At 34.9% G+C, this 288,358-nt stretch overlaps 3 protein-coding genes across 9 annotated transcripts; 2 read left to right on the top strand and 1 right to left on the bottom strand.

Annotated features, from left to right (window-relative positions):
• Positions 1-57,707: 57,707 nt before the first annotated feature.
• On the top strand, positions 57,708-66,624 carry C1H9orf57 (chromosome 1 C9orf57 homolog). 3 transcript variants are annotated; one of them, XM_031943693.1, is made up of 5 exons: positions 57,708-57,946; positions 58,209-58,276; positions 62,414-62,536; positions 64,967-65,109; positions 66,116-66,624. In XM_031943693.1, exons 2-4 carry the CDS (start codon positions 58,225-58,227, stop codon positions 65,089-65,091), a joined length of 300 nt encoding a protein of 99 aa, XP_031799553.1. In that variant the 5' UTR covers positions 57,708-57,946; positions 58,209-58,224; the 3' UTR covers positions 65,092-65,109; positions 66,116-66,624. The 3 variants fall into 3 exon arrangements, with proteins under 3 accessions (XP_031799553.1, XP_012399540.1, XP_031799555.1); XM_012544086.2 differs by lacking the exon at positions 66,116-66,624 and having other exon boundaries at positions 64,967-66,102; XM_031943695.1 differs by lacking the exon at positions 66,116-66,624 and having other exon boundaries at positions 57,783-57,801; positions 64,967-66,102.
• A 15,010-nt stretch (positions 66,625-81,634) lies between these two features.
• Positions 81,635-179,113, bottom strand: C1H9orf85 (chromosome 1 C9orf85 homolog). Of its 4 annotated transcripts, XM_003761642.4 has the most exons (4): positions 178,781-179,113; positions 159,334-159,440; positions 132,037-132,150; positions 130,096-130,996 (listed from the first exon to the last, which is right to left on the bottom strand). In XM_003761642.4, the coding sequence occupies exons 1-4, from the start codon at positions 178,880-178,882 to the stop codon at positions 130,834-130,836; spliced, it is 486 nt and encodes a 161-aa protein (XP_003761690.1). In that variant the 5' UTR covers positions 178,883-179,113; the 3' UTR covers positions 130,096-130,833. The 4 variants fall into 4 exon arrangements, with proteins under 4 accessions (XP_031799546.1, XP_003761690.1, XP_031799545.1 ...); XM_031943686.1 differs by lacking the exons at positions 130,096-130,996; positions 132,037-132,150 and adding an exon at positions 81,635-82,380; XM_031943685.1 differs by lacking the exons at positions 130,096-130,996; positions 132,037-132,150 and adding an exon at positions 145,603-145,821.
• Positions 179,114-179,341: 228 nt separating this feature from the next.
• ABHD17B (abhydrolase domain containing 17B) lies at positions 179,342-207,743 on the top strand. 2 transcript variants are annotated; one of them, XM_031943682.1, is made up of 5 exons: positions 179,342-180,109; positions 196,881-197,007; positions 200,214-200,688; positions 203,401-203,580; positions 206,167-207,743. In XM_031943682.1, exons 3-5 carry the CDS (start codon positions 200,222-200,224, stop codon positions 206,384-206,386), a joined length of 867 nt encoding a protein of 288 aa, XP_031799542.1. In that variant the 5' UTR covers positions 179,342-180,109; positions 196,881-197,007; positions 200,214-200,221; the 3' UTR covers positions 206,387-207,743. The 2 variants fall into 2 exon arrangements, with proteins under 2 accessions (XP_031799542.1, XP_031799543.1); XM_031943683.1 differs by lacking the exon at positions 196,881-197,007.
• The last annotated feature ends 80,615 nt before the right edge of the window (positions 207,744-288,358 follow it).

Raw genomic sequence — 288,358 nt, 5'->3', positions numbered from 1 at the left:
GTTTTGCCACAGGGAATGAAAAACAGCCCTACTATGTGTCAAATGTATGCTTGTTGTTTGCTCTCAGTAAGAAAAGCATTCCTAAAAGTTATGCTATTACATTACATGGATGACATATTGGGATGTGTACCTGAGGAACAAATGTTAGAAGCATGTCTACAAAAGACCATAGAAACACTAAGGAATTACAAATTATACATAGCACCAGAAAAAATTCAAAGACATGCTCCTTTTCAATATTTAAGATATGAAGTATATCCTAAGGTGCTTACAGTTCAAAAACTGTCCATAAGAACAGAGAAGCTAAACACATTGAATGATTTTCAGAAATTGATAGGACATATCCAATGGATGCGACAAGTGTTAAGTTTGACTACCTATCAGTTACAATCATTATATGACATTTTAAGGGGAGACAGTGCTTTAAATTCACCATGCCAGCTTACAAAAGAAGCTCAAGAGGCTTTGAGAGAAGTTGAACTGGCTTTATCCAATGTGTTGAAAGAGTCACCAAAACCCTTGAGATATCAGTTTTTGCCACACAAGAGGCACCCACAGCAGTCCTTCATCAAGGAGACAGTGTGATAGAGTGGGTGAACCTCCCAGCACAACCAGAACAAAACCTTACACCCTACCCAGTGCTTGTGGCTAGAATTTTATTAAAGGCAACTAAGCGAGCAGTACAATTATCTGGGACAAGACCTGACAAAATATATACCTTTTATACCAATACACAAATTAATGTGTGTTGTGAGACCATCCCAGAGTGGCAAATTTTATTAGCCATGGCTCCAAATTTTATACATGGGTCTCCATTAAAGATAACTAGACTATTACATAATTGGCAATGGATTCTTGAAGAAAAAGTTTCTAAAGTTCCTCTTAAAGGACCAACTATCTTCACGGATGCATCCAAACATAATATTTGTGCTGTGTACTCTCATGATCTAACTATAAAGAAAGTAGTCAGAACTCCTTTTCAATCCACTCAGCAGAATGAATTGTACGCAATCATTCTAGCTCTTACTTATTATCCAGGAGACATAAATATAATATCTGATTCGGCCTATTCAATAGGTGTGGTACAAAGAATTGTCACAGCCCAAATAAAATTTGTAGCCTCTAATGTATATCAGCTCTTTAAGAAACTTCAAGAGCAAGTGAGAAAGCATCCAGGTAAGATCTATATATTACATGTCCATTCTCATAGTGGACTTCCAGGTCCCATATTTGATGGCAATTCAAAGGCAGATAGCCTTCTAACTATGTTGGTCAATACCCCTTTATTCCAGGAAGCCCAGGCATCTCATTCTAAATATCATCAGGCTGCTCGAGCTTTACATTTACAATTTGGAATAACAAGAGGGGAAGCTAGGAGCATAGTAAAAGCCTGTACGGCTTGCCTTCCTTTCCACACTCCTACACTGCCTCCAGGGAAGAACCCTCGTGGTTTGAGACCCAATGAAATCTGGCAAATGGATGTGACCCATTATAAATCTTTGGTCGTCTGTCTTTCATCCATGTTGTGTAGACACCTTTTCGGATCTCACTTTTGCAATACCAGCAGCAAAAGAGAACAGCCCGAGTGGTCACTGAATTCCTCATACAAGCATTTGCCATTATGGGTGTGCCACAAGCAATAAAAACAGACAATGGTCGTGCTTATACTTCGAAACATTTTGCACACTTTTGTGCACAGTATAAGATTTTACACACCACGGACATACCTTTTAATCCTCAAGGACAGGCGATAGTGGAGAGGAGAAACAGAGATATTAAGACATTCCTCCAAAAACAAAAGAAAGGGGGAGCCACAGGTAACCCTAGAGAACTTCTAAATCTAGCTCTTTATACTATTAACTTCTTGATTTTTGACAAAGATGCACTGGCTCCGGCAGACAGGTTTTATAACCCACCAGAAGGTCAGTGTCCAGTGCGAGCAGCTCCACTATCTTTAGATAATCGCCAGGTGTTGTGGAGAGACCCAGAAAGTGGTGAATGGAAAGGACCAGATAGGCTAACTGCTTTGGGGAGAGGGTTTGCTTGTATCTCTACAGGTGGAGAAGGAATCAGATGGGTGCCAATGAGCCATATTCGCCTTGTCCATCGCAGAGAGACGGAGCAGACCCTTGAAACAAAGGAGAAAACCCAAGAAATATCGGGTGGTTCTGTTGCTGATTGGGCCTACCATTGAAAGAGCGTGGCAGTTAATGGCGTTTGACTCATGGACATCAAAGATTGTTGGACTTCAAAACCCTCAGGAATCATTGGATTCTCTGAGACATGATAAGATTGTTGTAGGATTCTTGAAAACCCTCAGGAATCATTGACTTCTCTGAGACATAGGACTTGAAAACCTCTAGGAATCATTGCATTCTCTGAGACATGATAAGATTGTTGTAGGACTTGAAAACCCTCAGGAATCATTGGATTCTCTGAGACATAGGACTTGAAAACCCTCAGGAATCATTGCATTCTCTGAGACATGATAAGATTGTTGTAGGACTTGAAAACCCTCAGGAATCATTGGATTCTCTGAGACATAGGACTTGAAAACCCTCAGGAATCATTGCATTCTCTGAGACATGATAAGATTGTTGTAGGACTTGAAAACCCTCAGGAATCATTGGATTCTCTGAGACATAGGACTTGAAAACTCTCAGCAATCATTGGATTCTCTGAGAAATGATAAGACTGTTACAGGACTTCAAAATCTGCTGGAATCATTAACTTTTGCAGGACTTCAAAAACTCAGGGGTATCATTGGATTCCCTGACATGTGAAGCAATGGACAATAGATTGGTCTTGGACTATCTCTTGGCTGCTGAAGAAGGTGTATGTGTGACTGTTGTTTACATGTCTTTCTTCTAGGACTTCTGGAAATCTTTTACAATACCATGTTAATTAATATTATTTGTTATATCACTACTTGCATGTACAATTCATGTTTGTTACACCACATCGAGCCTGCACTGACTGAGGGGAGGGTCATCCCTAATAGCCTCTGCGTTATTGCTATGTGCTTGTGTAATACCTCCCATGCTGATGGGTTTGTGCATAATAAGACCCTTCAGCCCAGAAACCCGCTAGCAACCCCCATTTCCCTTTGGTGCTTTTCATCTCCCTTCCTGAGATGTCAGGGAGGGTGTGATCATCTCCTTTTTAGTGCTTTCACCGCCTTTCCTGAGAAGTCAGGGAGGCTGTGATCACCTCCTTTTCGGTGCTATCACCTCCCCTTGGGGGCTCTGACGTCCCAGAGGAGTCAGGGATGGCATGACCACCTGTGTTCTAAAATAAAAGAAAGCGGGAGATATAATGGGCTGAGGTTTGAAGTGATGCACTGAGGTCCCAAGTTCGTGAGGCTAAATAGTAATTGGGCTATACTCTATTAATATACATGATTGGATAAAGAATGGTCCATGCCCACTCTCCGTGCAAGTCCTGATGTGTTGTATAGGAAATGACAATTTTGGTGGGTGGAGGCAGAGGGAGACAGGAAGAGAAGCTGGGAGAGATTGGGCCTGGGTTCCTTTCTCCTAGCTCGTGTGGCTGCTGATCCAGCTAGCTTCTTGACTCAGCTGCCAATTCTCTTCCACCTCTGATCTTTCTTCACTAAGAATAAAGACTGATGATTTTCCACTAACCTGAATTCCTGACTCCTGCTGATTTAAAAATACACGGTCTTCACACTTTCTTTTTTCTTTCCTTCTTCCTTTTCTTTCTTTTTTATTCCCTCCTTTCATTTCTTTCTTCCCTTTCTTCCTTCCTTCTTCCCTCCCTCCCTTTCTTTCTTTCTTTCTTTCCTTCTTTCCTTTCTTTCTCTACTTCCTTCCATCCTACCATCTTTCCTTATTGGAATACAAATTCCTTGAAAGTAGGATTTGTTTCATTTTTTGCATTTTATACCTGGCACCTAGTAGATACTTAATAAATACTTGTTGATTGATTGACACAAGATTTGAGTCTCCAGAACCTCTGGGCAGAGTCAGTCATCTAAGTACTTTAATTCTTTCCTACTCAGAAAAGAAACTAGACTAGGGTTACATGTGTACAATGGATATATTCTACATAATATTCCTCACTCAGATACATCCTGAAAAATCAATATTCTTGTGTTGTTCATGATCATTTTGATCATTGTGGAGACAAGTGCTGGGATACTGACAATAAACAAAAACAAAAATCACATTAAAGTGTCCCATTTTATTCTTTATTGCCCAGAGATAAAGGAGAAACAAAGGATCAATTGCTTCTCCACTTACATACTATAATTAATATAGATGATCACTGCTTCTGATTAGTCCAGTTACACTTGGTAGAGCTCAAATTAAATCATTCAATCACAGTCAAAAATGCCATTTCCCTTTCTTAAGAAAAAAGAATTCACAGTTTAATTGTTAAGGCAATTGCTGCTGCTCATAATTGTTGATATGACTCATAAGACTTATTGATAAGTATACTTTCTTTAAATAGCACTGGCAAGTAAACCAGATCAGAAAAAGTAATATTTTCTTACTATAGTTGCTGTTCTTGCTCATAGGAATATTCATGTTTGGTGTGCAAATTAAATGACAGTATTTGGTTCCTTCTTGGTTAAGGTACTGCTCCAAGAAATTCCAGCATTAACAATAATATATCTGAGATTGCCTTTTTCTAACCCTGTTTGAGAAAGACGAGAGAAAAGAAGAACAAGAAAGATAATTGCTCAGGAGAAGGTTACAGTTACAGAGAATACTGGGTGGTATTTTCTATGACTCACCACAATCTTTCACCAGGAAACACAAGGGCTAAGTGATTTACTTACAAGAAGTAGAATCAAGACTTTCTGCATCCATGACTGATCATCACTCTTTCTATTAGAACAGTGAAGGATGTGTGTATGGAGATGAGAGAGTGGCTTTAGCAATAGTGCGGTATAGTAGAAAGTTTAGAATTCAGAAATAGAAATTTTGACTGTCTTTTATACATTGTGTGACTGGAGAAATTATTTAATTTCTCAGGACTTCAATTTCTTCCTTAATCACTCACTCAGTCATCCTATCAATTTAGGAGACATCAAAAGTAAAGTAGCTAAAGGCCTCTAGAAGCTAATCAGTTAAGTCAACAAGCATTTACAAAATACCCACTAAGTATTAGGTACACTGCTAAGCATTGGAGATACAAAAAAGTCCTCCCCCGACCCCCAAAAAAACAGTCTCTGCTCTCAAGGAGTTTACAGCTAGGAATAAAGGAGAAAACATGTAAATAACTATGTACAAGCAAGGAAAAATACAGGATAAATTGGAGATGATTAACAGAGGGAAGGCTAGCATTAAAGGAAATTAGGAAAACTTCTTATAGAAATTGGGATTTTTAACTAGGGCTCAAAGGAAACCAGGGAAGCTAAAAGACAGAGATGATGAGGTCAGTAAAAATGCCTGGAGATGGGAGGAGATACAGTGTCTTCTTTGATGAACAGCAACAAGACCAGTGTCTTTTGGTTGCAAAATATATGGAAAAGAGTAGGGTTTTAAAAGGTTAGAAAAGTAGAATGAGGCAAGTTATTCTTAATTTTCAATTTCAAATTTCAAACAAAATGCTTTTATTCAATTCTGAAGGTGAAAGGGAGTCAATGGAGTTTGTTAAATAGGGAAGTGACATGGTCAGATCCCTGCTTTAAGAAGATTAAATTGACAGCTAATGGAAAAATGTAATGGGATGGGCAGAAAGACCAGCTGAAAGGTCATTACAATATTGCACATTTGAGGTAATGAGGACCTGTACCAGAGACAGTATCTGAAGAGAGATGTTACATTTTTATGGGGGATGTTACAAGAGGATTAATAATCAATAAGCCTAGAAAGATAAAGTGGAGATAGCTTGTGAAGAACTTTAAATGCCAAACAAAGGAATTTATAGTTGATCCTGGAGGAAATAGTCAAAATTCCCTATTTATGGGAATTTATGTAGCAGGAGGATGTTTCAGTAAAATTATACCAGTATCTGTGAAAAAGATGGAGATGTAAAGCCAGAATATCAAATTAAATTCAATCCATTATTACAAATGAGAGCTGAAAAGGACCTAATTTAGAGTGGCAGCTCTGTAAAGAAAAGGAGACACATGCAAAGGATGTTATAGAGGTAAAAATGCTAAGATTTGGCATCTGCTTGGATGACTGAGAGAAAGGAGTCAAGGATGATTCTAGGCTGAAAACTTGAATGAATCAAAGAATGATGATTTTTTTAAAAGATAGAAAAAAGTTGAGAAAAAAAAGGTTTGGCAGAAAAAGATAATGAATTCTGTTTTGGATATGTTGACTTTAATTTGCCTTTGGGCTATCCAGTACAAAATGTTCACTAGGCATTGGTGAGATAAGACTGGAGTTCATGAGAAGGATGAGGGTTGCATATACAAATTTGGGGGTATGCATAAGAAATGATCATTAAACTCTTAAGAACTGATAAGATCACCAAGAGTGAGAGAGTTTAAGAAAAGAGAAAAGGACTCTAAACAGAATTTTGGGATAAACCTCACAATCAATGAGGCATGGATTTTTAACTAGCAAAGGAGATTGAGTGCCATGGTCAAACAACAGAGCTAAGAAAGAGCAGGATTATGAAAATCACTATCCAAGAAAGACTGGTAGTGAACAATGTCAAATGTTACAGAAAAGAAGAGACTGAGTTAAATATCCTCTGAAATCTCTCCTAGACTCTAATCTTTTGTGATTCTGCAAATACAATTTCTACAATAAACTACAATACTTCTTCAGAATTTCTGTTCTTAATATAGAAGTTGCATTGGTGAAGCATATCAGTCATATCTCCCAAATACAGCCAATTGTGGATTGGCTTCATTTGTTTGGCAAAGGCAAAACAGTATAAGCCTGTAGCAAAGTCTCCATGAATGACCAAAATATTAAATGGAGAAAGATTTTTTTTTTAAAAAAAGGATTGAATTTTAAAAAATTCTTGTTTTCAAATGTCTACAGCTTTTCAATGCAACTGATTTTTTAAACAATCTTTTTTAAAAAGCTTTTTATTTTCAAAACATATGCATGGATAATTTTTCAATATTGACCCTTGCATAGCCTTGTGTTTCAGATTTTTCTCTCCCTCCCTCCACCCCTTCCCTAGATGGCAAGCAATCCAATATATGTTATACATTCTAAAATATATGTTAAATCCAATATGTTTAAACATATTTATACAATTCTCTTGTTGCACAAGAAAAATTAGATCAAAAAGGGGAAAGAATGAGTAAGAAAACAAAATGCAAGTGAACAACATCAAAAAGAGTGAGAAGGTTATGTTGTGATCTGACATTCAGTTCCCACAGTTCTCTCTCTGGATGTAGATAGCTTTCTTCATCACAAGATCATTGGAACCCACATCGATCATCTCATTATTAGAAATTCACATTCATCAGAATTATATTGATTTTGCTGGTTAACAATCTCTTAAAGATAAATTTGGTCATTAAAAAATGTGTTTATAGAATGTTTTTCTTGGGGAAGTATGTCATGCTTTCTATATAATCTCTATAATAGTGTATTAAGATGAGAAAGAGTTTTTATTAACACTATATTTCTGATATAATGTTAGGACTCAAAGAAGATCCCCAAAATGTTGGGGTCTCAGCCAGTGTTGTGAAGTATCTCAAAAGAATTTGCAGGCTCACATACATCTCCAAGTCAAGGGGTAAACTTTATTATAATTGTAATGCCAATTAAAGAGGGCTAAATTCCAAAAGAAGTTAGCAAAGAACCAGGAGCAAGAAGATAATTTTATAGGGAAAAGTTAGAAAAAAGCATATCATGGTGATATGCTAATTTTATACCTTAGAGGAGGAGTTGAGGAGTACTCTGTTTCTGATTCTGTGCAGAGTGCAGTCCCCATAGTTCCCTGGGCAGGGCTGGGAGGGAGGTACCTTCCAGGAAAGAAGTAGCCAGTTATTGAGGAAAAAAATAAGGACACTTGAGTACAATCAACAGATCACTTAGACCTAGCTAGCGTCTACACTTGGTCAACATCATCCTAGACATGAAAAAGTAGAATTTCTTAGGGTTACTAAAATGAAGCAATTTGTAGTTAAAAAGGCACAGAAGAGAAATGAGAAATGTATTACTTAATTTCAAAACAAAAAGACTTGAGCTAAGCTCAAGTTGGGTGTCACCTTTGAACTTTGATTTTCCCAGCTCAGGTCGATATGCTCTAACCACTGTGTTAATCAAGATTCTAAGTCATTCCCATCTTACAAAACAAAAACAAAACAAAACAAAACTCACCTTCATTTGACTATGACATTCCTTTGGCTATAATCCTATAACCTTTATCCTATTCACAGTCAAACTCCTAAAAATTCACCTATCCTGATTGGCTACAATCAATGATTCTCAATATCTCTTCTCTGGATTATGCAATAACCCCCAAATTGGTCTCTTTGCTTCAATCTCTTTAATCTATAATTCACACAACTGCCAAAATGATATTTCTAAAACATGGATTTGACCTTACTATTCAATAATCTTCAAGGAAGACAAAAATAGTTCCACATCCCCCAGAAACTCAAGCTTTACTAAAAAGGAGCAACATGACAATATCTATGTACATATAAAACATTTTGAAGGTAATCTCAGAAGGAGAATATTAGCAGGGGATGGGGAAGTTGTGGTAAATTGAGAAAAGTTTCTTGCAGAAAGTAGGCTCTGCTCTTAAAAGTCAGGGAAGCTATTAAATGGAGATGAGCAAGAGGAATTGTTCAAATATTGGGAAAAGCCAGTGAAAAAGTATCATTGGGAAGTGGGGTGTCTGTAAGAGGAAGAGTGTTGCTCGATCAGATGCAGGAAGGAATAAAGAGTAAGAAGATTGGAAAGGTAGGAAGGAGCCAGGTTGTAAAGGGCTTAAGAGCCAGGTGGCAAAGGGCTTAAAAAGTCAAGGACTGGCTTTTATATTTGATCCTGCACATAAAAGGGAACCATTGCAATTTAATGAATAGGAGAGTAACATGATCAGATATGCATTTTAGGAAGAACACTTTGGTAACTGAATAAAGGGAAGTACTAGGAAGACCTGATTCAGACAATATCAAGTCAGTTTTTACAATAACAGAACAAGGTATACGGTATCAATCACGCCTCAGTACCACCCATCATGAACATTATTCATGACCAAAGGTTATACTGAGATAAAACTGCCACACTCCCTATGCCTTCTCTCTGGCTCTGAGATACCTAGAAACAATTTAACTTCAGCTTTGTCCCCTTGTGACTGATGTACCTTTTTTCTTAGTAGTCTAAGGGTTGGTATGAATTATCTAATCAGGCAGTAGCTCTTTCCTCATCCTACTAACTTCTCCCATTCATTACATTCCTGACTGTGTGCCTCATTAATAGTAATCATCATTATGATCATTATAGATAACATTTATGTAAGTACTTACTATATGCCAGGCATTATATTTGAATACAATATTCAAACAATTCTTAAGATTTTTACCCAGAATAAATCTAACATGTGCAAGGCAAAAGTAAAATTATTTCAAAATTATAATACCTCTTTAAAATACTTTTTAAAAAGTTCCCAAAACTCTTCATCAAATGTTGCAAACAATCACCAAGTTTAGCCTTCTTAAACTTTCTGTTCTCTAATTCCATGAAAGCAAACTTGCTAATAATGATTTTTTTTCTTCTGCTGGGAAATTTTTTTTCTTTTTAGAAGTATGCCTAGTTTTCCCACAGATCCAACAGATCAGAGAGCCCCTGTGTTCGACTATTTATTTCTCTTACTCTATTTTTATTCCTCCCTTCCAATATCTGCAGTTTCTTGTTTCCAATCTTAACACACATACCAATTGAAGTTATTTTAAAATTGACCATACTTTAGTTTGTGAAATTTCCTAAAATTTACCTAGATATTCCATTAAAACTTCTTTTCTTTAGTAAGCCAGGAAAGAGTTAAACACCAATCCTTGCTTTACCTTGAACATTTTTTTCTCTGGCAGGAATACACAAGTCTGAGTTATCGGTAACAGGGCTCCTTTTCTCAAAACTTTCTATTTATGTTTTTTTTTATTTTTTCCTTTTTCTTGAGAATCCCAAAACTAGTTCCCAAATTACATTCTGAAGCACTCTGAAAGAATTACTACTCTGAATGAATTCCATCTTCCAACAATTCAGGCTGATATTTTTCTAAGCCTGTAACACAGAGGCTGAATTCTTATCTCTTACGAGTTTGCTAACTTTTAACACAGAACAAAAGCAATGCAAAGCAGACATACACACACAGACAAATCCAAAACTCTAGTTTCACCTTTTACATACAGATTTAAGTCTGATATATTAAAATAGTCCTGGGATATACATCCTTCCAGTTTTCTTCCCTTTTGTATCTGGGAAGTTTATTCCAGTCTTGAATTCCCTAGCTAACGTCCTGATACAAATTCTTGGACTGCTTCTATCCCATTTTACACCTTGGACCCAGTCCAGGTGTTTGGCGTGAGACCCTTTGTTACCCTCATGCCCAACCCCCTTCCCCCCCCCCCCCAGCCACTTGAGAGCTTCCTCAGGAAGGTCCTTCATCACTGGGGTCAACAGCAGTCCACATCAAAAGCAAATTGAGAAGGGCTAATCCCTCGGGGTCTTCCACAACCCAGGCAGACCCCCAGACCCCCAAGAGCATTACCTTGAGTTTACACGTGTACATATCTTTCAGGTTACGATGCCGGCCATCAGGACTCTACTTCCTTCAGTCTTCAATTCTGCTTTCCACTGAGTATCTCTGCCTCAGGTCGTTGTCTAAGAGGAGAGGGAGGCTGCTCACTCAGAGCCAGAGACCATGGAGAAAACTGCTCCGTGGGCACCTGTCCCTGTTCAGAGTGCACACAGCCCTCTTCCCCCAAAACTCCATCTCTGATGAGCCCCCAACTGTGAGAGATGTAGAAGACCCTTACCCAAAATTACTACTCAGAGATCACTCAATAGAAGGCAGAAAAGTTGTTTATTGAAAACCTTCAGAGGATAAGCCATCTCATCACAAGATAAGAAAGAGAAAGCTCGTGGAAGGAGGGCTAAAGAAGTAGTAAATATACATAGCTTTTATACAAGAGATTATATCACAAGTAAGAGAGCATTGAGAAGGGGAGGGGGAGGCATCTAATTGGTTGTTGCTATTCGAAGAGATTGGAAGGGAAGATTTCTGTTTCCTTGAAATCTCCTGATTTCTAGGAAACAGAAAATCAGGCCTTCAGACTTAAGCAGACAGTGGTCCAGCTAATAGGCTGAATATCAATAAATGTCAAATACTGATAAATGTCATCAGCTCAGGTTAAGTAAATATGTTTAAAGCTGGGCAAGGCTCAAGTAAATATGGGCTTGCACATATTATACAAGTCATAGGGGAAACACAGAAATAATGAAAATAAAATACAGAAAAAGAATTCATACATTCTTGTAAGTTTTTCACCTTATCTCTCTCTATTCCCTACAACTGTTAGTAAGTTAGAATCACAAACTGAACCTGGGTCTTTTGACTCCATACTACTTTTTGATACTAATTTTCTGTTATTCTCCTGTAGACAGATAATTTTATCAGATAGAAATCTAATCCTACTGGAAATTCTCTCACTGGAAAGTTAAAGATCACTTGTAGATTCTGAAAAATAATTTGGAATCATGGGAGAAAAGTAACTAAAGTGTTTGATTTGTGTATATAAAGCAGCATATACTGAGCATACTCTACAAAATTTTTTTTTAAAACCAACAAACCAACAGAAGGAAATCAGAAAGAAAACATACATAATAGCAAAATATTCACAGGGGCATTTTTGTGGTTATATTTGGAACTGGAAATAAAATGTGTACCTATTGACTAGAGAAACAATATATAAAATATGTCAGCTGAAGATAATGGTTTATTACAACCTCATAAGAAACAATGAATATGAAGAATTTAAAGGAAAATGATAAGACATGTATGAACTGATGCATAGTGACAGAACCAAAAAAGTAATATACACAAATGTTATAATTATTTAAATAAAAAAATAAAATGAAACTGAATCCTCTGTGATTATAATATCTTGCTAAATACCCATGTTTCCCAAAGAAATAAGGAAAACACATAGGGAAAGGAAAGACAATGGATTTGAGATGTTTTATATGCAATTAGACCATTTGTTTTGAGTTATTTTGTTTTGCTTAACTATTTTTTTCTGTTATAAGAGAATTATCCCTGGAGGAGTGAAGAGAAAGGAGAATGGTTTATCTGGAAATAACTGGGAAGTAGAAAGAGACAACTGACAAAAAAGGTAATAAGGGAGTGCTTTCCTTTAAAGAAAAGTGATTAGAACTCAATCAACTTGGTCAAAAGATGACACTTTGGCTTCTAATTGTAGAGATAAAATTGAAGTCATGTTGTGCTATAATTACATCTGGTGCCATGGAAAGAAACTGCAGTTGCTTGTAGTCTCCTGCCTTCTTTCTATGGCAACCTTAGGCAATACAACAACTTACACAGAAACATGTCCCTGTTTAACAAAGAAACTTGTCAGGCATAGACTTCAGTCTAAATCGTTTCTAAGTGACATTGTAGAATCAGTATTATAGAAGTGGTATCTAGTCAGTATAGAGCAATATATAACCTATGCAGCTAGTAGTCAGTGTTTCATTTGCATTAGAATACTATCCCAAGGGGCTAGCTAAGGGAAGGAAAGGATAGAGCACCAGCCCTGAAGTCAGGAGGACCTGAGTTCAAATCTGGTCTCAGACACTTAATACTTCTGAGCTGTGTAATCCTGGGAAAGTCACTTAACCACACTTACCTCAGCAAAAAGAAAAGGAAAAAAAAAAAGAATACTAACCTAGGAAGCATAATTTAATTTCATAGAATTAGACTTAGAAGGACATCAGACATCTTAATCACCTAATTAAACCTATACCTGATCTGGAAGGGACCTCAAACTAATCAAACTCATACCTGGAATCCTTTCTACAAAATCCACAAATGATCATCTTATCTTCCTCCAAGTTTACAGGGAAGAGTGGGAGGTAAAGTTCAGTATCTTCTCAAGCAGCCACTTTGAGACAGTTAATTTTTAAGAATATAATTTTTCCTTATTCTCAAGGCAAATTATCTGACTGTCTGCAATTTTCCCTTTTGGCATACACTGTTTCCTATACAATTAGTGCTTCTTCCATTATTTGGTAGGTATAGTATATATAGTATATGGATGGGATTGATGTAGGCACCAAATGAAGAGATTGAGGACAGTAATTGGCACCAAGTGTTGGCATTTGATAATAATTCATATGCTACGAATTCACAATGGATTTTCTCTTTGGCAAAAGGTAGATTTATTTCTAAGAAGAGGTTACAGACAAAATGAGGAATTTTGTCTAGCATTATGGTAGCCATATGGTACCAAATGGTAAATAAGAACACTAGGAATGTTAAATACAAAATAGATTTGGGAGAACAAATAACAATTAACAATGGAAAAAACAAGTTCCCTTCATCAGGAGAAAAGGAATATGACATGATATAGAAATATGTTATTTACTGGCAGGCTAAATTCATAGAGGAGTTTAGCATTCTAAAAGAGTTAGCTATAACAAGAAAAAAGACACCATGAGGCATGGGGGCAGGCTGAAGAGAAAGACTTCATGAGGCAGAACACCATGGTGGGCTAACTCAAAAGGGATTCATGGGCCAAGGACAGATTTATAGGGAAAATATAAACTCAGAAGTTTGATATCTGATTGGATACAGTAAGGTGGGGTTACCTAAGACCACCACAGGGGTGGGACTATAAGGTTAACCTGATTTCCATCAGTGACCTTCTCTGCTTGTCTCAGGTAGTATTCTTATCAGTACTTCAGCCTTTCTTTGCCAACCCCACCTAGTGACCCAGATCCTCATCATATGAAGTCAGTGTTTTCCTTCCCCCTTCCATTTTCAGTTAATTTAAAGGTTTTGATCATATTTTCAAATATTCTAGGCAAATATATTTTTGCCAGACTTCATTCAGTGTGTTCAAAAGCTCATCATTCCTATCTTTTGTGGTATGGTTTGGAACTTGAAACCTTTTTCATAGGATTAGAAAAAAATTGTATCATAGTCTGAGGAATTAACTGAGTAAAGATGCTCTCATATAACCTTAAACTATACTTTAACTGTGACTTGAGACATTATAATAACAAATAGAGCTATAGTTAAAAGTTGCAGGTGATTGCCCTCTTCTGTTTTCCCACCACTTTTTAATTAGCATTCAAGTACTTCTTATAAAGGTGATGATGGCTTTGAATTATATCTGATTGTATATCAGTTCCCTAGGGAAACTTAAATTAAGTTTATTATTATTGACACGTATTCTTTTATTTCTGTATTAGATTTCTACAATTAGAATGTAAGCCTAGACTCTCCCAAACAGTGGGAGAAAAGGCCAGCCTGGGGAAGGTGAGGGCTTCTGGGGACCTATTTAATCTTGTTTCACAGTTTGGTGTTTTGTACTTCTTTCACTAACAAACACCTTGTCAGATGGGAGATGCCCTTTCTCATGAGATGATTAAAAAAAAACCTTTTTTGCTTTTTCTTATTCTGAAAGTCTCTGATTATTTTTGTGTATATTACTGTCCCAAACAATTGGGGGACTTGTCTGTGATATTTCCTGTTTGTGAGGGGTATTTTCTGTACAGAATTCTTGGGCAGGAGCCCTCTAGAGAGTTCTCAGGTGCTCCCTTCAACTCAGCTCAGGAACTCCCACTCCAGTCAAGTAAATCCTAAAAGAAAGTAAACCCTAGAAGAAAGCAAAATCAGAAGTGGGCTAGCAAAGGTAGAGAGTTAATTTGGTCTAGGAGATAAGCCAGCTGAGAAAAGTTTGCAATCAGTTATGTAACCCAGGTAAAGTCAAAAACTGGTGAGGAGAAGAGAGACTCTGCCAAAAACTGGTAAGATATGTGGATGACTGAAATTGGGATTGGGAGAATCTAAGCTGTTAGAAGGCTCTTATTTCTCTTTGATATTGAAAAACTCCTAGGCAATTCAGTCTGTAAGGATTTTCTAATTTCCTTTAGTAAGATCAGATGAGCCCTCCATTAGAAAGGACAAGATACTGTAAATCATGGGAAAGGAACAATTTAAAGTAGCTACCTCTAAGAATTTGTATAGTATGCCAGAAGATAGCCCTCTAGATAATAGTCTTAAGAACTGAGAGAAAGTATCAAAATACACAAAGAAGGACAAAAAGAAAATTATTAAATAGTCTTGTTTTGTTTGGGCAGGCGTCCCACTCAGAAGAGATGTCTTCTGGCCAAGGTATGGATCTTTTGGGGTCTGAGTGTGCCAAAAAGTGAATTAGTATGTGAATTAAAAGGAGTCTGTTAATTCTTTATTTTTTTAATTATAGCTTTTTATTTACAAAACATATACATGGGTAATTTTTCAACATTGACCCTTGCAAAACCTTCTGTTCCAACTTTTCCCCTCCTTCCTACCCCTCCTCTACATGGAAGGTAGTCTAATATATGTTAAATATGTTAAAGTATATGTTAAATACAATATATGTATACATATTTATATAGCTATCTTGCTACACAAGAAAAATTGGATTTAGAAAGAAGGTAAAAATAACCTGAGAAGGAAAACAAAAATGCAAGCAGACAAAAACATAAGGAATGGAAATGCTATGTTGTGGTCCACACTCATTTCCCATAATGTAACTGGTTCTCTTCATTACTGAACAATTGGAACTGATTAGGATCATCTCATTACTGAAGAGACCCATGTCCATCAGAATTGATCATCATATAGTATTGTTGTTGAAGTGTATAATGATTTCCTGGTTCTGCTCATTTCACTTAGCATCAGTTCGTGTAAGTCTCTTCAGGCCTCTCTGAAATCATCCTGCTGGTCATTTCTTACAGAACAATAATATTCCATAATATTCATATACCACAATTTATTCAACCATTCTCCAATTGATGAGCATCCATTCTATTTCCATTTTTTAAACACTACAAAAAGGGCTGCCACAAACATTTTGGCACATACAGGTCCCTTTCCCTTCTCTAAGATCTCTTTGGGATATAAGCCCAGTATGCACAGTTTGATAATTTTTTGAGTATAATTCCAAATTGCTCTTCAGAGTGATTGGATCTGTTCACAATTCCACCAGCAGTGTATCAGTATCCCAGTCTTCCCACATCCCCTCCAACAGTCCTTATTATCTTTTCCTATCATCTTAGCCAATCTGAGAGGTATGTAGTGGTATCTCAGAGTTGTCTTAATTTGCATTTCTCTAATCAATAATGATTCGGAGCATCTTTTCATATCTTTTCATCTAAAGATAGTTTCAATTTCATCATCTGAAAATTGTCCGTTCATATCTTTTGACCATTTATCAATTGAAGAATGGTTTGATCTCTTGTAAATTAGAGTCAATTCTCTATATATTTTAGAAATGAGGCCTTGATCAGAACCTTTAACTGTGAAAATGTTTTCCCAGTTGATTGCTTCCCTTCTAATCTTGTTTGCATCAGTTTTGTTTGTACAAAAACTTTTTAACTTGATATAATCAAAATTTTCTATTTTGTGATCAATAATGATCTCTAGTTTTCCTTTGTTCACAAATTCCTTCCTCTTCCACAGGTCTGAGAGGTAAACTATTCTATGTTCTTCTAATTTATTTATAATCTCATTCTTTATGCCTAGATCATGAATCCATTTTGTTCTTATCTTGATGTATGGTGTTAAGTGTGCATCAATGCCTGGTTTCTGCCATGGAGTCTGAAGGAGGAGGAAGAGGAAGCAGAGAAATTCTATCCTTGGGACCCTCTCTTGGTACTGTCTCTTGCCTATACCCCCCAGCCATCCACCCCTCCTAGGACTTCAGCTCCAGAACTCCCCTTTTTGAATCCACCCCAGAGAGGAGCCAAAGAAGGGAACTCAATTGATTTTAAACCATTAACTATTTCCTCTCCTCCTGGTCCTTTTCAGAGGAAGTGTAAGAAACAAGAAAATTTTCCACTCCCCACAAAGACTAGCTTGTTCTCATTTAGAGAGGTCCCATTTTCCCATGGAGAAATCAGGTTTGTAAATGCTCCCTTGAGTAGCATGGAGGTAAGAAAGTTAAAAAGGAGATGAAAGCCCTTTTAGAAGATCTATCTGGGTTAGCAAAACAATTTGACCAATTCCTAGGTCTTAATATTTACACCTGGCCAGAACTGATGTTAATCTTAGGGATCCTTTTCACTGGAAATGAGCAAGGGCAGATTAGAAGAACTGCAATGACAACCTGGGATGGGATGTGCCCATTCGATGGCACAGGAAGGATTCAGGGGAGAACAAAAATTCCCCCCTCAGGATCTGAATTGGGATCATAATGTTGAGGTTAGGAAGGGACCCCAAAAGGTAGCAAAGAAACAGAAGCAAAGTCACATTTATCTAGTTCTTCATGTTATAGATATGCTAATTTTATGGCTCAGAGGTAAAATCAAGGAGTGGTATCTGGAATTTGGTTATCACTGAACAACAGACAGTAATATTTGTTGACAGATTGTTAGAACAATAGTATTCTTAGGTTGGATGTGGGGAACGTGGAGACGAGAGATTCCAAAGCCAGAGGACTTTGAATCACTGACTTATTGTGAGAACAGAAGCCCCCTAAAGTCAGGAGAACTTAAAATTATTGCTGTCTCCCCTAGAAACTATACTATATCATAGAGAAAATATGAGGGACCTTAGACAGATGATTGTTCAGGATATTGGAAATGCAGTCCCTTGAAGTCAAAATAGGAATAAAGTAACAGAAACTAAGCAAGAAAAGGAAGAGACCCTTTTTAAAATAGACTCAAGAAATTTATGAGAAATTATTCAGGGTTAGGAGAAAATAATGCTATGATGCAGTCTGCTTCAGGCATACTTTCACACCAATTCATGGTCAAATAGAAATCAGAAGCTCCAGAAATGGCAAACCAAGACCTTGGATGAAATAGTAGAAATGGCTCAGAAGATATATGTAGCCAGAGAGACTGAGGAGAAGAAAAAAAGAAATTGTTACAATCTCTCAAACAACAAGAAGAGCAGCCTAAAGTTATGCTTTAGACAGTGCAAATAGTTGGTAAGTCTGTAATGAAAAATCAAGTGCAAACTGGTAGAGGCAGGGGAAGGAGGGCTTTTTGCCCTGAATCCCAGCCAATAGGAGATTCAGAAAGAGGAAAGAAGTAGGCCACCCATTATGGACTTCACTAACTTGTTTCAATAGTGGATTAAAAAACCATATGGGGAAGGATTGCACACAAGGGAAAAGGAAACAAAAGAACTACTCCTTCATAGAAAAGGAGAAGGAATGTCAGGGGCTTATTGAAAGAACCCACCCAGAGTCTTTGATAAATTTAAGGGTGGAACCAGACAAAGAGAAATTAGTTTTCTTGAGAGACACTGGGCTATGAGATCCTCTGTAATTCAATTGCCTTGGGGGTCCAGATTGTCCAAGACACTCTTTTAATTTCAAGTGTAAAAGGAGAGAACCTCTTACTGAGGTTTTGGAATTAGAATATGCTGGGGTGCTAACTTCAGGGAAATTTCTGCTAGTTGCAGAGGAGGGTGTAACCAAATTGTCTATTCAACTGATACCACTGGGAACTCAGATTATACCAATTAGAAGAATGTGGTTATTGAGAAAGGAGGAAGAAAATAGTGTAATGCCAAAGAAACTGAGGCAAGATAGAGATTATAGAGTTATATTTTATTTATTGGAGAGCTTAATTAATTGACTGGATCGGACCAATCTTGAATGTGAGGTTCCAGAGATTCTTTATAGGATTTCAGTGATAAAGAAGAACAATTAAAGAAGGGGAGTTGGGGGAGGCAGAGTGAGCACTGGTCATTCTGATAAACTGGGAAGGTCTGGAGTCATGATGTCTAAGATAGAAGGTCTTTTTCCTTATCTGGATTAAATATTTAAAGTTTATAACTTTGGAGTAGCCAGCCCTAAATTATATCAGTCCTAATGGTCAGGAGGAGAGGTGTTGCAACCAGAGGTACTGAGGCAGAACAATTAAGGGAAACTGAGGTCGAACAATTAGGGAAACTGAGGTAGAACAATAAAAGGAAACTGTGGAATAACAATAGAATCAATCCTAAAGTTTGGGCTCAGTCCCATAACAGAGACCAAGTAAATATAACCCCCATAAGAATTAGATTGAAGGACCCAAATATGGTGGTTAGAGTCAAATAATACCCCATTCCTTTGGAGGGAAAAAGAAGACTACAACCAGTAATCCAAGGATTAGAACTCTGCATTGCTCCCTTTGATACCTGAATACAACAAGTTAAGAAGGGAGACAAATCCTATAGGTTAGTGCAGGATTTGAGGGGAAATTAATCAAATAGTGCTCCCTTCTCATCTAGTAGTACAAGATCCACATACAATAATGGGAAAGATTTTTGAAACCAGTAAGTAGTTTAATGTTGTAGATTTAAAAGATGTTATCTTTCTTAAATCAGTCAGCATTTTCCAGATTTCTTTCTTACAACAAATACTGGGGATTCCAAGGTCTTAGAGAAGGTTATAAGTATCCTCAGTCAAGTTGCTACTGTACTATATCTAATAAGGCCTGAATTTTATTCTACCTAACGGCCACTGTTTTATCCACACTGGTGTATCAGTTTTTCATTGAATAGGAACAGGTGAAAGTGTTGACAAGCCTTCAACAGCAGCCCTGCCTAAAAAAAACGAAGTACTCATTTTTAATCCTAATTGCTATAAAAACCCTACTGTGCCTGGAGGCACGGGATCCAGAGGCTGGGGAAGGAACAGATTTCATCTCTCCAGGGGGTATCTCAATTGTCCCAGCTGCATACAACTCTATTCTTCCCAACTGTAATCCCTTTCTCCCATCAGGTTGCTTGACTTTTTCTCAATCCTTTTCCTTTTTGATGTTTCTACAGCTTTGGACACTCCTCCCAGCCATTCTCTCTTCTCTGGACTTTTATAATATTGATCTCTCTTGGTTCTCCTCTTACCTAATTGACCATTCATCTTATTCTTCTGTACTGGATCTTCATTCATATCATGTCCACTAATTTTCAGTAAATCACAAGTCTCTGTCTTAGACTTTCTTCTCTTTGCTCTTTATGCTTATTAATTTGGTAATCTCCTTAGCCACCATAGATTCAATTATCTTCCAACATAAAAAGAAATGACTGCAATTTAAGGAATAAGATAGCAGAAAGCTTTATCTTGTTCATTATTGCAAGCCAGGTAAGAAGAAGCATCAATCAGCCCACAAAAAATAGAAGTTTCTATAGGACAAAAAAAGTCTCTCAATGAAAGTCATTTCCCACAGAAACTTCTAATGGCCCCAAAGTATGTAATTGTACTAAGTTCACAAATCATCTGCCACCAGCCCCTGGGAAAGTTTATTGTGTTCTAGGAGAGGGGAAAAAAACTTCCTGATATGCCTGTCTGTCATTGGCCTCAGAGTTTGAGACAGAGCTGACTCTGAATTTTGGTTTGCTTTGTCCAAAAATTAAAGCAGAAAACAACAATATATGAATTGGATATGACTCCCCACTCAGACTAAAATAGAAGCTTACTTCCCTCTTTCTGCCACCATAGCTTCCCTCTGAAGCTTTTATTGGGCTTCACTCAATTCTATCTATGACTAATGACTGAACATATAATATAGCATATAAACCCTTTTTGAGTAGAAGTTAGGTTGAGCAATTAAAAGTATTTGGATGTTTTGGAGGGTGGAGTGGAAAGGAAGGGATTAGTTTAAGGTGAGATGCTTGGATCAAGTCACCAGGAAACAGGCTAGAGTTTTTGGATACTATATAGTATTCTATATAGAATGGAATTGAAATGGGGTGACAAGGTGATGTCATCTAGATTATTTTTCTTTGGTCACAATAGGACACAATAGTACAGGATAAGAACAGGAATATCTGGTAACTTTGCATTGTGAGATCTGAGTCCATGATAACTATTTCACCCAGGAGACCAGTCTTCTGGTTAGAGGTTATAACAAGAGAGACAGTTGGATGGCACAGTGGATAGAGAAACAGCTCTGAGTCAGGAGGACCTGAGGTCAAATCCTGCTTCAGATACTTAATACTTACTGTGTTCTATATGAAAATTATTTCAGTCTTACATAGCAATCTTTTATTCTGGCACCACAATTCAAGGCTCAGTTACAGTGCAATATCCTACAGAAATCCTATCCTATTCTCCTTCCCTACCAAACAATGGCAAAGATAATTATCATAATAATATTTGCATTTGTTTTGTACTCACTTTTCTGTATGTTGTTTCACCTCAATAGAATATATACTCTTTGAGGGAAGGAAACGTTCCATTTTGGAATTTATACTGTCAATTCCTAATACTCATTTTTAAAATGTTTGTTGAATAAATAACTTGGATTCAAATCCTAACTGTGCTACTTATTACATGATATTGGGCAAATTACTTCTCTGTAGACTACTTTCCTTACTACAAAAGAAAGGTATTAGACTAGATTTCTTCTAAGGTTCCAATCTTCATCTTTTTCATTATCATCCAGTCTAATTAATTAACTCAGTTGTTTACAACTTAGCACCAATGAGGTCAAGGTCATGGTCTCTCTAAGATAACAAAAATAATAAGGAGAAGGAAGAGCAAAAGGAAAAGGAGGAGAGGGAAGGAGGAAAGGAAAGAAAAAAAGGAGGGCAGAGAGGAAGAAGGAGAGAGACAAGGAGGAGGAAAAGGAGAAGAAAATATACAGTGTTTACTATGTGTCAAGCAATGTGCTAAGTGCTTTACAAATATTCTTTCATTCTATTCTCTCAACAACCCTGGGAGGTAGATGCTATTATTATCCTCATTTTTCAGATGAGGTTACTAAATCACACAAGTTAATAAGTGTCTCAGGCTGGATTTAAATTTAGGTATTCCAACTCTAAGGCCTGGTACTCTATTGATTGTGTCCCCGGGCTGCTCCTAAAGGCAGCATTAGGCAGAGAAAACAATCCTGCTACATAGCTCCAGATTCCACTCTTACTTCCTGCCTTTGCAGGACACCAATGGGCACGAGGAAAACAGGCTTAAAAAATATTGTTATACCCAGAAGGCACTGTGGTTCAAAGCTACTGTTATAATTCCCTTTGAGTTCCCATAGTTTCTATATTCTTCAGGTACTAAAGATGGAGTAAGGCTTTGGAGGCATTTTTATTCTACCAAGGGACTGTCCTGTTGCAAATATGCTATTTTCCAACTGTACTCAATAATATATTCTTCTGTTGAAGAAGGTGTTGCCAGGATGGCAGCAATCATCATCCTGGATCAAATCACTTGCCCTCCTGGAGTTTCATTTGTTTTCTTATCTGTAAAAAACAATATTGTTTTTTTAAGTCCTTCAAGTTCTTGATCTATGATCTTATGAATAAGAGACAAGAAGAAGTGAGTTCTCTCTTAATTCTTTCTGCTCAGTAATTGTTATGATCCTTTAATTACTGAACAGTTAGAGTTAAGGACTCCTCTCTCTTTGCCTATTATTCAAAGGATCATAGTGTCAGTCATAAACCTCTTCACCCTGCTCTCACCATTTGATACTTTGGGACATAGTGAGCTGCTGGCCAGTCTATTTCCTAAGATTCATATGAGGAAAGGTATTTAATGTCTCTCAGAAAACAAAATAAAAATATGGCATAAAAGCACACCATATTCTTGACAGCTCATCTGCCTAAACTTTTGACAGAAAAAGAATTCTCTTCTAGCCTTAATTCACTTAGAACCTTGGATGAACTTGTGCCATTACTTAAAGCTTTCTTCAAATGGCATGACTACTAGTATGAGATCTCAGACTAGTCCCTGGATTTTCATTGCTTTTGAGAAGATGGATAAACAGATAGCTGGAACAAAGTCATTCATAACTTGTCAACATTTTGGGAAGGACGAAATCCATGATTTCATTGGCATGGGAACTCATCATAAAGACCTGCTCTAAAATTTATGGTTTTAAAGAGTTGCTTGGGAGATGAAGTGACTTGTCCAGAGTCATACAACCCATGTGAGTTCGGGGAATCATGATCTAAGAAGAAGGGAGAAATATCTAGACCATAGATTAACTTAACTTGAGGTCATGGAGAGATTTCAAGTGATTTGTGGATCTGAGTGGGAAAAAGTGGGTCTTTATTTTTACTCATTGATAAATAATTGATTTTTTTTCAATTATGAAATGTAGGCAACAAATGTTGTTTTGAACAAGTATCCATAGGTTTCTCCAGACTGCAAAAGGAGTCATGACAAACAAAACTGATGAAGAACTTCTGGTCTGGAACAAATCAGTCAGGATGGTAAAGGACCTAGAGTCAAATGTCTATTTATTGAAATAGTGAAGAAACTGAGCACGTTGAACTGGGAGAAGATTGTGGGAATATGATTAATACCTCTCTTCAAGCATGGGAAATAATATCATGTGGAGAGCATTAGACTGATTTTGTTTGGTTTCAAAGAGTAAAACCAAGACTAATATAACAATAATCATAACAACTAATATTTATATAGCACTTTAAGGTTTCCATTGTGTTCTATGTATGTTAACTCATCTGATCCTCAAAACAATTCTGGGAAGTAGGTACTATTATTATCCCCATTTTACAGATGAATAAACTGCAGCAAAGAGAAATTAATTGACTTGCCCAGATTCACACAGCTAGTAAGTGGCTGAGGCTGGATTCAAACTCAGGTCTTCTTGTTTTCTAGTCAAATGCAAATTTGTCCCACCATTACTTCCCATTCTGCCCTCTGGGGCCAAGAACAACATATGTAATTGTTTTTCCACATTCTAGCCCTTCAAAACTATCCAAGTCTCTTTTGAGCTATTTTCTCCTATAGACTTAATGGTCTCCAGCATCTTACGTATCCTTTTTTCTAAATCCTTTGAATGTTTTTTTTCCCCAAAATCTCAATGCAGTTTCATTCTCTATGATAATGTTTTATTTTTCCCTTTATTCTTTCCTGAACATCAGTTCTTCCTGATAGTGAGAACCATATCAGGTTTAGAATTTCTCTGTGTTGGTTCCCCCCTCTTTTGAAAGATGAAATGATCATTAAGACAAGTTGAGAAGTCATATTAGTTAGATTGCTTTTTGTAGTGTTCTCTTCTTTTTAAAAATATGATCATTCTCTGGGAGCAGGTTTCTTGGGGAGGTTTCTGGAGGCAGCCTTAGTTTCAATTCCATGTAATAATCACTTCAAATGCAGCCAGGGAGTTAAAATCCAAATCCTTTATTGTCTCTTCCAAAATAGCCTGGTAAGCTTTCCTTGGTTCTGAAAGCTCTTGTTGTTTGTCCTTTGCCTCTGCCAGCTTCAGCCTCCAGCTCTCTCTGAATCTCTAGTTCTGCCCGACTGCAATCTCTGGCTTCTCAATCTCATCAACTAACTCCTCACTCACTTCTGACTGAGGCTCTAAGAGCTTCTTATATATGATCTCTTAAAGGTGTGAACTAAAAGGTTAACTCCTCCTCCGAGAGAATGGGATTGTGGATTCCTGACTTGTGAATCTCCTGACTGAATCCTGACTTGTGAATCTTGAATGCTAATGTGTGAACTAATGTGTGAACTCTTAAAGGTGTGAAAGGTGTGAACTCTGAACTAGAGAACTGCTAAGCATGATGCTAAAATTAGCCAACTGAGTTATCATTTTGTAAGAATCCTAACACTTTTGGCAAAGATCTCTAGCAGATGTCGAAAAAATTAAAGCCTCCTATCAGTATTACACCACATCTCTGTGTCAGGCATGTAATCTATTTTCCCAAGATCCACATCTAATTCCCTTTTCCATCCAAGTAGTCTGACATATGATTTGATTTAAAAAAAAATATTTTTCTTCTAAGTATCTTCCCTCAAATGCCCTCCACTTTGTTTCCACTTCTGGATCCTAGAGTTCTTCATATGAATAAAACTTTTTTTATATATACAGTTATCCCTTCCATGTTGTGAGGTATAAGGATATAGCATAACCTCAACCTGGAAAATCTGCATGAAAAAATTTGGCCCTCCTTTTGTACCAGAGAAAAAAATTCAATTTTTTTTTTCCTTTTATGAGGCATGTACAGAATCATATTGTAAAATATGGGTTAAGTATTTGGCCATAAGTTCTGTCTCATCTACTAGCCTTTGAATGTCATCTGTAGCATCTGCAAAACTCCCCCCCCCCCATTCCCATTTAATTTCTTATGCTGACCTGTGATATATTGCAACTTTGTTGGGGAAAGTCACAATGTGGAAGGAATAATTGTAATGTCATTTCAACCTCCTTTTCTTTTATGCAACAATGTTCTTTCCAGAGTCATATTCCAGGCATATTAAATCTCACAGCTAGCTCTGGAGACCAATTTGCCTCCTTTCCTCAGAACCTCCTATTTATTGTCTAAATTTTATACATTTATGTGCAGACATTTAAGACCATAGGTTTTATGATGGACTCAAATTTTTTATATTCTATCAAATTCAGGTTGTTTCTACAAATACTATTCCTTAATAACAGATATTCTTTACGGTATATAGTTTACTTTTCTTTCTCCTGCATGCTTTTTATTTTTAAGCTCATTTGATTGAATTTACATAGTAACAAAGACAGTCTTATCAGTCTTTATTAGGTACACTTTCTCTCTGACGAGGAATTTTTTCTATCTTTATGTTTTAGTCTTAGATTCAAAAGCCCTTTCTCAGACATTATTTTTTAGCCAGCCATTTGGTTCTCAAACAAATTTTTCTCTTCTGTCCCCCTTGTCTTCAATAGGAAGAAATGAGATAAAAACAACCTATTCCCCTGGTCATCAGTTTTTCACTCAAGCCTTCCTTTTTTTTTTTTTTTTTTTTTTTATTTAATAGCCTTTAATTTACAGGATATATATACATGGGTAACTTTACAGCATTAACAATTGCCACACCTCTTGTTCCAATTTTTCACCTCTTACCCCCACCTCCTCCCTAAATGGCAGGATGACCAGTAGATGTTAAATATATTAAAATATAACTTAGATACACAATAAGTATACATGACCACAACATTATTTTGCTGTACAAAAGAATCAGACTCTGAATTATTGTACAATTAGCTTGTGAAGGAAATCAAAAGATGCAGGTGGGCATAAATATAGGGACTGGGAATTCAATGTAATGGTTTTAGTCATCTCCCAGAGTTCTTTTTCTGGGTATAGCTAGTTCAGTTCATTACTGCTCCATTAGAAATGATTTGGTTGATCTCGTTGCTGAGGATGGCCTGATCCATCAGGACTGGTCATCATCTAGTATTGTTGTTGAAGTATATAATGATCTCCTGGTCCTGCTCATTTCACTTAGCATCAGTTCGTGTAAGTCTCTCCAGGCCTTTCTGAAATCATCCTGTTGGTCATTTCTTACAGAACAGTAATATTCCATAATTTTCATATACCACAATTTATTCAGCCATTCTCCAACTGATGGACATCCATTCAGTTTCAGTTTCTAGCCACTACAAAAGGGCTGCCACAAACATTCGTGCACATACAGGTCCCTTTCCCTTCTTTATAATCTCTTTGGGATATAATCCCAGTAGTAACACTGCTGGATCAAAGGGTATGCACAGTTTGATAACTTTTTGAGCATAGTTCCAAACTACTCTCCAAAATGGTTGGATTCGTTCACAACTCCACCAACAATGAATCAATGTCCCAGTTTTCCCACATCCCCTCCAACAATCATCATTATTTTTTCCTGTCATCTTAGCCAATCTGACAGGTGTGTAGTGAGTATCTTAGAGTTGTCTTAATTTGCATTTCTCTGATTAATAATGACTTGGAGCATCTTTTCATATGACTAGAAATAGTTTCAATTTCTTCATCTGAGAATTGTCTGTTCATATCCTTTGACCATTTTTCAATTGGAGAATGGCTTGATTTTTATAAATTAGAGTTAATTCTCTATATATTTTGGAAATAGAGGCCTTTATCAGAACCTTTGACTGTAAAAATATTTTCCCAGTTTATTGCTTCCCTTCTAATCTTGTCTGCATTAGTTTTGTTTGTATAAAACTTTTCAGTTTGGTATAATCGAAATTTTCTATTTTGTGATCAGTAATGATCTCTAGTTCTGCTTTGGTCATAAAGACCTTCCCCTTCCACAGGTCTGAGAGGTAAACTATCCTATGTTCCTCTAATTTATTAATAATTTCATTCTTTATGCCTAGGTCATGAACCCATTTTGACCTTATCTTGGTGTACTGCGTTAAGTATGGATCAATGCCTAGTTTCTGCCATATTAGTTTCCAATTTTCCCAGCAATTTTTATCAAACAGTAAGTTCTTATCCCAAAAGCTGGGATCTTTGGGTTTGTCAAAGACTAGGTTGCTATATTTGTTGACTGTTTTATCCCTTGAACCTAATCTATTCCACTGATCAACTAATCTATTCCTTAGCCAATACCAAATAGTTTTGGTAACTGCTGCTCTATAATATAATTTTAGATCTGGTACAGCTAAGCCACCATCATTTGATTTTTTTTTCATTAATTCCCTTGAAATTCTTGACCTTTTGTTTTTCCATATGAACTTTGTTGTTATTTTTTCTAGGTCATTAAAATAGTTTTTTGGGAGTCTGATTGGTATAGCGCTAAATAAATAGATTAGTTTAGGTAATATTGTCATCTTTATTATATTTGCTCGCCCTATCCAAGAGCATTTAATATTTTTCCAATTGGTTAGATCAGACTTAATTTGTGTGAAAAGTGGTCTGTAATTTTGCTCATAAAGTTTCTGATTTTCCCTTGGCAGATAGATTCCTAAATATTTTATATTATCAGTAGTTACTTTAAATGGAATTTCTCTTTGTAACTCTGACTGTTGGATTTTGTTAGTGATATATAAGAATGCTGATGACTTATGTGGGTTTATTTTATAACCAGCAACTTTGCTAAAGTTGTGGATTATTTCTAATAACTTTTTAGCAGAATCTCTGGGGTTCTCTAAGTATACCATCATGTCATCGGCAAAGAGTGATAATTTGGCTTCCTCATTGCCTATTCTTATTCCTTTAATCTCTTTCTCAGCTCTTATTGCTATAGCTAGCGTTTCTAATACAATATTAAATAGTAACGGTGATAGTGGGCAACCTTGTTTCACTCCAGATCTTATTGGGAATGGTTGCAGTTTGTCTCCATTACATATGATGCTTACTGATGGTTTTAAATAGATGCTGCTGATTATTTTAAGGAAAAGTCCATTTATTCCTATACTCTCAAGTGTTTTTAATAGGAATGGATGTTGGATTTTATCAAATGCTTTTTCTGCATCTATTGAGATGATCATATGGTTTTTGTTAATTTGGTTATTAACATGGCCAATTATATTGATAGTTTTCCTAATATTGAACCAGCCCTGCATTCCTGGTATAAATCCTACTTGATCATAGTGTATTATCTTGGAGATGATTTTCTGTAGTCTTTTTGCTAATATCTTATTTAAGATTTTAGCATCAATATTCATTAGGGAGATTGGTCTATAATTTTCTTTCTCTGTTTTCAGCCTACCTGGTTTAGGTATCAGTACCATGTCTGTGTCATAGAAGGAATTTGGTAGGACTCCTTCATTCCCTATTTTATCAAATAATTTATATAGCATTGGGGCCAATTGTTCTTTAAATGTTTGGTAAAATTCACATGTAAATCCATCTGGTCCTGGGGATTTTTTCTTAGGGAGTTGTTTAATTGCCTGTTCTATTTCTTTTTCTGAAATGGGACTATTCAAGCAATTTACTTCTTCCTCTGTTAGTCTGGGAAGTCTGTATTTTTGGAGGTAGTCATCCATTTCACTTAGGTTATCAAATTTATTGGCATAAAGTTGAGCAAAATAACTCCTTATTATTTCTCTAATTTCCTCTTCATTGGTGGAAAGTTCTCCCTTTTCATTTTTAAGACTACTAATTTCATTTTCCTCCCTCCTTTTTCTAATCAGATTTACCAAAGGCTTATCTATTTTATTGGCTTTTTCATAGAACCAACTCTTAGTTTTATTAATTAGTTCAATAGTTTTTTTACTTTCAATATTTTTAATTTCTCCTTTTAATTTTAGAATTTCCAATTTAGTATTTGATTGGGGGTTTTTAATTTGGTCTTTTTTTAGTTTTTTTAGTTGCAAGCCCAATTCATTAATCTTTTCTTTCTCTGTTTTATTCAAGTAAGCCTCTAAGGATATAAAATTCCCTCTTATTACCGCTTTGGCTGCATCCCACAAATTTTGGTATGATGTCTCATCATTGTCATTATCTTGAGTGAAATTATTAATTGTATCTATAATTTGCTGCTTCACCCAATCATTCTTTAAGATGAGATTGTTTAGTTTCCAATTACTTTTTGGTCTATTTCCCCCTAACTTTTTGTTGAATGTAGTTTTTATTGCATCATGATCTGAAAAGAAAGCATTTACTATTTCTGCTTTCTTGCATTTAATTTTGAGGTCTTTATGTCCTAATATATGGTCAATTTTTGAATAGGTTCCATGAACTGCTGAGAAGAAAGTATATTCCCTTCTATCTCCATTCAATTTTCTCCAAAGATCCAACATACCTAATTTTTCTAATATTCTATTTACTTCTTTAATTTCTTTCTTATTTGTTTTGTGGTTTGATTTGTCTAATTCTGAGAGTGCAAGGTTGAGATCTCCTACTATTACAGTTTTGTTGTCTATTTCTTCTTGCAACTCTCTTAACTTCTCCTTTAGGAAGTTGAGTGCCATACCACTTGGTGCATATATGTTTAATATTGATATTGCTTCGTTGTTTATGCTACCCTTTAGCAGGATGTAGTTTCCTTCCTTATCTCTTTTAATTAGATCAATTTTTACTTTTGCTTGATCTGAGATAAGGATGGCTACCCTTTTTTGACTTCACCTGAAGCATAATAGATTTTGCTCCAGCCTTTTACCTTTACTCTATATGTATCCCCTGCTTTAAATGTGTTTCTTGTAAACAACATATTGTAGGGTTCTGACTTTTGATCCAGTCTGCTATCTGCCTCCTCTTTATGGGGGAGTTCATCCCATTCACATTTACGGTTAGAATTACTAAATCTGTATTTCCTGCCATCCTAATAACCCCAGATTGTGCTTTACTTATTCTTGCCTCCCCCAACCCTCTTTCCCCTTTTAAACTTATGTACCCCTCTTGTATCACAGATACTTATCCTCTTTATAATCCCTCCCTCCCCTTTGAGTCTTTCCCCTTCCTTCCCTTATTACTCTTTTCTTTTCCTTTTCCTCTCCCCGTTTTTAATGAGGCGAGAGAATTTTCTCTAAAACAAATGTCAATTATTTTTCTTTGAGCCAACTCTGATGAGGTAAGATTCACACAATGTTCCTCCCCTCTCTAAATTCCCTCAGATATGATAAGTTTCCTTAGCCTCTTTGTGGGATGTGGTTTCCCTCTTTTTATCCCTCCTTCCCACCTTATTCTGCCATCATCCCTTTTCCATATCTACTTCCCTTTTTCATGTTATATCAGTACAATCAAATTATACATGTATTCTTTTTGTATATCCACAACAGAAATACAATTCTCAAGAGTTATTTTACCTTTTCTGCATCTCTTGAGTTCTATTCTTGGAGATCAAATTTTTTGTTTAGTTCTGGTTTTTTCTTCAGAAACAAATGGAATTCATTTGTTTCATTAAATGTCCATCTTCTTCCCTGGAAGAAAATGCTCAGCTTAGCCTTCCTAATCATTGGTGATACTTCTAAGGTTCCTTTTGGAAATCACTTGTGCATATATGAATCTTTGGAAGAGAATAGTATTTATTTATATAAATTTGGGTGAGGATGTTTATGTTGTATTTCAAAAACATTCCCCAGAAAGGTTAAACGACAAGGGTCCTTGTCATCTGGGTGAAGCCCACCTCTCAAAATGCAGAAGAGTCCAAGATGTGTTGAAAACAGAAAAGTTTCATTAGAAGGAAATTCACACACCAGTGCTGACCCTCCTCTACCCTAATACAAGGTACAAAAATACAGAACTCAGGAGAGGCAGAGATGATTTATATTTGAAAACCACAAAGGGGAAGTGCAAGGAAGGGTTGGGGAAAAGGATGGGCAATCTTTTTAGGAAAAGGTGGACACAGAAACAGGATGTTTTGAAGCCAGTTTGGAGCCAAAGCTTGGCAAGGTCAGTCAGTGACTACCAGCAAAAAGTATCTAGGTGTGAACATGATTGGCTCACTACAGCCTATTTTCAGCAAATAGGCTTCCTTTATGACAGTGCTTCTGACTGGTAAGGAAACTCATACAAAGCAGATATATTAATTCCAGGGGCACTTCCACATTTTGAATTTCAAACTGATCTTAAACACAGATCTAACAATCAGCTCCAGTGGCTATTTATAAATTCTGGCATCACATTAAAAAAAAAAAAAACATAGTCATTTGAATATGTCTCCCCATTAGAATGAGCATCTTAAAAGGAAGGACTGTCTTTTACTTTTCTTTGTATTCTTAGTCTTTAGTATAGTACCAGACACATAATATGTATTTAATAATTGCTTGTTGTCTGACAACTTTTATAGGGAAACTTATTTATTGCTGCTTAATATAATAAAAATGTATATATATTCAGAAATGTAGTATATGTTTGAATGAAGTGAACTATGAAAGCTGTCTCAAAGATGGAGACAGTGTTCAAAAATTGAGTGAAGGTCAGCTGTGCCCCAGGGCCAGGTCTCTTTCTCCAGAGATCAAGGAGTGGGATCTTTTCTTTGTGAGACTAAGTTGGGGCCACTCGGACATTGAAACTCCCAGATAAAGTAATTTAGTAATCCTAAAGATTTGGTTGGATTGAAAGTTTTTCCTCATTTATGACTTAGAATGTGAAGTCATTTGTCATGGCTATATAGTGCGTGTTGGCCCAAGCGCCTTTATAATTTTTGTTTGTTAACTGAACCTTGGGGGCGCCTCTCCTTGCCTAACTGCTTGTGGGAAAGGAGATGCCCTTTCTCAAAAGATGATAATAAAATTCCTTTCTGCTTTTGCCTTGAGAAATCTCCTTAATTTATTTGAGCTGGTGGTTTTGTCCTATACATGTTCAAAGTCCATAGTGTGGTATAGCCTAAAGATGGGATGGTAAAGTATTTTAGAGGTAACCCAATATAGAAAGAGCAATTACTTTGGAATTAGAAGACATAGATTTGAATCCTAGTTCTGATATACTTATTGTGTGAGTCACTTCAATTCTCTGACCCTTAGTTTCTCATAAGCAAAATGAGAGATATTAATAATTATATTGCCCATCTTCCAAGGTTGTTATGAGACATGTGCTTAGTAAATGTATTATTAGTCCAATCAAACTGGTCCTTTTCCTGTTCCTTACACACATTTCTCTTCTTGCCTTTGGGCCACATAGCCAGAAGGTCATCTCTTTTCAACTCTTTTCTTTAAACCTCTATTTTCCTTCAAAGTTCATTTCAGATAACATCTCCATCCTTTCTAAAGTTATCTTATTTCGATTGCATGTGTATTTTGTATATATTTACTTAAATGTGTTCATGCTGTTTTCCCCTAGAGAATATAAACTCAATAAAGGCAGGACCTATTTTATTTTTATCTTCATAATGCCAGAGCCTAGTTCAGTGTGTAGCATATAGTAGGTGCTTAATAAAATGCTTGTTATTGATTGAGTTGTAAATGTTAAAGCACAATGTGGATGAGTTATTATCATTATTATTTTATAACACAAAACACCAATTATATCCCCTATCAAAACCACAGGAAAGGATAAAGATACAAAAAATTACCATTGTTTTGTAATCTTTGAAGCAATAGTTGATTTTAACATATTTTCAGATGGTAATTTCAAGTGTTAAATATTAACATCACAGGTTATTAAAAGTTGTCCATAAAATATCCTCAAATCTACCAAAAATATTTCAATAAATTTAGGTTCCCAATTTCCAAAAGGCATTTTAAAATGTACTGACAGTGAAAGGGGGGAAAAAAAAGATCTTTGTACTTACTTGTTGAAAACCCCAAATCTATGTCTTGCTTATACAATTCTTGACTAATAATAGCCTATTTCACTCACTGTCAGGGAAAACTAATCAGAGCTGTAATTCACATGCATTCTATTTTGTTGCATATGGCTTTAAACTATAATTAAACTATAATTTACCATGAACATCATTTAAACATCTTTGAATTATTTTTGTACTTACAGCAATTGATTTTATCAGGCCTTCCCAAGAATTAAAAATGTTTTGAGTGAGAAGAGAGTTCAGCTAATCTTATTCCATTTATTTCATAGATTAGGAAACTGAGTTTCAAAGGAGTAACATTTACCCAAGTATAGAAGAGAGTTGGTGGCAGATTTGAAACATCAAAATTTAATCGACCTCATTATCAAATGAATTCTTTCTTTAAAAATAATGCATGAATTTGGAACTATGCCCAAAAAGTTATCAAACTGTGCCTACCCTTTGATCTAGCAGTGTCTCTACTGGGCTTATACCCCAAAGAGATACTAAAAAAGGGAAAGGGACCTGTATGGGACAAAATGTTTGTGGCAGCCCTGTTTGTAGTGGCCAGAAGCTGGAAAATGAATGGATGCCCATCAATTGGAGAATGGTCGAGTAAATTGTGGTATATGAATGTTATGGAATATTATTGTTCTGTAAGAAATGACCAGCAGGACGAATACAGAGAGGATTGGCGAGACTTACATGAACTGATGCTGAGCAAAATGAGCAGAACCAGGAAATCATTATATATCTCAACAACGATACTGTATGAGGATGTATTCTGAAGGAAGTAGATTTCTTCAGCAAAGACAAGATCTAACTTAGTTTCAATTGATCAAGGATGGACAGAAGCAGCTACACCCAAAGAAAGAACACTAGGAAATGAATGTAAACTGTTTGCATTTTTGTTCTTCTTCCCAGGTTATTTATACCTTCTAAATCCAATTCTCCCTGAGCAACAAGAGAACTGTTCGGTTCTGCACACATATATTGTATCCAACATCTACTGTAATCTATTTAACATGTATAGGACTGCTTGCCATCTGGGGGAGGGGGTGGAGGGAGGGAGGGGAAAAATCGGAACAGAAGTGAGTGCAAGGGATAATGTTGTAAAAAATTACCCTAGCATGGGTTCTGTCAATAAAAAGTTATTTAATTAAAAAAAAAAAATATATATATATATATATATATATAAAATAATGCATGACTAATGTTTTGTTTGATGACCTAATTTGTAAATTGCTAAGATATGGGACCCCGCTGAGATGGAGTACAGAGGCCCACCTTGACTTTTGCTGCACAGTAAGTTTTCTGCCACGGTGCAGAAACGCCCTTGTTTGAGTAAGGAGCAATGATTTGTTTCAGTCTGAGGATCATAGCGTAATTGCTTGTAAGCAGGGATGCCTTGACAGGGCCTCTTGCCTATGAATGGATTGCTAAATTGCTGGATTGGCTCTCCTCCCATTGGTAGATGCCATGAATACGCAAAACCCATGAGCTGCTTCTCTGAATGATGATTGGGGATTGTCTACTGTTCACTGGCTGATCACATTTACAAAAATTTTTATCAACAAAGCTGATATATGCCGAGTGGTATAATAAACTGGAGCTCTTTACACACTCTATGAGTCTCTTGCCTCATTCATCTTTCCTGAGATCAAAGGGCTCATATACTTTGGGCTCTTAAGACTGCAGCAACAACTGGTGTCCAGGGAACAGGGACTTGAACCTCGCTGAGCTGCATGCTGTTTCCAGATCAGGCAGAGTACCATGGAGACAGTTAAGTAACCTAATGGGGCAGAAAACTTAATTGTGCACTGAAGGTTGAGGTAACCTCTGTACTTCCTCTCAGCAGGGTCCCATATCCAAGCAGTAAGTTAAAAAAATAAATAAAGATTGAATATTTTTACTCTGGCTAACTGTGCTTAGAACAAATTCAGTTAAGTCCCATTATAGATACAATTATCCTGGGACAGTACAGTTTCTACTATGAAAGTATCCTGGAGTAAAGTGCTACTCAACCTGCACTAATTATGACTGTGCTTGAACAACTTAAGAACACAACAAAAAATGAACCCATTCAATTATAGAATTATAGATTTGTGAAGTCAGTAAGTAGTGTGAGGGTCATTTAGTCCAATTCCTTTCTATTGTGTAATACCACTTCCAACATTCTTGGCAAATGGCCATTCAATCACCATTTTGACACCTCCAGATATGGGGAACTAAACTGATACAACACAACCAATTATATACTATCCATTTAATCAGTGCTTTTCTCTGCATTGAGCTGAAATATCTCTTCTTATATTGTTAACCTACTGGAAATGTGTGCCATTAGAATAATCACAGAATCACGAATTTTGAATTGGAAGTGATTTTAAAAGCCTTCTGGTCTAAATCATATTCAAAATGAATTCTTATTATATCCTTAAACTTCATCCTATATCCTATTATGTATTTAAAAAGAAATCATCCAATTATTGCTTTTAAGTCCTCAAATGAAGAGGAACACACCACTTTTTCTTTCATTTTTTTTTAATTATTATTTAATAGCCTCTTATTTACAGGTTATATGTATGGGTAACTTTACAGAATTGACAATTGCCAAACCTCTTGTTCCAATTTTTCCTCTTTCCTCCCACCCCCTCCCCCAGATGGCAAGATGACCAGTAGATGTTAAATATATTAAAATATAAATTAGATACACAATAAGTATACATGACCAAACCGTTATTTTGCTGTACAAAAAGAATCAGACTGAAATATTGTACAATTAGCCTGTGAAGGAAATCCAAAATGCAGGTGGGCAAAAATATGGGGATTGGGAATTCAATGTAATGGTTTTTAGTCATCTCCCAGAGTTCTTTCGCTGGGCATAGCTGGTTCAGTTCATTACTGCTCCCTTGGAAATGATTTGGTTGATCACATTGCTGAGGATGGCCAAGTCCATCAGAATTGGTCATCATATAGAATTGTTGTTGAAGTATATAATGATCTCTTGGCCCTGCTTGTTTCACTCAGCATCAGTTCATGTAAGTCTCTCCAGGCCTTTCTGAAATCATCCTGTTGGTCGTTTCTTACAGAACAGTAATATTCCATAATATTCATATACCACAATTTATTCAGCCATTCTCCAACTGATGGGCATCCACTCATTTTCCAGTTTCTAGTCACTACAAAGAGGGCTGCCACAAACATTAGAACACACCACTTTTTCAAAGAGCTCATACAACTTTTAGATAGCTGCTATTAGTAAGAAAAAAATATGTGCTTGTTTGCAATTTCTACACATTGGTCTTGATTTTATTCTCTGGGACCTTTCTTCAAGGTATCATTGAGAATGCTTTTTCTCAACCTTCTCATTTCTGAAGTTACTAGCAATCTTTAGTGGGGATGTTGTGGTATCTCCTTGAAGGTCATTAAAAAGAGAATGAATAATCATCATTTGAAGAGAATTTGGATATTCACTTATTTAAAAATAAATATTTTCTCTAGAGTCCCTCTAACTTTATGGTTTTGCTTTACTCAGAATACATTATACATACATTACTTCTAATCAACATAAAATTTTTCCACATAACAAGCCAAATCTGCCACCTGTAATTTCTGCTTGTTGATGCTAGTTCTGTGTTCTAGGGTTAGGAAGGACCTTTCAAATCCTCCACACCAACTTTCCAAATATTTAAAGATGGCTAGTATTTTTCTTTCGTTCTTTCTTCTCCAGGTCAAACATGCCTAATTCTTTCAAACATTTCCCATATAATATTTTTCACATTCCCTCACTATTGGGCAGGTAAGTGATAGAATGGATATATTGGAGTCATATCCTTATTGAGATCCTCAGCAAATCACTTAACCTCTTTCTGCCTCCCATTTTCTCATTTGTAAAATGGGAATAATGATAGCATCTACTACACAAGAGTTTTTGTGAAGATAAAATGCAATAATATTTGTAAAATTCATACTAAGTAGTCAGTCAATTAGAACTCCTAGGCAACTTTGTAATGAACTACTATTAAGTCATGTTTCCTCATACTAATATACAAAAATAACAAGAACCAAAATCTTCCCTCAAGGAGTTTACATTTTACTTGAGCAATGTGACAGATACACAGATAAGTAAATATGTAATAATCTGAAAAAGAAGAGATATTAACAACTTAGAAGAACTGGGAAGGTCTCACAGAAGAAGCCTTAACCTCACAAAAGAGAGGTTATCTGTTATTTGTTGTTTTGTTTTGCATTTTTAGAAGCTAGGTTGAGTTTAAATATCTCAGCATATTTTTCTCTTGTATTTATGTCCTCATGGCTTAGCACAAAGCTCAACACTTAGGTGCTTAATAAATTCTGGTAGATAGGCTATTGACTGGTTGAACAATTACACTTGTGAACGTAATAAATCCCCACAGCAACACTGATTCCCTGAGAATTTCTCAGTCCTATCCATTTAAAAAATCATATTTGATAAGATAGACAATAATGGAGGTGATGGAGCAACACAGCTAATTCAATTCAGCATGTATTTTTAAAGCATATATGATATGAGATAAATATTACCCAAAGAACAATGGAGAGATGAACAGTGAGTGAGAGAAAACTTATATTAATGTCTGAATCCCAAACTGGACTTGGGGGGGTGGCCTTGCTAAGACGAAAGAGGCCAGAGAGACCAGGAGAATGGCTATTACTCTAGTTAAAACAACGCAGAGGCATTATTAACTCAGTAAACTCACCCATACAAGCCTTAGAACAAGGAGGTATGTAGTCCTTCTTGCCAAAAAAAATTAAGTATATAAACTATGTGAGATGGGTGCTAGACCCTCTTTCCCAAATTAACTAATTAGAGTCATCTTCAGGTACTAAGAGAAAGCATTTATTTAATACTTGCAGGGAGAGGCTCAAACACACCTGGGAGCCATCCCAGCTCCTGCCATGTGCTCCTGGAAGCTGGCCAGCTTCTGACTTTTCCAAGATTTAAAAAGCAAAAGACCCAAGTCTTTTCATTGCATAGACTAAAAGGACATAACCATCCTTGACCAATGGTCACCAATGTTGTCTGCTTCCAGTGGATCACTTCACTTTCTGAAACTTCCCTAACTTCTTGTATTCCAGGTTTCAAGGATGGGAATAGGGATCATGTGACTTCCTGAAAACTGAGGCCCAAGGTCTCATCTTCCTGCTCTGGGTATAGGGATCATGTGACAATCTCAATACTGAGAAAAACTTAATCCCATCAGTTCCATTCAAAAAGTTGGGCAAACCTCTTGGAAAGAAATAACGGAAGTGTGCTCCAATGGTATTCTCTCCAATGATATTTTGAAAGAAAGATCCCCAGGACATTGGGTAATACCCATGTGGAAATTCATAGGAGGATGTGGATAAGGGACACATAGATTAGATAGTTATGATTAAGTTTTTATCTACATCATTAGAAGGACTTCTGAACTGATGACATCACAGAATGACTAGAGTATTTGATCACTAAATATAGGCAGAACTGGAAGAGAGGAAGATATAGGAGGCAGATCATCAATATAAAAAAATGAATCAGTCCAGTAATTCTGAAATGGAAAAAAATAAATCTGATGATGACACTTAAAATTTGTACATATTTGTCAGAATGATTGGAGTCTGGTTGTGGCAGGGGGTGAGATGTGTGTGGAAGAGTGCTTACCCCTGAGGTCACTTTTATACTAGAAGTGATGGGGGAACCTTGAAATTGTCCTTGACTTTTGGGGTGAGCCCTGAAACTCCTGACAGAGACCCACCCCTTGGGGTAGTTAAGTGGTTCCATTAAGATTGGCCCAGGACCATTCCCTACTTAGCTCGAACTTCAGTGGTCTCATTTAACTGGAGATCTGGACCTGATATTTCTGTTGAGTAGCTGGCTGCACCCTCTATTGAGCTGAAAATTAATCCAGGACCATTCCTACTTAGCTGGAATTTAAGTGATCTCATTCAACTGGGAATCTAGGCCTGGGGGCAATGACAACATTGAAGTAATTTCATTCAATTGAAATTTCAGTCTGAGATTTTCTATTTAAAGGGCAATTTTGGGGCTCACTTCTTTGCAGAGGCCTAAAAGCAGGAATCATGCCATGACAAAGGACCTCTCTTTGGCATAACTGCCTTCCAGGACCCTTACCTGCTGTGAAGACATTCTCTTCTCAGTGTTAACCTCTCTTTATCTCTCTGCCAGAATTTCTCTTCTAGGACCTTTATCTCTCTGTCAGGACCTTGCCACTGAAGAAGTCAATCCCCTAGCAAAAGCTGACTTCTGCAGTACCCTCAATAAACTTCCTTTTTGTCAGTCTAATATTTTGAGTATGTCAATTGTTTCATGTTGGATCTGTGTCAACCAAGGAGGGGTTTCTACAGCTCTCTGCTCTGCCACTAACCACATCATTTGGTTCCCTGATCAGAAATGACATCTTCAGAGGAACCATAAAAGTGTTCAGATGCAACTGTCTCTAGAACATGGTAAAATGAGGCCATCACTGGGGGATTAGAACTTTCCACAGAGACAGTGACTCAAAGAGGCAGACAGTAGAGGAGGGAGAGATCGTCCATCAACTAATGCTAAAAAAGACCTGAGCTTTTTATATACACAACCACCCACTAACCAACTCCACTACACCTACCTCTCAAGCTGCCCTTTTGGGAAGTCTTTTCCTTTGTAAGCCTATCTTAGCTCTTCATTTTAAGCTCTATTTCATTTACTAAAATGTTGGAAGTAAGGAAAACATTAATTTATCCTGGATCCACTGGCATGTAGGGAATATTTCAAAAGAGTGTGTACCCAGCAATTTTACTTTTTAAAAAATTTTTTATTTATTTTTAATTAATTAATTAATTTTTAAACTTTTAAATTTTGTTATTCATTCATTTTAACCATATATGGCTTTTTGTGATCATATTAGCAAAAATACTGAAGTGGTTTACTATTTATTTCCTTCTCCAGCTTTTTTTACAGATGAGGAAACTGAGGCAAGGGTTAAGTGACTTGCCCAGAGTTACACAGCTAGCAAGTGCCTGAGGTCATATTTGAACTCAGATTTTCCTGCACCACCTAGTTGCCCTAAATATTTACTGAATACTCAATTATAAAGACTGTTACTTTAATTCTTCCATTAAACAAAAGTAATTTTTTAAATAAATTAATTAAAACTTAGAAAACAAATAAAATGTAAAATGACATATAAAATGCCAAATTTTGTGTGAAGTATTATGGCATGGTTGTCACACAGCATACCCTACATGAATTATCTATGTATGAATTCCATACTGGACTTGGGAGTGGTCTTGTTGAGACTAAAGAAGCTAAGCTAGGGAGACTGGAGAGTGGCTATTACTCTAGTTAAAACAACACAGAGGCATTATTAACTCAGCAAACTCAACCAGATGAGCCTTAGGGCATCTAGGTATGTAGTAGATAGAATGTTGGGCCAATGGCAAGGAAGACCTCAGTTCAAATCTGACCTCAGATGCTTATCAGCTGTGTGATCCTAGGCAAGTTACTTAATCACTTAACTTGTTTATCTCACCTGTAAAATGGGTAACCATAGTACTTACCACCCAGGGTTGGGATGGGGATTTAATGAGATAATAACAGTAAAGTAATCAATTAGCACAGTGCTATTATAGCTATTATTATTATCAAACCTCCTTTTCCATCACACCATGACTTTGTCATTATATGCCAAAGATAATTCTGGAACAATCCAAATTCATTTTAATCTTCCCTTCTGGGGAACTTAGTCCTTTCAATAAAATTTTCTTTGGTTTATTTTGAGCCCCCAGTTGGTAATACAGCAATTCAGAAAGAGAATTCCTTTTCTATATATGGATAGCCAAACTTAACCCACTCTTCACAGCTCCTACTTTCTCTCCAAGGACACATATGCGTGCAGTGAACACTATTTTAGAGAAATTGCTTTTTCCCCCAAGAACACTTGGCCAATACAGAAAGTGAACATTTGGGGGGGAAAAAAAAGAAAGAAAGAAACAAGAAATGTAAAATAGCTGTTTTAATGCCTGAGAAACTGAGCAAGATAGAGATTAGAGAACAACTTAATAATTTATTTAATGGAGAGATTTACTGGAATCAAATGGATCCATGATTTGGTCCCAGGGCTGAATGAGACTATCGTCTCAAAAAATCCAGCAGTGAATGTCAGATACAAGATTCTTTTATAGGGTAACAAGAACAATGACATAATGGGGGAGGTACCTGGATGGGGCTGGCCTAATGAGGGGAGGAACCTAGGATGAGGATGACATAATGGAGTCAGGCACCTAGGATGACATAATGGAGGGAGGTACCAGAGAGGCTCCTGATATTTTAATGATGTCTAAAATGGATAAAGACCTTTATTTCATCAAACATTAAGAGGGAATGAGTATAGCCTAAGGTCTAAGATATAAAATCTTTATCCTATCAAACATTAAGAGGGAATGGTTATAACCTGAGGCAGAGTAAATAGGACAATTAGGGAAACTGGGTCAGGACATTAAAAGAGAACTGTGGCACAACATTGTCAGTGACAGAGACAGGACAAAGTAGGAAATGTGAAGACAGGAGTTTTGCTCTTGCTATTCTCAACAACCAAAAAGTAGTCTTTCTTCCAAGACAAAACTGGGAATGTTTCCATTGTCTTAAGACAAGTCTGTCTAACTTAAGTCTGTCTACCTAATATTGTTGTGCCACAATTCTTTTGATGTCCTGACCTAGTTTCCCCATTGTCCTATTTACTCTGCATCAGGTTATAACCATTCCCTCTTAATGTTTGATAGGATAAAGATTTTATATCTTAGACCTTAGGCTATACTCATTCCCTCTTAATGTTTGATTAGATAAAGGTCTACCTCAGTTGCTCTGCCAAAACCCATTCATTGCCTCTTAAATGGTTGATGAGATAAATGTTTTATATCTTTAGGTTATAATCATTCCTTCTTTGTTGACAGGATAAAGGTTTCTACATTTTAGATGTCATTAGAATATCAGTAACCTCCCTCCATTGTGTCATCCTAGTTGCCTCCCCCCATTAGGTTATCCCCATCCAGGTACCTCCCCCATTATGTCATTGTTTTTGTTATCCTATAAAAAAGCTTGCTTTGGGATACTGAGGGCTGGACTTTTTGAGACGATAGTTTTGTCCAGCCCTGGGACCAAACATTGGTCCCCAGTATATCTTTCCATTTAATAAACTATTGAATAGGTTTCTAATTTCTGTCTTGCTCAGTTTCTCCGGCATTACAATATAATAAGCTTCCATCAACTAAACTTCCATCAACTAAAGTCTTTGCAGATGGACCTTGGCAACTCCCTTTTCTGCCAGGACCTTCTGTCCACTGAGAACTGGATTCTCCATGAAAAACTCAACTTTCCATAGATCTGTCCACTGGAATATTCTTTTCCAATGTTATCCTCTCTTTATCCTCACCTATTTCCTTAACCAGACTTAATGCCTCTCTGTCAGGCTCTGTTAGGATTTCTAACCTTACTTCCCAATCCCCATAATAAACCTCTTTTATCAATCTAGGTTTTCAGGTCTGTATATTCCTTTACAGAGAATCTCTGTGCTGCCAGAAGGGAGTCCCCAAAACTCCCTACCCTTGTGCCTAATCCCAAGGGGTACAGAGAGCCAAACCTCTCCATTTGGTTCCCTGAACCCCAAACCTGCCACTAGACTTTATAATTTAACTCCCTGACCACCAGAAACCCCTCATTTTGGTTCCCTAAATCTAAACCTTATCAAGACCAGTCTCTAGTGACCAGCTAAATTCAGAGAGGATCAGCTGTAGGATTCAGAATGATGAAACTTTCTAGTGGTTTTTGCTCTTTGGTCTGATTTTTCTTGCACAACATGACAAATATAGAATTATGTTTTAAAAAACTGTATATGTATAACCTATATGAGGAAGTAATAGAGGGAGGGCAAAAAAATTTGTAAGACAAAATCTTAATAAAAAAAGACAAAATCTTACAAAAATGAATGTTAAAAACTATCCTTTACGTGTATTTGAAAAAATAAAATATTATTAGAAAAAAAGGAAATTATAAGCAAGATGATTTCAGGAAAACCTGGAAAGACTTAAATGAACTGATACAAATTGAAGTGAGCAGAACCAAGAAAAAATTATACACAGTTAAAACAATATTGTAAGATTATCAACTGTGAATGACTTAATATTCTCAATAATACAATGGTCAAACAATGTTAAAAGACTCATGATGAAAAATGCTATCCACCTCTAGAGAGAGAAATGATGTTTTCTGAATATGGATTGAAAAACATTATTTTTCAAACTTTCTTTTTCCCTTCCTTCCTTCATTTTTTCCTTTCTTCCTTCCTTCTATCCTTCCTTCCTTCCTTCTTTTCTTCCTCCATAGGAAAATATCACCTCTACTGAGGAATATGAGACCTAGGTTTAATCACATTTTGATGCTTCCAATGAAAAATTAAGATTATACACTTTTAAAATTTCTAAAATTGAGGCAGCTAAGTGGCATATGGATAAAGCACCAGCCCTGAAATCAGGAGGACCTCAGTTCAAATCTAGTCTTAGACACTTAATACTTCCTAACTTGTTTTTGAAAAAAAATTTTTTTTTTCAAAATCACTATGTTTGCTAGAAAGAGAAGATGGGGGTGGTGAGGAAATGGATAGCATCCAAAATGTGACTCATTGTCATAGATATACTATATTTTATTGTCATTTTTAAAGTTTGAGATAAGGAAGATGTCTAGTTTAAAGAACTTAAAATGTCATTTTCTACCACTGAGAACATTTTCTCTGAGTTATTTCTAAATGCCTCTTGCTTTATGAACCATTCTTTTTTTTTTTTTAACCTAAAAGCATGAAGTAGGTATAATAAATTCGTGGATTATAAACTTCTAAAATATGAATAGTTAATAATCATGATTATATTTTGTACCCTGACAGAATAGACATGAATCAAAGGAAATTGGATAGAGTGTGAATTCAGTTAGATCCTTTATATTTTTTAGTGGAGAAAGAGAGATTAATTTAGGTAGTATTGTAATTTTTATTATATTCACTTGGTCTACCTATGAGCACTTGATATTTTTCCAGTTGATTAAATTTGACTTTGTGGGGAAAGTGTTTTGTAGTTGTGTTCATATAATTCCCAATTTTTCCTTGGCAGATAGACTCCCAAATATTACATATTATGTACAGTTATTTTAAGTGGAATTTTTCTTTTTATCTCTTGCTGCTGGACTTAGTTGGTAATATATAAAAATGCTGATGATTTATGTGGATTTATTTTGTATCCTGCAACTTTGCTAAAGTTGTAAATTGTTTCTAATAGTTTTTTTTAGTTGATTTTCAGGGTTCTCTAAGAACACCATCATATCATCTGCAAAGAGTGATAATTTGGTTCCTCCATTACCTACTCTAATTTCTTTAATCTCTTTTTCTTCTCTTATTGCCAAAGCTAGCATTTCTAATACAATATAATAATAATACATAATAATGGGCAACCTTGTTTCACCCCGATCTTATTAGGAATGGTTCCAGTTTATCCCCATTACATATGATGCTTGCTGATAGTTTTAAATAGATGATACTGATCATTTTAAGGAAAAATCCATTTATTTTTATACTCTAGTGTTTTTAATAGGAATGGGTGTTGAGTTTTATCAAGTGCTTTTTCTGATCTATTGAGATAACCATATGATTTTTGTTAGTTTGGTTATTGATATAGTCAATTATATTAATAGTTTTCCTAATGTTGATCCAGCCCTGCATTCCTGACCTAAATTCTACTTGGTCATGGTGTATTATCCTGGGGAAAACTTTCTTCAATCTTTTTGCTAATATCTTATTTAAAATTTTTGCATCAATATTCATTAAGGAAATTGGTCTATAATTTTCTTTCTCTGTTTTCATCCTACCTGGTTTAAGTGTCAGCACCAAATCTGTGTCATAAAAGGAATTTGGTAGAACATCTTCTTTCCCCATTTTTTCAAATAGTTTGCATAGTATTGGAATTAATTGTTCTTTAAATGTTTAGTAGAATTCACATGTAGATTTATCTGACCCTGGAGATTTTTTTCTTAGGGAGTTAATTAATAGCTTAATCTATTTCTTTCCTAAAATGGGACTATTTAAATAATTTATTTCCTCTTCTGTTAATCTGGGCAATCTATGTTTTTGTAGGTATTCCTCCAGTTCACTTAGATTATTACATTTATTGACATAAAGTTGGGCAAAATAACTGCTTATTATTGCTCCAATTTCCTCTTCATTGGTGGAAAGTTCTCCCTTTTCATTTTTGAGACTAACAATTTGATTTTCTTCTTTTCTTTTTCTAATCACATTAACTAAAGTTTTTTTTCCACTAAACCAACCCTTAGTTTTATTTATTAATTCAATAGTTTTCTTACTTTTCAATTTTATTGATCTCCCCTTTTATTTTCAGAATTTCAAATTTGGAATTCAATTGGGGTTTTTTAATTTGTTCTTTTTCTATCTTTTTTAGTTGTTTAAGTCCAATTCCTTCATCTTCTCTTTTTCTATTTTATGCAAGTAAGCATATAGAGATATAAAAATTCCTCCAGTTACCACTTTGGATGCATCACACAAATTTTGGTATGTTGTCTCATTATTGTCATTCTCTTGAATGAAATTATTGATTATGTCTGTGATTAGATTATTTAGTTTTCACTTAATTTTTGGTCTATTGTCCCCTGGCTTTTTATTGCCAGTAAACTTTATTGTATCATGATCTGAAAAAAAATGCATTTACTATTTCTGTCTTTCTGCATTTGATTTTTAATGTTTTTCTGCCCTAATACATCGTCAATTTTCGCATAGGTTTCATGAAACACGGAGAAAAAAGTATATTCATTTCTGTTTCCATTCGTTTTCTCCAAACATCTATCATGCTTAACTTTTCTAAAATTCTATTAATCTCCTTAACTTTTTTCTTATTTATTTTGTGCTTTGATTTACTTAGTTCTGTGAGTACAAGGCTGAGATCCCCCCACTAGTATAGTTTTGCTGTTTCTTCTTGCAGCTCTCTTAACTTCTAGGAATTTGGATGCTATACCACTTGGTGCATATATGTTTAGCATTGATAGTGCTTCATTATCTATAGCTTCAAATTTACCCTTTAGCAAGATATAATTTCCTTTTTATATCTTTTAATTGGATCTATTTTTGCTTTTGCTTGATCTGAGATCAGGATTGCTACCCCTGCTTTTTTTTTTTTTTTTTTTTTTTTTACTTCATCTGAAGCACAATAGATTCTGCTCCAGCCTTTTACCTTCACCTGTATGTATCACTCTACTTTAAATGTGTTTCTTGTAAACAACATATTGTGGGATTCTGGCTTTTTATCCAATCTGCTATCTGCTTCCATTTTATGGGAGAGTTCATCCCATTCACATTCACAAGTAATATGACTAATTCTGTATTTCCCACCATCTTATTTACCCCAAATTATGCTTTTCTATTTCCTTTCCCCCTTTCCCTTCTTCCCAGAATTTTGCTTCTGACTACCACCTCCCTCAAACAGCATTCCTCCTTTACAGCCCCTCTCCTTTTCTTACATCTTTCCCCTACTACTTCTGTTTTTCCTTCTATTAGCTTTCCCCTTTCCTTTCCTCTCCTACTTCCCTATAAGTTGAGAGAAGTTTCTCTGTGAAACCAAATATGAACCAAATCTGATGAGAGTAAGATTCACACAAAGTTCATCCCCTTCCTTTCTTTCCCTCAATTATAATAGGTCTTCTTTGCCTCTTCATTCTTCTCTCATTTAACTTCCATTTTCCTCTTTTTTTAGTATAACCCCTCATTTCTTTTTCATATTATCACAATAAAAGCAAATTATACCAGCACTCTCTATGTATACCTATAACAGAGATATAGTTCTCAAGAGTTCTTTCCTTTTTACTTTTTTATGCTTCTCTTGAATTCTGTATTTGATGATCAATTTCTTTGTTCAATTCTGGTCTTTTTATCAGAAATAAATTAAATTCACCTATATGGCCATCTTCTTTCCTGAAATGAATGGACATCTTCTTCCCTGAAAGAGAATGCTAAATTTAGCTGAATAGTTGATTCTTGGCTTCAATCCAAGCTCCTTTGCCTTTTGCAATATAAGATTCAAGGCCCTTGGATCCTTGAAGGTGAAAGTTGCGAGATCCTGGGTAATCCTGATTGTGGCTCCTCGATATTTGAATTGTTTCTTTCTCGCTGCTTGCAATATTTTTTTCCTTGATCTGATAATTCTGAAATTTAGCTACAATATTCCTTGGAGTTTCCATTTTGGGGTCTCTTTCAGTAGGTGACTGGTGAATTCTTTCAATGGCTATTTTACCTTTTGGTTCTAAGAGATCAGGGCAGTTTTCCTTGCTGATTTCCTGAAAGATGATGTTTAGGCTCTTTTTTTTTCATCACGGTTTTCAGGAAGTACAATGATCCTTAGATTGTCTTTTCTAGATCTGTTTTCCAAATAAGGTTTTGTTTCTTTTTTCAATGAGATATTTTACATTTTCTTCTATTTTTTCATTTTTTTTTGGTTTTGTTTGACTGATTCTTGATGTTTTATTTTATCATTCATTTTCATTTGTCTAGTTCTAATTTTTAATGAATTATTTTCTTCAGTTACCTTTTTTAGTTCCTTTTGGATTTTATACTGACTGATTTATCTATTTTTTGTTTTCAGTTGTGTTTCCTTAGCAACAATGTGGTTAGAAAGCATTTAAGGGTACAAGTAATGATAATAAAGGGCTTTTCATAAGAAATGATGACTTCGCTTTGAAAGAATCCCCGTGTCTGTTTGTCTTTCTTTTCTCTCGCTTTTTATGGTCTCTGTGAGACCCAGAACAGCTGGTCTGATTTCTGGCATTTTCACAGGTTGTGCATTCCACAATAGGAACTGATTTGCCTTTAGGAATCTCAAGGTTTGAGGTTTATTCTTCTCTCATTCCATAAAAGCTCTCTCTGAACTTTTTTGCTCATTTTAAAAAAAAGACAGATCTGCTCTTAAGGCCAAGGATGACAGCCACTTTAGTTTGTCCTGGGCCTGGTGTTAAGGATACTGCAAGACTCCCCACCCCAGCTTCTTGCCAAGGGCTCCCTCTGCTCTGACTGGGCTCTGCAGGCTCTCCCCCTGCCTAATTGAAACAAACCTGTTCTGAAGTTCTTCCAAAGTATCTTCTTCTGGAAATTTGTTGTACTCCAGATATTTGTGGGTTCTGTCACTCCAAAACCAGTTCAAAGGCTTAATCTACTGAATCTAAGGGAAAGTCTGAGCAGGTCAGATAGAGAATGTTTACTCTCTTTCATCTTGACTCCACTTCTTCCTTATTTCTTTCAAAAGCAAATCATCTGAGTTCATATCCAGGCTCTGCTATTTATTTTCCTGGTAACCTTGGACAGTTTTCACCTTAAATTTCTCATCTGTATAATGAGAGATTGGATTAAATTATCTCTAAATTTACTTCTGTAAAATGTTCTTTTTCTTGATTAAAGAATGTACACTGAGTTGTTCTCCAGGAAGAAAAACAAATGTTCAGTAATCATTTCCAAATAAGCATTAGCATTATATGCAACTCAAGATACCTTTTATAATCAAATTAAATTGTATTTGGAATATATCAAGATATAAAGTTCACTCAAAGATTAAATCATTGTGAAATAAACCCTGAATTAAAAGCATGATTACCTACTTTAACTTACCATTGTAAGTGTTGAATTTTTAAAAAGAATATTCTTCATACTTGTTTTATACTCAAATGTGCCTTTTGTCAAATTAGACCTTTGAAGTCATTGTCCTTAATTATAGAACATCCACTTTATGAAGAAAAAAGACTAGTATAGTCGAAAAATAATAAATCTACAAAAGGATACTCCATCAAAGGAAGACAACTATACTTGCTTACCTATAACTCAAGACCCTCAAAGCATCCTATGATTAAATGTTTGACACACTGGTTTTATGCACAGAGAAGGAGTAAACAAATTTTAAAGTGGCTTCCACCTCTAAATTTGTGATCCTATGAGATGTTCAGATAGGTATTGATTTTGGGGGAGAGAGGATTTTAATTTTAATTCAACCCTGGTATTCTATCCAGTATGCCACCATGCCAACAAATCACAGACTAGACAATATCATATATTGGAGTCAAAGAACCTGGATTCAAAATTGATTCAACCACATAGTTCAAATCCTGACTCTTCCACATACTAATCTGCTGTTTGGCAAGTTACTTAGACTTGACAGGCCTTAATTTTTTCATCTTTAAATTAAGGGTTGTATTAGATGGTCTTTCAAGTTCACTACTAGTTTGAGATCTATACTTAAAGATTTTTGCAAAGGTGTTTGATGCACATTATATGGATAGCAATATATTCCACGTTTTCATAAAGCTTTTCATGAATAAAGATCTTATCATGGTCATGGTGGAAGGCAGTAGTTACCACTAATTCCAATGATTGTCTATATAATAATAACATACTCATCCTCTGAATTTTGTTTTTCTTCTTTTTTTGGTAGGGAGTGTTGGCACAAGAAATAGACCCATTATTTCATTGGCAGAGAGAATTCTCAGTGAGGAAAGTTTTATCTATCATTAAAAACTGGTACCTCTGCACTCAGAGAATGGTCTAGGGCACCAATAGGTTAAATAAGGAATGTGTTCATTGTCACGCAGCTAATATGTATCAGAAGTAGAATAAACTTCAGCTCTTCCTGACTTTGATTTCTTAACCTCCTTTGCTAAAAATTATCAAGAGTTAAATTTCTTTTGCTAGCTTCCTAGAGCAAATGGAAGGAACCCAACTTTCCTCCTTTGCCTAAGGATCAGTGCACTATGCCTCATACGGTATAGAATCAGTACAGAAGTTTTCACTCTGATCTAGCAGTACTAGACCCAAGACTGCATTATAAAGCAGCAGTCATCAAACAATTTGGTACTGGCTAAGAGTAGCTGAGCAGTGGAATACTGATCTTGTATGCAATACTATCTTGTATACAAGACACATTACTCAATGGCTGTAGTAATCTAGTGTTTGATAAATCAAAACATTCCAACTTCTGGAAGAAGAACTCCTATTTGACAAAAATTTCTGGGAAAATTGGAAATTAGTATGACACACTCTCACACACTATACCAAGATAAGGTTGAAATGGGTTCATGATTTAGCTATAAAGAGTAACACTCTAAGCAAATTAGAAAGCAAGGGATAGTTTATCTGTCAGATCCATGGAAAAGAGAGGGATTTATTTTTTATTTTTTGCTGAGGCAATTGGGGTTAAGTGACTTGCCCAGAGTCACACAGCTAAGAAGTGTTAAGTGTCGGAGGCCAGATTTGAACTCAGGTCTTCCTGACTTTAGGGCTGGTACTCTTATCTACTGCACCACCTAGATGCTTCTTAAAGGGAGGAATTTATGATCAAATAAGAAATAGAGAATAATGAAATGCAAAATGGATACTTTTGGTTACATTAAATTAAAAAGGGTTTGCATAAACAAAACCAACACAGCCAAGATTGGAAGGAAAGCAGAAAGCTGAGAAATAATTTTTATAATCAGTATTTCTAATAAAAGTCTAATTTCTAAAATATATAGGAAACAGAGTCAAATTTATAAGAATACACATCATTCCTTAGTTGACAAATGGTCAAAAGATCTGAAAAGAAAATTTTCAGATGAAGAAATTAAAGTCATTCATAGTCATATGAAAAAAAATGCTCTAAATGTATGTATTATTGTATTGTATTATATGTATGTATTAATGATTAGAGAAATGTAAATTAAGACAACTCTGAAGTACCACCTCACATCTATCAGATGGGCTAAGATGACACAAAAAGATAATGATAAATGTGGGAGGTGTCTTAGGAAAAATGAGAAACTAATGTGTTATTGGTAGAGTTGTGAATTGATCCATCCATTCTGGAGAACAATTTGGAACTATGCCCAAAGAGCTATAAAACCATGCATACCTTTGATGGAGCAGTATCAGAACTGCATTTGCATGCCAAACAATCATAAAAGAAAGAAAAGGATCCACATGTGCAAAAATGTTTGTAGTAGCACTTTTTGTGGTAGTAAGGAACTGGAAATTGCAAGGATGCCCATCAATTGGGGAATGACTGAATAAGTTATAATATATGAATGCAATGGGATATTATTATTCCATAAGAAATAATGATCAGGCTGATTTCAGAAAAGACTGGAGAAACTTACCTAAGTTGATGCTAAGTGAAGTGAGCAGAATGAGGAAAAAATTGTCATAGTAACAAGATTGTGTGATGGTCAATATGATAGACTTCTCAGCAATACGGTAATCCATGACAATACCAATAGACTTAGGTTGGAAAATGCCATTTAGATTCAGAGGAAAAACTATGAAGACTGAATGAAGATTGAAGCATACTACTTTCAAATTATTTTTTCCTTTTTTTCTTGTGGTTTTTCTCTTTTTGTTCTGATTTTTCTTTCACAACTATTTAGTTATGATTTTTCTTTCACAACTATTAAGTTCATGTTAGGGAAATATGTTTAAAATTATTGTACATGTATAACCTGTATCAGATTGCTTGTTTTCTTGGGAAGAAAAAAAAATTGGAACTCATGAATGTTGAAAATTATCTTTATATGTAATAAAAAACCAAAATAGTATTGAACTTTAAAAAAAAAAGTTTTCACTTTGAGATGAAGCCTTTTGGAGACTGGGCAATGAACTCAGATAAAACATCTTCCTTTAGTGAGAGATAAGTGAGGTCTGTCACAAAAGAAAGCAAATGATCTGGGAAGTGTTGAGATAGTATCCTGTCTGTTCCTTGCATATATGAGGCTGTAGCATAGTTCAGAAGTTAGGGCTCTGTATCTCTAGCCTATCTGTGTTGAATAATGGAAGCTGCCAATTTGGAGCCATTGAAAATGAATGATAGAGTTATTGATTTCAACTTAATCTTTTGATTTAAAAAGTATACAATTCATATTTCATTAAAAATACCTTATAATTGTATATACTTCTAGCCTTATAAGGTTTTTTTTTAAACTACTCATTTCTAGCATCTTATATTTCAAATATGATCATCTGGGTTATCAAGTTGATGCAGTATTTTTATATTTATTTTATTTTTTTATTATAGTTTTTTATTGACAAAACATATGCATGGGTAATTTTTCAACAATGACCCTTGTAAAAACTTCTGTTCCAACTTTTTTCCTCTTTCCCCTCCCCTAGATGGCATGTAGTCCCATACATGTTAAATATGTTAAAGTATATGTTAAATACAATACATGTATACATATTTATACAGTTATCTTGTTACACAAGAAAAATTGGATTTAGAAAAAAAGTAAAAATAACCTGGGAAGAAAAACAAAAATGCAAGTAAACAATAACAGAAAGAGTCTAAATGCTATGTTATGGTCCATACTCATTTCCCAGTGTTCTTTCGATGGGTTCTATTCATTACTAATCAATTGGAAATGATTTGGATCCTCTCATTGCTGGAGATAGCCACTTTCATCAGAATTGATCTTCATATAGCATTGTTGTTGAAGTGTATAATGATTTCCTGGTTCTGCTCATTTCACTTAGCATCAGTTCATGTAAGTCTCTCCAAGTCTTTCTGAAATTACCTTGCTGGTCATTTCTTACAGAACAATAATATTCTATAACATTCATATACCACAATTTACCTAGCCATTCTCCAATTGATGGGCATCCATTCAATTTCCAGTTTCTAGCTAGTATGTAAAATTCTGCCACAAACCTTTTTGCACATGTGGGTCCCTTTCCTTTCTTTAATATCTCTTTGGGATATAAGCCTAGTAGTAACACTGCTAGATCAAAGGGTATGCATAGTTTGATAATGAATGGTTCTAGTTTATTACCATTATATATGATGCTTACTAATGGTTTTAAATAGATGCTACTGATTATTTTAAAGAAAAGTCCATTTATTCCTATATCCTCTAGTGTTCTTCATAGGAATGAGTGTTGGATTTTATCAAATGTTTTTTTTTTTTTTTTTTTTTTTTGCATCTATTGAAGTGATCATATATATGGTTTTGTTAATCTGGTTATTGACATAGTCAATTGTTTTAATAGCTAATCTACCCTGGCAGCAAACCAATAGATCAGCAGAGAAGCTATAAACACAAAGGATAAAGACTATAACCCAAAATGCTAGAATGTCGGGATCTGGCCATACCCACCCAGCACCAGGAGGGATTCAGCACAATCTCAGTGTGCAACTGCTAATCCCAGCGCAGCTACTGCTGTCGCACTGTTGCTTCACTGTTACTTCCTGTTGTCTGTAGAGGCAGCCTAGAAATACGCCACTACCGTCTAAGCAGACTGCAGTGGGTTTTGTTGTTGTTGTTGTTTGTTTGTTTGTTTGTTTCTATTAAAATGAGTAAAAAGGCAAAGCAGACTAAGTGGTAGAGTTCTCCCACAGATTTTCCACTGGCTGAAACCACACACCCGCCCCTCTCCAGTCTGCTCAGCGTGAGCTGTTCTCCATGTTCTCACTGCCTATCTGCTTGAGTCTGTACCTGGCCTAGCTCCATTCCATCCCTGTGTGTGAGTTAAAGCAGACCTTTCTGGCGAATTTCGAGATAATCTTCTATTGGTAATGTGTTGTACTCTCAATATTCATGGATTTTAACAGTCAAGCACTGATTCTGAGGCTGAGTTTCATAAAAATAGTTTGAGGATAAAGGAGAGTTCAGAAAGATGATGTGTCCTCTCCACCTTCTTGGCTCTGTAGACCCAATATTTTTAACAAACAGTTCGTAGCACCCAGCAACACTGCTTCTTTCAGAAAGTAGTAGAATCTTATCTTCAGATGTGAACTCCACAAGATTCCTAGAACCAACATTTCTGGCATCAAGCAAGGAAATCAAAAGAAAGAGTAATGTGGAATCAACATTCAGATGAGCCTAGACTTCATGAAGTTTGCAGTAGAAATCTGTTTTTTGTTTTCCATACCCAGTTACATGGGGCAAGGGAATGGGGAAAATTGGGGAGGGAAGTGGACAGTGGGAGATAATCAAATAATAAGTTTACAAGAAATGTAAACAAATTTTCAATGACTTGGTTAATTATCTTATGCAGATCCAGGAAACTTTTAAAAACTTGACAACAGTCTTCTGGAAAGAGAATAATGGTTGCCAAGAACATATTGCATTTACTGGCCTAGCAAGGGATAGACATATATGAATTGGAGCTCATGCATGAATTGGAGTTCTTAAGTGGGTCATCAATGACAAGTTAGTTGATTATGTATACCTGATATCAAATATGGATTGGTAACAGTTAATTAGCATAGATTTTGGCTAGCATCAAATTGCATCTATCTTCCAGAAATGGATAATAGTTCTAATTTACCATGACTTCCGTAAACACTAAAGGTGAGAAAGACTAATACCTATGAAATAATCCTGTCCTATAGAACATGTGAGTAGGAAAGATAGATGATGCACATGAAAGTAGTGAAGAAAATCTGTGATATGAAAGGAAATGACCCATAATCATATAAAAAGTCAGATAAGACTCTATAATACCTACAAGGACATGTGTCATCAGTGTTTGGGACTTTTGGCAAACCAAGATCTTTTATCTTATCTGTCCTTAGATACCTGATGGAGAAGGCACCTGCATGATGACCTCCATGACCATAAAACAGGATAAAAGCCAAGAAGCAAAGGAGTGACTCTTGAGAATTAAAGCTTCACTTCTGGACTTTATATCAAGGACCCCTTTGCCAGTCTAATAAAGTTTATGTACCCCTTCTCAGAAAAATAATTTTTAACAATGAAAAGAAATGTAAAATTTCAATTTGGGGTTAGTGAAACTAAAGATATGATTTTTCCTATTTAACTTCATGAAATCTCTCTATAGACCCCAGGTTTAGAATCCAAGTTGAACATAGAAGGCATCTTAACTTTTAAAGAAATGGTAGCTGTCAGAGCTATGTAATGGAAAACTTATTAACGTTATTTTTTATTTTATTGTGCAGTATATAATAGCTATTATATATCATATCATATTAAAATGTTGTCATTATACACACCAAATCATGCTATAATTGATCCCACAAATGGGAAAAGGAAGGGTTAATAATTCTATTACCTGAGGCGTTTCTATCGCCATAACAGGGATACACCTAGATTTTGGACACATGGGTCATTTTGGACACTAATTTCATCTTCACTTCTGGTGACCACAATTGTATTCCTGCTCTTTCAGGAGTGTTTTCAGAGCCAATAAAAAGCAGTATAAGAAAATCACTCATTTCTTTATTTTGCTACTCTTTTTTGGCCTCTTTTTTTTTCTCAGATTAATCAACCTACTTTCTCAGATATTTGGTTCTGAATATCTTTTGACCCTTTTGGGAAAGCAACTTTACCTTCATCACTAGGGATGTTATTCAGAAGAATGTGTTGCAAGTTCCAAAGACAATTCTCTGAAAGAAGAATATCAGAAAATGTCTTAGAGCAGCTAGATAGAACACTGGCCCTGAAGTCAGAAGGACATGAGTTCAGACACTTAACACTTACTTGCTATGTCACCCTGTGGACAAGTCACTTAACCCCACTGCCTTGCAAAAAAAAAAAAAAATCTGTTAGAACAATGGTGTTATCAAAACCTCTCAGAGGAGCTCTTACAGAGTGGACTGTATTCATCTAAAAAGATAAATTCTGACAGATTTTAACACATTATTTTGCTTCTCCCTCTTCCTTTATTTTTTCTTTTAATTTTTTCAATTAACAAATATTTTCTCTCTCTCCCACTTCCAATATCCATTGAGTGTAATGTTCTCTTCTCTAAAATATAATTGTTTTCTGGGAACAGGTTTCTTGGAGGGCTTCTGGAGGAAGCCTTAGTTTCAGTTCAGTTCAATAATCACCTCAAATGCATCAGCTGTTAAAATCCAATTCCTTTATTGTCTCCTTCAACATAGCCCAGTTAGCTTTCTTAGAGGCCTATCTTTCTCCTTGGTTCCAAGAGCTCTTGCTGCTAGTCCTTTGTCTCTGCCTCTACCAGTTTCAGCCTCTCTCTCCTAATGCCTCCAGCCAGCACAAAGTTTGAAGTTGGAATGAATCTTGTGTTGGAAGCACAAGGAAGTTGGAATCCCCTCTGAGAGTGGAATTTTGGGTTAGACTTGTGAATCTTGTGAATTTCCTCAAGTCTCTCGATAGCTTGTGGGAGCTCCTTATATATGATCTCTTAAAGGTGTGAACTCTAAAGGTGTGAGAGGTGTGAACTCTAATGTGTGAACTCTCCCAAAGGTGTGAACTCCAAAGGTGTGAACCAAGTACATAAGTATTGTTTCTATCAATTCCAGTGACCTAGCACCCTGTTTCAAGTTCTGGCCCATAACAATTGAGAAAGAAAATAAAGAAAAAAATTTAAAAATTCATGATAAGTATAAGATGTTCTAAAAGTCTTAGTGTCATAGGTCAAAATTGCCCTAAGAGTTTTGGAACACCCTATAGAATGAACTATATTGCTTTATGGTAAAATCTGAATTCTTTCAAATGATATATATACTGAACTTCAACTGTAAAAGGTAAAGACTAATTATTTTATATGTTTATAAAGAGATATAAAGGTATAGATTCTTAGTTCTGGTCTTGGAATCAAAAAGACTTGGGTTCAAATCTTGTCTCTGCTATTTACTGTGTGACCATAGTGTTGGCCAATTAAACTCTCTATACCTCAAATTTTTTGTCTGTATGAAATGCTTTGTTATGACAATTCATTAAGAAAATATCCATAAAGTACTTTGCAAGCTTAAATTGATATGCAAATGTCAATTATTATTTTTATAGGAAAATTGTGTTAGGAATGTGTGATTAAAATAACTGTGAAAATAATGTTTTAAACCACATTAATACCCTGTCCAATAGTTTTGTTCAGTGATATTATATTCTATTTGATAGAGTATATTCACTTCAAAGAGTTAGTTAGCTTAAACTAACTTAAAGGTTGGATTTAGGATCAGAAAGTTTCCTGGGTTCAAATCCTGTCTCTAATATTTCCTGGATGTATGGCCATATAAAATTAAATGACCCTCTCTAAATCTCAGGCAACGCTTCAAAACTGTTAAGTTAGAGACTGATTATATAATGTTTGTGTGGGGAGGGTCGTAATAAATAGAGGGGGACTGGAGTGATGTCAGGAAGACCTGGATTCAAATTTTACCTCTCAGACTTATGAGCTGTGTGACTCTGGATAATTTCCTTAATCTTTCTTTATCTCAGTTTACTCATCTGTAAAATTATGTGGGTGGGTTGATTTCAATGTTCTCAAAAGTCATCTAGCTCTAAATCCTATCCTATAATTTTCTTATGATGAAATGATTATTTTGACTGAGTTTCAGGTAACTGTCTAAAACTGTAAGTGATAGGTAAAGTGTGAGCTGTATAGTTAGGAGTTTTGACACTATCAGAAACACAGCTTCTTGATGAATTATATTTAATTATTTTAAAAATCCAATATGCTTCTGGTAGAAGGGTATGTATAGGTAAACGTTCACTACTAAAAAAATAACTTTCAAAACTGTATATCTGTTACAGACTTTTAAAATGCTATACAAACATCAGTTACTATTATTATGAGGTTCCCTTTCAGTTGGTTGAGGTAGAATTTCAAAGTTTAAAAAAAATTGGTTTGGAATTCAACAGTCTAGAGACTGACCTTGCCAAGTCTTCCACCCCAAACCCCTCCCCCCGTTTTTTTTTTTTTTTTAACAGTCTTGGTTATAAGAGAGGTTTCATTCATTTTCCTTTTTAAGGAACTTAGGTAGAGTCTACAGCCCTTTTGAGGCTTGTTGTAGAGACAAACTACATCAGGAATAATAGAAATGGATACTTTATATAGCTCCTTGCTAATTCCTTTCCCTACATTTAAATAACTTCTCAACTGTTGAACAAACTTCTGCTTTAAGGTAGCTTTTTAATAAGGAGGCCTAATTTTTTTTTTCGGTCAATTAACTTTTTTCTCTGGGAAAAAAAAAAAAAATTTAAACTAAAAACTAAAAGCCAAAAATCTGCCTTAATGGAAGATGAAGCTGAAGCTGAAATATACAACATGGCCTATTGTTTCCGGTTGAGAACAAACTTAAGAGAAATTTGCCAAAATGATTTTGTTTTGGCTTTTCTACAGTATGGAGTCTTTATTTGTCATGTTTGGATTTTTTTTCCTGACAGGTTTCAGAGTCAAGTCATGGGCAGGACAATTTCTGTTGCAGTCATTATTCTGTTTTGCCTTCGAATAGGTAAGTACAAAAATAAAGCAAGTAGGGGAACACTGGAGAAATTCTACCAAGTGACTGTGAAGTAGGTGGAACATGCATCTACTTTTCCCCAATCTTGTTTTCTTATGAGATAATGTTTCAGAGGTTATTTCAAGAAGAGACTTGAAATTTCTTCATCTCCTTCCTAGTGAGATAAGGTTAACAGGGAGCCATTTTGATGATGCAACAATATCTCAGTTCAAGAACAAGAAGCAGTTTGGTGACATATTTCTTGATGAAAAAACATCACAAAAGATTATAGGATGCATTCTATGGTATTAGATGGCAGAAAGAGGGACAAGAAAAATGTAATTAAATACATTTTCATACTTGCGATTAATAGTTTTATAAGTATAGGATTGTCTTATGCAGATGCAGATAACAGTCCTTCTATACCCTCTTCTACACCCTCTGTATAATTTTTGCTTGAGACATACCATCATCATCCTTACCATAAATGCTTCATTGAGGATCTAGTGCAGGACTTGTTAAACTTTTTCTATGCATGACCCCTTTTCATATGAGAAATTTTCACATGATCCAGGGTATGTAGGCATATAAAATAGATATACAAATCAAACATTTACTGATAATAAATAACAAAGAAATTTATTTTAAAACAGTTCTTTGGTATACATACAATTTTACCACTTATTAAAGATGAAAGCAAATTTGTCTATTAAATAATGAGATGGACATGCTTCTTTATTTTTACATAAAGGATATTTGATGCCCTTTATTTTTATCATTTTTTCAAGACCCTTGCATTTAATTACTCCATCCCATATGTTTTTAAACAGTTTAAAAGTTTTGATCTAGTGATCCTGTACCTATTTTTATGATCCTGTGAGATCTTGTCTGTTCTCAACTACCATGACTAGCTTTCATCTTTCCTCATCATAATAAATACTAGATTTGGGTTAAGATTAGGGAAAATGGGAATGAGGCCTAAGCTACCTTCAGATAAAAGGAAATTAAGGGGACAGGAATTCTGGAGGGCATCTTAGGGTCTCTGCCTGTGCTTACATGGGCTCCTGATCCTACAAAAAATGATTTACATGGAAAATATGTGCCTTTAATAGAAGTAGTTTCATCAATAAACTGACACTCACAGTTAGTCTCTGGCTAATATTTCCAAGAATAACAGGAGAAATATGATGATGGGGAGACCATGGGACATGGGATTTTAACTCCCTTATTATCACCACAAAAACTACCTGCAGGGTACCACTAACTGAAATTCCAAGAAAAAGCCTTTCGTGTAAATCAGTGATTTTTTTTAATTTCTTTTCAAGTATGAAAGATGACAGGACATAAAAGAGCAGAACTACTGGGTCCTAAAAGGGCAGACCCTACCTAGGAGATATTCATTATTTTACCAAAAAGATCAAGATTTCCTGGGAGAGGTAACATTTAACATAATCTTTCAGAGATGAATCAGAATTCAACAGAGCACACAGATTAGACCAATTTGACTAGGGCATAGATTGCTTAGATAGGAATAATATATAATGGGTTAAGAGTAGGGTGACATCATCATATTAATTGAATAGCGTTGAATGCATTCATTGAGTGAATGCCACATAATGGAGTTTGAACTTTACCTTGTTTCTAAACAGAGGAATATGATCAGATATATGAGAGAAACTGAGAGAAAAAGGCAGAAACTTTACAAAGAGATTCTTGCAAAAGTTTAAACAAGAGATCAGAATAATATTAACATTTGTAAATGTTTCAGACATTTCACTTAAGGGTCAAGATGGAGAAGAGTATAGTTAGTGCAGGGGTGATAGCCAGGCAAAGAATTGAGGTGTGAGATATTAGAAGTCAGAGAGAAAATGAAGAACAGAGCAGAGATGGAATAAAAAGTTTGTGATCAGATTAAGGCAATTTTAGAATTCACGAATATTGTAAGTAAAACATTTGTGGGTGATGACAGGATGAAAGGTTTGACCATCTTCCTGTGTAGCTGAGGTGGGGGGTCATGAGAAATGTTAAGAAAACTTTAAAGGAGTATTAATATATATGCTGGAAGTCTCCTACTATTCCAGCAAGACCTGGGAAGAAGAAAAGGATGATAAGCCGGGCATTGTACACATTGTGGCAGGAAGGAATTTTCTGGTGGTTAGTAATTTGATTAGGTGGTAAATATAGGTTGAGTGAATCTCAAAAGAGAATGGTGGTAGGACACTTCAGAAAGGCATTAAGAAGTATTTCAACTTCATTGCTACAACCAATGAGATGAAAGGGTATGATGTAATAAAATTTTGTTGCTGTTGCTTTGATGTTTCAATCATCTCCAACTCCATATGATCCCATTCATGGTTTTCTTAAGAAAGCAAAGATAGTATGTGCACGAATGTTTGTGGCAGCCCTTTATATAGTGGCTAGAAACTGGAAACTGAGTGGATGCCCATCAATTGGAGAATGGTTGAATAAATTGTGGTATATGAATATTATGGAATATTATTGTTCTGTTAGAAATGACCAACAGGATGATTTCAGAGAGACTTACATGAACTGATGCTGAGTGAAATGAGCAGGGCCAAGAGATCATTATATACTTCAACAATAATACTAGATGATGACCAGTTCTGATGGACCTGGCCATCCTCAGCAATGAGATCAACCAAATCATTTCCAATGGAGCAATAATGAACTGAACCAGCTACGCCCAGTGAAAGAACTCTGGGAGATGACTAAGAACTATTACATTGAATTCCCAATCCCTATATTTTTTGCCTACCTGCATTTTTGATTTCCTTCACAAGCTAATTGTACAATATTTCAGAGTCTGATTCTATTTGTACAGCAAAATAACAGTTTAGTCATGAATTAAAAAAAAGAAAAAAAGAAAGAAAGAAAGAAAAGATACTGGAAGAATTTGCCATTTTTCTCCAGCTCACTTTACAAATGAGGAAATTGAGACAAAGAGGTCACAATGCTAGTCTGAAACTAGACTAGCTTTGAACTCGGGTCTTTTCCTGATTCTAAGTCAAGAGATCTATTTGCTGTACCACCTACCTGTCTAATAATGAGAAATATAAGCTAAAGCAATTTTGATATTCAACCTTATATTCACCAAAGAAAAGAAAAGAAAACAAAAATAAAAATAGTTACTGGAGCAACTATAGGAATAAAGATTCTAAATGCATTTTTTGGTGGAGTAGTGAATGTTCCAACTACTCTGAAAAGAAATTTGGAACTATACACAAAAGGTCCCTAACAATGCTTTCCTTTGACCCAATGATACCACAATACCATTACTAGAAATATACTTTGAATAGATCAAAAACATAGATATGTACAAAAGTTGTTATAGCAAACACTTCGCTATAGCAAAGAACTAGAAATAGAGTGGGCATGCATCAACTAGGAATGGCAGAACAAATTATATGTGAATTGTAATGGAATATTATTGTACAACAAAAAAAATGGAGGGAATGATGGATTCAAAGAAATCTTGGAAGACATGAACTGATGCAGTGAAGTAAGCAGAACTAGGACCACCATAAAACACTGTAAAGAAAAATAACTTTGAAAGTCTGACCAATTCATTGATTATTCGGGGCTCCAGAAAATGATGTAGCATTCCTTCCACTTCTTGTGGAGTGATGATGGATTGTAGAGACAGAAACAATTTTAGACATGGTCAGTACAATGCTAATTTGTTTCACTTGATTTGTTACAAGGATTACTCTTATTTTGGTTGGGGAGAAAAGACATGAGTGTTGTGAATAGTAAAACAAAACAAACAAAAAACTGTTATTGAAATATTTTAAAAATATTCAGAAGACCCCAGAAAAAGTTGAGAACATGCAAATAGTTATTGTTGGTACTACCATATTAAATGTAATAGATATTTTTTAAAAATCAGTTGTATCTTGGTTTCATATGTATTCATCTTTTTCTGGTCTTCTTTGTAAATGGACATTTTCAGATTTGCTGATTTTCTACTTCTCAAGGAAAAAATAAATGGAAAAAATATAATGTGCCATATAATATCTGAAGCAAAAGGAGAGAGCATGTTGTAAAATTCCAAAAAATACTGAGAATCATCTAAATGTCTTGTTTCTTCCTTTTTCTTTTCTCTCTTTTCTCTTCCTCTTGTACTCTTAGGTGGCTTGAGTGTAATATGCAGATACTGCAATCTCTCAGTCCCTTTCCATGGCTGCCTTTTGGATGCTGGCACCTGCAGTATCAGCCCTGGTGAATTTTGTAAACTTGAGTTCCATGAACAAGGTAAGTCTGGCGATCAATGTGGTCTCCAAAGCAGAGAATCCTTTTTCTCTGATACTAGCTCAGGTGCCTGTTGTAAGTACTGGCTCAGATGCTGACTTAGAGAACATAAGGACTGAAAAATAGAAAGGTATCCCAATCTCAACCCACAAATACCTCCTCTTTAATCTCTCAGGTTGTCTGAAATCCCACCATTTAAAATCCTTTTGGATGAAAGTGGTGTCTGACTTTAAGAGTTTTCTGTCAAAAGGCAATAATCCCTAAAAGGATATAACATATTAAACCATTCTCCTATGTATTTTTTAAGGTTTGGCATTATTTGATTTATTTTTAATTTTAAAATTTCTATCAAAATAGCCTCTCCCTCTATCTTCTTTCTCCTTCTTTTTCTCTGTCTCTCTTTTCTCTTCTCTCCTACCCCCCAGCAATCAGTGCTGTTGCTTTGAGGATATGTTTGTCTCAGGTTGAGAAGACATAGTCCATTGTTTTTTACTGGTCAAAAGTATAGTGCAGAAAGTTGTGAGGCCTTTATCTGCCCCCTTCTCACAACCCTTATTCTCAGCTGAGTTAAGACAAGTAAATTTCTCTTTACAGTGTACCTCCCTATATATACAAAGTAAATCCATTTACTCCCACAGAGTTTTTCTGATTTTGGTGATAAAATCATGCTTCTTCATTTGTTTTTTCAATATTCTGGTAATGTCTTTTTTTTTTTTTGTCAAAGGAACAAATTTGTTAAAAAGCTACATATTGTTAAATAGTAGTGTACTTTTCAGAGAAAGACACTTTCTGATTTTCAAGATGTTAACAAAAGTCCAAGCCTTAAGTTTTCTTGAAAAGCAATACAAGTATTTTTCAAAGATCATTCATGGCTCAGATTAAAACATTTCACTTTTACTTCTGAAGGAATGTAGCTAGAGACAATGACAAATATGGACAAGCACATGGCAATGTGATCTGGTATTTCATCTCATAACAGGATTTCACTGTATAATAAAAATGACAGGAGTTTTGTTTTTACCACAAGGAACAAGAATTTCATACACTTCTATTTCCAAGAAATAATGCTTGATTACATTTCATATGCATTTTGAAATAATAAAATTTGAAGAAGGAACTAGTCTAAATAAGAATAAGCTTCTAAATGTAAGTCACTTTGTGAGAAATAATCTTTCTGTCCTATTTCCCATACTTCTCTAATACTCTTAGCACTTTCTACTTTGTGGCAGTATGTATGCATGTGTATGTATACATGTATATATATATACATATATGTGTGTGTACGTATATACCTATACATATATGTATATATACACACATATAATTGATTGATGGTTGTTCCTTGTTCTCAAAGAGTACCAAAATGACATTATGTTAAGAGTAGTTACAGTGTGTCTGACTGAAGCTGATAAGATCAATATGAGCTCAGAATGCTCTGCCACAGATTGGACACAAAGAGTTCCTATGAATATTTGGGGTGGACTCTCTAGCTTTGCGCATTTCATATTTCTTCTGACCTAATTCCAATTCTGTTTTGCTCATAGAGCACAGCAGCTTCTCAGATGTGGGCATGCCATGCTGTGATGTCATGGTAGTTAATGTCTTAAAAGATTTTATTTAAAGAAATCTAAACTGTATTTCTCTAGTAAGTATATTCTACAAATATAGAACAGATATATGTAGGGATGTCTATGTGGATGTGTTACAAGATACATGTGTTACATGCAAGGGTATAACCCTGCATCTGTGAAAATACATACTTATATATGCTAGGGTTGGCCCATACCCTCATTTTATTTAAAAAAGGAACTGAAGTCTAGAAAACTTTCTGCCCAAGTTATGTAGGTAGTGAATTAAGATTAAGTGAAATCTGATGTTTCTTCCATTGCTCTGTGCCATATCATCTATCAGAACATGATTAGGAAGAAAGGTTGCTATGAAGTGCTTTGTAAACCCATTATTGAGACAATAGTATGCATACCTTTGATAATCTAAGTAGCAGTATGAAACCACTCCAGTACCTTTATCAAGAAAATTCAAATGGCCTCACAGAGTTGGACATAATTGAAATGTCTCAACATTAAACAAAATGGTATTTTGGGTTCTTTTGTGAAAAATCTGTTCCAGTGTATTGGGAATACAGTATTCCTAGCTTTTAACACATTATCTGATAAATAGGCACTTAATGAATGTTTATTAGCTGAGCCATAATAACAATCATCATGGTGGTAGTTGTGATCATCATAATCATTAGTGAGAGGCTTTTAAAGAGGGAAAGTGCATAATCCTAATTTTCCAAACTAATGCTAAAAATCTGAAGTAATATGTGATGGGCGACAAGACTCTGAAGCAATTGTGTTGGAGTAAGTAATGTCTCTTAATCTCTAATAGAACATTTCCCTTCCCAAACACACATCCTTCTGATTTCTTCAGGTGGTGTGGAGTGGTTCATGGTTAAAGGCTGTACTGCCACCAAAGAGATATGCCATTCAAGGAGAACTATCAGCAATACCGTCCATTTCATCTATTGCTGCAACAAAGACATGTGTAACATATGAACTGGAATCCCCAACTGGGTAATTAGGCTCAGAAAGAATGTGATGCCAGTTTATAAGCAGTCTAGCATTAGAATAGCAATGTATACGTTTTTCCTTAGGTGAATCGATCACAGTCCAGTGGTTGATCACAGGATCTAATAAATTGTAGAGTACCTGCTGTGATCATATTCCCCCTCTTCTCATCCCAAGGAATAATGGGCTGGAGGGAGGCCAGATATGGCCAGTATGGCCAAAGGCCAGCAACACATTCCTGTTCTTAAAACTTTCTGCAATGTCTCCTTATTCCTATTTAAAGACATTGTCATCTTTATTCTAAGATCTTGGGGAAAAAAAAGAAAAACTAAAACATTAGCTCCTGTCCATAGCTCCCTTGCCTCCAAAAAGGTGGAGTATTCCAATACAAATGACTTGGTACAGATTGGTATTCTACCATATATTATCTAAAATCCCAAATCACACTACTCTAGTTTGTTTCACTTTGAGGTCACTTCTAATAGTTGCATACTGCATTAGTATTAATATCCTGAAAGAGTTCATTTGTTTTTTAAAGTGACCTAATTTATTTCTTCTGAATGCTACATACACTTGGGGAATCTTGATGTCTTTAAGATTACTCAAAAGAATAAAACAACTTTAAGAAAAGGCAAACTTGTGGACATTGAGACAAAGCTTTAGGATAAAAGATTGTCTTCCTTGCAAACAATTAAAACACTGAATGACTTTGACTTGACTTCTATAGTGGGAGCCCTTAAACACATAGCATTTATATACAGATGAGGCAATTCAAAGGGAACTCCTACCTATAAGCAGATGATGATCTGAAATAATTTTACAGTATTTAGATAATACAGGTCAGAGCATTGCTTTTGTTTAATACTATTTTGGGGTGGATGAGGTAGTATATTTTAGTATTTAGTATTTCATTAGTATCACATTGTTTTCTTGTGATGTAGATCTGGCAGGTGTTTGAGAAATTTTTTAAAATTAAAAAAAATATTTAAATTTCGGTTATTTTTGTTTTCAGACTCCTTTCTTCTTCCTTGATCTCCATCAGTTGCTTCCCAGAACAATCATCATACTCTTAGAAGACATATATCAGATCAGAATCTTAACCCAGATTTTTGCTTATCTATTCAAATACCTCCTCCTTCCTTATGCCTGAAAAATGCCTTGGACTCATTGGACTAGGTTGACCATATTTTTCATATTTTAATAAGTTAAAAGTACCTATTTCTTTTAGAGGTGAAGCAACTGAGGCAGAAGGAAAATGAGATTTGCATAAGATCCCAAAATTAGTGGATGAATCCAACCAAAGGAACTCAAAACTTTGTTCCAAAGCCACTTTGTATGGCTTTGGAATCAAAAGATTTGGTTTTAAACCCTGATTCAACTAGGGAGCACAATGGAGAGAGTGCCAAGCCTTCATGAGTTCCCTTTATGAGGGGAAAATACTCTTTATGAGTTTAGATCCCAGCCTCAGACACTAGTTGTGTTATCCTGGGCAAGTCACTTAAAATCTGTTTGCCTCCCATTTCTCATCTCTCTAGTTTTTATTTTGAAAATCCCAAATGAGGTCATGGGTCAGACACAACTGAAAAATTGATAAGCTAAAAGTATTTTTAATCTTGTGGGGCTTCAATTTTTTGGGATCAAAATGAGGGATCTGGATTGGACAGATTCTAAAGTCCCTAAAAGCTAGAGATCTATGATCCTACTGATTTCTTAATCACACAAAAGATGGCCTGGAAGTTTCAAAGAGAGATAGCAAGATGAGCAGTCACTTTCAAGTACTTCTGCTAGCTATATGCATATGCTCACATTCCTTCTCTGATCTTGGCTTCCATATATGTGAAATGGTTCAAGCCAGACAATTAGAATTCTTTCCAGTATTAAGATTTTGTACTGATATTTTCATTTGCTTCTCGGTGACTGTTATTCATCTGTTTCCTCACCAGCATCCTTTCTCAGCAGAAAAAAGGCTCAAGTTGAATAAAGCCTGTATTATGTACAAGGGTACACTACATAATTAAAGCAAGAGTTCTACCCACACAGCCCCTGGAGAGGAAGAAAAGGAGAAATGCAAATGTTGGGAGGATTGATTTGTTTCTAAACCAGTCACCTGATAGGCAGTGGAATTCAGAAGTCTCAAAAGGAGCACACTTGGCCTTCCCACCTTTAGACAAAAAAATGATATTTTGTTGTTACTTAGACCCCACAAAGATTGGTATATACATCCATGGTCTGGTCTACCCCATTTGAAAGAGCATGTACTTTTGTTTCTCCTTTATTCTTGATAAGTTCCCCTTCTCCCTCTTCAATTAGAAGACACAGGCGGCATAGTAACATTTATTTTCAGCTTATACCTCCCAATTAAGCCTCTATCCATTTAAGAATCCTCTGCTTACACTTTATGAAACCTTGAAAGCTTTTATACAAAGTTAGTTTTGTGTTGATTTGAATGTAGGTCAAGCAGATCATGGATCAATGGATCTGAGGTCTTATATGATACTCTTGCACATGTATCAGTCATTCCCTCATTACAAATTAACAAGTTAAGGCTCCAAAGGGCAGTTAAACCTAACCCCAAGTGATATTTAAAAATTTTTACTCATTTCTTTTTGTTTTTATATGACCTATCTTTTCCTTCACTACCTATCTTTTTGTAAAGGACCATAGCCATAATTGTTGACGTGATCTAGGAGGCCATCTAACTCTCCTTTGCAAAACTTTTTTTTTTTTTAAAGAGGAAGACAAATCAGCAAAACCAACAAATACATAGAAAAGTCTTGGCAATAAGTGCAACGTTCTCAGTCTCTGCAAAGGAATGGGGAAAAGTACATTCCCTTAACTTTGGGTGTGCTTTTTCTTTTGGAATTTGGACATTTCTTCATTCTATCTCTCCCAATATCTAAAATTAGTTGACTCAGAGTAAGGTGTTCTTTATTTAATCACATTCCTAGGGAACAGGTCTCTTGTCATATAGAAGTGACAAGGAAATGCCTAGTATATCCAGGATGACCATTCAGCAAGGGAAGAAAATATATTCTGAAAAAGTAACTAGCATCTATCACTGGCTCAATCATAATATTTTCTTGGCCTCTGACTAGCAATCCTTTTTTTCTGCCCTTTAGATACAGACAGACAAAACATCTTGGCTCCTTATGAGAAGATATCTGTGATAGGAAGGATATCTTTTATCAAGGGTCCTAACAATTTGAGTAAGACCTATCTGTCCTCTATACTTCCTACCAAGCACATAAAAAAGAGTTTGTAGGTACAGTGGAACAGGGACCCTTCTCACACTTCCAGACCACAGCACAGATCAGGAGATGAGTAAATACACCTATTTAAATTATAGCACCTTGGAAGAACTGAAATAGATCACTGGAAGTAACTATACAAACTACGAAGCCGGGGACAGTGTATCCTCCATTCTGGCAACACAGTTGTAATTTAACAATTAAACGTTAACAGCTCTGAGGTACCCCCTCACACCTCTCAGACAGGCTAAAAAGATAGGAAAAGATGATAAATGATTGGGCCGATGTGGGGAAACTGGGACATTAATGCATTGTTGGCAAAGTTGTGAACTGATCCAGCCTTTCTGGAGAGCAGTTTGAAACTATGTCCAAAAGGATATCAAATTCTGCCCTTTGATCCAGCAGGATTTCTAAATGATCTGTATCCCAAAAGAAAAAAGGGAAAAGGATCCACATGTGCAAAAATGTAGTAGCAAGGAACTGGCAACTGAGTTTCTTGCTACTACATAAAAGGCTGCTAACAAACATTTTTGCACATGTAGGTTCTTTTTCCTTTTTTATGGTATCTTTGGAATGCAGACTCAGAAGAAACACTGCTGGATCAAAGGGTATGTGCATTCTGATAGCCCTTTGGGCATAGTTCTAAATTGCTCTTCAGAATGGTTGGATCAGTCCTTAACTCCAACAATGTATTAATGTTCCAATTTTCCCCCATCTCCAACATCAACATCTTTTCTTGTCATCTTCGAGCCAATCTGAGAGATATGAAATGGTAATATCAGAGTTGTCTTAATTTGCATTTCTCTGATCTATAGTGATTTGGAGCATTTTTTCCTATCACTAGAAATGGTTTTAATTCTAAGAATTATAATGAAAAATGTTAATTCATACCCAGAGAAAGAACTTAATGGTTTAAAGTCTGTTTAAAGAACTTAAAAGTTGTACATAATAGATTTGGAAAAAAGAAAAAGTATAAATATGTGACCCCAAGATAGTTTCAGATTTAATCAGGGTTGTGCTAAAGTTAGCTTGAACTGGCTCAATAGAGCTAACTGTTAAATTTTCAATCTGAGCATTTATACCTGGGAAATTGGCTAACTTTATAAACAGTACTTGATATATATTTTTTTCTTTCAGGTTCAAATTTAAAGTGATGGGGAATATGTTTTTAATACCAAATGTAAAAGTGTGTTGGGCCCACAGTTTTCTGTTTGAACACTAGTTAAATGTTTACTGGCATACCCTTGAAGACAACCCTAATTTGTTAGATTTGGGGTCATTTCTCATCAGTGGCTATCACTTAGGTGGAACCTGATTTATCTAATACACCAACTCATTCCAGCTACCCAGAGGTAGCCACAACAGGTCTCTGATTTCTCAGAACATAATTCTATACCATGTTTGCCTTGTTCTAGGAGATATATAAAATCACACTAAGGATCCTTGAAGAAGGAATTCTAGTACCCTCAATGGTAAACTCTTTGCTTGTCCAATTTCTAGCATAAACAATTAGGTGTAGAATGATTCAGAATGACCATTCTGCAAATGATCATTAGAGTAGAAGTTCTTATTATGACGAGCATTGCCTTACACTAATATTTCAGGTTTGGAAATTTGGTTCCAGCTGCTTGATTGCTATGCTCCAGTTCCCTCTGTTGTGATGGCTTGAATATGAAAGACCTATTTCTTTCCCTTTGGAAATTATAGATTTATATCGTCAGTTTCTATGTGTAGGAAAATTTTAGACAAAAAACACAAGTTTTTGAAAACAAATAGAATGGGATGTAAACTATCACTTTACAAAGAAAAAGGGTTGCCAGACTAATTTAAGTTCTTAAAAGTAGATTAATAGATGAATGGATTAATAGGTAAGTAGATTAATGATACTAAAGTTAATGACTAAAATAGAAATGTGGCATAATCCAAAATTTGTCATCATATACTACTCTGAACAAGTTGTGACATATGATTGTGATGGTAAGAAATGATGAGCTCAATAATTTTTAGAAAAAATATGGAAAGAACTTGCATGAAGTAACAAAGCAAAATGAGAACCAAGTGAACATGTTATGTAACAGCAATATTGTTCTAAGTGACTTTGAGCAAATAAGTTATTTTGACTATTATAAATACCCAGATTAACTATAAAGAACATATGAAGAAAGTATCTGCATCCAGAGAAATAACTGTTTATATATTTGTGTCTGATAGCCATTTCTAGGGTGTATGAGGTAGAGAGAGAGGGAAAGGGTAAGAAATAAAAAGAAATTTACATGGTAACTTTGGTGCATATTTGAAAGGAATAGGAAGTTATGTAAACTTTGATGTAATCATCTTTTTTTTAATTGTACTATGTTATGTAAATACCTGCTTTATCCCATAAATTCAAAATAAAATTAAAACAATTTTAGCATACTTTTTATATTTGCTTATTTGTTATACTTTTGTACATTAATAATTATATACATTACAAAAGTTATACAAAATTTTTTTTTAAAAAAAGATACCTGTACTTTTAGGGAGTATGGAGAACGACTTCTAGTCCTATGGAGAATGGTATGGCAATAGGAGAGGCTTGTGGCAAAAATAGGTTGTTGCATTTGTGATAGTGTGGGGAGAGAGAAGGGGATAATATGTGGAGGTAAAAATGATAAGATTTGGCAACAATCACATGAGGGAGAGTGAGAAGTCAAAAGATATGGACTTGTGAATCTCAATGATACTACAGATGATGCTAACCTTCATTAGTAGGGAACAGTGAAATTTGGAAGAGGGGTGGTTTTTAGAATGTAAAGTAATGGAATTTACAATGTTACAGTCCATCTATTTGTGGTTCTAGTGGTCTCTAGAGATGTGAGAATTGGGGTGTGAGAATCTCCTCTGGTCAGCGCAGGTCCAGTGTGAAAGAATTCACAAACCCAAAATCTGAATGTGGTAAGAAAAGGGATTTTTATTGGCACTCAGAAGCCAGCTTTGCTAGGAAGACAGAGTTCTTAATAACAAAGTCCTGTCAGAGAAATAAAATTAATCACTGAGAAGTGGGTATCTTCACAGTGGGCAGCAGTCCTGGCAAGCAGCTATGCCAAGAAGAGAGATCCCCTTGGCAAAGCATAATCTTACTTTGGACTTCTGCAGAGATTTGGAATTCAAAGTTGTCTTTTCATAAGTCTGAGGCTGGGGTTCTATTGAATGAGATTCAATGCCCCAAGGCCTAGATTTCCAGTTGAAAAGAAAATACTTATCTTGGAGTTTCAATCCACTCAATAGGAATATAGGCTGAGATCTCCAACTCAATGAGACCACTTAAGTTCAAGCTACTGGGAATGGTCCTGGGTTAATCTTCAACTCAATAGAGAGTGCAGCTACTCAATAGAGGGTGCAGCTAATCTCCACCAAGATTTCCAACAGAATGAAACCACTTAACTGCCCTGAAGGGTGGGTTTCTGTCAGAGGAGAGTTTCAGAGTTTACATCTTTTGCATCATATCCATGCCTGTTCATCTTGTGCAACTCATTGTGTCCCACCCAAAAGGAAAAGGAAAAATCTGGGCTCTTACTGGCCACAGGATTTGAGAGAATCTACTGCAGCCAAAAAGTGATCTGACATCCTTGGATTGGAGGTACCAAGGTACTAAAGGAGTGTTGAGGTTGGGAAAGGGACTCCAAAAGTTTGGGATCACAGACTGGTGTTGCAAGGTGGCTCAAAAGAATTTGCAGGCTTGAATCCATTTCCTCATCAAGGGACAAAATTTAATTGTAATTGTAATGCCAATTGCAATGGACTAAGTTCCAAAAGGAATTATCAAAGAAACAGGAGCAAGGAAACAAATTTATCCAGTTTTCTATCATTGACATGCTAGTCTATAGCCCAGAGTGGTCGTCTCTGGATTTGGTTCTCACTGGCCAGATTAACACTATTATCTCAGGAGTTTGGTTCCATGGGACTATCCTGAGGCCAGAAGCTATCTGATAGTCATCAATGAATTGAGGAGTGGTCTATTTAGAATCAGATAGATTGTTGTTCTTAGATTGGGAGTGTGGGAAGTCCCTGAAGCAGAATCCAAAGCCAGAAGATTTAGGATTACTAACTTATTGTTAGAACAGAAGCACCCCCATAAGATCAGGGGACCTCAAAATCATTGCTGTTTCCTATAGCAGCTATATTACATCATTTCCCCCTCTCAAGCAGTTATACCCCAAATTCATTTGGATAAAGGGATGGAGATCTCATTTTCAGGAGCTGCTTCATGCTGATAAGGGGAGTAGAGCTGTCCCTGTCCAGTGGGGTCCAGACTGGGAAGGGAAGGCACATGACTTGAAGATGGTGGCAGCAGCATTCAGTGGAGTGCTGAGTATCAGAATCGGTTAGCCAATGGTATTCAGAGTGAACAAATAGTTGGAAGTTTATAATTTGGAGCGTGGAGGAAACAAATCTCACAAGTAGGTAAAAAATGCAAGGACCAAATATGAGCAAAAAAAAAAAGTAGAATTAGTATAGAAGTTAGTAGAGACAATATCCAGGAATCTCATCCAGAGGAACCTGGGGGGTGTGATGAGGCTATCATGAATGCCTCTCATCTAAACAGCTTTTCCTAGGATAAATATCAAAGATATGTTTTTCCCCAAAATCCTCACTTTTCTCTCCTTGAAGGAGTGGGAATAGTGTCTGAAGCAATGGCATTATACACAGTGAAAGGAGCACTCAGATGACCTAGGATATAAGTACCATAACAGGTCCCTCAGAAATACAAAGTAGAATGGAAAACCCATTTTACAAGGAAAGGCATATCCCTTAGGTGCATAAATGGTACCTGTGAGTAAGTTTTGTAGTAGTTTCCTAGTTGTACCCAAGATGATTATACTCACATGATATATGAATTGGAATATTAGTTCTTGGAGGTTATGCAGAAGTGTCAAAGAAGCATTGTGAGCAAATTTGCCAGAATAATTTTGGAATGTATATCCTACAATTATTATGTAAGAGATCCTTTCTGGCAAGAAAACGGGGGATAGATTAAAGTTATTCTCCTGGGTGGGGAGGGATAGCTAGTACAAATGGGATGGATCCATGGTTGGGATGATGACATTTGGAATGGGACTTTTGCAAATAATGCAACAAGTCCCCTCTGTGGGCTGCCTTGAGGATGCTGAGGGCACAACAAACAATCCTGAATGCCCCACTACCCTACAGAGTTCCCTAGTTTGACTAAAGGCTAGAACTCTACTGGCAAGGGGCCCATAGAGTGACACCAAGAGAGTTGGATAGAAAATACTAAGAACAAAGCTCTCATCCTCAGTGTTGCTAAAGGTACACTTGGAAAAAAAGTGGAAAATAACAAGAAAGCTGATTAGCTTCTTAAGTGCCTCAGCCACCTTTTGAGTTAATTGTCTCTCTGCAAAGAGCTGGGCAGGCCAAAAAGAAGTTCTCACTGGCTTGTCTCTGGGATTAGAAGCAGGTCTGAGGAGTCAGTATTTGGAGTCAATATAGATGTTCATTCTCATTCCTTTCTCCAAGTCTAAAATTTTTGTGAGGGCAAAAATGCTCTGAACCTGGTAGGAGGGTTAGAACCTCCAATGGTTAGCTTAGGGTGAACTTAGATGCTTTCTCAATTAGAAGGGCTGTGGCAGCTAGCTCTAAGGCAAGAGACCCCTAGGATCTGGCCCTGTATAGTGTAAAAGGCTTTAGGTAGGGCTAGGGCTAGAGCAAGAGATTAGTTTAGCTTTCAGGATCTTAACAAACTGATAATATCATGTGGACCTTTAGACTAAGAAATTTCATAGCCCTGGGTGAGGGAGGGAGGCTGGAAGTTAGGGAGTTATCCAAATGTGTGTGTGTGGAGGGCCTGTCATGAAAGCTCTGATGTTAGGGACATGACTGTCTATATATATTGGTGGAGGTTTACGTTCCCCTGGATCTGTCCCTTCAAGGACAAAAAGAAATTGTGAGTCTTTATGCAGTGCAAAGGAAAGCATTTTTTTTTTTTTTTTTTTTTTTTTTTTTGCTCAGGCAATTAGGTTTAAGTGACTTGCCCAGGGGTGTCACAGCAAGGAAGTGTTAAGGATCTGAGGTCAGACTTGAATTCAGGTTCTCCTGACTTCAGAACTGGTGCTCTAGCCATTACACTACCTAGCTGCCCCAAAGGAAAGCATTTTTAAGATCTAAGATAGAAAGCCATTTTGTTCCCTGGGATACTTGAACTGGGCTCATGGCTTCTACTGACCATTTGCTCTGATTATAGAAATTTGCTATAAGAGGAAAAAGCAAGGACATGATTATAATAGCACCAAAACAGGTCTTTCAGGCTTTAGCCTGAGAGCACACACATGACAGGATAAAGCAAACTTAGACCTGTTTGACAGCCAATCATACAGTAATAGTTAGCCAGACTCGGAAATAATCAAGTGGAAAACAAAAAAACAGAACTGGGAAACTAAGTTAGAAGGCTCCCATCTTAAGCAGAGGCTAAGGTTGTCCTCTTAACTCTTGCTCAGATAAGATATACACTTATAAACTTTGGCATTTCTCTTAAAGGGGTGGGCTATTGACAATGATCAGGCAAACAAATTAAGAACTCAAAAGAATACCAGTTATAGCCCCAAAAGATTTTATCTCTAGTAGCAAATTCTACTAATTACAGCAAGTTTGTATCCCGTCCCCATGCTTTTGCTTCCTCTATTTTTATAGGTGAGGCAGAGTTTTAATCTGGTCTGTGAGGAGAGGGGTTCGCAAATAAAGACTTGGGCTATATTGTTCTTGTTAGCAATCCTTACAACTGAAATAAACTCCAGGGAGTGGAGTGGAAAAAGTCCCTTAAAATCTTCTGGGATACTTTCCCAAAGGAGCAGAAGGGGAACTCCACAAGATAGGAGTCAAGGAAAAGTTAGCAAAAAGTTGCTATGTACCTGGTTTGTTTTTCCTTTTTCTTGGCCAGAGCTGAAGTCCACAGAAAAAAAGTTAGGCTTTTTAAGAAAATTTCCCAGTATTCTAACTACACATAGAGGGGTTTTTTTTCCCCCCACTAGTTGAACAAACATGACATAGATATTCTGCCCAGAGAAGCAGACACTAACAAAATGACATGAAAGAGGACTGTTCGAGTGTAGAAGGATGAAACTCTTGAGTCGTTGCACTGAGGTCGGTTCAAGCATTTAGGGCTAATTACTGATTGGACAATACTCTATTGGGCATATACTTGGAAAATGGCCCTTCCCACTATTCTGTGCTGACTCAATAATTGGTGTATACAGAGAATTGTAGGAGGGACTAGGGGGTGGAGTAAGACTAGCCAGAGTCACTCTTTGCGGTAGACGAGGAAGAAGGTGATTGTGGAGATTCTGCTTCCATCCTGTTCAATCCTGCGTCTAAAGACCAAGAATAAAGTCTAAGGACTTTTACTTATCCTGATTCCAGCTGATTTTGGGGTGTCAGGGGTGCTAGCGTGGTTGTCACATCTGGTCTTTGCCAAAAGCTTTCCTGTAGCACTTTGTCTTCTCTGGTGTCCCAGAGAAGGTGAAAGGGTGGCAAAGATTAACTTTGCCACAAATTTCAAGAATTTCCCAGTCTGGGCGTCCCCAGTTAAGGAAAACTTGCTGAGCATGGAGCTCATGAACACCCAGACAAGCCGCCTCCTGGTGGCTTGGGGTGTCCTAGCTATAGGATTGGGGAAGAAAAATGGGGGGGCGGCTTACCTTGAAAAGGATGGAATCAAACCAGGAGAGGCCAGACTCTCCCCGTACTGGGCCATCAAATGTTGAGTTTGGGAAAGGGAGGACCCCAAAGTCTTGGGGTCATAGACTGGTGTCACAAGGTGTCTCAAAAGAATTTTCAGGCTTGAACCCATTTCCTGGCCAAGGGGCATTATTGCAATTATAATGCCATTACAAGCAGACTAAATTCCAAGAAAATTTAGCAGAGTAATCATTCTATGGCCCAGAGGTATGGCCAGAGCCTGGGAGTGGTATTCTTCATTTGGTTCTCACTGGCCAGATTATCACTATTGTCTCAGGAGTTTGGTTCATGGGACTATCCTGAAGCCAGAAGCTGACAGTCAATAAATTGAAGAGTGATCTATTCAGAATCAGACATTGTTGTTCTTAAATTAGGAGTGGGGGAAGTCCCTGAGGCAGACTCCAAAGCCAGAATATTTAGGATTATTGACATTGTTAGAAGAGAAAGCCCCTCTAAGATCAGATGACTTCCAAAATTACTGCTGTCTCCCATAGAAGCTATATTACATCAGGAGAGAGACATCAAAGTTTCCCAGTGACACCTTGAAAGCTGCTGCTGTCCATATTCAGGTAGCAGTGCAGTTATAGTTGCCTTTAAATGTCAATATGCTAGGCCCCAAAAGAGAGAGTTGAGTGGCAAGGAGAAACAAAGTAAGGCCCATTGAGGAATAAATGTGAGTGTGGTTATGTTGCAGAAAAGCCTCATAATTGTCTACCAGGAGAAAGCCGGAATCCTACTTGTCTCCTCACCAAAATGATGAGATTAGGGCTCCTGGTAGTCAGGGAGTTAAAAGATGAGGTTAGTGGCAGGTTCAGAGTTCAGGGAACCAGATGAAGAGGTTTGGCTCCCCTGAATCTCCTTTAGAATTCATTCAAGGTAGGGAGTTGTGGGAACCCCTTTCTGACAGTGTAAAGGTCCTTTGTAAAGGAATTTATGAACCCAAAAAGCTAGACTGATAAAAAGAAGTTTATTGTTAGCATTGGGAAATCAGCCTTTGCTATGCATGAATAGAAAGACTGAATTCCTTAGTGGCAAGGTCCCCAGCAGAGAAGTAAAGGTTCTAGTAGAAAGATCCTGACAGAGAGTCTCATTAGGGAAATAGGAGAGGATAAAGAAAGGGTAATGCTGAAAGAGAATATCATTTCAGCAGACAGATTGCTGCTATGCCAGAGATGACATATTAGGTCCTCTTCAAGGATTGAGCTTAAAATTTGCTCTTTTTATTATAGAAATCTTGGCTACAAGCTGGGGTTTTTGCTCTTGATGGGGACTGGTCATCTTAAGCTGGAATTTGAATAGAATTGGAGTGTTTCTTGATTAATCTCCAATTCAAAGGATTAGAATCTCCTAGGACTCAACTAGCCCCACCTAGATAACAGAATGAAGCTGATCGTCTTGTTTCCTTTGGGTGGGGTCTTTACAGGATTCAAGAAGATTTTCTCCTTGAAGGAATTTTAGAGATTTTCTGGGCTCCCTTGTCAGTACTACTGTCTTATACTAAAAAGTAAGCCATCTAACAAAGGTGTTTTTTTCCCCATCATTTCAGGTTCGTCTGACTTCATGACACTTGCTTTTTTAGAAGATACTGAAGTGCTCTTTACCATTTCCTTCTCTAGTTTACTTTATAGATAAAGAAACTGAGACAAACAAGGTAAAGTGGTTTGTCCAGGGTCACACAGCTAGTAAGTAGGTATCTACATTCAAGCACCTGTGCTGTTTTAACCAAATTCTGGCCAATTTGGGGTTCTTCAGGACACGTGAACTTGTTAGGGAAGAAATACATCATGTGTTTTCACTGTTGAGCCATTGAGTGGGCTTCCCAGAGGCCCTGTGTGAAGGCCAGACTCTATAATGTGATAACTGTTATAATCTCATGAAAACAAACTCCCTCTGGCTACATAAAGCTGCTTTTTATGTGTTTTTGTATCTTTACCCAATTAGAATGTAAATGAGTTCAGAAGCTGCCTTTCACATAGCTTGATACATAGTATATGCTAATAAATGTTCATTGCCTGACTTACCTATAGGAAAGGCAGTTCTTCTCATCAAGGCCAATTTGTCTGTATAAATTGACATGATTCCTTTTTTTTTTCCCCCAGGGAAATAAAAATTTCCCTCTCTTTCCCTTATCCTTAGTGTCTCCTGATCTCTCCCTTCCGTGTTTTAACATGCCAGACTCCCTCATACTCAAAAGTTGTGCCAGATGGCCAAAATCAAAGATTTACTGATTTCCCTTTTCCTCTCCCTACTCCTTTGTTTCTCCTTCTTGTTTTTATGTAAATAGCCTGTTCTAGCATTCTATGTATTAATTGGTTGCTCTATGACAAGGCGTTCTTAACCTAAGATCCACAAATACATTTCATTGAGTCTGGAAAATACAATAAATTTGGCTTTGTTTTAGATTTAATATTTTGATAATTATATTTCAATATACTTGGTTTCTTCTGTAATAAATTTATGTGTGCAACATCATTCTGAAAAGAAGGCTTCATGGTTCTGCCAGTGGAAATACATGACAGAATTTAAGAACCTCTATAAATTAAATCAGATCTGCCCTTTAAGATTTGACCCTTTGGGCTATTAAACTGTGCATAATCTTTGATTCTGCAGTGTCTCTACTAAGTCTGTATCCCAAAGAAATCATAAAATGAGGGAAAAGGACCCACATGTACAAAAAAAATTAGCAATCCTTTTTGTAGTGGCAAGGGATTGGAAACTGAATGGATTCCATCAATTGGGGAATGGCTATACCAATAATGATATATGAATGTAATGGAATATTATCGTTCTATAAGAAATGATGAATAGGCTGATTTCAGAAAAGCCTGGAAGGCTTATATGGACTGGTGTTGAATGAAGTGAGCTGAATCAAGAGAACATTGTACAGTGTTAACAAGATTCTGTAATGATCAACTGTGATGAACTTAACTCTTTTCATCAATGAAGTGATTCAAGGTAATTCCAATAGACTTGGGATGGAAAGTGCCAATCTATATCCAGAGAGAGAGAACTTTGGAGAATAAATATGGATCAAAGCATAATATTTTCACCTTTTTGTTGTTGGTTTACTTGTTATTTTTTTCTTTCTCATGTTTCTTCCCCTCCCCCCCTTTTGATCTGATTTTTCTTGTGCAATATAACAAATATGGAAATATGTTTAGAAGCATTGCACATGTTTAACCTATATCAAATTGTTTGCTGTCTTGGGGCAGGGGAGAGAGGGTGGGAGAAAAATTTGATACACAAAGTTTTGCAAAGATGAATGCTGAAATATATTTGTATGTATTTGGAAAAATAAAACACTATTGAAAAAAAAAGACAAAAAAATAAAAAAAGGTTTGGCCCTTTGGATTTAGAGGGAGGGAGTAGGGTGAAGATTATTTTAGAAGTTTCACCTTAGTTTTTATTTCTTCCTTGAAATACCTTCCATGGTGATTGGGGGATGAGGTTAGTATTTTATAGTCTTTAAACTCTAACAAAGTGTTCTTTTAATCAAGGCTTGACAAATTTTTAGCAAAACATTCACTATGGTTCTGGAAGCCATGAACAAAGAGAGAGTTTTGCTAACTTGAAAAGGGTAAAGAAAATAGAGAAATAACAGATCTTTTTTCAGGGAAGAGAATCTTAAATCATATTGCTGTGTTTTTGAAATGCTTCTACAAAAGATGGTGATGTTCTGCATCTCTACTGAGACCAAAACAAGAAGGGATGATGACAAATTTCCTGCTAGTAAAGTCTGGTTAAACACTGGAATAGAATACTAAAAGGGGTCCCAGATTCTTCTGAAAAACATTTTTCAAACAAAATAAATTTTTATGCCTGGGAAATGGTATAAGCTTGCCTGTTTTGATGATGGGAGAAGGGGGTTGAGTAAGAATTCTGAGCCTTTTAAATAGATGAGTCACATTTGCATATTCAACATTCTCTTGAACACAGCTGTAATTAAGAAGTTATTTTATTCTGCTATCATAAGTGGTGAATCAAGCTAGTTATCTTTGTAGAAGCTAATCATTATTAAGTAAGTAAATGACACTGGGGTGTCACAGGCTCTCAACAAAGGCTGTAACAAGATTGGTGGGGGTTCAAGTCTATGGCATAAGAGAAGAAACAGTTTAATTCCTCAGGGTATCCCTTTGGAATCCTGAAGGCAACACAGCAGGTCTGACTTTGGGAGCCCTGTGGACACATTATATATTAATATATTAATTTTTCATATTAAATATCATATGTTCATGATGCTTCTCTGATCAACTTCTTCAAATAAATTCCAAAAAAACTCAGAATAATTACTTAGGGAGAGAAGTAAACTCTATTTTGAAAGATAAGAAAGGAATGAATATGGATAGATAGAAATCACAGAAGATGACTTGTGATTATTTTCTAAATGAATTAGAAACCCAAAAGGAATAATTACAAGCAGTGTAGTTTGAAGAGAGGGATTTGGCTAGTTTTTGTTTTGTTTTGTTTCGTTATATATACATATATATATATATATATATAGAAGCTACAGGCTGCATAAAAAGTGGATTATTTTTTCATTTCTCTACTTTTATTTGTTTTACTTTTCAACATTTATATTTACAAAATTTTGATTCCCTTTTTTTTTCTCCTTCCCTCTCTCCTCTCTCCCCTCCCCAAGACATGAAGCAATCTCATATAGGTTATCTAAGTACAATCATATTAAACATGTTTTTACATAAGTCATCTTGTGAAAGGAGAATCAGAACATAAGGGAAAAACCACCAAAAAAAATTTTTTTTTTAAATGGAAAAAATGTGTCAATTTACATTCAGAATCCTTAGTTCTTTCTCTGAGTATGGATAGCATTTTCTATAATGAGTGTTTTGGAAGTGTCTTAGGTCATTGTATTGCTGAAAAAAGTGAACTCTATCAAAGCTGATCATCACATAATGTTGCTATTATTGTGTACAAGGTTCTCCTAGTTCTGTTCACTTCATTCAATATCAATTCATTTAAGTCTTTCCAGATTTTAGAAAGTGGGTATTCACAGAGAAGGCAGGATCATCCAAGATATGGATGGGTAAAATTAAAGCGAAAGGTACAAAAGTCCAGGTGGAGCTTTCTGAAATCCAGTATCAGTATGTATCCAGCAAGCAGGAAGTAATGACATCATGGTATTATGATATAGTTATATACCCTGATCACCCTGATGATGATGAAGAGCTTATGTTCTTCCTGGATGGGAACTGGCAGAAATCACAGGATCATAGAATTTTGATCCATAAATGACCTAATCAAATGTTTTTTTTTTTTTTTTTTTATAGAAGATGAAATTGACTCAGAGAGGTTTAAGCAATTTCCCTAATGTCACATGCATTATATGTACAGAGTTGAAATTTGAACTTAGGTCTTCTGATTATAAAACCACTGACCTTTCTATTAGAATACATGACCTTTCATTGAAAGTAAGATTTCTGAGACTCTTGGTATCATATCCACTTCTTTTTTTTCCTCTCATCACTCCACTCCCTATTGGAAACACTTATTCCTAATAAATGTTGCTCCAGAAATATGACTGATAATAAGAAAAATCTGACATTTATATTGTAATGCTGAAGAAACTGAGGCAAGACAGAAATTGGTTTTTAATATTTTAATTGTGGAGAGTTTAAACTAGCCAGTGGAATGGGACTCATGTACAAAAATTATTTGACCTTGACCAATTGAGGCAAAGACCTTTTAAAAGGTCCTTAGCTAATTAGCATTTATAAGCAGGATATAGAAATTGAGAAGGCAATTAGTCTAACATTTTACAACTGTTGTCTTTACTTCAGAGAGAGAGAGAGAGAGAGCTGAGAGGATCAACTTAGTATTTACAGCTTGGATCATGGAGTAGTTCCTGTCAGAGAAGGGAGTAGGACCATTATTGGATAGATAGGGACTTCTTATGAGGGCATAGTTAGGAAGTGAGATAACATAATTCTATTCCGGGTAGTTTTGGACAAAAATGGAGTCAGAGTGGTGAGTACCTGGATCATTGTTTTTCTTTTCTATCCATTGTGTCACAATGTTATGTAAGACTCAATTTCCATTCTTAATTGAGAGGAAGGGAAGGGGTGGGGGTCAGCATCCAACAATATAATTTTGCTTTATATACCTTATTTCATTTTATCTCATAACAATAGGTGCAATAGGTAATCCAGGAATTATCTCCATTTTATAGATGAGAAAACTGAGTCTGAGTGAGGTTATCCCAGGCATATCCCTGGGATCATGCATCACACTCAGGTTTTTCATGATTTCAGGTCTGAGTTTTCAAGTGTAGCAAACTGTCCACAATCTATTGAAAAAGAGAACAAAAAAAGTTATGTATTTCATTTCATATCTTTCAGATATGAAAAAAATTAATTCTAATCTCATTTTTCTCCTCTGTAAAAAGGAAATGATCCTTAGTCATTTGATGTCATTTTCATCTAATGATTACAAACTTCCAAGCCCCTTTTAGACTAATTTTTTTTCAGATATTCAATAAATGCTTGTTGACTTGATAATAAAAAAGAATAGTTCATACTTTTCAATGATTTATTCAATAAAATAGTTGCCCAATACTATATGATGACCAGTTCTGATGGACCTGGCCATCCTCAGCAACGAGATCAACCAAATAATTTCCAATGGAGCAGTAATGAACTGAACCAGCTACTCCCAGAGAAAGAACTCTGGGAGATGACTAAAAATCATTACATTGAATTCCCAATCCCTATATTTATGCCCACATGCATTTTTTATTTCCTTCACAAGCTAATTGTACAATATTTCAGAGTCTGATTCTATTTGTACAGCAAAATAACGTTTTGGTCATGTATACTTATTGTGTATCTAATTTATATTTTAATGTACTTAACATCTACTGGTCATCCTGCCATCTGGGGGAGGAGGTGGGGGGTAAGAGGTGAAAAATTGGAGCAAGAGGTTTGGCAATTGTTAATGCTGTAAAGTTACCCATGCATATATCTTGTAAATAAAAGGCTATTAAATAAAATAAAATAGTTGCCTTCATTCAACAAGACATTATAGAAAAAGGTAGAAAATTCAATAATAGTAATAGCTAGCATTTATACAACACTAAGGTTTGCAAAGCATTTTACAAATATTTCATTTAATGCTTACAATATGTAAAGCAAATGTTATTACTATCTCCATTTTACAAATGAAGAAATAAGGCTAATAAAGGGTAAATGATATGGTAAAGGATCATACAGATAATCAATGAGGCAGAATTTGAACTAACTTTAAAATACTAATTAATCAGACTAATTTTTGTAATGCCGGAGAAACTGAGGCAGGATAGAGATTAGAGAACAATTTAATATTTTATTTGAAAGGGAGAGATTTACGGGACCAAATGGATCCATGGTTTGGTCCCGGAGCTGAATGAGACTATCATCTCCAAGAATCCAGCATCAAATGTTGGATACAAGATTCTTTTATAGGGTAACAAGAACGATGACATAATGGAGGAGGTACCTGAGATGGGGATGACCTAATGGGGGGAGGCACCTAGGAAGACATAATGGAGGGAGGTACTGGAGAGGTTCCTGATATTCTAATGATGTCTAAAATGGATAAAGACCTTTATCCCATCAAATATTAAGAGTGAATGATTATAGCCTGAGGTCTAAGATATAAGACCTTTATTCAACAAACATTCTAATGATTAAGAGAGAATAGTCATAGCCTGAGGCAGAATAATTGAAGTAGGATAATTAGGGAAACTGGGTCAGGACATTAAAGGGAACTGTGGCACAACATTTTAAAGTAAATGGCTAATATTTAGTATTGCTGTTTTTTTGTTTTGTTTTGGGATTTTTTTGCAAAAGAAAAAAATATCCTTTACCATTTTATTTTAGATTCACAGATAGTCATAAAACCAACTCAGAATTATTTATCACAGCACCACCTAGTGACTACAAAGAATGACTGTAATAAAAACTACTTTTAGTAAACTATTATCTACTGGGTGCCAAGCATTATGCTAAGGACAAAGGATACAAAATGGGGCATAAACAGTCCTACTCTCAAGGAACTCACAACATAAAAGGGAAGCAAAAGGTTTGGGAAAGGCTTTTTTTGTAGAAGACAGGATTTTAACTGGGATTGAAAGGAGACCAAAAAATAATGAGACAACATTTGGGACACGGGAAATAGCCAATGAAAATGCTGTTGGGAATTGGGAAATGGGAAATCTTGCTGTAGAACAGAAAGAGGCCCAACTTCCATAGATTGCAGAGTATAGGGGGAAGAAAAAGCAGAGATTTAAAGTGTAAAAAATATTAGAAAGGCAGGGAGGTCAGATTAAAAAGAGCTCTGAAAGCCAAACAAAGAATTTTATATTTGATCCTAGAAAGAATAAGGAACTACTAGATTTTATTGGGTGGCGGTGAAGATGGGGGATGGCACATGTGTGATAAGGTCAGAATTGTGTTTTAGTAATATCACTGAGGGCCGCAAAGCCATTAAAAAAAAAAAAAAAACTGACATGAGTAATTTTAAATGTGTTTTTAGCAGGATTTTAAAATATGTGAATTTGAGAAATATTCCAATAGTCTATTATGGCTCACTGAAATATGGATTATATTGGTATTTCAGAAAACTGCTGCTACTGGTGCAGTGAAAATCCTAATATGGTCATGTATTAGTCATTTAACATTCTCTCTTCAGTTTAGAATCATTAAGTTTAATAAGGTATTCTGAAGCATATCACTGTAGGAAACAGCTTTGCTCTTAATATAAAGAAACACTAAAATACAAATTTAGCCAGATTCAAGGAACTAAAGAATTTCTTTCCAGAAGAAACTGTGGGGATTCTTTGGGGGAAAAAATCTACTTTCTCTCTCTCTCTCTCTCTCTCTTTCTCTCTCTCTCTCCTTCTCTTTCTGTCTGTCTCTCTTTCCCTCTCTCTGATGAGAAAAGCATGTAGTGGATAAAACATTGAGTAAGAATCATATCTCAGACATTTACCTCAGAGACTTACTAGCTATGTGATCCTAAGCAAATCATTTAGAATTTATGTACCTCAGTTTCCTTATATGTAATACAAAGAGTTTGGATTTGGTGACCATTAAGGTCCCTTATAACTCTAAATCTTTGATCCTACCTTTATTGTCAGTATGATTTTGACAGTTGTCTCTGAACAATAATTATTGGTTCTTAAGGTGACTATTGTCAAAATCATGTCTGTCTCTTTAGAGGATGTTCTGACTCATTCTACCCTAGTCTGTGTCTGAGGATGAATGACATCTACCTTCTTCTTGACTTTGGTGACAGCGGCAGCAAAGAAAACAAATAGCTTGACTCCTGGATTCTTCATCTATTTCTGGTCTGGACTCCTTTGGTCTTCTCCAGCAGATTGCTGCCTTGGTCACCTGCCCTTTCTGTGATCTTCACCTACCTAATAAGTTCCTTCCCTATTTCCTTTAAGCATGTCTATCTTAAAAAAAGAATTCACTAGTCTTTACTGTGTTTTAAGCTTTTTATCCTTTATTTCTGTTCCTTTTCTCAGGCAAACTGAAAAATCTGTCTGTGGTCACTGTCTTCACTCCTTTCATTTTGAGAGCTTCAGAGTCTGACTTGTGACTTCATCACTCAACTGAAACTGTTCTCTCCAAAGAATGTGATCTTTAAATGGCCAAATCTGATAGTTTTTCTCAGGCCATATCTCAATGAATCTATCTGCTCAATGTGACAACATTGCAACTAGGCCTCTTCTCCTAGATGTCTAGATTTTTGACATTACTCTCTTCTAGTTTTACACTGGCCTGTAGATTAAATTGTTCTGTCTCAGTCTATTGCTGGCTCATCATCTATATTATCCCTCTTACGTGCTTCGGAGTCTTGGGCCTTTTTTTTTCTTCACCCCTTATTCTCTGTCTGTCCTTGTCTCTCTTTCTCTGCTCTCTCCCCCTTCCCTCTCTTTTCCCTCTCCTTCCTCCCCCTCCATCAATTGTCATGAGTTTAATGATCATTTCTATATAAATATTTATCATTTCCCCTCAAGTCTTCTTCGAAACTTCCCTATTCTTGTGAAAGACACCAACATTCTTGCAGTTTCCCAAGTTCTTAATATCAGCATTATTCTTGCCTCCTCATTCTCCTTCACTCCACATATATTTGCCAGATATTGCTGTTCCTACCTCCATAGCTCTCTCATTCAAAACCTTTTCTTTGATACCCTCTTGGTTTAGCCTCCCATTGCCTCTTACCTAGACTATCACAACGGACTTCTCATTGGTCTTCCTGTCTCAAGCCTATTTCTCCTCTTCTCCATTCTCTATACAGTTGCCAAATAGATTTTTCCTTAAACATACATCTGACCAATTCATTCTTTGTTTAATATAAACTAGAGAGGTTCCTTATTACTTGTAGGGTAGCCTCCCACCCAACTATTCTGCTTGGTTTTTTTTTAAATGCTTCACAATCTACCTTTCCAGTCTCTTTATGCATTACTCTAATTTTTATTTTTTATTTTTGTTAATTAGTCATGTCCAACTCTTCATGACCTCATTTTGAGTTTTCTTGGCAAAGATACTGGAGAGGTTTGCCATTTTTTTCCTCAAACCCATTTTATAGATGAGAAAACTGATGCAAACTGGATTAAGTGATTTACTCAAAGTCACACAGCTAGTAAGTGTCTGAATCAGTTTAGAACTCAGGAACATAATCGTTCCTGATGCCAGGGTCAGCATTATCCATCTAGATGTCCTATATTGTGTTAATAGCTCACCCCCAAAAAAGTTTCTATTAAGTTATATACTGTCTCACTTGCCTACTTGGTTCAGTGATAGCATACTGCTATGCCCAAGGGAGTATTGCATAACAATGCAGTTGATGTTAGGAAGAAGAAGATTCAAATCCCAGTTCAGATACTTACTATCTGTATGACCCTAGACAAGTTATTTAAACTCTCTAGGTTTCAATTTTCACATCTGTAAAATTGGGAGGGGGGTGTGTGACTCAATGACTTTCTACTGCTAATTCTATGATCCTATGTTTTCCCAAAGATGAAACTAGCTAAATCAAAAATAACTTTTTTTTAAGAGAGTAGAGAGCTTCTATTAATTTTAATATATTCCCTTCTTCCCTAATTATCAATCATAATAAGCAATATTTCTAAAGCACTTAACTATGTGCCAGGCAAAATATTAAATGTTTTAAAATTATCTTATTTGATCCTCACCACAACCCTGGAAGGTAGTTGTTTATTATTATCCCCATTTTATAGGTGAAGAAATGGAGGTAAACAGAGGTTATATGAATTGACCAGGGTCATACTAATTTGTGTTTGAGGCTGAATTTGAACTGAGATCTTCTTGACTGTAGCCTTAGCACTCTACTGTGCCAGCTACTTACCTCCTAACTCTTTCATTACTTTTTGTTTAACTATCTTATGTCTATTTTATGTTTATTCTTTATTTATATGAATATATATTCGTGTATAAATGTGTGTGTACTATTTCCTCATTAAGATCCTTAAGATAATGACTAAAACTTTTTTCTTTCTTTCTTTTCCTTCCTTTCTTCTTTCCTTTCTTCCTTTTTTCCTTCCTTCCTCCCTCCCTCTCTTCCTTCCTTCTTTTCTTCCTCCCTTTCTTCTTTCCTCCTCCCTCTCTTTCTTTCTCTTTCCTCCTCTCTTGCTCTCTTCCTTGCTCTTTCTTTCTTTTTCTAACTTTTTCTCTCTTCCTCCCTTCCTCCCTTCCTTTCTTCTTTCCTTCTTCTTTCCTTTCTTCCTTCCACCCTGTCTCTCCCCCTTCCTCTCTCCTTCTCTCCCTCCTTCCTTTCCTTTCTTTCTTTGTTTCTCCCTCCTTCCTTTTTGTATTTATCTTCTTAGCACCAAACACATAGAAGACATTTAATAAAGGCTTGTTCATTGATTGATTAATTGATTCCAGGGACAAAGTTTATTAGACATAATAGAAAATAATTTTCAGTTTGAACATATGTACAAATAGCTTTAAAGGAATAATTGTTCTAGGGAAGTTGAATTTTGAAAAACAAAATATTTTCTTTGTACAGTCAACTCTCAATTATCTATGGATGGGTTCCATTCCAGTGCTAGCATCTCCTGCTTTAACCTCAGTGTGTCTTAAAGCTGCATTCCTTAACCACTGTGGTTGGAGAGAAGTTTTTCAATTTTTTTTTTTTATTTGATTCCCTTTTGTCAGGGATGTTTACTCCTTGCAGATGCTGTTGGCAGGCTCCATCCACCTCTGTGTTTGACAGTCATTTTTCTTCTCTGATGATTGACTAATGCCCTCTGGTGGAAAGCATTGAATGAAGGAGAAAAAAATCAGTCCTCTCCTACTGGGACATTTTCTATAAACTGTTTCCAACCTTTTTTGTAGATGTTACTTAGCTCACACAAAATCTTCCTTTCCCTTGTTCATATAATTGATCCTTGATAAAGCTGGTAACATAATAACATAATTATGAGGAACATAACAACTGGGAGCTGAAAAAAACCTGAGTGGAACAGGAGATACTCATCTGGCAGTTAGAAAGACATGTCAGTCAGTTACTTCTAGGAACCAAGATGATGACATAAACAACAAATCGATATAACTCTCTCATGCTCATCTCTGGGCAAATGATCAGCAAATGATCACTGGAGTGAAGATAGTACTCAGTCCAGGACAGTAAGCTTCCCAGCCAACAGGCAGCAAGCCCCACCTCAGCAAGCCAGCAGGAGATTCTGAGCCTCTAGTGTGATGGAGTGTCTGAATGCCAATACCAAGATCCCCCACATAGTTTAGGAGCTGGAGGAATACAGCTCCAGAAACCACCATGTACTTCAGGGTAGGCCTGGACAAACAGGCATCCTGCAGAAGCCAGACCTCCCCATATTTCAGCAAAGCCCCTAGCAACTAGGTATACGCCAACCCTACAGATGTTTAAGCAAACAGATAATTGCTAGCATGAACCTGAAAGGCTTCGGTGTAGTCTTAAGCAAATGGGCAGACTCCAGAGGCAAAATGCCATATGATTCAGTGCTGAAGGGAAGCAGAAATGCCCTGGCAGGCCTCAGCACATACCAGATATCACCACTAGGACATCGGCTCACCACCAGGTTAAGTTGTTAGACCCCTTTAGCCTCTACTAGTGTCAGCCACTCCCAAACCCCCATCACATTCCCAGATATGTGGGACCCCATGGACCTCAGGTAAAGTCAGGACCTGCAGCACCGGGCACAAGAAACCTGAAACAATACTTCCTTGGAGAAGAGATCAAATTTTAAAGTAAAGAAAAAGGCCCTTCCTCCCTCTCCCCACCTCAAAAAAAAAAAAAGAAATGAAAAAAAAGAAAAGAAAATTATTATGGTGACAAGAAAGATAAAGACACAAACTCAGAAGAGGACAACTAAATCAAAACACCTATGGGCAAAACCCCAAAGAAAAATGGGAAGTGGCCTCAAATCCAGACAAAATTCATGGAATAATTCAAAAAGGAACTTAAAAATCATATAAGAGAGGTAGAAGAATAATTGGGATAAGAAATGAAAGTGATGCAAGAAAATCATGTAAAAAAGAGAATCAATAGCTTGGAAAACTATTTAAAAAGTAGAATTGGAAAAGGAAATACAAAAATCCACTGAAGAAAAATAATGCTTTAAAGAATACAAATGGCCAAATGGAAAAGAAAGTACAAAAGCTATTTAAAGGAAAAAAAACACCATCTTAAAAGTTAGAATTGGGTGAATGTAAGCTAATGACTCTATGAGACATCAAGAATCAATAAACAAAATCAAAAGAATGAAAAAAATGGAAAATTCTCATGGGAAAAACAACAGATATGGAAAATAGGTCTAGAAGAGATAATATCAAAATCAATGGAGTACCTGAAAGCTATAATCAAAAGGAGAATATGGACAACATCTTTCTAGGAAAACTGTCCTAACATCCTGGAACCAGGGGGCAAAATAGACATTGAAGGAATCCACCAATCACCTCAGGAAAGAGATCCCAAAAATAAAAGCTCCAAGGAATACTATAGGCCAAATTTCAAAACTATCAGGTTAAGGGAAGAAAGGACTGTAAATGGTTAGAAAGAAACAATTAATTCAAATATCAGGGAGCCACAAACAGGATTACAATGGACTTGACAGCTGCAACATTAAAGGACTGAAGGCCATAGAACATGGTATTCTGGAAGGCAAAGGAGCTAGGACTACTACTAAGAATCACCCAGCAAAATTAAGTATCAAAGGAAAAATGGTCATTCAATAAAATAGAAGGATTTCAAGAAGATCAGAAGTAAACCAAAATTTTGACTTCTAATATCAAGACCCAAGAGAAGGCAGAAAAAGTTAAAAGGAAAAACAAAACAGAAGGGATTCAACAGAGCAAAAATGTTTACATCCACACATGGGAAGATAATACTTGTAATTCTTAAAAATTGTATCACTAATAGTATAGCTAGGAAAAATACACATAGACAGAGGGTATGGCCATAAGGTAAATTTGAGGGAATGATTTTAAAAATTTAGGGATGAAAAAAAGGAGTAAATTGCATGCAGAAGAAAAGGAGAGGTAGAATGATGTAAATTATTTCACGTGAAGAGGCACAAAAAATTATTACAGTGGATGAGAATATTGTAAAGTAGGTGATAAGCATTGCTTGAATATTGTTTTCATCATAATTAGCTCAAAGAATTCTCCCAGTTTTATTCATTTCACTTTGCAACAGCTCATGTAAGTCTTTCCTGGTGTTTTTCTGAAATCAACCTGCTCATCATTTTTTATAGAAAAATAATATTCCATTATACTCATACATCATAACTTATTCATCCATTCCCCAGCTAATGGATAATGATCCATTTTCTTGCCACTACAAAAAGGACTACTACAAACATTTTTGCACAAGTACATCCTTTTCCCTCTCTTGTGATCTCTTTGGGATACAGACCCAGTACAGACACTGCTGGATCAAAGGGTGATCTTTCACCTAGTGAAAGAGGAAATTTTTTGCCTCAATTGCTACCTAGCCTTAATCACTGAATGAATGAGGCCTTAGTCAAACTGAGACCTGTTGAAGACCTTAGCTTAAAAAGGCTAAGGTCTCCCATTTCATCTTGGGCCTTCTCCAGTTGTCTTGATATATATCTTGTCACTGCATCCTGATGACTCTGGAGGGGAAAGTGAGGCAGGTGACCTTACACAGCCCTCCCTTATCCAAATACAATTGTCAAGGTCATCTTCAAGTATGAAGGAAAAACAACAATAAATATACACAATCAGTTGAATATAGAAATCTATCTTAATTGACAGAGAAATAGGAGGGAAGAAATTAAGTAAAACAGCAAAAGGAACTGACAGGAAGGAGGACAGATCAGGGGAAGTGATAGAAGAAAAACACTGGTGAGAATGAAAAGAGTGAAAGGAGAAAGAGGACAAACAGGAGGAAGAATAGCATGAAGGGAAATTCCCAGATAGTAATCATAACTATGAATATGTAAATTAGAAGAGCAATAATTAGTCTACCTGTCAGATCTATGTGAAGGGAAAAAATTCATGCCAAGAGAGCATTATGAAATACAAAATAGATAATTTGGTCACATTAAATAAAAACTTTTGTACAACAAAATCAATGAAACAGATTAGAAGGAAAGCAGGAAGCTGAGAAACAATCTTTATAGTAAGTGTTTCTGAAAAAACATCATTTCTGGAATATATGGAAAACTGAATCGAATTTATAAGAATGCTAGCAATTTGCCAAAAATGATAAGTGGTCAAAAGATGCAGTTCTCAGATGAAGAAATCAAAGATATCTACTGGCATATGAAGAAGTTCTCTAAGTCACTTTTATTTATTGATTTATTTCCCACATTTTAATAGTATTTTATTTTTCCAAATACATGCAAAGATAATTTTCAACAATCACCTTTGCAAAACCTTGTGTTCCAAATTTTACTACCTTCCCCCAAGACAGGAAGCAATCCAATATAGCTTAAACATGTGCAATTTCTCTAAACATATTTCCATATTCATCATGTTGCACAAGAAAAATCAGATCAAAAGGGAAAAGAAGAGAAGAAAGAAAAAAAGCAAACAAACAATAACAACAAAAGGTGAAAAAACTATGCCTTGATCCACATTCAGTCTCCATAGTTCTCTTTGTCTCTAAATGTAGTTGGCACTTTCCATCACAAATCTATTGAAATTGGAATCAATACAGAAGATTTCATTTTGACTCAGCAGTTCTAGCAGTACTAAGCCAATATTATAAAGCAACAGTCATCAAAACCATTTGGTACTGGCTAAGAAATAGAGTAGTTGATCACAATAGTCAATTACTATAGTAATCTAGTGTTTGATAAATCCAAAGACCCCAGCTTTGGGTATGAGAACTCACTATTTGACAAAAATTGCTGGGAAAATTGGAAAAATAGTATGACATAAGGAAGACAACACCCTATATCAAGATAAAGTTGAAATGGGTTCATGATTTAGACATAAAGAGTGATACTATAAATAAATTTTCAGAAGAACAAAGGATAGTCTACCTCTTAGATCTGGAGACAAGGAAGGAATTTGTGGCCAAAGAAGAACATAATTTTGATTATATTGGCTAAAAAGTTTTTGTACAAACAAAATCAATGCGGACAAGATTAGAAGAGCAACAGAAAACTGGGGAATTTTTTTTTTTTTTTTTTAACATCCAGTGGTTCTGATGAAGGCTTCATTTCTTTTTTTTTTTTTTTTTTTTTTTTTTTTGCTGAGGCAATTGGGGTTAAGTAACTTGCCCTGGGTCACACAACTAGAAAGTGTTAAGTATCTGAGACCAGATTTGAATTCAGGTCCTCCTGACTTTAGGGATGGTGCTCTATCCACTGCACCATCTAGCTTCACCCTAAAGACTTCATTTCTAAAATATATAGACAATTCACAGAAATTTATAAGAATACAAGCCATTCTCCATTTGATAAATGATCAAAGAATATGAGCAATTTTCAGATGAAGAAATTAAAACCAGTTCTAGTCATATGAAAAATGCTCTAAATCACTATTTATCAGAAAAATGCAAATTAAGACAACTCTGAAGTACCATTACACATCTCTCAGATTGGCTAAGATGACAGAAAAGAGAATGATCAAATGTTGGAGGGGATGTGAGAAAACTGGGTCATGAATACATTGTTGGTGGAGTTGTGAACTGATCCAGCCATTTTGGAGAGTAATATGGAACTATGCCCAAAGAAGCTACCAAACTCTGCAATATTCCAAAGATATAAAAAAAGGGAAAAGGACTCATATGTGCAAAAATGTTTGTAGGAGCCTGTTGGAATCCTTACAAAGTGTTAAGTCATTAGAATTGATAAAGACAATAATTATCTCATTTAGCATGGTTCAGTATGATTGATCTGATCCTACAAGGAGATGTTATGGGCCAGAACTTGAAACAAGGTACTAAGTGGAATTGAGGAGACAATCATTATATCTAATTTAGCATTGATTTAATCCTACTACATATAATGGTTTCCCAATGATATAATGATTGGTGTGTACTCAGTGTACAGCATATAAACAAGAAGCTCTCAGGGCCAAAGAGCACTCTGGGAGATTGAGAGCCGGGAGTGAATGGAGGCAACAGTTGTGAAGATTCAGAGGGAGCTGGAGGCGACAAAGGTCAAGCTGCAAGAGCTCTTGGAACCAAAGAAAACTAACTGGGCTATGATAGGCCTCTAAGAAAGCTAATTGGGCCCAAGGAAAGAGATAAGACTTGGAAGGAGAAAATAAACGTTTGGATTTTATCAACTGGCTGCATTTGAAGTGATTATTACTTTGAACTGAAACTAAGGCTATCTCCAGAAAACCTCCCCAAGAAACCTGCCCACAGAGAACAATTATATTATACAAAAGAAGAAGAACACCACATTTTGGTACCAGAATGTGGGACTGACAGTACCTTGATTCCAGTAGAAAAGCTCTGATCCTGGTCCCAGTGGAAAAGCCTGTGATCCTGATTCAGTGGAAAAGTCTTCTCAACCCATAAATTAGGGTGAGTACAACAAAGAAATTTTATTAAAAGAGTTAAAGTAGAATTTCAGCTAAGATGGGACAGATATTTAGAAAACAGCCTTCTGTTTCTGTTCAAGGAAAATGTTTAGAGAACATTGTCAAGATTATGGAAAGCCAAGGTTTGATTATAATTTTGGAGCAGATCACTGAACTTTTAGAAACTGTAAAGCACATATGTCCTTGGTTCTGTATGGAAAAAGAATTGGATCCAAATGAGTGGAAATTAGTAGGAGAGCAACTAGGTGAATACTACAATTCTAATCCAAACTCAGTGGAGTGGAAATTAGTAGAAGAGGATCTTTGTCAATTCTGCAATAAAAATGGACCTGACTCAATTTCCAAAGACACACTTAATACACACAATTTAATACAAATGGTTATAAGAAATTATTTGCGTTAGAATGAAGAAAAAGAAGAAAGAGCAGGAAGGGGAGGTGCCAACTAGGTGAAAAGGAGGAAGAATCAGATAAGAATGAATTTAAGTACAATTTTGAGTGTGATACTTCACAGCAGGAGAAATTGGATCATTCCACATCTCATGACCCTCCCCCCTCAATTAAGAAGGGGTTCTTCATGGGTGGAGGGAGAAGGAGGAGGGGGAGAGGCAGTAATGCAATCAAAACCATCTATTAAGCAGCCTGTGACAAGATTAGAAAAGGCATTGATTAAGGCAAAAAATGAAGGAGAAAATATATCTGATTTTATAAATGCATATCCTGTGATTGAAGAGCTCAACTTTTCAGGTCAAAAAGGGAGAAGATACACTCCTTTTAATTTGGAAAAAATTAAGGATTTTAAAAAGGGTTGCACTCTTTATGGGGCTACATCATCTTATGTTAAGATGTTACTAGATAAATTTGTCTTATGAAATCTTAACCCCGAATGATTGGAAATCCATAGCTAGGACATGTTTAGAACCTGGACAAAATTTGTTGTGGCTTTCAGAGTTTCATGAATTATGTAGGATTCAAGCCCAACACAATAGACAAACAGGAGCTATTGTACAAATTGCTTTTGACCAACTAGCTGGTGAAGGTCAGTATGGAGAGAATTCAGAACAGATTTATTATCCCATACCAGTATATGAGCAAATTTCTTATCTTTTTTTTGTGGGCCTTTTATTTTTATTATTTTTTATTATAACTTTTTATTGACAGAGCCCATGCCTGGGTAATTTTTTTACAACATTATCCCTTGCATTCACTTATGTTCTGACATTTCTCCTCCCTTCCTTCACCCCCTACCCCAAATGGCAAGCAGGCCTATACAAGTTAAATATGTCACAGTGTCTCCTAGATACAATATATGTGTGCAGGACTGAACAGTTCTCTTGTTGCACAGGAAGAATTGGATTCAGAAGGTAAAAATAACCTGGGAAGAAAAACAAAAATGCAAGCAGTTTACATTCATTTCCCAGTGTTCTTTCTTTGGGTGTAGCTGCTTCAGTCCATCCTTGATCAATTGAAACTGAGTTAGATCTCTTTTTATGAGCAAATTTCTAAGGCTGCAATAAAAGCTTGGGGTTCCCTCCCAGGACAAAAACATCGAGGGGAAGCCTTCACAAAAATAGAGCAAGGTCCCAATGAACCTTTTGCGGATTTTGTGGGATAGTTGCAAACAACTGTAACAAGAACCATTGGAGATAATGCTGCCACAGAAATAATGACCAGACATCTGGCTAAGGAAAATGCCAATGAGGTTTGCAAAAGAATTATATGGGGACTAGACAAAGATGCTCCTTTAGAGGAGATCATAAGGCGCTGTGCCACAATGGGCACAAATGCTTATTATACCCAAACTATGATGAACATGGGAAGACAGGGCCCCCCTTGGCAAGGGACTTCTAGCGAAACTTGTAGATGCTTTCAGTATGGAAAAGTTGGACATTTGAGACCTCATTGTAGATATGGAGATAGAATGAGAAGACAGAGTGAGAGAAAAGCCAAAACCCCATGTCCAAAATGCAACTGAGGCTTCCACTGGGCCTCTGAATGTAGATTGGTCCAGAGAAATGAGAGGGAGGGCTCAGCTCCAAGATATCATACAAAAGACAGGTGGCATGATGGCAGCTGAGGTTATATCCAGAGAGTCTTTAGAAGGTCAGGACTCTGATGTGATCAATCAGTCTAAAAGTAATCGCATGGCAGAAATAAATTACAGTTGGGGAGAATACAGGTCTTTTAACCCAACAGGGCAGTGTCCAGTGCAAACAGCTCCAATGTAATTGCCAGATGAGGAGAAATCCCAAAAGTGGTAAATAGAAGGGAATTAGATAGGTTAACTGCCTGGGAGAGAGGGTTTACTTGTATTTCTACAGATGGAGAAGGAATCAGATGGGTTCCAACGAGCCGTATTCACCTTGTCCATCAGAGAAACAGAAAAAGAGAAAAACCTCAAAACAAAGGAGAAGATTTAAGAAACATCTGACACTGAGAGCATGGCTGAAATGAGAGTGTTAAAATAACTTTAAAATCTTCAGGAATCATTGTATTACCTAACACAAGATGAGCCTGTTTCTAGGACTTGAAAACCAGCAGGAATCTTGGATTCCCCGAGATGAAAAATTGTTGATGAGACTATTGCAGTACTTCAAAGCTTATAGGAATTATTGGATTCCTGGCACATGAACTAATGGACAATGGATTCCTTTTGGACTATTTCTAGAACTTGTGGACATGTATAAATTCTCATGTTGATTCATGTTATTTGTTGCATTACTACTAGCCTGTGTTATATTGCTATATGCTTATGTAATTATGTGTAATGCCTCCCATATTGATGGATTTATGTATACCTGTTTCAAGTGAGCCCCTTCAGAAACCTGCTAATCTGATTTGATTTCCCATTTCCTTTGGTGTTTTCATCTCCATGAGATGTCAGGGAGGGTGTAACCACCTTCTTTTTATAGTGTTTTCATTTCTTTTTTGAGCAGGCAGGGAAGACATGATCACCTTGTTTTGGGAGTTCTCACCTTGTTGAGAAGTCAGGGAGGTCATGACGCACCTTATGTTCTAAATCAAAAGAAAGTGGGAGATGTTTGAATCCTCACAAAGTGTTAAGTCATTAGAATTGATAGAGACAATTACCTAATTTAGCATGGTTCAGTATGATTGATCTGATCCTACAAGGAGATGTTATGGGCCAGAACTTGAAACAAGGTACTAAGTGAAATTGAGGAGACAATGGTTAAATCTAGTTTAGCATTGATTTAATCCTACAACAAATAATGGTTTCCCAATGATATAATGATTGGTGTGTACTCAGTGTACAGCATATAAACAAGAAGCTCTCAGGGCCAAAGAGCACTTTGGGAGATTGACAGCCGGAAGTGAATGGAGGCGACAGTTGTGAAGATTCAGGACCAAAAATCGGAGGGAGCTGGAGGCGACAAAGGACAAGCTGCAAGAGCTCTTGGAACCAAAGAAAGCTAACTGGGCTATGATAGGCCTCTAAGAAAGCTAATTGGGCCCAAGGTAAAAGATAAGACTTGGAAGGAGAAAATAAAGGTTTGGATTTTATCAGCTGGCTGCATTTGAAGTGATTATTACTTTGAACTGAAACTATAGAGAACAATTATATTATACAAAAGAAGAAGAACACCACTGGAGCCCTTTTTGTAGTGGCAAGGAACTGAAAACTGAGTGGATGCCCATCATTTGAAGAATGGCTGAATAACTTATGGTGCATGAATATTATGGAATATTATTTTTCAATAAGAAATGATCAGTAGAATGATTTCAGAAAGGCCTGGAGAGACTGGCATGAACTGATGAGAAGTGAAATAAGTTGAACCAAGGGAATATTGCACACAGCAACAACAAAATTATTCAAGGATAAGTTTTGAACGACATGGCTCTTTTCAAAAATATTGGCATGATTCCAGCTAATTCCAATAAACTTGTGATGGAGAGAGCCATCTGCATCCAAAAAGAGACTGTGGAGACTGAATGTAGATCACAACATGGTATTTTTCACCTTTTCTGCTGTTGTTTGCTTGCTTTTTGTTTTCTTTCTCTTTTTTTCCTTTTTGATCTTATTTTTCTTGTGTAGCACAATTGTGGGAATATGTATAGAAAAATTGCTCATGTTTAACATTTTGGATTACTTACTGTCTAGAGGAGAGAATAAGGAGAAGAGAGGGAGAAAAAATTTGGAACACAAAGTTTTTCAAGGGTTAATGTTGAAAACTATTTTGGCAAGACCCCAGGATGGGAATTAACCAGTGTGAAGTGCAAATACCTCCAGGCTAGCTCTACAGAAACAGCAAATGGGGAATCCTGTGACTAGCTGGATTTGACTTGATGCCTCAGCTGGAACCACAGGAACTTTCACTTTCTGGAAAGTGGGGAGTGGAGAGTGGAGGTTCGGAGTCAGGGAAGATTGAGGAAACCTCTGCTAATTAGGAATGCCAGATCCAGCTGTGCTACAGAGACCCAATCCTATGTGAGAAGGAGCCAAGATTCATGGTGCAAAGGCCACAGTGGGGCAGGGATGCTGGTGGCTGTGGTCACTTGCAAGAGGAGGGTGGTTTGGGATTTCAGGTCAGAGGGGGGAGCTGAAGTGAAGCTAGAGGCACCTTGCCCTGAAACCCAGGATTAGCAGTACTTACACTAATATTTCTTTCTTTCTTTTTTATTTTAATGAACAGGCAAAGAAAAAAAGAACTCAACCCCAGAAACTTACTATGGGAATAGGCAAGACTAAGGTTCATCTTCAGAGGAGGACAGTGAAATTAAAAAAAAAAAAAAAGCCTTTTCTATTCCAAAGAGTAATGTAAGTAGCTACTTCCTCAAAAATAATCTTTAGAAGAACCCTAAAAAGACTTTAAAATCAGGTGAGAGAGATTGAAAAAAAATCCAAGAAAAACAATAAATTGGGGAGGAAATACAGACTCTTCAAGAAATAATTATCTGAAAATTAAAATTGACAAGTAAAAGCCAGGGAAGCTATAAAAGACCAAGAAATAACAAAGCAAAATATAAAGGATGAAAAAATAGAACAGAATGTGAAACATAAGAAACATAACAGATCTGGAGAACAGATCAGGAAGAGAATATATAAGAATAATTGGACTGCCTGAATGCTGTGACCATAAAAAGAACCTTGACCCAATAATGTAAGAAATAATCGATGAAAATTGTACTGAAGTAATAGAACAGGAGAGGAAAGTAAAAATAGAAAAAAAAATCCATCAATTAAAACATCAAAGAGCTCTTTTGTGGAAACCTCAAAGGAATATTATTTCTAACTTTCAGAACCTTCAGATCAAAGAGAAAATTTTGCAGAAATAAACAAAAAGCAATTCAAATATGATGGAGCTACAATTAGAATTGTACAGGATTTGGCAGAAGCCACAATAAAAAGACTGCAGGTCCTGGAATAATAAATACAATCAAAAGAACTAGGCTTGTGGCCAAAAATATAATATTCAGCAAAATTATCCATAATATTGAACCAAAAAATAGACATTCAATGAACTTGCAGATTTTCAGGACTTTGTCTCAACTAAACCTGAACTTACTAGAAAACTTAACATATAAGAGCCAATATCAAAGATTAATTTTAAGGAACTCAACATGGGCATAACATTTGTTTGTTGTGCATGGAAATATATATCATATATTTATTTAAGATTGACTTTAGTAACTGACTTTAGTAGCTCAAAAGAATGATTGGGGAAGAGTTGAGTGTGATTTGATTCTAAAAAGCAATATTATCTAGGAAAATGTAAAAATAATAATTATGTTATACAAACGAGGTGCAGAGAGAGAACTGATAACTGCATACAATATATATATATATATATATGTATAAAAATGTATATATGTATAAAAATGCTGAGGATTTATGTGGATTTATTTTGTATCCTGAAACTTTGCTAAAGTTATGAATTATTTCTAATAGATTTTTAGTAGAATCTCCGAGGTTCTCTAAATATACCATCATATCATCTGCAAAGAGTGATAGTTTGGTTTCCTCATTACCTACTCTAATTCCTTTAATCTCTTTCTTGACTCTTATTGCCGAGGTTAGCATTTCTAATACAATATTGAATAATAATGGTGATAGTGAGCAATGTTGTTTCGCTCCTGATTTTACTGGGAAAGATTCCAGTTTTTCCCCATTACATATGATGCTTACTGATGGTTTTAAATATATGCTCCTGACTATTTTAAGGAAAAGCTAGTCCAGCTTTCTGTATCATTTCTACAAATGAACTTTGTTCATGATTAGACAATTCTAGAATTGCCTTTTCTCTCCTCCTAGAAATTGCACATTGCAAAATTTAAAGTACTATATAAATATCTGGTTATTATTGTTATTGTTTTTATCCTGAGGCACTACGTCATGCTGAATGGAGAACTATTGTCCAAGCCAAGAAGATCTGAGTTCAAGTCCTGCTTTTGACATAAATTGACAAATACCTTGAACAATTCATTTAACCTCTCAATGCTCTAGGCAACTCTCTAAGGCTATAAGTTACATATAAAATCTCAATCTGCATTGATAGACTTTTCTCATCTGTAAGTTCCCTATACCAATGAAATTCAAGGTCCAGAACCTATTCCAATGTGGAAAATATTGACATAAATAAAACAGAAAAGCAGTAATGTCATCTCCTCCATGAAGCCTTCTGTCATTCCTTCATCTGAACTAAACTCAATCTCTCAAACATAACATCTATCTATTTATTGTACCTTTCTAATACACTTATACAATAACGTGTATCTATGTTGTATTTTTTCCCTCTGTGTTAGATGGCAACTTATATGAAGGTAGGGACAATGTCTTAATTAAACTTTGGATTTCATCCACTGCCAGTGTGCTGTAAAATGATAGGGGCTAAGTCAATATTTGATGAATGAATGAAATCTAAATATTCAGATCTTTGTTGTCATCCCTGTTAAACTATATAGAAAGGTGATAAAATGTCTTTTTTTCATATGCATAAAGCCTGGTAAGAATCACTTTTCTTTTAAAAAATAAATTACAAAAAATAATGATTACAACAATGTAAATGGAAATAAAAAATAGAAACTTCATGAATTTAATCACCAAGCTTGTCCTCCAAAAACTAAATCTGAGAAGGCACCTCCTATAATTTCTTTCAAAGATAAGGGATTAAGAATATGGAACAATCATATAATGTCAGTCTTTTTCCATTGCTAGTTTTGCTGAATTGTTTTTTCATCTTTTTTATTCTTTATTTTAAGAGATGGATGAGGGATGTTGGGGAAGTGGGGCAGTATACTAGGAAATAAAGGTTATGTAAAAACAAAGAGCAATAAAATGATTTTTAAAAATAAACTAAATATATGGCTTCATTATGATCAAAATGAGGGAACAATTGAATAAAGTGATAATATTTTATAAATAAAATCTTCCATTAAGAACTCAGAGGACTGCTATAGACTAATTGCTAAGACTTCCTAGGATCGGACAATATAGACAGAATTCAGTTAGAACCAGATTTCATTCTTTTAACAAACAAATTAAAGACTTTGTAATCAATTAAATATAAATCATAGAACTATGATTTAGAACTAGGAAAAAACTTGGTCATCTAGTCCAATTCCTTTTTATAGACGAGAAACTGAAGGCTGGAGGGTTAGGGGATTTTCGTCATGATTGCAAAGGTAAGTAAATCACAGGTAAATTGAGAGTAAAACTCAAGTCTTATTTCTAGTCCCCATGCCACTGGACCACCCTTCCTGAGAAGGTTTTGATTGCATAGGGAGGAAGAATTGTAAGATGAAAGAAAATGAGGTCACTGAGTATGTACTTTTTTGAGAAAATGGTAGGAAGAAGTACTACCAAAGAGAAGAAAAACTGAAGAAGGCCAAGTTTCAGGCACTAAAACACAATTGTATCTACTCCTGACTTTTATAATGGTAAGCTCTGCTCCTCAAAGCATTACTCTAAATGTCAGTTCTTCAGGGATCAATGAAGTAACTTTCATTGCTTTTACTTAAGAAAGTTATATTTCTTCTAAACCTTAATGGCTGTTCTTCAAGGCCAACTATTACCAAAACAAAATTAATCACAGAATAACTAATCTTAGAGTGAAAAGTTTATTTGAATTTAGCTAATCTGGTTCTCAGTCAACAGACATATAGTCTTTGCCAGCTCTGTAAACCTCCCAAAGCTTATGTTCTGCTCCCAGAACACAAGACTGCCTCTGTCCACACCATAATGAGGAGCTAGAAGAGGATATTAGGGGAGGGCTCTAAAATAGATGAAAGATGTCAACCTTATATGCCTTTCACTTAGGAGAAAAAGGAAATCATTCTTCACTGTAAGAAACAGAATTCAAATTTCTTGATATGCTCTCTACTTTTGTAAAATTATAAATTCCTTATGGATTAGGGCTATTTTATTTTTTTATCATGATAATTTTTTCAACTCCAGCAGATGAGGATGACTGGAGATGGCCCTAGATACAATGGGAAATCTTGACCTTTTTAAACTAAAGTCTTTAACATAACAGGTCTCAGTTTGACTGAGTCTACACCCATTTAGAGATTAAGACTAGGTAGCAACTGAGGCAAAGAAAGGCCTCTTTTGTCTAGTTAAAAAAATGAATAAATAAATCTGAGCTCATATATGACCAAAGTGAAAAACAAAAACAAAATCCAACAAGATTAGCTAATATTAGAATAAGGTAGTAGTAAGAAGGGATATTAGTTTCAAGAAAGACAAGAAGTGAAATAGCATTATATTTAAAGGTACCATAGATACTAAAATATTATCAATAAAAAAATAAGATATCTGGGAACTTAGAAGAAAAATTAATTAAATTGCGAAAGAATTTGGATAGTATGTTAATGATTTTAGGTTCTTTCAAGAAGCCTCTTTGAGACCTGGACATGTCAAATAGAAATATAAACAAAAAAGATGTTATAGATCTAAACAAAATGTTGGAAAAATCATGTACAATATAATAAAAATGTCATCAATAAAGCAACTATCAATAAAGAAAATGAATTTAAATATATACTAAATAATGTTGTACTAAATAATGAGTGGTCAAAGGACATATCATAGAAACAAAATAAATCTATTTTAAAAGTGCTTATAGGGCAGTTAGGTGGCACAGTGGATAGAGCACCAACCCTGAAGTCAGGAGAACCCTAGTTCAAATTTTGTCTCGGACACTTAACATTTCCTAGCTGTGTGACCCTGGGCAAGTCACTTAACCCCACTTGCCTCAGCCAAAAAAAAACCATGCTTACAACAATGTGAAAAAAATCCCCAAATTCAAGGCAATCACCTAAAAGTAGTCTGTATAAAAAATAAATTCATACCTCCAATAAACCTTTGAATATCTTATCAAAAGGAAAGAGAAAAAGTGAATGCAATATATAATTTAAGATAAGACAGTCAACAAATTAACAGAAGAAATTCTTACTTGGTGTAAATGGACCATTCTACAATCCATCCATGGGTTTGAGTTGAGACAGCTTTAGTGTTTGGGGCTCTTCAGGACCCCTTGGCATAGAGTTACACCAGCACTGCTGCTGCTATCCTGAAGGAGCCACCTTTGGGTTTGGGGAGTTCAATTTGCATAATATGGATTTATGAAAAGCAAAAATTGTCTACAATGTCAAAATAAGAAGAAAAGCAGAAGGGACAAAAAAAGAAAAGCAGAAAATCAAAGAAGAAATATGCAAAATAGAAGATTAAAAAGCCAACTGAGATGATAAAAAACAAACAAATAAAAACAAAGGGCTGTTTTTATAAACAAAATTGTTAAGTCATTAATTTGATATTTTAAGAAGAAAGAATCAATTACCATGCTCATAAATGAATATGAAGAATTAAAAAAGAATAAAGAGGAAAAAAAAGACAATTATTAAAGCTCCTAGACTCAAATTATTTGCTAACAAACTTAAAACTTCATCAAAATTGAAATGTTTATATTATTATTATATGTATATAAACAGGAAATAGAGAATAAGTAATTCAATCTCAGGAAGAGAAGTGAGCAAGCTATAAAGTCTCACAAAAAATTAATATTGGTTTAGATGGATTTTCAAATGAATTGTGTCAAATATTTTAAAAATAAATAATTCTATGTTATTTCAACTAACAGAGACACAAATACCTTATCTAACGTAAGATATAACATAAGATAAAAATATGGGCCTGGTACTCAAGCCTGGAAGAAAAAACTGTTGACCAATATCACTAATAAATATTGCAAAATAGTATTAAATAAAATGTTTGACAGGGCAATATGCAAAAACATTTTAAAAAACTATTATCTATAACCAAAGATTCTAACACAAACATTTCAACATTAAAAAAAATTATAAGTATAATCATATTAATTATAAGAGCAATATAATTATAGGGAGAGACTCCAAAAAAGACTTTGAAATAACATAGAACTTATATTAAACATCATAAAAAAAAAAAAAGATCTTTCCTTAAGATAATCAGATAAAACCAAGAGTTGATATTATTTGTCTTTTTTTTTCCCCTGAGGCAATTGGGGGTTAAGTGACTTGCCCTCAGGGTCACACAGCCAAGAAATGTTAAGTGTATAAGGCCAGATTTGAATTCAGGTCTTCCTGACTTCAGGGCTGGTGCTCTATCCACTACACCAAGTAGTTGCTCCTGAGTTGAGTTAACATTATTTCTAATGAGAAACATGAAACATTTCCATTAGGATCAATGATGACACATATATGCCTATTATCAATATCATTTAAAATAATGTAAAAAATGCTACTTATGAAAATTAGATAATAAAATATACTGAGTACAAATTATGGGCAAAATGAATTCTATTTGAAAATTGTATTATAGCTCATTTAGAGATTCTTACATAATCAACATCCCTGAGGTGAGACAATATTTTTAGGAAACAAGCAACATTCCAAAAAAAAAAAATCTGTAAAAGTCATCAAAATGTCAGCAACAAAATTAGGAAAGAATAACAGGAAGAAAAATTTCACTGCAGATATCAACAAAATTCAAGTATTTGGTGATTCATCTACCAAGATACACAGAAAACCTATATAAATAAAACTACAAATCAATTTTTACAGAAATAGAAGAACTAAAAATTTGATAAGACATTCACTACTCATAGTTTGGTCACAACTATATAATACAAGTGCTATCAATCAATTAGCTAGATTTAGAACTATACAAATAAATCAAGTTATTATTAAATAAAATAAAAACAGAATTCATTTTTTTAAAGGAATAAAATATCAAATATATGAAGGGAAAAAAATGAAAAAAAGTAGGATGGAGTAGAGCTTGAAAGTATAGAGTTTCAAACTAAAATATTTATAAATAAGTATCAACTGCATAATATTTATTTTTAAAAATGGAAAAGGTGATTACTTGATATTAAAATAAGGAAGATTTAGAAAAAAGTGAGCGCAGAAGTTTAGTGTTTAATATACCTAATAACAAAAACTATAGGATAAGAATCTCTTTATTCAACAGTAACAGCTTGAGAAAACCAGAAAAAAGTATGGTAGAATAAATGATTTAATACAACATCTTATCATACAAAACACCACAATAAATTTAAAGTAGATATATGAGCTAAAGAAGAATCTATAACTGTACATGGAAGTGTGTATGGGAGGAGGATATTATAAATGGCATAGTAGACAATATTGATTACATGAAATTAAAAATTTTTTTACAAATAAAATCAATGCAACCAGAATCAGAAGAAAATACAAAGGAAAAAAAGCTTTGCATTAAGTAACTGAAAAAGTCTGACATCTAAAATGTATAGAGAATGAAAATATAATAACCATTCTCCAGTGGAAAAATGGTCAGAGAATATGAACAGTTTTCAAAAGAACAAATACAAATCATCCAAAAATATCTGAAAACAATTAAAAATCATTAATAATCAAAGAAATGTGAATTAGATCAATCCTGAGATAACACTTTACAATTTTCAAATAGACCAAAATGATACAAGTTGGAAAATTCATTGTTGGAGGAATTATGGTTCAAAAAGGGAGGCACACATTCACTGTGACTTGACCTAGGGATTCAGTTCATTTTGGAAAACAATTTAGAATTATTCAAGAAAACTTATTAATATGCTCATGCCCTCCAACCCAGAGATCTACAATTTGACTACACCATCACTGAGTTTATTGACATCAAGAAAAGCTCTATATGAACAAAAATTGTGATAATAAAAAATCTAGAAACAATACATGTGCCTGACAAGTAGGGGATGAAAAAAATATATGAATCTGATGGAATACTACTACTTGGTAAGAAGGGATAAATCTAAAAAATTCAGGGAAACATGACAAGGCATATGACATGATGCAGAATGAATTAGACCAAAAAAGAAGGCAAGAGAAAGGAATAAGCATTATATAACTATAGATGCTTAATATTTTAGTATAAATTAAATTTATACTAAATAAATCAAATTATTAATTAAATTAAAATTATGCTAAATAAAAGTAATATAAATTAATTTAAAAGCTTTGTATTTTAATTTGCATTTATAATTAGCATAGTACTTACCATATGCTAAACCAATGAGGTAAACACTTTACAAATATTATCTAATTTATTCTCACAATCACACACTTAAAGCTAGTATCTGAGTTTGGATTAGAATTCACATCTTCCAGGCAAAAAGCCCAGTCCTATCCTTTGCACCTGATGATCTTGCCAATAATACAATGACTACAACAATGTAAGAGGTAACAAAAGTTGGGTCAGATATAACAAATGCTCTTGGTACCGTGCTATAAAACTAAAACACATGACCTTTCTCTGCTAACAATCCAAAATATTTTGTTCTAATCCCATCCTAAAGTGGTTTAGCTAAATTATCCTTGGAGAAAGGTATTTTGTAGTGGAGAAAAAGTTGTTTGGTGGCTTATTAGGAAGTGTCTTGTCTTAGAAAAAAGTGTAATGACAGATTTAAAAAATTAAATTAAAAGATGGATTTGGGAGTTTTGGAGAAACTGGAGATTTTATTCATGGCTACCTATTCATTTTACTAAATACCTTCTACAAGACTATTAAAATGAAGATGAATGAGATATAGTCTTGTGCTCTTGAGACCTACTATGTAGTAATGCAGATAAGATGAAGACAAATAATTGTAATCCAATGTAGGGGATGGGAAATATATGAGAAATTCAAAGTGCTATGAAAAATTGAATGTGGTGTTGCAGAATTAGAAGTAGTTTCACTCCTAGTACAACCCTTTCAGAAGAATTAGTAGAGAATTCAGCGATTAATTTATCCATCCTGTATAAGGAGATCTGTATAGAGGTTAATAGACTTTTATGAAGTAGGATATAAAAATTAGCAAAATTTGAGAGCTTTGAAAAGAATGTGGAAACCAAATTATTAAAAAGAAAAAGAGGGGAGAAATTGTGAAAAATAGTTGGGTATTTTGGGTTTCTACAGTTATAAGAATTAAATTGGAGAAATGAAATTAAATTAGAAAACTGATACCCCCAAAGACATCAAGGAATAATCAAGGGTGAAGGTTATCTTTCCCAAAAGAATGTAAACTCCTTGGGGGAAGGAACTGGCTATGTAATGAGGGGTGGAGATTCATGTTGTATAAGTTGTGTAACATCCAATTGAAAAATCAGGTGAGGGACTTGTGCTTTAGGATAGTTAGTTAATAAAATGCTTCCTTTGGAGTTTAAAAGGTGTGTGTCTACTCACCTAGATACTCATTCTTGCAAGAAAATAAAATAATCTTCCCTGCATTCAAAAAATATTTTTAATGTGGGAGAATTATTTCTGGGCTGGAACTGGGGTTGGAGATAGGGATGGAATTAGGAAATCTTCAAAGAGGAGATGACCCTTGATTTGTATATATAAAGTGTGGGAGATTTCAAGAGGTAAATTTGGGATCTTGAACAAGCCTATTGTAGGTTTTGGAATTTCTAGGTAGAAATTTAGGTAGAAAAAGATGAATGAATTTTAAGAAAGGTGATTAGTTCAATTTGAATAGCATATAAAGCATTCAAAAAAGATCCAACACAAATAATTGAAAAGAGTTGGCAGCAGTAGATAAGAATGTAGGAGTTCCCAAGAGATTATTGTACACAGTAACAACAGAATTATGTGATAACCAACTGATGGACTTAGCTCTTTTCAACAATGAGGTGATACAAGGAAATTCCAATAGACTTGTAATGCAAAGTGCCAATCACATCCAGGGAGAAAACTATGGAGACTGAATGTGGATGAAAGCATAGTATTTTCAGCTTTTTGTGATTGTTATTTGTTTGCTTTTTTCCCCCTTCTGATTTTTCCCCCTTTGGATATGTTGATTAATTTTTCAGAACTTTCTCCTTTTTTAATTTTTCTTTCTTATTGTAGGGGATCTGGGAACAATGAGAAATGATGTAGGTGATGTAAAAACAAAAGATCAATAAATTTTTTATTAAAGAGCCTATAAGAATTCTGGATTATGTTCTATATTCATTTATGAGTCATTCCAAAGAAAACATATTTGTGAATGGGAGGGAAAGAGAAGGAGTTTTTAACTCATGGTATTTAACAGAGATATTTGTATTAGGGAGTAAGATTATAGAATCACTCAAAGATATGATCTTTTGCTATGTTGATATGACACACTACTTACTTTTCTCTTTGGATTTGTGAATTTATTTAGGTAAAACATATGTATACTGGAATTGCCTATACAAGTATTTTACTAACTGAAAAAAATGAGCAATTCAAATGTAATTAGCATAAGCTCAAGTGACTTGCCCCAGGTTGAAAAAACTAATAATATGAGGCATTGGACTTAAACTTAGAATTTCCTGACTTCAAAGTCAGCCTCTTCTGTGATACCATGCTGCTTCTTAGAAGTCTTTTTCTTTTTTGTTGTTATTCAGTCAATTCAGTTGTGTCTGACTCTGTGACTCCATTTGGAATTTTCTCATCTTCCAAGAAAAGTACAATTTTGATGTATATATGAAAAATGTCTTGTCAGAGAACTGTTAAAGTATGCTGATTCAAGTGATTTTTTTTTAAATAGTTAAAACCCTAGTAAAATCAGTGGGATTGTATATTCTCTTTCAGTCAGTCATGTGGTGGCAAAAATATACAGACAATTATCTAAAAAAGAAAGAAAATATTCTCCACAAAAAAGTGTGTGTGTGTGTGTGTGTGTGTGTGTGTTGTATATATATACATACATACATCTATCTACATATATAGAATAGCAGGTAACAAAATGACTCTGTACAATGACAGCAGTTTTGGTGTACTAAAGCACAGATAAAATGAGGATGGTGAGGAATCCTAAAGACAAAAGAAAAGTTTGTTTTCAAAGCTATATTGGGAAAAGGAGTCTCAAAAAAGGACTAACAAAGCTGACAGATATAAAAGGGAGACCAATAAGGCAAGTATTACGATAGTCTAAATAGAGAATATTAATTTGTTTGTTAAAATAAGCTGGAGAAAGACTCCAGCTTATTTTATAGATGAGGAAAATGAATCAAACAGAATTAAGTGACTTGCTCAGAGTCATACAGCTTGTAAGTATCTGAGGCTAGATTTGAACTCTGAAGTTTGAAAATTTGAAGTTTTTCTGACTCTAGGACAACTTTTTATCCACTGTGCCAGTTAATGATGGCAAATACAATCTCAGTGTTCACAATCTATAACAGGGAAGATTTTGCATAAAGAACGAAATACAAACTATGCACACATGCACTTATGTTGGAATCCTTATAAAGAGTTAACTCATTAGAGTTGATAGAGACAATAATTATCTAATTTAGCATGGTTCAGTATGATTGATCTGATCTTACAAGGAGATGTTATGGGCCAGAACTTGAAACAAGGTACTAAGTGTAACTGATAGAAACAATGCTTGTGTTCACACCTTTAGAGAGTTCATATAAGCAAGAAGCTCTTAGGGCCAAAGAGTACTCTGGGACAGACACAGAGCACTCTGGGAGATTGAGAGCCAGAAGCCCTCTCTCAGAGGTGGAACAAGATTCATTCATCCCATCTCACACCACTGTGGTGGCTGGGCTCCTGCACTTCTCCCACTGAGACCAAGGCTGGTCTGAAAGGCTTTCCAGAAAGCTGCCAGGCAAGGAGACAAGACTAGGAAGGAGGACTTTGGGAGGAAGTCCACAAGCCCACTCTCAGAGGTGGAGACAGATTCATTCCAACTTTCACCTTGGTGCTGGCTGGAGACATTTGGAGTTGAGCTAGAGGCAAAAGACTAGCATCGAGAGCTCTCAGAACCAAGGAAACCTGAGGCCTCTAAGAAAGCTACCCGGGCCCAAGGAAGGAGAAAGTAAACATTTGCATTTTATCAGCTGCCTGCATTTGGAGTGATTATTATTTTGAACTGAAACTAAGGCTGCCTCCAGAAAACCTCCCCAAGAAATCTGCTCCAGAGAGAACCATTATATTTTAAAGAAGAGAACACCACACACTTATACATATATATATTTACTTACAGGATCACTTATAGGGCAAACATTATCATTAAGGGAAATCAGGAAATATTTCTTGTAGACAGTGGGATTTTAGCTGAGGATTGAAGGAAGCTGGGGATGACATGAGGTAGAATTGAGGAAAGAGAGAATTCAAGGCACCAGAGAGGCAGGGAGGGGAGAGGGCAGCTAGTAAAAATGAAATTTGGAGATGTTTGAAGAGCAACCAGGAAGTCATTGTCACTTTATAGTTGGACATGTGGAAAGAAATAAGGTAAAAGAAGATTAAAAGGTAAGAAGAAGATAGGTTATAAGAATTTTAAAAGCCAAACAGAATTTTATATTTGATCCTGGAAGAAATATGGAGTCATGAGAGTTTATTGAATGATATGGTGGTGACATGGTGAAATATGCCTTTTTAGGAAGATCATTTTGATAGCAGAATGGAAGATGGACTTTAGTAGGAAAAAAACAAAGTAGGCAGAACAATTAGCCTAATGCAAGAGTTAAGGTTTGAACTTGTTAAGAGCCTGCACCAGGGTTGGCAGTATCAAGGAGAGAAGGAGTAATAACGGGAGATGTTGCAAAAATGAAATTAACAGGCCTTAGCAGATTAGATATGTGGAGTGAAAGAGAATGAGGAGTTGAGAATGATTTTTAGGTGGCAACCATGAGAGACTAGGGGCATGTTGCTGCCTTAAACATTAATAGGGATGTTTGGAAGAGGGGAAGGTTTTAGGGAAAATGTGAATTCAGTTTTTGACTTGTTGAATTTAAAAAGTCCATGGGACAACTAGTTTGAGATTGGCACTTAGAGATAGAAGGTCAGGAGAGCAGAGAAGCCTGAATAAATAGATCTAAGAGATCTAATCTAATAGATGTGCTTGGAGATAATTCAATCTATGGATATTGATGAGATCACCAAGTAAAATAACAGAGGGCTTTCCAGAGAATATTTGTTCCTCATGTTTCAGGGAAATTGGTATTAAAACAAATGAAATAAAAATATGAAGTATGACATATAAGAACACTTCGATTTCAGTTTATATTTTTACTTTGTTGTTTCAACCAGCTGCAAAATGGAAAGACCATTACTTCAAGAGCCTGTAACTGGATCAGTCTGGCAACTCCCTTCACCAGTAGAGATAACAACTCATCTATAATTTAATATACTAAAGACTTAGAGAATGCATGAGATTCAGAGAGAATAAATGGCTTGCCCATAGACTCAGCTAGTAAATATCAGAGACAGGATCTAAACTCTGGTTATCCTTACTGCAAACCAATCATTCTACTCACTGTATTATGCCACCTCTCCTAAATTTGAACTTAGAATATATTAACTTCGATGTAGAATTAATTTTCTTTATATATATGTGACCTCCATGCTTGCCATGACTATTTTAAGGACTATCAAAGATATATAAGGTTAACATAGTAGAAGACATTGCATTCACATGGAAGTTCTGTTTATTTTGTCTTATTTATTTATTTATTTTTACAGTGACTCTCAGATTATCTTTGTGGATAAAATGGAGAGAAGTGGGATACATGACAATAGGTGAACAGTGGATTAATTAGCAAAGTTCATTGTGAGATTTAGAGCCAGAGGATCAGGGTTTGAATTCTAACTTTGCCAAATGTTGTTCATGTTTCAGTCATGTCTGACTCTGATCTCATGTGAGGTTTTCTGGGAAGAGATGGTTTACCATTTCCTTCTTCAGCTCATTTTATAGGTGAGGAAACTAAGGTAAACAGGCTTACATGACTTGTTTAAGGTGACTCAGATGAAAAATTTCTAGGCCTAATTTGAACTCATGAAGATGAATCACCTGACTTCCGATATTCTATTCACTGTGCCATCTAGATGAACTCAACGTTGCCAGTTACATTATTTATCCCCTCAGAAAATGTTTTCCTCAGTAGGAGAGAATTAGGTTGAATAACTTTAACCTGAATCCCTAGTATCTTTTCTGAATTAAAATTGGAATAGTCTTTTCCCAATGGATTTTGGAGTTTTCCCAATGGATTTAAAATTCAAAATCATCAAATAATATATATATTCACAGCAAAAGCATATTCCAAGTAGAATCAAAGTAAAGACATGGCATAGCCAGTTGAATTGAATGTGAGAAAGATGAATTCAAACTTGGAAAATAATGTGAGGAAGAGTGGTATTAAAGTATATTATTATGTTTGTATTAAAGTAAACATGAGAAAAATGAATTCAAGTTGGAAGGGTTCATTGGATTTGATGCATTGTAATAAACAGAGAAAGTGGGTTTTCCTTTATTGACTGCTCCCCTTGGCATTAGCAGAATGCATTACCTTGAGGTAGATTTCCCTGCCAAAGAAAACAAGTTGACAATGAACAAGGTCTATTGGAACATGGTTGAACTGTAGGATATTGAGGCAAACCAGAGAAGAAAGTAAGAACAAGAAGTAATATTAAGAAAAGCAAAAAAGTGAAGATTTTTGTGCAGATGCACTGATTCTACAGGACATATACTCTCTTTAATCTAGCTTCAAAAGAATAGAAGAAGAAAGAACCCCACCATAAAAACTAACTAGGAAACAGGGAAGACTGGGGTTCATTTTCAGAGGAGGACACTAAAGTAAAAAAGGCGCGAATTTCAAAGAATAACATAAAATGGTTCCCTTGCCCAGAAAGAATTTATAGAAGAACTTAAAAAAGAAATTTTTAATAAAGCTTTTTATTTTCAAAACATAGGCATAATTTTCAACATTCACCCTTACATACCCTGTGTTCCAAATTTTTTCCCCTCCCTTTCCCTTACCTCCTCTCCTAGATGATGAATAATCCAATATGTTAAACATGTGCAATTCTTCTACATATATTTCCACAATTATCATGATGCACAAGAAAAATCATATCAAAAAGGAAAAAATGAGAAAGAAAACAAAAAGCAAGCAAACAATTTTTAAAAAGTGAAAATATTGTATTGTGATCCACACTCAGTCCCTACAATCCTCTCCCTGGGTGCAGATGGCTCCATCATAAAACCTTTGGAACTGCCTGAATCATCTCATGGAGATGGAATGAAAAATCCATTGTGTAATCATATTTGGTTGCCATGCACAATGTTCTTTTCATTTAGCATCAATTCATGTAAATCTCTCCAGTCCTCTCTGAAATCATCCTGCTGATAGTTTCTTATAGAACAATAATATTTCATAACATTTATATACCATAACCAACTTATTCAGCCATTCTCCAACTTACAGGCATCTAAAAAAAAGAATTTAAAAATCAAATGAGAGACACTGAGGAAAAACAAAAATAAAAAATAAAAATCATCCAAGAAAAACAAGATTATGGAGGAAAAAATTTAACCAACTAGAAAAGTCTCAAAGATGAAAATAACTGTTTGAAAATTAAAATTGAGCAAAAGGAAGCCAGTGAAGCTATGAGAGACCATAGAACAGATTATAACAAAACAGATTATAAAGAATGAAAAACTAGAAGAGAATGTGAAACATCTTAAAAGAAAAACAATAGATCTGGAGAACAGATAAAGAAGAGAATTAGATTGCCTGAAAATTGTGATCTAAAAAAGAACCTCAATACAATAATGCAAGAAATGATCCAAGAAAATTGTCCTGGAGTGATAGAACATGAGGGGAAAGTAGTAGAAAAAAAATTCAACAATCACTACTTCAATGAGATCTTTTGCAGAAAACACATAGGATTATTATTGCCAAATTTTGAAACCTCCAGATAAAAGAGAAAAATTTGCAAGAAACAAGGAAAAAAATTCAAACACATTGGAGCTACAATTAGAATTGTACAGAACTTATCATTAGTCACAATAAAAGACCACACATCCTGGAATCATATCTATTAACAATCAAAAGAACTAGACTTGTATCTAAATGTATCATATTGAGCAAAATTATCTATAGTATTGAATGAAAAAAAAAATGAACATTCAATGAACCTGCAGGTTTTCAGGACTTTCTATCAACCAAACTTGAACTTAATAGGAAATTTAACATATAAGAGTCAATATCAAAGATCAATTTCAAAGAACTCAACATGGACAAGTTTTTATGGCTTTTTACATGGGAAATGCATACCAGATATTTAAGATTGAGATCAACAACAGGATAGCTCAAAAGAAAGATTGGGACAGAGTTAAGAAAAAATAGTAATCATGTTATATAAATGAGGTACAGGGGAAGAATAGATACAGAGGCATTAGAAGGGGAGGAGGGTAATTCTGAAAACCTACTCACATTAGGAATGGGTTAAACAGGCAATATATACCATGAAGAGTATAGCACCCTCCAAAATCTGTCAAGAAACAAAGTGAGGAGGGATGGGTATACAAGGAAGCAAAGGTTAAGAGAAGCAGACAAAAGAGAAATCCATGAAAGGGGAGGAGATTAAGTAATAGTAAGGCAAATTAAGGAGCAGAATTAAAGCAAAGAATCAGTAGGTATAGGAAAGATATGGGGGGGGGGGGGCAGGGTGTGTGTGTCTGTGTCTATATATGTGTATGTACATATTTACATTGTATTATCTTAACAATAATTTGGTTGGGTGTGGTGGGGGAAATAAAAGGATTGAAAAGATTAAAGTAAAAAAGATGCACAGCAGAGAACAAAAGAAAAATTTACAAGGAAGTAAAGATGGACATCTGAAAATATACTTTCTTCTACTAATATAATATTTATGAAGAGGGGACCCCAAAACTCTAAAATCCTTGAAGGAGAAAAGTTCCTTCAACTCTGCCTCAATGAGGGACCCCGCCCTGAAGGACAAACAGTTTCATCCTTGTTATCTAGGTGGGGCCAGTTCAGTCCTAAAACTCATTGAGTTCTATTGAAATTCAGCTCAAGCTGAATCTCAGATTGTAGAATTCCACTCATGAGTTCCCTTTAGCTTGTAGCTAAAAACTCCTATTATAAAAAAGCCAATCTAAAATCCTCTTTGCAGAGGTTCCAAACATGCCAGCTATGCCATGCTTGCTATGCCAAGAAACCTCCGTCCACTGGAATATTCTTTTCCTCTCTTTACTCTCACCTATTTCCCTAACCAGACTTCATCATGCCTCTCTATCAGGATTTTAACCTTAGTTCTCAATTCCTATAATAAGCCTCTTTTATCAATCTAGGTTTTCAGGTCTGTAAATTCCTTTACAGAGAATCTTTGTGCCACCAGAAGGGAGTCCCCAAAACTCTTACCCTTGTGCCAAATCCAAGGGGGTGCAGGGGAGCCAAACCTCTCCATTTGATTCCTTGAACCCCAAACCTGCCTTAGACCTTATTATTTAACTCCCTGACAACCAGAAACCCTAATCTCATTTTGGTTCCCTAAATCTAGACCATATATACATATATATATATATATATATATATATATATATACACACACACACACATATATATATAAAATGATGTGGGTGTGGTCCCTTTAAGAATTGATTTATTTCTGATTCCCAACCTCTCCTAGTTGATGCATTATCACAAATCCTGGTCCCTTTGAATTCCAATAGAAGATCCAGGCCTGTCCCAGCTCCACCCAGATCTAAGCCAACTTGGGACTCCACCCACAGGCCCCTCCAGCTGAATCTCTCATTATAAAAGAGTCTTAACTCTTTGCTACATGCCAGCCTTAGGCCTGGCATGCCAGGGATCTCTGTCCATTGGAATCCTGTTTCTGGTGCCCTTCTTATCTCTACCTTCACCTATTTCCTTAACTATACTTTAATCTTACTTCCAAACCCCATAATAAATCTCTTTTATAAATCTAGCTTTTTGGGCCAAAAAGTTCCTTTATTGGGAACTCTTGTGCTACTAGACTTCATTTAACTCTGTATCCTTGCGCCGAATCCAAAGGGGTTTCAGGGGAGCTCTATTTGACTCCCTGTACCCCAAACCTGCCACTAGACCTCAATTAAACCCTAATTTCATTTAAGTACCCCATAGCTAGACCTCATCATATATATATATATATATATATATATATATATATATATATATATGTGTGCGCATGTGTCTACACTTTCTTAAACCATGGTTCAAGAAAGTGTAGACACATGCACACATACACACACACACTTTCTTGAACTGGTAATTTGATGTCATATATTTTGACTCTTCTCTGATCTTTTGCTGGGCACATGACAATGTTCTCTTTTGTTTTATTTTGTTTTGTATTCCTTTCCTATTTTTCTTTTATATTATTCTGTTTTTTTAAAACAAAATAAATTTTAAAAAACAAAGAAGGAAAAGGATAATCGGTGCAGTTTCCTTGTCTGATCTTTTTTACTGGTCATTCAATGCCAATGTCTTCATGCAATACAAAGAAATCATTTCATATTTGCAAAATGAGCCTGTGGAAAGCATGGGATTCTTGCAGAAGAAGGAAAATTCATTGGATTAAATGCATTGCAGTAAAGAAAGAAAGTAGATTTTCCTTTATTGACTGCTGTACTTAAAACTTCTTTCCCCTCTGGCATTAGCAGAATGCATTACCTTGAACTGAATTTTTCCTGCTAAAGAAAACAAGTTGACAAGGAATGAGGTCTATTAGAATGTGGCTAAAATAGAGCAAATAGAGGCAATCAAGTGAAGAAAGAAAAAGCAAGAAGCTATGTTCAGAAAAGCAAAAGACTGATAATTAGCAGGTGTACTAATTCCATAAAGAAACATACTCTGCTTTATTATTCTTGGTCTAGCTTGCAAGGAACAGAAAATAATGAAGTTGGGGCTTTCCCTAATGAACATAACAATACCTTATCTAACATTTCAAAATGCACTTGGGATGCCTGAAAGAAAGGCTATATTGTATCTATGGAAATAAAGCCATCACAACAGACTCTTTAAAACAGTCTTGTCTCAAAAGATTTTGGCTACAAAGGCAAAGAAAGCTTCAGAATCTTTGCAAAACATATGCATTTATGGCAAGAGCATATTCCAAGTAAAACCAAAGAAAAAGGAATGTCCTAGCCAAATGTATTGAAATGAATGTGAGAAAGATGAATTCAGGCTTTGAAAATAATATCAGGAAAAATGGCATCAAATATAATCTGTGCAATTTCTTTGTTTGATTCTTTCACCCAGGTCATTGAATGTCAATGTCTTTACACAATGAAAAGAAGTGCTTTCTTATCCAACAAATGAGATTGAGGAGAGTCTTAACTTTCCTGCACAAGTTAAAAGGATTCATTTCATTGGAAGCGTTGTAATACACAGAGGAGTGGATTTCCTTTTTTTTTCCTCCAGTGCTCTCCCCCTCTCCCCATTAGCAGAATGAATTATCTTGAATTGAATTATTCCTGCCAAAGAAAGCAAGTTAATATGAACAAGATTTATTGGAAGAAAGTTAAAATGAAGTCCACAAAGACTATCAGGAGAAGAAAAGAAGAGCAGAAAGCTAAGCTCAGAAAGTTAAAAGATTAAAGCTTCCTGTGAGGCTAAACTGATTTCTTAAGAAACATAACTCAGCTTAAGATTTTTTATCTATCTTGAAAGATATAGAAGATACTGCAGTGCAATGATTTCTACTGAGAAGAATGAAATTTAGGCATTCTCTATGGGACAAAGCAACACATTCTATAATGTTTCAAAATGCATTTGCAAAACTTGAAAAAGAGTCATATTATATCTATGAAAAAGAAGCCATTGCAACAGCCATTTAATATAGTCTTCTCCCAAAAAAACTGGCTGCAAAGGCAAAGTTTCAGAATCACTGCAGAACATATGCATTTGTTTACTGCAAAAGTGTATTTCAAGTAAAATCAAAGGGAAGAAATGGCCTACCCAAATGTATTGAAAAAAAAGTGAAGGAATTCAGGTTTCAAAAATATTATCAGGAAAAATGATATCAAGTATAATCTGTGCAGTTTTTTCACCTGATCCTTTTATGTATGTAGATCATTCATTGGCAACATCTTTATGCAATGAATTTTCCTATCTGAAAAATGAGAATTGGAGAGAATAAAATTCCTGCAAAAATGAAAGATTAATTGTATTGGATGTTCTGCAATCGAGGAAGTGGATTTTCCTTTTTTGAATGCTACACTTTTCCACGTGGCATTAGAAGAATGTGTTATTTTAAGTTGAATTTTCCTGCCAAAGAAAACAAGTTGATAATAAAGAAGTTCTATTGGAAGATAGGTAAACTAGAGCCAATCAAGGCCAGCAGGAAAATAAGAAAAGAGAACTACAGATGATCAGAAAAGAAAAAAAAAATTGAAGGTTCCTATGCATTTGAATTGATTCAAATTGAAAAATTCTGGTTTGGGATCTTTGATCTAGCTTGAAAGGAATAAAAGTTACTCCAATGCAATGTTTTCCATTTGAGAAGAATGAAATTTGGGCATTCTCTATTGGATAAAGCAACACTTTCTGCAATGTTTCAAAATGCACTTGGAAAATTGGAAAGAACAGCCATTTTATATCTTTTGGAATGAAGCCATGGCAACAGTCATTTGGGATGATCTTTTTTTCTATGGACATTGGCTGAAAAGGTCATGGTTCAGAATCATTGCAGAATATATGCATCACAACAAAAGCATATTCCAAGTTGAATCAAAGGAAAGACATGTCATAGCCAGAAACGAATTTAAGTTTAGAAAAAAGTTCTGTGGAAGAGTGTTTTCATGTATAATCTGTAGAGTTTCCTTGCCTAATCCTTCAATGCTGCTCATTAAATGTCAATGTCTTCATGCAAAGAAAAGAAGAGCTTTTTTTCTGATAGTTGAGAAAGGTCAAATTCCTGCATAAATTTGAAGGATTCTTTGGATTACAAGAATTGCAATAGAGAGAAAAGGAGAGTAGTTTTTATTCTATTTATTTATTTATTTTATTGACTTGCATTAGCAGAAGGCATTACCTTGAGCTGAATTTTTCTTTGGTCTAGCTTGTAAGGACTAGAAAATACTTAACTATATATTTTTTTAATTTTTTTTTATTTTTTTGGCCAAAGAAAACTAGTTAACAATGAATAAGGTATATTGGAAGATGGTTAAACTCAAGCCAATTGAGACCATTTGTAGAAGAAAGGAAGAGCAAGAAGTAATGCTTAGAAAGGAAAAAGATAATCTTCCCATGCAGGGGCATTGATTCCATTAAAAGTATACTCTGCTTTGGCAGATAATAAAGCAAAATAGGTTTCCTAAGGAATCAGTGTACCTTCTGGAAGGCTTCAATCTTTTTCCTTTCTGAACATTACTTCTTGCTTTTACTTTCTTCTCCTGAATGATTCGGTTGGTTAGTTTAGTCAGTTCAAATAGAGCATGTTTCTTGTCAACTTGTTTTCTTTGGCAGGAAAAATTCAACTCAAGATAATACATTTTGATACTGGCCTTAAGTACATCAGTCAATAAAGGAAAATCGACCTTCTCTGCCTTTTGCAATACAGCCAATCCATTGAAGTCTTTCACTTTTAGCTAGAATCCCATCCTTTCCACAATTTCATTTTGCAAATATGAAAGGATTTCTCATTGCATAGAAACACTGGCATTAAATGACTAGCACATAAAGACAAAGTTTGAAAACTGCACTGATTATCCTCAATACAACTATTCCTCATATTATTTTCCTAGTCTGAATTCATCTTTTTCACATTTACTTCTATACAACTGGCTAAGTTATCTTTCCTTTAAGGGAATATGATTTTGCTGTGAATGCATAAGTTCTGCAATGATCCTAAACCTTGGATTTCGCAGCTAAAGTCCTTTGGAAAAAAACTTATTTCAAAGAGGTGTTGTCAATGGCTTAATTTTCCTAGATATATTATGACTCTTCTTTCTGAGAGATTGAAGATTTCCTGGCAAATGCATTGGATTCCTTGGGGAAATTTCTTAGGAAAAACTTTGCTTTTTTATCTTTGATATAAAAATTCTGGAAAAACATGATTTCTCTTGAGCAGTTATTGGATGGTTAAGGATTATAACATATCCATGCCAATCATATCTTTATTGCCATTGGATGACCTTCGACTTTCAAATTTTTCCAAGATTTCAGTTTTACATGACATTAGTAAAATATTGTTGCTAAAAAGATGGGTTTTTATTTAAAGTAGAAGCTTGAGATTGCAATGCCGGAGAAACTGAGCAAGACAGAGATTAGAGAACAATTTAATAGTTTATTAAATGGATTTACTAGGACCAAATGGATCCATGTTTGGTCCCAGGGCTGAATGAGACTATCGTCTCAAAGAATCCAGCCCTGAATATCAGACACAAGACTCTTTTATAGGATAACAAGAACAATGCCATAATGGAGGAAATACCTGGATGGGGATGACCTAATGGGGGGAGGCACCTAGAATGAAATAATGGGGGAGGCACTGGAGAGGCTCCTGATATTCTAATGACATCTAAAATGGATAAAGACCTTTATCCCATTAAACATTAAGAAGAAATAAGTACAGCCTAAAGTCTAAGATATAAGACCTTTATCCTATCAAACATTAAGAGAGAATGGTTATAACCTGAGGCAGAGTAAGTAAATAGGACACTTAGGGAAACTGAGTCAGGACATTAAAAGGGAACTGTGGCACAACAAGGTCATTTAAAGAACTCTAATAATTTACTAAAGACCTCCTGCTTTCCTCCTGTCTAATTTCTGCCCTAGCTCATTGTCCATATACAGTGTCTAAGTGAGATATATTTGAGCTGATGGAAGTGGACTATCATAGTCAGGATCCAATAAATGTCAGGAGACATTTATTTAGTTTTCTCAGCATGGACAATTAGATCTAACTTTTTTGATTATGAGATTATGGATCTCATTTGGGAGGCTCTGAATGTTCTCAAAGTGATATGAGTACAATATCATCTATAAATTAGAGTATTTTAGAGAATCTAATATCTATATCAGTGAGGCCCAACCAGATAAAAATGTAATTGGGAAATGTTTGAAAGTAAGCAACAATATAATATAGCATAGGTAATATGCAAACTTGCCCACTTGGATCTCTTATCTAATTGAGCCAAGATCCTAGGCCATATTTCACTTTCACACCTCAGCTAGTCATTCATCCAAGCCCTTCTCATCATCTGCCTACAATTGTTCCTATATTTTCACCTTCTATATTCTGTTCTACAACCTCCACCTCTTATACAGGGAATAGTAAATTAATTGCAACAATGCTTCTGGAAAGGATAGGTCAAATAACTGCTTTTTAATTAATCCTCTCACTTGCCAAACCAAATTCTCTCCTCTGGTCATCACACTTCAAATGTGACTGGCTATTTGAAGGCAATCATTCTCTCTCTTTTTGGATATCTCTAGCACATGGCACAGAGCTTACTTTTTTTCATTCATTCATTTATTCATGCCTGTATATATTCATTAATTTTTTCAATTTCTATTTTACCCTCTGGTTCTAGAATATCGTAACAGTTTTCCTTGATAAATTTCTTGAAAAATGATGTTCAGGCTTTTTTTTTTTTTTTTTTTTTTTTTTTTTTTGATCATGATTTTCAGGTAGACCAAAAAAAACCTTTTTTATTAAAGCTTTTTATTTTCAAAATATTTACAGGGATAATTTTAAATATTCACCCTTACTTTTTTCCCTTCTTTCCCTCCACCCCTTCCCCTATATGGCAAGTAATCCAATATAGTTAAACATATGTAATTCTTCTATAGATATTTCCACAATTATTGTGCTGCATAAGAAAAATCAGATCAAAAAAGAAAAAAAATGAAAAACAAAACAAAAAGAATGAAAATACTATGTTGTAGTCTGCATTCAGTGCCCGCTGTCCTCTCTCTGAATGCAGATGGCTTTCTTCATCATATTGGAAACTGGCCTGAATCATCTCATTGTTTATGAAAGCCATGTCCATCAGAATTGATCATTGTATAATCTTGCTGTTGCTGTGTATAATGATCTCCTAGTTCAGCTCATTTCACTCAGCATCAGTTCATATAAATCTTTACAGGCCTCCCTGAAATCATCCTGTTGGTCATTTCTTATGGAATAATAATATTCCATAACATTCATATGTTCAGATGATGGACATCTAATCAGTTTCCAATTTCTTGCCACTGCAAAAGTGTTGCCACAAACATTTTTGCACATGTGAGTCCCTTTTCCTCCTTTATGATCTTTTGGGGATACTGATTAAAGGGTATGCACAGTCTGTTAGCCCTTTGAGCATAGTTCCAAGTTGCTCTCCACAATGGTTGAATCAGTTCACAACTCCACCAACAATGCATCAGTGTCCCAGTTTTCCCACATCCCTTTCAACATTCATCATCATTATCTTTTCCTGTCATATTAGCCAATCTGAGAAGTGTGTAGTGGCACCTCAGAGTTGTCTTAATTTGCATTTCTCTGATCAATGGTGATTTAGAACACCTTTTCATATGACTAGAAATGGTTTTAATTTCTTCATCTGAAAATTGCCTGTTCATATCTTTTGATCATCTCTCAATTGAAGAATGGCTTGAATTCTTATAAATTTTAGAAATGAGACCTTTATCAGAACCCCTTGATGTAATGTTTACTGCTTCCCTTCTAATCTTGTCTGCATTGGGTTTTGTTTGTACAAAGACTTTTTAACAATATAATCAAAATTATCCACTTTGCAAAAAATGTACTTGAGCTCTTCTTTGGCCACATATTCCTTCCTTCTCCCCCATCTGGCAGGTAGTCCAATACATGTTAAATATGTTGAAATACAAGTTAGATCCAAAATGTGTATACATATTTATAGTTATCTGATTACACAAGAAAAATCAGATCAAGAAGGAAGAAAAAGAAAAACTTGAGAAAAAACAAACAAAATGCAAGCAAATAACAATAAAGAGAGTGAGAATGCTATATTATGTTTCACCCTCTGTTCCCATGGTTCTCTCTCTGGGTGTAGATGGTTCTCTTCATCACTGCATACAAGTGGAACTGGTTTGAATCATCTCAATGTTTTAGAGGGCCACATCTGTCAGAATATAATCTTGTTGCTGTGTATAATGATCTCTTGGTTCTGCTCATTTCACTTAGCATCAGTTCATGTAAGTCTCTCCAAGCCTCTCTGTATTCATCTTGCTGGTCACTTTTTACAGAACAATAGTATTCCATAGCATTCATATAACATAATTTATTCAGCCATTCTCCAACTGATGGGCATCCACTCAGTTTTCAGTTTCCTGCCCCTACAAAGAGGGCTGCCACAAACATTTTTGCACATGTGGGTCCTTTCCCCTCTTTTAAGATCTCTTTGGGATATAATCCCAGTAGAAACACTCTCCAGAATTGTAGACCAATAATTTTTAAATTATCTCTCCTGGATCCGTTTTCCAGTTCTGTCATTTTTCCAATGAGATATTTCACAAATTTTTCATTTTGGGAGGTTTTTGCTTTATTGTATCTTGGTTCTCACAAAGTCCCTGAGAGCAGAGACTGTTTTTGCTTATATTTATATTTTTATAGCTTTAGCGTAGCCCCTGGCATTGAATACATGCTTGTTCACTTGACTTACGCTTCACATATTATTAGTCAGCTGATCACTGAAGATGTCAACTCCATTACTTCTTTCAAGGAATTCTATTCAATTTTGATATATACACAGCAAATAGCTTGTTGGAAAGCCTTTAAAAACCGGAATTTTGTTTTAATGAATTTTCTTTAAAAAGTCAATGCACAATTAGCAGTTTGAGGTTGTATTCTCCATAACACTTATTTAGCTAATTGTGTGATTATAAACATGTAGAAGAAGATAAAGTCAAAACTCCTACATCCAAAGCCTCCAAGAAAAATAAAAATTTGTCTCAGGCATTGGAAGAACTCAAAAGGAATTTTGAAAATCAATTCAGACAAAAAAAATAGGTAAAAAATTGAGAATGGAACAAAAGGAAATATAAAAAACTAATGTGAAGAAATTTTTAAGAAGCAAAATTGGGAAAGAGGGTACCAAAGCAGACTGAGGAAAATAATAAATACCATTTACTGTTGGAATCTTTACAAATTGTTAAGTCATTAGAGTTGATAGAGACAATAATTATCTAATTTAGCATGGTTCAGAATGATTGATCTGATCTTACAAGGAGATGTTATGGGCCAGAAGAAACAAGGTACTAAGTGTAACTGATAGAAACAATGCTTGTGTTCACACCTTTAGAGAGCTCATATAAGCAAGAAGTATTTGAATACTCATTGGAGTTCACAAGTATGGGAGAGCCAGGGAGCACTCTGGGAGGAAACCCATAATCCCACTCTCCTATCCCACAATCCCACTCTCAGAGAAGGAGCATAGAGCTTCAGGGAGCCAGTCAAGTTAGCTACTTCAGAACATTGCCAGGGGTCGGAGAGGAGCACTCTGGGAGGAAGCCCACAAGCCCACTCTTGGAGGTGGAGAGAGATTCATTCCATCTTCCACCTTTGTGCTGGCTGGAGGCTAAAGGAAGCAGAGGCAGAAGCAAAGGACAAAGCTGCAAGAACTCTTGGAACCAAGTGGAAAGATAGGCCTTTAAGAAAACTAACCGGGCTATAATGGAGACAATAAAAGATCTGAACTTTTAGCACCTGGCTGCATTTGGGTGGTTATTACTTGTAGCTGAAACTAAGGCTGCCTCCAGAAAACCTCCTCCCAGAGAGAATCATATTATTTTAAAGAAGAAGAACATTGCAATTTACATATCTGCATTAAGTTTGGTTTTGATGCAAAGATATTCTCATAATTCTATAGAAATGTGAAAGTAGTTATATGACTTGACAGTCACTAATATTCTCAATTTCTGTGTGTCTGTCCCTGAACAAGATTTCTTATGAATTCTTCCAAGTGTTTAGCATTTTCTTCTCTTTCAGATAACTTAAGATGATCTCTTACCTCTCCCCAAAATGTCATATCTAGCATGGTCACCATTGTGAATAAATGATCTACTCCAGCCAATTTCCTCATCTTTGTTTTCTTTAGTTATTTTCTTGTCAAATTCTAATGAGGGATTGTGATATGGTGGTTCTACTAAGGCAAATTATGCAGCATTATCTCCATTTTACAGATGAGGAAGGAGAAATGCAGTGGTGAAACTCATAGCTTGAGTGAACCAGGATATCAACTTGGACTTTCTCATTCTAAGTTCACTGTTCATCACATTGTCTTGAAAATCCACAAAATGCTTAGAATCTTTCAGGCTAATAAAAAGGAAATAAGAGGCCTTAGGTGCTAAGGCCTGAAAAGACTACTCCAGTGTTAGAATAATTGTCTCCAATTGGCAAATATATAGGTACAGCCTTAGCCACTGCTACTGACAAACAACTGCTTTTTATAAATGATTCAGAAACAATTTCAGAATCCAGTTCTTGCCAAATTTTAGGCTTTACTAAATGAGTGATTTATATATGGGATGTCCCTGACTAATCATCCTGGAAATCTCTAATATCTTTTGGTAAGATAGACAGGAAATTCTACAAGTAAAAAATCGAAAGGAAAGAAACCACATCACGGTAACAGATAGTCTCTGCTGGATCATAAAGAATTATTCCAAGTTTAATGTTGTAGAAGGAACGGGGATGTGACATTATGATGGAAATGATCCCACTGGAATAAATAGGAGACAAAACAGGAATACAAAGAAAAAATTTGAAGGTCTTATTATGCTTTTTTTTGTAGTCATGCTACCTTGTCACATTTTTGGCCACAAGCGTATAGTTCACCGCTTCTCTACTTTTCATGCAGAAAATTTACTATAATACCTATGACAATACAAGGTCAATAAAGCATGTGGTTTTTTAGGTGGATAGTTACCTTTTCACCCCATCATCTTTCTTATTTGTTCTTGTCCAAGGTCCTGAGGCAATCAAAGAGTATGTTCTGGTATTTCATTAATTACTAAAATTGTAACATGTCATTAAATTAATGCTCAGAAGCTGCCCTCATTAGTTTGCCAAACATTACTTAATAAAGAAATAAATGTTATTTAATAAATTGGAAAAATCTCTCTTCCCATTAATTTTTGCTAATGTGTAAATACTGAACTCACTAATTTTTTAGGCTTAAAGAAACATCAAAGTTACTGGCTACATTATTATTAGTGTAATGAACAATAGAACAAATAAATAATTATTCACAGTATATTGTCTATGAGAAGGATCATAGCCAAATGACCACCATAAATATAGACCTTCAAAATTCTGGAAATAAAGTCTCATCATTCTGTTATTAAGATTCAAACCAGTCTCAAAGACCCAGAGGCCTAAATAAGAAATGCTGAAAGCCCTTGTTTATAGGTGGATATTGTTTTCAGGTCCATTATACTTACTAAGTTCTTTTGAAGTGATTCTCACTGTTTGGGAGGTTTGAGATACTCTTTATCCTTTATCTTTGATCCCATTTTCATTTCCCATTTCAAATACTTTGGAACTGTTTCTTGAACATCAATTCTTCATTACTCTTTAGATTTATTCAGCACTCCCATCCCACAAGGTTATAATTGTAACAGAAATCAGTTGGTTCTCTGCTGGTACTATACTGGTGAAAAGTATTGCAGTCTTTTATATTTAAAAATAAGATAATTTTATTTTCTGATTCCATCTTTCAAGTGATTCTCTCCAAATTTTTTGTTCCAAAATCTTTATTATCAGTGAGATTTTTGAAGTGCTTATGGCTCTACCAGTACACAAGATCTTCCACCTAATTTTTGAAAGTTGACTGACACAGTATTCAGAATGGAGTTCAAGGTCAATACTGCCCCATAGACATTTGCCTCCTAGTGTTTCCATGTCACCTCTGTGATTTAGAGCAGTGTCAAAGAGAAAGACATGGATCCCTGACAGCTCCTTATTAACTAAGAAAATCATAAATTAATATCTGTGTTTTTATTGCATTTTTCTAAATATTGGTAAACATTTCCCTATTACATTTTAACCTGGTTCTGGGAGTTCTAAGAATATTGTCTTTGGGCGGCAAGTTTGATTATTTCTAGTACAGAGCATCCTTTCAGGAATTGGGAGGGCAAAAAATATGTACAAAAAAAGTATATATGATAATACAGATTTGAAGATAAAAGTTTATAGGGAATTTGTAAATTGTATGGTCTTTTTCCTTCTTCTACAAAGCTATGAAAGATTGTAACAAATCCAAGATGCTGTTTTTCAAAGGTCACTGTTTCCAAAGACCCTCAAACTTAATGGAGTAACCATACTGGGTGGTCTATCAAATAGAATAATTTCCCCCACATCAATAAAATATAAATGATGAACATACAAAAACACTTTGACTCTGAAAATACTGGGTATGATTTTTCAGTCTCTAGCGTGTACAAGTATGTACATTGTACACTGAATCAATTTAAAATAAAATCCAATACAAGCTTGTATTGCTTGAGCACAAGTCTCTTACAGAATCATATGATACAAAGAAACATGATACTTTTTAGATATCATTCCCAACATAGTAACCTGTCTTTTTGTTAATTTTTCAAAGTATGCTATCCTCCAAATATAAAAGAATAAATCAACAAAAAATAAAAAAGTATTATGCCTGCTGTTGTAGATGCAAAGACAAAATTTATAGTTTTGTCCCCATCCTCAAGTAGCTAACATTCTAACTAACTAACAACATGACAGGCACGTAAAATATAAAATAGGTGTGATGATGATAGAGAATATTAGTAATTAAAAGTGAATAAGGACAGGCTTCACTTGTGCTAAGAAGTTTAGGGAAATGAAGGAATCTATGAGGCAGAAATAAGGCAAGGAATGGGAGAGAATTTATACAAAGATAGGAGATGAAGTGCCATGTGTGAGGAACAAGAAGAAAGTATGTTTTGCTGAACCACAAAAATGTGTAAAGGACAATAGTATGTAACAATGAAAAGCCAAGTTGAAGTCAGATTGTGAATTTCTAATTACTAAATACAAGTGTATATATTAAAGTACTTATCATGTGTCAAGAGACTCAGGATATAACTGAACAAGTGAGAACTGATAAGGCTACCAAATGTGGGTGAAGAGCAAAAAAGAAAAGAGGGTATAGCCAACAAAGGCTGGCTTTGGAGTGTGTGAAAAACTCTCTTAAAACATTGTTTAAGATAAATGCTGCCTATCCGACTATGGACAATTGACCACATGACAATTTTCAAACATACATTTCTTTCTTTCCTTTTTTTTTTTTTATTTTATTATTATTATTTTTTTTTTTGCTGAGGCAATTAGAATCATTGAACGTTTATTTAAAATTAATTGCTTATATGTGAAAATGGAAGCAGTTTCCAAAACCACAGACAAAAAGATCTGGGCCTAATGCACTGAACTAAGCTCACATTTAATAAAATTTATTGAATTCATGCCATTTCTTTCTTCTATTTTTATGCATTTTTTTCCTCCTTAAGGAATGTTTTAAAACAGTTTTAAAATTGTCCTGCATAATAGAACAGGTAAGTTCATAATTTTAAATCCTGACTATTTAGGATAAAAATATTTTATTTTTTATATAAAAATATAATTTTTAGCTATGTAATATACTAAGCACTATTAAAAATGATATTTCAGAATATTCAGTATGTCATCTTGGTATATGGCTTTGCTCCACTTCTACATAATGGTTTACATTCTAGAAAATGACTCTGAGTCAGAAAACAATTCCTATATAAATACAACCTAACTAAATAACATAAATAGATTCTAAGCTATTTTTGATAATGTTTTTTAGCACAGAACTAAAGAATCACAATTACATGAATAGGCCACTAGATGATGCTCTTTATCAAACTTTCTTCCAGTTTAGTAATTTGTGTAACAGGCACCATGCTTAATAGTAATAATATGCAGAAAGCAAAGACATTGCATAATTACATTATATCCTGCATGTGTTTTGAATTATTGAGATAATGCTATTATATTAAAACACATTTATAAATGACTAGATAAGAGTTGAGAAAGATGAAGGTTACTGTCCTATTTAACATATTGGGAGTATAGCTCCATAAACTTGTTTTCAGAAATTAATATACCATTTTCATATTTTCTAAATAATTTTATATTCAAAACTCCTGTAAGATAGATGGAGTGGAAAGGGTATTGGCCTTAGATAATTCAGAAAAATTCTTCTGCCACTATTGCACCCATACAGCCAGGGGCAATTCCTGTGTTCTTTGTGGGCCTGCTTTCTCATCTGCAAATGAAGGAATGAAATTAGATAAACTCTACAATGTTTATGATGTAAAGCAGAATAACTCTTATTAACTTGCTACATAAGAAGCTGAGAATCAGAGAAACTCAGTTAACTAGCATCTAGTTGACTGGCAAGTGGAGAACTAAGAGTCAGAAATCAATTTTATTACTTGCCCTCCTTTCCTTAAAATGCTATTATATGGATGACAAAATAAGTATATGAAAGGGCTTGAGTATAATGTATCCCAAAAATGTTTGTGTCTAAAGACTTCTGGGTCATGGAATTGAGTGATACATAGAGATTATATTTTCTGACTTTTCACAATATAACATCACTTCTTTAATGTAAAATATGAATTGTCTTTTATATGAAGAAGAACGAGGACTATAAATTGGTGTTATTATTCTTACCAGTAAGAATATTCTTAAATAATTTTTGTGAATAAATTACATAGTTTTTTAATGTTTACAAGATGTTTTATTTATATCAACTCTGTATAGAAGGAATTTTTTAACTCCCATTGCACAGACAAGGAATCTGAAGTCCAGAGAATTTAACTGACTTATCTAACTTGTAAGTTTTACCTCACATTCAGTATTCTTCCTATTACAAAATTCTATAATGAAGGAAAAATAGGAGATTATGGCTATTCAATGTGAATTGCCTATTTGGGATTAATTAATATTTATTGAAATCCCACACCCTAATGAGATCACTTCCTTTCATATCAGAGAACAAAATATTCCATTATTCCTCAATATTGTTCAAGTTTATGACTTTTGATCATGTATCTTTCTAAATAATAACAATGAAATTACAGAACTCTTGATCTGAAAAAACATTTCATGAGAAAACTCAAAATGGAAACATCAAAATTAAAGGAATAATATGTTAAATTTAAAAAAAGGAATTTAAGAGAAAATTTAAACATGGTTTCTGTTTCTAATGGAATCCAAATGACAGAAAACTACAGTTGGAAACTATTTTTCCATCTTTTTATTCCATTTTACAGATGAAAACAAAAAACAAAAAACAGATTCCAAGAAAGCAAGAGATTTGACCATGGTTAACTAACTTGCTAAAAACAGAAGCAAACTTAAAAACTAGCAACCTCTAATCCCAGGTCAGTGAGCTTTCTACTCGTCTGGTATTTAATTCCATAGACCTTTGTTACAAGACCTTCAAGTTAGTTAGATTTTCACATTTGCATATGATTATCTTGTTCTTCATCTTCTGATTCATTTAAATCAATGTCAAAATCTAATTCATCACTGGTCTGTTCTTCAAACTTCTTTCTTCTCTTGCAGTTAGATATTTCATCACTTTTAACATTGTCTATCTTCTCTAGTTTATTACTGATCCTGATGGAGAGAGGGAAAAAAATGCAATTACCTGCCAGGTTTTTATTATTATTTTTTGTTCAGTAAAGGCAGAGGGAGTGTTTTTAAAACAAAATTCTACCTTTTTCAGATTCCAGATCAGCAGGAATTTCAATGAAACAAGTATATATAAGGATTCATAAAGATTAAGTTATAAATCCAGTCAATAATAATCTTGAATAATATATACACTGAATGGCTATTTATTCCACTTTTGCAAAGTAATTTAGGCTTAAAACCTCTCTAAGGAGTAGATTTGACGAAGCTAAGGAAAAGTAGTTGGGGCAGAAGAATGAATGAGGGGTATCTGGGTTTCATGGTGCAGTGTTAACTGCAATAACAGTGCTTATAAAGAACAATCAAATAGAATAAGGTTTAGGGCACTTATTGACTCACCCTCCCAATGATTGTATACCAAGTAGTAAATGAAGTTATACTAAATGCTTATATCATAAAGCTTTTAAGATAATCTGCATCCCTAGGGGCAACATTACAGGAATACTACAAGTATGCCCTACAAGGGCAACAGCAAATATATTCCAATTGACATGTGGTTTTCCATTTATTATAACAAAGCAATAAATGCATCACATCTAATTCACAACTCTTTATTTTCTTTTCTTTGTCAGACAAGTAGGTCTTAACATGAACCAGATATATACGGATTATATCCTGAGTTTAATGACCTCAGCCAGAGACAAATAAGACTTGACTTTTGAATGAAATTATGCTATAAACAGGAAAAAATTTTTTTTCTTAAAAATTTAATATAAAAATGTTAACTTATTAGGGCTGATTAATGTAAAAAAAAAAGATTACTGAAATTGATATGGGGAAAGACTATAGAATAATTTTAAAATAGAAATTCTCTTATAATCTGTTTCCACAGATTTGCTATTGGCCCACTGTATAATTATACTGAAATATGAGCCCTAATTAGTTACCAGAATGCTTCAGCATAAGAAAACTCAAGTGCATCAAGCACTGAAAGAGTAAAAATAAAATTTCATGGAAATACTCACGGAATAACAATTTCTTCTTTCTTTCCACATTTAGCACAAACTTCAAGTTCACAAGCACATGGTCTACAGATCGTGTGATAAGAATCCTTCACTGTCTTTTGTAAACATTTAATACTAAAGAAGGAAAAAAATATTGATACCATTTCATTTTAGCTATTTGAATTTTATCAATTATCCTTATCAAATATTTCATCTCCTAGAAAAAAAGCTTCAGAAATTCAAAAATTAAAAAGAAAATTTATCTTCACCAACCTCATTCAACAAATATTGAATGGAAGTATATGGAAGGGAAACTGGTAGAGGATATAATATGTGCTAAAATGTAATACTAACTAATAATAAAATTAAAATATAGTTACACCAAAGAAATTAAAAGCACTTCTGTCTAAAATGACAGAAATTGACCCCAAGGTTTGTACTTGAATGTGGCCTTCAGAAAGAGGTTGCAATTCTATAAGTGAAGAGAAGGAAAAACTAAATTCCAGACTTAGGTTATAATGTGAAGAAAGGTATGAATGTGTGAAAAGAGAGAGGGGATGAGGGTAATGACAAGTAGTCTTGTTCAGTTCAATAGAATACACCTATATTGGTATAGGGATTCCTTCCTTCTACCAATGAAGTAACAGGTCCAAGCAAAAAACAAAGCAAAACAAAACAACCCCAAAAAAATGGTATTGGTGGTGGGGAGTAGAATTATTGAAGGCTTCCAAATGGGGGAGTAAAAGGGATCAATTCTATGCATTAAGAATTTTACTCTAGCAATCCCAGGTATAACAGATTGAAGTAGGAAGAATCTGAAAGTGGAAAAGTCTACTAAGAATCAAAGTTGAGGATTACTTAAAGAGCTATAAAGAAACATGAGATAAGCAAGCATGAGCACAGCATAAGAGAAATATGTTGTTATGTATTAAATATGGGAAACAAGTTAAGGAACTGCTTGTGTGCTCTACTGATTTCCATGAAATGTCAAGAGAATAAAAAAAGGCAACTATCAACTCAAGTGTGTCCTCTGTAGTGAAATGACAGGCCAACATGGAGAGAAATAGACAAGAAAGGATGGGATCTGATTTGTGGTCACTAGAAAAATATCTTGAATGAAATTATCTCAGCTCCACTGGAATATCCAAGTAATAACTAACAGAATGCTTTAAGATTTACATAATGCTTTACAAATATTATTACAAATATTATCTTTTTTGAATCTCACAACAACCATGTGAAATAGATACTATTATCTCTATTTTCACAGATGAGGAAATTGAGGATCAGAAAAATCAAATGAATTGTCCATGGTCATCCAGCTAGAAAGAATCACATGTAAAATTAAAACTTAGCTCTTTTTGACTTGAAAGTCTAGTATTCTTTCCACTAAGTCAATATCTTCAGGAAGGAAACTGAAAACCAAATAAGCTGAGTCGATTTCTCCATTTTACAGGAGCAAGAACCAGAATCAGAATTTGTTCTTAAAATTTTTCTACTCTAAATATAGCATTTTTTTCAATCAACCCACATTATTCCTAATGGGAGTTTTGCCTGAGAAACTGTCCTACTATTTGAAATGTCTATCAAATATTTCATGATCACTGTAATGCCATGAAAACTGTACAGTATCTATAGGAAAGTTTTTTAGATTTTTAGTCATATTTTCTATTATAAAATGCATTTTCTTTTTTAAAAAAGAGGAAATAACAAACTGAGGTTTCTACTTAAAAATACACGAGGGGGAGCCAAGATGCCGGAGTAACCAATAAATCCAGTTAATTCACCCACATTTACTTCCAAAGTCATAAAATAGTGCCCCCAAACAATCCTGGAATAGCAGTAAAAAAAAGTAAAAAGTAAAAAGACAAGGTAAAACAGTTTCTGAGCCCAAGAAATTTAGAAGATCAAGGAAAGGTTTGTCTCACTTAGGTAAAAGGAGAATGTGTATTTCAGGACAGGAAGCAACCCCTACCTCAGAAAACCAGTGTAGAGCCTCAGTCCTGGTGCAGTGGAGCAGGCAAATGGCAATACCAAGACCCCCAACCACCTCAGCATAATTAAGAAACTGGATAGATTCCAGCTTTGAGAGTCTCTATATGCTTTAGTTTGCCCAGGGCAAACAGACAAACTTCAACAGTCAGACGTCCTAGTGCTTCAATGTAGTTCTTAGCAAACAGGTAGAGACCAGTCCTAGGATGTCTAAGCAAACAGGCAGCAGGCAGCTCCAGGCCCCCTGCCACGTGCTTCAACGTAGTAAATACAGAAAATAGGCAGGTAACAGAGTAAGACTGCCTTATACTTCAATATAGCCTGGAGAAACACAGAAATATCTCACGCAGCCTCAGCACATGCCAGACACCACCACTAGGACCTTATCAGCACCAGGTAAGCAGCTAGATACATACCATCTCCTGTCCCCTACCTTCCACTGTTTCTCCTCAGTACAGCACCATGAGACCTCAAAGCCAGAATCTGCAGCCTTGGGCAAAAGAAGCCTGAGATGGTGCTCCTTCTACCCTGGGAACAGAAATCAAATTAAAAAAAAAAAAAAAAAAGGTAAAAATGCCCCCCATACACACACACACACACAAAGATGAAAAACAACAAAAAGAGAATCTGACCATAGAAAGTTATCTTGGTGACAGGGAAGACCAAGAAACAAACTTTGAAGAAAACAACAAGATCAAGACATCTATGGGCAAAACCCCAAAGAAAAATGGGAAGTGGTCTCAAGTCCAAATAGAACTCATGGGAGAGTTTAAAAATCATATAAAAGAGGTTAGAAGAAAATTTGAGAAAAGAAATGAGTGATGCAAGAGAATTATGAAAAAAAGGCTGGAAAAAAAGATACAAATGGTTAAGTGAAAAAGAAAGTACAAAAACTAAATGAGGCAAAAACACCTTAAAAATCAGAATTGGGTAAATGGAAGCTAATGACTCTATGAGATATCAAAAATTAATAAAAAGAAAAAAATGAAAGAAAATATAAAATGCCTCAGAAAAAAAAAAAAAAAACTGACCTGGAATATAGATCCAGGAGAGACAATATCAGAATCATTGGAGTACCTGAACAGCATCCAAATTATCAAGGAAAATCATTCTCATATCATGGAACCAGAATGTAAAAGAGGTACTGAAAGAATCCAGCAATCATCTCAGGTAAGAGACCCCCCAAATAAAAACTTCAAGGAATATTATAGCTAAACTTCAGAACTATCAAGGAAAAAATACTGCAAGTGGCTAGAAAGAAATGATTCAAATATTGAGGAGCCACAAATAGGATTACACAGGAATTAGCAGCTATAACATTAAAAGATTAGAAGTCATGGTATTCTAGGAAGAAAAGGAGCTTGAACAAAAAGTAAGCATCAAGGAAAAAATGGTCATTTAATGATTGGAGTTTAGTGCTTAAATAAAATGAAGGATTTTCAGCTTTATAAGAAGACCAGATTTAAACCAAAAATTTTATTTCCTATATATCAAGACCCAAGAGAAACTGAGGTATAAAGGGGGAAAGAAAACGTAAGGGATTCAACAGAGCTAAACTGTTTACATACCTAAATGGGAAGATGTTACTTATAATTAAAAAAAAAAATTATATCACTTGAGGATGTTGATTTCAGAAAAGCTTGAAAGGTCTTACATGAATTGATGCTAAGTGAAGTTAGTGGAATCAGGACAACACTTTACACAGTAATAGCAAGATTATATGATGATCAACTATGACAGAATTAGTCTTCTCAGCCATGTAGTGATCTAAGACAATTCTAATAGACTTGGCATGGAAAATACCATACACATCCAGAGAAAAAGCTATGGAGACTGAATCTAAATCAAAGGATAGTATTTTCACCTTTTATTTTGGGGGAGAAGGGGAGTTTGATTTTTCTTGTTTTTTTTTTTTTTTTTTTTTCCTTTTGGTCTAGTTTTTCTGGCATAGCACATATGGAAATATATTTTGAAGTAATTTACAATAATCATTGTTTTGTTGTCTTAAAGAAGGAAAAAGGGAGGAAAAGAGAAAATAATATGGAACAAAATCATACAAAAATGTTAAAAAAAATAAAAACAAACTATTATTGAGAAAACATATCACTAATAGTATAACTAGAAGATATAAGCATAAGGTGAATTTGAAGAAATGGCATAAAAATAATTAAAGAATACACTGGATATAGAAGGAAGGGAGAGGAAGAAGTATGAAAGATCTATTACAGTGGAAGGGAAAATGGGAGAACAGGTAATGGGCATTGCTTTAATCTTACTCTCATTAGTATTGGCTTGAGAGGGAATAATATACAGAATCAGCTGAATACAGAAATCAATCCTAGCCATTATGGAGAGGAAAAAATTAAGTAAAGAGAACTGATAGAAGGGAGGATAGATAGAGGAAGGTAGCAGATAGAAGCAAAACACTGGGAAGAGGGAATGGAAGGAAATACAGTTAGTAAACATAACTCTAAAGGTGAATGAGATAAACTCTTTCCCCATAAAACAGAAGCAGATAGCAGAGTGGATCAAAAACCAGAAACAAACTTAAAGCAGAGTAAAGACATGTTAGAATCTTTCATACTTCAGCTTAAGTGAAGGAACACAAAGAGGAAAAGCAAAAGTAGACGAGATAAACTCTTCCCCCATAAAACAGAAGCAGATAGCAGAGTGGATCAAAAACCAGAAACAAACTTAAAGCAGAGTAAAGACATGTTAGAATCTTTCATACTTCAGCTTAAGTGAAGGAACACAAAGAGGAAAAGCAAAAGTAGACGTAATTTAAAAAGATGAGGGAAACTATATCTTGCTTTAGCAAGGTATCAATGAAGCTATATATATGTATACATAACATACATGAAACATGCTCCAAGTAATATAGCATCCAAATTCTTTATATATAGAGAGCTTTTTCTGTACAAGATATATGCATGGGTAATTTTTCAGCATTGACAGTCAGTTGCAAAACCTTTTGTTCCAATTTTTCCCCTCCTTCCCCCCATTCCCTCCCCCAGATGGCAGGTAAACCAATACATGTAAAAAAATGTTAAAGTATATGTTAAATACAATATATGTATACATGTCCATACAGTTATTTTGCTGTACAAGAAGAATTGGATTTTGAAATAATGTACAATTAACCTGTGAAAATGCAAGCGGACAAAAACAGAGGGATTGAAAATGCTATATAGTGGTTGACACTCAATTCCCAGAGTTCAAGTTGACTTGGAGCATCGTTTCATATGGCTAGAAATAGTTTCAATTTCATCATCTGAAAATTGTCTGTTCATATCCTTTGACCATTTATCAATTGGAGAATCGCTTGATTTTTTATGTTAGAGTCAATTCTCTATATATTTTGGAAATGAGGCCTTTATCAGAACCTTTAACTGTGAAAATGCTTTCCCATTTGATTGCTTCCCTTCTAATCTTGTCTGCATTAGTTTTGTTTGTACAATAACTCTTCAATTTGATATAATCAAAATTTTCTATTTTGTGATTAATAATAATCTCTAGTTATTTTTTGGTCACAAATTCCTTCCTCCTCTACAGGTCTGAGAGATACACTGTCCTATGTTCTTTTAACTTATTTATAATCTCATTCTTTCTTTATATCTAGGTCACAAACCAATTTTGACCTTATCTTGGTGTATGGTGTTAAGTGTGGGTTAATGCCTTGTTTCTGCCATACTAATTTCCAGTTTTCCCAGCAGTTTTTGTCAAACAGTGCAATCTTATCCCAAAAGCTGGGGTCTTTGGGTTTGTCAAACATTAAAGTTATTGACTATTTTGTCCTTTGAACCTAACCTATTCCACTAATCAACTAGTCTTTTTTCTTAGCCAATACTAAATGGTTTTGGTAACTGCTGCTTTATAATATAATTTTAGATCTGGTACAGCTAGGCCACCTTCATTTGATTTTTTTTTTCATTAATTCCCTTGAAATTCTGGACCTTTTGTTTTTCCATATGAACTTTGTTACTTTTTCTAGGTCATTAAAATAGTTTCTTGGGAGTATGATTGGTATAGCGCTAAATAAATAGATTAGTTTGGGTAATATTGTCATCTTTATTATATTTGCTCAACCTATTCAAGAGCACTTAATATTTTTCCAATTGGTTAGATCTGACTTTATTTGTATGAAGTGTTTTGTTCCTTATTTTCCCTTGGTGGATAGATTCCCAAATATTTTATACTATTGGTAATTACTTTAAATGGAATTTCTCTTTATAACTAACTGTTGAACTGTTGAATTTTATTAGTGATATATAAAAATACTGATGACTTATGTGGGTTTATTTTGAATCCTGCAACTTTGCTAAAGATGTGGATTATTTCTAATAGCTTTTTAGTAGAATCTCTGGAGTTTTCTAAGTATGCCATCATATCATCAGCAAAGAGTGATAATTTGGTTTCCTCATTACCTACTCCAATTCCTTTAATCTCTTTCTTAACTCTTACTGCTGAAGTTAGCATTTCTAATACAATATTGAATAGTAATGGTGATAGTGGGCAACCTTGTTTCACTTTTGATCTTATTGGGAATAGCTTCAGTTTATCCCCATTACATGATAGTATCCAAATTCTTTTAAAAAAAAAAGTTAAGTATATATTTCTAGCCATATGAAAATATGCTCCAAATCATTATTAATCAGAGAAATGCAAATTAAGACTACTCTGAGATACCACTACATACTTGTCAGATTGGCTAGAATGACAGGGAAAGATAATGCAGAATGTTGGAGGGGATGTGGGAAAACAGGGACACTGATATTTTGTTGGTGGAATTGTGAACACATCCAGCCATTCTGGAGAGCAATTTGAAACTACACTCAAAAAGTTATCAAACTGTGCATACCCTTTGATCCAGGAGTGTTTCTACTGGGCTTATACCCCAAAGAGATACTAAAGAAGGGAAAGGGACCTGTATGTGCCAAAATGTTTGTGGTAGCCCTGTTTGTAGTGGCTAGAAGCTGGAAAATGAATGGATGCCCATCAATTGGAGAATGGTTGGGTAAATTGTGGTATATGAATGTTATGGAATATTATTGTGCTGTAAGAAATGACCAGCAGGATGAATACAGAGAAGCTTGGAGAGATTTACATGAACTGATGCTAAGTGAAATGAGAAGAACCAGGAGATCATTATATACCTCAACAACGATACTGTATGAAGATGTATTCTGATGGAAGTGGATTTCTTTGACAAAGAGAAGATCTAACTCAGTTCCAATTGATTAAGGATAGACAGAAGCAGCCACACCCAAAGAAAGAACACTGGGAAATGAATGTAAACTGCTTGCATTTTTGTTTTTCTTCCCAGGTTATTTATACCTTCTGAATCCAATTCTCCCTGTGCAATAAGAGAACTGTTCAGTTCTGCACACATACATTGTATTTAGGATATACTGTAACCTATTTAACACGTATAGGACTGCTTGCCATCGGGGGAGGGGGTAGAAGGAAGGAGGGGAAAAGTTGGAACCAATGATAAATGGTCAAAGGATATGAATAGGGAGTTTTCAAATGAAGAAATCAAAGCTATCTATAAGCACAAGAAGTACTCCAATTCACTTTGGATTAGAGAAATGCAAATTAAGAACAATTGTGAGCACCACCTCAAACCTATCAGATTGGCCAATATGACAAAAAAAAGAAAATTATGTTGGAGAGGGTGCAGGAAAATTGGAACACTAATGCACTGTTGTGAGCTGATCCAACCACTCTGGAGAGCAATTTGGAAGTATTCCTAAAGGGCAAACTGAGCCCACCTTTTGATTCAGTAAGGGGATACTATGTATCCCATAGAGACCATGAAAAAGGGAACCTACATGTGCAAAAGCAATCTTTTTTTCGAGCAAAATATTGGAAATGAGGAAATGCCCATCAGTTGGGGAATGGATGAATAAGCTGTGATGCATGAATGTGATGGAATGTTATTGTGCAGTAAGAAATAGGCAGATTTCAGAAAAACCTGTAAAGACTTGTATAAATTGAGGCAGAGTGAAGTAAGCAGAGAACCAGGAGAACAAAGTGTACATTATCAGCAACACTGTGTGATCAACTATAAATAATTCATCTCTTCTCAGCTATATGATACCAGTACAAAGAATTTACAAGGGAAAATGCTATCCACAGCTAAAAAAAGAACTGATGGACTCTGAATGAAGATCAAAGCTCATTGTTTTCACTTACTTTAAATTTTTTTGTAGTTTTTTTTCCCCCTTTAGATCTTTTTCTTCTTTCACAACTGTGACAAATATGTTTTACCCATATCAAATTGCCTACCATTTTCAGAAGAGGGGAAGGGAGGAAAGGAGAAAAATTTGTAACTCAAAATCTTGTAAAAATGAATGCTAATAATTGTGTAAATATGTGTAGAAGAACTGAACATGTTTAACATATATTAGACTATTTGCCATCTAGGGGAGGAGGTGGAGGAAAGGGAAGAAAAAAATTTGGAACACAGTTTTAGAATATTGAAAATTATCCATGCATATGTTTAGAAAATAAAAAACTTTAATAATAAAAATAAATAAATTTTTTAAACGAATGCTAAAAATAGTCTTGAGATGTAATTGGGAGAAAAATATCATTAAAAATGGGATTAAATATACTGTGAGTTTGCCTATCAATTATGTTTTTCAAAACAGGTTTAGAAGCTGTTTGTTTTTTTTTTTTTAACTAGAAGAGGGGGCTTAATTACAATAATTCCTAAAATATGTAAACTATAGAATGATGACCAAGCATTTCAAAGGCTTTTTTTTGAAAAAAAAAACAAAAAAAACAAAAACTAGAATTGGTGTTTGAGGGCAGATCCTGTAAAGAAAGAGCTCACAACTCTAATCAATTCTGAAGAAAAGAGAAATTCAGGCATAGGTGTATAACTCAAGAGAAATTAAAATATAGTTACCTTTAAGATAATTAAGATTCAAATTTCTTGGTAAGATTTCAGTGTGGGATTTATAGTTACATAGCATAATAGTTGACATAAACTGTGAATACACAAGTCACTGTGACTAAAACCCAAATATAAAGTAAACTCATGTTCCTGGAATATAGTGACACAACATTCCTTCTTGTCACTATTAGCCTTTAATAGTTTTATCTATTATAAAAAACAGGAATAATGTAACTGAAAAGTATAATACAATGAATAATACTTGGCTATTATGCTGCATGGCTCACTGATAAACATGATGAAATTAATGAAAATTCAAATTTGTTTACTATTCAAATAAAATGTATCATAGCTGTGTAAAGCATATTTTACCATATGATTTGTCCATATAAAAGTAGTGACCAAAGAAATACCAAAAAAGAAAATAAAAAAACAAAATACACCAATCATAGAATGAAAGCTCAAGTGTTGCCTTATTTACACAAAAAATATTAAAAATCCAGAGAATGCACTCCAGTATTTTGATGTTCTATAGTTCATATTCAATAGACATAAATGGCAAAAAAAATGAAGGGGCATATACATGTACTATGACTTTCACTGGTGGGTATGAGTAACAATGCCTGTTTATTGATTTAATGCTAGGATTTTACTAAATGAATAACGGAGCTATAACCTCAAAGATAAGGATACTCATGTTGTATTTCAAGATGCAATATTATCACATCAACAGTATAATGTTATCAACAAACAGAAGCACCTAAAGAAAACTCATGATCTATAGAGAATCTCTCTTCTATTTAGACTCCATCTAGACATATTTCATCAAGGTGGCAAACACCTTTGGTCGGCATGCATCTCCTTTATTTTACTGATCCTAAGAGGAGTGCTAAATAAATTAGCTCTGTGAGTATACCACCAAGGAACATATATACACGGCTAATTTAAGCAGTTGATGAAGCTAACTTAAAAGTCTGTCCAAACACTTTGAATTAAGTTAATGATAAAGACAATGTGATTTGCTTGAGATGTTCTTTATACCTCTTATTCAACCCTTTTGAAAATGTAATCTGCTATTGCAAATTAAAGGCAACAATGTATTTAATCCCTTCTCACATAACCCAAAATTTTGTGATTCATTTTAAAAATATTTTGAAAATTATGAACATAATTGATTTATTTTATAATTCTATTTCTTTTATTTTATACATTTAAAAACAGGCCCACAGTCTTGACCAAAATGCCAAAAATGAGAAACTAGGCAAAAGTCAGTAGTTATGTCACATTTGTACTTCCTCATAAAAACCAATTATTTATCAACGGTAACAGATAATAAAAAAAAAAGCAATTTTGTCTCATTTTGTGTCTATTTGTTATATTCTTTTGAAATAATGTTATAATTTCAATCTTGTGCCAAAGTCTCTGAAAGAATATTTAAGACTTGGGATGGAAAATGCCATCCGCATCCTGAGAGAGAACTAAAGGTAGAGACTGAATATGTATCAAAACATAATTATTTTCACTTTTTTTGTTTTTCTCTTTCTCATGGTTTTTCCCCTTTTAGTCTGATTTTTCTTGTCCAGCATGTTTAATTATGATTAATTAATTTATTAATAATGAAATGTTTAAAATAATTACGCATATTTAACCTAGTTCAGATTACTTGCTGTCTTGAGATGGGAGGGGAAAAAATTTGGAACACAAAGTTTTACAAAAATGAATGCTGAAAATTATCTTTATATAACCTTTATTTGGAAATATAAAATACTAATGAAAATTCAAAATAAATAATTTTTAAAAGATCATTTATCTCTATTACACATAATTATTTTTTTAAACCTTCTCTACATTTTTTTTTTAAACAATCTGTACTTTCAATCAGATCTTAAATTTTTTCCACTCATGATGCCCTTTCTCGTGAGAAATTTTAAAATGACCCTGGGCATATAGGTATGTAAAAATGGGCATACAAATCAAATATTTACTGATAAGAAATCATAATTTCATGACCCCAACATTTATTTATTTGGTACCCACAGTTTAAGCAGCTTTGCTCTAAATCAGCTTTGCATTTGGCTACCATGTCTCTTGGCAAAGAACAATTAAATATTTCATGGACTGAGGAAGCTGCCATGCTCTTTAGCCTTCTCATTGTGTTGCCTGCTTTACAATGTTAAGTCATTTAAAAACTGTTTTCTCTTTAAACAGGGCATATTTAAGATGCAATTAAATGCAGTGTCTTCAGTTTATTCTTCTAATTTGCTCTTGATTTTAACATTTTCTCAACTAGTCAATGATCTGGCCAAAAGTAAATGATTCTAAAATGGTTCATTCACACATTAGTATTATCTTGTTCACCATTCCAAATTCTTGAAGAAATTGCTTGACAGATTGACCTTCAAGAAAACATTTAAAGGGAATAAGTATACAGCTTCTGAGTAGTTTACATTCCTTTGGCATATTTTTCTTACTCATGAAAAAATTTTCTTTGCTATATTTTCCTACACCATCAAAGAGAAGACAAATAACTATAAAGTACATGTTAATTTGGTATGGAGTAGACATGTCAAGCATGGGAGCCTTCCTAGCTTCATTGCTACTCTTGGAACAAACCAGATTAAAATGTAATTGGAAAATATTTAACTAAATATACAAAAGAATGTTAAAAATGTTTATATGTGGTTTTCTAAATATGTGGCGTACAAGGATCCCTTTATACAATTTAGTGGCTCCCATTTCTATTTGAATTTGACACCACTATTTTGGAGGATCCTATCACATCTTCCACAAAGATGTTCAATTTCTTCATGCTTTGTAGTGGTATCTAAACCATAATTTATGGAGGTCTATTTCCTTATGCTCTTTATAAGCACTGCAAAGCAAGTATTTCAAATATTCCCGCAAATGATGTTTCTTATTACCTTGGGGAACACAATAAAACTAATGCCATTCTTCCATTTCCCTGAGGAGAACTTGTGATCCATCTTACCATTTAGGTACAATTGTTTTATATCTTCTGGTATCAATTACAAAAAGAATGCCAATACAAGTGTAATTTTTCATGTATGTAGTATCCTTAAAGTTGAGCAAGTCTGATACACAGCATACTTAATAGATGATTATATAATGGAACTGAAGTGGTTTGGAGTCTCCAGCCATTATTGAAAAGAAGCTGTATAAGAAGTTTATTATCAAGACGATCTAAGAAGATAAGTTTGCATTCCATCCTTATCCTTATCAAGGCCAATTATGGGTTTTAACATAGTCCCTCTTAAACACAAAACACATATTTTCCACTCTGGCCTCTCCCAGAAGAGGTCTCCCATGTGGTACCATACATTGTCTTTGTGCCTACACTATGAACAAAGGTGGGCAAAATCATGCAATTATTCTGTCTAGTCCACTACAAATTTATGTTACTTTATCGCAAATGGGCCCTGCTACTAGATACTAATCTTCCCATATCTCTTGTCAATTCATTTTCCATAGCAGCAATTCCAAATGTTCTCATCCTTGGTTAAACCTCCCATGGAACTCTCTACCCCACTCTCTCAGCTAAGAACCTTAAAATTGAGCCCATTTACCATCAACTCTCAATTTTCCCCCTTTTTCATCTCCTGTCACTCAAGAGACCTTTTGCCTCACTCCCCCTTTTGCTGTTGCATATGATGAAGCAGCCATAGTTCTGTACCAAGGTTAACTTTTCCACTTGTTCAAGTAATCATATTCCATCTCATCTCCTTCAACGGAATAGCTCCCTGTTGCCTCACTTTCACTTATTTTCAATCTTTCTTCATTACCTTATTTCCTATTGTTGACAAATATATTCATGTTTCTCTATCCTGAAAAAAGCCCTTACTTGATCCTTCTACTCTTATGTCTCTTCCTTCTTTGGAGCTAACCTCTGAAAAAAAGCTATCCACAATAGATACTTCCACTTTTTTTCCTCACTCTTTTCTTAACTCCTTATAATCTGGTTTCTGATGTTACTCAACTGAAACGGGTCTCTCTAAAATTATTAATGATCTTTCATTGCCAAACCCAATAGTCTTTTCTCATTCCTCATTTTCCTTGACCTCTCTGCAGCCTCTGACATAGCTAATCACGCTCTCTTCTGATACTTTTTTCTCCCCAGGTTTTCAAAACACCAATTTCTCCCGGTTTTCCTGCTCCTTTTCTGTCAACTTTGATGGATCCTCCTCTAGATCACACTATCTAACCACAGGTATCCCCCTTAAGAGGTTCAATCCTAGGTCCTCTTCTCTTCCTTTATATCACTTCATTTGGTGATCAGCTCCTGTGAATTTAATTACCTTTATTCCTCTAATCTCACTACTGGACTCCAATCTGGTATCTCTAAAAAAACTTTCAGACATCTTGAACTGGATTCCAGTTTAAGATATCTTATTTCCAGATTAAGACATGTTAAAACTCAATATGTTCATAATAGAATTCATTTCATTTTCTCCTAAGTCTTTTACCTTCTTCCTTCCCCTGTTAATTGTTAAGGACCATGCCTAGATGAAGGGGCAGGTCAATTCTCCGTGAGCCTCCACAGCTGTGAATCACCAACTTGAAGGAGTTGCAAAACAGCCTTTGCAGAAGTTCCTTGTGGATTGGGAATGAAATAAATTGGAGGCAACAGGGAAGAGGAGAGAGGTCAGACAATGCAACTGCCTCTCAGTGAAGAGGTCAGAGAACAGCAACTGCCTTTTAGTCTCCTTGTATCATCAGCATCCTCTCACATGAAGAGATCTACTCTACAGGTTCAGACCTGTTAGACCTCTGGCAGCCACTGGAAGGTGGCTCTCATATCATAACACATGGCGCCCGAATGTAGGTCATAAGATACACAAGAAACAGTGCCCAAGAGCTGTTTATGGGTAGGATCCTCCCAGAGTTCCTTCAGTAACCTGCGGGGAAGGAAAGGGAGAAGAGACCCAGTAAGACTTTTTTAGTCTAAGTAATTAAATGGGCCAAGCCAGAAGACTGATGAGAGATTTATGAAAAATGCTCGTTCTGACTACAGTTCTTTTCTTTATTTGATTTGCCTCCATGACATCTCACAAGATTTAACACCTGCTATAGTATCTCACCCTACAACCATCTATTAGTGATAGTGCTGTTTGCACTCCCTAGCATGTGGACTCAGGTATCTTAGCATGTGGACTTAGATAACAGCTAATGCATAAATTTACTATTTAATGGGGTAAAAATAATCGTGTTTTCATAAAACAAAAATCGGGGAATTGTTAAAGACCATACCAAGGTGAATGGGCAGGTCAAATTCTCCCAGAGCCTCCAGTTGTGAATCATAATTAAAGTGCCTATCCAATCGTATCATTTCTCTACTCTGTTGGAATCTTTACAAAGTGTTAAGCCATTGGAGTTGATTTAATCTTAGAGTTATTTTGGGCCAGTACTTGAACTAGGTACTAAGTACAACTGATGGAAACAATGCTTGTGTTCACACCTTTGGGAGATTTCAGAGAGCATGCTGGGAGATATCCCACAATCCCACTTTCAGAGAAGTAGCATAAATACAGTTCCAATGAGCGACTCAAGAGAGTTCTGGGAAACTTCGCGACTGGGGTTGGAGACAGAGCACTCTGGGAGATACAGAAGGGTACTCGCCTCAGTTAGAGATTGAGAAGCCACGAGTCGGAGATGGCTGGAGGCTGAAGAAAGCAGAGGCAGAAGGCAAGGACAAAGCTGCAAGATCTCTTGGAGCTAGGCAGAGAGATAGGCCTCAACTAACCGGGCTAATTTGGAAGGAGAAATAAACATTTGCATTTTTACCAGCTGACTGCGATTTTGGAGTAATTAAATAATTAAATAATAAATTATTTCAACTAGACCAAGGCTGCTTCCAAGAAAACCTTCACACTACTCAACCAACTTTAGTCACTTCGTGCCATCTTCAGGAGAAAACCAAAAGTTCTATTTGGCATGCAAAGTGCTTCATTACCTAGTCCCCTCTTACATTTGTCTTTCACCTCCCTAAACAGTTTTCAACTCCAATAACAACATTGGCTTACTTGCAGTTATATAAACAAGACACTTTAACTCTTTTTTTCCCCCAAGGTGAGAAAACTCTTATTCCACTCTTCCTAGTGATCTCCCTGGCTTCCTTTTAAGTTCCCAATAAAATCCTATCTTGTAAATGAAGTCTTCCCCAAACCTTGTAAATTCCATTGCTTTTCTTCTTTTAATTATTTCCTATTTATCCTGTATATAGCTTTATAAGATCTTGGGCAAATCACAGAACTTACATGGGCCTCAGTTTCCCCATCTGTAGTAATAACACCTATTTGCATATAGTACTTTAGTTTACAAAGTGAATTGAACTAAATAATTTTGAAAGTCTTTGTTTTTTTAATAGTATTTTATTTTTCCAAATACATGTAGAAATAGTTTTCAACATTTTAAAATTTTTTCTCTCCCTCCTCAAAACAGCAATTTGATATAGGTTAAATTTCTTATTTGTCATGTTGTACAGACCAAAAACGAAAAAAACCATGACAAAGAAAAATAACAAATAAATAAAAAGGGAAAATACTATGCTTCAATCCTTATTCAGTCCCCATAGTTCCATCTCTGGATAGCAGATGGCATTTTTCATCCCAAGTCTGTTGGAAATATCTTGAATCAACACATTGCTGGGAAGAGTCATACTCTTCTTGTTACTGGGTACAATGTTCTCTTGGTTCTACTCACTTCACTCAGCATCAGTTCATCTAACTGGGTTTTCTGAAATCAGGCTATTCATCATTTCTTTTAGAACAATAATGTTCCATTACATAATACCATAAATTATTCAGCCATTCCCCAACAGATAAACATTCATTCAAATACTAGTTCCTTGCCACTATAAAAAGAACTGCTACAAAAATTTTGCACATGTGAGTGCTTTTTTCTCTTTTATGATCTTTTTTGGAATATAGATCCAGTAGGGACACTGCTGGATCAAAGGGCAAGCACAGTTTGATAGCCTTTTGGGCATAGTTTATGGCTTTTCCCCCCTAATTTTCCACATTTTTATTTAAAGTTTTGAATTCCAAATTCTAACCCTCTCTCCCCATCAAGCAATCAGATATGGGTTATTATACATGTTCAATCCTCTAAAATATTTCTATATTAGTCATTTTCTACATATACATTCAAATAAAAAAAGAAAAGGAAAGTGAAAAACAGCATGATTCAATATATCTTCAAACAATATAATTTCTTTCTCTGGAGATCAGTAGTATGCATAAATATTAGTCCTTTGGGATTGTATTAATGAGAATAGCTGCCATTTACAGTTCTTCATCAAACATTATTGCTGTTATTGTGTACAACATTCTCTTGGTTGTTCACTTTTTTATGCATTAGTTGACAAGTCTTTCTAGATTTTTCTGAGATCTTCCTGCTTTTCATTTCTCATAGTCCAATAATATTCCATTACAATAAAACATCACAGTTTATTTAGCCATTTCCCATCTTCTATAACATGAGAAGTTAAATGATCTGTCAAGTTTTTCTGGGAAATAAAATAAGGCAATATTTGGACCCAAGATCTTTGATTCCAAATTCAATGCATTCATACTTTTTCTCTACATATACCCATACTAAATAAGTCTTGTAATTTAATCAATGTGGGGATACTCTTCACTGATGGATTATAACCTCACAGTCTATGAATCATCATGGCCTCCCTTTTCATTCAATATCAAAAGTTACAAATACACAAAGCTACACATATGACAAATATAGATACAGTTACTGACCATCAAAGATAACATTTAATAATGCATTAAAGTTTGCAAAATGTATTACTAAGATTGTTTCATTTGCTCATCATAACAGTCCTACAAAATAGATACTATTATTACACCCATTTTACAGAAAGGAAACTGAGGCTAGCAAGTTCAGTGACCTGCCCAGAGTCAGAATGTTTCCCAGTTTCCCCATGGAAACAATGATAAATCAATTCTTGAAACAGATTCTGAGTGACAAAAATATGGAGTGAAACAGTTTTCTAGCTTAAGATAATTCAGAAGGATATGAGGAAGTTTTGTCTCCCTTGTATAGAGGGGAGCATAACCTATAAGTACCTGAGGCAGGAGTCAAACTAAGCATTCCCAACTCCAAATCCAGCACTATATTCACTCTGATACCAATTACTTAGAGATGATATAGAAATGGAGATGAGAGCTATCACAAATTAAGTCAACTTAATAGGAAAGCTAGAAACCGAAGGCCAGATATTTACTCTGTGATGACATATTTTCATTTGCTTACTTATGGCAGGAGACAGTATTTTTACTCAGTATTTCACTATTTGCCAATACATAACAGACATATCAACAGCAACTACAACTAGCTAATAAGAATAATAAGATGAACTTTCAAAAAAATATTTATTTTATTGAATAATAAAAATCTTTGACTGCACATCAAAATTCCCTGATAAAGATAGTTATAAAACATTGCTGTTCCTACTAATTACCTTTTTTATTTAGATGTGGTGATCTCAGCAATAGGTCAGTAGTTGTCTTTTGCCTCACATTAAAACATCTGATTTAGTCTACAGAATACAAAGGGAAGAATAATACAAATCTTCACTAAAGCTGGACTCAGTCCAAGAATTTTCCAAAAACTGCAAAAATCTCAATGTTTGGTACTTATTTGCAGTGCTCCCAGCAACACTTTTCATTGTGTACATTCAAAATAGAGACAAAAATCATCAAGATTGGAAAACATATTAATAAAAAAGTCAAACGCAGCCTATACAAATAGGAGGAGCACATTTTATACATCTACTTCCTGTGATTTAATTTGTCATTTATTAAAAGGTTATGATAGAGAGTGATGTTAAGACTAAAAAACTTGAAAATACCATTAGCAGGTTTGAATTCAATCAAAATATTAAAAATAACAAGTTTATTTAAGTTCCATTTGTTGTTGTTTAGTCATTTTTCAATTGTGTCAGATTCTTCAGCACCCCATTCGGGTTTTCTTAGCAAGTCTACTGAAGTGTTTTGCCATTTCCTTTTCCAGCTCATTTTACAGATGAGGAAACCAAAGAAAACAAGATTAAGTGTCTTACCCAGAAGTCACACACCTAGTCAGTCAATTTCCCCCCTTAAAGATTATGCTCAGTTTTGGCAGGCAGTTTATTATTGGTCATAATTTAAGCTCCTTTGCATTATGGAATGTTATATTTCAAGCCCTGCAGTCCTTTAATATAGACAGTGCTACTTTCTGTGTAATTCTGACTGTGGTTCCTTGATATTTGAATTGTTTCTTTTTCGCTGTCTGCAGTATTTACTTGATACTTGATAATTCTGGAATTTGGCAGGAATATCAATTCCTTGAGGCTTTCATTATGAGATTTGTTTTAGAAGGTTATTGGAGAATTCTTTCATTAACTATTTTCTCACTGGTTCTCCTTATCAGGAAAGTTTTTCTTGATAATTTCTTAATAGAAATTATGCTCCTTTTTAAAATCTTAGTTTTCGGATAGTCCAATAATTCTTAAATTCTCTCTTCTTGATGTTTTACAAGATAGGTCTTTTTCCAATGAGGTGCTGTACATTTTCTTCTGTTTTTTTTTTTTTTTTTTTTCATTCTTTTGATTTTGTTGAACTGATTATTGGTTTCTCATAGAGTCATTCACTTCTACCTTTTTCAGTTCTAATTTTTAAGAAACTATTATCTCTAGTGAGTTTTTATACTTCCCTTTCTATTTGGCTAGTTCCATTTTTTAAGGAGTTGTTTTGTTCAGTGGATTTTTTTTTTTTTTTACCATTTGATGAATTATATTTTTAAGGAATTGTTTTCCTCAGTAAATTTTTGTCCTTCCTTTTCCAAGCTGTTGACGCTCTTAATTCTCATTTCCCTTCTTTTCTTCCTTTCTCTCTCCTTCTCTCCTTCCCTGTCATCATAGTAGCTTTGTATGGTATGGGTTCCTTTCTTTTTCTTTTTTACTATTTTGGTACTTGTTTCATGACTTTTAAAGTTGAGCTCTGCTTCTGGGGCACAGCTTATCTTACACTTCTTTCACTGTGGACCTGAAACCTGATCTTTGGCTTTCTGTACCTCAGATGCTGGCACCTTGCCCAGCCCAGAAATTTTAGTCATGAAAAAAATCAGCATGAATTACAACTTCTTTTCATATGCTTCTGTACTTGTTCTTACAGTAAAGCCAGATACCAGAGAATCTGGAGGATATTTCTATTTACTGTCCAACATTATCAATAGAACAAATTCTGTAAAATATGCCAATTTCCAATTTATGTGATTGAATTAGCTACGCTCTGTTCTGTAGTTAGCCCTACTTTTGCACTTGAGTGACCCAGAGCAGTTGTGCCTGTTGTGTTGGGAATTCCCAGACTGGTAGTTTGCCTCCTATGCTGGAGTTCGAGACCTTACAACTGGCCTGTTGTGATACTAGCCTGCTGAGCCAAGACTGAGGGGCCTTAATTGCCGATCTGTGCTGAAAGCCTCCCTTTGATTTGCCTGGGCATTGTCTGTGTGGGTTATGTTCCTCTTTACCTAAGGGAGACAAGACTTTTCCTCAAGTCTAACCATAAAATAAAAAAGAAAGAATTTAAGGGGATGGAATGAAATTTTAGAAAAGTTAGATATGATAGACATCTGGAGTAAATTATATGGGGATAGAAACAGAATTAGAAAGGATTATAATTTTTTTCAGTGATACACCTAGGTAAAAAATGACCATGTATTAGGGCATAAAAAGCACAGAGTGAAGTGCAGAAATGCAGAAGTAGTAAATGTTTCCTTTTTAGATCATTGTGCAAGAAAAATTATGGGTAATAAAAGACCATGGAAAGAGAGATTAAAGATTAATTGGAAATTAAATAATCTAATCCTAAAGAATCAGTAGGTCAAATAACAGACCACAGAAGTAATCAACAATTTCACCAAAGGGAATTATAATAATGAAACATACCAGAATTTATGGATGAAGCGCAAGCAATTCTTAGGAAATTTTATATCTCTAAATGACTGCGTATATAAAATAGAAAGAAAACTACTGAACTAATAAATAAAACTAAGCTGATTTTATAATATAACCACTGAAACATAAATTTTTGGTTAATTTGGTTAATTAAAATAAAAATTTGGTTAATTCTTTTTAAAAAGGAGAAAAACAAATGAAAAGGATAAATTTATCATCAAAGAAGAGAAAATTAAAGTAAAAATTAGGTCTGACAATCCAAATGAAATGGATGAATATTTATACAAATATAAATTGCCCAGATTAAAACAGGAAGAAAAAAACACTTAAACAACTGCATTTAAAAAAAAAAGAAATTAAATTAAACAACCTAAGATACCATACACACCTTTGGATTCAAGATGACAGGAAAAAATAATGATGATTGTTGAGGGGAGGGGAAAACTGGGACATTGATGCATTGTTGGTGGAGTTGTGAACAATCCAACCATTTTGGGAGTAGTTTAACTATGCCTAAAAAGTTATAAACTTGATACCTTTGATCCAGAGTGTTACTACTGGGATTATATCCCAAAGAGATTATAAAGAAGGGAAAAGGGACCTGTATGTCCCAAATGTTTGTGGCAGCCCTTTTGTAGTGGTTAGAAACTGAAACTGAATGATGTCCACGTTGGAGAATTGAATAAAGGTATATGAATATTATGGAATATTCGTTCAAGAAATGACCAACAGGATGATTTCAGAAAGGCCTGAGAGACTTAACAACTGATGCTGAGGAAATGAGCAGGACCAGGAGATCATTATATACTTCAACAATAATACTAGATGATGACCAGTTCTGATGACCAGGCCATCCTCAGCAACAAGAATCAACCAAATCATTTCCAATGGAGCAGTTAATGAACTAGCTATGCCGAAAAGAACTCGAGATGATAAAAACCATTACATTGAATTCTAATCCCTATATTTATGCACAAACTGCATTTTTGATTTCCCAGTTTAATTGTACAATATTTCAGAGTCCGATTCTTTTGTAAAAAATAACGTTTTTATGTTACTTATTTTGTATCTAATTTATATTTTAAATTTAACATCTACTGGTCATCCTGCCATCTAGGGGTGGGGTGGGGAGTAAGAGGGAAAAATTGAACAAGAGGTTTGTAATTGTTAATGCAAAGTTACCCATGCATATATCCTGTAAATAAAAGGCTATTAAATTAAAAAAAAAAAAAAAAGAAAAAAAAGAAATTGAACTAATCATCAGTGAATTCCCTTAGAAAAACTCTTCAGGGCTAGATGGACTTATAAATGAATTCTACAAAACATTTAAAGAACAATTAATTCTTATACTTTATAAACTCTTTGAGAAAATAGGTTGAGTTCTATCAAATTTAATGACATAAATATGGTCATAATATCTAAATTAGGAAGAGCCAAAACAAAGAAAGAAAAATATACATCAATTTCCTTAATGAATTTTATCATTGTAATTATTATTACAATAATGTAATTATATTAATGTAAAAATTTTAAATAAAATATAGCAAAATACAGCAATTTATCATGAGGATAATATACTTTGAGCAGATGGGATTTATACCAGAATGCAGGGCTGGTTCAAAATTAGAAAAACTTTCAGAATAATTGACCACTTCAATAATAAAACCAACTGAAATCATATAATTTAAATCATATGATCATAATTATAATCAACATTTAACATTATCTCTTCCTGTCATCTTAGCCAATCTGAAAAATGAAGTGATATCTCAGAATTGTCGTAATTTGCATTTCTCTAATCCATAATAATTTAGAGCATTGTTTTCATGACTAGAACTGGTTTTAATTGATAGGAAACATTTTAAAATGCAAAATGGATCTTTTTTTTGTACAAACAAAACCAATGCAAGCAAGATTAGAAGGAAAGCAGAAAGATAGGAAATGACTTTTACTGCCAGTATTTCTGAGAAAGACCTCATTTACAAAATAAGTAGAGAACTGAGTCAAATTTATAAGAATATAAATTATTCCCTAATTGATAAATGGTCAAAGGATATGAACAGGCAATTTTCAAATGAAGAAATAAGTCATATTAGAAAATGTTCTTATCACTATTGATTACAGAATTGAAAATTAAAATAACTGTGGTACTACCTCATATGACAGAATGATAGAAAAGGAAAATGATAAATGGCACAGTGGATAGAGCCTGGGCCCTGAAGTTGGAAGGACCCGAGTTCAAATTCGGCCTCAGACATTTAATAATTCCTAGCTGTGTGACTCTGGGCAAGTCACTTAACCCCAATTGCCTCAGCAAAATAATAATAATAATAAAGGAAAATGATAATTGATGCAGAGGTGTGGGAAAAATGGAACACTAATGCATTGCTGGTTGAACTGTGAACTAATGCAACCATTCTAAAGAGCAATTTGGAATTATGTTCAAATGGCAATAAAACTGTGTAAATCTTTTGATCTAACAATACCAGATCTGTATCCCAAAGAAATCACAAAAAAATGGAAAAGGAAAAATATACAAAATGTTTATAAACATGTACAGAAATGTTTACAGCAGTTCTTTTTGTGGTGGCAAAGAACTGGAAATTGAAGAGATATCCATTAACTGGAGAATAGCTGAACAATTTGTGGCATATGAATGTAATGGAATACTATTATTCTATAAGAAATGATGAACAGATGAATTTCAGAAAAACCTTGGCAGACTTCTATGAACTGATGCTGAATGAAGTGAGCAGAACTAGGAGAATATTGTACAGCAACACTGTGAAATGATAAACTATTAGACTTAGCTCTTCTCAGTAATATAATAATCTAAGACAATTCCAAAAGACTCATGATGGAAAGACTATCCACATCCAGAGAAAGAACTACGGTGTCTGAATACAGATTGAAGCATATTATTTTCACTTATTTTTGTTGTTTTTTTTTTCCTCATAGTTTTCCCCTTTTGTTCTGAATCTCCTTTTACAACATGACTAATATGGAACTATGTTGAATATGATTGTATATGTATAATCTATATCAGAGTGCTTGCCATCTTGGGAAGGAAAGAAGGACAAAAAAAAAAAGAAAGTCAAAATCTTTTAAAAATACATGTTGAAAACTAAAAAAAAAATTTTAAATTAATGAAAAAAATAGTTTTTATAGGTAACTGGGGAAAAATAAAGTGTTTAAAAAATAATTTAAAAAAAGACTTGTTTGGGCAAAAAGACTGAGGAGAGTATGACAGAATTAACTTAGGATCTATTGCCCACAAACTCAGACTCCAAAAGGAATATGATAGTCAGTATTATAAGCACAAAGATTTGACATCTGGAAGCCAATTTAAGTCATTCTAGGAACCTACCTGAAAATTCATGAATGCAAAGACCTACATAAATTAGTTTCAATCTAAATTTGAATTATTCAGTAAACCTTCAAAAGGAAGACAGACAACAAGTTATTATCACAAGAGAAGGGTACATTAAAAATACTTTGCCCAGAAAAAAATAAAATTCTCCTCCTACTCATAAGGTATTATGAAAACTATAAGACTATCCTTAAGTCCTGGAAAATAAAAAGGGGGTTTGGATTTTTAAAAGATACATGGGGAGGCTCTTCAATTGGAGAATGGCTGAATAAACTATGATATATAAATATTATACAATATTAATGTTCTATAAGCAACGATAAGCAGGATAATTTCAGAAAGGTCTAGAAAGACTTATATAAACTGATGCTAACTGAAGTAGAACCAAGAGAATATGGTATACAACAATAAGATTATAAGATAATCAATTCTGATGGAAGTTGCTCTTTTCAGCAGTGAGATGATTCAGGCCAGTTCCAATGATTTTGTGACGGATAGAACCATCTGCATTCAGAGAAAAGACTGGGGACTGAGTGTGGATCACAATATAGTATTTTCACTTCTGTTGTTGTTTGCTTGCATTTTGTTTTCTTTCTTATTTCTTTTTCCTTTTTGATTTGATTTTTCTTGTACAGCATCATAATTGTAGAAATATGTATAAAAGAATTGTGCAAGTTTAACATATATTGGATTACTTGCCATCTAGGGGAAAGGGTGAGGGGAGGAGAAGGAGAAAAAATCTTTAGAATATAAGGTTTTGCAAGGGTGAATGTTGAAAACTATATGCATATGTTTTGAAAGTAAAATGCTTTAAAAAATTTTTTTAAAGACATATGGGGAAGAAAGAAAAGAAAAGGCGCCTCAAGGAGATGAGACCATTGCTTAAAGTGATAGGATGATGATGAAGACTAAGAGAAGGCACAATTTTTATTTTGTCCCTTTTTCAGTCCCATGGAGAATGGCCTCTGGAACTACAAAGGACAGAACAAAACTAATTAATAGGAAGCTAAAATTCAAGAGAAGTATAAAATGCTGATTTTTAAAAATAGGGGAGTATGAAAACAGATTTTGCAAATCATGTAGTTGATGAGCTTGGCTTCCATTCTTATCAAAGTTCTAAAAATGCATTATTTCAAACATAGTATACATTTAAAAAAAGGAAAAAATAGTCATAAAGAGCCAGAACAGCCTCATTAAAAACATGAAACTCATTTTCCTGACAAGGTAAAGAAATCAGGTATATGCTGGAGACACAATTTGCATAAATTTTATCAAAACATTTCACTAAATCTCATATTGATAAGGTGAAGTCTAGTTTTTGGGGCTCCCTGTAATGTTCTCTTGTTGGGTTTTCTTGGGGTCTCTGGGAGCAGCCTTCATTTCAGTTCAGTAATCACCACGAGAACGGCCAGGTGTTAAAGTCCAAATCCTTTATTATCTCTTTCACGTCTTGTCTACTTTCCTGGGGCCCCAATTAGCTTTCTTTTAGTCCAGATACTTTATTATCTCCTTCCTGGAGCTGGGCAGCTTTCTGGAGAGCCTTTCAATCTGGCCTTAGTCTTAGTGGAAGTGCAGGAGTCCAGGCTAGCCACCAGGAAGATCAAAGATCGAATTGAATTTCTCCCCTTGGTTCTGAGAGTTTAAGCTCCTGGGCCAAGTCCTTTGCCTTCTCTCTGAATATCTCTGAATCTCCCTGACTGAGGCTTCTAGCTTATATGCTCCACACTGAGTACAAACCAATCATTATATCACTAGGAAACCATTATTTGTTGTAGGATTAAATCAATGTTAAACTAGATTTAACCATTGTCTCCTCAATTCCACTTAGTACCTTGTTTCAAGTTCTGGCCCATAACATCTCCTTGTAGGATTAAATCAATCCTACTGAACCATGCTAAATTAGATACCTATTGTCTTAATCAATTCCACTGACTTAGTACCTTGTAAGAATCCTTTGTTTCAAGTTCAGAATTCTGGCCCATAATAGCTCATGGTATGGGAACCAAAATATGATGAGATTTAGGTTTTGAGTTTCCCTTTAGTAGGGAATCAAATGATAAGGTCTAGATTTAGGGAACCAAAATGAGATTAGGGTTTTTGGTGGTCAGGGAGTTAAATGATAAGGTCTAGTGGCAGGTTTGGAGAACCAAATGGAGAGGTTTGGCTCTCCTACATCCCTTCAGATTCGGCACAAGTATAGGGAGTTTTAGGGAACCCCTTTCTGGCAACGCAAGCATTCTCCATAAAGGATTTTACAAACCCCAAAACCTAGATTGATAAAAGAGATTTATTACAGGGATTCAGAAGTAAGGTTAGAAATCTTGACAGAGAGGCATAAAGTCTCATTAGGGAAATAGGTAAGGATAAAGAGAGGGTAACACTAGAAAAGAATATTATTCCAGTGGCAGAGACCTCCTTGGCATGGCATGGCATAGCATTGCACGTTTAGAACCAAAGAGAGAATTTTAGATTGGCTCTTTTATAATAGGAGCTTTGGCTATAAGCTGAAGGGGGATAGTGGTGGAATCCCAAATTGGCTCATCTACTAGCTGGGTTTCAGGGTGAGCTGGAATTTGAATAGAATTGAATAGAAGATCTTTGGCTTGGAATTCTTTTGCTCAGGACTGAATCATCCCCACCAAGAAAACAGAATGAAACTACTTGTCTCTTGTTTCCCTGGGGAGGAGTCCCTCACTGAGGCAGAGTTGAAGGAGATTTTCTCCTTCAAGTATTTTTAGAGTTTCAGAGTCCCTTCTTCATTATGAGCAAGACAGAGTGATATCAGGGTAAATGACAGTACAATTAGACAAGGAATTGCCTGAATTAACTTGATTTACAAAGTCATTATTAATGATTCAAAATCAAGTTAAATTGGAAGGACAAATTTACCAGTGATCATTTCCTGTTCCTATGCTGTTCTGTATCACAGATGTTTATAGATTGTACAAAGCTTCAAAAAATAGTTAACCCAATGGATAAAAAAATTAAGACCCAAAAAGATTGTGACAAGTTATAATTGCATGCTTAATCTAATAATGTGAAATTTAATGGAGATCAGGTAGGCTGTTATACTTGGCTTCAAAAAAAATCAACTTCCTGAGTACAAAATATAACAGGTAAAGCCAGACAGCATTGTATCCGAAAAAAGATTATAAGATTTTAGTGGGTTAGTCTCAAGTCAACATTGTGAGAAAAGGGAGTAAAAAATGTGAATACACTAATCTTATATTACAAAAAGAGATAGTATTATCTAGATCTAGAGAACATGATAGGATCATCGTATTCCACCCTGGTCAAATCTGGAATGTGGAATACAATGCTCAGTTAAAGGCATAATCTTTTTGGATTAACATTCATAAACTTGAGTGAATACATCAGGATAGATAAAACTGACAAACTGGTAGGAGAGGAAAAGATTCAGGAGAAGTATGATACTACTATTGTCAAGCATTTATAAAGGCTTGCTCTGAATAGCTACACAGAGCAGAATTATGCAAAACTGCAAAGATAAAAGTTGAGGTTTGATGTAAGAAAAAAAAAAAGATGTATAAAAGGTTCAGTAATAAATTTTGAAAAGTGACACAACTGATGCTGCACCAAAATCAGTGAATCGTCTTGTCCAACAATTCTTTTCAGACTCATTTTCTATTATTCTTCAAAATATACTTGGTATTTCAGCTGAGTTTACTGGATGCTTGCTGGATGAGTAGTGGACACCTGCTGAATACTTACTAGGGACTTGCTATTACTTCCTACCTCTGTGATTTTGCATAACTGACACCATTCCCCCTCTCAGCCTCCCCTCCCCCCTAGCCACCTTCTGATCTTACCTAAGAAGCCCACTTCTCATCTAAGGCTGTTCCCAAGCATTCTTCCTCCCCAATTTTCAGTTCTTCCCTGCAATTGTTAGTACTCTGCATCCCTAACATTATTTTCTATTTATTCTATATATTCAAGTTTATATTTTTCTGTGTATATTATTATCCTGTCTCCTCCAGCCCCCAGAAGATATAGACTCCTTGAGGGGATTAAGTGGATTTTTTTTCTTTGTATTTACAGTGTCTGGCACACAATAGGTACTTAACTTACCATTTTTTAGGTTTTGATAGTGGTTTGTACTTGCTGTATTTTACCCGCCACTCCAGAACTTCTTTACAACGTTGACATACGCCATCATGAAGCTTTGCATTTATTCTCTTAAGGAAAAAAAAGACAAATAGCATATTGAAAGATTACACTTATATAATGGAATATGGCATCAGATAACTTTAAGTTTTTTCTATGGAAAAACTCATTATGTAATAAAGGACTTCAATCATCAGCACTTTTGGTACTTAAACAAAAATATACTTTTCCCCCCCCCATTCTATTTCTAATTTTATGTTATTATTTATATTCTTTCTAATTCTATAAGAAATGATGAGAAGGATGCTCTCAGAAAAACTTGGAAAGTCTTGCATGAGTTCAAGCAAAGTGAAATGTATTATGAACAAGTAACAGAAATACTGTGGAATGATCAGTTGTGAATGACTTTACCATTCTTCAAGACTACTCTGAAGGACTTATGATGAAAAATGGTATTAGTGCTATTCATACCCAGAGAAAGAACCAATTGTATCTGAATACAGATTGAAGCATTTTTTTAAACTTTATTTTTCTTGATTTTTTTTTTTTTTGAAAGGAGAGAGATCTATGTTTTCTTTTATACATGGTTTTTACGGACATATTTTGCATAACTTCCTGTGTCTTCTCGATGGGGGAGGGAAGGAAGAGAAAATTTGGAACTTAAAATTTTAAAAACCAATATAAAAAATTTGTTTTACATGTAACTGGGGCAAATAAAAATATTAAAACTTAAAACATTATATATGCTTTTCCATTTTTATCCTATTTATTTCTAATTAGTAGACCAAGAGGATGAGCTTAAAAAGAGAGACGTGATAAAATTAACATTTAATTTAGATAAATTAGACAAATCACTGAGATAAAGAATTAAAACTATTGATTAAAGTAGTATTTGAGATGACCGAATAGTTTGTTATCTAGGTTATAGCTTAATAATTTCTAATAAAGATTTGAATGGTCACAATTTTAGAAAAAATTTTAGAAAATTAAGTAAACTGTTGATATAAAAAACACCATGGCACTTATAACAACTTTATAAATTTGAGTTATTGATAACAAATAGACGCTTTAAAATGACCCTCATTTCTAACTCCCTTTGTCAAAATATTTCATTAGCAGTATTAACTAATACAATCTAAAATAACTTGTCCAACACAAACTGTAGTGTGTTTTCAGAAGTATGACCAAGATAGTGAAAGGTCAAGAAGCCCTGTCATGTGTTTTTAATAACCAGACATTCTAAATGCTTTAGAATCATTCCTCATGTAATTCTCAAAAGCACCCTGGAGGTAGGTGCTATTATTATCCTCATATTATAGATGAGGAAACTGTATATAAGACGATTTGAACTCAAAGTACTCTTAACTACAAATCTAGCATTCTATTTACGGTGATACAATTTAGTCTGGTTACCTTCTGATTAATAATACCAAATAAAGCAAACAATTGGGTGCTTCCCACTGTCATGGAAGACATCTACTGTAGAATGCAAATCTAAAGGGTTCTCTATAAATGTCAGGGCCTTTCCAATATGTTTTTGTTTATGGAAAATTTGCTAATTTCACTGGGTCAGGGAACAGTGCAAAACCTACTAGATAAGATAGAAAATAAATGAAAAATGGTTAACAACTAAAGAATTTGATCAGACAAGAAAACCTCTTTACTCTTTCTTGTTTTTTCCATTTTTTTTGGCTAAACTCCATGGTTCAGTCGCATCATCCTTTACCCCAAACACTATATTAACCTCCTACTTGGTCTCCCATTCAATCTCTCTCCACAAAGCTACCAAATTGGTTTCCCTAAAGCATAAGTCTGACTTTATCATAACCCAATTCAACAAGTTCCAGCAGATCCATATTTCTTACTGGATAAAATGTGAACATCTATGTTTATATAGTACCTTACAGATTCTTGTTTACTTTACAAACATATACTCATATTACTTCTCTCTATATATCTACATATCAGGTTAAAACATAGCTAGTTCTTGTATATGCCATTCTATCCTGTCTTCATATCTTTGCACGAATTGCCTGTTTCCCTTTCCTGAAATAATCTTGCTTTTTACTCACCTCTGGGAATCACTACTCAACCCAAGTACCATGTTCAATGTAAGGTCTTTTCTTACCCTTTTTCTCATTATTGTTTCTTCTCCTTCTTCCAGCATTATAATTTTGCATTGTTTATTTATATATATATATTATTATGTATCGTTTATATATTTTGTACTTAATTAAAATAGATAGATCATGGAGAAAGTTAAGACTAAGAAATAAGTGTGATAGGCATACACCCTCGAACACATCCTCCTGCTTCACTGATAGTTAACAAAATTTCAAACTATGTAGAGGAAGATTTCCACTATGTTGGTTAGACTTTTTGTGGAAGCTTCAGGGAGATTCGAGTCAGTCAGTAAATGTTTTGTAAGCATCATGTTGTTGCAAGTTGTGCTGTGGGAGAGTACCCATATTGATTAAATCAAAGATCTACATTTGAGGCATAAAATGTATGAAAACAATCTATATTTATTACCTTGCCAGTATTTTCTTTGCCCTTTACTTAAGTTACAGACAAGAAAATGCTCTATTTTGAAAAAAAACATCAGATCTGAGAATTGTAAAGTGGGTAGGAATCTGAGCTGATTTTGCCCCACTTCCCTCATTTATGAAGAAAGGAACTGAGACCCAGAGAGCTTGTGTTGCTACTCCCAATCATATAGCTGGTTAATATTTTCATATTTTGTCTTTCGTTCAGCCTGACTCTAGTAATAAACCAGAAGATTTACTAGGGAAGGTTACATGTTAGCCATATAAGGTATGTCTATAATTTGATATGAAATGGAACACTATAGCAATAAGTTTCACTATTGGGATGTAGGAGAGTCATTCCTGGACCAAGAAGTGGAAGATCTGGAAATTCTAGTTTAGACACACAGCTCCTTTCATTATCTAGTCTTTTTAACCTTGATCAAGTTATTTAATTTTTCTGAACTTCAGTTCCCCTACCTATAAGGAAATATATTTATGAGACACATAGATGGCACAGCAGATTGAGAACTAGTACTCTGTTTGGAGTAAAAAAAAAAAAAAAAAAAAAACAGAGTTCAAGTCCATTCTCAGCCATTAAGACATTAGCTGTGTGATCATGGGCAAGTCATTAAACTTCTGTTTGCCTTAATCTCTTCAGATGTAAAAGGAGTATGATAATAACAGCTACTAATTAGAATTGTTGTAAGGATAAAATGAGATAATATTTGTAAAGCATGTAGCAGCACAATGCCTACCATATGATAAGTATGATATAAATCTTCCTCTATAAAAAGGATTCTGACCAATTCTAAATCCCATTTGAGTTCTAAAATGAAAAATATTGTAATATGATCTCTATATGGCTTTTAAATCATCATAATTAGGTTTTAATGGACTAAAGAAAAGTAACACTGAGCATTTAAAAATGAGTAGATTATGAAAAAGCTAAGTGATTTTTATAATTCTGAAAACATTTCCTACTAGTACAATTCCAAGCCCTGTCTCCTCTCTAATGTTTTCACTCTAATATAAGGAGGGAAAAACACTTTCCAGTCATCTGCAACCTCATATGTTGCCTACCTTTGACAATGCTCATTAATTTTTAAGAATCTCAGAAATTACAGCAACTATGCTATTTCATGGTCAAGTCCGGGATAGTCTTGGTGTCCTAAAACTTCTCCCTTTTTTTTTTTTTTCAACAATTCCTCACTTCTGGGGGAAAAAAAACCAAACCAAAAATATTTAAAGTAAAAGAATGCTTAAAGCAAAGATAAAAGAATTGCTGTTGAAAAAAGAGAAATCTGAAGTTTATCAAAAGATGATTTTCATACTTCATTTCATTTTTGTTTCTAAATTTCATATTTGAGATTTTTAGTGCATTGGCCCCAGAGCCAAATAAAGACAAAGCTCTTTTTAGGAGCATAAATCTTTCAACTGTCCCAAAGCATCTTTGGCCCTTTGAAAGGAAAAAATCTATTAGGTTTAGTGGTAATGATAGTTAAGTCAACTAAAGTCCTATTTACTGAAAAAAGGCTTTCCCAGTCCTCCTTTTTTTTTTTTTTTTAATCTTCTCTGTGAGATTACCCCCAATTTGTGAAGCCTTTTTTAGGAATGTTGTGAATTTTAACCAACTCCATCCTGTTCCTATTGACAACTTTATTACAGACACAAAAGGAAGCCTGATTCCAGGGACTGCCTTGTCAGCATGACTAAAGTTTATTCAATTCACCAAATCATTTAAGAGATCCTTCTCTCCTCTAAGCAGGTGAACTAGAAAAGCCCTACAAATAATTTTTGCGATCAAAACACCTTGATTACCTTATATTACCATAATCTATTTCCTGGTATCCCATCATGCAGTTGCTGATGGGAATTTGTTCTCCATTAGGACCATCCCCAACTCCTTTCCAACTCTATAGACTCTACTCTTACCCTTCCCCTCAGACCTTTAAATGGCCTCCTTCACTCCTACATATCTGCTAAATCATTTTGATATGTCCATGTACCTTTTTTTACAATAAAGGGTTCTTGTTGTGAATATTCCACATTCAGAACTGCACTCCTTGGACCTGTTATTTCATCACATAGATGTCTGCATCTTGCTTCCCTCATTAGAAGGTGAATTTCTTGAGAACAGGGACTGTCTTTTGATTTTCTTAGTGCTTAGTTTTTCCAGTGCTTAGCAAGGTACTTGACTCATAGCAGGTGTTTAATAAATGCTAGCTGACCTGACAAAAAAAGTTTACATTTCCCATGAGAAAAGTATCACAAAAAATCTGGAAATTCTTTAGAAATTTATTTGATATTGTGTTGAAAACTGAAAGTTTAGAAATAAAATCTGAAGCAAAAAGCTTTTGAGTAATGTTTGATGTTCTGTAATTGTTAAAAATGGATAGAATTTTATAATTTTATTCAGACAAAAGACATATCAAGAGTATTTTTTGAAAACTAAAAATTACGCTGGGAAATGATTACTCTATTTGAATATAAATCTACTAAAATATTTTTCAGGAATTTTCTTGACTCAAAATTGAAAGAAAAGCTTGAGTCAGAAGGTCCAGTTTTACTAGTTTTAAGATGTTACTTTTACAAGTCCCTTTACCTCTCTGAGCCTGTTTACTTATCTGTAAAGTAAGGGAAATAGTATTTCATCAAATACCTCATAAGACTGTTGTGAGGAATATAAATTTACATTGTAAAGGACTATAATGGCTCACATTTATATATGTAAATGGATGGCTTTGTTAGTAGTGAATGATTTTAAAAACGTTAAAAAGAAAGAATGTTAGAGATTATTTAGTTTGATATGAGAAAAACTGAGTCTCAAGGAAGCAAGTTGATTTGTTCAATGTTCCCTTAGGTAATAAGATGCAAAGGCCAAGATGAAAAAAAACCTAGTGTTTTGTTTTTTTTTTTTTTTTACTCCCAACATGAAAAATTCTTATGTACCAAATTCTAAATCTGTTTCATACTGACAGACTCTATATAAGGGCTGGCACTTGGGAAGAAAAAAGTTAGCCTTCATCAAGAGATGGAGAAGAGAATAAAAAAAGATAGTTTCAATTGCCATGTATAAGAAACAAAATATCTTATGAAGAACTCCATTGACTCACTGATCAATACAGGAAAGATTTATTTTACATTCTAGCAAAAATAGGTGTGAATGAAGTGAACAACATCTCACAAGATGGAGATAGTGTTGTAAAAATTGAGCTGGTGATCTCTGTCTTACATAATTTATGGGGGATTGTCTAGGATCATGTGACCCATATGGTTACATGGGCATGGTCTTGAGCGTTAGCAGGATGACTCCCTGCCTTGCTTTGTGCAGCCTGCAAACTTCCAAGAACTTTCCCTGCTCTTCAAGGTAAAGTGACCCAAAGAGGAGAGATTCAAGGCAAAATGAAAATCATTAACTCCCCGACAAATCCTGAATAGTTGTGATTGGATGGCAATCTGGCAACTTTCATGCACAGGACACCAAAGGATAAAATGACCTGTGAGACCCTTGAATCAAGGGTTACAGATTCTGGACAAGATAGACTTTTTGGGATGACTGTGGGTTGGAGGTAACTCCGATGAATTGGATTTGAGACTGGGATCTAATCTCACTTGATCTCGAAAATCTCATCAAATATTCAAAATGGGAGGGCTCAGCCAAAGCCTCCCCTCTGCCCTACCTCCACAGAAAATACAGTTCCTTGGGAAGATAGAAGGGCAAAAGGTAAATTGCTTAAATACTATTGCCCTGTATGAAGATGCTTCCAGAGCTAATTGAGTATGCCTGACTTAATCTGAATGTAAAATAGATTTCTCTGTGTGTGTCTGCTTTGCATTCTGTGTTCTGTGCTAAAAGTTAGCAAGCTGAGTGAGTGATAAGGAGTCAGCCTCTGTTGTTACTAGTACTTGTTATACCCAACATTTCAGTCCAATAGCTACTATGAAATTCAAAGTATCTGGTCCAGTGAAAATGTTGGTGAATTTGTAACCAAAAGACATGAGTTCAATCTGCAGCATGACTTTGAGCAAGTCAATGATTCTTTCTGGGGTTCAGTTTCCTCATTTATAAAATGAGGGGATTGGAAAAAATTCTTTTTAAGATTCCTTTTAACTTTAAATCTGATATCATGATCTCTACCACCAACCAAAAGATTTGCTACTTTCTACTCTCTTTTTGAAAACCATCAAAAGATTTTGAAAATTCTAGTAATAGCAAAAAAAGGTAGTTTTCCCTGGATTCAGAACTTACCTTCCTTAGGTTCCAGCATTGGTTTTTCTATTCATGAAAAAAAGTAGTATTTTGTTTTTTAAACTTTTCCCCTACTATTGCATGAATCTTTTAACAAAAACATCTGCAACAACAAAAACAATTGAGTTTCTAGCCAAAGCCTGAACACCAACTAATAGATGTCCTGAAACAGATGCCTATTATCTCAGAATGCATCATTACGGCTATTGTCATTTGTAAGTTACACAACAAAATGCTCACATTGACACCAATTTAAAAATATTCATATGAGCAAGCTACCATTCAGGGAGAAACAATAGCTATACCTGCCTATATTCTCTGGGGCAGTGGCTGCTTGAGGAAAAAAAAATTTTTTTAAATAACTCATTTTGCTAATTCATAGATTTTCTAGAAGAATGAAATTCTAGATATAGCTGCTCCCCATTTTAAGAGAGTAACAAGCCTAATACTAACTAAAATATTGATCTTAAATAAGACAAGCAAATTTCAAAATAGGCTTTTCTGAGTTTCAACAAAGATCACTGTGGTCCATTGTAATTTGCAGTTCATTCTATTCTGTTTCCAAAGGCAGACTAAGGAGAGAACGTGTTTTGAAAGTTAAGCTGCATTTTCAATGAAAGGACAGCAATAGAAACTTAGGTACAGATCTTAGATACAGACAGGAATCCTATGGACAATTTTCCTGAGGTCAGTGGGAGGGTCAGAGTGAGGAAAGCATACCTTCCCAAATAAACTTTAAAGGAGCATTTCTTTGACTATTTAGGAGTAGTACATTATCAATTCTCTTTAGATATCTTAATGGTGGGAAATCCTTGATTAAAAAAGAATGAATCACAGATTTTTACTAGTCTCTCTCAACAAGTTACCAAAGTGCATAAAACTTTCAAATATGACGTTGAACTACTCCAATCAATTAAAAAAGGTAGAACTGCTTCTCATCTTCCTAAATTAGGGTATTTGACACAATTTAAAGATTTAAGTTTAAAATACATTATGAGACCACAATGCAATAAAATTTAATCAAATAGACAACTGTTAGGAGCTTCAGTCTTGTTTTTCTCCATTTCTCTGATACAGGTATTTCATCCCAAGAACTACGATTAGAGTTGGGGAGCAGAGAATGGTAAGTATAATTGGGAGAAAAGGAATGAGATGGGGATTAATGATGAAACTAGGACTGGGGAAACTACCATCAGGTGTGAAAAAGATAAAGCTAGAATCTATCTTCTTCTCCATCCTTCAGTATTGGTAGACCTTCTAACACAAATCAGTCTTATGCAACAGTCAGTAAAAAGGATTGTTCTTGTGGTTAGCTTGCATAGTTGATACCAAGTAAAAGACACAGGTAAACTGGGAATGTATATATCACAGATGAACTCAAAAGTCCCTAATTTAGATGCCATGGCTTGCTGAAGAGTGATTTCTAGATAAATGTTTTTAGATTGACTGATGTCACTTTCTAATATCTTCATATGTATGGGATACAAATGTTACTTAGACCAATCTGTACTTTGATAAGTGTCTAATAAATTGCTTTCTCAATATTTTTGTTTATACAATCTACTATAAAACATGTCCTTTAGATAAGATTACTTGGGACAATGATGTTATTATAATAAAAACAACATACATAATAATATCACATCAAATGCATAAATCACATTCTCAATATTTTGTAAAAGTTCCCTTTACTGTTCTTAGAATATTCCACAGTGAATGGCAGCAGAGATTAAATAATTTGCTTGATGTCACACAATTCATCAGTGAATGCCAAAGCCAGGATCAAAAATCATAATGTCTAGAATCCAACATACAGATGGAAAATCATTCCTAGTTCTTTCAAAGTTGCCCATATAAACTTTCATGACTCTTTTAACAATTACTTCAATTTGAGTTTTAATATTTAAGACTGATTCACCCTGGACAAGCCACTCAATCTCTCTGTGTTAAAGACAACCATATAAAACTACACCCAGGCAAATCTGTAAGACTATAAATTGTGAAGGTGACAATTTATATTGGTTGCCAGAGTTTCATCACCCTGGAGGTTATAGTTCCGATTCCTATTCCTTACTATTAAGTAAGCAATAATGATGAGATTAACCTGGTCATTTGTATTCCTGAGAGGTTGAATGTCATTTTAAAAAAATTATAGATTAAAAAGAAAAAAAGAATAAAATATCAAAAATAAAAAAATTAGTTTTGGAAAAAAAAAAGGTCACTTGCTAGGCAATATTCTTTTTAACAAAATGAATCATGTCATGTCATTTACAGAGACTTTACTGACTGGTAATTATATTCTGCATCTATTCAAATGCAGAGAGGAACAAGTACTAATAAATCATAAACAACATGGGCTAAGTTCTATAATGAACATGGAATGCAAGATCCCTACTCTTAATGTCAAGTAATGTAATAAGGAAAGAGATACATGTTTTATAAATGTTCATTAAGAGTTAGTTATAGGTAAGACTTGCCCAACAGGTATGATATTATGCCCCAAGTAAGGGATTTAAAAAAAAAAACAAAAAAACTTACTGACTGTGGAGGTTTTCCCGGGGCAGTTTTAGTCTCAGTTGAAATAACTAATTACTCCAAATTCGAAGCCAGCTGCTAAAAATGCAAACGTTTATTTCTCCTTACAAATTAGCCCGGTTAGTTGATGCCTATCTCTCTGCCTGGCTCCAAGAGATCTTGCAGCTTTGTCCTTGGCTTCAGCCTCCAGCCAGCTCCGACTCATGGCTTCTCAATCTCCAGTCTGTCCCACCTGAAGAAGTAAACTCAAGCTTCAAAAGCTCCCTATATTTATGTGATCTCCCAAAGGTTAACTCTGCCTTCTGGAGGGAAAGGGATTCTGAGTTATCTCCCAGAGTGCTCTGGTCCTAAGGGAGGTGTGAATTCAGCTCTCATATTAGCCCTGAACTCTCCCAAAGGAGTGAACTCCATTGAGTACTTAGATACTTATGAGCTCTTTAAAGGTGTGAACACAAGCATTGTTCAATCAGTTCCACTTAGTATCTTGTTTCAAGTTCTGGCCCAAAATAACTCTAAGATTAAATTAACTCCAATGTCTTTAACACTTTGTAAAGAAATGTCTTAATACTTTAGTAAAGATTCCAACAACTGACCTTTGTTGAAAAATATATTAAATAAGACATTTATTTTCATATCCCCTTTATGTAGGTTTTTCTGGAACATATCTTCAAGGACATTAAGCAATTAATTATGGCATCCTTGGAAGTAATAAATGATTCAAAATCAAAATCTTATAAAAATGAATGTTGAAAATTATCTCTACATGTAAGTTGGGAAAAATTATTCTTGGGGAAGTAAAGAGAAAAAAATGCCAATGGATTATGGTATTCTCTTCTTTTTTATAATATATGATCGTTTTCTGAGGGCAGGTTTCTTGGGGGAAGTTTTCTGGAGGTAGCCTTAGTTTCAGTTTAAAGTAATCACTTCAAATGCAGCCAGGTGTTAAAGTAGTTCTTTATTGTTTCTTCCAAAATAACCCAGTTAGCTTTCTTTGGTTCTGAGAGCTCTTGTTGCTAGCTTCAGCCTTTCTCTGAATTTTGGTTCTGCCCCACTGCAGATTAGCTTCTCAATCTCCCAAATTCAACTCTCACTCTGTCAATTTTCCGAAGTGACTTCTGGCTCTAGCTCAACTCCGACTTGTGGCTTCTTCTGAACTGACTGATGCTCCCCTCTCAATCTTTTCATCTGAACTCTGCTGACTGAGCTCAGTTGTTTTTATGCTCTCTTAAAGGTTGACTTCTCCTCTGAGTGGGATTATGGGAGGTGTGAATTCACAAAGTTACAAAGTTAACTTTGTGAATCTTCCATACTTGTGAATTCCAATGTGTGAGCTAATGTATGAATTCTTAAAAGGTGCAAACACAAGCATTGTATCAATTCCACTGAGTTAACACTAGGATTCTAACATCTCCCTTGAGTTATCACCTTGTTTCAAGTTCTGGCTCATAACAATGGACATCCGTATGAAAAATTAAACCCTTCAATGGAAAAGGTCAAAGCAGAACTGGATGATCTCCAGTTTATAATGTAGAGAATATTTTCATGTATTCGAAGACAAGTTAAACTAGAAAAACTTTAAATTCCTATTAAAAATTTATGATGCTATCATGATTATTATGTCTATTGATGTACCAATGAAATTGAAAATATAAAAAGTAAAAAAAAATTCATTTTGAACAAATACAAAGAAACATACTGAATCTAGTTAATAACTTCATGAAGGGTACAGGACTGGGCTGGGTATGAGACTACCCATATAAGAAAGCAAACTGAATTTGAGATTAGGCCAATTAGGGCAGGTAGGTGGAAAGAAAGCTGGATCTGGAGTTGGGAAGATATGAAATTCTGTCTTAAACACTAGGTATAAGACTGTGGGCAAGTCATTTAACTTCTATCTGCCTCAGTTTCCTCATGTGTAAAATAGTGACAGTAGAACTTTACAAAAGTTGAAAATAAAATGAAATGTTTGTAAAGTTCTTTGCAAGTTTTAAAGTTTGAAATATCTGAAATAAATGAAAGCTGCTATCATGACTTCCTTCAAAACTTCAAGAAATCTATAATGTCATTTACAAAAATCAAAATGCAGCAGGGTACAACAAAAAAGCACCAAGGTTGGGGTCAGAAGACACTGATTTTTCCCTTAATTTCTATGACCCTGGAAATGCAAATTCACTGCTCTGGGTCTCAGTTTACAAATATAAAATGGGCAATTGGAGTAGATGGCCTGTAATGTGTCTTTCAATTCTACATCTATGAACTCCACTACAATTCAATATATGGTCTCATTAAGGATCCAAAATGTAATCAATCTGTAGCCAAGTTTGTAAAGAGTGTTTTAGCAATAAAAGCAGGCTGGCTTGATGAGCTTCACACTCAAAAGTCTTTTCTGCATCAATCTGGCAGATAGAGCTTGTATACAACTTCTCTTTCAAGAACTTTTAAGAGTTACCTCCACACCACAGTGAAAAACCAGAGCAGGATTTTGAGGGAATTTGAGTGCATTTTTTGTTTGCATAATTAAAAATTTTCTTGATTGTAAGGTGTGAATATTATCTAAATCTCTCTCAGTCATTAGGCAATTCATTTAACTTCAAAGTGGTCTGAGTTCACTCATTTTCTAAAAGGATATGAAAGCAAGTGATGAACTAGACACTGAAACTGCTATTGAGTTAATGGATGGAAATTACTCATAATAGAATAACAATGAAATAATGATATATAGCTGCTCTTATATCTAAATTCTTTTTAACAAATCATCTCATTTTAATCCTTGAATTATCTCTATGTGGTAGGTAAGTAGTAGTATTGTTCCAATTTCTCAGAGGGGTTATGCAAGTTGGCCAAAGATACATACTTTGAGTCACATGGAAAGCCCTATCTTAGCTCTTAGTCCATTGTTCTTTCCAAGATTACACAGTAACTTAAATCCTGGGGCAATTCACTGCAGGCTGTTTCTATACAAAGAAGCATAAGTTAATAATTTCACTAAGACTTGAATAAAAAGTTTTCTAAAAAATAAAAAGTCTCTAGGAATAACTGTGAAGGGGTTAAAGCAATATATTTTGATATGTAAAAAGTATAATATTAATTTCCCCACAAAATCACAGAACAACAACTATGCAATTCATTTTTCCTCTAGGTGAATACTATTGGATCCTTGGTTCCTCTATCTGTCAAACCACAGAAATTTGGGGGAAAAGGAGCGATAACCATATGGTACACTTTGTATTTGCTCTCTTGTCAAAAAGACATATATTGCCTGCTTCTATTTCCTCTCAGTTTCCTCATGTGTAAAATAGTGACAGTAGAACTTTTCAAAAGTTGAGAATAAAATGAAATGTTTGTAAAGTGAGTGAAAAGGAGAAATCTAAGCCAATGGGTAAAGGACACAGAATCACAGGAACTGGAAGAGATCTCAAAGGTCATTTAATCCAAACAATATCCTCTCTATAAGATCCCTAAAAATGTTCAATTAGACAAATTTTGAGCAAGAAAAAGAGCATGCTACTATAGAAGCAGTCTCTTAATATTATGGGTCAAGAGTATGAAAACAAACACCATAGAGATAATTTAAGAGAAGGGAGTGGGAAAGCATAGGTAGTACATGAAAATCATCTAAGCATTTTTAACTTAAAAGATTCCTCAAAGTTACTTTTCAAAATTCTACTTTCTTGTAAGTTAGTTTGAGCTAACATAACTGGAATTTTAATTCCTAATTTGGAACAGTTATAAAACCAATGTAATCCATTTTAGCAAAATGTCTTAATTGCTATGATTAATCTTACTGGATACCTATAGTATAACACTTTTAATTTAGCATATTACTATACAACCAGTACCATCTTTTTAAAGTTTTATGATAACTTCAACAAATAAACAACATGCAGAATTTGCAGCAATCAGTATTATCTGGTTATATAACAATAGTTCTTTCAATTGGGTAATTACTGAATAACTTTGAAATAAGTCATGTGACAACTTAATATCTTTAAAAAGATGGCCTCATTTATTTAAGTCCCAGTTACCTGGGACTTACATTTTTATTCAAAGAGATATCTATAGTATAATTTTATTCAAAGTAATAATAGGAACAATAAAGATAAAAGGGAGCCTGATGACGTCTTAAGAAAATGTTACCTACTATTCCAAAACATTTTCCCATCAATGGTTTCTAATGGAGAATCACTGAGAATTATGTGGAGTTGCCATATCTGTACCCGGGCACCAACCATTTATTGAGCATCAATCAACACAACCCCAAGCTGTTTGACATACTCCTCTAGAAGCAACAGTTGCAAATAAGAACTATACAAAATAACTAACAATATAAAATGGTATATGATAAAAGATAAGTGTGGTTGAAGATAATTAAAAGTGACTTTATGCAGAAAGTTTCATGGCTTCTTAATCATCCTTTTTATCTTCATTTCATTCTTCCACAGAAATCAAGCTTCAGAAAATACTGGGAGACAAGGAATGACATGAAATAGCAACAGATTGCTCTGAGGAAAACAAGGATGTCTGTATACCTGCTTAGAGATTGTGGTCCTAAGATGCAGCCCTAAGCAACATATATTGTGCCCAACACATGCCAGTCTTAAGGTTCCCTTACTTTTAGGAATATTGTTGCACTACTTCTACAACCTTGTTTTCTCAGATGATCTGGTCTTTGCCTTGAAAAGCATAACTTATAAATGAGGAAAGCATACAGAGATATAAGCAGAAGCAAAAGAGGCTGATCTGGTGGATCTAAAAATCCCAGGATACTTTGAATTTTATCTCACAGTAGCATTCAATTAAATGGATGTTTCTACACAATGTAAAGTTAAAGTTTTTTTCAGTTTCATGATAATTCAGTCAACTAAATGACATTAATTAAGCTATGATAAGTGTGGTAAAGAGAGACAAAATGGTATAGTAGTTAGAGTACTGCACCTGGAGTCAGAAAGACCTACGTTCAAATCCTATCTCAGATATTTATATATAACTCTGGACAATTCACTTAACCACTATGCCTTAATTTCTTCATTTATAAAATGAAGCTGGACACAATGTCTCTAAAGTCTATAATCAAATGCTGTTTCTGAATATTGCTAATAAAATATAAGTAAACCAAATGTGATATTTCTAACATAAAAATTGATAAACGTGAACAAAAAGTATGTTTTCTACAAAGAAAAATCTACAATTAAGATATTTAAAATAAATAAAACTAAGACGTACATGTCCAAATACTCAGTAGCTCCGATGAGATTTTCTGAATTTTCCTAGCACTTTTTTTCATTTATGCATCTATTTGCTAATAATACCCACCTCGGGGGCAACTAGGTGGTACAATGGATAGAGCACCAGCCCTGAGGTGAGTAGGACACGAACTCAAATCTGTCCTCAGACATTTAGTACTTCCCAGCTGTGTGATTCAGGGCAAGTCATTTAATCCCAATTGCCTCAGCAAAATAATAATAAATAGTAATAATACCCAAGTCATTCCAGAGTATCTTTACTATATCAGCACATTGCTTTCCTGAAATTAGTATATATATATATATATATATATATTACTAAGTAATCATCAACTCAACTAGATCTTATTTCTAGTCTCCCGCCCAATGAATAACTTCTATTTCCATACTAGACTTTTTAGTATTTAGTAATTCATTGTAAGTTTTTCTTCAATATTCAGCAATATTTTTTTAATCAGAAAATCTAAGATTAAGTGAGGTATGGAAATAAGTAATGAAGCTATAGAAAAAGTGGTCCCAAATTAGCTACACAGAATAGAAATCTGGCAAAAAGCCTCATTCCCAAAGCAAGTTTACTCAATTCATGGAATAGGGCCCAGAAATCCCATAGAATAGGGATAAACAGAGTATTCACCGTTTAGCCACCCTGCTTCACATCAATTTTTTAGAATTCAAAATTAAGTGAATATAAAAATATGAAATTTTCATGAAATAATTTGAGCTTTGGCATAATTGATTCTGCATATTCAGTTAAATCTCCCATTTTTATATTTGTAAAGTATTTGCATGTGTTTATTGCTTGTGTAATAATTATATTAGTAAGTACAATTCAAAACACTTTCCCCAAACTCTTTATACAATAAAACATATAAAGCACACCAGAACATATACTATAAATTTTTCTCATCCACTGATTTACAGACTTCTGCACAAGATCTTAATCAATGTAACAGTCATTCATTTGTGGCATTCTTTGTCCATTCAATTCAATATTGACAACTTTATTGGCTGTTACAGAAAGTACATTTTCATTTCCAATCAAAGCTAAAATAAAGTTTTTGCTTACAGAGTTAAGCTATTTACAGATACAAATACAAAGATACACATACATACACACACACACAATTTTTTCCAGTGAGCTTTTTATCAGTCATATTATTATTTCACTTTATTATCATTACTGACTTCAGTTTGAAAATATAACAACACTTCTTGACAAAGCTATATTTTAACATGGATATCCTCCAGCAGATCTAACCAATACATCAATGTTCTCAAACCTTTGTTCTCAATATCTTCACGTTGTTAAAAAAAACATCGAGGATCTGTTCAAAGAGTTTTTGTTCACATGGGTTATAGTTATAGATATTTACTATATTAGATAATAATAATAATTTTGAATTTGTAGACTCTCTGAAAGGGTTTCAGAGACCCCAACAATTCTTTGGACTATACTCTGAGGACCACTGTACTACACGATCTATTGATATTCAAGAATTCCAGAAACTTAAAAGTTGCTGTATTCAATTCTACTTTGCAACTCCTGTTTTTCATTAAGTTTGTCTCGTAAATTCTCAGCGATTTATTGTAAATTACCTAAAAAATCTGAATTATCAACCACCTGAACCCATTACCTATGTTTATTTAAATACTAACATAAATCATTTTTGTTGATTTTCAAAGAATCGAGAATACTAAAAAGATTAGATAGCTATAATCCAACATGTTACTTAAGATAGTTTTTTTTTTTTTTAACTGATCAATAGCTATATTGGAACAGAATTGAAGAAGATTACAGGCCAAATAGAAAGCTACCAGAATAGAAGGAAACTGAGACTGAAGTAAAAAGGAGAGGTAGTCACTTTTTCACAATATTTGCATTGTTTTCTTGTCTCTTCTCTTGCCATCATCTCCACTTCATCCCAACTAGTACCTGGTCTCTCTGCCATGGAACCCCTGAGATTTGCCAATTTGGGTCTAATCTTCTTTAGATACAGGCTTCCACAACTTTTCTGGGGTATTTTCAAACCACTATGAGGCAAATGTACCTCCTTCCCAACTCTCCATTTCTCTCTCCCACTCCCCATGTGTACTCTTCTGTTAGAATGTTTTTCGAAGAAAGGCTGTCCCCAGAGTTTAACATATTGCAATGCACATTTGTAGTTAAAATACTTTTAAAAATCTGTTAACTATCTTTTTTCTCCACTCCTCACACATATAACAAATGATTTAGCATCCTATTTCATCCTAAATATTCATTTAGCAGAGAAAACTAAAGCTGGCCAAACCTGAGACCTGTAGCTTCTCCCTCCATTTTTAAAAAATTCTCAGCAGTACCAATCACTTTTCCTGTGATCCCAACATAGGCATACTTATCTAAGGCTTACTAAGATTAATTCCCTGAACCAAACATTCTCTCCAGATTCCTTAAGAACTTTGCTATACTAAAGATCCCTAGAAGGAGGTGGCATCCCTAAGAATGGGTTAATTGACCAGCATTTTGTTTTAGTTTGTTTGGGGGGAGAAGTACTCAATTCCAGGAGTTTGGGGAAAAACAGGGCTCACAACAAAGGAAAAGAGGCTCTAATGTTCCTTGTTCATAGGGTTTCCCCTCTCCCAGTTTTTAATATTTTTTAACATTTTTTTGTAAAATATTTTGTTCCAAATTTTTGTCTCTTCTTCCTTTACCTCCCATTGGACCTTTCAACAAAGTCAATTTAAATAAGAACTGTACTATATTCCACAAATTCAAAGTCCCTTTCCTTTTTCCAGACTAGACAAATTCTGATGTCTCTTGGGGAAACCCTGAAAAACAGAAAGCCATGAGGAGAGATTCGGAAACTTCTGAGGCCATCTTGGACATGTAATTTTGACAAGGGAGCCCCAAACTCTCTAAAACTCCTTCAAGGAGAAAGTCTCCTTGAATCCTGCTTCTGTAGGGGACCTCACCTGAGGGAAACATCCTAACAACTTCATTCTGTTTTCTTGAGAAACCACATGACCCCCATTGATAACACTACTGATTAAGCTTCCCATTGAATGAAAGATCAAGCCTAGAGACACTCATTCAATTCTATTCAATATCAGTTCAAGCTGACCAGCCACCATCAAGAGCAGGCCAAGGCTACCATTATAAAAAGAGCCAATTTAAAATCCAGTCCTTGCAGAGGACCTAACAAACCATGCCATGCCAAGGAAACCTCTGCTGACTGAAACTAAAATAACCCAGGCAATAAAATTCAAGACAGCCAAGGTGTCGTAATTGTGAGAGTGTGAAGTCCCTCCCAAACAGAAGAAGGGACAGGCTTTATTTATAAACATTCTTGTTCAGCCATGCTGTTCCATTTGATGTTAAACAGTGACTCGACTTTCTGTTTATGGGGGAAAAATAGGGGGCTTACAGGATGTAAGGAGAATACACAATGGCAGATGTTTGACATAGATTATTGGAATAGATCAGGGTTATTGAACATTGTTAGGCAAGCATCCTTATGGATAAACACTTGAGCATTGTTGAGCAAGAACTTTTTGTAGAGCAAAACACTTCCCCCTTAATCTAGTTGAGCAAACATTTCTCTGAGGCCCTTTGACCTAAGACTGAGGGAGGGGAGGGGAGACCAATCTTTTGTCCATTTCAAAACAATATTATCTTTCAGCATTATCCTCTCTTTATCTCCCTCACCTATTTCCCTAACAAGATGTTATATATCTCTGTTAGGATCTTGCCACTAAGGAATTCAGTCTTTCCATTCATGCATAGCAAAGGCTGACTTCCCAATGCAAATAATATACCTTTTTATCAATCTAGCTTTTCAGGCTCTTAATTTCTGAAGGATCTCTGCGCTGCCAGAAGGGGGTTCCCACAACTCCCTACCTATGCCCCAAATTCTAAAGGGGATTTAGGGGAGCCAAACTTCTTCATTTGGTTCCCTGAATCCTGGACCTGCCACTAATCTCATCATTTAACTCCCTGACCACCAGGAACCCTAATTTCATTATTTTGGTTCTCTGAATCTAATCTCATTAATTTAACCTCCTTGAGAATGTTTCCTCCTGGAATTAGATGACTTCTGAAAACAATCTGAACATTCTTTGAAAATTGAAGAAAATCTATTATTGGAACAACAAAATGCATGGTTCATTTTTATTAAATATTTAATAAATATTTTATATTAATAAATATATGTATTAATATAATTAATTTAATTAATAAATAATATTTATTTAAATATTTACTAAGCACCTACTTTTGAGCAAGTTATCAGGCAAAATATAAAGAATACCAACATAAAAAGGAAAGAGCCCCACTCTTCAAAAGAGCTTACAAGGTTTGCAAAGAGTTTTACAAACGTCTAATTAAATCCCCCACAACCACAACCAATAATAGTAAATGCTATTATTATTCCCGTTTTATAGATTAGGAAACTGCAGCAAAAAGGTTAAGTGACTTGCTCAGAATCACAAGACTATGGCTCTACTCTCAAGATAAGTAAACCATAACCTCTAACATCATCCTACGAAGTTCTGCATCACAGCCAACTCCGGATTCCTTTGGACCAGTATCATAGAAAGTCTGAGCCAAGGTGGTGCTTGAATCATTTCCCAACCATTCCTTTCAAAGGTGCAAACAGGGGCCGGGGGATGACGTGCCTAAGGCTCATAGCAACGGGACCAGGACTTCAGAGTCCCCCCTTAGTCAGACTCAAAGTTCAGCGCTTCTATCTCTTTCCTGCTCTCCTCAATTCTAAGCTGCCCTCGGATGCCCTTCTACCCCACTCTCACTCCGTTTCCGTCTCTCTCCCATTGCTCCGAAGCAAGTCCTCCAGATGTTCGGGGACAGCGATGAGTTCCCCTACCTTGGTCTGAATACTAGTATCGAACTTGTCGTTTTTGAAGCTAAATGCATTCTGGTGCCTCTGAGGTCTGGTCCGGGTCACGTTCCCTTTCTGGGAGCTCATCTCGGAAGTTGCCGCCTCCAGGAAGGGTGGGAAAAGAAAGAGAAACGAGATTGGGAAGTTAGGGGCTCAGGGGAGCCCCCCCCCCCACACCCAAAAAAAGCTTCCAGAGAATTTGGCCAGAAGGCGCGGCAGTGATACAGGGCGAACACGAGGGATTCTCGGCGATTCCTAGGCTGACCCGGAAGGAAGCGCTTCTTCCGCCGCCCACGTGACTCCTGGGGCGGGGGTTCAGAGACACTCCACAGTCCCTTAGCAACACCCAACGCACGAACATCCACCTCTCCAAGGCGACGAATCACTCACTTTCTATGTTTTTCCCCTAAACTCCGAGAACTAATCCTGCTTTCTTGGAAAGGAGAATTGTCTCATTTACCCCACTGCTTATCAAGCTAAGGGGCCCGCAATGGTCGCTCTGATTGGTCTAGCTTTTCCGCAATCCCCGCCTCTTGCCGTCACCACTCGGCCGTTCCGGAGGCCCCTTGTGAGTCTCGCTCAGCTGGGCGGCTCCTGATTGGCGAAAACCCAAGCCAGGATGGGTCGCTCCTCCCCCGTGCAGACTGAAGCCCGAGTTGTGTGCGACCCAGGCCATCTGTTCGTCGTGGTCCTAACTCCCGCTTTACTGTGGGTCGGGTTTGTCCCTCTTCCTCCCCTTCCAACGCCCCCTCCCCCTCCCCGCCTTCCCATTCTGCGCTCCACACTCCTACGTGAGGGAGCCCGGGGGCCTGACCAGAAGACACCTAGCTGGCTCTTTTCCGTGGACGGAAGAAAAGAGGCATCGGCCGCAACGACCAGGACCACTACCACGCGGGAAGTAAGGCCCCAGAGCAGCCTCTCGCGCCCAAGCCGTTACTCAATAGAAGAGTCACTTAATCCGGGCAACGCGAGGAGGACTCCGGGGCGAGGGGCAGTAAAGAAGGAGCTCTCGGGGCTCCTGACCCCCTTCTCCCTCTCCCCTCTTCCCCAGCCGCCGCGATCTGGTCTTGTCCTTCCTCCTTAGGACGAACCCGCCGACCCTCCAGCCCGGCGGGAAGAAGACCCGCCGCCATTGGAAGGGGTCCCTCGGCGACGGCGGCGGTGGTCCCTTGGAGAGGGAAGCGAGAAATCCGGAGTGTGATCGCGGAGTGGGAAGGGGGGGGAGGGGGGACGGGACGGACGTTCCCGGTTTTTCGAGAATAAGAGGCTCTCCCGCGCTAGATTCCTTGAACTCAGCCTTTCTCAGAGGTGCAGGTGAGTTTTCGGCGGGGGGAGGAGGGGGAAAGTCCCGGGGTCGGGACTAGGGGTACGGGTTGGCCCTGGTCCCCTTCTGCAGCTGCAGCACCACCTAGGCCCCGAAACTGCAGAGGAGGCAGAACCCGCCGGGGCTGGCGGGGGGAGGAAGAAGAGAAGGCGACGAAGGCCGAGAAGGAGAAAGGCTGGGGAGATACCTTTGTTGGGGACCCGGAGAATCCCGGGCATGTGTCTGGGAAGCTGGGGGTGGGATCAGTTTTGGGGGAAGGTTGTGACTAGATTGGGGAGAGGGGGCACTGGCTCTAAATTAGTCTTGTCATTGTGGAATCAGTGCTTGATGGGTCCTGCCTCTAGATAGGGGTGCCCGGCTCCGAGCCATCCGTAGTAGATAAAAGGTGTGGGGAAGGTCCGGTAAGAGCTTTCTTTGCTTATTCCTGGAAGAGGAAGAGGAAGGGGAAGGGGAAGGGGAGGGGACCTGATCCTGGTTAGGGATGCCCCAGCTTTAGGTGACTCCAAAGGATTCTTAACCTTCGAAAGGGCTACTAGATTGATTTCTGACTGGAAGCAGAGATTCGGGGTCTGGATGTTGGAGGGGGAGGGTGCCATAATGTCTTGAAATTTGTTTGGAGGGGGGGGGTAATTTTTTTTTTTTCCCTTTCCTTTTGTTTTTGGAGCGTTCCGTTTCTGGGACTGGCCTCCTCCCTCCACCCCCACCCCTCGATGTGTTTACATTAGGAATTCCCTTTTTAAATTAGAATTTTGTGCGATTTCGAGAAAAATTGAAAAACTTCATGTTGCTCAGAAATCAATTCGTGCTATAAATTTTATGTGGATTAAAAATGTGTTTGAAGAGGGATTTTTGCCCATTTCTTCTTTCCTCACTTAAAAACGTACTTGAGATTCTTCCTTTTCCACGCCTCTCCCCAGTTTTGTTAGTGAGAACAAAAAATAGATGTCAAATTGGAAGGGATCTTTATAAATTAAACCCCCGATTTACAGATGAGTAAATTGAGTCTCAAAGCTAATATGTCTGGAGGAATTTGAATCCAAGTTTTTAAGTCCTAAAGTGAATTTATTAAGATTTTTGGAGCAAAAGCTCCAAAAAAAAAGTTTATTTAAAATGAAAGACATCCTCCTAATATATTTGTAAAATGTAATAATGCAGCCTTATTTCATGATTTTGATAATTCCTAGTTATTTTATGATTCTGGTATCGTATAATATCAGTATTTACAATCCTCTTATACATATAAAATATACTATAAAAGATATACATCTTTTGTACTTATATAGTTGAACAGATAAGGAAACAGGTTCAGAGATGTGACTTGGCAGTGGTCAACACAGCTGGAGTCAGTGTTTGGGATTAGTGCTTCTGAGCTAGTGTGTCTTGATTGGCTCTTGTAATTCAAATCTCATTAGGGGAGTTTACAAACAAAATCAGTTTATAAAAATAAGTTTTAGTCTCTTATGACGTCCATCTATAGCAACAATTATCAGAAATAGGAAATAATGACTGATTGATGTGCTTTTTCCTGTGTTTTTTGCTTTCTTTTTTGGGGACTCTATTCATGGGATTAATTGAGGTACAGCAAGACCAACTATATATTTCAGGAAACAGTGTTAAAGGTAATCGCAACTGAAGTATGTTTGGACTGAGAAGGTTCATCTCTAAAGCTCTTTCCATTTCTAAAAGCCTATAACTTTCCAAGGACATTAATATTCTATCACCTAGTATTTTGACCTCTTTGGATTTAGGGAAGTTAATTGCAGAAGCCAAGATTTAGACTTTTAGAAATCTAAGCAGATTTAATCCTCTCCCTTCCTGTGAAATATACTAGTTGCTCTGAAGGTTTTTGTTTCTTTTTAGAATTTGTACTAATTTTGAAATTTTGTCTGAAATAACTTGATAAAATGTCATTGGGATAAGCAGAAAAACATAAAGCATCTTATTTTAATGTGTTATTTCTTTGCTTAGTGAAAATAAGGTGGAACTGAGCTCTTGTTTTGAGTTCATTGACTTGTTTACAAACTTTAGTCAAGTCATCTAGGCTGCTTCAACCAGTTCAGTTTCACACCTTTTAGATGGGTCATGATCCAGTCTTGCTGACTTCTTAAGGGAGATAATGAGGATATAAAAACAATCATGTGCATTGTTTTGAAAGAAATTTTTCGTTTTAACATTAGAGAAAATTAATATTTTAGTTTTTTGGGTTTTTATTATTTTTGAGGAATTTGAATTGACTCTTACACATTTAATGTTAAGAACTATGACATAGTTGGGACATTTATGGAACTTATCTGAATATATGCTCTCATTTTTAGTTGTTAATTTAGTTTCAGAACTCATTTTCCATCTTTCCTGGAGGTTAGTTAAAGGTGTTGATATTTTTTGAGTTGAAAGTTTTGTTTTTTTAAACAATGTTTTTAATGATCCTATAGAACTTTTCCAGGTAAAGATTTATATTGCTACATGAGAATTCCTGATGATGGGAAATTAGTCACTGAATGATGTGTGCTTTTTACTAGTAGGTTTCATTTCAGATTTCAAATTTTTACCTATTAAGCTTAACATCACCAAGAATGGTGAATATTTATAAATACTAGCTGTTCTTGCCTCTGCATGATTTTTTTCTAGTTTAGGGTTTTTTTTTAGTATTGACTATAACCTCAGTTTTTATAAAATTAAAATGTATATCTTTTTCTCATTGAATTAATGAGTATCCCTGAATGAATTGTTTGCTGCAACTTCAGGTTTTAATAGTCTACTAGCCTGAAACTAGAATTTTTAAATGACAAATAGCAGGCTTTTAATTAGTAGTAAATAGAAGAAAGAAAAACAACTTGAAAATTGGAAGTGAAGAGTAGTATATGAAATAAAGTAGAAAAGGGAAGTATAATGGAATGTTTGCTCCACCTCTGAAATTGTTTCTTGCACAACTAGGTGCTATGAGATACATTCTAGGGAGCTCAAATTACTTTATAAACATCACCTTTTTAATATCCACATTTCAAAAAATAGACATTGATTAAAGCATGGATCATTTTGTACTTGAGAATACTACAGCAGTTCAATCAACCAAGGTGACAAAGCAAGTGAGGGTAAAAGACCAACTTTCCCATCCATTAAAATCTTGACTAAAATTTTGTCCTTGCATATTCCTGCAGTATTCTCTTAATTAACTTCCCTGAAAATATAAATGTAAAAAAAGTATTTCTTAAATTGAAATCTTAGTCTTGGGGAAATTATTAGAAAAATAGGATACCCAGAATAATTTTTAATATGAAGAAAAATGGATGTAGAAGTTGAATGTAATCTAGTAATTATGGATGTAAAAGTTGCAATGGTTTTCTTTTACTAATGTACACAGAGAAGAACTTATGTTATGGTCTTTTAAGAACATCTAACCATTTTGACTTTTGAAAGTATAACTTTATTAAGAAGTTAGGGCTGGAGCAACTAGGTATTGAAGTGAATAGAGCACCAACCCTGAAGTCAAGAGGACCCGAATTCAAATATGGCCTCAGGCACTTAACACTTTCTAGCTGTGTGACCCTGGGCAAGTCACTTAATCTCAATTGCCTCAACAACAACAACAACAAAAAAAAAATTAGTAGTAGTAGTAATAGCAGCAGCTAAGAAAATGTGTGTGTGCCCAAGAAAAAAGACTTTTTAGTTTACATTAGATATTTTTTTCATTTTTCTTCCTCTCTTAGCCTTGCTCACAAACAGTTGTTTAAGCTGAAACTGAACATTTTCTCTCTTTAATCAACTGAAAATTGGCAGTGTATCTTAGGCATAGATTTTCCTTACTGGAAGGGAATGTAATACATCATCCATCCAATATCTTTATTTTACAGATGAGATGCCCAGAAAAATAATGTCTTGGTTATGATTTGATAGCCATCATAGTAACAGAGCTAGAACAAGAAGACTGTATTTCCTGACTTACAGGCTTCTGTACTTTCCATCATATTGCAGTAGGTAACATCCAGCTTGAAAAATAAATAAATTCTTTCCTCTTCAACTATTCAAGTAAAAATTACCATATGTTCATAATTCTCTAGAAAAGATTTTTAACATTTTACATATAACGTTAATGCAAATATAATACAATGCTAACATTATATTTATTAAACTGTTAAGTCATTTATGCTGTACATCTGTAGAACCCCACTGCCACCATTTTATAAAGTTTGTTTAGTGTTATATTTTCTTCAAAGACTGTAAGTAGCATTAAATTGAGCTTTTATTCATTTAATGGGAATTAGGAAGGTCTTCATAACAGGAAGGAAATAACAATAATTGATTATAAACATTGTGAGATGACTTTTAAAAATAGATCTCTTTTATACAATAATAGAGACAAATTGATTTAGTTTGGGGGAATTCTTGTCTTTGGATGAACTATTAATTTGAAACCTAATTTCTAAGTTTTCCATTTTTATCACCATGTGTTTATTATTTCACTATGGCTTATGAACTTAACAGATTTCAACATGTTTGTTGTTGATTAATCATTTTCAGTCCTGTCTGGTCCTTTATGACTCCTTTTGGAAGTTTTCTTAGCAAAGATATTAGAATGGTTTTCAACTTCTTTCTTCAGTTCATTTTACAGGTGAGAAAAACATGGGTAATTGACTTGACCCAGGGTCACTCAATTAGTAAGTATCTGAGGACAAATTTTAACTCAGATCTTAAATATTTCCAGGCCTGGCACTCTATCTACTTGTAAAGAAGCCCCTGAACTTGTTTTTTTGTTTCCCAAATTTCCAGAGATAACTCCCCCCCCCACCCCCCAGCCCCCAAACACACTTCACCACCTAGTTGCCCTACATCAGATAACTACTTAGGGTAATACCACTTAGGTACATACCACTTGGATTCTGAGAGTTGGTTTATATGTACTATATCCAATTTCATCCAGGCAGTTAGGCAATACCATAGATAGACCTCAGGATGACTTGTGTTCAAATGTGACCTTAAAGATTTATAAATTTTGTGACCTGAGCAAGTCATTTAACTTATCTGTCTCACTTTCTTCAACTATAAAATGAGGGCACCTACTTCCCAAGGTTGTTATAAGGATCAAAAGAAATAATAACTGTAAAACCCTTGGCATCATCCTTTCATCTAAGGCTTGCCTTGATAACATGAAAATGTTTTGAAAAGTTACAAAGTGCTTTGTAAGGATGGAGTAAGTGCTTTTTGTGGGAGGACAATCAGAGCAAAGAAAAGGAAACAAGAGGTGAACTTGGTATGAAGTAGTAGGCCAGTTTACTTGGATTGTAGAATTCAAAGAAGAGTAAAGTATAAGAAACCTGAAAAACTAGATCAAGGCCAGGTTGTAATAAATTTTAAATACCAGATGACTTTATATTTGATTCTAGAAGTGACAGAGAGTCACTAGAGCTTATTGATCCAGGTGACATGCTTTAGAAAAGTCATCTAGAGCTAAGTGGAGGATGGATTGGAGTGTAGGGGGAGAGGCTTGAGTCAGGAAAAACTGTTAAAAGACTTATTGAAATGGTTCAGGTGAGAGAAGATGAGGACCAAAATCTTTTGAAACAAGGGAGATTTCCATGAAAGATTTATCTTGCTGCAATAAGAGACTATTTGGGGTTATGTAATATAAATTTCTAGTGGACCCCAGTCAGCCTGATAATATGATTTTTCTCCAGTTTCATTCAGCAGCATATTTGTAAAAGCAAAGGCATTGAATGGAGTGATGATTGATTCAAGACTGAGATCTGTAAGATTCAGATTGGGGGAGAAGGACTCAACTCAGCAGAATTGAACTAGTTCATCAAGTGCTTAAGGTGGGAAAGGAAAAAGAGGATAGTTAGAGTGAGGGGAAAGAACTGAGGTACTAGAAATCTTGGTTTTGGTGAAAGACAAGATTTGAGGTTATAAAGCAAAGGTGGAATGAGAATAGATTGTTATTAGATAAAATAATTTCAGAATTCATGATTGTGGAAGTAGTGCATTTTGTGAGTGATAGCAAGATCAAATGTATGAATATCTTTGTAGCTAATATGAGATGGAGCAGTAGGTCATGTGAAATAAATCAGTTGAAAAACTGATAAAAGGGCAGGTATTGAGAGATTGAGCCAGGCAGTAAATTCTTTAAGATGCAGAGCATAAGGTAGTTTTCTCAAGAAATATAACCAAAGAAGGTTTAACTAGAGGTATTAGGTTCTTGTGGGGGAAGGAAAGAAAAGAAAAGATTAAACAAATGAATTTTTTTTTTTTTAAAGATTTGGGAAACTTTGTGATAATTGTGAGAAGATAATGGGCTGCTTTGCCAGAGAATTGGAGGTGGGAACATTCCTATCTGGGTGGATTAAAGAAAAAAGCTCTATCTTAGCAGTAGAGAGAGTGGAGGAATATGTTATTTGAATGATATGATATAAAGAGATGGGGAGGGTGTGTTTTGTTTTTTTTTCTGGAAAGTATAATGTGAAGTTCTTGACTGAGGAAATTGTTAAAGGCAACTGTGAAGACCATTTGGAACAGCCAAAATAGAGTGTAAGCTAGTGAATCGATTAGGGAGGATATAGAATGTTTTCCTGACTGCATCGTGGACTCAGTCAGCAGTTTTCTGATTTCTTCCTGCTTTATTCAGCAGTTAAATGAACCAAAACAAAGAAGGCAGGTGGTGGGAATAATCCCACCTTGGAAGTTGGCAAAGCATGATCTCTGATGGGACAAAAAGGCAAGGGATTATCAGTAGGAAATTATGTAGAATTGATTTACTTCACATGAATAAAAAAGTAAAGAAAGAGGAGTATAAATACTCTTTGATAATTTTATCCTGTAGCCATTAGGGAGCCATTGAAGATTTTAGCGCAGAGGGAGAACATATTAATAACAGCATTTCTGTTGTATCTACTGTGTAACAGACATAGTGCTAATCAATACTTAACAAATTTTAAGTCATTTGATTTTCACAGCAACTCTGGAAGGTAGGTGCCCTTTTTATCCCTATTTTTCAGTTGAAGAAACTAATGTGTTTATACACACACACATACATATATATGTATATGTGTGTATTATATATGTTACAATTGAGGAAACTGAAATAAACAGTGATTAAGTGATTTGTCTTCAGGATTACAAGTGTCAGATCCTGAATTCAGAACTTAAGTTTTTTTGACTCCAGACCCAGTGCTTTATTCACTGTGCCAGCTAGCTGGTCAGATCTATGCTTTAGGAAAATTATGTTAGTGCTCTGTGGATAATTTGTTGAAGAAGGGAAAGATTGAAGACAGGGTGAGGTTATAATAGTCTAAACTACTGTGGTAATTGTATTAGAAAGGAGAGGAATGCAAAGATGGTATAACAATAGATTTTATTAGAGTTGGAAACTAATTGGTTATGTAGAGTGAGAGAAAGAGTTCCATGTAACTCAAGTTTATAAATATGTGACTTGAAGAATGGTAGTATCTTCAGAAATAGGGAATTTATTTAGTTTTAGATATGTTCAATTTGAGGTGTTAATGATTATATCCAGTTAGAGATAGCAATAAGGAAACTAGCTATATGAGATTGGAATTCAGAACAGATATTAGAGCTGGTAATAAAAAATTTAGAAGTTGTCCTTTGTAGAGATGATAATTGAACCCATGAGAATAGATGAGATCATAAAGGCAAAGAATTTAGAGAGATGGAGAAGAGGATCCAGACAGAGCCTTGGGGGACATACATGCTCATTAGCTTAAAGATGGGTGATTATAAAACCATGGAGACTAAGGATTAGATAGGAACACCAGGAAATAGCAGTGCCTTGAAAGCCAAAAGAATAAAGAAGTTTTGAGTGATGAGGAGGAGGATCAATAGTAAAAAGTCAAGAAGGATGAGGATTGAAAAAAGACTAGATGGGATTTAAGCAGTTATCTTTGAAAGAGACATGTCAGTATACTACTGGTAGTATGAGAAGCTAGATTTCCTAGGGGTTGAAGAAAGGAAGCATTGGGAAATAGATAACTTTTTAGGAGGTTCTCTGTTAAAGGGAAACATGGTTATAGAGCATAAAATTCAGTTCACATTATCACAAAAGTTCAAAGTTGTAGAGGGCCTAGAGGCCACCTAGTCAAACATGTTCCTAATAAATGCCTCTGCAGCAGATTCAATAAACGGTTACCTACATTTCATTTGAAAACTTCCACTAAGGAGCAATCCACTACTTCCTAAGTTAACCCCCACCACTTTTTAGACCTCTGATTATTAGCAACCTTTTTCTCATATAGAGCTGAGATCTGAGACTCTAGTCTGTTCCTAATTCTCTAAATCCTGTCTTCATCAGGGTAAATATCCCATTTCTTCAATCATCTTTAGATAATATGGTCTCCAGTTCCTTAACTATCCTGGTCACATCCTTGTGATCAGTGTTCTTCCTAAAATGGGGTACCTAGAATTGTAGAGATGTAACATTATCAAAGTAGAGCACAGTGTGGACTATAATCTCCCTCATTCTGCATGTAGCAGGGCCTCAAGCAAGTGTCTCTTTTTATTGCTTAGGGATTCTAAGGCAAAATGACAGGTCTCCAGGCAAAAGCTAGATCTGCTCTCTCAAAGTCTAGGACTAGAATTGAGGGCAAAGTTGTACTTAGCAGGTAAGATTTGCATCACTCACTGTAGAGTTCATGCTTGTTGACAGTGGATTTAGGAAGAAGTTCTAGTCTCTTCAGTTTAGAATATTAAGCTTTTTGCAGAAGGCTAATTTTTAATATGACTAAGTAATGTGAAATTTGTCCTTTGTTTTTTGACACCTCCCCAACTTTTCATGATTTTTTTGATTGAACTCTTAGAGGGGGACTCTAAGCATTACTCATGGATGATTGGGTGGGGAAGAGATCTGTGTTTAAATTCATGAAGATCTAAAATAAATAGAAACTTGATTAACTGTTGACGGCCTAAAAGGTGTTTTGAAACATAGGCATTCCCTAAGAAAAACAGAAAGCATCAGTAAAATTTTTAAAATTGAGATCAGAGGTAATAATTTTGGCAGAATCTATTTTCTTAATGAAATATAAAATTGTACTTTAGACCTTAAAAGGGAAGGGATCTTGAAGGTATGAGCCACAAGCTAAAGACTTGAATTAATTTCCAAGAGGACCCCACAGTCATAGATATCAAGACATTATTTCATTAACCATTATGTTCTAAGTAAACTTGTTCACTTAATTATAAGAAGGGAATTGTCTTTTGTGTTATATTTCTATGTTTTTCACCTTTAGATCATTTCTAAAAATGAGCACCTTGTATAGAACACTAGGAAATTAGTATCTTAGGGAGCAGAATTGCATGTCAACCTTATTGACCCCGTGTTGGAGGGGAATGAGAGGTGATAAGGTCAGTGTTTCCTCAGGGTTCTTTTCCATTAAGTTAGTTTTTCCTTTATATCTTTAAAAGTTGTTTTGTAGCTCCTTAAGTACAAATGTTATGCAAATATTGTTACAATCTTAAGTAGTTTTTATATCTATTTTTCCCCAAGAGAAAGGACATATCTATCTAGACTTTTAACGATCAATTAATATTTTTTTAATTTAAAAGTCATATTTAGAGACAGTCTTTTTCCCAAAAGAATTAGTTTGAGTTACTGATATAAAATTGAAGGAGATGTTAGACATCACCAAGTTCAAATTAGAGATATAGAAAAGTTAAGTGACTTGTGGAGGGTCACACATCAAGGGAGTGGCTGAAGTTTGGATTTTGAACTTAGATTTTTATGACACCACATTTTATGACACCACTGTTGACTTAACATTGTATACATAAACCATATTACTTTTCAGAAGGCCATCAACTAAAGAAGAAATAGAAATGTTTTTTTCATAATTAGTGGCAGAATGAGAATCAGAATACCTGGCTTCAAATCTTGCCTTTCCTACTTGCCACAGAATCATTTACCATCCCTTTTTTGTCTCTGGAGTTATATTAGATCAAAGCTTTTTAAACTGTGGGTCATGACCCCTCTCCCATATAGGATTGTGTAACTGAGTATGGAGGTCACAAAATTATAGTTATTACTAAATATTTGATTTGCTTATCTATTTTATATACCTGGGGTCATGTAAAAATTTCTCAGTGAAAAGGAGGTTGCAAATGAAAAAATTTTAAAAGATCTGAACTTGATGGCTTGTGAGTTCTCTTTTAACTCAAAATTCCTTGATACTAGTAAAATTTTATTGATCAAAGCACTATGGCCATTTTCAAGTTGCTTAATAAAAATACATAAATGAATTGGGATCTCAGTGATACAGGTGTTACTCTACCAATACAAGTCCTATCTGGCAATACTTAAACAGTCTGATCAACTTAATCTGTGTCCTCTCATAAGCTGATTTTAGAGCATCAACCCAGTATTCTGAGAGTCTTCCTTGCTTTTTCTTGATACAACAGATACTATTGAAACACGTGAGCTAACTCTCATTTTATCTCTTTTCTCTTTTGAGTAATTCTCAATTTAAATTCTTTGGAGAATAATAAACAGTAAACAGCCAAAAGAAAGTAAAACTGCCAAAAGAATATTAGATTTTAAAATTTAGGGCTTTATTTTTATATAGAAGTGTGAGATTATTAAAAGAACCAGTTTTTTTTTTTTTTTTTTTTTTTTTTTGATTCTTTGCTTGGCATTAATTATCAGAGATTCACTAAATAAGCTTTACCTTTTAAAATTTTTCTTTCAAGGAATCTTTTATGATTTTGATGCAGAATATTCTTATGTAGCATTTAGCTTTTTAGCATCAGCTGTTTTTTGTACTAAGCACAACATTCTCTACATCTTTGAAACAGTTCTATAATGGTAAAGATGTGATCTTACATTTTTACACTTTTTTTTAAATATGTGAATTCTACTTTTCTAATAACTTCATCATGCATTGTTTGGTTTTTATATATTGATAACACCAATTTGGGTAATGTGTCTAATTTCTCTAAGCCTTTGGTGTTTTTCTTTAGACACTTGGATATATATAACTTCTGTCATGACCTCTGGGTCTACTTGATAATAGTTTAGCTCTTTTCCTATCATAGTTCTTTGTAGTGACATTTCTACAAACACTCTGTAGTATGAAAAGTATAAAAATTCTTATAATATTTTCATTCATTTGTTGTCCTTTAATTTCATCTTTAAATACCATCAAGGTGACTTTGCTTAGTTGGATCCAACTTTTAAAAAAAAAATTTCCCCCTCTACAGGCTCACAATTTTATGAAGTCTTGTGATCTTTTTTAACATGTAAGATTTCACAAATGAGTTAAATTTTCAAAATTGATCTTGCTTTTAGTTGCCATAACTCTGAAATTGCAGGCAACTGGAATATCTAGTAAGTGAGGAGCTAAGAATTTTTACCTGTTTATGGCAATTGATTTGTATCACTTAAAAATTCTGTATGAAATTGCAATCGATTTATATGTTTGTCATTTTTCTGTTTTCTAGTACCTGTTTTATTTAGGTACCTAGTTTATTTAAATATAACTGGTTTGAGCTCTTCATTGCTTTCTCATTTTTCTTTTAAATGCTTAATAATGTCTCTGATTCTGCAATGTCTTGTTGAATAAAATAACTTTATTTCTGAAGATGTTATTTAAAACTTGTCTCAATAAGCACCATCCTGTTCTTTTCTAGGAGAAAAAATTCATGATACATGAGTTTTATTTCCGTGCTCCTGAATAGCATTTTCCAATAGGTTTGTTTGTTTGTTTGTTTCGTTTCGTTTCGTTTCTTTCTTTCTTTCTTTCTTAAACTTTGGCTACATGATGAGAAGATGGGAGTCATTGAAAAAAAATCCTGATGTAGGAAAAGATTGAAAGGAAAAGGGGACAGCAGAGGATGAAATGAATAGATAATGTCACAATAAACATGAACTTGGACAGACTTTAAAAGATAATGAAGGGTCCTTGGAGTCACATAGAGTGGTATGCAAATAAAAACTGAATAACAATTACTTCCTTTTATTCTCTTCTCCCTTCCTAGAGAGCAGTATCCTTGAGAACTTGACTTTGAATTTTGCATACATTAATATCTTGTATCACAACTTATACTTTATTAGAAAGTAGAATGTTAAATTGTCATCTGTTTCCTACACTTTAAGGAAGAGTACTTCTGGACATGATGATATAGGCCCTTGGAATGATAATGTTCAGTTCATTCTGACTTATTTAAATTTATAAAATAATTTGCATTTAATTTGAGTATTCTCTCAACAACTTTGTTTTTTGTCCTTCAAAATTCTACAATTACCATCTCTTAGAAAATGATAAGCAAATCAGAAATTTCAGTCCTGAAATATTTTCTGAGTTCTGGAAACCCATCATGTCTAAAATCAAGCTCATTCTTTTTCTCCACTTTATTCCTCCTTTTTAAACTTTTTAAAGTGTGTGTGCCTTCACTATTCATGAAATATTTCACAATAAGAAAATTGGAATTTTCTTAGACTCTTTCTTTCCTTTCATGTTATAGGGAATCAGTTACCAAGTCCAATAATTACACTTTTCTAACATTTCTTTGTGTCTCATCCAATATTCCTTTGCTCTCTGACTACTTGCCTACGCTACCATAATAGCTTACCCACAGGTCTTCCTATACCCACTTCTTTCAGACCACTAATCTTTCATTCCATCTTTTATCTTTGTTTCCTTGAAGATCTAAATTTATATACTGCCATCTGAATAAACTTCAAACTTTTCCTCATATACATCATACCTTCTATCACTTTGTCTTTCCAGCCTTCTACTACTGTATTGCATACTCCTCTGTCAAGCTACATTTTTTTAAAAAGCAAAGTTACACCAACTTTTTGTGATTTGCAAACAGTTAAAAGAAAACAAGTTTCACAGGGATAGGTAGCATGGAATGAAGATTGCAGTCAAAAATTCATTCTTCTTAATAAATCAACCCATTTACACAAAAGTTTCAAGTTTCTTTAAGATTAAAAGAAAATAAATGAATAGTGAAGAAGCTTGTTGCAGGTGTTAGTTGGTTAAGTAACCTTAAAACCAAATTTATTTGCATACTTATATATTTACAAGACAGGTGACTGGCGCAAATGGCAGTGTGGCAGCTAGAGTCCAATGTTCGAGGAAAATAACTTTAATGTGCATAAAATAAGCTTATTTGGAAAAAGGATACCTATCAGAACTTAAATTTCTTTCCCCCCTTTTTTTATTCAATAATACTTTATTTTCCCAATTATATATGAAGATAGTTTTCAACATTCATTTTGAATTTGAAATTTTTACTTCTTCCTCTTTCCTCTCTTTTCTCTCTCCTTCCCAAGATAGCAAGCCATATGATAGAGGTTGTATGTGTACAATCATTTTAAACATTTTCATACTATTTGTCTTGTGAAAGACAAATCATTACAGAAGGGAAACCCTATGAGAAAAAAACAAACCAAAAAAAGGTGATCTGTATTCAATCTCCATAGTTCTCTCTGAATACAAATGATTATCTTCCATCCCAAGTCTATTGGAATTGTCTTGAATCAACATATTGCTGAGAAGAGCTGTTACTATACTATGTACAGTGTTCTGGTTCTGTTCCCTTTACTTAGCATCAGTTCATGTAAGTCTTTACAGGCTTTTCTGAAATCAGCTTGCTCATCATTCCTCATAGAACAATAATATTTCATTATATTCATTTATCATAATTTATTCAGACTCCAGTTAATGAGCATACACTCAGTTTTGAATTCTTTGCTACCATAAAAAAGAATTGCTAAAAACATTTTTGCACATGTGGGTCCTTTTCTTGTCTTTTGTAATCTCCTTTAAGATGCAGACCTAATGAGACACTGCTGGATCAAAGGATTTGATAGTTTATTAGCTCTTTCCTGTCATTTTAGCCAATCTGGTGCCTCAGAATTGTTTTAATTTTCATTTCTCCAATGAGTACTAATTTCAAGAACATTATTTCATGTGACTACAGCTGACTTCTAAAAATCATTGGGGAATAGCTGGAGAATGTCTTATATTCTTATAAATTTTGACTGTTTTAGAAATAAGGCCTCTATCAGAAAGACTGACAGTAAAAAATTTCTCCAGCTTTCTGCTTTCCTTCTAATTTTGTGCTGTATTGGTTTTGTTTGTGCAAAAAACTTTTAAATTTTGAACATATTAAATTAAAAAGATATTGAATAACAACTTAAAATTTCTAAGAAAAAACTGAACATGGGTTTCAAGTGTCTAAGGATTACCTGATGCTTTGATGCTTTTGTTAAGAGGTGGTGCACAATTTAATCAATGAGCTAGTTTTGAAATGAAGAATGGCACTGGAAAATGGTTTGTGAATTGATCAATAAGAATTTTTTTTTTTAATTAAGAATTTATTAAGTGATTAATCTGTGCTTAGCATTGTGTTAAGTAACGGGGATACAAAGACCAGAAAATAGACCTGCTTTCATGGAAGGTGAGTGTTCTCTTCTCTAAAGTTTAATCATTCTCTGGGAGCAGGTTTTTTTGAGGGGCTTCTGGAAGCAGCCTTAGTTTCAGTTCAGAGTAATAATCACCTCAAATGCAGCCAGCTGTTAAAGTCCAGATCCTTTATTTTCTCTTTCCTTCATTTGGAACTCGGCTAGCTTTCTGGAGGCCTTCCAGATCTTGGTTTCAGTGTTCTCCACAGGACAGCCTGCCACCTCTTCTGTCTTTCTTAGTTCTGCCCAACTGAATCCTGCCTTCTCAATCTCCCAGAGTGCTCTTTGGCCCTGAGAGCTTCTTGCTTATATCCTTCACACTGAGTATACTCCAATCATTACATCACTAGGAAACCATTATTTGTTGTAGGATTAAATCAATGCTAAATTAGATTTAACTATTGTCTCCTCAATTCCACTGACTTAGCACCTTGTAAGAATTCTAACAGGTGAGTTCTTAAAAACTGTCTAGTGTTGAAATAGTTTTGCTTAGTAGTTTTGATTTGATTTTACCTTATCACAATTAACTTTATCTTCAGCTAAATGAAGGTCTATGAAATTGGCTTTCATTACAGAATGTGGGATTCGTTATTTAAAAAACAAAACCTGTCCAGATTATTTACTTTGAACTTAGAAATAAATGTATAAAGTTTTTGAAAGTGCTGAGATTAAATTTAACTTTTTGCCAGAATTGAGTTTTATGTGGAGATTAGACACATTAAGAATGAATCTGTTGTTACATGGCTTTAATCTGAGGGTAATTGTTTACTATCTACACAAGCATTATTACCTTAATTTTGCCTTTTCTTATCAGAAGCATGGTAGAATGTTTAGACTTGATACAGAAAAAATACTTTCATAACTAGTCATGATGAAGGAAGATTCTTTAATACATTGCTTTTTAAACATTAGAATTGATATGGAAATGAGAGGAGAAAGAAATAGTATTTAAGGAGGATTTTTTTTTTTTTTTTTTTTACATTGGCCTACCTGTTTTAATCTTTGTCAGTGAATAGGAAAAAGTTAGCAAGGGCAAACATTTCGATAATTGCCACTTATTTTAGGAAATTTCTTTGAACTTTCAGCAAAGTAAATAGTAGATTTTGGCAGAAGATTAGATAAAAGAGGAAACAAAGTTAACATTGTTACAAGCCTGGAAATCTGGTTGCTAGTAACTTTGAAAGCTGTTAAAAAAAAAAAAAAAAAAAAAAGTTTGGTCAGCTAGGGGATGTTGTAGAGGGGAAAATCAGTTCTATTTGAAACGTACTGAATTGTCTGTGGGACATTGTCACACTGTTGGCAGAAGATTTGAATCTAAGTGTTATAGATCAAGTTATAGTATGTTATAGCAAACTACTTAATTAAAAAAAAAATGTTAGACATTAAGCTTCTGAATTCATTGGTATAGGGAGCTTCTGATGTAGATTTCCCTCTATGAATATATCTTCTCTGCCACTTTTAGTTTCAAAAAGTAGTCTAGATTTGCTCAGAATTATCCAAGCTACATGTCAAAAGCAGTATTTAAACTCACATCTTCCTGCCTCTGATATTTGCTCTCTATCTTCTATGACTAGAAGCTTATTTTTTTAAAAAGTATATCCAAATTTATATACTTAAACAGAATTTATTTACTTTTAAGGTGCTTTGTTTTTAACCAACAACCACTAGAAATAATAGCAAAATTTTTATCAAAACAAAATGCCTTGTCATTTATACTTATTTAATAACTGAATGCTTAGTCTTACAAATATTTTTATGCCACATCCATTATCAAGTGTCATATTTTTCATATGTTGTAGGTGTTATCTAATGTAGAAATGGAAATATATGTTTACCACAAGCAACCAAAATAGTCCATGGATAGAATGTCCATGGAGCCAAAATGCATGGCTCTAACCTTGGAGATTTTGAGACATAAAAAGAAAGCTGCAGTACCTTAGAACCTACTTCAACTCCTTGTTTGCATATAGCCTGATCTTTCTATATTCTGCCTAAATTACTCACTAAACTTTGCAACAGGATTAGAAGAGATTTTTAAGGAATCTGTTACAAAAGGGATCCAGAATAATTCAAATAGAAAACTTCTGAGTTCTACCAATGATTTCATTTCATTTCTGCCCAGAGGATTCAGGGATATCATTTGATTAAAGTTATCTTTCTCTACTTGCATTTTCCCTGTGGGTGGTATTCCTTTTTACTATTTTTCCTCTCATCTTGGCTCTATCAATTAGAGAACTGTTTTACTATATGTGGACACGTCAAGCTATAAATTATATAAAGATAGAAATTACAAGTTCTTAAACCAGCTAGGTACAACTTGCTTATATTGATTGATTTTTTTTTTCTTGTTTTAGGCTGGGGCTACATGAGGAAGATAATTTTGAGCCTAAGACCATATCTAGAAAACCATTGTCTTAAAGTTGTCTTCGGCTATCTATATTTTCTCTAAGCCTGAGGGGAACCTCCCTTATCTTCCCAATTGTAAGTGCTCATTCAGGTCCCATTTTTGACCTCAACAGTATTGTTGAGTCTTTTTTTTTCTCATTCTGTCATAGTTTGAGTTTGCCATAAATAAGCATAGCTACTGTCCATATTGAACGGTAGAGGTAGTAGAAACAGCTGTGACTGTGCCATCTTGAATAAATCACCCAGTTTGATTCAGAGTTTACTCATCTGTAAAAAGGGGAACAAAATGAATTCTAAAATTCCTCCTAAGTTGGCCTGAACCCCAGGAGAGAAATCTGTGGGATAGGAAGGAAATGGCTTTCTTTGAACATGAATTTACCACAAAGCATTAGGATAGTAGGGAAGCTATGTAGCTCAGTGGATGTAAAATCCTGCCTCATATAATAGTAGTTATAAGACCCTGGCCATGTCACATAAGCATTGTTTGCTTTAATCTAATAGAGAAAGAAATGACAAACCACTTCAGTACCCCTGCCAGGAAAATCCAGTGTATGGTAAGATCCGTGAGATCACAAAAAGTTGGACACAAATCACAATAAATTGGGTGGTAATGGAGATGAAATATGACATGGTTTAGGATTGGACCTGGGAGTTCAGAATCAAAAAGAAGACTTCAAGAAAGTATCTCACGCCAAAGTTTTTTTTGTATTTTTTTTTATTATAGCTTTTTATTTACAAAACATATGCATGGGTAATTTTTCAACATTGACCCTTGCAAAAATCTTCTGTTCCAACTTTTCCCCTCCTTCCTCTCACCCCTCCTCTAGATGGCAGGTAGTCCAATATATATTAACTATATTAAAGTATAAGTTAAATACAATATATATATACATATTTATACAGTTATCTTGCTGCACAAAAAAAAAATCAGATTTAGAAAGAAGGTTAGTAAAAATAACCTGAGAAGGAAAACAAAAATGAAAGCAGACAATAATAGAAGTGGAAATGCTATATTGCTCCCATCAAATCTTAACAGCAATAACACACTTTAGAAGACTGAAAAATATGGTTTACTATCAAAACCACAGTGAGTTGAAGCAAAACAAAGAATAGAAATAAATGGAGGTGCACTATAATATGCAGATCTAATCAATTTGAAGGTAGATTTAATTTTAAAAATATTTATCAAATTTTTTTTTACTTGATTAATTTCTGAGATAAGGTATAAAAGAAGTCAGTGCTATGGATTTAAGATTGATTGTAACTGTCCCTTTCTCTCTTTTTTATTCCTTCATAGAGCCCTGTCTCTTTCTGATCTCAAAATCCTTAGAAAACTCAATAATTTTATGCTTATTTAAGAGTACAGACAAATTGAGAAAGTAGAAAGAAGGGTGGATAACAATAGAGAAGGGAATTAACCAAAACAAGTTTTGGAGAGCTTTAGGGAAAAAAGAAGGAAATAGGGCACCAATTAAGTCAGCATTTAGAAATATTTTTAGGAGCTTTCACAGCTATCAGTTCTCTTCTCTGACCAGCTCAGAAGATAATATGCAGACTTAACATTCTATCCTTTTATCCATATCGTTCTTCAACTCCTTATTATCTCTAATGCCTACAAAAATTGATGCTCAGAAAATGTTTACTCTGTGTATGATTTTCTCTATGGGCTTAGGAAGGTCTTATTATATCAGATAGACTTGGGGGAGAAGAAGGGACAGAGTTAAGAGAAACTTGGGATGGCTTGTATGGTATGATGTGGAGTGAATGGAACAAGGAGATCCAGGAACAATTTATACCATGATTGTGATTGATCGAGATTTCCCCTGCTTAGGATCTTCCTTGGCCTCTATTTCCCTTTACTCTGCACACACTCTGAGAAAGTATTTGCTAATTTAAGACTTTCATGGCATCCCTATATAACTTATTTCTGATACCTTTTCACTGTTATTAAATTAACATTTAAGAAAAGTACACATTTTATGACCAGCTAATTCCATCTTGAACAAGTTAAGTCTCATTTCTGATCTCTAGTATAGGTCACTCATTCAGTCATTCTATAAAAGTAGTTTTATTGGTTTGGGAACAAATGGCATCTTTTTAAGGCTTACTAAAGGTGGGCTCTAATTAGAAGTAGAAGCTACAATTTAGGTGGAGTTTTTCTAGTTGGTTTATTTTTTGTTTTTATCCTGTAACTAGTACAAGAGAAAGGATTAAAAAGAGAAACTTAAGGGGAAAAAGGTTTTATTCTGCTTCTTAAGAAATTGATACTTTACATGGAAATTTAAAAATATATCTATCACATTCCAGCTAATTTGAAACTTCTAGATATCTTCTTAATATAGTAACACACACATGTCCTACTTGGAATAAGTTTTGCCATAAATTTGACACAAATGAATATGACTAAAATTGTAAAACGGGAGTGGGGAACTTTTTTCCTGTCAAGGCCATTTGGATATTATTTGAGGCCTATATAAAATTATCAGCTTATAGAACTTAAGTAGTGGGAAGTTATTGTTATCTAGCTTCCAGTGCATCATCACCTGTGATTTAGCAGACCTTAAATGGCCTGCAGACCAGACATTCCCTACTCTTTCTATAAAGGTCAATCCCATCTAAGGTGTACAGAATTCTAAATGATTGATTAAGGTTGTACATTCTATATTATTTTGGTCATATATTTTCCCCAAAATCTAAATATTTATTTTATGAATATTAAGATTAACTATAAAATGTTAAAGATTTTCTATGATATCCATTATGTACTGGAGTTGGAAACATAATAACTGTGACTATAAGCTAGTCCCTTAATTTTCTCTTCATCAAAAAATGAGAGTAATACTTTTAGTGTTTGCCTCAAGAGTATTATGAGGCTTATATTCAGTGTTAGACTGTCAAGTATTTTAATGTAAACCTTAAAGCTCTATGGTGTTATTCATGTGGTTATTGTTCATTATTCCCCACATTTGTGAATTAGATATTATTCATTTTTGTTATAAATTTCAAAAAGCAGGGACCTTTTCACTTAAATGTGACCTTGCCAAGGGAATTTTCCCAACCATTCTTTCATAGAATTTCTATTTCTTAAAAATCACACATGCCTGAATCCCTTATAACCATAAACCCTAAATATAAATATATAAAACATAAACCATAAATGTTGCAGCAAGTTATTTTGTTCTTGTCTTTATAAACTCTTCCAATATAATGATATACAAATCCCATATTTAATGATTGAAAAGTTGTTGGGTTTTTGTTTTTTTTTTCCTTTTCTTTTATAGATTGGAACATGAATAATCTTTCATTTGGTGAACTATGTTGCCTCTTCTGCTGTCCACCCTGCCCAGGGAAAATTGCTTCTAAATTAGCATTTTTACCACCTGACCCTACTTATACTCTGATGTGTGATGAAAGTGGAAGTCGTTGGACCCTACATCTTTCAGAAAGAGCAGACTGGCAGTATTCTTCCAGAGAAAAAGATGCTATTGAATGTTTTATGACTAGAACCAGTAAAGGTAACAGGATTGCCTGTATGTTTGTGCGTTGCTCACCCAATGCCAAATATACTTTACTCTTCTCACATGGAAATGCTGTTGACCTTGGTCAAATGAGCAGTTTTTACATAGGACTGGGTTCAAGGATTAATTGCAATATATTTTCATATGATTATTCTGGATATGGAGCAAGTTCTGGGAAACCAACAGAGAAGAACCTTTATGCAGATGTTGATGCAGCGTGGTTGGCTCTTAGAACAAGGTAAATTTGAATTAATTGATTTACTCAACTTTTAAATACCTTGAACATGATAGACCAGTTTAAATATTTGTTTAGTTTTCCTAAAACATAAGAAACCAGGAATGGTGGCATGTGCCTAGTGTTTCTATTACTGAGGGAGGCTTGGTAGATTACTTGAATTTGGGATTTCAGAATTCCAGTAGGACTTCTCAGACAGGAGTCTGCATAAGATTGGGACCAATATGGGGGTGGGTGGGTGGGGGTGTGTAGAACTTTCAGGGTGTCTAAGGAGAAACAAACTGACTCAACTGGAAAAAACTCGAGATCTGATCATTATTTAAATTAGTCTTCATGTGTGGCCATTGCAGTTCCAGTTTGGTCAAGATGAAATGAGCATTCTCAAATTTAACAACAAAAAAAAAATAGGAATTTGTAAAGTTCTTAGTGATTACTTCCCTCTTCTCTCCCCAACATACATATCTGTTAGTTACTTTATTCATATTCCAAAGAAAATGTAATTTTAAAGTTGTACATAACATAATAAATTAATAAGGAGGTCTATACATTTTCTCTAGCCATTAGATTTTCATTGTTTAGATAGGCAACTAAAATAAAAGGCAAATCTTACTGTTCTTATAGGAATATTCAGTGATTAAATGGTTATATAAATTACATTATCTATTGGAGACCTCTCATTTATTCTAAATTGTGGCAATTTATAAAATATATTTTATCAGTCTACATTTTGTGTCCCTAATTATTAAGTAAGAATATAATGTGATATATACTTTATGTATTAGAAAAGGAAACTGAATCTATGATTTCAGTGGTAAGGACAAACTCCAGGTGAAGAAAATCCTTAAGGCAGGTTGGTTGGCATCACTTTTCTAACTTAGTCTTTAAAAGATTGCCTTCAAGCCCTGAGAAATTAAGTAACTTTTCTAGCTCAAGAAATGACAGAGAGAAGACTTGAAATGCATCTTAGTGTTTTAAACGATAATTTTCCAGTCACTATGCCATACTGCTTTTCTGTATATAGGAGAGGAGTTAAATGATAAAATTTCAAGTTGATACTTTGAGCTTTAATCAGGGATTTTAAATATCATCGATTTTTTTCTGTTCCCTGTACATCATATTGAATTAATTTATACCGTAATTTGGAAGATTGATTATGAGTGTTTTAAATTTGCTTTCAGCCCTTAGAATGATAAAATCACAGGATTTTATAATTTAAAAAAGCGACCTCACAGGTCATATTCTTTAGTCCACTGTTAGGAAGAAATAAAACCAGGATAGGTTAAGTAACTTGTATGATTGTTTGTTACTAACAAAGATGGGAAGTCAGATCTCCTAACTCCCACACCAATTTGGTGTTTTTGTTTTTCTCTCCCATTGTTCTTTTTACAATAGTCTTTAAGTTTTTACTCCATAAGAGTTAATTTTATGTAAAAATAACAGCATAGTTTCATTAATTAAGCATATTGAAACCAAAATACAAATTCTGATTCTGCCATTGAATTTTCAGGCACATCATTTATTTCTAGGCAACACTTTTTTTTTTTTTTTTTTTTTTTTTTTTTTGGCTGATTGGAATCGGAAAGGAATAGAGAGGAAAGAGATCATGAGAGTTTTTTTAGTCCAGTAAATCTAATTGTACGATTGTCCCTATTGAAATCACACTTAAAAGAAATTTTCATGCCTGGGGATCTTATGGTTAGGTATTATTTGCCTTTCCTTTCTTCTGCATACATATACTCAAGGCCCCATTGTATCTGGAGAATTAGTAGTTAAATCATAACATAGTTCCAGTCCTGTGCCTTAGTGTTTACTCATAACTTCTTTAAATTTTAAATTTTATTTACCAACTCAAGGATGCAAAAAATAATTCCTCAGTTTATAAAAGCTATTTGTTGAATATAGCACCATGCTTATCTCTTAATACTAAAGTATCTCTGTATATATCCTATATTAAAATTTTTTTCTGGTAAAACAGTGAATTTAGGGAATACATTGGAGATAGAATTCAGTATTTCATAATTAGCAAAGAATACCTTTTTCCTTTTTGTGAAGAGCTTTCATAGAATTTCCTTATTTCACCCATGTACCTCAGATTATACAGAGTCAAAAAAAAGTAATTTATAATCATTTTTTAATCTTTTTAACGTGTTCCATTATCAATGACAAGGGTTACCTGGATAAATCAGTAGTGTCCTAAAACATTATTTCATTGAATAATGGAAAGTGCTTGATTTGACAGTGAAGTTGGAACCTGAATTATAGCCTTCAGCAAATCAATTTCTCTTGGTCTGAATTCCCTCATTTAGAAAACAAAAAAAGATTAGAGTAGATGGCTCTCTTAAATTTCTTTCTGACTGTAAATTTTCTTTTTTGTTGTTAACTTTTTTTGGTAAAAAAAAATTTGTAATATTTGCTTTTCATAGTGTAGTCATATCTATGCCTCAGGAAGTACTTTATGAAGAATAAATTATTTGGGAGCATAGAAACAGTTGGAGGATCAGTTTAGGGTGTTGTTACAAATAGTCTAGTTAGATGATCATAGGGAATTAAGTTAGGTGAGATAAGAATTGACAGGATTAAGCAACTGACTAGATAGAGAAGGAAAATTAAAAATGACCCTGAATTTCTATAACTAGCATTTATGATACTTATTGACAAATACAAATTGTTTGAAAAAAAATCATGTGTTTTTTTTTTAACTTTTGAACTTCACAGGTATGGTATCCGCCCTGAAAATGTGATTATATATGGCCAGAGTATAGGAACAGTACCATCTGTGGATCTTGCTGCTCGTTATGAGAGTGCTGCTGTCATTCTTCATTCCCCTCTGACCTCAGGAATGAGGGTAGCTTTTCCAGATACTAAGAAGACCTACTGCTTTGATGCATTCCCAAAGTAAGTGGCAATATTCAAAACTATTTATATTTAATATTTGGGGGGGGGGGGATTTCAGGGTAAAACAATAATATAAAATTACCTGTTCAGGTCATATTGGATATTCACTACATTTGGTATAAATGGTGAGTAAATTAGTGGGAAAGTTAATTTTATCCCACAAAAACTACTACTGTCATAGCAATAATTTTATAGTAACCCAGTTTTACATTTTTCAACAACTATACTCTCTTTTAGACTTTCAAAGAAAGAGTGCTGTTTTTTTACTAGGTCTTTAGAGCATTTAGGAAAAATTAGTATACTATGAAAAAGAAAGATTTGTTAAGAGGGAAGAATTGTCATATTTCAATCTTTCTCCTCTTTTCCATTGGCAGTGACACAGTGTTTTGTGAATGACAAGCCAAAAGCCAGTGACTCCGTATGGGAGCAGAATCACTCCAAAGAAAGGTTCTTTTAAAAATGAACTATCTAGACTGGTGACTTTAAAGGAGGAAGCTGATGGAATATGAGTAGGCCACCAGTTAAGTTGTCATTGTGAATGAGGAATGGTGGAACTTAAGTTAAATATGTATGCTTTAGCTAAGGTGTTATGTAGGGAGTGAAGAAAATCCTTTTGTGCTACTTAGACCAACTTATATACATCAAAGGAATCGTTAGCATCTTTGTCTTCTGATTCATCAATGGACAGACTAATATATTTGCCAAAAACTACCGGGCAAGAATATGAATTTCTGTTCTAAAACTGAGAGCTTTAAAACTTCTTTTTAAAAAGAAATGGTATGTCATAGTTGAGAAAAAGCCTGTCTTGGAGTGAAGAAATGTGGGTTCTGACTCTTTGTGACTCTAGGCAAGGTATTCTCTCAGTGTCCTGGACACTGTGTAACTTTACATAGCTATATAAATAGTTGTCTCTATGAGTTGCAGAGAAGATAGTATTTTGTATTAGTACACCAATTACATTGATATATGGTATAGACAGCACACTTGGAATTAAGTTGACATGAATTTAAATCCTCTCACCCTAAATTAATCCTTAACCTCTCTTCAACTTTGATTTCCTCACCTGTAAAAAGACTATACTAGAAGTGAGGATCAAGTGAGATGATACCATGAATGCTTTGCAAACTTTAAAACATTGTAAATATTATCTATTACTATTGTTATAATACAACAGACTTGATTAAAAAAATTTTTTTAAACATTTTTATTTTCCTGAGTTTAGTACAAACAAAACTTATTCAGACCATGAACCTTATTCACATCAGAATAACTTTGTAAAGAAATGTGATCTAAGTTCTAAGTAGATCTAAGATCTAAGTAGAAACTTGTTTTTAAAATAGAAAATATTGGCTATTTATACTTTTTGATAGTTTGGGGGAAGAAGAAACAGTGAAAATATTTTTGTTGAAGTAATAGTTTTAGAGACAAAAAAGGATTTTTTTTTTAATGGCTTGGAAAAAACATTTTTCTATTTCTGATAACATTTCTTCAAAGACAAATATAATGGTGGTTAGAACAAAAAGCATATTACTTCTGAATACATTGAAATTTTTACAAGAACATAAATATGAAATGATCTAGCAACAACACTATTACATCCTGAATCTGTTCAAGTTCTTGGCAGTAGTGAGTGACCCAAAGAGATCTATTTAATCACTTCTGTTTCAGAACCTCAATAAATAATTGCTTTACTAATTATTACCCTGTAACTCTAAATATGGTATCCCAAATAATCTGTTAACTTCCCAAAGACGTTAAGAAGACTGGATACTAGGGAAGAAAGAGGACAGGAAAAGTGTCTTCTCTCTATTAACTTGACTTGCTATTCTGACCATCCAACCCTATATTGCATAGTTCTTGATTTAGTTGCCTGCTAATGTGAATAATCCCTCAGTTACTTATTCCCTTATTGTGCAAGTTTTGTGAGCCTGCCTTTGATCACTCTCACCAGAAATTTAGTATGGAAGCAACATTTATTGAGTGATCCTCTAGCAAGAATTAGGTAATACTCAGCTTCCTCATGTAGTTCAGGGGAAGGGGTGTGTGTGTGTGTGTGTGTGTGTGTGTGTGTGTGTGTGTGTATTTTTTTTTTCCCTCTTGGTATTTTGTTCATTTTTTCTTTAGACCAAAAAAATTAGTTTCTGATATGTAAATTCCAGATGTAAGAATCTGCTTTAATAGCTTTTTGGTATAACAGAAGTGATCTTATATATAGTTTTATTTGTCAGTATTCTGCCTCATGAAGAAAGCTGTAATATAAATACAGTATACTAGTCTAATTAAAAATGCAAAAACCTGTTTTTTCACAGCATATTAGAACTATCCCCTTAAGACCCAGTAATGTGCAGTATATTTCTCTAGTTCACAAAGTTGGTAAATGGTAGAGGCATGGCTCAAATCCAGGTCTTCTAACTCTTTTATCTTTCAAAGTATACCATGATTCTAAAGCCAGGAAAAAAGAAAAAAACTTGTCTGAATGGATTCAGTGACATTTTTAGTAAACGGCTGAATAATCTCCCATCTTTTATAGCAAAAAGTCCATTGCTCATTTGTATAGCTAGCTTATTTTTCCCCTTTTCTTCGCAGCATTGACAAAGTTTCTAAAATAACCTCACCAGTGTTAATAATTCATGGGACTGAAGATGAAGTCATTGACTTTTCACATGGCCTCGCATTATTTGAACGCTGCCAAAGACCTGTGGAGCCTCTCTGGGTTGAAGGAGCAGGTCACAATGATGTGGAACTTTATGGACAGTACCTTGAACGATTGAAACAGTTTGTGTCACATGAACTAGTGAATTTGTAAATTTCTTTGTAGATTTACATACTGTGTTCTGTTTTGATGCTGAACTGGGCACCTTGGTAAATAACTTAAAACCTGAAGGTTTTGTTTTCAAATCATGTTAGTTGCCTTCATAAATGTACAGGTATGATTTGTTAACAGAATTAATGAAGGTTTTAATTATCAGTATAAAAAACTGGAAATAACAGTATCATGCAGTTAAGCTATGTAATTTATATATTTTATGTGAATTTTTTTTAAGAAACAAAAACCACCAAGATGAGTACTGTAAGAAATTTTAATTCTATAAAAAAATCAAATGCTGTAAAAATATTGCCAAATGCTTTCACATACCAGAAACGAATTTATAAATATTTTTTAAACATCTCAGTGTATTAATTCTTGTTGCACTAATATAATATTCTTTTAAAACCCATACATCTAAAACTGTGCAAATAGTCAATGTTAAAACAAATGGTAATAAACACCATGAAATGTGCAAGTGTAGAGTTGAACTAGACTCTGTTATGCAGGGTTAATGGTTAAAAGGTATTTTGTTGCCATTTTTGTATCCATATATCCCAATGGTTAGTCTTATTTTTCTCTTTTTGTTCATTACAGTGTTAGGCTTCATTTTTGTCCCCCATGTAATAATTTACCAACTGGTTACTTTATAAAGGGAAAGTCATTAGATAACACTAAATTTTAACTGACTTTGAGTCATGAGGTCAGTACTGTGAGGCAGTTACCTAAATTCTCATATTAGGAGTTTCAAAGATGTTAGAATTTCTAGAATGATTTATTGTGCGCAGCATTTTTTTTTTTTTTTTAACTTTGAATGATCGTGTAGAAATACAGTACTCTTAATAGTATGGAAACCTGAAATTTCATTTAGGTTTATTTTATTCAGTATCACATGCACATTCACTGCTGTATTCCATTCAGGTTTCCTTTGGCTGTTTTAAGTATAGAACTTCTTGGTTTTGGCTGCCATCTGAGAATATTACTAATTTACTCCTTAGTAGAAGAGAAAGAAAAGAGAGAACATTAACACTTTTGTATTAACTAATGTAGTTTAAAAAAAATTGCAGAAAAATAAAACTGTAAGTTGCCTTTTCCTTGGATGAATCTTGCCTGAATAAAATTATGAAAGAAAATGCAAATAAAATTAATGGTATGTAGTCTAATTTGTAAATGATTGAATATTGAAATAATACACACTGTGGATATATTTTAAGGCCTTATGTAGTTTTAATTGTTCTGCTTGTTCTGTGGTTATGTCTAAGACTATTGTATATGATTCCCTTAAAAGTATATCAAGTATTGTGAATGCTTTGGTTTAGATGTGTCAGATTTAACAGTAAAATAGCACATATCCCACTCAGCTGTGATTCTGTGTTTATATTTTCTCAACTCACAATCCTAATGCATTACTCTTTTCTCTGAAAAAAAAAAAATTGGGGGGGGGGGAGGATGGAGGAGTAAAGGTGAGGCACTATTGTAAATAACCTTTCTATAAAGAAAAAAATTTACTAAAAATCTGATTCATTATGAATTTCTTTCCTTTCATAGCATACTAACCAAGAATTTGGCTAAATATTCACTTTGAGAATTGATTTTTAAAAATCCAAGTATTAATCACTAAAACAGTAAAGTAGATTGGCCTTGGCAGGAATCGATACTATGCACAACTAAATTTTACAGACTAAATAGGAAAAATAAAGGTAGATTTCAAATAATGGGACACTTCATCCCAATTCCCATTAATTAGTCAAACTTGTTATTTTTTGGATTCATAATTTTCTTTCCATACTCAAGCCATGATAATAGTCAATAGATTTAGATCTTTGATCCTTTTAGTAGGATTATTGATGCTTATCTTACATAGTTATGCTGTTATACTCAATTTCCTTTTACATTAATGGTTTCCAAATTCTTTCTGCCACATGATAATCTTAGCTAAATAATCTATGAAATATTAGTGCCTGTCAGTGTAAAACAGTTGTTTAGATATGCTTTAACAGCAAACAATGTATCGAGCATCTACTGTGTTATATTCTGCCAAATGCTGAAGGTCTTCATCTTCAATTTTTTTTCCCCATAATTTGTGATGGAAAAAAACTAAGTCTTTGTAGGATATATAGCAAGTGGGCATTTTTTTCAAAAAGTTATTTTGTTTCAAAAGGTAAATATAATTTATTTCCCTAAGGTCAATAAGTGCTGGATGAATATGTTAAAAGCTTCCCAAGATAGTAGCTACTAGTTAGGTATTGAGTAAATGATTCATTAAACAAAATAGTTATAATCTATTAATTGTTATAAACTGATAGAATTGGGCTTGCCTGTGGTATAATGCAAAATAGAATATGAAGCAGAAAAAATTGCAGTGATTTTTGAATCAAAAAACGAAGTTTGGCTTTTGTATTTCTGAACTATGGAATTATTGACATTTATATTGATTACAATTTGAAAACTGTTCAGTCATTCAGTCATATTCAACTCTTTGACCTTGTGAACTATAGAACACCAATATTATCTGTGGGTTTTCTTAACAAAAATACTGGAGTAGTTTACCCTTTCTTTCTTAAATGGATTAATGCAAACAGAGATTTGGTGACTTATCCAGGGTCACATGGCTAGTTATTAACTACCCACGGCCAAGTTTGAACTCGGGTTTTTTTTGACCACAAGCCCAGGGCTTAATCTACTGAGCCACCTAGTTCATTGGATCTCCAATTTGAAAGCAAAGATTAGTTTTATTATTATTTTTTTTAACTCACAGGCCACAATTTAAATGTAGAATAATAAAGATTTTCCAGGAACTCATTCTTGGCAAGTTCATGTATTTCCAGAACATGATAAAAGCTAATAGGAAGCCCTCGCAATGTATTTGCTTAGTCTGAATGCTGAAAGTATTGAGGACAAGGCCCATTCAATTAATTATATCTACTATTTATGCCAGGGTATTTTGGTATGAATATGCTGGACATGTGTTCAAGAAAAATTGAGGTTGAAGTCTTAGTCCTGAAACTCTTGTATAACATAAACATCAGTTCTCTGGAGCTCAGTTTCCTCCTGTGTTGAATGGAAATAAATGTACTACCTACCTCAGACAGATATGAGGCAAAGTGCTTTATATGGTGCTACATAATAAACAAATCTATATAATATTTTTGTATCTGAGCACACATTTAAGTAATATGCCAAAATAATTCTTTTTAAGACAAAAGCAATTCATCAGATTTGCTGAATCTAGAATTATGGGAAGGATAGTTAATATGCTGGATAACCAAATTGGAATTCCTAGCCATGTCCATCCCAGAAAAGACTAAAACTAAGATCATTTGGAGAATTTTTATTGTTTTTCTTCTGTCTTCTGTTTTATTTTTTTTTCTTAAAATTGTAAACTCTAATAATTAGTAAACTAGTGAAGTCCTTGATACACATTGATAACTTAATAAATGTTTTTAATTCATTCCTGTTCAAATCATTTTTCTAATTGAAAAGGTGTAAGAGTTTGACTAATGCTCAGTTATTTTAGAATAAAGTTGGAGTTTTTGGAGAAGTTGAATGGTTGGTTGGTTGCTACCTAAAGACTACTGAATTAATGTCAACTTGGTGGGAGGTCTCTAAGGATATCACATTTGATTCAGTGTTTTAAGTCTAGTTTTGTTCACACTTTTTATGAAAGGCTTAATGCTATATATAGTATGATTCCCAATAAGATCAAGCGTGAATATTAATATTCAATATTGTATTAGAAATGCTAGCTATAACAATAAGATGAAAAGAAATTGAAGGAATAAGTGAAGAAATAAAATTACCACTCTTTGCAAATGATTTGATGGCATGCTTAAAGAACCATATAGATCATGAATTAAGTCTTGCCTCATACACAATACACTTAGTATTTTTAACCTCTCCTTTAATCTTCGCATCTGTAAAAACAGCCCTCCAGGTGGTGAGATTGAACTGAGGAATTATATGTAAAATGTTAATTTTAAAGCTTTATGTAAGAACTTTTTACTATTGTTATCAATGAAATTGGATCAAAATTTATTATGATGAATTTTGAAAAAGCTGTGCTAGAAAACAACAAAAGTTGGAAATTTAATATTTTTGAATTTTAATTCTGTCTCTGAAATTAACTTATCTAGACTTTGAGAAAATCACTTAAACTTAAAGAGATTTATCTCTAAAATGAAGACGCTGAATTAGATGATTTTAAATATCTAATAGTTATGAGACCATCTAAATTGTTTTTATTATATTAGAATTCCATTGTATCATATAGCCCTTACAATTAGTTGATCAGGGTTTAGAAATCCATTATAACTTACACAGAACTTCATTGTCATTGAATTTGTCCAAACAGGAATTCAAGTTGGATTACGGGGTAAAGTAAAATAATAAATTGGGGGGGGGGGGAGGAGGGGGACATAAATCATCAACTGAAAAAAACCAACAGTTGTAGTAAATAACAACTTCAGCAAAATTTCAGGATATAAAATAAACCCATATTAATCATTAGCATTTCTATATAGTACCAATAAAACTAGCAGGAAGAGATTAAGAAATTACAATAAAAATAACAGACAATCAAAAATAATTGGGATTCTACCTGCCAAGACAAACCTAAGAATTATATGCACACAATTAAAAAAGTTTTCACAGAAATAAAAATTTCTAAACAATTGGAGATATATTCATTGCTCATGGGTAATCTTAGCCAAAATAATAAAAATAATTCTACTTAAGCTAATTGGCTAATTGGCTTATTCACTGCTTCACCAATTAAACTAGTAAAGATTTTTTTTTTTTTTTTTTTTTTTTTTTTTGCTGAGGCGATTGGGTAAATTGCCCAATTGCCCTGGTCAATTGACCAGGGTCACATAGCTGGGAAGTGCTTTAAGTGTCTGAGTCTCCTTACTTTACTGCTGGTGCTCTACTGCGCCACCTAGCGGCCCAAAGAATTATTTTTTAAGAGCTAGAAAAAATGCAATGATTTCATCTGGAAGAACAAAAGATGAAGAATATCAATGCAATTAGTGGAAAAAAAAAATGTGAAGGAAGGAAGCCTTAGTTCCAGATTTCAACCTATATTACAAAGCAGTAATCTTCAAAAAAATCTGGTATTGGCTAAGTAACAATCAGCGGAATAGAGTAAGCAGACAATTGTTCGTCTTTTATTCTTGAAGAGGACCAAGACATAAGCAAGATGATGCCATGAGATGCAAATGAATTGGATTTAAGTGAGGGAGGGCTATGCAAAGTCATCAGCCTCACTCTTCTCCAGAGTCCCCCTGAGTCCAGTGGCAAGATATAGATCAGGAGGCCGATAGATGGCCTTGGATGCAGGGGAAAATCTTGGCCTTTTTAAGTTAAGGTCTTTGACAGGTATCAGTTTGACCTGCGACACCCAATTAGTGATTAAGGATAGATAAGAAATGAGGCAGAAAAGGCCCTTTTATTTTTATTCCCCCCCCAAAAAAAAATAGGAGGGGAAGACCCTTAGGGTTTCTTGACAAAACAGTTCTAGGGCTTGACTTGTGACCTATGTTGACCAATCAGTGAGAACCAGAGATTTGAGTTTTTAAGGCATGGTTCTTAAAGAAAGAAAATCTACAAGGCAGTTCCAATAGACATGACGAAAAGTGCCATCTGCATCCAGAGAGGTACCTATGGAAACGATGTGGATCAAAATGTAGTATTTTCATCTTTTTGTTGTTTTATTTACTTTATTTTTTTTCTTGTTTATTTTTTCCTTTTGATCTTTTTTTGTGCAGCATGATGAATATGGAAATATGTTTAGAAGAATTGCACATATTTTTAACTTATATTGAATTGTTTGGGTCTTGGAGAAAGGGATAGGAGGGAGAAAAATTTGGAATACAAAGTTTTGCAAAGGTGAATGTTGAAAACTATTTTTGCATGTATTTGGAAAAATAAAATACTATTTTAAAATTGTAAATATACATATATATGTATACTGCAAAAAAGAAAAGAAAGAAAAAATCTAGCCTGTAAACCCTTGTATCTTGTGAGGTGCCATCAATCAAAATTTATATTCCTTTGGACAGAGTATACATAAGTAAGAGAAAGGAAAGAAGAAAGAAAAGGAATTACATAATAATAAATGACTATAGTAGTCAATAGTTTGAGAAATCCAAAAATCCAAGATTTTTTTTGTAAGAACTCAACATTTGATAAAAGTAAATCTGGAAACCAATTGGATAGAAACTTAAGTATAGAACAACATTTCATATTATACATCTTCAAGATAAAGTCAAAATGGCTAAGTGATTTAGACATAAAAGGGCACCATGGGAAAATTTGCTTGTCAGATCCATAGGTAAGGGAAGAGCTTTAAGACCAAACAATAGGATTACAGGAAGTAAAACATAATTTTGATCACATGAAATGAAGATTTTGTACAAACAAAATCAGGGCAGCCAAATTAGATGGAAAATAGGAACTGGGAAAATATTTTTATGTCGTTTTTCTGATAAAGGCCTCATTTCTGAAATATATAAGGAACTGATGGGATTTTTAAAAATAAGAACTATCCCCCCCAGTTGATAAATCAAAAGATATCAGAATTTTCCAAAGAAAAAGCAAGCAATATGAAAGAACACCAAATCACTGATTAGAGAAATGCAAATCAAAACAATTTTGAGATAACATCTTACACCTATCAGATTGACTAACAAAGGAAAATGCCAAATGCTGAGATGATGTGGAAAAATTGGGATTATTAATTCATTGTGAGTAGTGAATTTATCCAGTCATTCTGGAGAATAATTTAGAATTATGCCCTACCAAATTGTGGTATATGATTGTGGTGTGACTCTTGTGCTATAAGAAATGACAAGCAAGATAGTTTCAGAAAAAACTAGAAAAACTCATTGTAGAGTAGCAGCAATGTTGTGAGGATGATCAACTGTGAAAGACAACTACTAAGATCAAAACAGTGACTCAAGACTATTTGAAAAGACCCGTGATGAAAAATGGTATCCATTTCCAAAGGATGGACTGATAAACCAAGAATGCATATTGATGCATACTTTTTTATTTCATTTTATTTTCCTTTGCAATAAGGCTAATATAGAAATTGTTTTGAATAATATCATATATATATATGCATATATATATAATATCAAATTGCTTTCTCAGGGAGGGAGGAAAAAAATTCATAATTTTAAACTTTTCAAAATGATTGTTAAGTATATATATAAGCTATATCAAATTACTTGCTGTCTTAGAAAGAGTAGGAAGGAAGGAGAGAAAAAAGTTAAAATCTTTTTTTACTTGCCATTGGGAAATATTTAATGAAATAAAAATAATGAAAATTTCTGACAGGTTCAAAATTGAGAATGATAGCTAAAATATTTAGATGAAAAAAAAAATCCAAAATTTTCTCAACAAGCTCAAACATGGTACATGTTTAAAAAGAGGAAATTTACAAGGGATATATTCAGAACTGAATCATTTGAAGTAAAAGAAAACAAGAAGGAATATGATAATTGCTTAAGATATTTGAAGGTCTATCAATTATTTAAAATAGTCATATAGCATATTCCCGTTAGGTAGTAAATTTTTGTGTTCAAACAGATTTGATGATCATCTGTCACAGATAATAAAACTAAGATTTAGCTATTTGTAAGTTGTAGAGGGTCACAGTTAGTGAGGAAATTCTGTGAGGTATAAGACCCTTCAGCCCAGAGGGAACTTATTAATGTTTGGTTTGGCTCTTCATCTCCCCTAAGGGCTCTCAGTCTTCCTGAGAAGTTAGGGGATGGTGACAACCTGTGTTGTGATTGAAGCTGAGTGATACCAGGTGGAAAGACAATACCAGCTGGCAAACTACATACAATAGCAAGTTGTCTATGTGGTACCACATATGTAGTATATATTGGGTAAGTGCCCAGTGTTTTTGTTATAAGGGTGTATGAGGGTATAAAAAGGGGAAAGTCCTTGAAATTAACAGACTCCATTTTTCTACCATCCTCGGGAGTCCCGCCTCATCACTTCTCCACTAGGACAGTATATTTTAATCACCCAGGCATGGGGCTCTAGAAAGCAGTGGTACATTTTGTCACCCTAACTTGAGGGCTCTAGAAAGCAGGATATTTTAATCACCCTGGTGTGGGGGCTCTAGAAAGCAACGGTACGTTTTGTCACCCCAACTTGGGGGTTCTAGAAAGCAGAACACAACAGTAAGTGGTTATATTAAGGGCCCCTTTTCAAAAAATATTCAGGTTCAATAAAAACAACTGCTTATACATGCAACATTTGGGAGTTTGTGTCATCATAATTTGTAGAAGAAATCACAAATTAGTATAAATATTGTTCTATCTTCTGGAATTCATTAAACTACTAAGCACCTACTATGTTCCAGGCATTTTCTTAAGCACTGGAGAAGACCTATTATCATATGTCTTACTGCATGAGTAATCCCCTAGAATCCTGGAAACAATTGTAAGCTGAACCAGACTTTTTTCCCCCACAACTCCACTGTCAGCATCATTCATGTTAGCAGGTCCCAACTGATTCCTTCCTTTGAAATTAAGCTGAATTGATTGCCCATTCCACATCTGACCTTTTGTAAATTTTTTATACTGCATAATATAATTATAGCATTTTTTGAAATTGTTTTTCTTAAATACATGACTTTCAAGTTTTTGTTCCACAAAAACTACAAAGAATCTCATGGCACATAACTTTTTTTAATCCATTAATGTGCATAAAATTTAGACTTTTAGGCCTGAAGGGAAAATTGGAGGTCCTCAAAGTATAGGTTGATTTGATAAGTTAAGAAGCACAGGCTCAAGGAGGTAATATGACTTGGTCAGGAGTCCAAAATTGAGCTGAAATTTTCTGATTTCCAGTCCAATATCTTTCCATCTAGGGTCTATTTCTTTAAAAATTAATTTGAAATTGTCAAATTTGCTTCAAGTAATCTATTAAATTTGTTTTATTTTATTTTTGTAGGCAAAGATATAGTTAAAATGAATCAAAGAAAGAAGGCTCCTTATATTTCCCACAAAGTATCTTTCCAGATTGATCAAATGTGTATTTCCTTTTATATTTCTGTAGACTCCTGCATTTCCATTTCAAATTATCTGCTGAGTTTTGGCCTTTTCACAAAAGTGTTTGGAAATCCTCTATTCCATCAAAGATGGATTTTTTCTTATAAAATTATACTCAGTTTTGTCAGATAGGTTATTCTTGTTTATAAAACTTTCATCTTTCGCTCTTTGCAGTATTGTTGTCCAAGCTCTTATCCTTTATTGTGGTAGTTGCTAAGTTTGTGGCAATGAGTCTTTTGTGGCTGTTGCTTCCTGAACTCTTTCTTTTTGATTACTTGCAGTATTTTTTTCTGTGATCTAAAATCCTTGAATTTGGGTTATGACATTCCTAGCAATTTTCATTTTAGAATATCTTTCAGGAGGTGACTGGTGGAGACTTTTTATTTTAAAATATCTGGCTAGTTTTCAATTATGGTTTTTTGAAATATGATATCCAAGCCTGTTTTGTTTTGTTTTTGTTTTGATTTTCAGGTAGTTTAGTAATTCTTTACATTATCTCTCTTTGATGTATTTTCTAGGTCAGTTGTTTTTTTAATATTATATTCCTTGTATTCTGGGTTTTAAAAAATACTAGAAATTTTTGCTTTTGATCGTTTACTAGCAATGAAGAACCAATGGAATTTATTGACCAGGGGAGGGGCATGGTCATTCTGTATTAGGAGTAATTCATGCTCAAAGAGATTTTTTAATATACTCTTCAAAATCAAGTTTTTTTAATCAACATTTTCTAGCCTTAGCTGAGAGAAGAGATCTATACCAACGACTTCTGCAGTAAGGACTTGGCATGGAATATTCCTGCTTTTATAGATCAGTTTTTGGAGTACTTGGATTCATCTGCTTGGAATAAATATGGCTGTCAGCTTGCCAGGACTTGTTGGTTTCCACCCTGGGGAATAGTCATGTGTTAATAATTAAGGAAATCCCCATGCAGGGGATAGGGTAATTCTCGTGACTAATAGGATCAAAGTTTTATAATATTCATAATAGATAAATGAAACTAGATCAACTATTATACTAATTATAGAACACAGATATCCTAGACTTAGAGGAATGAGGATAATGATCAGAGTTCAAAGGTGAATGAGATATAGCAATTTAGAAGCTTTAAAGGACAGGGATGGCATAGAAAGGAATGAGCACTTTATCTGACCTAGACTACCCCTTGAAAGATTTTTTTCTGGAAGCTTCTTTACCATATGCTGGCTATCACTGCTTCCTGCTTACAGAGTCAAATGCATCATCACATCATAGACCCATGTATCATTGTTACTAAATAGTGAACCAAAATAAGGAAAATCTACCAATCTTAAGACATTGTCATTATATTCTATGTACTTTTCATGTCCTCTTCTATATCTTGTGGTGCTGAAGAAGATTTTTGATAGTCCCTTGGACAGCAAGGAGATCAAAGCAGTCAATACTTAAAGAAGTTAATTCAAAGCTTAAATACTTTGGTCATATAATGAAAGACAGTACTCATTAGAAAAGACCCTGATGTTGGGAAAGATTGAAAAAGAAGGAGAAAAGGATGATAGAGGATGAGCTGGATTGTGTCATGGAGATACTGAATATGAGTTTGGACAGACTTGGGGAGACAGAAGGGCCTGACACACACATTCCATGGGTTCACAAAGAGTTGGACACCACTGAGCAGTAAACAACAATTCCTTCGACCTATAGACCTGCCAATCCTCATACTAGAAGTAGACTTATCACCTCTAAGAAATGGCATGACAGCTCAATATGAGTTCATAGTTTAATCAGGCAACCAAAAAAGTCCATGTCAAGTCAACGAGCATTGATTAAACTTTGTGCCAGGCACTATCTTCTAAGCACTAGGTTATAATGAAAGACAAAAACAGTTTCTGTCCTCAAAGAACTCACATGATTGAGGAGACAAAATAAAAACAGATAACATAATACAGGTAAGAGTAAATTGGGATCTCAAATTTGAATTAATCTCAAAGAGAAGACCAGTATCTTCAGGTAGGGAGAGGGTGGAGGAGGGCTGGGAAATTGGGAACTGGAAAAAAACTTTTACTAAATGTGGAATTTGAATTAAGTCTTGAAGGAAACTATAAAAAAGAGAAAAGGAAGAAGAGAATGTAGAGGGTCACAGATAGTGGGGCAATTCTAGATGAGATATAAGACCTTCCAGCCCAGCAAGGGAACCTGCTGACATATCTGGTTTTTCTCCCCATCACCCCAGGGGCATCTTGGCCTTCCTGAGAAGTCAGGGGGAGTGACAACCTGTGTTGTAATTAAAGCAGAGTTATACTAAGTGGTAAGGAAACCTCTGCACACAATAGCAGGTTGTTTATGTGGTACCGCATGCACAGTATATAGTTAGTGCATGCACAGTGTGCTACAGCTATGTAAGGGTATTAGGGTATATAAGGCTGAGAGAATTTTGAATAAACAAACTTTTGCTTGACTATCTTTGTGAGTTCCGCCCATTCACTTCTCACCCATGATCAGGATTTGGGCTAGTACTAAAACCCTCCAGTGAGCAGGTCCGGACAAGAAAAATCCAAACATAGCGACAGCTAGTAAAAAGGTACAGAGTCAAAATATGAAATGTCATGTGTAAAGAAGGAAAGGAAGTGAGAATTTATTAAGTACTTGCTGTGCCAGCTACTATATCAAAGATTTTACAAGTACCTCACGATCTTCACAACAACCCTGGGAGAAAAGTACCATTGTGATTCCCATTTTACAATTGAGGAAACTGCGGCAGTAGAGGATCACACAATTAGTAAATTTTTGAGACCATATTTTTTCTTTGACTTTACTTCTAGCTTAAAGAGATTTAGTGAACTAACAGGAAGGAAAATCTCTTGGCTAGGCCCTTGACTGGGCCGAGTACTTTTATCCACTGTACTGATAAGCTGCAGATTAGTAAGCCAGGGTTGCAGGATTTTAAGAGTGTGTAGAAAGTAAAAAAATGGAAGAACACAGAAAAGATAGGATAAACCCATACTGTGAAGGGCTTTAAAAGGCAAATATCCTTTGATACTTGATTCAGGAGGCAATAGGAACCACTGAAGTTTATTGAACTGGAGAGTGACATGGTTAGCCCAATGTTATAGACATATATATTCACTTTGACAAGTGAAAGGATAATAGTCTGTACTGAGGAGAGTACTGAGGCAAGGAAGCTTAACCACAAGTCTATTGCAATAATCCAGGTTTGAGATTATGAGGAGGGTAGCAACTTCAGAGGAGAGAAAGATGATATATGAGAGATGTTTCAAAGGTAAATCAACAGGATTTGTCATCTAATTGGATATAGGGGATCAGGGAGTGGATTAGAAAAGAACTGAGGATAGTTTGAGAGCCTAGATGACAGTAATAGCTGGTAGCACACTGGAGAGATCAATGCAGTCTGGAGATAGGAAGGTTTGTTTTCAGTCATATCTCACTGTTCTTGGGGCTTTCTTGGCAAAGGTATTGGAATAGTTTTCCATTTCCTTCTCCAACTCATTTTACAAATCCAACAATTCACAACTTCAACTATTTATTTATTTAATTTTTTGAGGAAATTGAGGCAAACAGGACTTGCCCTGAGGCACGTAATTAGTAAGTGAATGAGACTACATTTGAACTCAGGCCTTCCTGACTCCAGCACTCTGTCCATGGTGCTACCCAACTGCTCCAGAATCAAGAAAGCCTGAGTTGAAATATGACTATAGACACTAATGTATGATTCTGTCAAATAATTTAACTTCTATTTGCCTTTAAAATGTAGACTTGTTTTGAGGATCAAAATATTTATAAAAGAGGTTTAACACATTACCTGACACATGGTAAATATTTTATAAATGCTTATTCCCTTCCCTCTCATCCCTTCCCTAATAAGGAGGTTAAAAAGAGAAGAGGGCTAGGAGGAGAGGGTTGAAAATAAGTTCTGCTTTAGACATATGGTATTTAAGATATCTATGGTATTTCCAGTTTGAGATGTTAATCAAGTAAGCATTTGGTAATACTGGAAGTCACATGGGAGATTAGAGTTGGATAAATAATCTGAATCATATGCATAGAAATGATTATGCAATCCTTGGGAGCTGATGATATCACCAAGTAAAGTACTATAGAGAAAGAGAACAGGGCCAAAGACATACATGTTTAGAACACCACGGCTAACAAGTGTGACATATGTGACCCAGATGGAGATCTAAAGCCATGTTAGGCTCATTAATTGATTAAGAAAGGTCATGGTATAAAAGTAATCTGACCCAGTCAGGCTCAGAAATAAAGTCTTCAGTTCTAGATGCCACATTTTTTTTTAAATGCTCACATCTAGAGCAACTATGTCAAATTCCCAGAAAGAAACCAGATTACAGTGTAGTTGGGACATATTTAATAAAATAATTAAAAATACAACATAGACTGTTAATTTATAGTTTTCTAAGTCAATATGTGGTTTGACACTAGTAGTCTAGAAAAAAGTTACTAGTGGGGGAGAGGACAGTTAAAATTATGCTAACCAAGGATCAAGTGAAAGGATCAGCTACTGATGTTCAGGTTAGAGAAAACATGGTTGTTAATCTTTGAAGGACCATCACATGGAAGAGAGATTAGCTTTATTCTGCTTAGCCTTAGTTATAGAACTCTAGGCAATGCATAGAAAAGCAGATTTGGGCTCAATATAATGAAAATTTTCTAAGCATTTAAAATTGTCCGAAAGTTGAATAATTTGCCTTTAGAAGTAGTGGCTTGCTTTTGCCCTGAAGAAAAAATATGATCACTTCTTTGTGATATAAGGCAGGAAATTTCTGTTTAGACAGGTATTGATAGAGATTAGGGGTTAACAAACTTCAGCCTACAGGCTAAATATGTTTCCCTCCTGCCACAGGTTTTATATTTTTAAATGAGATTGTTGTAGTAATAATTGTGGTAATAAAAGTAATATCCATGAGAAGGGTAATTCCAACCACTTGGTTCATAGACTCAAGAACTGATTAATGACAGGATCTACCACTCTTTCCACTAACTTCTAGGAAATGTCCACATATTTAGAAGTTGACTTTCAAGATCTCTCTCCTATGCCCCAGAAGGCTTCCAGGAATGTAGTGGCTCCTTATTTGTATTCTGTTTTGGCAGCCTAAAGTTTGTGTTTTTAGTTGGACTAGGCAGTCCCAAGCTTTCTCAGATAATGATTGATGGCATAGGGTGAGAATAAATGAATACTATGGATTTGGCAACAATATATCTAAGAATATTTTTGATATAGGTGAGTAGACCAAGTTGTTAGAATGCCATTATGGTGTGGTTCTCAAACTTGTTTTGCTTACAGCAAAATATTGTTCTTTGTTGTAAAGAATCTTGGAATCTTTCATTTCCAAGTGTGAATTCAGTACAATATGCTGCACATCTAGCAAAATTTGGGAAGCATACAAATATACTTATACCTTTTGAGAACCCTATTTCATAACTATAGGAAATGTGCCAATCAATCATCCTGGTTCCAAATGGTGGTGTATTTATTGCCTGTCCATCCCTTACATGGGGTCTAATATACTAGCTGAGGTTACAAAACTGGAAGACTGAGAAATTGGTAGTACCCTCAAAAGAAATAAGGAAATATACTAGGATTGGGTTTTGGAAGCAAAAATAATGAATTCTATTTTAGACATGTTAAGTTCAAGGTTGAGAACAACCTCTTTGAAAGATCCAGTAGGCAGTTGGTGTTGCAAGTCTGGAAAAACTGGAGCTCAGGAAATTTTGGTTCTGGAATCCCTGAGTTATAAATATGTAGAGATGATATTTAAACTTACAGGAGCTGCTGAGATCACCTATAAATTAAATATTTATTTGTTATGTGCCAGGCACTTAATTATAGCAAAGTATTTTTTAGTAAGTGCTGATTTTTTAAATAAATAAAGATAGATGTGAGAGTGTATAGAAAAGAGACCAAACCAAAGCACAGAACTTTGGGGTATATCCACAGTTAGGTAGCACAAAATGAATAATTTCTCACTAAAGTGGTTAAGAATAAACTTGAAAATACTCAATGTTCATTTCTTAGCTTTGGTGGTATGGTGAAAATAAGACTAGTCAAATATGTACATTTAATAAAATTAATGACAGATATTTTGTAAAAATAAACAAAATTATAGCATTATTGAGGGGAAGAAAGAGACTAGACTTCTGTTTTGAGTGGTAGGCTAGAATTCTGGTGAGAAAACCCCTAGCAGTACAAATTAACACCTACTCTTCCATTTAAATTTTTAGACAGTTACAGGATAAATAATTTGTCTTGAGGCACATGACCCTTATGTGTCAGAAGTTGAATTTCCTCACAAATCTTAATTCCAAGCTTTCATCTCAACAGCATTCATATGGAGGAATGAAAGGTAAAGAATATAGAGAGGAATAATAGGAAAAGGAGGGATATGTACATGGTGTAGTGGATAGCATACTGTGTCTAGGATCAAAAAGACTCCCTGAGTTCAAATCTGACCTTAGACATTTACTAAGTGAATGAAACTAACTCCATTTGTCTCTGTTTCCTCATCTGTAAAATGAGCTAGAGAAGCAAATGGCAAACCACTCCACTATCTTTGCCAAGAAAATCTCAAACAAACAAAACCAATGCAATCATAATTAAAAGGAAAGCTGAAAACTGGAGGAAAATTTTTTGCATCAAGTATGTATGATAAAGGCCTCATTTCTAGAGAATGGAGCCAAATTTATACAAATAAAAATCATTTCTTAATTGACAAAGGATCAAAGGTTATGAGCAGGCGATTTTCAGACAAAGCTATGATTAAAGGAATGCTGAAAATTCTGAGGTATCATCTTATACCTATCAGACTAATATGACAGAAAAGGAAAATGATACAAGTTGGAGGGGATGTGGAAATATTGGGACACAAATGCACTGTTGGTAGAGTTGTGAAGTAATCCAACCATTATGAAAAGCAGTTTGGAACTGTGTCCAAAAAACCATAAAATTGATCCAATAATACCATTACTAGGTGTATATATGTATATAGAGAGATAGATAGATATTTTAACATACCAAAATATTTATAGCAGGTCTTTTTATGGTGGCAACAAATTGGAAATTGAAGGAATGCCCATCAGTTGGGGAATGGCTGCACAAGTTATGGTATATGATTGTAATAGAATACTATTGTGCTCTAAGAAATGAAGAGCAGGATGATTTCAGAAAAACCTGGAAAGATTTATATGATCTCATGCAAAGTAAAGGGTAGAATCAGGAACAGAATCAGGAGAACTTACACAATTACAGCAATATTATATGAAGATCAACTGTGATTAACCTATGTATTCTTAGCAGTATAATTATCCAAGCCAATTCCAAAGATCTCATGAAAAATGCTATCTATTCCAGAGAAAGAACTAGTGGAGTCTGAATGCAAATTGAAGTATAGTGCTTTTTATTTTATGCTTTCATTTTTTTGATCTGTGTCTTTCACAATGTAACTAATATCAAAATAAGGTTTGCATAACTACACATATATATTATCAAATTGCTTACTATCTTTAGGAAGGGGACTGGGGAAAAGGAAAGAATAGAATTTGGAACTCATAATTTTTAAAAATGAACGTTAAAATTGTCTTTACATGTAATTGGGGGAAATAAAATATTAAAAAACCTTCAGATTATGAAAGAATATTCCTATAAATTCACAACTACATCTTCATATTTGTCCATTTATATTATTGACAATTATGTTAGAAAAATAAATTCCAAATGAACATTATAGTAGAAATGTTAAACTATTAGAGCAACACCTTTAGAGATTAAAAAAAAAAGTTTGAGTTATAACTTCATTTGTAGGAAATGTTCCCAGAGCTGCAATCATTCATAATGTTCTCTGGTTCTTCTCTTTGCCATCTCATTAGCAAATAAAATAAACTATGATGTGTGGTGCTCCATAACATAGCTCCAAATTGCTTTCCAGAATGGTTGAATCAGCCAACTAACAGTGTATTAGTGTTTCTCCTCAAGAGCATAGAGTGGTGACTATATGTAATTCATAAAATGGGGGTAACTCCTTTAGCTCTGTTAGTTTCCCAGCAAGGGTCATACTAGATGCCCAATCACAGGGTAAAGTTTCACTTTATTCATAGTGAGTGGGACAGATTGGATGAAGTATTTCTCAGTACTGAATCGTATGATTCCTGTTTCCAGAGCTGGGACTCTGGGGAGGTCATATGATCTCTAAAGGGATGAACTTTGAAGCCTGGGATACAGGAAGTTGCAGGGGAGGCAGTCAATATTGGTGACCATTGATCAAGAATGGTTACGTCCTTTTAATCTATCCATTGAGAAGTGTTGGGTCTTTTGCTTTTAAACCCCGGACAAGCCGTTAGTTGGCCAGGTTCCAGGAGCACTTGGTGGAGTTGGGAGAGTTCCCAGGTGTGTCTGGGCCTCTAACTGCAGGGATTAAATAAATGCTTTATCTTTGTACCTGATGATGTCTCTAATTAGCTAATTGAGAAAGGGAGCCTTGCACCCCTCCTAGACAATAGGGTATCTAAAATCAGGCTCAGAATTAACCAGCTGAGAAAATTTCCTATTCAGAAAGAAAGAGGAAAGTGAGCCAAGAAGATCCTAGTAAACTACATCAAGGTTGTCGCCTCAACTTTCCCAGACATAGCTTTCTACTGAAGCAGTTTTTAGACTACCTTGTACTCCATTTGGGTAGTACATGGCATTGCCCTAGAATGATAGACTATTAGCTTAATGACACTAAAGACAAATCTGAAATCAAAATTTAAAGTAATGTTAGATTAAGGTTTATGGGAATTTTACCTCATATAACAAAATTTCACTAACCCAGCTTAGAACTAGATTATTCTTCTTTTCATGTCTTAACAGCAGTTAACAATGAATAATATAAGGACATTTCATTTATATTTCATTTATAAATTAAGAATAACCACATTCTGGAGTTTTTAGACATACAGGGAATACCTGGGAGTTGACTCAAAACCACAGAAAAATTCTGACTGTAGTAAAACTCCCTTCTATATTGCCTGTTTACCCCTAAAGCAAGATTGAAATCTTTGAATCTAAGATCTATACTATTAAGTTGGTTCAAATATATACTTAAGAATTTTACAACATACAATCAGCAGAGCTGATAAATGTTATGATCTCACCCAAGTAAAAAGTCCCAAGGAACCTCACAAATAAGGATAATTTAGGTGGTGTGTGCTACTTTTCTTCCAAGAGTTATTATTATTCACTTTAAAGCAAAATATGCCCTCATCAAATGTTTAAATTCTCAGATATTTTTATTACATTCTTTTAACAGTTCAATTCATAATCTAACACCATCTAAATTAATAGAGGAGTTACTTTTTAAATAGCATTTCTGATTTTAAAAATGGTTTCCCATTTTATATTTCTCATATATATTCCCAAAAATAAGAAAATTTTGAAATACAAAAATCACACAAATGATATCATGTATTGAAAATATAAAACAAAACATTACCACTGAGGTAACATCAATTCAATTGAATGAATTTCCAAACTATCTTACATAGAAAATCATTCAGTTGATCATTTTTGACATTCTATATTCATTGCATTCCTTCCATTTACACTAAACTAAACTAAACTAAAAACCATGCAAGAAAAACAAGATTATGGGGAAAAAAACTAATCAACTAGAAAAGGAGAAAAAATATCAAACACAAAAATAACTCTTTGAAAATGGAATTGAGCAAGAGGAAACCAGTGTAGCCATAAGAGTCCAAGAAATAATAAAACGGAATAGAAAGAATGAAAAAAGAGAAGAGAATGTGAAACAAGAAAAACAACATATCTGGAGAAGAGATCAAGAAGAAAGAATATAAGAATAATTGGACTACCTGAAAGCTGTGACCACAAAAAGAATTTTGATACAATAATGCAAGAAATAATCCAAGAAAATTGTCTTGGAGTGAAAGTAGAAATTTTTTAAAATCTATCAATTATCGCCTCAAAAAAATCCTTTGTGGAAAACACATAGGAACATTATTGCTAAATTTTGAAACCTCCAGATCAAACAGAAAATTTTTCAAGAAACAAGAAAAAATAATTCAAATATGCTGGAACTACAATTAGAATTGTAAAGGATTTATCAGCAGCCCCAGTAAAAGACCACAGATCCTGGAATTATATCTACCAACAATCAAAAGAACTAAACCTATGGCCAAAAATATCATCCAGCAAAAAATGACATTCAATGAACTTGCAGATTTTTAGGACTTTCTTTCAACCAAACTTGAACTCAATAGAAAATCTAACTTTTAAGAGTCAACACCAAAGGTCAATTTCAAAACTTAATATAGACAAATTGTTTATGTTTTTTACATGGAAATGCATACCATACATTTACAGGCATATCATAGCCATAATTGGATAGCTGACAAGAAAGATTGGGGCAGAGTTGAGTATGATGTGAGTCTAAAAGGCAAAACTGTCTAGAAAAGGTAAAAATAGTAATTTTGCAGGGAAGAATAGACCTGTGTCTGAAAACCGACTCACATCAGGAATGAGTTAAGTAGGCAACACTACATATATACCATGAAGAATATAGCATCCTTCAAAAATCTATAAAGGATAAGGTGGAAGAATGGGGGAAAGGGCAAGCAAAGGATAGGGGAAGAAGACAAGGGAGGGATTTATGGGTAGGGAGAGGTGAACTAATAGCAATATATGGGATAAACTGAATGAAGGATGTGGCTTCCACCTATGCCCTAATTAAGATATAACTAAAAACCTGCAGGTGTTCTGTTGCCTTGAATGAACATTCCCTCCTGTTTCACATCACTTCGTAATTAGCATTTAAGTACTTCTTTTAAAGGCAATTCATTCTTTTGTTTCTGGGATAGATTTCTGTGTTTAGAGTATAAGCCTGAACTCCCTCAGACAATGGGAGAAAAGGTCAAGGATGAGGGGCTTCTGCTCCATTTAATTTTGTGCTTTTCATTTCTTTAACTGACACCTTGTTGGTTAGGAGTTGCCCTTTCTTACAAGATTGTAATGTGTGGGACAGAATACTAGACCCCTCCTTACCCAAATTAACTACTCAAAGACATCTCCAGATACAAACAGAAAGTATTTATTTGGTTCTTACAAGAAGCGAGCCAAGCATACCAACTGGACAGTTCAGCATGGTGTGTGGCCCAATGCAGAAGCGTAAACTAGATTATATAACAGAAAAAAACGAGTCCTTCTCCTCTTCCTGTTTTTTAAAATTTATTGGTTCTGGAACAAGGAAGTGGCTATTGACCAATGGACAACAATGTTTTCTACTTCCTGGGAATCACATGGCTCTCTGAAGCTTGGGCCTAGGGTCTGATTTCCTTTACCCGACAGTCTTCTGAGAAATCTTCACTTGTCCCATTCAGTCCCTCCTCTTTATTTCATACCTTTGAAGATTTCTCATACCATTCCTAATGTATTTCTTTCACTAGGATGTTCTTGTTATCTATCAAGCCTTTAGGCTTCTCCCTCTCTTCACTATCAACTGTACCCCATCCTCTGTCATTCAGAGGAATGACACATCAGTGTCCTGTTACACATCAGTGGAAGCTTTTATTGAGACCATTTTATCTTAGGAATCTTGAACTATTCTAGTGATTAAATGTATCATGCAAGGTAAGCAATCAGGTAATAGGATAGTGTTGCTTAAAGCAATGAGCAGGAACTAGAGACTCTGCTTCCACCAACTCCCATCATTTGTCTTGGAAAACTTGTTATCACAGACCAATAGATTGGCATCTGACAACCAGTGTTATCCAAGGAACTACAGACTGTCAAGGCCTAGTGGACTCAGGGCCATTACCATACCTCCCCTAGAAATTATATCCCATCATTCCCACTTCAAGTAGTCCAGGCCAAAATTCATTTGGGACTTTGGAGGTCCTTCAACCTGATAAGGGGCATAGAGCTAGCCCTGCCTAATGGGGTCCAGACTGAGGAGGAGAGACACGTGACTTGTAGGTAATGTCTGCTGACATCCAGAGAGTGCTGAATGTCAGAATCAAGTATCAGGTCATTTCGGGTTGACCAAATAATTGTAATTTCATGACTTGGAATCTGGAAAAAACAACTCACAAATAGATTAAAGATACAAGGACCAAATAAGAGCAAAAAAAAAAAAAGAATAAACAAAAGTGGAGTAAGTATGGGGGTTACTAGAATAGTAACCAGGAACTCCAGCCAGAGGAAGACTAGGGGGAAGGAAATGAGGCTATGAAGAATGTCTCTCATTCAGACAGCTTTTCCTAAGGCCATTTTCCCAATTTTCCCAAATCCTGCTTTTGTCTCCTTAAAGGAATAGGGTCAATGGGTAGACAAATGTGACCCTTATATACAGTGAAAGAAATGCTCAAAATGCAAGTATCATAATGTTTAAAAGGCATTAACTACTGGGTAGAGAGGATGACATACAGAGTGGAGATAAATAATTAATCTTAAGTAGGTTTGATCTCCTTTAGCAAAATCTCTGAGCCTTTTCGGTCTTAAAAAGGAACCAACTAGTACCGGTGTCAACAAAACTCAAAAGCAGTTTGAAGCCCCTGTAAGAGGACATATGTATAAAATTCATCTGCCAGTCCTCCCCTAAGTATGTATCCCTCCTCCAGATAGGCTTCAGGATGTGGGGTTTCACAGCTCTTTCAGAATTTACTTGAGCACAAACTGGACAAACCTGACAGATCTGTTTAATTGTTTCTCCTAGCTTGTGACTACTGAAAATAGGTTTCTCAAGGGATTGGAGAGCATTTATTTTTCAAATGAGTAGCTTGGTGTAGAGAAGTTTCCCCTGGCTGGCCTCTGGGATTGGAAGTTGGCTTGAACATGTATGAAACCATCCAGAAGGAGAAGGAATATATCTCCATCTTTAGCAAGGGCTTGTTCCTTGAAGATGTATGGAATAGAGAGAGATAAGATAACTTGCAGGAATGTATAAATTCTTTTTCTGTATTTTATTTTCATTATTTCTGTGTTTCCCCTATGATCTGTATAATATCTGCAGGCTCATATTTACTTGAGCCTTGGCCCGCTAGAAACATATTTACTTAAAGTGACCTGATGACTTTTATTGGTATTTGACATTTATCGATATTTAGTCTATTAGCTGTACCACTATCTGCTTGATTAAGCCTGAAGACCTGATTTTCTATTTCCTAGAAATCAGGAGATTTCTCTGAAAGCTTCCATTCCAATCTCTCCAAATAGCAACAACCAATTAGATGCCTCCCCCTCCCCTTCTCAATGCTCTCTTACTTGTGATGTAATCTCTTATATACAAGCTGTGTATCTTTACTACTTTTTTAGCCCTCCTACCACGAGCTTTCTCTTTCTTATCTCGCAATGGGTCGACTCATCCTTCAGACGTTTCTAGTAAACAACTTTTCTGCCTTCTACTGCGTGATCTCTGAGTAGTCATTTTGGGTAATGGTCTTCTACATCGCTCACAGTTTGGGGGCTCTCCAGGATGGAGTCTTTGGGGTAGATGGCTGTGTGCACCCTGGACAGGGACTGGCACCTACGGAGTAGTTTTCTACATGGTCTCTGGCTCTGGGTGAGCAGCCTCCCTCCCCTCTTAGACAATGACCCAAGGCAGAGATACTCAGTGGAAAGCAGAATTGAAGATTGAAGGAAATAGAGTCCTGATGGCCAGCAGCAGTCTGAAAAGAAACACTTGTTCTTGAGGTAATGCTCTTGGGAAGTCTGGGGGTTTATTGGCTGGGTCGAGGGAGACCCCGAGGGATTAGCCCTCCTAAATTTATTTTTGGTGTGGACTGCTGTCGACTCCAATGATAAAGGACTTTACCTAAGGAGGCTCACGGGTGGCTGCAGGGGCATGAGGGTAACGAAGGACCTCCACCCAGGTGTGAGGGTAAGGTAGGGCCCCCGCCGACACCTGGACCAAGTCCAGGGTAGTATAGAAGCAGTCCAAAAATTTGTATCAGGACATTAGCTAGAGAATTCAAGACTGGGATGAACTTCCCAGATATAAAAGGGAAGAAAACTGGGAGGATGTATATCCCAGGACTATTTGGGTATATCAGACTTAAATCTGTATGTAAAAGGTGAAAATAAAGTTTTGCATTTGGCTATGTGTGTAAGTCTGCTTTGCATTGCTTTTGTTCTGTATTAAAAGTTAGCAAGCTCTGCAACCAAAAATGCTAGAAAAGGAACAAATTAAAAACCCCCAGTCAAACACTAAACTTGAAATTCTAAAAATAAAAGGAGAGATCAATAAAATTGAAAGTAAAAAACCTATTGAATTAATGAAACTAAGAGTTGGTTCTATGAAAAAGCCAACTAAATAGACAAACACTTAGTAAATCTGATCTAAAAAAAGAAAGAGGAAAATCAAATTGTTAGTCTTAAAAATGAAAAGGGTGAACTTGCCACTAATGAAGAGGAAATTAGAGCAATAATTAGGAGTTACTTTGCCCAACTTTATGCCAATAAATTCGATAACTTAAATGAAATGGAAAAATACCTTCAAAAATATAGCTTGCCCAGATTAACAGAGGAAGAAGTAAATAAACTAAACAGTCCCATTTTAGAAAAAGAAATAGAACAAGCTATTAATCAACTCCCTAAGAAAAAATCCCCAGGACCAGATGGATTTACATGTGAATTCTACCAAACATATAAAGAACAATTAACTCCAATGCTATATAAATTATTTGAAAAAATAGGGATTGAAGGATTCCTATCAAATTCCTTTTATGACACAGACATGCTACTGATACCTAAACCAGTAGGTTGAAAATAGAGAAAGAAAATTATAGACCAATCTCCCTAATGAATATTGATGCTAAAATTAAATAAAATATTAGCAAAAAGATTACAGAAAATCATCCCCAGGATAATACACTATGACTAAGTAGGATTTATGCCAGGAATGCAGGGCTGGCTCAATAATAGGAAAACTATTAGCATAATTGACTATATGAATAACCAAATTAATAAAAACCATATGATCATCTCAATAAATGCAGAAAAAGCATTTGATAAAATCCAACATCCATTCCTAATAAAAACACTTGAGAGGATAGGAATAAATGGACTTTTCCTTAAAATAGTCAGGAGCATATATTTAAAACCATCAGAACCTTTTCCAGTAAGATCAGGAGTGAAACAAGGTTGCCCACTATCACCATTATTATTCAATATTGTTAAAAACCCTAGCCTCAGCAATAAGAATCGAGAAAGAGATTAAAGGAATTAGAATAGGTAATGAGGAAACCAAACTATCATTCTTTGCAGATGGTATGATGGTATACTTAGAGAACCCAGAGATTCTACTAAAAAGCTATTAGAAATAATTCATAACTTTAGCAAAGTTGCAGGATACAAAATAAATCCACATAAATCCTCAGCATTTTTATACATCACCAACAAAATCCAACAGCAAGAGATACAAAGAGAAATTCCATTCAAAATAACCATCGACAGCATAAAATATTTGGGAATCTATCTACCAAAGGAAAGTTAGTAATTATATGAGCAAAATTACAAAACACTTTCCACATAAATAAAGTCAGATTTAAATAATTGGAAAAATATTAAGTGCTATTGGATAGGCCGAGCAAATATAATAAAGATGACAATACTCCCTAAACTAATCTATTTATTTAGTGCTATACCAATCAGACTCCCAAGGAACTATTTTAATGATCTAGAAAAAATAAAAATAAAATTCATATGGAAGAACAAAAGGTCAAGAATCTCAAGGGAATTAATGAAAAAAAAAAATCAAATGAAGGTGGACTAGCTTTACCTGATCTAAAACTATATTATAAAGTAGCAGTCACCAAAACCATTTGATATTGGCTAAGAATAGACTAGTTGATCAGTGGAATAGGTTAGGTTCACAGAACAAAATAGTCAATAACTATAGCAATCTAGTGTTTGAAAAACCCAAAGACCTCAACTTTTGGGATAAGAAATCACTATTTGACCAAAACTACTGGGAAAATTGGAAATTAGTATGGCAGAAACTAGGCATGGACCCCCACTTACCACTGTACACCAAGGTAAAATCAAAATGGGTTCATGATTTAGGCATAAAGAATGAAATTATAAATAAAGTAGAAGAACATAGGATAGTTTACCTCTCAGACCTGTGGAAGAGGAAGGAATTTGTAAGCAAAGAAGAACTAGAAATCCTTATTGATCACAAAATAGAAATTTTTGATTATATCAAGTTAAAAAGCTTTTGTACAAACAAAACTAATGCTGACAAGATTAGAAGCGAAGCAATAAACTGGGAAAACATTTTTACAGTTAGAGGTTCTGATAAAGGCCTCATTTCCAAAATATATAGAGAACTGACTCAACAGACAATTTTCATATGATGAAATTGAAACTATTTCTACTCGAGTAGAAATTTTCATTTGAATGAAAAAGTGTTCCAAATCATTATTGATCAGAGAAATGCAAATTAAGACAATTGTGAAATACCACTACACACCTGTCATATTGGCTAAAATGACAGGAAAAGATAATGACAAATGTTGGAGGGAATGTGGGAAAATGGGACACTGATGCATTGTTGGTGGAGTTATGAACTGATCCAACCATTCTGGAGAGCAATTTGGAACTATACTCAAAAAGTTATCAAACTGTGCAACCTTTGACCCAGCAGTGTTACTGTTGGGCTTATATCCCAAAGAGATACTAAAGAAGGGAAAGGGTTACAAAAATGTTTGAGGCAGCCCTTTTTGTAGTAGCTAGAAACTGGAAATTGAATGGATGCCCATCAGTTGGAGAATGGCTGAGTAAATTTGTTTATATGAATGTTATGGAATATTATTATTCTGTAAGAAATGCCAAGCATGATTAATAGGCTTGAAGAGACTTACATGAAGTTATGCTAAATGAAATGAACAGAACCAGGAGATCATCATACACTTCAACAACAATACTATATGAGGATCAATTCTGATGGAACTAACTATATTTGGCAATGAGAGGGTCCAGATCAGTTCCAATTGATCAGTGATGAACAGAACTAGCTACACCCAATGAAAGAATGCTGGGAAATGAATGTGGACCACAACATAGCATTTGTACTCTTTCTATTGTTGTTTGCTTGCATTTTTGTTTTTCTTTTCAGGTTATTTTTACCTTCTTTCTAAATCTGATTTTTCTTGTGCAACAAGATAACTGTATAAGTATGTATGTGTGTGTGTGTGTATATATATATATATATATATATATACACACACATATATATATATATATATACGTATATATATCCATATTGTAAAAAAAAAAATAACATACCAGATTGATTCCTATCTTGGGGAGTCAGAGGTAAGAGAGAGAGGGAGAAAAATTAGAATGCAAAATATAACAAAAATAAATATTGAAAACTATTTTTACATGTATTTGGAAAAAATAAAATGCTGTTAGGGAAAATAAAAGAAGACAGATTTGAGAGATGTTGGGGGGAAATCAACTATGAGATCTTTTTATTTCCTTTAAACAATTGTAGAGTGTTACACTGGGCAAGAGGCACTCAGTGAGTTACAAAATGTAAAAGATAAGATCCCTTGGAGTAAGCAAATCTGTCTTCATTTCTCTCTTCATCTTATCCCGCTCCTACAACTCAGTTCCCATAAACATTATTTTTACAATGTTGTTGAACTTACATTTTAGAACCAAGTAAGCCACTAGGAGGCTCCATAGTATTCTGAAACAGATAAAATAGATTTATCAGTCAAAACTCTTAAATTTGATCACTTTGTTCTATTTCATCTCAATGATATTGTCCAGTAATTTATCTAGATTTTTCATATAAAAAATTTTAAAATACAGAAGTAGTGGTTATAGAGCTGCCTCTGAAACATACAATTCATGATATACTGGACAAATCAGTTACTCAAGGACAACTTTCTAAGAACTTTAAGAAGGTGCTGATCTGCTTTTATATAGAAAATGTCTTCACCCAGAAGTTTCTCATAGGAATCACTGGTTTATTCCCTGAACTATGTCATATACCTTCCATAAACATCTACTCAGTGTGTTATTGTGATATAGAGGGTATTTTGGATTCTCAAAGTCTATTTCTGTGAACTAACAGGCTGGACCATGTGACAAAGTCTTGCAGTATGGCTCAATCCAAAGACTGGTCTACATAAAAGCAGAAAGCTTAATCCCTAAGAAAGATAACTACAAAAGGATATTTATTTTATTCACACCCATTCTTAGAGGCATAGAGGGGCATCATATGCATAGTAACAAAATGAATACTTATTCCTGTGAAATCATATTTTGAATTAATATAGGACATTAAATGAGCAGCAAATATTCTAAATGCTTTAGAAGACTATCTTTGGCAGTTGCTATGGTGGGAAAAGTCCATCATCTGGGGGCCAGCACCTTGCAAGTGACCAGACTGGTCCTTAGACAGCAAATACAGAGCCATATTGTTCCATAAGTATGCAATGGTTTTCCATCTAGAAAGGACCTGCTATAGCATTTCCTGTGCTTACCTGGCAAGATATGCAGATAATCCAGAGTCATTATATCATGAAAAGGTATGGAAGTAGGGGTTTGAATGAAATAGGGTAATAGAATCATAGACTTTTACACTGGAAGGAACTTCAAGGGGCCAGTTGTTCTAATTCAGATGTTCTTAACCTTGGGTCTGTGAATTTGTTTTTAAAGAATATTTTGAGAAATTTATGTCAATATAATTGGTTTCCTTTGTAATCTTAAATATTTTATTTTCTGCATTTAAAACACTGACAAGAGGTCCACATATGGGATTCACCACATTGCCAAGGGAACTATGATGTACAGAAAAAGCTTAAGAAAGTTTGATCTGGACTAAAAACCACTACATTGAATTCCCAGTCCCTATATTTATGCACACCTGCATCTTTGATTTCCTTCACAAGCTAATTGTACAATAATTCAGAGTCTGATTCTTTTTGTACAGCAAAATAATGTTGTGGTCATGTATACTTATTGTGTATCTAAGTTATATTTTAATATATTTAACATCTACTGGTCATCCTGCCATTTAGGGAGGTGGGGGTGGGGTAAGAGGTGAAAATTGGAACAAGAGGTTTGGCAATTGTTAATGCTGTAAAGTTACCCATGTATATATATCCTGTAAATTAAAGGCTATTAAATAAAAAAAAAAAAAAAAAAAAAAAAAAGAAAGTTTGATCTGTGGGGACAGCTAGGTGATACAGTGGATAGAGCACCGACCCTGGAGTCAAGTGAACCTGAGTTCAAATATAGCCTCAGATACTTAACCCTTGCTGGCTATGTGACCTGTGTCACTAGCTGTGTCACTAAATGCCAACTGCCTCACAGAAAAAAAAAAGAAAGAAAAGGAAAAAAAAAAAGAAACCTTGATCAAATTCAATCCTTTCTTTGTACTGATGATGAAAATGGCACCCAGGGAAGTTAAGTGATTTACCCAAGGTCACACAAATACTAAATTTCAGAAATAGGATTCAAACCTAAGTCTTTAGATTCTAGAGCCAATGTTCTTTTTACCATAACACCACTCATGCATCTCATGAAAGCTATCAATTTAAACAGAAAGAAAAGAAAACAGAAAACATTACTGAATCCTCTGAGTTTAGGCTATCTTAGCAGCAAAAATAAGTCTGTTATGGACTGATGACATTTTCTATTTAGACACTACTCATAACAGACCAACATCTACATCTGGCCTATTCTATAAATGGACTACAAAACAATAAAATGGAGGGAAAATTAGGGAAGAAATCTTACCCTAGAAGTTTTATTTTATTTTATTTTAAAAGAATCAGTTGTGGAAAATGGGGTTTAGAGAAAAACATTTGTCTTACAAAAAACATTTAGATTATTTTATTTTATCATTCAACCCTGTCAGTAATGATGCAATAAAAAAAAAATTCAGATAATTTTTAGTGGAGAGTCTTAATGTTTTATATACATCTGTTTGAAGCAATATTTAGATTAAACCACCTTTTAGGAATGTGTTTTACTGCCTTCAATAGCGACTTTCCCCTCACCCAAGCTAACCCATTCAACCAATGGTCATTAAAATTTTCAAAGAATGTTGTTTCTCAACTTTCACATGCAGCATTGTTTACCTCATGCTCTTTTGTCCCTCAGCAAACAAGTACTCTCAAACTGTAGTGTATGTATGGGATCAAATTGTAGTATGGTGTAGTAGTACTACAAAAATGTAGTAGGTATGGGGTACCTCTAGATCCCTTTTCAGAATAATTGTTTAAAAAAATCATAATGGAAGGAAATGTTACATTTCAGTTAAAGATTAGTAAAAATAATGATGTCTTTTTTTCCATCCAGATTTAGATTCCCTGAAGTCTATGGGTTTCATTGGAGGTCTGTGGATCCCAAGTTAAGAATTCCTGTGTTTTAAAGTAGATCAGGAAAGAGTGAAATGAGCTCATTGAGAACAATCAGATCAAAAAGGGAAAAAAATGGGAAAGAAAACAATGCAAACAATGCAAACAAACAACACATAAAGAGTAAATATATGGATGAAATCAAAGTGCCCCATCTCTCCCTACAAAGCCTGGATGCTGCACAGAAGAAGTAGATGTTGAGAGATGGGCCTGTTACAAGGGGGCTCCTTCTATCCCTGCCTTCTGATGAGGAACTCTGGAGGTGCCATATACCCTCCTTAGTTCCTGGCTCCACTGTGTACCTGGAGAAGCTTGTGGCCTTGAGAAATCTCCCACCTAGACTAGATCCTTAGATACATCACCCAAATACACATTAACCCTGTACCCCTCTACTTTTGGGCCCTGCCTTTCAGGGCTCTAGCTAAGAGCCATCAGGATAACCATTGAAGGAGAGTTGAGAGAAAACTTATATTCTTCTATCCCAATTTCTTAATCCACTGACAATAACAATTGTTTTTTTTTTTCATTTTGTTTTGTTTTGTTTTACCTCAGCAAAAATGCCTCACCACAACTCATCCACAACAGTCCTGTCTCTGAATATAGATGGCTTTCTTCATCACAAAACCATTGGAACTGGCCTGAATCATTTCATTGTTGAAAAAAGCTACACCTATCAGAATTGATCATCGTATAATCTTGTTGTTGCCATGTACAATTGACCTTTTGTTCTTCCCGATGAATTTTGTTACTATTTTTTCTTAGGAGTTTGATTGGTGTGGTACTGAATAAGTAGGTTAATTTAGATAGTATTGTCATTTTTATTATATTAGCTTGCTCTACTCATGAGCACTTGATATTTCCAATTGATTGGATCTGATTTTATTTGTGTGGAAGGCATTTTGTAATTGTATTCATATAGTTCCTGAATTTGCTTTGGCAGTTAGACTTTTGAATATTTTATATTTTATATTGTCCACAGTTATTTTATTTTATTTTATTTTTTAATTTAATTTAATTTTATTTTTTAAATTTTTTTTAATATATATATTTTTAATTTATTTAATAGCCTTTATTTACAGGTTATGCATGGGTAACTTTACAGCATTAACAATTGCCAAACCTCTTGTTCCAATTTTTCACCTCTTACCCCCCACCTCCTCTCCCCGATGGCAGGATGACCAGTAGATGTTAAATATGTTAAAATATAAATTAGATACACAATAAGTATACATGACCAAACCATTATTTTGCTGTACAAAAAGAATCAGACTCTGAAATATTGTACAATTAGCTTGTGAAGGAAATCAAAAATGCAGGTGGGCATAAATATAGGGATTGGGAATTCAATGTAATGGTTTTTAGTCATCACCCAGAGTTCTTTCTCTGGGCGTAGCTGGTTCAGTTCATTACTGCTCCATTGGAAATGATTTGGTTGATCTCCTTGCTGAGGATGGCCAGGTCCATCAGAACTGGTCATCATATAGTATTGTTGTTGAAGTATATAATGATCTCCTGGTCCTGCTCATTTCACTCAGCATCAGTTCATGTAAGTCTCTCCAGGCCTTTCTAAAAAATCATCCTGTTGGTCATTTCTTACAGAACAATAATATTCCATAATATTCATATACCACAATTTATTCAGCCATTCTCCAACTGATGGGCATCCATTCAGTTTCCAGTTTCTAGCCACTACAAAGAGGGCTGCCACAAACATTCATGCACATACAGGTCCCTTTCCCTTCTTTATAATCTTTTTGTCCACAGTTATTTTAAGTGGAATTTCTCTTTATATCTCTTGCTGCTGGACTTTGCTGGTATATAAAAATGCTGATAATTTATGTGGATTTATTTTGTACCCTGCAACTTTGGTAGTTAATTCTCTAAGTATGCCATCATAATATCTGCAAAGTGTGATAATTTTGTTTTCTCATTGCCTGTTCTAATTCCTTTAATCTCTTTTTTCTTCTCTTATTGCTAAAGCTAACATTTCTAGCACAATATTGAATAGTAATGGTTGTAGTATTCCTGGTGGTTTTCTGGAGGTCTTGGGAGCAGCCTTCGTTTCAGCAGAGTAATCACCATGAGAATAGCCAGATGTTAAATCCAAATTCTTTATTGTATCCTTGCCTAGTTCTGGGCAGCTTTCTGGAGAGCCTTTCGGACTGGCCTTGGTCTCAGTGGGGGAAGTGCATGAGGCCAGCCACCATGATGGTTTGAGATGAAGTGAATCTATCTCTGAGTCTGTCCCAGCTTATATGCTTTGTTTTAATTACATTATCATAGGTATGAATCTTGTGGAACTATATTAAGTACTAAGTACATGTACTGAAGTAGATGCTACTTCACCATGCTAAACTAGATAACCAATGTATTATCAATTCCACTGACTTAACACCTTATAAGAATCCTTGTTTCAAGTATAAGAGTTCTGGCCCATAACATCTCTCTCTTTCTTTTGTTTTAGAACATAGTTAGCCACACCCTGACCCTGAGAAGTCAGGGAGGTGAGAACCCCCCCAAAAAAGGCGGTGATCACACCTTCCCTGATTCCTCAAAAAAGGGATGAAAACTCTAAAAAGGAGGTGACCACGCCCTCCCTGACATCTCAGGAAGGGAGATGAAAACCAAAGAAAAATGGGGAATCAAAACAGATTAGTGGGTTTCTGAAGGGTCACATTTGAGTTAGGTATACATAAGTCCATCAGTTTGGGAGTTATTATATAAGCACATAGCAATATAAGACAGGCTAGTAATGATATAACAAATAACATGAATTAACATGAGAAATTATACATGTCCATAACTCCTAGAAATAGTCCAAAACCAATCTATTGTCCATTAGTTTATGTGTCAGAGAATCCAATAATTCCTGCAAGTTTTGAAGTCCTGCAATAGTCTCATTATGTATCAGGGAATTCAATGATTACTGTAGATTTTGAAGTCCTGTATTAGTCTTATCATGTCTCAGTGAGATGTAATTTACCCCAGTTTAACTTCATTTTCCTCTTCTTCCAGTAGAATCCCCATTCTTCCTCTAGTTTCTTTTTATATCATCACAATAAAATTAACTCTAAGTATACCCATAACAGTAATAAACATTTAAAAATTTAAGCATATCATCTTCTCATATAGGGTTATAAGCTTTTTAACTTTTAAAAAAAGTTATTTTTTTCCTTTTTTACATTTTCATGCTTCTCTTGAGTTCTGTATTTGAAGATCAGATTTTCTGTTCAGCTCTGGTGCTTTCATCAGAAATAAATGAAATTAACCTGTTTCACTAAATATCCACCTTTTCCCCTGAAAGACAATGTTTGCTTTTGTTAGTTGATTCTTGGTTGCAATTCAAGTTCCTTTACCTTTCAAAATATCAAATTCCAGGCCTTTTGATCCTTTAAAGTGGAAGCTGTTAGGTCCTGGGTAATCTTGATTGTGGATCTTTGATATTTGAATTGTTTCCTTCTGGCTGCTTTCAATATTTTCTCTTTGATTTGATAATTCTGAAATTTAGCTACAATATTACTTGTAGTTTAAATATGGGGGTCTCTTTCAGGAGATGATTGGCTAATTTTTTATTGGATATTTTACTTTCTAGTTCTAGGACATCAGGACAGTTTTCCTTAATTATTTCTGATGTGTAGGTTTTTTTTTTTTTTCAAATCATGGTTTTCAGGAAGTCCAATAATTCTGAGATTGTTTCTCTTAGTTCTATTTTCCAGGTCAATTGCTTTTCCAATGAGGTATTTTACATCTTCTTTTATTTTTTCGTTGGTTTTGTTTTTGTTTGAATGGTTCTTGATTCGTTCACTTCTATTTGTTCAATTCTAATTTTTTTTTTTTTTTTTACTGAGGCAGTTGGGGTTAAGTGACTTCCCCAGGGTCACACAGCCAGGAAGTGTTAAGTGTCTAAAGCTAGATTTGAATTCAGGACCTCCTGACTTCACGGCTGGTGCTCTATCCACTACATCAACAAGCTACCACTGAATTCTAATTTTTAATGAATTATTTTCTTCAATTAGTGCTAGAGTACATAGCAATAAGAATGCTAGGGAACAGAATAACAAGAGTCTGCATTAATCTTGAGACCCTTTATTGTGTGCCTTGAACACAATGCCCCATTTGCATAGCTGAGGACCCCAAGAACTGGCGCCTGAACAGGGACTTGAGTTAGGGGAATCGAGGTTTTAAGCACCCAGAGACAAAGTAGCCACTTATAAGCTAAGTGGGGCGGTTGAGGCCGGGGAAGTGCTATTTGTCTTCCAGGATGGGATCTGATTTCAGTTTCCCTTTAGTGACATCTTTGACTGTTGATGTGTATAGTAAATATGTATATAAATTGGCTAACAGAAACATATCACAGTATATTTTAAACAATACAGTAAGTTTGTAAAAATCCTTCTGATAGTGTCCCTATGGTTAGAATACATGGGACTTGACCCTGACAAAACTGACACTGCAGGGTACCAAATGACTTCTTATGAGCACATAACTCCTGGTGTCTTAGAAGACAAAGATTTTATGCTCTTTGGGATAGTCAGAACAGCTCTTAAAGACACCGCTTGCTGTCCATTAACTCTGAGTACATGTCAGACTGGGGAATCCTTGAACAGAGAAGCATCAGTAGAGCCAGAGTTAGAAACCTTACCTCCACTTCCACCTTTTCCTCCCCGGCTAGTATAATTCTATCCATTGTTGCCAAGGTATGAGTATCTCACTCCCAACACTCTAAAGATTTTTACAGAAACTAGAGAGCCCAAATATAAGGGACCAGAAGGAACAGATCGGATAGACAGGCTTGAAAACCTTCTTGCAGCTTTCTTACAGCAAGCGGCAGTTAAAACTCCCCCCATAGGTTGTACAGTTTCAATGAGCACAATAATTCATTCTGTCAGTCTCCAAGGCATGCAAAACAGTCCAACTTTGTGTCAGTGGTATATTAACAAAGTAATACAACTGGTTAGGCAGGAATTTCCCAATGCATTGATTGTCCACTATATTGATGATCTATTGTTTGCAGTAGATGCTAGCAATGAAACTCAGTTACAATATGTGCACCAAGCAATTCTCACTGCACTGCAGCTTAATGGCTTATACCCTGCTTCTGATAAAATTCAAACTCAATCTCCTTTTTCTTATTTGGGTTATGTGGTGGACAGAGTGTATGCTTCTCTATGTCCTCCCCAATTGGATATGACCAAAGTGAAGACTGAACAATTTTCAAAAGGTGATTGGGCTGATACAATGGATGAAGTCAGTAGTTCCAATTCCACCATCATTAATGAAGCCCTTATATGACATATTACCCGGTGATCCTTCACTATTGTCCCCCTGTTAGTGGACTCCAGCAGCCAGAGACAGTTTTCACTCCATTCAACAATTGTGGTCTAAATGGCTCACATGCCATCCTTCCAATTGAGTTAACCATACAAAAAGATGTCCCCATGTGTGCCATGCTCCATCAAGGGGAGGACCCTAATTGAGTGGTTGTACCCTCAAAGAGCCACAAAGGTCATAATATCTTGGACAGACTTGCTGGCTGAATTTCTTTGTTCCTGCACACAAAGGACATTGTGGCTTAGTGGGACCTACCCAATTGTGCTTGATCCCATACCAGAACAACACATTTTATTTTCTTTTATTTTATTTTTATTTAATAGCCTTTTATTTACAGGTTATATGCATGGGTAACTTTACAGCATTAACAATTGCTAAACCTCTTGTTCCAATTTTTCACTCCTTACCCCCTCACCCCCTCCCCTAGATGGCAGGATGACCAGTAGATGTTAAATACATTAAAATATAAATTAGATACACAATAAGTATACATGACCAAAACGTTATTTTGCTGTACAAAAAGAATCAGACTTTGAAATATTGTACAATTAGCTTGTGAAGGAAATCAAAAATGCAGGTGGGCATAAATATAGGGATTGGGAATTCAATGTAATGGTTTTTAGTCATCTCCCAGATTTCTTTCTCTGGGCATAGCTGGTTCAGTTCATTACTGCTCCATTGGAAATGATTTGGTTGATCTCGTTGCTGAGGATGGCCAGGTCCATCAGAACTGGTCATCATATAATATTGTTAGAACAACACATTTTAGCTATTTTACAGGACATTTTGTTGTGGGCCTCCATAGTGTCTATTGTAAGCTTTAAACCTACTTGTGATAGTCTATATCAGATAAGTAGCCCCCTATGGGTCCCTTCTAAGATAATAGCTACAGAACCAGTCATGGGCCCAATAGTATTCACTGACATTACCAAATCAGAGATAGCTGCCATAGTATGCCCTAATACCAATCAACAATGGGTTCTCCACACCTCTTATGAGTTTACTCAACAGAATGAACTGTTTGCTATAATTAAAGCTTTAGAATTCTTTCCTCACACATGTAACATTGTTTCAGACGGTGCCTATGCTATAAATGCTCTTCTTCGTTTGCCTTCTGCCTACATTGAAGACAGAAATACTAATATGTCTTTTTTCCTTCAAACAGCTCAATCCACGCTCCTTCAGTTCCCCCTCCACAGAATCCCCGTGGTGACTGTCCTAATGCCCTCTGGCAAATGGACGTAAGTTACCCATTGGGGCAAGCAGCTTATTCACGTTACAGTAGATACCTTTTCCAGGTTCCTGTGGGCAACTATTCAACCAGGTGAGGTGACCAGGCATGCCTTCTCACATCTGTATCACTGTTTCTCTCTTGCAGGCCCTCCGTCATGCCTTAAAACTGACAATGGCCCCATATGTTCCTCTAAAAGTTTTGCTCTCTTTTTACAGGAATTTGGGATTCACCACCTCACAGGCCTTCCATATAACTCCACAGGCCAGGCAATGGTTGAGTGTGCCAATTGCATGCTTGAAGACTATGCTGCAAAAGAAAAAGGGGGAGGTAGAGGTAGAGGGATGGGATGCTTAATTCAGTCCCAATTGGATGCCGCTCTCTACACACTTAATTTTCTTTAATTTTCAGCTATCGATACCCAGCTTTATGCTTCTTTGCTATGCCACAGGTCAAGGATTCACATGTTTCTCCCCATACCAGGTGGCTCTGACACAATGGTGAGCAATGTGGAAAGACATACCAGATGATCATGGAAGGGGCTGGGGTTGTGCTCAAATTGGGGATAGGGTATGCTTATATCATTCCAGGTCCTAATGAAGCTGGACAGTGGGTGCCAACCCACTCCTTGAAACTCCTGTGACCTTCAGAACAAGAAGAAGAGCAAAAACAGGCAGAAAAGGAGTATCAGGACATGCCAGTCAGCACAAAAGAGAGAGCAAAAGAGAAGACTGAAATGGCTGTGTTATGGACTTGTCAAATCCAAGAATTGGCAGTTTGTAGCTGACATTAATGCATTAGCAAAAAATTTTAGTCTCTCTAATGATGCTTCTCATGACCTTATTGATTGGATATTCAACATACAATGCCAATACCCTCATGGTTGTCTCATATTTTATTAATTGCCTTTTTTATTGTATTGCTGTTGCTTTTACTTTGTATTTTCAGATGCTTTCTCTCTCTCTTATGACAGTCCCTTGCAGGATCTGTAGCCAAGTGGCACCCCCTTCATAGAATGCAAAAAGGGGGAGATGGTAGGGAACCTAGCAACAAGAATGCTAGGGAACAGAATAACAAGAGTCTGCATTAATCTTAAGACCCTTCATCATGTTTGCACACAATGCCCCATTTGCATAGGCAACAAGTCTGTGCAAAGACAAGTCTTGTGTAAACTTGGCCCTTGTGGTTTTTGGCTGGTTGGATCTCAGTCAGCTCACTTTTGGGAATGGATGTTGAAGCCTTGGGTGTGAGTTCTGCCTCACTGGGTCCGTGGTACACACCCTGTAGACACGCCAGGACAGGCATCGAATACGCACCAAACTGAGATCGCCCCCACCATCTCAGGAGTTGGGCTTCTGGATACACAAGCTAAACACATACTTGTTGTTGGGGCACATTGGCAAGAGAGATGAAAGGGGTATAAGAACAGGAAAGCAGAGGGAGAGAGAGGAAGCAGGAAGAGAGACAAGATGATGTAAGCAAGCAATAAAGCTTCTCTAACTGCATTAGTGGTGTCAGAACTGCTCTGTCGTATCTGGAGACTTCTGTCTTCCAAAGGTCATAGAGGCAACGATAATTGTGGGTAAGTGCTCAGACACCAGCTGGTGTCAGCAGGTCTGCACTAGCTAAGGACCCCAACAAATTAGCTTTTTTATCTCCTTATGCATTTAACCAATTGAACTTTTAAATGAGATTTTGTTGATTGCATTATTTTTTTCCATTTCACAAATTCCATGTAATTTTCTTCATGATCCCCATAATAAATGAGTGCCTTCCTCATTAGAGCTTATATAGCATCTTTGTTGGTAATTCTGTATGTATACCCCATGAACCAGTTTATATTTATAATTTGTATTATAGCAATATATGTTAGGATTTTAGTCTACTATACAGAAATTTCCTTGAGGGTAGAGATCCTATTATATATGAAATCTTTCACAGAATCTAATAAAATGATCTTATACAAAGTAGGTAGTTAATAATTATTGAGTATAACTCCTGTGGTTATCCTATTCAGAATTTATTTACTAAAAGTAAAAAGATAAAAGAAACTGAAGAGCTAAGAATAGTATCTACTTATCAAATTTGAATCTTTTAAAAATGTTTTATTGATTCCTTTAATTTTTTTTATATTGCTATCATTTCTGAAAATAGCCTATCAACATAGCTACACATAATTTGAATTCAAAGTCCATAGGTCAAATTAATAGTGAGATGTGGAAAGATCAGGAGAACACATTGAAGAAGTACAAATTGATACTCAATATTTAGGAAAACTTCTTAGCAACTAGAAGTGTTTCCAAAGTAATCAATTCCCTGTCACTAAGTAGAGGCTGGATGCTCATTTGTTAGAAATATTGCAGAAGGAAATTCCACCGAAATAGGGAATTCTATTTCAGATAATCAATTATACAGTATGATCTCTGAGGCCTTTCCAACTCTGGGATTCCATGAACTCAAACCATACTTCTTCATGGTTTTCCTTAAAGTGGGATCATTCATTGGCTTGCATCTCTTCAGACTTCCTTCACATTTTGTTCTAGCCGCTATCTTCCATCTGTTGCTCTAATTCTATTCTTCATCTTCTTCTTCCTCCTCCTCCTCCCTTTCTACTTTGTGATTGGTGAGAGTTCTTCATATCTAATTCATATGAGACCCACCATGTATTTCACCAGCGAATATACCTATCTGCATCCCCAGTCCCCCTTATTTCTCAGCTTTAGAAACAGTCATCAAATCAATACTATAATTCCTAGAATGACCCACTCACTTGTCCTATAGCCCCTGCCCTACATTTATGTAACTTCCTAGACCAAAACACTTTTCCCTGACCATCACTTATGTTGTCTTCCCTTACAGAGTTTCTTAATATGGGATCTGCAAACTTGTTGCTAAAAAAACAAAATTCACAATTGCATTTCAATAGAATTGGTTTCCTTTTAATCTTATGTTCTTTATTTCCTACATTCAATACTGTTATTCTGAAGAGTTCATGTACTTCCCCACATTGCTAAAAGAGGGCTGAGGCATAAGAACCCTTGACCTATTAATATGCAAACTCCCTGAAGGCAGGGGCTTTCTTCCCTTTTGTATTTGTATCCCTACTGCCTAACACAATGCCCAGAATATAGTAAGTGTTTAATAGATTCATTCATTCTTTCATTTATTCATTCAATCATTCATTTATTTACCCTACATTCAGTCATATGGCCTGACGTCTGTCTCTTAACTTGTGATTCTTATTCTTCAAGAATGAAGTTCTCTTATTGCCAGTTACCTATGAAACTGGCTTACTTAGTTTAATGATAATTGGAGGGAAATCTAAAAATCTCCTGAGAAAGATATAATGTTGCAAGGTCCCAATAAAATGTCTTACCTCTTTCTCATCAACATCTGTATTGATAAGAATGAGTTTTGTAAGAGTCAAGGGAATGATTCACTATTGTTATGTTCAATTGGCCTTAGCCAGGTTCTGGAAAGTTCCCTGGATTATAGCCAGCATGTCTATTAGTCAGATTGCATGCAATTAAGAGGTGGGGTTCTGCATGTATAAGACTGCCTGTAATCTAGGGGAGGAGGTAGAGGGAGGGAAGGGAAAAATCAGAACAGAAGTGAATGCAATGGATAATGTAAAAAATTACCCATGCATATGTACTGTCAATAAAAAGTTATAATAAAAAAAAGAGATGGGGTTTTGTACTGTATAATGCAGAGCCAAAGGCATTTTTGATGCCTAATAAATGTTATTATGAATGCAACTATTAATGGGATTTTAACAGAGGGAGAAAAATTTAGAGCTCAAGATTTTTCAAAGGTAAACACTAAAAACTATCTTTGCATGTATTTGAAAAAATAAAATATTATCAAAAAAAAAAAAAAAAAAGAATTAGAATTGAGAGCTTATCTAGCCCAGAATGCCCTTTCCAACATGGCTGGCAAGCAATAATTTCATCTCTCCTTGAAGATGTTCACTGAGAGTCTCCTTGGTATCCTATTCCATTTTGTCATAACTCTAAAAATTGGGAAGTTTTTCTTTTATTTCATCCAAATCTTTTCCAAGTCAAGATTATCAAAATGAAAAAGTGTAGGGTATAGGTGCTAAGATTCAGTACCATAGCCATTAATCAATATACACAACACAATTATCAACATACACAAAAAAATGACCTCAATTTGATGTACTTATTTGGTCCTTGGGCACATTCATGCTTTTATGCCTGATATTTTGTGGCTTACTTTGCTCTCTTTTCTTTTGAAGTCCCTCCAGGTGGAAAACTCTTGGTGCTGCTGTCCTAATATTTTTCTATGAAAATAATCAAGTTTACAAGCCATCAGACTGAAATGGCCAAAATAATCCAAGGTGGCAAGGAGGCATTCTCACCAGAGATTTAGCATTTCTCTTGAACTTATATTTTATGTAAAAACAAAAGAAGATGGCAGAAGGGAAAAGAAGTACTTTCTCATATATCTTAACAAAGAAAATAGATGATGAGAACATTTTTTAAACTGCAACTATTTAAAAAAAATAATAAATCAAAAAAGCATGATATCTTTTTGTTTTTCCAAGATATGTATTGTTAAAATAAGGAAGTCGAGTTTAGTTGAATTCTGGGGGAAAGAAACCAGCAGTTGATAGTAATAAATTAATGGAATATCAGTCTTTCTTCTACAGAAAACATATAAAAACAAAAGCTGATATTTTATAGACAAGCTCTTTTTTTGAGGATTGTAGAAATATTTCAGTTCTTAAATTAATTTAAATTAGGTTATGTAATAATAAAATGACAATCTATTTTATAAGTAGATGAAGACATGTGAAAAATTGAAAATGAAATATGGGGCTTGAAAACAAACTGAGCAAAAGAAAGAGACCAAGAAAAAAGTGTAGTTGTCAGGACTGAAATAAAAGAAATAGAGAAGATAATATTTAGAAGGTAAATTTCTCGTCAATGTTCATCTTTCTGTATTTACATTTGCAAAGTTATCTCATCTCACTTCCCTATCCTGTTCTAAGTCTGGGACTGGTCAGTGGAGGTTGATGGGTAGGTAGAAAAAAGCCATTTTTTATGTGTGCAGAGCTGGTCATCTGATAATTGAAATGGTTTTTGCCAGAGTGAAATGGCTATTTGCCCAAAATGAAATGTAGGTTTCAGAGCTGATAATAAATTAAAAAAAGAAAAGAGAATTAAACGAATCTTTTTGATGGTGAAGTAGGCTGTAGCACAGGGATGGGAAATTTTTTTTTCTACCAACAGCTATTTGGATATTTTTAATGTTATTTGCAGGCCATACAAAATTATCAATTTAAGAATTAGTTTGCTGTATTTGATCAAACATTTCATTAACTTGTTATGCCACAGTTCCCTTTTATTGTCCTGACTTAGTTTCTGTAATTCTCCTGCCTCAGTTTCCCTAATTGTCCTGCCTTGGTTTCCCTTAATTGTTTTGCCTGAGTTCCTTGAATTGTTCTGCTTCAATCCCCCTGGTTGCTATCCCCCTTTTCTGCTCATTAGAATGAGATAATTAGGGCTGTAGAGATCTGACATTCCAGAAGATAAGACTCCTGATGTCCTATTTCAGATACCTAATTGGCATTGTTTATACCTCTAAGTTCAGACTTCCTGGCTCTAAGCTAGACACTTACTTAACTCCCAGTTTGTAAGAATTTTTGATCCTACCCCCCAAGCTGTCAGAACCGGATGATGGTCCCTTGCCTGGAGATTCCCACTCACCAGAGTCTGGACTCCACCCCCTGCCTTTGTTTAGATACCTGAACAAAGAGCTATAAATGTATCATTGACTACTAACATTCGGGGCTGGATGCTTTGGACATTAGTCCTGGGGGCATCATGCCCCCAGCACATTCTCTCCCTCTCCAAAATCCAAATAAAATATTAAAAACTCTCTAATCTCTATCTTGCCTCAATTTTTCAGGCATTACAAACTCACCACTAATGTAATGGCTAGAACTGCTTCTCTTTGATGAGGTATGTGGTGATAGCTCGTATTGATGATGTTGCTATTTGAACTGCTTTTCCAGGTCTGTGTTAGTCTGGAAGTAGTTGACTCTTAATGCTTTGTGATGCTAAGTTTTGAATAGAACTTTTCTCAGCAGTAAGTTGTTCTGAACACAGATGTATATTCCAATGCATGTCTTCTTAAAGTGGGAAATTTATCATTTTTATATAATATTTATAGAACTCGAACAGTGGGAGGTTTTTATAATTATCTATTCTATTGTAGCTGAATTTAGGGTTATCAGGCATATCAGCTGATCGCACATTGAACAATGTAGCAAAGATGTTGAATTCCATTTGTTTACTTTTCTAATCTTTAAATCTTTTATTAAAATTTACTGGAGGGGAGGGAGCTAAGATGGCAGAAAGCAAACACAACTTTCTATGACCTCCTCTGACCTTCTCTCAAACCAACAGTAGATTAAGCCTCTAAATTGGTTTTGGAATCAAAGAACCCACAAATATTTGGAGTACAACACATTCCCAGAAGAAGACACCTTGGAAGAACTTCAGAAGAGGTCTATTTCAAATGGGCAGGGGGACAGTCTGTCAAGCCCAGACCACAGCACAGAGAGCCTGAGGCAAGGAGCTGGGATGGGGAGTCAGAGTGTTGCAGCTTTCATGCACCTGGGAATCTTCTGTGAGCCTCTTAGGCTACTCTGTCCTGGTTGCAAGCAAGTGATTTGGCAGATTTGCTACAATAGGCAAATTGTAAACAACTGAGATCTGGGCCTAGCCACGATTACCCAACGCTGGAAAACAATTACCAGAATTGCCCCAGGGCAAATTAAAACAGCTGTCTCTCCTTTGCATTAAGCAAATCTGGAGCCTTAAAAAAAAAAAAAAAAAAAGAGTAAAAGGCCAAAAAGAACTCTCACCATACAGTTTTAATTGAGAGAGAAGGGCAGACCTCAAATCCTGAGGTTCCTAAAGGCAAGCAACTCCAGATGAAGTGCCAAAGGGAGATATGAGCTGGTCCCCATTTTGTAAGGCTTTGTTGGAAGATTGCATAAAAAAATCTTAAAAGAGAGTTAGAAGAAAAATGGAGAAAGGAAATGAGTTCATTGCAAGAAGGAGAAGAAAAAGAATATAATACCCTACAAAATAGATATGAAAAAGATACGAATTCACTGAAAAACAAAATTTGTGAAAGGGAATCAAATGCAATGGAACAAAATGATTCAATTGGTCATTTAGAAAAGGAGGTAAAAAAGATAAATGAAAAAAATAATACACTAAACATTATAATTGAACAAATGGAAGTGAATGACTCAATAAAACTCCAAGAATCAATCAAACGAAAACAAAAAAATGAAAAATAGAAGAAAATATGAAATAGAAAAAACAACTGACCTGGAAAATAGATCTAGGAGAGGCAATTTAAGGATTATTGGACTTCCTGAAAGCCATGATGAAAAAAAGAACCTAGATATTAACATACAGGAAATCATAAAGGAAAACTGTCTTGATATCTTAGAAGGTAAAATAGCCATTGAAAGAATTCACAGATCACCTCCTGAAAGAGACCCCAAAATTAAATCCCCAAGGAATATCATGGCTAAATTTCAGAACTATCACACCAAGGAAAAGATATTACTAGCATCCAGAAAGAAACAATTTAAATACCGAGGAACCACAATTTGGATTACCCAGGATCTAGCAGCTTCCACTTTAAAGGATTGAAAAGCCTGGAATCTGATATTCTGAAAGGCAAAGGAACTTGGATTACAACCAAGAATGAGGTATCCAGCTAAAATGAACATTATCTTTCAGGAAAGGAAAGGAAGGATGGACATTCAATGACATAGGTGAAGACCTATGAAGAAAAGACCAGAACTGAACAAAAAATTTGATCTCCAAACACAGAACTCAAGAGAAACATAAAAAGGTAAAAAGGAAAGAACTCTTGAGAACTATATTTCTGTTTTAGGTATACTTAGAAAGTGTGGGTATAATTTGATTTTATTATGATAATATGAAAAAGAAACTAGAGGTAGAATGGGGATAGTACTGGGAAAAGAGGGGAAAAGAGGTAAAATAAGGGAAATTACATCTCATGAAGAGTTAAAGAAGACATTATAATTGAGGGAAAGAAGGGAGGGGGATGAGCATTGTGTGAATCTTACTCTTATCACATTTGGGCTCAAAGAGAGAATATCAGACATATTTGGTTTCATAGAGAAACTTGCCTCACCTTATGGGAAGTTGGAGGGAAAGGGGGGAAAGAAATGGAAAGACTAATAGAAGGGAAAACAGAAGTATTAGGGGAAAGGTATATAAAAAAAAAATGGCGGGGAGAGAGACTCTAAAGGGGAAGGGCTGGTTGAGAGAGTTGGTCATCAAAGGCAAAATACTGGGGAGGAAGTAAGAGGGAAAGGAAAGAGAAAAGTATAATTTAGGGCAAATAAGATAGCAGGAATTAAAGAATTAGCCATTTTAACTATGAATGTGAATGGAATGAACTCTCTTATAAATGGAAGCAGATAACAGACTGGATTAAAAGCCAAAATCCTACAATATGTTGTTTACAAGAAATACATTTAAAGCATAGTAATACAGAGTGAAGGTAAAAGGCTGGAGAAGAATCTGTTATACTTCAGGTGAAATTAAAAAAAAGTAGTAGTAGCAATCCTGATCCCAGATCAAGTAAAAGCAAAGGTAGATCTAATTAAAAGAGATAAGAAAGGAAACTATATTTTACTAAAGGATACCATAGATAATGAAGCAATATCAACATTAATCATATATGCACCAAGTGGTATAGCATGGACATTCCTAGAGAAGTTAAATGCAAGAAGAAATAGATGGCAAAACTATGCTAGTGAGGGATCTCAAGCTGGCTCTCTCATAATTAGATAAATCGAACCACAAAATAAAAAAGGAAGAAGTTAAGGAGGTAAACAATGCTAGAAAAGTTAGGTATGATAGATCTTTGGAAAAAACTGAATGGAGACAGAAAGTTTATTTAGGGTTAGGGTTAGGGTTAGTTAGTTAATTAGTTCATGGAACTTATACAAAAATTGACGATATATTAGGACACAAAAACCTCAAAATCAAATGCATAAAGACAGCGATAGTAAATGCATTTTTTTTCAGATCACGATGCAATAAAAATCACATGCAACATAAGGTCAGTAGAAAATAGCCCAAAAGTTAATTGGAAATTAAATAATCTAATCCTAAGGAATGAATGGGTGAAACAGCAATAGATACAACCAAAAATTTCATCCAAGAGAAAGACAAAATGAGACAACATACCAAAATTTGTGGGATGCAGCCAGACCAATTACAAGGGGAAATTTTATATCTCTAGATGCTTACTTAAATAGAGAAAGAGAAGATCATTGAATTGGGCTTACAAATTTAAAAAGCTAGAAAAAAGAACAAATTAAAACCCCTCAAATACCAAATTTAGAATTCTGAAAATAAAAGGGGAGATTAATAAAACTGAAAATAAAAAAAATTATTCAATTAATAAATAAAACTAAGAGTTGGTTTTATGAAAAAACCAACAAAATAGCCAAACCTTTAGTTAATTTGATTAGAAAAAGGAAAGAGGAAAATCAAATTGTTTGTCTAAAAATGAAAAAGGAGAACTTTCCACCAATGAAGAGGAAATTTGAGTAATAATTAGGAGTTACTTTGCCCAACTATATGCCAATCAATTTGATAATCTAAATGAAATGGAGGAATATCTACAAAAATATAGATTGCCCAGGTTAACAGAAAAAAAAATAAATTGTTTAAATAATCCCATTTTATAAAAAGAAATAGAACAAAATATTAATCAACTCCCTAAGAAAAAATCTCCAGGGCCATATGGATTTACATGTGAATTCTACCAAACATTTAAAGAACAATTAATTCTAATACTATATGAACTATTTGAAAAAATAGGGAAAGGAGTCCTACTAAATTCCTTTTATGATATAGATATCATAAATATCTACATTTATATACCTATATACCTATAGATATGATGCTGATACCAAAACCAGGGAGAGTCAAAACAGAGAAAATTATAGACCAATTTCTCTAATAAATGTTGATGAAAAAATCTTAAATAAAATATTAGCAAAGAGATTACAGAACGTCATCTCCAGGATAATACAACACAACCAAGTAGGATTTATACCAGGAATGTAGGGCTGGTTAAATATTAGAAAAACCATTAGCATAATCAACTATATCAATAAATAAACTAACAAAAATCATATGATTATCTCAATAGATACAGAAAAAGCATTTGATAAAGTCCAACACCTATATGAAGAAATTAAAACTGTTTCCAATCATATGAGAAGGTGCTCTAAACTATTGATTAGAGAAATGCAAATTAAGACAACTCTGAGATACGTACATACTTCTCTGATTGGCTAAAATGACGGAAGAGGACAAGGACAAATATTGGAGGGGATGTGGGAAAACTGGGACACTAATACATTGTTGGTGGAACTATGAACAGATCCAGCCATTCTGGAAAGCAATTTGGAACTATGTTCAAAAAGTTATCAAACTATGCACACCCTTTGACCCAGCAGTGTTTCTGTTGGGCCTGTATACCAAAGAGATCTTAAAGGAAGGAAAGGGACTCAGATATGCAAAAATGTTTAAGGCAGCCCTTTTTATGTGGCAAGAAACTGGAAACTGAGTAGATGCTCATCAGTTGGAGAATTGCTGAATAAGTTATAGTATATGAATGTTATGGAATATCATTGTTCTATAAGAAATGATCAGGAAGATGATTTTAGGGAGGTCTGGAAAGACATACATGAACTTATGCTAAGTGAAATGAGCAGAACCAGGAGATCATTGTACACGGCAATATCAATATTATATGACAATCAATTGTAAAAATAAAAAAAAAATACCAGTATTTTTTTTACTATGTGAATACTAGTGATTATTATTTTATTGACAGAACCCATGCCAGGGTAATTTTTTACAACATTATCCCTTGCACTCACTTCTGTTCCGATTTTTCCCCTCCCTCCTTCCACCCTCTCCCCCAGATGGCAAGCAGTCCTATATATGTTAAATAGGTTACAGTAGATCTTGGATACAATATATGTGTGCAGAACCGAACAGTTCTCTTATTGCTCAGGGAGAATAGGATTTAGAAGGTATAAATAACCTGGGAAGAAGAACAAAAATGCAAGTAGTTTATATTCATTTCCTAGTGTTCTTTCTTTGGGTGTAGCTGCTTCTGTCTATCCTTGATCAATTGAAACTAAGTTAGAGCTTCTCTTTGTTGAAGAAATCCACTTCCATCAGAATACATCCTTATACAATATCGTTGTTGAGGTATATAATGATCTCCTGGTTCTGCTCATTTCGCTCAGCATCAGTTCATGTAAGTCTCACCAATCCTCTCTGTATTTGTCCTGCTGGTCATTTCTTACAGAACAATAATATTCCATAACATTCATATACCACAATTTACTCAACCATTCTCCAATTGATGGGCATCCATTCATTTTCCAGCTTCTGGCCACTACAAGGAGGGTTGCCACAAACATTTTGGCACATATAGGTCCCTTTCCCTTCTTTAGTATCTCTTTGGGGTATAAGCCCAGTAGAAACACTGCTGGATCAAAGGGTATGCACAGTTTGATAATTTTTTGGGCATAGTTCCAAATTGCTCTCCAGAATGGCTGGATGTGTTCACAATTCCACCAACAATGAAAATACCAGTATATTTGAGTGTTGAAGGCTTTATCCTTCCAGAGTGGGGAAATGCACCAGTGTTATTCCTTTCAATTTGGATTTTCTATAGCCTTAATTCACTTTTGAAATCAGGGACCTGAGAAGCTTGTTGGGCCCTGCAGCTTGATGTTCAGTTTTGAGTGGTATTTGGTAATGAACACCATGAACACTAAATCACACAACCACTTATCACCACTTAGTTCTCTGACAGGTTTTCTCTTCATGTCTGACTTCATCTCTTAGTTCGTAAAACTATATGAGCATGTTGCCACAACTCTGTCATTGTCTTTCACAGTGATTAACAAGATCACTGTACTCAGATTTAAGATCATTCAGTAACCCCTTAAACTTGTGGCTATTAAACCCTTTGATTTTGCCAAAATTTATGTATGACCCTACAGTTGATCTCACATTGTTGAGCTGCAGTGCATAGAGACTTCATATATGAGACAGTGTCACATAATTAAATCACTTGGAACAGGAATGAGATCAGTTCTTTCTTGTCTCATCATCAGATCACAGTAATTTCCCCACAGTGTGTTAATACTTTTGCAACATGTATACTCTCAGCCTGCCTGGAATATTCTCTGAGTTACTACAATACAGGCAGATGGGCTGTGGACAACCTATCAGTGGGTACAGTGTCTATTCCATTATGTATTTTTATATATTCTGTCAATCTTGAAATGAATGTTCCTTGCTTATCAAAATTTACATTATTATTATTCACTTAATATGGATTTATGTTGATATGAAAAAAGTTCCTAGATTAATTAAACTTTTGAGTCCCATCTACCATTGCCTTGGAAGGATCAGACTAAATGATTTCACAGACTTTATCTGGCCTGTGAGTTAGATGTTCTCTCCCCTTGCTGTAGCATTTGATGTCCTTGAAGAGCTTTTTATGTTGGTGTTTCCTTGTGGAAAATTGTGGGTGCTGGGATTTGCTGCAAACTGCCCAATATAATGGGCATAGGAAAATAAAGGGATTTCACAGTAATGAATTTAGAAATTTATTTAGGTCACTAATAATTGCATCCTTGACAAGATCATCTGGTCCTTTGTTTTCTCAGTTATGCCTTGTCAAAGGTAATAACTAATATCCACTTTATGCATCTTAAACAATTATAATATTATATATGCAATGCTTATATCACATTTATAATTTTTTTAGCTAGAAAACATCATAAAATAATAAAGATTTGAGGCCTGTTTACGCTCTCTGTATGTGCTAATTCATGGTTGGAAGAACATAATTACAAGAAGGCTGTTTTTTTAAGATTTTTCCTTTTTTTTAAAAGCATTTTTAGACAAAATCTCACTTGACCTATAGCATTTGATTTTTGTGTGCTATAGCAAAAGATTGAACAAATGTGGAGATCAGCCAGAAAATTATCCAAGAAGTTCTAGTTGATGATGATTCTAACCCAAAAGTCTTAGTCTTGGTTGTTATTCTATCTCTTTCTGTATCAATTATTTTTTTTAACTATTCAGTTATCTATCTGAATAGAGTTCATCAAAGACCATTCCAATATCAAATGATCTTTAGTTCTACCAGATGATAACATATTTTACTCAATTCAACAGAGTAAGTACTGAAAAATGTGAGAACTGTGTTAGACACTAGGGTTACTAGGTTAAAAAATGATATAACCCTTATTCTCAAGGAATTTACAGTTTAGTACTAGAATGCCTAAATAATATTCTTAATGGCTGTTATAAAGGGAAAAGTGCATTATTAATCAAATAATCAAACATCTTTTGGCTTTTACCCAAACTTGAACATGAAATAAGCCTTAGTAAATAATAACCTGCTGTGAAACTCCTTGGTTACTTTATAATTGTATATTTTTAATTTTATTTCTAAGATGTTCATAGTTAAAGAAAATTAGCACTTTTGAAATGCATGAGCCTGTTAGGAAAATATCATTCTGAATATTTTAGAGAAATAGTTTTATTCATTCTCTGTCTGGAAATAGAGACATAATTTAGCTTACATTTTTAAGTCTATGCTATTTTTCCTTAATCATCACAGCTTGATGGCTATTTTCCTCCAAGAGAAGACATGACTGATACATAACAGCTAGCTTTGTTCAAGCACTCCCCACTTATAATTTACAAATAAGAAAATCAGAAAAAGAACAAACCTTGTTGTGTATCACCACCCCCGTTGCCAACTGAGCCCTTTAATTATTCTCCAGCTGAGGATAGTTGCATTTTGTGACTTGTGGAATTTGTCTCTTGTCACCCTCCTCAAGAGTCTTACTCAACACTTTACTCAAGACATCACTGCATGGTATAATTTAATTATCCTACCTTATACTTCCTTTATATTCTTTCCTACGCACATCAAATGGAATATTTCATAAAGGGGAAATCATTACTGATCTAAGTAAGACAGAGTAAATCATGGCTATAGTTGTCAGAGGATCTTAATGGAAGTTAATCTGGATCTGAGGAGGGGGATTAATTTTTCTTCTTTGCCTAAGTACCCTGGACAATCTTGCTGGAGATACCTTATTAAATTCTTTCCAACAAAAGAAAACAAAGGGCTTTTGTTTTGCCATCCATTTTAAAGTCAGTGACTTATTTTGCATAAAACTAAGCACTCATGTTTATATCAAACTTTAAGGCTTATAAATGTTCTTAACAACTCTGGAAGATATATAATGCAAGTTCTGTGGTCCCTATTTTGCAGAGAAGGAAGCTCGAAATGTTTAGGTGGCATGCCTAAGGTCACATAATTTCTAAGTATTTGTAGAACCAGCATATGAACTCAGTTCTCATTATACAATTCTCCCTCTTTATACTGTTTATTGAATAGTTTAAGGGGGGGAAAATAACACAACAGTGACATGCCAGAGGGAAGTTGGTTTCAGGAATATTTTTGTAATCCTGAAAATACAAGGAAGTGCAAAAAGGTTTTATTAATTAGTGATGACTAGTAACTCAGTCTCCCAAAGACATAAATTTTGTATGAGTGCCTTAAGTCAAAATGTTGGTATTTTTTTTTTAAATTTTCAAAATATTTTAATAAGATTACTCTCTCCATTGAAACAGACCTGGAGGCACAACCCATTTATCACTTATTGTCATAGAGACCTGCCTGAATCTCTGAAAAGTTAAATGACTTGCCTATGGCTAATTAGGGGTTAGAGGCAGAATTTTGTGTGGTAAGGATCATGCCCTGTTCCCCTTCCCCCCTTCAATTAATGACTTGTCTTGGGAGAGGCAAAAAGGAATTGCTTTCTCATTAGAAAAGACACACCCAGTATAGATCAAATTCTCATCAGCAAGGGAATGCAAAAGGAGAGCAGGTCTCAGTAAGGTTATATAAACCCTAGAGCAGAGTCCCTACCCATCCTCTGGCTCTTCAGAGTTTATGTGGGAACTTTCCCCAGCAACAAAAGTGTGAAACAAAAATGTTTGCTTTATAGGGAGAAAGACTTGTAGTCTGACCCTTCCCCTATCTCCAGTCACAAGGGGAGATGTGGTGCAAGAATGTGAGTGTACTGAGGGGGCTTCATCTGTGGAAAGCTCGGGACAAAGAACAAAAGATTCTTTTCAAATCTCACACCCTCCACATTCCCCCAATCACAAAACCCAGTCCCTGCCCCTAAGGAGCTTGCATTCTTTTGAGGGAGATTATTTCCATCCATGTCCCTGTGGGTTTCAACCTTCCAATTCAAGTCCCATTTCTTCAATTTAATCTTCACAACTGTGGAAACCAAACAAAAACCCATCCATTTCTCACAATTTGAAACCAATTCTTTCTAGCTACAAGTCCAGCACTATCAACCAGTGTTTCTCTTTTTTGTGTTTATAAAAATTCCCAAGAAATTTTCTCTTTTACCTAAAGTTGTACATTAAAATTCATAGAAATGAAAATAATGAGGTCAGGGTAGTAATATCTAGTTCAAAATAAACATATACTAACTTTACAATGATCATTTTCTTTGTCAAAAGTTAGCTTTACTTAGAAGAGGCTACAGACAAAATAAGAAGTAAAATAGGCACTAGGAGTGGAAAGGCAATAAAATTAACAAGGAAAGGCATTTGGAAGAATTCTGTGATGCCTGAGTAGGCCATTTATTGTCAAGTTATAGCCATAGACGAGTTTAGCAGACTAATCAGTTAACTATAGTAGTGAGAAAGATACCATTAAAGGAAAGATACCATGAGGGAGAGGGAAAGAGTAACTTATAGTCAGCTTAGTCCTGGAAAGGACTTAGCAAAGATCTGATGAGGTTTGGGGTTGTGTCCCCAAATGATGAGGTTCGGCACAGGGCAGAGAGTTGTGGGACCCCCTTTGATAGGTGCAGAGGTCCTTTGTAAAGGAATTTACAAATCCAAAAAGCTATACTGGCAAAAAGAAATTTATTGTTGGCATTGGGAAGTCAGCCTTTACTAGAAAGACTGAATTCCTTGGTAGCAGGTCCCAATAGAGAAGTAAAGATTCTAGTGGAGGAGTCCTGGAAGAAAGAAAGAAAGAGAATTTCTAGCAGAGAAATCCCCACAGAGAGGTGAATAAGGTCTTGTTAGGGAAACAGGTAAGAAAGATAAAGAGGGGGTAATGCTGAAAGAGCATTTCATTTCATCAGGCAGAGGGTTTCAGCTATGTCAAGGGTAGAGAGATGTTCCTAGGTATGGCATATTAGGTCCTCTGCAAGGATATGGGTTGAAGGAAACTTGTTTTATGAGCAACTCTTGGTAGGGCCTGGGAGCAATTTGAGCTGGAATCAGAATAGAAAATCTTGGAATTGAATGAGTATCTCTGGGCTCATATCCAATTCAATAGTTAGATAGAAATCTCCAGCTTGGGCTAAATAGGAGTGGTCCTGGACTCAACGAGTCCCACTCAGATAACAGAATGAAACCACTTTATCTTGATTCCCTGGGGTGGGTCTCTCAGGGGAGAGCTTAGCATTCCCCTTAAAGTCAAAGAGAGAGAAAGAGTTTTGGGGCTCCCCTCATCAGATCTTTATCACAGTTCTTTTATAGGGGAAATACAATCTCAAGGGTTTCTCAAGGGATGAGGGGAAGTAAAAGCAGGAGGGAGGAATCAAGAAAGAACCAAATGGAATGCTCCTGGCAGATTAGTTCCCAGACCTGTCTAAAGATATACTAATCATTATCTCAAAGGTTGTTTAAAAATACAGAGGTAAGAGGATAGGCAATAAAGGAAGAGTTCCATTTCTCACAATCACTCTATACAAATAGGATAGTCTGGAAATTGGTTATACTTGATAATAGCCAGATGGACTTCTTTTTGACAAGGGAAAAGAATAAGTCCACATCAAAAATACACTGAGAAGGAAGAAAAAGATTCATACAATATTTTTTGTTTGTGTTTTTCACAAAGAACATGAAAACTTTAAAGGCAAAGTAAATCTCTAAGGAATACAAAGAGTTAACAGAAGCAGTTGTTTTCTTCTCTCCTAAGATTACTGAGTGCTGAGGAATAGAAAGAAACTAGTCCTTAAATCTGTCATCTTAAAACAAGATGCAATTCCATCTTTATCATTAAAAATCACATCCCAAATGTCAAAGTGATTATTTTGGTAAGTGATAGTATTTAATAATGAATAATCCTATTTAAAAAAACTTTTGGAAAAGAATCTATCATCCTAAAAATATTTACCAGTTTTTCCTCTTCTCATCTCTATATTCTTATCTTGGATATATTTCATTGCTTCATATATGATAACCTGTACAAATGCAACCTTTGTTACTGGTTTTTATTTGTCATCAAAATTATCATTTACCTAAAACCTTATGCTTGTAACTATAACTTGAACGCTTTCTTTTCCTAACAAAACTAGGAGCTGGCTATATATAATTTTAAACAAATTCCATCCATTTTGACTAAGAGGATTGGGAGTGTGGTGTCCATAGGTTAACATATATAATCCTATGAAGCTTGTCCACCTTCTTCCCTCCCCCTATTCCCACTGTCTGTGTCCTGGGGCAAAGCCCTTCTCAAAGGACTCAAAGCCCACCAAAATGGTGATATCAACCTCATTAAAAGCAGCATGAGCTGGCTTTCTGAGTTCTCTCCCCCACTAGAACTTGTACTGCTATTGCCTCAACTGAACTTGTCTTGTCTTGTGCCCATTTTGTTGTGCTTGCCTCAGATGTCAGAATAGCTATTTAATTTGACTGTGTATTTGGGCACAAGCTCTGGTAGTACTCTCTCAACTCCTCCTTGTACTGCCAGGCTGGGCACCCAGAAATCAATTGATACTATCCTTCCTATATTTCTCAGGAATCTTGAGGAGTTAGAAGTGGTGATGGTTTTTTTAATAGGTGACAAGCCTTGATGAGATAGGGAAAACTCTGTTTAAAAAGGAAACAAAATCCTCCATTGGGGATCTTTATACTTCATAAGAAGTTTTTCGCTGTTTTTTTTTTTTTTTTTTTTAGAATCATAGGATCATAGATTGACATCTGAACTCTTTCAGATTTCTACCTTAGAGACCAAAGTCTCTAATCATTTTAAAGATGAGTAAAATAAGACTGAGAGGTTAAGGGACTTTCCCAATATCACACAAAGAGGAGGTACCTGAGGCAAGATTTTAATTTAAGTTTTACTAAGGGCAAATTCAAGGTTTTATCTACTGTGGTGATATATTTTGTGGATGCCAAGGCTATACATTTTTTATTCCTCCCTCTTGCTATGTAGATTAGTGTTAGGATTCTCACAAGGTAATAAGTCGGTTGTCTAATTTTAGCATTGTGCTTAGCAGTTCTCTGGTTCACTAATGTGTTTATTTCTCATTGGAGTTCTACAAGATTCACAAGTCTGGGACATTCACAAGCCACAGCTCCCACAATCCCACTCTCGGAGGAGGAGTCAACCTTTGAGTTCACACCTCTAAAAGAACATATGAAAGGACAAGCATTAGAGACTTTTGGGAGATTTAGAGCCAGGATTTAGAGAGAGCTGGAAGCTGAAGCTGGCAGAGGCAAAAATGACGAGCAACAGGAGCTCTTGGAACCAAGGAGAGAGATAGGCCTCAAAGAAAACTAACCGGGCTATTTTGGAAGAGATAATAAAGAATCTGGATTTTAACTCCTGGCTGCATTTGAGGTGATTATTGATCTGGACTGAAACTCAGGCTGCCTCCAGAAGCCCCGCAAGAAATCTGCTCACAGAGAACGATTATATATTAGAAAAGAAGAAGACTACAGATTAGGATTTTTTACACAGTAAAGAAAAATATTAATTCATTTGTCCAACATAGCAGTGGGAGCACATCTATGGGTACCTTGTTCTCATACTCATAATCATCCATGGCTTCGTATATATTATTTGTAGATCAATTCTTAACTCACACTTCATGAGAACTACAGCATAACAAAGTCAGATTTTTCCCTTTGGTTTTTCTTTCTTTTCCAATGATACTCTAACATTGTAAGTAAAAAAAAATTCATTAATTGGAATATATTTTGAATGTGTTGCACAGCATATATTAGTTAAAAAGTACTATTGGACAAAAATGAAGAGAGCAAAAACATGAATCAGATGGACACAATATTTGAAGGAAAAATATCCTTTTTTATATATCCTGAAAGTATAAGATGAAAGTTACCAAAGAGCAATGATAGGAACCTCTCCTCCTCCAGCTTTCTCTCTTCCTCTCTAACCATTCTTATTTTAGGGTTTTTTTTTTTATTTCATCTTTTTTTTTTTTATCCATGTCCTTCAGCTCTTCATTTTCTTTGCTCTTTCCCATGCAAATCTCATTCAATATAATTACTTCAGTTATCAACTTTACACAATTGACATTTACATTTCATTTCTATCTCAAGATTCTGGTTAAGGTCCATTTATAACATACCCAATTGACTAAAGGAAATCTGCAAAAATAGAATTAAATGGGATTTTGGGAGTCTTTTATTTTGGGACTGCACCTGCAGTGCTTCATTTTCTCACAGTTTCAAAAGAAAAAAAGTGTGACTAACTATGGAGGCATATTTTATTTTATTTTAAAATGTTTATTAGTAATATTTTACTTTTCCAAATATATGCAAAGAAAGTTTTTAACATTTAGTTTTTTTATTAAAGCTTTTAATTTTCAAAACATATGCATGGATAATTTTTCAACATTAACCCTTGCAAAACTTGTGTTCCAATTTCCCTCCTCTTTTCCCATTCCCTCCCCTAGATGGCAAGTAATCCATTTTTTTAATTGGATTTAAATTTAAACAGATAAAATATATTAGCATTCAGTTTTGCAAAACCTTGTGTTCCAAATTTTCTTCTTTCCCTCCTTCTTCCTTCCCCAAGACAGCAAGCATATAGTAAAATATTTGCAATTTTTCTAAATCTATTTCCATTTTCATCATGTTGTGCAAAAAAAAATCATATCAAAAGGGTAAAAAAAAACAAGAAAAAGACAAGCAAACAAATAACAACAAAATGTAATACTATCTACATAAGAAGAGGAAAACTCCTAACCTTCCTTCTCCCTCCTCTCTCTCTTCCTCTTCCTCTTTCTCCTCCCTCTCCTTATCTTCCATTTCCTCTTCCTCCTTCCTTCTCCCTCTCTTCCTTCTTTCTCTTCCTCCTCTCCATTTTCTTCCCCTTTCTCCTCCTCCTCAACTTCCCCTTCTTCCTAGTCCTCCTCATCCTCTCCCTCATTCTTCTTCTTTTCTCTGTCTCTGTCTGTCTCTGTCTCTGTCTCTGTCTCTGTCTCTGTCTCTGTCTCTGTCTCTGTCTCTGTCTCTCTCTCTCTCTCTCTCTCTCACACACACACACACACACACACACACACACACACACACACAGTACAAACTGAATTAAATCATAGTAAGTTGACTCTACCAGTCTGCACAAGCAAAGACCTTAGAAGAGGGGTGAAATTAAAGAAGTAGGGGAAGAAAAACAAACCAAAATAAGCCTTCTTCCCATGCTAGTCAGTTGCTTTAATAAAGGGAGATTAAAATAAGAAGGGAAGAAAGACTTTATTTGGAAAACCACAAAACCACCTCTTATGGTTTCATTGTATGTATTCATTGCTTTGAATAAAATTCTCAGAAATATGATGTATTTCCATTAGGGTTTATGTTAAGATATGAATAATAGAGCCACTGGAAATATAATGAGGAAAAAAAAAAAAAGGAAAGTGATCTATATAGTGCTTTTATAGATCAGGCTTTTCCTTTTCAAAGTTATAAGAGATATTAAACTTAGTGCTCAATCTCACCACTCCATATCCTAACAGTCAATGTAATTACTATTAGTCTTATTTCACACAGAGGGTAAATTTGGCAGAACCTCAAAATTTCCAGATTCACAGAGGAAATTAATGCTTATATTGAGTTGAGAGGTTATGTTCATTACTGTTGTCAGTTCTCATCTGAGACTAGTAGGTTATAGTAGATATTATGAGTAGGTAAGATCAGGGAAGACATTACTGGTAAATGTTTAACAACCAGCTCTTTGGGGAAAAATGTTCATGTGATAAATTTTAAAGTTTACTATATATTAAATCTGGACAATTAATTAAATAATAAATCAAATTGATTTCCAATATCTTTGTATTTCTGGAGCATGAATGCTCACAATGAAAATTTAAACAATCAGCTCTCATGAACCAGGTTAATTGGTTCCAGCACACCTGTCTGTTACCTCATTTCTTAGATATACTTTATTTTACTGAGTTCTTACTACTATAGGTAGAGAGAGGGACAATGAAGTCAGTAATGAATATGAGGTTTAAAAAAAGTCAACAATAAAAATAAAATGTAAAAAGACAATAGGCAACTTATATGTTTGTCATATTTTCCACTAATATTGGACTTAGAATCTGTAACACCTGTATTCTAATCCCACCTCTGATACTTACTCTCTCTTTGACTATGGGAAAATATTTTAACTTTTTTTGAGTTCTATATGAAAACAGGATAATTTATCTAAATAAATAATAAGCATAATTATTATAGGAATAAATATAATTATTAGTATATAAGTAAAAGTAATATATACAATAAGTAAAAAGTATAATTATTATAAGTAACAATATTCATATACATATAAGAAGTATGGCATAATGGATAGTGAGATGGCCTTAGGGAGAGGAAGAGTCAGGTTTCAAATGTCACCTCTCACACACATTGACTTTTGATCCTGGACAAATTTAATTTTGAGTTGATTTAAATTTGAATTGGATTTAAGTGAAACAAATTTGCACAAAGTCTCTCTTGCCTCAGTCTCTCTTCCAGAGTCCAGTGGTAAGACAAAAGTCAGGACAATAGTTGATGGCCCAGTATATAGTGGGTGACCTTGGCATCTTTAGTGTCTAAGCAATCTCTAAGTGCTTCACAATGTTTGTTCTTATCTGCCCTTTCTGCCAGGGAAATATTCACATGCTTGGGCTTGTCATCTCCCTAGTTCACTAACAGGTGTGAGGTTTGTCAGTTATTCTCTGTCTGGTTTAGCCTGTCTGCCAAGACAGTTTTACTAGAGTATTAACTGCTGTGCATACTATAGCTTCTTGGAGCCGCAGGTGAGAGCTGGATGACAGGTGGACACCAACGGTGGATAAACAGCTCTGAAAAGGGCTTAACAAGCTTCCAGAATTGCAGCATACCCCTCCCTGAATCTTTCCTGAATACCCATAGACCCTCTGAAGAGATTACAGTGGTTCCTCAGTACTTGTTAATTGGTTCCAGAAGCCCATCCTGTGGCTATTGCCTTCCTTTGTGTCAGCCCACTCGCCCTCATGGAATCTTTCTCCTTACCCCTTTCCCATGCCACGTGGTATTGCTCTTAATTCCACTATGCTTCCCAACCCCACTTCTACTCCTTAAAACTAACTCTTTTAGGGTAATAAGTTCCTTTTAGGATATAGCCTGTCCTCCAAGGGCATGTCCCAATCTCATGGGATGTTTTCTTTCTACTGGATAATTGTGAGTTCCACTGAGAAACTTTTCTTTCATATGCTCTCCTATTCTATTTCATATTTACTATTTCTAGTGTCTAATGTATCTCTTCATTTTGTCCGTAACCTATTTCCCTAAATAAACCTACCTTTGTCAAAAAGAATGGCCATTGTAAATTCTTCTCATGACTGAACCCCAACTTTTGGTACCTGCAATAATGATAATGATCTGTTATTTACATCACCCACTCAGTAAGCTCTGGCCAACCTTGCATTCCAACTGCCCAGCCAAGACTACAATCAAGTGAAACAAGTGCTGAGCAAGTGTCAAGTACTGATGAAATTTTTTTCTCCTCAAAACTTGCTATATGAGCGGAATGAATTGAACCAGCTACACCGAGCAAAAGAACCCTGGGAGATGACTAAGAACCATTACATAGAATTCCCAATCCCTCTGTTTTTGTCCACCTGCATTTTTGATTTCCTTCACAGGCTAATTGTACACTATTTCAGAATCTGATTCTTTTTGTACAGCAAAATAACTGTTTGGATATGTATACTTATTTCGTATTTAATTTATAATTTAACATGTATTGGTCAACCTGACATCTGGAGGAGGGGGTGGGGGGAAGGAGGGGAAAAATTGGAACAAAAGGTTTGGCAATTGTCAATGCTATAAAATTACCCATGCATATAACTTCTAAATAAAAAGCTATATAAAAAACCAAAAAACAAACAAACAAAAAAACTTGCCATACACTGAATTTGATGAGTTTTGAAGTAGAAGAGTACTGAGGTATCACTGTATTTGTTTCTCAAACTCAACCAATAGCAGAAATACAAGAGATATGAATAAATACAACAACCAAGGAAAACAACAACAATAGTGTGACAGTTGAGAAATCAGCAAAAGACTTATTAAGTTGTAGAGAAAGGACAAGATCTGAATTTCTTGGGAATGTTTCCTATATTTGTGAAATCCCAGATCTGGTTAAACAACAACAACAACAACAACAACTATATAACACTTCATGAGATTGTTATGAAGTTCAAGTGAAACATTTATTTTTCTTTTGTAAATAGTATTTTTTCCAATTACATAGATTTTAACATTCATTTTTAAATAAGATTTTGAGTTTCAAATTTTTTTCTCTCCTTCCCTCCCCTCTCCTTTCTTCAATATAGCAAGAAATCTGGTGGAGATTATACAAGTGTGATCAGGTTAAACATATTTCAACATTAGTTGTGAGGTGAAAGAAGAAACCAAAGGGGAAAAAAAACATGAACAAAAACAAAAATAAAATGAAAATAGTATGCTATGACCTGCATTTAGACTTCATAGTTTTCTCTCTGAATGTGGATAGCATTTTTGCATCATAAATCTTTTGGAATTGTTTTAGATAACTGAATTGCTGAGGATTAAATCAATCATGGTTGATCATAGTGCATTTTTACTGTTATTGCGTATAGTAGATTCCTGGTATTACTCACTTCAGTTGTCATAAGTTCATGTAAGTCTTTGCAGGTTGTGAAGCATTATTTGTAAAGTCTTTTGTAAACACTGAAACACTACAAAAATTTCAGTTATTTTTATTTGTGGGGAGAATGAGTCTAGCATTTGAAATGAACAGAAAACTGATTTTTGGTAAGCTATTTGGTGGACAAAGGACAACTTCTTTATTTTAACCTCAGTTTCCTCATCTGTACAACCTATATAAACCCTTATAATCTACTGCCCAGGATTGTTGTGAGAATCATAGGAGAAAATATATACAAAGTGTAATATAAATACTAGTCATCATCACTGTATGTGAAACATATTATAAACCTTAAAAATGCTATGCATATAGTATCTTTTATTTCAGGAGTAGTTTCATAAGAGGAAAAAACCCCTAAGCTAATGTTTTGAAAGTTAAAGCTATATAATAAAATTAATAAATTATGCTCTAAGAATAAAAAGTCCGTCAAATTAGTGATTTGTTCTAGGTCATTAGAGTACATGATCAATTTGGCAAGAAAACATTTGTTGAATCTTGCCAGTCCTTCTACACCAAATCCCTTAGGAGTGGGATGGACAGGGAGGCCTAGGGAAATCTTATTCTAATGTCTGCTTGGGACTTCTTCCCTACCCTGAAAGTTCAAATAGGTTAGTATATCATTCAGAATCTAAAAAGAGTGCTTTTACATCAGTTTCTTCCTATGTGAAAAGAAACAAAATTTATTGTTTTCTGACCAAAAAAGTTTTTTTTTTGGTAATCTACAGGAAATATTCAGATGCATATCTCCTGAGGATCAACTTGACTGATCAGCTATAAAGCCACTAAGTATTCATATTTTTTTATAAATAAACAGCTCAATTCCCTTTTTGGCATCTGGTCCCCAAAAGTCATCTATTCTGGGTTTATACATGCAAATCACTCAAGTAATTTTAATTGCCTTCCAGTATCTTTCAAGAAATACCTTAATAACTAAAGTCTTTTTGTATCCTAAGAGTTTGGTAGTTAGACAATTTGATAGAGATATGGCTATTTTTATGAGTAAATACAAAGCAAAACAAAAAAATTTAATTTTCAAATTATGAACTAGAAAACTTTCAAGAAATATGAGTATTTACATACACAAAGAACATCAGAAAGTAGGGATTATGTATGAAACTGGGAATCCATCATATACCTTATTCAATTTAATATACATTAAATTTATTTATTTACAAGACAATTGGAATTAAGTATCTTGCTCGTGGTAATATAGCTAATAACTGTTAAATGTTTCGTTGACATTTTCTCTTTCTTTCCTTCCCTCCTTCTTTTTCTCCTTCCTTCTTTCCTTCATTCCTCCCAACTTTCCTTTCTTTCATTTTTTAATCACTTTCACTAATATCTCATTATTCTTCATTTCAACTACTTTTTGTTATTTAGTCTTTATCATGTCTGCTTCTTCAAGAACTCACAGGCAATAACACAAGACCAGACCTAAAATTATGTCAGGGGTCATCAAAGCAATTTGGTACTGGTTAAGGAATACATTAGTCAATCGATGGAACAGGACACAATAATCAATGACTATAGTAATCTACTGTTCGATAAACCCAAAGAACCTAGCTACTAAGATAGGAACTCACTATTTGGCAAAAATTTCTGGGAAAATAGAAAATTAGTATGACAAAATATTTCAAGCCAGAACTTGAAACAAGGTGTTAACTCACTGGAATTGATAGAAGCAATGCTTATGTTTACACCTTTGAGAGTTCACACATTAGCTCACACATTAGTTCACAAGTTTGGGAGATTTCAGGTTTCAATATGACATTTACAAGATAACACTTCCCACAATCCCACTCTCTCAGAGGAGGAGTCAACCTTTGGGTTCACATCTTTAAGAGATCATATATAAGGAGCTCCTGGAGTCAGTTGAGAAGAGGAGAACCAAGATTCAGAGAGAACTGGAGGCTGAAGCTGACAGACAAGCTGTAAGAGCTCTTGGAACCAAGGAGGGAGATAGGCCTCTAAGAGAACTAACCGGGCTATTTTGAAGGAGACAAAAAAGGATTTAAACTTTTAACCCATGACTGCATTTCAGGTGATTATTACATGAACCGAAACTAAGGCTGCCTCCAGAACCTCCCCAAGAAATCTGCTCCTGGAGAACCATTATATTTTTGAAAAAAAGAACACTACAGCAAAAACTAGGCATTGACCCATACCTAACATCCTATGCCAAGATAAGATCGAAATGGGTTCATGATTTAGATATAAAGAGTGATACTATAAGCAAATTACAAGAACAAAGGATAGCCTACCTCTCAGATCTGTGGGGAAGGAAGGAATTTGTAATGAAAGAAGAACCAGAGTACATTGTAAAATGCAAAATGCAAATGCAAAACATAATAATTATGTTGTTAGAAAATGTTTGTACAAACAAAACCAATGCAGATAAGATTAGAAGGGAAGCAGTAAACTGGGAAAAAAATTTTATATTTAAGGATTCTGATAAAGGCCTCATTTCTAAAATACATAGAGAATTGACTTAAATTTATAAGAATACAAGCCATTCTCCAAATGATAAATCATCAAAGGATATGAACAGACAATTTTCAGATGAAAAAATTAAAATCATTTCTAGTCACATGAAAAAATGCTCTAAATCATTAATTTATTAGAGAAATGCAAATTAAAACAATTCTGAGGCATTACCTCATACCTCTCAGATTGGTTAAGATGACAGAAAAAGATAATGATGAATGGTGGAGGGGTTGTGGGAAAACTGGGATACTAATACATTGTTGGTGTTTTTAATTTAGTTTCCTAAACTCTTAGTTTTAATTTAGTTTCCTCATTACCTACTCTAATTCCTTTAATCTCTTTTTCTTTTCTTATTGTCAAAGCTAGCATTTCTAATACAATATTGAATAGTAATGGTGATAGTGGGCAACCTAGTTTCACTCCTGATTTTATTGGGAATGGTTCTAGTTTATCCCTATTACATATGATGCTAGCTGATGGTTTTAAATAGATGGTACTGACTATTTTAAGGAAAAGTCTATTTATTCCTCTACTTTCTAGTGTTTTTATTATGAATGGGTGTTGGATATTATCAAATGTTTTTTCTGTATCTATTGAGATAATCATATGGTTTTTGTTAATTTGATTTTAATATAGCCAATTATGCTAATAGCTTTTGTAATATTGAACCATTCCTGCATTCCTGGTATAAATGCTACATTGTCATGGTGTATTATTCTGGGGATGATTTTTCTGTAATTTCTTTGATAACATTTTATTTCAGATTTTTCATCAATATTCATTAGGGAAATTGGTCTATAATTTTCTCTGTTTTGTATTTTTGTAAGTATTCCTCCAAGTTGGGCAAAGTAACTCCTAATAATTGCTCTAATTTCCCCTTCATTGGTGGATAGTTCTTCCTTTTCATTTTTGAGACTAACAATTTGATTTTCCTCTTCCTTTTTCTAATCAAATTAACTAAAGGTTTATCTATTTTAATGTTTTTTTCATAAAAAACAACTCAGCTTTATTTATTAATTCAATCTTTTTTGTTTCAATTTTACTGATCTCTCCTTTCATTTTTAGAATTTTGAGTGTGGTATTTGATTAGGGGTTTTTAATTTGTTCTTTTTCTAGCTTTTTTTAGTTGCAAGCCCAATTCATTGATCTTCTCTTTCTCTATTTTATGCAAGTAAGCATCTAGAGAAATAAAATTTCCCCTTATTACCACTTTGGCTGCATCCCATAAATTTTGGTATGTTGTCTCATTATTGTCATTCTCTTGGATGAAAGTATTGATTATGTCTATGATTTGCTGTTTCACCCATTCATTGTTTAGGATGAGATTATTTAGTTTCCAATTTCTTTTTGGTCTATTATCCCCTGGCCTTTTATGGAATGTAATTTTTATTGCATCATGATCTGAAAAAATGCATTTACTATTTTTGCCTTTCTGCATTTGATTTTGAGGTTTTAATGCCCGAATACATAGTCAATTATTGTATAGGTTCCATGAATTGCTGAGAAAAAAAGTGGACTCCTTTCTCTCTCCATTCAATTTTTTCCAAAGATCTATCATATTTAGTTTTTCTAGTATTCTATTTACCTCTTTAACTTCTTTCTTATATCTTTTGTGGTTTGATTTATCTAGTTCTCAGAGAGTAAGGTTGAGATTTCCCACTATTATAGTTTTGTTGTCTATTTTTTCTTGCAACTCTCTTAACTTCCCCTTTAGGAATTTAGATGCTACACCACTTGGTGCATATATGTTTAATATTGATACTGCTTCATTATCTATGGTACCCTTTAGCAAGATATAATTTCCTTCCTTATTTATTTTAATTAGATCAACTTTCATTTTTGCTTTATCTGAGATCAGGATGGCTTTTTTTTTAACTTTACCTGAAGCATGATAGATTCTGCTCCAGTCTTTTACCTTTATTTTGTATGTATCACTCTGCTTTAAGTGTGTTTCTTGTAAACAACATATTGTAGGATTCTGGCTTTTAATCCAGTCTGCAATCTATTTACATTTTATGGGAGAGTGCACCCCATTCACATTTACAGTTAAAACTACTAATTCTGTATTTCCTGCTATTTTACTAACCCCAAATTATACTTTTCTCTTTCCTTTTCCCCCTTTCCCTCTTCCCCAATATTTTACCTATGAACACTACTTCCCTCAAGCAGTCCACCTTCAGAGATCTTCCCCCTTTCTTATACCTTTCCCCTACTATTTCTGTTTTCCCTTCTAGTTATCCTACCCTTTCCCTTTTCCCCTTCCCCCTCCTACTTTTCTATAAGATGAGAAATGTTTCTCAGTGAATCCAAATATTTCTAATATTCTTTCTTTGAGCCAAATCTGATGAGAATAAGATTCATACAATATTTGTCATCCTTCCTTCTTTCCCTGAATTATAATTGATTTTCTTTACCTCTTCCCAAGATGTAATTTCCTTCATTTTTACCTCCACTTTCCCCTTTTTTCCTGTTATAATCCCCTTTCAATCTCTAGTTTCTTTTTTATATTATAGCAGTAAAATAAGATTATACATGTACTCTCTATGTATACCCATAACAGAAATACAGTTCTCAATTTTTTTTCTTTTAACCTTTTTATGCTTCTCTTGAATTCTACATTTGGAGGTCAAATTTTTTGTTTGGCTCTGGTCTTTACATCAAAAATAAATGGAATTCACCAGTTTCATTGAATGTTCATCTTCTTCCCTAAAAGAAAATGCTCAGTTTAGCAGAGTAATTTATTCTTGGTTGTATTCCAAGTTCCTTCACCTTTCAGAATATCAGATTCCAGGTCCTTTGATCCTTTAAAATGCAAGATGCTAGGTCCTGAGTAATCCTTATTGTGTCTCCTTGGTATTTGAATTGTTTCTTTCTGGCTGCTTGTAATATTTTTCCTTGGTCTGATAATTCTGAAATTTAGCCACTATATACCTTGAGATTTTAATTTTGAGGTCTCTTTTAAGAAGTGTTCAGTGAATTCTTTCAATGGTCATTTTACTTCAACAAGCTCATTTCACTTAGCATCAGTTCATGTAAGTCCCTCCATACCTCTCTGTATTCATCCTGCTGGTCATGAAATTATCTTTTGCTGATAATTTGTTACACTTCCAATATTTGTGGGTTCTGCTTGTCCAGAACTAATTCAGAGGCTGGATTTGCTATTTAGTCTGAGGGTTGTAGGAAGGAGAAGGTCAGAAAGAAATGTGTTTCATCTCTGCCATCTTGGCTCTGCCTCCAGAAGTCCAACATGCAAATTCTTAAAGAAGAAATTAAATGAGTTGTGGCAATAAAAACAGCAAAACTATATTAGTGGGAGACCTCAAAACTGTCCCTACTCAGAAATTGTAGTTAGATATGCATGTTTTTTTTCTCTTTTGTTCTGATTTTTCTTTCACAACACAACAAATATGGAAATATGTTTAAAATGATTTTACATGTATGTATAACCTATATTAGATTGCTTGCTGTCTCGGGAGGTGATGGAGATAAGGGAAGGAAGGAGAAAAAATTTGGAATGCAAAATCTTACAAAAATGAATGCTGAAAATTATCTTTACCTGTAATTGGAAAAAAATAAAGTACTATTGAGGGAAAAGTTAGATATTACAGATTTTTGGAGAAAATGTAGTTAATAACTGATGAAAAGTAGCTAATGATCATAGTAACTTACAATTTATTATCTCAGCTTCTGGGATAAGAACCCACTATTTGACAAAAACTAGATAACAATAGAACACAAACTAGGTACAGACCAATATCTCAACATATAACAAGATATTGAAACTGGCATCAATCATTTCATTGTTGGAAAGCGTCACTTCCATCAGAATTGATCATTGTATAATCTTGTAATTGCCGTGTACAATAATCTTCTGGTTCTGCTCATTTCATTTAGCATCAGTTCATATAAATCTCTCCCAGCCTCTCTAAAATCATCCTGCTGATTATTTCTTATAAAACAATAAAATTCTATAACATTCAAATACTATAATTTATTCAGCCATTCTCCAATTGATGGGCACCCATTCAATTTCCAGTTTCTAGCCACTATGAAAAGGGTTGCCACAAACATTTTTGCACATGTGGGTCCCTTTCCCTCCTTTATAAACTTTTTGGGACTGACTCTAAGGGTATGATAACTTTTTGAGTATAGTTCCAAATTATTCTCCAGAATGATTGCATTTGCTCACAGTTCCACTAAAAATGTGTCAGTGTTCCAGTTTTCCCACATCCCCTCCAATATTCATCATTATCTTTTCCTGTCATCTTAGCCAGTATGAGAGGTGTGTACTGGTATCTCAGAGTTGTCTTAATTTTCATTTCTCTGATCAATAGTGATTTAGAACACCTTTTCATATGACTAGAAATGGCTTGAATTTCTTCATTTGAAAAATTGTCTTCATATCCTTTGACCATTTATCAATTGGAGAATGGCTTGAATTCTTATAAAGTTGAGTCAAATCTCCATATATTTTAGAAATGAGGCCTTTGTCAGAACATTTGAATGTAAAAATGTTTTCCCAATTTATTGCTTCCTTTCTAATATTGTCCACATTAGTTTTGTTTGTATCAAAACTTTCTAGTTTAATATAACCAAAATTATCTATTTGGTCTTCAATTATGAGTTCCAGTTCTTCTTTGGACACAAATTCTTTCCTTCTCCCCACAACTGAGAGGTAAACTATCCTATGTTCGACTAATTTGTTTATAATATCACTTTTTATGTCTAAATCATGAACCCATTTCAACCTTATCTTTGTATATGGTGTTAGGTGTTGGTCAATGCCTAGTTTCTTCCATATAAGTTTCCTATTTCCCAGCAGTTTTTGTCAAATAATGAGTTCTTGCCTGGGGTCTTTGGGTTTGTCAAATACTAGATTGTTATAGTAATTGACTATGTTGCTCTGTGAACCTAACCTATTCCATTGATCGACTATTCTATTTCTTATCCAATACCAAACGGTTTTTATGACCACTGTTTTATAATATAGTTTTAGGTCTGGCACAGCTAGGCCACCTTCATTGGGTTTTGTTTTTTTTTTCATTAACTCCCCTGAAATTCTTGACCTTTTCTTCTTTCAGATGAATTTTGTTATTAGTTTCTCTAAATCTATAGAATATTTTCTTGGGAGTTTGATAGGTTTGACACTAAATAAGTAAATTAATTTAGGTAGTATTGTCATTCTTATTATATTTGCTTGGCCTACCCATGAACACTTGATATTTTTCCACCTGATTAGATATGACTTTATTTGTGTAGAAAGTGTTATGTGGTTGTGTTCACATAGTTCCTGACTTTCTGTTGGCCTGTGTTGGGGTCCCCAGCTAGTGCAGACCTGCTGACACCAGCTGGTGTCTGAGCACTTACCCAATTATTGTCGCCTCTACGACCTTTGGAGACGGACTCCATCTCCAGTTATGACAGAGCAGTTCTGACACACTTATGCAGCTCCTTTAGGAGCTTTGTTGCTTGGTTACATCATCTTGTCTCTCCTCCTGCTTCCTCTCTCTCCTGCTTCCCTGCATCCCTTCTCCCCTGCTTCCCTGCTTCCTTCATCCTTACTTCCTTACTTCCCTCATCCTTGCATCCTTGCTTTCCTCTTCCTAAATCCTTGCTTCCCTCTTCCTCTCTCTCCCTCTGCTATCCTGTTTTTATATCCCTCTCAAGTCCCCTGCCAACATGCCCCAACAACAAATATGTGTTTGGCTTGTGTATCCAGGAGCCTCACTCCTGAGACAGTGGGGGCAATCTTGATTTGGTGCATGCTTTATGCCTGTCCTGGCGTGTCTACAGAGGACCTTTAGCCAGTGAAGCAGAACTCACACCAAAGCCTCAACATCCATTCCCAAGAGTGAGCTGACTGAGATCCAACTAGCCAAAGACCACAAGGGCCAAGTTTACACAAGACTTGTCTTTACAGACTTGTTGCCTATGCAAATGGGGCACTGTGTGCAAGGTCCACAATGAAGGGTCTCAAGATTAATGCAGACTCTTGTTATTCTGTTCCCTAGCACCCTTGTTGCTAGGTATTCTAGTAGGTCTATCTCTCCCCCACCCCCCCAAGGCAATTGGGGTGAAGTGACTTGCCCAGGGTCACACAGCTGGGAAGTGTTAAGTGACTGAGGCCAGATTTGAACTCAGGTCCTCCTGACTTTAGGGCTGATACTCTAACTACTGTGACATCTAGCTGCCCCTGACTTTTTCTTGGGAGACAGATTCCAAAATATTTTATACCATTGAGAATTATTTTGAATGGAATTTCTTTTTGTATCTCTTGCCACTGGACTTGGTAATATATAAAAATGCTAGTGATTTATGTGGATTTATTTTGCATCCTGCAACTTTACTAAAGTTGTGAATTATTTCTAGCAGTTTTTTAGTTGATTCTCTGGGTTTCTCTAAGAATACCATCATATCATATGCAAAGAGTGATAATTTGGTTTCCTCATTACCTACTCTAATTCCTTTAATCCCTTTTTCTTCTCTTATTGCTAAAGCTAGCATTTCTAATACAATATTGAAGAGTAATTGTGATGGTGGGCAACCTTGTTTCACTCCTGATTTTATTTGGAATGGTTCTAGTTTGTCCTGATGCTTATTGGTGGTTTTAAATAGATGCTACTGACTATTTTAAGGAAAAATTCATTTATTCCTATGCTGTCTAGTGTTTTTAAAGTGTAAATAGAGGGAACATCCTAAATATATGGATATACTCAAGAAAAAGAAAGCAATATAATAACATGCTTTTTTTTATTTTTTAACTTGGTTCTTTATTAAAGTCATTTATCATCTGTGATGACCACATATTTTAAAATCAGCTGGAGTCAGGAATTCAGGTTAGGGGAAACTATTCAATCTTTATTCTCAGTAGAGATGAAGAAAGATTGGAGGTAGAAGGGAATCAGCAATAGCAATGTGTGCAGCTGAGTCAAGAAGCTAGTCAGACCAGAAGCCACGAGACCAGCAGCCATCAAAACAGAACCCAGCCCGCCGTTTCTCCCAGCCTCTCTTCCTGCCCCTCTGCCTCCACCCGCCAAAATCATCATTTCCTATACAACACATCAGGACTTGCAGAGAGTGGGTGGGGCCATTCTCCAAGCATATATATTAATAGAGTATGGTCCAATTACTATTTAGCCTCACGTGCTTGGGACCTCAGTGCATCAACTCAAGCCTCAACTCATTACATCTCCCGCTTTCTTTTGTTTTAGAACACAGGTGGTCATGCCATCCCTGACTCCTCAGGGAAGTCAGAGCCCCCAAGGGGAGGTGATCATACCCTCCCTGACTTCTCAGGAAGGGAGGTGAAAGCACTAAAAAGGAGATGATCACACCCTCCCTGACATCTCAGGAAGGGAGATGAAAAGCACCAAAGGGAAGTGGGGGTTGCTAGTGGGTTTCTGGGCTGAAGGGTCTTATTATGCACAAACCCATCAGCATGGGAGGTATTACACAAGCATATAGCAATAACGCCGAGGCTATTAGGGATGACCCTCCCCTCAGTCAGTGCAGGCTCGATGTGGTGTAACAAATATGAATTGTACATGCAAGTAGTGGAATAGCAAACAATATAAATCAACATGGTGTTGTAAAAGATCGCCAGAAGTCCTAGAAGGAGGGTACGTAAACAACAGTCACACATACGCCTTTTTCAGCAGCCAAGAGATAGTCCAAAACCAATCTATTGTTCTTTGCTTCACATATCAGGGAATACAATGATCCCCTTAAGTTTTTGAAGTCCTGCAAAAGTCTTTTTATGTGTTAAGGAATCCAACGATTCCAGCAGATTTTGAAGTCCTGCAACAGTCTTATCATTTCTCAGAGAATCCAATGATTCCTGAGAATTTTCAAGTCCTATGTCTCAGAGAATCCAATGATTCCTGAGGGTTTTCAAGTCCTACAACAATCTTATATCTCAGAGAATCCAATGATTGCTGAGGATTTTCAAGTCCTACAACAATCTTATCATGTCTCAAAGAATCCAATGATTCCTGAGGGTTTTCAAGTCCAACAATTTTCAATGTCCATGAGTCAAACGCCATAACTGACACGCTCTTTCAATGGTGAGCACAATCAGCAACGGAACCATTCGATATTTCTTGGGTCTTCTCCTTTGTTTCAAGGGTCTGCTCCGTCTCTCTGCAATGGACAAGGTGAATACGGCTCGTTGGCATCCATCTGATTCCTTCTCCACCTGTAGAGATACAAGCAAACCCTCTCCCCCAACCAGTCTGGTCCTTTCCATTCACCACTTTCTGGGTCTCTCCACATCACCTCGTGATTATCTAAAGATAGTGGAGCTGCTCGCACTGCACACCTATCTGCCAGAGCCAATGCATCTTTGTCAAAAATCAAGAAGTTAATAGTATAAAGAGTTAGATTTAGAAGTTCTCTAGGGTTACCTGTGGCTCCCCCTTTCTTTTGTTTTTGGAGGAGCATCTTAATATCTCTGTTTCTCCTCTCTACTATTGCCTGTCCTTGAGGATTAAAAGGTATGCCAGTGGTGTGTAAAATCTTATACTGTGCACAAAAGTGTGCAAAATGTTTGGAAGTATAAGCAGGACCATTGTCTGTTTTTATTGCTTGTGGCACACCCATAATGGCAAATGCTTGTGTGAGGAATTCAGTGACCACTCAGGCTGTCTCTTTTGCTGCTGGTATTGCAAAAGTGAATCCTGAAAAGGTGTCTACCACAACGTGGATAAAAGACAGACAACAAAAAGATTTATAATGGGTCACATCCATTTGCCAGATTTCATTGGGTCTCAAACCACGAGGGTTCTTCTCTGGAGGCAGTGTAGGAGCATGGAAAGGAAGGCAAGCTGTACAGGTTTTTACTATGCTCCTAGCTTCCTCTCTTTTTATTCCAAATTGTAAACGTAAAGCTTGAGCAGCCTGATGATATTTAGAATGAGATGCCTGGGCTTCTTGGAATAAAGGAGTATTGACCAACATAGTTAGAAGGCTATCTGCCTTTGAATTGCCATCAAATATGGGACCTGGAAGTCCACTATGAGAATGGACATGCAATATATAGATCTTACCTGGATGCTTTCTCACTTGCTCTTGAAGTTTCTTAAAGAGCTGATATATATTAGAGGCTGCAAATTTTATTTGGGCCTTTGTACCACACCTACTGAATAGGCCAAATCAGATCTTATATTTATGTCTCCTGGATAATAAGTAAGAGCTAGAATGATCGCATATAATTCATTCTGCTGAGTAGACTGAAAAGGAGTTCTGACTACTCTCTTTATAGTTAGATCATGAGAGTACACAGCACAAATATTATGTTTGGATGCATCCGTGAAGATAGTTGGTCCTTTAAGAAGAACTTTAGAAACTTTTTCTTCAAGAATCCATCCCCAATTATGTAATAGTCTGGTTATCTTTATTGGAGACCCATGTGTAAAATTTGGATTAGAGTTGGGAGTCCGGAGTCGGGATCATCTTAATTATTTTCTTCAAAAATTTTCTAACATTTTCTCAGTAAAGCATCATGTCATCTGCAAATAGCAATAAATTTTTGCTAATGTTTATGCTTTCCATTTTTTTTTAAATTGCAATTGCCTGCATGTCTAGAATAAATATACTCCTATACTTATTGGGAGAGGAACTACATGAAAGTAATGTCAACATATTGTTTCACACACACACATACACACACACACACAAGAACCACATGCTTTTGGTGGAGTGGCAGACCTATGATTTCCTGGTAAGGCACTGTTTCTACTAGTACAACGCAGCATTTTTTCTTTAAGTTATCATCTCAGAGATTTGCTTAGGTATTCTTGGAGGCTAAGGAAGTTTTCATAATTTCAGATTTGAAATGATGATGACCGACCCCACAAAAGCAAGAGGCATATAAGTTAAAAAAAAAAAGTGATGTGCAAGAGAGGTTATAGTCACCAAAGAGATGCTATAATATAGGACTTGGTAATACTTTCAATCAGTGACGAAACTCCCTATATCTTTTTGTGTTCCCTCACAATGAGACTTATCCTTGGTTCTAATCTCACAGCAGCCAGCCTAAAGTGAGGGTCTAGGCTGGTGAGAGGAGAAATAATCCCTATATGATTACTTTTATTCCTAAATATAGGATGCTGCATCATTGTACCTAATAGCCAAGTCAGCTTCTTTGTGACTTGAGGCATGCCTATTTTACATTTTATAACTTTGTTTTTCTGGCTCTTTCCTACCTGTCCTCTATTTTATAATCTTGTCTTTTTCCCCTCCTATTCTTTCACTGCCCACTACCCTTAAAAATATCTATCCTGGGCGACTTGCATCAGGACTGAGGATACTAGGAGGGAGTCAAGTGATTTCTTTAGGTTCACAGTCACTATATGTCAGAGGTAGGAATTGAAGCCAAGTGTTCATGACTCAGGGCTAGCTGATTAGTTCCTATACTATCCTACTTCAGATTTTATAAATATATACTATATATAATCTAATACTTCAATAGATCTATCATCTCATCAATGTGCCTAGGTCCTTCAGTGACACAAATTACAACAAATCCATGCTCATTATGTAATGTTTCTCCCCATCAATCAACAAAAAGATTAATTGCCAGCATTTGTCATTTTTTTGGTGATATTTATTCTCCATAATCCTTCATTTATAGCACTTTTGACAAGTTCCAAGCTTTTTCTGAAACAAAACTTGATATTTTTGTTCTAAACAATTTATGGAGAGAATAATAAGAATTTTCCCCCTGTCTTTCAATCCCCACCATTAAAAATTAAAATTAAAACAAACCAAATAATTATATTGAAGTCTCACCTTTTTTGGGGAGGGAGGGTGTTATATATTAATATCTTTTCAGTCAAAGGCTCTGAATCTTTTTCTGCATCATAGAATCCTTTGGTAGTCTGGTGACAATCCTATAAACCCTTTCTAAGAATAAGGTTTTTAAGTATATAAAATAAAATATGTATGATTATAAAGAAACTAATTTCCCCCTCCCCTCTCTCTCTCTAGTTAAAAACCTCTACTTATGGTGCTACTATATTACTAATTACCATGGAATTCTTCAATTTCCCAAAACAGTGAGTTTCTGGATCACTCAAAGGGACATAGTGTCATGGTGTCAGTAGATTCTAATACACTACAAAAAAGGACTTGTACATACAAAAAATGCTGGGTGGGATAACATTATAAGCCATCATTAGCTAACTTACTAACTCCTTTAGTAGCAGAGATTAATTGTAGCTAGTTAAAAGTGAATTTGGCATGGAAAGAAGAAAATGAATATAAAAGACATCTTTGAATATCTCGAAGGTTTGCCTGAAACAGATCCTCTTAAAAGTTTCCCACAAAATAAAAAATTGGTTAAATGTATTTGTTTTATCTCATCTACTTAATGACAAACAAAAAATACAAGCAACTAAGAAGGAGCACAAACGAGAATGGCAGGAGGTGATGAAACGAAAACATAGGTGATAGTCCTTCAAAACTACCACCATTCATTTTTTAAAAGTGCTTAGGATTGTATATGAATGACATTTTCATTTTATATGGTAGAATAGACTTCTGGAAACCAAGAATAGAAAATCTAAAAATTCTATGGCAAAGAGATTGCTCAGTACTATCAGGGTGAAAATAACGTAGTGTGTTCTAGGGGAGAAAAGTACATCTTTGATTCTATCATGAAAGAGACTTAAAAAAAAAGAGAGAAAAGGTAGTGAAATGTAAACAAAATAATTTACCTCAAGAGCGACATGATATATTTCCTACCTAAAGATATTTAACAATCATTTTATTTGAGGAGAGTTGTGATGGCCGAGTTAACACCCTGGATGCTTTAGAATCAGCCAGAGTCAGGATAAGCAAAAGTCCTTGGTCTTTATTCTTGGTCTTAGGGGTAAAAGTGAAGGTAATGGCACAACAATCTCCACACCTTCTTTCTCTCCTTCTATCGCCAAAAAGTAACTCTGGCTTGTCTTACACCACCCTCTAATCCCTCCTACAATTCTTTGTATACACCAACAGATTGAGCCAGTACAGAATAGTGGGAAGGGCCATTTTCCAAGCATATGCTAATAGAGTATTGTCCAATAAGTAATTAGCCTTAAGTGCTCGGTTGTCTAAGTGCACCTACTCAGAGTTTCAGCCCTTTACAAGAGTGGAGCCAAGATGGCAGAGAGTACACAGGTCTCTACATGAGCTCTTCCTGTCCCTCAGATCAATACCAGATCAAGCCTCTGAACTGGTTTTGTAGTAACAGAGCCCAGAAATATTTGGGGTGTAGCAAATTTCCAGCAGAGAATATTTTGAAAGAACTTCAGAAAAGATCTACTTCAATTGGGCACTGAGGAGGGGAGGAAGAGGTGGCTGAGCATAGACACAGTGCAGGGACACAGGGTGGTATGGCATCCATGTACTAGGAAACCTATGGGGAGGCTCTTAGCCAAAATACACATGCATTGCATACTCTGAACTGGTTACAAACCAGTGAATCAGCACATTATCTGTGAGATTCCCAATGCAAATACAAAAGCAAATAGTGAGCCTTTGAACCCCAGAATAAAGCAGGATTGACCATGCCCACTTAGCACAAGAAGGAAGTCAGCAGCACTGGCCCAGGGCAGCATAAAGTCCCTATTGCCTGTAAAGGAAGCTTGGGACAAATCTGAATCTTTTTTTAAAAATGAGCAAAAATGTAAAAAAACAAAACAACAACAACAACAAAAAAAACTTCTGACTACAGATAGCTTTTATGGAGAAAGAGAAGAGTGGATCTCAAACCTTGAGAATCCTAAAGGCAAGTCATCTCCAGATGAAGTCCCAAAGGGTGATATAAGTTGGTCCCCATCTCACAAGGCTGTCTTGGAAGAATTAAAAAAAAATCTTAAAAGAAAGTCAGAAGAAAAATGGTGAAAGGAAATGAGAACTTTGTTAGACAGTTTGGCAAAGGAAACAGAATTTCTCTGAAGAAAATTCCTTAAAAATAGATTTATTGAAATGGGAAAATAATCTTAAGTCCTTACAAAATAGATCTGATGAAATAGAAAAAGAAAATAACTCCTTACAAAATAGATTTAAAAAAGAACCCAATTCATTGAAAAACAGAATTTGTGAAATGGAAAAAAAATTCAATGAACAAAACACATCATTTAAAAGTTCAATTGGCTAAATGCAAAAGAGATTTTAATAAAAGGTAACTAAAGAAAATAATTCACTAAAGATTAGAATTGAACAAATGGAAGTGAATGGCTCAATGAAACTTCAAGAATCCCGTCAAACAAAACAACCATAAAAAGAAAAAAACCAGAAGAAAATGTAAAATACTTCATTCGAAAAATAACTGATCTGGAAAATAGATCTATGAGAGACAATCTCAGAGTTATTGACTTTCTGCAAACCATGATGAAAAAAAAGCCTAGACTTCATCTTTCAGGAAATCGTTAAGGAAAATGGCCCTGATGTCTTAGAACTAGAGAGTAAAATAGCCATTGAAAGAATTCAGCAATCCTGAAACAAAATTCTGGCTAATGTCAGAATTATCAATTCAAAGAGAAAATATTGCAAGCAGCTAGAAAGAAACAATTCAAATATGGAGGAGCCACAATCAGGACCTATTAGCTTCTACTTTAAAAGATTGAATGGATTGGAATATGATATTCTGAAAGGCAAAGGAACTTGGATTGCAGCCAAGAATCAACTATCTAGCAAAATTGAACATTATCTTTCAGGGAAAAAAGATGAACCTTCAACAAAACAGGTGAATTTCATTTATTTCTAATGAAAAGACCAGAACTGAACAGAAAATTTGATCTTGCATTAGTGAACTTGAGAAGCATAAAAAAAGATAAAAATGAAAGAAAAAAATAAACTTCCTTTTAAAAGATAGGAAGCTTATATCCTTATATGGGAAGGTAATATGCTTAACTCTTGAGATCTGTATTTCTGATATGGGTATACTTAGACCATGCAGGTATAATCTGAATTTATTGTAATGATATAAAAAATAAACCAGAGGAGGAAAGATTCTACTAGAAGAAGAGGAAAATGGAGGTTAAATGGGGTAAATTACATCTCATGAAAAGGCAAAAAAGATCTATTACAATTGAAAGAAAGAAGGGGGAGGGTGAGCATTTTATGCATCTTACTCTCATGAGATTTGGCTCAAATATCAGACACATTTAGCTTCACAGAGAAGTTTCCTATAGGAAAGTAAGAGGGGGGGGAAGGGAAAGAAAAGGAAGAGGATAATAGAAGGGAAAACAGAAGTAGAAGGGGAAAAGATAAGAAAATGGGAGGGGCTATAGAGGGAGATGGTAGTCAGAAGCAAAATACTGGGGAGCAGGGAAAGGGAAAAAAAAGAAAAAGTATAACTGGGGGAAATACAGAGTTAATAATTTTAATTGTGAATGTGAATGGAATGAACTCTGGCATAAGAGAAGGTGGACAGCAGATTGGATTAAAAACCAGAATCTTACAATATGTTGTTTATAAGAAACACATTAAATGCAGAGTGATACATTGAGAATAAAGGTAAAAGTCAGAAGCAGAATCTATTATGCTTCAGCTGAAGTAAAAAAAGCAGAGGAAGCAATGCTGATCTCAGATCAAGTAAAGGCAAAAATAGATCTAATTAATAGAGATAAGGAAGAAAACTGCATCTTGTTAAAGAGTACCATAGATAATGAAGTAATATGAATAGTAAACATAGAGGCACCAAGTGGTGTAGCATCTAAATTCTTAAAAGAGAAACTAAGATTGCTGCAAGAAGAAATAGACAGCAAAACTATAATAGTAGGGGAAACACAACATTGCTCTCTCAGCACCTGATAAATCAAATCACAAAATAAATAAGAAAGAAATTAAGAAGGTAAAAAGAATTCTGGAAAAGTTAGGTATGATAGACCTTTGGAGAAAATTGAATGGAGACAGAAAGAAATGTTTTTTTTTTTTTTTTTTTTTTTGTTAATACTTGGAACCTGTATAAAAATGGACCATGTATTAGGGCATAAAAACCTCAAAATAAAATACAGAAAGGCAGAAATAGTAAATGCATTTTTTTAGATCGTGATTCAATAAAAATTACTTGCAATAAAAGGCCAGGAGAAAATAGATAAAAAATTAATTAGAAACTAAATAATCTAATCCTAAAGAATGAATGGATGAAACAACAAATCATAGACACAATTGACAATTTCATCAAGAAAATGACAATAATGAGACAACGTAACCAAAATTTATGGGATGCAGCCAAAGCAGTTTTTTTTTCATTTTTTATACCTTTTTATTTACAAGATATATGCAAGAGTAATTTTCCAGAATTGACAAATGCAAAACCTTTTCTTCCAATTTTTCCCCTTCTTCCCCCACCCCACCCCCCCAAATGGCAGGTAGACCCATACATGTTAAATATGTTAAACTATATGTTAAATACAATATATGTATATATATATATCCATACAGTTATTTTGCTGCACAAGAAGAATCAGACTTTGAAAAAATGTACAATTAACCTGTGAAGGAAATAAAAAATGCAAGCAGACAAAAACAGAGGGATTGGGAATGCTATGTAGTGGTTCACACTCATTTCCCAGAGATCTTTTGCTGGGTGTAGCTGGTTAGATTCATTATTGAACAAATGGAACTGATTTGGTTCATCTTATTATGAAGAGAGCCACGTCCATCTGAATTGATCACCATATACTATTGTTGTGGAAGTATATAATGATCTCCTGGTCCTGCTCATTTCACTCAGCATCAGTCAGGTAACTCTCTCCAGGCCTTTTTGAAATCATCCTGCTGGTCATTTCTTACAGAACAATAATATTCCATAAGATTCATATACCATAATTTATTCAGCCATTCTCAAATTGATGGGCATCCATTCAGTTTCCAGTTTTGGGCCAGTACAAAGGGCTGCCACAAACATTTTTGCATATATAGGTTTCTTTCCCTTCTTTAAGATCTCTTTGGGATATAAGTCCAGTAGTAACACTGCTGGATCAAAGGATATGTAGAGTTTGATAATTTTTTCAGCATAGTTCCAAATTACTGTCCAGAATGGCTGGATGTATTCACAATTCCACCAACAATGTATCAGTGATCCAGTTTTCCCAATATCCCCTCCAACATTCAGCATTATCTTTTTCTGTCATCCTAACCAATTTGACAGGAGTGTAGTGGTATCTCAGAGTTGTCTTAATTTGCATTTCTTTGATTAATAATGATTTGGAGCATCTTTTCATATGGCTAGAAATAGTTTCAATTTCTTCATCTGAAAATTGTCTGTTCATAACCCCAAAGTTTTTAAAGAAAGTTTTGTGTCTCTAGATGTTTACTTGAATAGAATGAAGAGAAGATCAATGTATTGGGCATGCAACTAAGAAAGCTAAAAAAAAAAAAGAACAAATTAAAAACCCCCAATTAAATACCAAATTTGAAATTCTGAAAATAAAAAGAAGATTAATAAAATTCAAAGTAAGAAAACTATTTAATTAATAAACAAAAAGAGCTGGTTTTATGAGAGAAAAAAGCCAAGAAAATAGAAAAACTTTTAGTTAATTTGATTAGAAAAAGGAAAAAATAAAATAAAATTGTTACTATTAAAAATGAAAAGGGAGAACTTTCCATGAATGAAGAGGAAATTAGTACAGTAATTATGAGTTATTTTTGCCCAACTTTATTTCAATAAATCTGAAAACCTAAGTGAAATGGAGGAATATTTACAAAAATATAGAATTCCCAGATTAACAGAAGAGAAAATAAATTGCTTAAATAGTCCCATTTTAGAATAAGAAATTTAACAAGCTATTAATTAATTCCCTAAGAAAAAAATCTCCAGAGCCAGATGGATTTACATATGAATTCTACTAAACATTTAAAGAACAATTAATTCCAATACTATGCAAACTATCTGAAAACATAGGGAAAGAAGGAGTTCTACCAAATTCCTTTTATGACACAGATATGATGCTGATACGGAACCAGGTAGAGTCAAAACAGAGAAAAAAAAATATAGACCAATTTCCCTAATAAATAGTGATGCTGAAATCTTAAATAAAATATTAGCAAAGAGATTACAAGTTATCCCTAGGATACAAATTAAATCCACATAAATCATTAGTATTTTTATATATTCCCAACAAAGTCGAGCAGCAAGAGATACAAAAAGAAACTCCACCCAAAGAGATACTAAAGAAGAGAAAGGGATCTGTATGTGCCAAAATGTTTGTGGCAGCCCTCTTTGTAGTGGCTAGAAACTGGAAAATGAATGGATGCCCATCAATTGGAGAATGGTTGGGTAAATTATGGTATATGAATGTTATGGAATATTATTGTTCTGTACGAAATGACCAGCAGAAGCTTGGAGAGACTTACATGAGCTGATGCTAAGTGAAATGAGCAGAACCAGGAGATCATTATATACCTCAACAACGATACTGTATGAGGACATATTCTAATGGAAGTGGATTTCTTTGACAAAGAGAAGATCTAACTCAGTTTCAATTGATCAAGGATGGACAGAGGCAGCTACACCCAAAGAAAGAACACTGGAAAATGAATGTAAACTGCTTGCATTTTTGTCTTTCTTTCCAGGTTATTTATACCTTCTGAATCCAATTTGAAGGAAGAGGAAGAGTAATTTATGGAGTTATGGACATCAACTGCTCTCTTGATCAGTGGAATCATTTACCTATGCAACACCGGAACTGTGCTAAAAAATAATTAAAGATGAAATGTTTCTAATTTTACTTTAATTTTGTTGCACAAATAAAGTCTATTATTTTGTTAGTTCTTCAGTTTAACAGACCTTCTCTTTTGAGATGTCACTCTTTTCCAAATTTGATCTTTTCCTCTTTTCACATAATCTATGAAACACAGAAAACACATCGTGTATAATTCTCAAACTTTGGTCTATATTTTGTATGAATTAACTCTATTTTAAAATATTAAAGGATACATGAATAATTGAAATAAGGCATTTATAAAAATAAAATTTACATGAAAATATTGTACATATGTTAAATTAACTTAAACATCATATAAGACATACAATGATTACTGCCATTTTATAATCCCAAATAGGACATATTGGGCACACTTTTTTTTTGTCAGGATCTCTTTTTTCAATTTCAGTTCTTTTCAATTTCAATTTCATTCCCCTTTCCTCACCCCAATCTTTTATTGAAATTTCTTCTTTGGACCTTCCTGAGATGCCGTGGGGACAAGAACCAAATGCAAATCCTTTCTTAATATCGTGGTGACCACTGGTTTTGAGAAGGAAATTTTTTATTATATAGTCAATCCCTTATAGAAGCTTTTATTTATTTATTTGTTTGGTTGGTTATTTAGTGTCAACTACTTCTCAAACAACATCTTACACGAAGTTTCTTTCTGGGTGTATTTACACAGACATTTGTGTAAATACCATGGTTACATTGACTAGGCTTTAAAATTTTTACCTACAGTGTTAAATGAACTAATGTCCTTAATGAGAGGACTTCCAATTCAGTACTACACAGAGTAAGTGGGAGGCGGATGTTTGGCTGCAGCTACTTGCAGAATGGGGATAGAAAACAAAACTTGTGAAGCAGCAGTCCCAGTTGGAGGATTCTAAACAGCCGCTTTGGGAGTAGGAAATAAAAATGAAACAGGAAATCAGGAGGGCTTAGGGACTTTTCTAGCTGGACTTCACTGAGAAGCATATTGTTTGAAACATGGGGATGGAGGGCTTGGAAGCACAGGGGTGGCGCTTTGGACGTCAGCTCCTCAGTGGAGGTATAGGGGCATGAGAGACTACACATAACCTCGGGAACAGGAGTAGCATAATCTAACAGACGCAGCAGCATCAAGCTCATTGGGCTGTGGAAGAAGGCACAGCTAAGCCTAGAGGGACATTTGGGAGCCACCAGAAGCTACAGGCACGCAAAGTGGGGTGGTCACAAGGTGGTCTTGTCCAACCAGCTAAGTGAAGTCAAATATCCTTCTGAGAGGGGTGGGAGAAAAGGAGCACCACCTTTGGAGTCATTAGACACGAGTTCAAACCCCAGTTCTGCTACTTAGAACCTGTATGACCTTGGGCAAGTAATTTTCCCTCTTCCGTTTTCAATTTCCTCAATGATAAAACGAGTACCATCAACTCTACAATCTCTACAGCATTAACTGAGATGAAGAATTAGGATGGAGGCTGTCTCCGAGTATTTGAGGCCTAGACTTGATCTGCTTGGCTTCGGGAGTGGCGTGGGGGTGGAGATGGCAAGCAGATCCAGGATCAATGGGTTTAGGTTGCAGAAATATTTTTAGGCTAGGTTTCTTTCATATATAAAGGAAAAACTTCCTTTTGAGCAGAGGACTTCGTAGAAAGTACAA

This window comes from Sarcophilus harrisii, chromosome 1 (genome assembly GCF_902635505.1).
Source record: "Sarcophilus harrisii chromosome 1, mSarHar1.11, whole genome shotgun sequence".
NCBI classification, from domain to species: Eukaryota; Metazoa; Chordata; class Mammalia; order Dasyuromorphia; family Dasyuridae; genus Sarcophilus; species Sarcophilus harrisii.
The sequence above is the reverse complement of the archived record's forward strand: the minus strand, read 5'-3'. Positions and strand labels throughout refer to the sequence as shown.

Bases quoted from the DNA above. Each gene is read 5' to 3' on its own strand.
- C1H9orf57 (XM_031943693.1), top strand. From the start codon at position 58,225: ATGGGCAGGACAATTTCTGTTGCAGTCATTATTCTGTTTTGCCTTCGA. The intron at 58,277-62,413 runs GTAAGTACAAAA...TTGTACTCTTAG, and splicing joins TCTGTTTTGCCTTCGAATAG to GTGGCTTGAGTGTAATATGC. The intron at 62,537-64,966 runs GTAAGTCTGGCG...TGATTTCTTCAG, and splicing joins ACTTGAGTTCCATGAACAAG to GTGGTGTGGAGTGGTTCATG.
- C1H9orf85 (XM_003761642.4), bottom strand. From the start codon at position 178,882: ATGAGCTCCCAGAAAGGGAACGTGACCCGGACCAGACCTCAGAGGCAC. The intron at 159,441-178,780 runs GTAGGGGAACTC...TTTTTCCTTAAG, and splicing joins ATACTAGTATTCAGACCAAG to AGAATAAATGCAAAGCTTCA. The intron at 132,151-159,333 runs GTAAGTTAAGTA...TTCCTTCTTTAG, and splicing joins CTATCAAAACCTAAAAAATG to TATTAAATGTTTACAAAAGA.
- ABHD17B (XM_031943683.1), top strand. From the start codon at position 200,222: ATGAATAATCTTTCATTTGGTGAACTATGTTGCCTCTTCTGCTGTCCA. The intron at 200,689-203,400 runs GTAAATTTGAAT...TGAACTTCACAG, and splicing joins TGGTTGGCTCTTAGAACAAG to GTATGGTATCCGCCCTGAAA. The intron at 203,581-206,166 runs GTAAGTGGCAAT...TTTTCTTCGCAG, and splicing joins TGCTTTGATGCATTCCCAAA to CATTGACAAAGTTTCTAAAA.